The 288,358-nt window shown below is 43.7% G+C and overlaps 4 protein-coding genes across 6 annotated transcripts; 1 reads left to right on the forward strand and 3 right to left on the reverse strand.

Annotated features, from left to right (window-relative positions):
• Positions 1-25,989: 25,989 nt before the first annotated feature.
• Positions 25,990-80,450, reverse strand: LOC129820008 (protein FAM135B-like). 2 transcript variants are annotated; one of them, XM_055876795.1, is made up of 20 exons: positions 79,995-80,450; positions 62,618-62,714; positions 58,521-58,600; positions 52,777-52,931; positions 49,832-49,902; positions 48,789-48,962; positions 48,311-48,443; positions 43,399-43,552; positions 43,154-43,203; positions 42,057-42,212; positions 38,677-38,750; positions 38,326-38,480; positions 35,621-38,033; positions 35,276-35,442; positions 34,936-35,027; positions 34,631-34,728; positions 31,736-31,887; positions 31,137-31,247; positions 30,550-30,663; positions 25,990-30,283 (listed from the first exon to the last, which is right to left on the reverse strand). In XM_055876795.1, the coding sequence occupies exons 2-20, from the start codon at positions 62,692-62,694 to the stop codon at positions 30,078-30,080; spliced, it is 4,632 nt and encodes a 1,543-aa protein (XP_055732770.1). In that variant the 5' UTR covers positions 62,695-62,714; positions 79,995-80,450; the 3' UTR covers positions 25,990-30,077. The 2 variants fall into 2 exon arrangements, with proteins under 2 accessions (XP_055732770.1, XP_055732771.1); XM_055876796.1 differs by lacking the exon at positions 48,789-48,962.
• A 4,015-nt stretch (positions 80,451-84,465) lies between these two features.
• LOC129820010 (collagen alpha-1(IX) chain-like) lies at positions 84,466-112,409 on the forward strand. Of its 2 annotated transcripts, XM_055876797.1 has the most exons (38): positions 84,466-84,705; positions 88,821-88,906; positions 91,251-91,325; positions 92,908-93,037; positions 95,366-95,612; positions 95,915-96,064; positions 96,331-96,411; positions 97,129-97,146; positions 97,354-97,446; positions 97,626-97,661; positions 98,051-98,122; positions 98,841-98,885; positions 98,995-99,030; positions 99,180-99,203; positions 99,340-99,393; positions 99,647-99,718; positions 100,108-100,149; positions 100,405-100,461; positions 100,721-100,774; positions 100,923-100,976; positions 101,352-101,405; positions 101,504-101,557; positions 101,713-101,766; positions 101,891-101,944; positions 102,163-102,216; positions 104,008-104,061; positions 104,382-104,426; positions 104,519-104,572; positions 104,693-104,746; positions 104,996-105,121; positions 105,222-105,257; positions 105,363-105,407; positions 105,511-105,543; positions 105,694-105,840; positions 107,875-107,929; positions 108,034-108,228; positions 111,124-111,210; positions 111,400-112,409. In XM_055876797.1, exons 1-38 carry the CDS (start codon positions 84,677-84,679, stop codon positions 111,606-111,608), a joined length of 2,865 nt encoding a protein of 954 aa, XP_055732772.1. In that variant the 5' UTR covers positions 84,466-84,676; the 3' UTR covers positions 111,609-112,409. The 2 variants fall into 2 exon arrangements, with proteins under 2 accessions (XP_055732772.1, XP_055732773.1); XM_055876798.1 differs by lacking the exon at positions 97,129-97,146.
• Positions 112,410-114,310: 1,901 nt separating this feature from the next.
• Positions 114,311-196,910, reverse strand: LOC129820011 (collagen alpha-1(XXII) chain-like). The gene is made up of 62 exons (XM_055876799.1): positions 196,767-196,910; positions 195,924-196,490; positions 191,079-191,159; positions 178,086-178,197; positions 176,742-176,865; positions 172,941-173,216; positions 172,308-172,388; positions 171,967-172,086; positions 171,737-171,781; positions 171,550-171,612; positions 170,916-170,954; positions 167,793-167,846; positions 167,533-167,586; positions 167,373-167,426; positions 161,420-161,473; positions 161,245-161,289; positions 159,372-159,425; positions 159,195-159,248; positions 158,410-158,445; positions 158,189-158,218; positions 157,845-157,898; positions 157,625-157,678; positions 148,124-148,177; positions 144,926-144,979; positions 144,724-144,777; positions 144,538-144,591; positions 144,200-144,253; positions 143,705-143,749; positions 143,447-143,509; positions 143,267-143,320; positions 142,840-142,881; positions 142,374-142,406; positions 141,855-141,908; positions 140,974-141,027; positions 139,319-139,372; positions 139,177-139,230; positions 138,978-139,031; positions 138,684-138,788; positions 137,879-137,923; positions 137,171-137,248; positions 127,331-127,366; positions 127,113-127,211; positions 126,861-126,896; positions 126,632-126,745; positions 125,083-125,136; positions 124,792-124,899; positions 124,570-124,623; positions 124,308-124,361; positions 124,057-124,110; positions 123,788-123,841; positions 123,637-123,681; positions 122,909-122,962; positions 122,760-122,813; positions 122,488-122,541; positions 118,923-118,994; positions 118,687-118,722; positions 118,458-118,502; positions 118,188-118,367; positions 117,930-117,996; positions 117,632-117,814; positions 117,287-117,364; positions 114,311-117,074 (listed from the first exon to the last, which is right to left on the reverse strand). The coding sequence occupies exons 1-62, from the start codon at positions 196,858-196,860 to the stop codon at positions 116,881-116,883; spliced, it is 4,875 nt and encodes a 1,624-aa protein (XP_055732774.1). The 5' UTR covers positions 196,861-196,910; the 3' UTR covers positions 114,311-116,880.
• A 25,568-nt stretch (positions 196,911-222,478) lies between these two features.
• LOC129820012 (potassium channel subfamily K member 9-like) lies at positions 222,479-267,659 on the reverse strand. The gene is made up of 2 exons (XM_055876801.1): positions 265,706-267,659; positions 222,479-227,678 (listed from the first exon to the last, which is right to left on the reverse strand). Exons 1-2 carry the CDS (start codon positions 266,304-266,306, stop codon positions 226,756-226,758), a joined length of 1,524 nt encoding a protein of 507 aa, XP_055732776.1. The 5' UTR covers positions 266,307-267,659; the 3' UTR covers positions 222,479-226,755.
• Positions 267,660-288,358: the final 20,699 nt, after the last annotated feature.

Raw genomic sequence — 288,358 nt, forward strand, 5'->3', positions numbered from 1 at the left:
ACCTTTTTTGGAACATTGTTATCTTTGTCTTACTGAGATTTACTGTCAGGGCCCAGGTCTGTCAGGGCCCAGGTCTGTCAGGGCCCAGGTCTGTCAGGGCCCAGGTCTGACAGAATATGTGCAGAAGATCTAGGTGCTGCTGTAGGCCCTCCTTGGTTGGGGACAGAAACACCAGATCATCAGCAAACAATGGACATTTTAATTCAGATTCTAGTAGGGTGAGGCCGGGTGCTGCAGACTGTTCTAGTGCCCTCGCCAATTTGTTGATAAACCGTACCAGTCAAAAGTCTGGACACACCCACTCATTCAAGGGTCCGTCCCCACTTCCACTACTTTCCACACTGTAGAATAACAATGAAGACATCTCTCTCCCTCTCTTTATTTCTTTCTCGCTCTCTGTTTCGCTCTCTGGTCTCTCTCTCTCTTGCTTTCTCTCCATCTCTCTCGCAGTGATTTTTTTCTTATTTATCTCTTTAGAGTGTAACTCTGTGTTGTTGTCTGTTCACACTGCTATGCTTTATCTTGGCCAGGTCGCAGTTGCAAATGAGAACTTGTTCTCAACTAGCCTACCTGGTTAAATAAAGGTGAAATAAAAAATAAAAATAAAAAGAGAAAACAGGGTCCAGGAATATAATTCAGACAAACAGGGGCAATTATTTTCTAATGCCTAATTAGTCTTGTTTACAAAGTAGATACGCTAATACTCCCAGTTAATTCAATGAAATAAAGTAATGGAAATATGCAATTTATTTTGAAAAGTATAAGGGTTAACAGACTAGGCCACAGACTAGGCCAAGAGTTCCAATACTGTGGGTCTCCCTTAACACACTTAAAATGTGATTTTGATCATGTTGAAAGAAAGGCTGTGCACAACCTTCAGTGTCTCTGTCTTTCTATAATAATGCAGGATACATATGTAATCATTTCCACTTTCAATTTGCAACTAAGTTACTCCGTTGATAAATGCCTTAATAAATGGTTTATTACTGGATGTTACTGTAAATCATTTCCCATGCAGCCGTTAGCTCTCGTTCTCTGCTGGAATCCATCTTCACAGATCAGAATCACAGCGAGTGGTTCGGGTAAAAACAGCACATGACACAAAGTTCCTGATGGACAGCTCCACCTCGTGAGCTTTGTCCTTTATTCCGGTCTGTGGGAGGCCAACATAGCATGCTGGGAAATTAGAATTCCCATGCAAATGTGATGCTGAGCTGACATGGAGATTGACGCGAGGTCTCACTGGCTCAGAGCCTGTAGTTAGGGGGAATGGGCTTGACAGTGGGAGCAGCACACAGGTCATTAAAGTAGGAACAAGTGGCACTGAGAGATGTTGAGGAGGAGGATGAAGCAGAGCGAGAAGGAGGAGAGGGAGGAAGAGGAGGAGGATGAAGAGGAGGATACGCAAAACATGTGCTAGTGGGATGATGGGAATGTGTTTTGCATAAGAGCTTCTACCTGCCGATAATGAATGTAAAAAGTTATCACCAGAACAGAACAGAAGTGGGGGGAAAAAATCTGATCCATATGGTTAATGTTATTTTGTATGTAAATATTCAATTAAACATTCTATCCTATCTTCACTCCCTCCAGTCCTCTCTGGATGTTTGATCTATTATCACTGAACAGGTGCTGTTTGGGATGTATCTCACTGTGTATCTTGTATCTTACAGTTTATCTATGTGTGTCCGTGGAGGCTGGTGGGAGGAGCTATTGGTGGACAGGCTCATTGTAATGGCTAGAATGGAATTAATGGAGCGAAGTCAAACATGTGGTTTCCATATGTTTGATACCATTCAATTTATTCCATTCCAGCCATCACAATGAGCCTGTCCTCCTATAGCTCCCCTCCACCAGTCTCCACGGACACACAGATAAACATTCCAGCTGAGTGGTGCAGTGGTCTAAGGCACTGTATCTCAGTGCTTGAGGTGTCATGACAGACACCCTGGTTTGAATCCAGGCTGTATCACAACTGTCTGTGATTCGAAGTCCCATAAGGTAGTGAAACAATTGGCCCAGTGTCGTCCGGGTTTGGACTGTTTAAGCTGTCCTTGTAAATAAGAATTTGTTCTTAAAATTTCTCAGGGATAGCTTCCTTTTTTAAAGGTTTTGCCTAAAATGACATACCCAAATCTAACTGCCTGTAGCTCAGGCCCTGAAGCAAGGATATGCATATTCCTGATACCATTTGAAAGGAAACACTTTGAAGTTTGTGGAAATGTGATTTGAATGTAGGAGAATATAATACAATAGATCTGGTAGAAGAAAATACAAAGAAAAATATAACTTTTTTTCTTTCTACCACCATCTTTGAAATGCAACAGAAACCTCCCACATCTAGCCATCACTCTGGTTTTAATGTAGATGGTGTCCACAAGATGGCAGCATTGTATGTGCAAAGCTACAGACGGATAACTTGAAATATGAGCAAACAACATGACATTTAGTGTGAAGTCACCCAGGTACATTTGGGCAAATCGTGAAAGAGACATTTACAATCACATTGCATTTTTTTGCAAGAATATCGTCAAATCTGTATACTTGGACTTTAATTTAGCTTATCCAGTACTAGTAGCCATATTATAAAGTTCAACATTTGCAAAACAACCAGTTTTCATAACTTCATAACTCTCCATATTCGTATAATTTTTGTCCAAATGGTAAAGGTTTGCTGTCGCACAAGGTTAGCACCTACATTTTGCGACAGATACGGGGTTTCCGGATACTCCCGTAAAGCGCAGCTCATTGGCTATCTAGCTAGCTTAGTTTGACCCCGATTGGTACTTATTTGACAAAGTTACAGTCGATCAAGTGAAGACCGCCCGGCGTGCCATGTCGGCGTGCCATGAAGGCGTCGCTCTCTGACCAAATATGGTGTCCTATAGGATATATTACACCCCTAATGATATCGTGAAGTCTGGTTATGTTATAGGATCTCTGAGGAATAAATACAAATGTGATTTGACTGGTTGAAGCAACGTTTAGGGTTAGATTTTCACAGATTCCTTTCTTTGCAAATTGAACGAGCGGAAATACAAAATCGATCGTGCATGATATATGGACCTTTTTAGGATATGAAAAAGGATTTTATCTAACAAAACGACACTTGCATGAAGGATGTGCATATTCTTGATACTATTTGAAAGTAAACACTTTGAAGTTTGCGGAGATGTGAAATTAATGTAGGAGAATATAACACATTAGATCTGGTAAAAGATAATATAAAGAAAAAATCATGCGTTTTCTATTTATATTCAAAAGTTCAAAAGAAAGCCATACAGTACATGGACTTAGGAAGCTGGGTGTAATGTAGATGTTGTCCACAAGTGGTCAGCAGTGTGTGTGCAAACTGACACATTCAAGAATGAGAGATCTACATAATGTTTTGTATCAAGTCTCCCAGGTGTTCTTCACGAGTTTTCCCAAATGTACCCAAGTGCCCGAATTGGTCAATTCAAATCAAATCAAATTGTATTTGTCACATACACATGGTTAGCAGATGTTAAAGAGACTATAGCGAAATGCTTGTGCTTCTAGTTCCGACAATGCAGTAATATCCAACGAGTAATCTAACCTAACAATTTCACAACAACTACCTTATATACAGTGTAAAGGAATGACTAAGAATATGTACATAAAAAAAAATATATGAATGAGTGATGGTATAGAATGGCATAGGCAAGATGCAGTGGGTGGTATAGAGTACAGTATATACATATGAGATGAGTAATGTAGGGTATGTAAACATTATATGAAGTGGCATTGTTTAAAGTGTCTAGTGATACATTTATTACATGAATTTTTCCATTATTAAAGTGGATGAAGTTGAGTCAGTATGTTGGCAACAGACACTCAATGTTAGTGATGGCTGTTTAACAGTCTGATGGCCTTGAGATAGAAGCTGTTTATCAGTTTCTCGGTTCCTGCTTTGATGCACCTGTACTGCCCTCGCTTCTGGATGATAGCGGGGTGAACAGGCAGTGGCTCGGGTGGTTGTTGTCCTTGATGATCTTTTTGGCCTTCCTGTGACATCGGGTGGTGTAGGTGTCCTGGAGGGCAGATAGTTTTCCCCCGGTGATGCGTTCTGCAGACCTCACTACCCTCTGGAGAGCCATACGGTTGTGGGCGGAGCAGTTGCCGTACCAAACGGTGATACAGCCTGACAGGATGCTCTCGATTGTGCATCTGTAAAAGTTTGAGTGTTTTTGGTGACAAGCCACATTTCTTCAGCCTCCTGAGTTTGAAGAGGCTCTGCTGCGCCTTCTTCACCACGCTGTCTGTGTGGGTGGACCATTTCAGTTTGTCCGTGATGTGTACGCCGAGGAACTTAAAACGTTCCACTATCTCTACTACTGTCCCGTCGATGTGGATAGGGGGGTGCTCCCTCTGCTGTTTCCTGAAGTCCAAGATCATCTCCTTTGTTTTGTTGAAGTTGAGTGTGAGGTTATTTTCCTGACACCACACTCCGAGGGCACTCACCTCCTCCCTGTAGGCCGTCTTGTCGTTGTTGGTAAACAAGCCTACCACTGTAGTGTTGTCTGCAAACTTGATGATTGAGTTGGAGGCGTGCATGGCCACGCAGTTGTGGGTGAACAGGGAGTACAGAAGAGGGCTAAGAATGTACCCTTGTGGGGCCCCAGTGTTGAGGATCAGCGGGGTGGAGATGTTGTTACCTACCCTCACCACCTGGGGGCGTCCCGTCAGGAAGTCCAGGACCCAGTTGCACAGGGCGGGGTTGAGACCCAGGGTCTCGAGCTTAACCTGTTGGGGATGGGGGCGCTGTTTAGACTATTTATGCTAATTGGGTAATTTTTGAAACGGCTTCCCACAAAATCCTTGATCGTACAATATGCATATTATTATTATTGGATAGAAAACAGTCTATAGTTTCTATAGGAGTTGAAATTTTGTCTCTAAGTGGAACAGAGCCCATTCTACAGCAATTTCCCTGACATGGATTCAGATTTCAGAAATGTTGGCCACTGTTCTGAAGTCAGTTAAAAGGGCACTGATATTGCTATGACTATACGGACACTTCTTACGTCTTCCCCTGGATGCCTTTACGTGATGACGATTCCAATGGGGTCGATTGCGCGTTCACAGGCCCTACAAATGAAAAAACCCTGAGGCTAGTCATTCTTTTGGAGCTGCGTCATGCGCCTAGAGGACACCGGCCCGCACCTGTTCCAAGCATTAGTGAAGGGGGTAATATTACTCGGGTCATGTTTCTACTCGTTATGGGAGTTAAAAACATCATAAGGTAGTTAATTTAAAGCGTTTTATAGCAATTTATATCCGTTTAGTGCGATTTTGGGACATTTATTTTTGCAACGATGTGAATAGTTGGGCACGCTTTTCAGTTCATCCCGAACGCAGTTGGCATTTCCACATGGCAAGAGGACAGCTTTCCACCAAAAGACGATTGCTCCCAAGAAAGGATCCTTTGCCCAAGATACTGATGGAAGAACAGCTCAAGGTAGGACATTTTTATTATGATAAATCGTGTTTCTGTCGAAACATTTTAGTGGCTTAGGACGCCATGTTTTTTGACGTAGCTTCGCTTGGCGCAAACTGTATTGAAAAGTAAGGATAAATTAAAAAATGTAATAACGCAATTGTATTAAGAATTAACCTGTTGGGGATGGGGGCGCTGTTTAGACTATTTATGCTAATGTGGCTAATTTTTTAAACGGCTTCCCACAAAATCCTTGATCGTACAATATGCATATTATTATTATTATTGGATAGAAAACAGTCTATAGTTTCTATAGGAGTTGAAATTTTGTCTCTAAGTGGAACAGAGCCCATTCTACAGCAATTTCCCTGACATGGAGTCAGATTTGAGAAACGTTGGCCACTTTTCTGAAGTCATTTAAACGGGCACTGTCGTTGCTATGACTATACGGACACTTCTTACGTCTTCCCCTGGATGCCTTTACGTGATGACGATTCCAACGGGCTCGATTGCTCGTTCACAGGCCCTACAAATGAAAAAAACCTTTAGCTAGCAAGTCTTTTCTTGCTGCGTAACGCGCGTGGAAGACACCGACCCTCTCCTGTTCCAAGCGTTAGTTTAGCCTGTTATATTTCTCCGGTCATCTTTTCACTCGTTATAGGAGTTACAAACATCACAAAGTAGTTAATTTAAAGCGTTTTATAGCAATTTATATCCGTTTAGTGCGATTTTGGGACATTTATTTTTGCAACGATGTGAAAAGTTGGGCACGCTTTTCAGTTCATCCCGAACGTAGTTGACATTTCCACATGGCAAGAGGACAGCTTTCCACCAAAAGACGATTTCTCCCAAGAAAGGATCCTTTGCCCAAGATACTGATGGAAGAACAGCTCAAGGTAGGACATTTTTATTATGATAAATCGTGTTTCTGTCGAAACATTTTAGTGGCTTAGGACGCCATGTTTTTTGACGTAGCTTCGCTTGGCGCAAACTGTATTGAAAAGTAAGGATAAATTAAAAAATGTAATAACGCAATTGTATTAAGAATTAAATTGTCTATCAATCCCTGTCCACCCTATATTTTTTAGTCACGTTTATGAGTATTTATGTATAAGAGTAGATCACTGTCTAAGTGGCGCAAGGACGTTTTCTTTACCAGCTTGTCTACATTTCACATTGTCTAACCATGATTTTGGTGGCTAAATATAAACATTTTCGATCAAACTGTATATGCATGTTGTAATGTGATGTTACAGGAGTGTCATCGGAAGAATTCTGAGAAGGTTAGTGAAAAAATTAATATCTTTTGGCGATGTTGACTTTTATCGCTCACTTTGGCTAGAATCAATGCTGGGCTGCTAATTGCTATGTGCTAAGCTAATATAACGATTTATTGTGTTTTCGCTGTAAGACACTTAGAAAATCTGAAATATTGTCTGTATTCACAGGATCTGTGTCTTTCGATTCGTGTATGCTGTGTATTTTTACGAAATGTTTGATGATTAGTAGTTAGGTAAACACGTTGCTCATTGTAATTATTCTAGTCCATTTGTGATGGTGGGTGCAATTGTAAACTATGCCATATACCTGAAATATGCACTTTTTTCTAACAAAACCTATCCCATACCATAAATATGTTATCAGACTGTCATCTAATGAGTTTTTTTGTTGGTTAGGGGCTATAAATATCTTAGTTTAGCCGAATTGGTGATGGCTACTGGTGTTGGTGGACAAATAAAAGATGGTGGATTATGCTAATGTGTTTTTAGGTAATAGATGTACATCTTTACATATTGTGTCTTCCCTGTAAAACATTTTAAAAATCGGAAATGTTGACTGGATTCATAAGATCTGTGTCTTTCATTAGCTGTATTGGACTTTAATGTGTGAAAGTTAAATATTTTAAAAAAATATTTTTTTTGAATTTCGCGGCACTGGTTTTTCAGTGGGGGGGGGGGGGGGGTGTGCCGCTAGCGCCACGCTGATCCTAGACAGGTTAAATTGTCTATCAATCCCTGTCCACCCTATATTTTTTAGTCACGTTTATGAGTATTTATGTATAAGAGTAGATCACTGTCTAAGTGGCGCAAGGACTTTTTCTGACCAGCTTGTCTACATTTCACATTGTCTAACCATGATTTTGGTGGCTAAATATAAACATTTGCAATCAAACTCTATATGGATTGTGTAATATGATGTTACAGGAGTGTCATCGGAAGAATTCTGAGAAGGTTAGTGAAAAAATTAATATCTTTTGGCGATGTTGACTTTTATCGCTCACTTTGGCTAGAATCAATGCTGGGCTGCTATGTGCTATGTGCTACGCTAATATAACGATTTATTGTGTTTTCGCTGTAAGACACTTAGAAAATCTGAAATATTGTCTGTATTCACAGGATCTGTGTCTTTCGATTCGTGTATGCTGTGTATTTTTACGAAATGTTTGATGATTAGTAAGTAGGTAAACACGTTGCTCTAAGTAGTTTTTCTATTCCATTTGTGACGGTGGGTGCAATTGTAACCTATGCCATCTACCTGAAATATGCACTTTTTTCTAACAAAACCTATCCCATACCATAAATATGTTATCAGACTGTCATCTGATGAGTTTTTTTGTTGGTTAGGGGCTATAAATATCTTAGTTTAGTCGAATTGGTGATGGCTACTGGTGTTGGTGGACAAATAAAAGATGGTGGATTATGCTAATGTGTTTTTAGGTAATAGATGTACATCTTTACATATTGTGTCTTCCCTGTAAAACATTTTAAAAATCGGACAAGTTGACTGGATTCACAAGATCTGTGTCTTTCATTAGCTGTATTGGACTTTAATGTGTGAAAGTTAAATATTTTAAAAAAATATTTTTTTTGAATTTCGCGGCACTGGTTTTTCAGTGGGGGGGGGAGGGTGTGCCGCTAGCGCCACGCTGATCCTAGACAGGTTAATGACGAGTTTGGAGGGTATTATGGTGTTAAATGCTGAGCTGTAGTCGATGAACAGCATTCTCACGTAGGTATTCCTCTTGTCCAGATGGGTTAGGGCTGTGTGCAGTGTGATTGTGTTGTCTGTGGACCTGTTGGGGCGGTAAGCAAATTGGAGTGGGTCTAGGGTATCAGGTAGGGTGGAGGTGATATGGTTCTTGACTAGTCTCTCAAAGCACTTCATGATGACGGAAGTGAGTGCTACGGGGCGGTAGTCATTTAGCTCAGTTACCTTAGCTTTCTTGGGAACAGGAACAATGGTGGCCCTCTTGAAGCATGTGGGGACAGCAGACTGGGATAAGGATTGATTGAATATGTCCGTAAACACAAAAGCCAGCTGGTCTGCGCATGCTCTGAGGACGCGGCTGGGGATGCCGTCTGTGCCTGCAGCCTTGCGAGGGTTGACACGTTTAAATGTTTTGCTCACGTCGGCTACAGTGAAGGAGAGTCCGCAGGTTTTGGTAGCAGGCCGTGTCAGTGGAGTGTAGTGTTCTCAAAGTGAGCAAAGAAGTTGTTTAGTCTGTCTCAGAGCAAGACATCCTGGTCCGCGACGAGGCTGGTTTTCCTTTTACAGTCCGTGATTGACTGTAGACCCTGCCACATACCTCTCGTGTCTGAGCCGTTCAATTGTGACTCTACTTTGTCTCTATACTGACGCTTAGCTTGTTTGATTGCCTTGCGGAGGGAATAGCTACACTGTTTGTATTCGGTCATGTTTCCGGTCACCTTGCCCTGATTAAAAGCAGTGGTTCGCACTTTCAGTTTTGCACGAATGCAGCCATCAATCCACGGTTTCTCATTTGGAAATGTTTTAATAGACGCTGTGGGTACGACATCGCCGATGCACTTGCTAATAAACCCGCTCACCGAATCAGCGTATACATCAATGTTGTTGTTCGCCGCAATGCGGAACATATCCCAGTCCACGTGATTGAAGCAATCTTGAAGCGTGGTATCCGATTGCTTGGACCAGCGTTGAACAGACCTGAGCGCGGGAGCTTCCTGTTTTAGTTTCTGTCTATAAACTGGGAGCAACAAAATGGAGTCGTGGTCAGCTTTTCCGAAAGCAGGGCGGGGGAGGGCCTTATATGCGTCGCGGAAGTTAGAATAACAATGATCTAGGGTTTTGCCAGCCCTGGTTGCACAATCGATATGCTGATAGAATTTAGGGAGCCTTGTTTTCAGATTAGCCTTGTTAAAATCCCCAGCTACAATAAATGCAGCCTCAAGATATGTGGTTTCCAGATTACATAGAGTCAAATGAAGTTCGTTCAGGGACATCGATGTGACTGCTTGGGGGGGATGTATGCAGCTGTGATTATAATCAAAGAGAATTCTCTAGGTAGATAATGCGGTCGGCATTTGGTTGTGAGGAATTCTAATCAGGTGAACAGAAGGGCTTGAGTACCTGTATGTTGTTATAATCACACCACGCCTCGTTAATCATAAGGCATACACCCCCGCCCCCCAAGATGCTTGTTTCTGTTGGGGCGATGCGTGAAGAAACCAGCTGGCTGTACCGACTCCGATAGTGTGTCTCGAGTGAGCCATGTTTCCGTGAAACAAAGGACGTTACAGTCACTGATGTCTCTCTGGAAGGCTACCCTTGCACGGATTTCGTCTACCTTGTTGTCAAGAGACTGGACATTGGCGAGTAGTATGCTCGGGAGCGGTGGGCGATGTGCCCGTCTACGGAGCCTGACCAGAAGACCGCTCTGTCTGCCCCTTCTACGGCGTCGTTGTTTTGGGTTGCCGGCTGGATTCCGATCCATTGTCCTGGGTGGTGGGCAAAACAGAGCATCCGCTTCGGGAAAGTCGTATTCCTGGTCGTAATGTTGGTGAGTTGACGTTGCTCTCATATCCAATAGTTCCTCCCGACTGTATGTAATAAAACCTAAGATTACCTGGGGTAACAATGTAAGAAATAACACATAAAAAAACGAAATACTGCACAGTTTCCTAGGAACGCGAAGCGAGGCGGCCATCTCTGCCGGCAGTACATTTTACATTTAAGTCATTTAGCAGACGCTCTTATCCAGAGCGACTTACAAATTGGAAAGTTCATACATATTCATCCTGGTCCCCCCGTGGGAATTGAACCCTGGTCCCCCCGTGGGAATTGAACCCACAACTCTGGCGTTGCAAGCGCCATGCTCTACCAACTGAGCCACACGGGACCATGTACATAACTATACAGAACATACATAAATGCTATGGTAATATTTTTTTGATTGTACACTCCCAGGAATGTCATATGATGGATCATTAGCGCCCCCACATAAAAGGTACTAACCTTCACACAACCTTCACACCCACCCCCGCCTAGATGGCCAGGCGGGGGTGGGTGTGGAGCCAGAGACAGCATAGGGGTCAGACTGGAGGAACCAGTTCCTACATTTAAATGACATGGGGATGAAGGACTTGAATGTGGTGTCTTTGAAGTTGGCTCCCACAGGTCATCCTATTCTTGACCACTATTGAGGATTTTTTTTAAAATCAGTTAGAAGTTTCCTATTACTTATTTTATTTAATATTTACTTTAGCAGGAGGTGAGCATTGCATCAATACGTCAAATACACAACACATATCGATAAACATATTTATAAACTGGATGGTTCGAGCCCTGAATGCTGATTGGCTGACAGCCGTGGTATACAGTCTGGTATGACAGCACATTTATTTTTACTGCTTAAAGCTAGGGGGCAGTATTTTTATGTTTGGAAAAATAATGTTCCCAAGGTAAACGGACCATTTCTCATGCCCAGATGCTAGAATATGCATATAATTGACAGATTAGGATAGAAAACATTCTAAAGTTTCCAAAACTGTCAAAATATTGTCTGTGATTATAACAGAACTGATTTTGCAGGCGAAAACCTGAGGAAATCCAACCCGGAAGTGCCTTTTATTTGGAAAAATCCCTGTTCCATTGCCTGCCCCTCCTCCATTTAAAGGGGTATCAGTCAGATTCCTTTTCCAATGGCTTCCCCAGGCTGTGACCAGGCTTTAGACATAGTTTCAAGCTTTTATTTTGAAAAATTAGCGAGATTTATCAAAACGCGTCAGGTGTCCTTTGATTAGTTCATGCGCCCGAGAGTTGTAGCTCAACATTTTCTTTCTCTGTAGTATTGAATAGTTTACCGTCCGGTTGAAATATTATCGATTATGTATGTTAACCTGTCTAGGATCAGTGTGGCGCTAGCGGCACACCCCCCCCCCCCCCCCACTGAAAAACCAGTGCCGCGATATTCAAAAAAAATTTTTTTTTTAAATATTTAACTTTCACACATTAAAGTCCAATACAGCTAATGAAAGACACAGATCTTGTGAATCCAGTCAACATGTCCGGTTTTTAAAATGTTTTACAGGGAAGACACAATATGTAAAGATGTACATCTATTACCTAAAAACACATTAGCATAATCCACCATCTTTTATTTGTCCACCAACACCAGTAGCCATCACCAATTCGGCTAAACTAAGATATTTATAGCCCCTAACCAACAAAAAAACTCATCAGATGACAGTCTGATAACATATTTATGGTATGGGATAGGTTTTGTTAGAAAAAAGTGCATATTTCAGGTAGATGGCATAGGTTACAATTGCACCCACCGTCACAAATGGAATAGAAAAACTACATTGAGCAACGTGTTTACCTACTTACTAATCATCAAACATTTCGTAAAAATACACAGCATACACGAATCGAAAGACACAGATCCTGTGAATACAGACAATATTTCAGATTTTCTAAATGTCTTACAGCGAAAACACAATAAATCGTTATATTAGCATACCACATATGCAAACGTTACCAGAGCATTGATTCTAGCCAAAGAGAGCGATAACGTAAACATCGCCAAAATATATTAATTTTTTCACTAACCTTCTCAGAATTCTTCAGATGACACTCCTGTAACATCATATTACACAATGCATATAGAGTTTGATCGAAAACGTTTATATTTAGCCACCAAAATCATGGTTAGACAATGTGAAATGTAACTCAGCTGGTCAGAATATGTCCTTGCGCCACTTAGACAGTGATCTACTCTTATACATAAATACTCATAAACGTGACTAAAAAATATAGGGTGGACAGGGATTGATAGACAATTTAATTCTTAATACAATTGCGGAATTACATTTTTTAATTTATCCTTACTTTTCAATACAGTTTGCGCCAAGCGAAGCTACGTCAAAAAACATGGCGTCCTAAGCCACTAAAATGTTTCGACAGAAACACGATTTATCATAATAAAAATGTCCTACCTTGAGCTGTTCTTCCATCAGTATCTTGGGCAAAGGATCCTTTCTTGGGAGTAATCGTCTTTTGGTGGAAAGCTGTCCTCTTGCCATGTGGAAATGCCAACTGCGTTCGGGATGAACTGAAAAGCGTGCCCAACTATTCACATCGTTTCAAAAATAAATGTCCCAAAATCGCACTAAACGGATATAAATTGCTATAAAACGCTTTAAATTAACTACCTTATGATGTTTTTAACTCCTATAACGAGTGAAAAGATGACCGGAGAAATATAACAGGCTAAACTAACGCTTGGAACAGGTGCGGGCCGGTGTCCTCTAGGCGCATGACGCAGCTCCAAAAGAATGACTAGCCTCAGGGTTTTTTCATTTGTAGTGCCTGTGAACGCGCAATCGACCCCATTGGAATCGTCATCACGTAAAGGCATCCAGGGGAAGACGTAAGAAGTGTCCGTATAGTCATAGCAATAACAGTGCCCTTTTAACTGACTTCAGAACAGTGGCCAACATTTCTCAAATCTGACTCCATGTCAGGGAAATTGCTGTAGAATGGGCTCTGTTCCACTTAGAGACAAAATTTAAACTCCTATAGAAACTATAGACTGTTTTCTATCCAATAATAATAATAATATGCATATTGTACGATCAAGGATTTTGTGGGAAGCCGTTTCAAAAATTACCCAATTAGCATAAATAGTCTAAACAGCGCCCCCATCCCCAACAGGTTAAAAACAACCTGAGGATTGATTATAAAAAACGTTTGACATGTTCCTACGAACATTACGGATACTTTTTGGAATTTTCGTCTGCCCTTCAGGACCGGAACGAGCCTGTGGTTTTCTGAACATAACGCGCAAACCAAATGGCGGTTTTTGGTTATAAAACAAATCTTTATCGAACATTTATTGTGTAACTGGGAGTCTCGTGAATGCAAACATCCGAAGATCGTCAAAGGTAAGCGATTAATTTGATTGCTTTTCTGACTTTCGTGACCAAGCTAATTTGCAGCTCATCCGAATGTGTCTACTTGAAGTTCGATTTAGCGTTTACACTCTTAGTAGCCATGTTGTACTTTTTCAGTGTTGACAAAACCTTTAAGATGAACGTGAGAGCTGCTTAACGTAAACTGACCTGCGTCCTGTGGATTTTCAAAGGAGAATGAATCGTTTTGTGTTCAGCCATAGGACAATGGCAGTTAGTCCTACAAAGGGCCATAACATACTCATTGAAAGCCCAGATCATTGGCTATCTAGCTAGCTGTGTTTCAAAACGATAAGTGGTCATTGCACCAAGTGCCTGTCAATCACATGAACACCGCCTGTCTCATTGGTGCGTAATGATGGTTGTCCTCCATGGACTAATTTACATGTTGTATAGCCAATACGTAATGTTGAATGATGAGACAACATTTGGTTGCCTTCTTGAGTGCACAGGATTGCACAGAAACCGAATTTGACTAGATGAAACAAATTCAATTTCATAGATTGTTTTGTTGCAAGTTGAAAGAGTCGGAATTCATGCAAAATGCTGTAAACAACATGGATCGTGTTAGGATATAAAAATAGATTTTATCAAACACAACTACGCTACATTTTATCTCTGGAACCCTCAGGATGACAAATCAGAGCAAGATTACTGAAAGTAAGTACATCATATAGCGTCGGAGGTTGATGTATCAAACCAGTTGCCTTGATAAAAGTGTTTTGTTGTTGTGAACTATCCTCAAACAAAAGCATGGTATTTTTCTTTTGCTGTAATTGGACACTGCAGTTAGATTAACAATCATTTAACCTTTCTGACCATATAAGACATGTCCATGTCCTGGAAAGTTGGCTTTCGTTTACAACACCATTCTAGTAAAGTAGCTATGAACAAAGTTAGTGCTAGTAGGGAGGGGAGAATTGGTTCAGAAATTGTATATTTTATTTTATTCATTTTTTTGTATCTCAGTGTATTTGTGTTTTTTTACGTTTTTGTTTGTTTTCTGTGTCTTGGTGTATCTTATATAGTATATTCACAGGCCCTCCTTCCTCTGTATTGAGGAATCCGTCATGTTTCCCTGTATCTCTGCCAGCTCCTGAGCGGCGCAGTGCTAAAGGTGTCACTACAGACACCCTGGTTCGACTCCAGGCTGTATCACAACCGGCTGTGATTGGGAGTCCCATAGGGCGTCGCACAATTGGCACAGCATCGTCCTGGTTTGTTCGGTGTCGGCCGTCATTGTAAATAAGAATTTGTTCTTAAGTAACTTCCCTCGTTAAATAAAGGTAAACATAAAATCAGCTTCACCATTGGCCAGTATTTCACTATGGGTGTTGTCAGGCAGTGCTCTCTCACTGGATTGATTTTGTTCAGTAGATCGCGTTGCAGCTCAGTAAATCTGAATGATGCTGACAAGGTATTAGAGGGGGGAAGACTCCATCCATATGGCCCACCGTCGTGTCAATTGAAGCATCCTTTATGTCTGAGTGATGATGACCACTAAGCTGGTAGTTTAATGATAAGCTTAACAATGACCATTAAGGTAGCACCTTAATTGGGGATAACGGGCTCATAGTAATGGCTTGCATGGAATGGTATCAAACACCTGGTTTCAGTGTGTTTGATACCATTTCATTCACTCCAATCCAGCCATTATTACGAGCTGTCCTCCCCTCACCAGCCTCCTGTTATCCCCATTGATTTAGCCAGCATGGCTGATGTTATATGATGTAGAACCAGCTGAACATCTGATCCTCTTTGATTCTCTCGGTTCTATCCAGGTTGACGTTTATTTTTTTGATGGTACAGTGTCTAGGTGTACTGACTGCAATTGGAGCCCGCCGTAAATGGTTCCACCCATCCAGAGAGTCATCAATTAAAGCTGACTCCTACCTTCTCTCTGTTGGACTCCAGCTAATCTGGGTTTATCTCTCACCTCTTCGTTGCCAAGGCCCTCCTCTCTCTCCTCTCTCTCCTCTCTTCCTCCTCTCATTCTCTCTTCATTAATTCACCTTGCAGGCGTTCCCGTTTCCTCCTTGCGATGTATTCTCCAATCCGGGAGCCTGCTAAGCTTGAAATGATAATGAAGATGAGCGAGAGCACTACAGGCGGCTGGCTGTCGGTCCCAGACCTCTTCTCACTGGTAGGCAGGCATAGAAGATGTGATGTGGTCTGCCTGAGGAGAACTCGGGCTCCTCTCTGTTCTAACATTCTAAGTGGTAGCCGTGTTCTGTGAGCTCTGTGAGGGCCCATGGCTCAGGAAGATTCTGATGATGATTCTAAAGAGCCAGTTTGTGTTCATTCCTCACCACCATTCCGCTGATATTTTTATTCCTTTCATCCTTTATGAAGTTCTGTTTCCTCTCTCCTCCCCCATCGAGGAGAATGGCTGCCTCTCTCTTTATTGAAGCAGAACAGGGAAATACACTTTGTAAGAAGAAGCATCATCAGCATTTGGCTACAAACTCAATTCAACGTGTCTCACTGTGAGTTTGAAATGAATATTACGCAAACCATTTCACAAGGCTGCAGACAGGACTTATACCTAGATGAGATACTGAAACAACATCTAGTTCTGTATTTGTTGCAGGTTATCAATGTATGAATGTCTTACAAGTCCACTGAAATGGAATTTGAGTAGTCAGGTGAAGGCAATCCCCTGTAAATCCTTTGTCCTCCATATCTCTACAACCGTAACACATCTTGTGCTGAGTAAATGGCTCAGTCATTTTAAAAGTTGGCCATAAATCATATCATTTTTTATTAATGGACTTTTCCCTCACAGACTACCAGTCAGCGGAGAGGACTATATCTCTGAGAGATGAATACCCTACTTTTACACACACATTAAATCCTGAAATTTAATCAAATTGCCAATTAACTGTATTGGCAGGGGTGACTGCACGCTGAGAATTAATAGTTTTTCTTTGCTTTAATGAAAACATCAGACGAGATAAGCCCTATGGGGAATGACCTTTATCTATTTATCCATTAATTAACTTTGAATGAATTTCACATTGATGCTTTGCTATGTACCTGGACAGCCACCTGTGTGAACTACAATGTTTACAAAATGCAAACAGTAATTTTCTAGGAAAACATTATAATGAAGGGTGCTATAAGGCTAGCGACCCGAGTTATGCGCGCGTAAACGGAACATCATCCTCATGAACCTTTCTCTCTACTCATATTCCAACCTATAATTTAGGCATGAGAGTAGTATGCGAAAGTTTGTCCACAGATACGCCAGATGAAACGATGAAATGATGAATAAGGTTGAGCAACCTGTCTGTTCCAAGTGGAACCACGTCGACTGTCTTTTTTCCTCTAAAGAAACAGCACCATTCTCCATGCACTGTCATTTACAAACTGATAAGAGCTATTGATGAGAGCTAGGTAAATTAGTAAGCCATTTGGATAAGGGGATTGTAAATATGAATTACAATTGTTTTATATCTATTTTACCTTCTGATCGCTTGAGACAAATGTGAAACCAGTCACATGGCAGCGAACTGAAGCATATCAATCAAGTTTTTGAAATGTTGGCCTTACAACTGAAATGTGGAGACCCAAGATTCTGTAGCCATGTGCAAATGACAGTATAGCGCCAAATCTACCCAGTTGATTTATGGTTTCTAGAATGTTTTAATTATACGGCCAGGCATTTCACTGTATTTTTATTACAATTTGTATCGTGTGAAATATTAACCACTATCTGTAGCCACTGTCAGTTATGCCGGCATACATTTATAAGTGTCACTTTAGGGTTAGTTTCCTTACATTTTGCATCATTCCATCACATCGTGATTTTACATTTGTGTGGGTGTTCCTGAGGATCGCTGGCAATAGTGGATCATAATAGGCTGACGTATTACACATTGTGCAATCATTTGGAACATGTAGCTTTTTTGAATCATTATGGAACCCAGACCACACATAGCAGTTTAAACCTGGAACCTGCGCACGGTTCACCATGACTGGACCGTAGCCATCACAGTTCCATGATTAGTGAGGATTATTAGGGTACATTTATAGGACTACTGTTCAACACCTATTGTACACTTCCTCACCTTCCAATATTTCATGGGTTGAAAAACTGAATATGAAAACTTTTAGGATGAATCAAACCACTGTATTAGCTAAGGCTCTTCAAATCTGTTTTTTTTTATTATTCATAAATACTTCTAACCCTAAATAATATACAAGATCAGAGTATTTTTAAATCTACCAATTGGTGCTGAAAAGGAGACTAATATGCTGTATTTAGACGGTTTTCTGTCATTGATCCCTATTCTGAACCGTTCTCTTGATATATATTCCAGTGAGTCTGTTGAGAAAATTCTACTTACAGGTACACCGTCTTTAAAGGGATGGCTATAGATAAATGTACTGAAAACCGTATAAAAATGAAAAATCACAAGAAAATATGTTGGCCAGAGAGTGGGAGTGTTTTCAGCAGTTTAATTCAATTTAGCGCGCGCAAGGGAGCTACACCTGCAAAGCCCGTTAAGCCTGAACACCAAATACTGAGAAGAACTTAAATCAAAACGCATAAAGAAGGAATAAGTCAGATTCGGGCCATTATTGCAGAACTCTCTCTCTCTCTCTCTCTCTCTCTCTCTCTCTCTCTCTCTCTCTCTCTCTCTCTCTCTCTCTCTCTCTCTCTCTCTCTCTCTCTCTCTCTCTCTCTCTCTCTCTCTCTCTCTCTCTCTCTCGCTCTCTCGCTCTCTCGCTCTCTCGCTCTCTCTCTCTCTCTCTCTCTCTCTCTCTCTCTCTCTCATATGTCTAGCTCCAGAACAGTTTACACCCACCCCAGCCTTCTCCACTGCTAGGAGAAAAAAGTGAGAGACAGAAAAATAAAAGATAAAGCGAGTAAACACAGTGTGCAGACTCGAGGTCATAGGTCTCCCCTTCCCCTCGTTGCCACTGCTCCTTTCCTCCCTCCCCTTCCTCCTGCCTCTACCGTTCCTCTCCACTCTCCGCTTCCTCTGCTCCAGACACCAACTAGACATGACCTAGACACCTCTTTGTGGGAGAAACACAAGAAGAAACAGAGAGAAATCAATGCTTCTTTCAGCGTTCCTCTTTGTAAGGCTTAACTAAAACATGAATGACAGTATGTTCACCGAAGGATTGGGGATGCGTTTCAAAAGCACACCATATGCATTTATCACAGACTGGATAATCCCCAGATATCCTCCTATATGGATCAAGGTTAATCTGTTGTTAAAAAGGAAATGGATTTAGAACACATCAAACTATGTCTCTTCAGTAAATGGTACACTCTTAGGAAAAAAGCCTCAAAGGGTTCCTGTCCCCATAGGAGAACCCTTTTTGGTTCCAGGTAGAACTATTTTGGGTTCCTTGTAGAACACTCCGTGGAAAGGGTTCTACATGGAACCAAAATGATTCTACCTTGAACCAAAAAAGGTTCTTCAAAGGGTTCTATGGGGACTGCGGAGGAACCATTTTAGGTTCTAGATAGCACCTTTTTTTCTATGAGAGTAGCTATACAGTATTTCCCTCAACTGTTACAACATATCTGGTCCACAGAAAGAGCCACTGAATGGCTTGCCACTCTCTTCAAAGTTCACACGGACACACTCGACGCACCCACGCGCACAGTGTGTTCCCTCTACGGTCTGTATTTCTCCTGACAGAGTGGACCTTTGTGATGCACAGCCATCATTATGTGGGATTAGCATTTCTTTGCATGCTGTGATCTCCCAGAACTAAAGCAGATTACTTCATGTTTAAAACCACTGGGTTGACAGATTTATAGTTTCATCTTTTTACATCCACCAACTATGGTTCAGAAATTAAATCCTGCTGCTGTTCAGTGTTCCTATGGGACCTACAATACACTCTTGTTTGAATGTCTGAAATGTTCCAAAAGCATAGCTGTAAACCTTGGAGGTCCCACATTCAAGTTGCTGTCCTTGGAGAGGGTCTCGGATTGGTTTTGTTGATAGTCGTTGTCCATTCTTCCTCTCTCCGAAGCCGCAAGCCACAGTATATAGCCAATCCCAATGTGACTGATAGTGGAGTAAATTGGTCTTATTGTTGTGGATGCTTGAGTGAACAGAAAGAGGACGAGCTGGAGAGACATTTGTTGACAAAGTAAACCTGAGTCACATTCAAAACAATACCTGAACTCTCAGTGCACTATTCTGTGACATATTTACTTTATGTTCACTTCATAGTGGCCTACTTTTGACCAGGGCCAATTGGGCTCTTGTCAAATGTGATGCACTATACAGGGAATAGAGGGCCATTTGGGACACAGCCATATTGTGACTATGGCTGAATTCATACTGGATAGTAGGCAGGACATCATTAACAATGCAGAGAGCAGTAAAAACTGACTGTGGCATCATTGTGGTGACTGTCACTGTGGTGACGGTGGTCATGTTGTTCTACTGTCCCTGTTATTACAGTATTGGCATTTACAGCAATGATAATGTCATGTGGTTACTGTGATGCGTAGGCATATGACTTTTACTGAGCCATTCACAGTAATAGACAATGCTTTACTTGACTCACACAGCAATGAATGACTGACTACTTATCAGTAAGAAAAGTGGAAGAGCCAGATGCAGGTATGTGGAGTAGGGACGTCTTCGGCCAGGCTGTCAGTTTTAGGGTGGAACTTTTTTGGTGTGCGATATTAAGGTCACTTTTGGAGGTCTTATTCCAGTCTCCTTTTGCCCCCACACCACTCCCCACCCATCTGTATCCTACTATCTTTGTCTACAGGAGTAGGATCTTCATTTTATCCATATTTTGTTCATGAGAATTTTCAGATTATCTTTGTAATTGACATAAATTCAGTGATAACCCACACTAACACACAGTTATATTAACAGTATTGACCTTTTCATGCAGCCTACTTTTGACCAGCAAAGAGCCTAACCATCGCTCAAGCAATATTATGGACGAAATGTTCAAATCCTGTTGCTGCAGGATTATTTTGCTGTGGCAATATAGGTCCAATTAAAATCCTACATATGTACAATACATCTCTCTCTCTGTCTCTCTCTCTGTGTGTCTATCTGTGTGTCTTTCTGTCTCTCCATCGTGTTCTCTCGCTATCTCTCTTGCTCTCTCTCAAAGTATACATCTCTCTATAGATGTTAGTGAGAACATGTTGACCTCTGCAGCAACAGTAACAGGCAGAATGATCTAGATGTGTCCAAGTGCATTCTCCACCAATTGGTGGGTGTTGCCAGAATTGTGCACGAAGCCAGGATAATAGTTATCTACATTACAGGGTCTTGGAGAAGCTGATAACCTTTCAAATGAAGGAGGACGGGAGCTGCTATTGTTGTGGTCAAAACAAGCGTTCACTATTTGTCTGTAACATGCTTTGCGTGGCTCATAACTTATGGATCTCTTTTGAGGATCACGTTTGTTCTCCGTTGTTTCGACAGGAAGGATGGACGCACCCTGACAATGAACCACCAGTGAGGGTTCTACATGAAATGTCAAATACTTCTGGATCAATACTTTGGCCTGTACCTCTGTCTGTGAGTCTCCTCGACTCTCGTTAAGTATGTCTCTGACCTATAGATCCCTTCACAGCCTACAGACAAACATGCCCAGACTCCAAGAGATATCCGTTTGAATTCCACCAGAATCCATGTGCACGATGACTAAAGATGACAAAGAAAAATAGTCTGTTTTATCAGCAAAAGATCATCCGTCTATGAATAATCATCCGTCTATGAATAAGGTGAGTGACTTGATATTCAATTCAATCACAACATGAAGTGCCACAATAAACTGAACCCTAAGTCATTTCATGCTGCCTTTCATGCTGCCTCACAACCTTCTAAACAACAAGAATAGAGGAGGGTAATGCCATCTTCTGGAGAGTCTGATTATAACAGATATTTCCGTGACGGAAAATTTGATTGGTAAATGGAATGAGGTGGCTGTGTGTAGCCCACAGGAGGCTGCTGAGGGGAGGACAGCTAATAAAAATGGCTTGAATGGAGAGAATGGAATGGTATCAACCACATGGAAACCATGTCGTTGATTAATTTGTTACCGTTGCATTTATTCTGTTCCAGCCATTACTATGAGCCCTTCCTCCCCAATTAAGGTGCCACCAGCCTCCTGTGGTGTAGGGCTACAGCAGTAGGCCTATGACGTTGTGTCAGTAAGTGTATGTGTATGTGTTTAACCCATATTGCTAACAGAGTTAAGGATGTTGGTGGGACTGAGAGAGCAGATTCTGGAAACGAACGCTGTAGAGAACAGAGAGAGCATAAACTGTTCAAACATCTATGAAGACGCTCGTTAACTGGCATCTGAGTCCTGCAACAGCTTTATTTGGTGAAATGATCATGGCTTTGATTTGAGGGGGTCTGACCAAGCCATGCGTAACTCTACAACAGTGTTGGCGAGTAGTTCCATTACATGTAAGTCAACTAGTAATAGAACTACATTTTTGAAGTAGTGTTTTCAGTACATAATTCGTTTTTTGCCATGTACTGGTGTAGCTAACTACTGGAACTGCCCATAACATTTTTGCACACAAAAAAAGTACTAAATTAGTAGCACAATCACTACGAGCTTGTTTGTATCTCTCCCTGACGGCTGGGCTGACCCGACACACTCTGGGTGTAAGCAGGCATGTCTCTTAACTTGACATTTCAGATTCTGACCAGGTAGTTTAGATCAGTGTACTACTTTTTCAAAGTAACTTTAGTTAAACAAGCGGTAGCTTTACTGTGGTTTAACATCTTCCAGTGTGAGTAATTGGTAGCTTGGTAAACTATATTTTCAGATTAGCTTCCCCAAGAACAGATACAGTATATCTGTTAATTTTGTGGTGGTGCGTAGGCCACACAAGGTCAGGTCACGCCTGATCCATCTAGCCACAGTTTATACTCATATGGTGGTGAACTGAACTCCACATGCTCATAGTGAAACCTCGACTACCCCTGCAGGACATAACTTCAGCAGAGACCATACTATAGGTTCACAGTAGAGACCCGCACTATGTCACAACACGCCACCTCTGTAACCGGGTAGAAACCAGTAGATCCACCAGCTCTGTAACCGGGTCAAAACCAGTAGATCCACCAGCTCTGTAACCGGGTAGAAACCATTAGGTCCACCAGCTCTGTAACTGGGTAGAAACAAGTAGACCCACCAGCTCTGTAACCGGGTAGAAACCAGTAGACCCACCAGCTCTGTAACCGGGTCAAAACCAGTAGATCCACCAGCTCTGTAACCGGGTAGAAACCATTAGGTCCACCAGCTCTGTAACTGGGTAGAAACAAGTAGATCCACCAGCTCTGTAACTGGGTAGAAACCATTAGGTCCACCAGCTCTGTAACTGGGTAGAAACCATTAGGTCCACCAGCTCTGTAACTGGGTAAAAACAAGTAGACCCACCAGCTCTGTAACCGGGTAGAAACCAGTAGAACCACCAGCTCTGTAACAAGTAGATGCAGAGATTATTATGCATCCACAGAAATATATTGTACTGTAGCCTAGAAAATACCTAGCCTGGTCCCAGATCTGTGTGTGCTTTTGACCATTGTCAATGTCATTGTCAAGCTAAACATTTGGCAAGACAATTCCATAAGGAGAGCAGAAACAGACTGGCACCCAGGCTAGAAAATACCACCTAGGTTCTCCATAACAATGTCAATGGTTTGATAGATTTATATAATATTTAGAAAATAAACATTATATTCATACATAAACATTGAAAGTAGTGGTGTGCTGGCTGGCACTACAACCCATCATTTTTTAATTCAATATATCTCATTAAAAAGTATGTAATACGACAGATCCTCATTACCTTCTGCTTGTTTCTAGTGGATTTGACACATCTATCTATAGTACAGCCAATGTTTCTTGATATGATATTTTTCATTATTTATATTCTGACACATACCACCTATAACCTCTGAACAGAGAGACCAATCTTTAATACAATGGGATGAAACTGAGAAATTGATTCCATTGTGTGTGGTCAGTAATTAAGAAAGGGATAGAGATAGAGGGGGAGAGAGATAGAAAGAGAGAGAGATTTTCTCTGTGCAGTGGTGTAGAACATTGTCCCCCTGTACGGTGGTGACCTGTAGAGGCCTGCCCAGGTGGACGTTACAGGACCAATCAGCAGCAGCCTCACTGAGCAGGTGGAATGCCTTTCATGCCCTTTGAGTCAAATCTATTAGACATGTTCAGCTCTCTGTAAGGCTACCTGCACTTACCGACTTAGCAAACAGATGTTTTCCCACGAAGGAAGCATGGTGGAATGTGTTACACACTATCCCTAGCTTTCTGCAGTTGAAGTCAGAAGTTTACATACATCTTAACCAAATACATTTAAACTCAGTTTTTCACAATTCCTGACATTCAATCCTAGTAAAAAAAACTATTTTAGGTCAGTTAGGATCACCACTTTATTTTATGAAGGTGAAATTCAGCTTCAGCTTTTATTTCTTTCATCACATTCCCAGTGGGTCAGAAGTTTACATACACTCTATTAGTATGTGGTAGCATTGCCTTTAAATTGTTTAACTTGGGTCAAACATTTCGGGTAGCCTTCCACAAGCTTCCCACAATAAGTTGGGTGAATTTTGGCCCATTCCTCCTGACAGAGTTGGTGTAACTGAGTCAGGTTCGTAGGCCTCCTTGCTCACACACGCTTTTTCAGTTCTGCCCACAAATTTTCTATAGGATTGAGGTCAAGGCTTTGTGATGGCCACTCCAATACCTTGACTTTGTTGTCCTTAAGCCATTTTGCCACAACTTTGGAAGTATGCTTGGGGTCATTGTTCATTTGGAAGACTAATTTGCGAGCAAGCTTTATCTTCCCAAATGATGTCTTGAGATGTTGCTTCTATATCCATCTAATTTTCCGTCCTCATGATGCCATCTATTTTGTGAATTGCACAAGTTCCTCCTGCAGTAAAGCACCCCCACAACATGATGCTGACACCCCCGTGCTTCACGGTTGGGATGGTGTTCTTCTGCTTGCAAGCCTCCCCCCTTTTTCCTCCAAACATAACAATGGTCATTATGGCCAAATAGTTCAATTTTTGTTTCATCAGACCAGAGGACATTTCTCCAAAAAGTACGATCTTTGTCCCCATTTGCAGTTGCAAACCGTAGTCTGGCTTTTTTTATGGCTGTTTTGGAGCAGTGGCTTCTTCCTTGCTGAGCGGCCTTTCAGGTTATGTCGATATTGGACTCGTTTTACTGTGGATATAGATACTTTGTACCTGTTTCCTTCAGCATCTTCACAAGATCCTTTGCTGTTGTTCTGGGAATGATTTGCACTTTTCTCACCAAAGTATGTTCATCTCTAGGAGACAGAGGCACTGAGTTTGAAGGTAGGCATTGAAATACATCCACAGGTACACCTCCAATTGACTCAAATTATGTAAATTAGCCTATCAGAAGCTTTTAAAGGCATGACATCATTTTCTGGAGTTTTCCAAGCTGTTAGTGTATGTAAACTTCTGACCCACTGGAATTGTGATACAGTGAATTATAAGTGAAATAATCTGTCTGTAAACAATTTGTTGCACAAAGTAGATGTCCTTACCGACTTGCCAAAACTATAGTCTGTTAACAAGAAATTTGTGGTGTGGTTGAAAAATGTGTTTTAATGACTCCAACCTAAGTGTATGTGAACTTCCAACTTCAACTGTATGTTAGAGTATTGTAACTTGTGTTATAGTGTACTGTTTTTCCTAGCACAACATAATTTTAGAAAGATGAGTGAGATCATATTTTTTTTATGTATTGGTAAGGGTAGTAAATATCATACAGAAAATGTATAGTTTTCAGAGGGTTTAGTTAAGGAGTATTTTGTGGGATACAGTCCTATTAAACTGCACAACCATATGGTATTAGCCTTTTTTAAGGGTTAGATCAGCTATAATTTTGCAGATAGCTTGTGGCTTCCATCAATGTAATTGTCTGCATCATTTCCAATCCCCCATGTTTTTTTGCAAACATATATATCAAATATATAGATTTTCCTTTATTATTTTCCCCTAACCCTCCACCCCTCCCCTAATTGGAGTAAACTAATGGACAACAACACTTAGGCTTCTGCTTCCAACTTATACATACTATATATGTTTTACAGACACAGTATATTTTACATTAGTTATCTTTTGTTTGTTTTTAGTCCCATCCTTCATCATTTATGCTATAAGCCTTTGTTCTCTGATGGTTATAGTCACCTGTACTAAGCTTAGTACAGAAATATTGCATTACAATGAGTTTCTATAGCTGAGAACAAAGAAGGCAAGCTCCACAATTGCGTAAAGAAACATACTTTTTTATTATAATATAATGTTGATATTGTTTATCATAATGTTCTGAAATGTATGTATGTATATTTTTACATGGGCACCAGCTACTAAGGAACACATACAGTAAGCAAACTTAGAAAAATATTAGATTAGTATTATTGGCACAGATTAAGTTCTATTATATTGTTAGCAAAAAGAAAATACTTAATTAAATAAATACAATGTCACTCACAAGTCAAACTCTTTTTTTATGGAACATTCACACCAAACAGCTGGAAATGGGTCATATTCCAGCACAATCCTCAGCAGACAGACAATGATAATAAATAAAACCACTACACAAACATGTCACAAAGCTGCCTTGGAGCATTTTATACAAAGCACACATAGAGGACACACGCGCGTACACACACACACACACACACACACACACACACACACACACACACACACGCACACGCACACGCACACACACACACACACGCACACGCACACACACACACACACACACACACTACAGGAGGCTGCTTAGAGGAAGACGGCGAATCATTTTTGCTGGATTGGAGTGAACGGAATGGTGTTCGATAGCATTCCATTTATTCCTTTCCAGCCATTACTATGAGCCCGTCCTCCCCAATTAAAGTGACACCACACACACACACACACACACACACACACACACACACACACACACACACACACACACACACACACACACACACACACACACACACACACACACACACACACACACACACACACACACACACACACACACACACACACACACACACAATGTAACAAAGGCGATTCACTCTCCCAATGATAAATAATAATAAAATAAAATAGAAAAAGTTCAGTCAACATATCAGGGGTTGCTTTGCTGACAGAGGTAAGTCATGTCTTCTATAGGAGAGAACAAGAAGAAAGAAAAATAATAGTGTTTTAAATAATTTGAAATGGGAAGCGTTTCTCTTCATAACAGCACCAGAACAGCAGCCCTCTCTGACTGCGTGAAGCAGGCATGTTTTTTCCCCATCAGAATGTTTTTCTTAACCAAAGAAGCATAAAGAATCAAATCGATGTAGGCCTACAGCTACTGTATTATGTACCTCACAAAAAACTATTATGACATGTCTATGAATTAAACCACACAACCTGTAAAGCATGAATATTAAAATCCCAATCCACACCTACCCGTAGAGAGCATGAAAACTCAAATCTTTACTTCACGAAATATGTGACCCTTTGGACAAACAGATCATGGCCCTTTGGGGGTAAAAGCAAACCGGCAAGAGGGATGTCAGAAGGAAATTATGCATGAAGCCTGCTAGCTCTACCAGACTGCTGACACAGCTTCCGTAGAGGTTTCACAACCAGCCATTCCCTCATTGTCCTAACGGGAACAACCTAGCCCCCTTTCTATTGCTATGTGTGCGTACGTCCTAACGGAAGCCATTTAATTAAAGTCAATCCCAGTGACACTCTGCTTACCAGTCAGCGCTGCAGCAAACAGAGCAGCCGCAGGAGACGACTTGGAGATGTCACCTTTTGTACTGCAAGGACACTAGGACAGGGCTTAATGACAGTGACAGCAGAACACTAGAAGATGGGGCATTACAATAGGAGACGAGTAAGGTCAAGCTTTGTCGCTTGCCGCTAGCTGCATGGACACATCTTTGAAAGCTAACCCGTGAGCGGAGAATGGAGTATGTACAATATCAATTTAAACATCCATATATGAAGGATAATGTTGGAGTGCAAGGACTTCGTCAAGCAAGTGTATCTATAGGTCTACTTGCTGTAAACATCCACCATAAAGTGTACTTGTAATAACTACAGGTCTGTGTCAATACATGACCTCCATAGACGCACCTTCAGTCACCTCCATGTGATACCATGACAACATCTCTGTAAATCTAAAAAGGTAAACATTCATTTCATCTCGATGGACAGAAGCATAGTACCTACTAGTAAGGGCCCATAGTTGAGACACTGTTCTCAGATGCAGGAAGGTGACACCCTCCTTATTATACTGTTCCTGGCACAGACAAGGTAGCGACATTAAAGGTTCAATGCATACAAAATCTAACTCTAAAAGCAGCGCACATACAGTATGAGAAATCAGAAAAAAATCTTTAGGTCATTTCCAAGGGATGTGAGCCATAGCGATTCATACTTCATGATTCTATATTTCAAATATTAATCAACCAAGATAAATTCCACAATGGACTCAGTAGCAGTAATACTCATATCTCAGTATAGTAATACTCATATCTCGGTATAGTAATACTCATATCTCAGTATAGTAATACTCATATCTCGGTATAGTAGTACTCATATCTCGGTATAGTAATACTCATATCTCGGTATAGTAATACTCATATCTCAGTATAGTATTACTCATATCTCAGTATAGTATTACTCATATCTCAGTATAGTATTACTCATATCCCAGTATTACCCATATCTCAGTATAGTAATACTCATATCTCAGTATAGTGATATTCATATCTCAGTATAGTGATACTCATATCTTAGTAGTAGTAGAAATACTCATATCTCAATAGGATCACCACAGTCGGTAGAAGGTACACAATACCTTATGGAGGAGGTTGGGATATACATTATTTTAAAGAACACAAAGGCATTACATGGTTGATAAGCATTCAACTCAACTCAGCAGTTTGATGGACACACATAAATGCTTTCAACAAACATACACGTTTTAGATATGTAATATACTGTATATAAACGTATACAAGAAATATATAGAACACCTTTTTCTTGCATTGTATATATTACAGTGTATACTGCAGAGAAGGTTCACCTCTTGATTTGGCCTTCATGTTATGTGTTGAAAGTGTATGATATAAAATCCATAACACAATGGTCATAGTCTGACAAACGTATGGATATGGTATAATTTAAAATACATCATTTAAAATTATATATAAATCATTTTCGTAAAAAGAAACATTTGTACAATATAATATCACCACAGTTCTATGTGGAGTTTGACACGTGTATTATAACATTTACAATTACAGAGTTAAATTCCAAACAACTATCTCCTTCGTTTTTTAAACAAATGCATACATGTACTCCTTCAAGTAGATCCTTCATCCAGTGATTCATTCAGACTAGCCACTTCAGGTCAGGATACATACCAAAATGAAATGGTAGCGCTTTGAGGTGAACATTAGATGTACATTATGTTGACTATACTTTGAGGTGAACATTAGATGTACATTATGTTGACTATACTTTGAGGTGAACATTAGATGTACATTATGTTGACTATACTTTGAGGTGAACATTAGATGTACATTATGTTGACTATACTTTGGGGTGAAGGCGTGTACATAAGGCCTACACTACACCAATATGAGCCACACGATGCGCCACGTCAGTTGTTTCACTTGACATACTGTAGACAGCTGTTAATATGGATGGGATGTATAGAGCTTATGACCACCTCTTTGACAACAGGGGTAACATAGGTATACATACTTTAAATATACACTGTACATAGTCATGGTGCAACGCTCTTTCTCTCACCAAATCCTCCTATCCAGTCAACCACAACAAGGAGATCTTCATATAGACCTAGAGCCTCTCTGAGCCAGTTTCTCTACAGCTACAGCTCAATTTGAAGTAGTGGTTCTACTTTTTTTTTTTTATATTTGAGCCTCTATTTAAAGGGATACTTCAGGATTCTGTCAATTAAGCATTGTATTTACTTCCCCGGAGTCAGATGAACTAGTGGATACCATTTTTATGTCAATGCATCCAGTATGAAGGAAGTTAGAGGTAGTTCAGCGAGCCAATGCTAACTAGTGTCAGCCCAATGACTGGAAGTCTGCGGTTTCTACAAGCAGGCTAGCAGTTTCCATATACTTCCTGTCATTGCCCTAACGCTAGTTTGCAATTGTGCTCCTGCTAGTTAGCAACTTCCTTCAAACTGCACACAGAGACATAAAAATGGAATCCACAAGTTCATCTGACGCTGGAGAAATAGCTAAAAGGCTTCATTGTCAAAATCCTGACGTATCCCTTTAAAGTAGTTTGAAGTACTATTTGAAGTAGTTTTAAGTTCTATTTGAAGTAGTTGAGCCCTGCGACCAGGAAGAACTTCTCCAAGAAGAGTTCAGAGTCGAGCACAGCGATGTGAGCGGCTCGGCCAATCAGAGTGTTGGCGGTGTTGGGCAGGGCGTGGAACACATTCTGGCGAATCAGACGACAGTCCTTAGCCCCCACCAACGGCTGGAGTAGGTTGTTGATCATCTCTGTGTACACTGGACCTTGGATATGGAGACAGAAGCACATGTTAGTTAGTGTACACAGAGAACTACAGCGTGAAAACAGACAGACACATGTTAGGGTTCAGTCTCTGTTGGAACGTTAAAATCTTTCTGTATTTACGCAATCACATTGGCACGTCAACAGAGAGAAAGATACAGTACGTGATGACAATTGTTTATTATGCAAACCATGATTCTTAGATGTATTTGGTGGAGAATGCAGGCATCTGGTCTTTTTAATAGGAACTGCAGTGAGTGGTGCTAACCTGTGGTCCTGTCTCTGAGTGCTGTCCTGCACATCTCTATCCTTGCAGAGTGGAAGGGAACATATCGGTCCTGAGGCGATGCCACCAACACCACATTCTTGAAGAACTGGAGCCCTGAGAAAAGAGAGAAACAGAGGGCGTAGACAGAGAGACAGAAATAGAGAGACAGAAAGTGTTTGTGGGTTATATTTATATATTACTTGGTGCCATCATCATTGTTTGACAGCCCTCGACTGATAAAGCTGTGTCTCCTGTCACTGTGCTCTTAAAAGAGTGCACTGCTGGGTTTCAAATGACAGGGTTTGGATCATTTTGTCAGCCCGGCATAGCTCGAAGAAAAAAAGTGTTTTTCTGGCTTATGTACTTGGAGTCTTTGACAAACGGATGCTTTGTTCATCTCACACAGTGGGGGTGCTTCCCAGAACAGAGCTAGCTAGCTAGTGGAGTCTGTGTGTTAGCCAAATGACATATGGAGAGGAAAAGAGAAAAAAACAAAGAAAAAAGACAAGATGAACAACATTTTAATGAATATTTGAGCTCATTGTGCTCTTACAGTATAGTTCCTCCTACATTATAGCAGTACCTACCTGGTTTCTGACTGAGAAGATAGAGGAAGGTTTTCCGAGGATCGGTGTGATCTCTGCATGTGAGCTGCAGCAACGATCCAGATTTCTTCAGCTTCTGCATCAGCCACAGACCTAAAACAACCACAGACGTCAGCCACAGACCTGTAACAACCACAGACATCGGCCACATACCTTCATCAACCACAGACATCAGCCACAGACCTGTAACAACCACAGACATCACCTACAGATCTAAAACAACCACAGACATCACCTACAGATCTAAAACAACCACAGACATCACCTACAGATCTAAAACAACCACAGACAGCCAGATACCTGATACAACCATCTGAATAAAAGACACACACATCCCCCTTTGAGGACAACACTGGGATGATCTCAGGGCAGAGCTAAATACAGTACAATTAATACAGACTGGTAGGAAGCTGCTGAGGAGACAAAACCAGAATCAGAAACACTCTTTGGGGTAATACAGTATATACAGTCTCTGCACTGTTTCTATTCTCCATGCTAAGTCAACGATGCCCTATGTTTTGCAAGGATTACAAAGGCCTAGGTAAGTAGGTAAGTATGCTGACCCTCCCTCCCCACCTCACCTGTGCTGACCAGCGTGCTGTTGTTGTACAGCGTTCCCAGGTGTGGTCCAGACAGAGACAGGAAGGTGTGCAGTTTGACCAGGTAGCAGCGGAACCGAGGCCTTGTCAGCACCGACCGGATAATCACGTTCCCCAAAGAGTGACCGATGAAACTGAGGGTCGGATAAAGGAGACAAACAGAACCGACAAACAGAACCGACAAACAGAACAGCAACAACACAGACAAACAGAACAGCAACAACACAGACAAACAGAACAGACAAACAGAACAGATAAATACATTACTCTGCTGCTACCCAGGTCTCGTTAGACTAAAGAATGATCAAATGAAAAGACTGACTGCACAGTTTCTTATTATAGAATAGAAACTATGCACAGCAAGAAGTGCCTCCAATTCCTTGGCCCCCTGGTATTTACTCTACCAGTATAAAGTGTTCAGGACGAGGGTAGCTCATTCAATCTAGCCCTTGAGTTTTGTCAAGAAAATAGATCTTTATGTTTTTAACTCCAAAGTGATGATTAATGTCCAAATAAGCGTCCTCCAAAGCAAGGTGACATCTTGACGTCTTAATGGCTAAGATAGTGGTCGCTACAATAATTAGCTGCTTTGCCCCCGTAGTCAATGAGACGTTAGTTTTCCTTAGATGTTAAGTTCTCATCTGCTAATTACAGTAGTATCACCATCATCACAGTACTGGGCAGCATCCCTTAACACCAGCTACAAACAACCTCCTCATCTGTTTCCTCTAACACTAAATATAGTAGAGGTGATGAGGAGAGAGACAGCTGCTACTGTGGCACTCCATGTCTTTAGTCACATTTCTCCAGAGTATAAACAATGTTGAAAAGAATGCATACTTAAATAGCACACAAAATTGGCATATTTAGGGCAATTATTGTACATGATGAATCACTGTACTTGATTTGGACCCATTAGTGTTCTGCTGCAGAGAGAAATATGTTTAAGTTCTTCATATCAAAGACAATGCTAAGTGATTGAAAGTGCATGGGAATATCCTCCATTACTGGGTTATTAAAACTTTCTCTAACTCAGAGGAGGCTGGTGCGAGGAGCTATAAGAGGATGGGTCTTTGTAATGGCTGGAATGGAATAAATGGAACGATATGAAATACATTAAACATATGGAAACCACGTTTGACTCCGTTCCATTTCTTCCATTGCAACCATTACAATGAGCCCGTACTCCTATTGCTCCTCCCACCAGCCTCCTCTGCTCTAACTGGCCATCAGTTTGATAGGGTTGAGGATTGAACTGAGATAGGGGGGTTTTCTCATTTGGGCAAAAGTCCGTCCTCTGTCCTCTCTCCTCCGTGACCCGGAAACCGAAAAGTGGTCGAGGAGTGTGTCGATTCATTAGTAGGCAAACGAAAGTGTCCTCCACTCCTCGATAGCCACCTTTCATCAAGGATACTCATGTGTATCCTAAGGCGGAAGAGCTTTTAAATCTGCCACATCCCCTTTGAATCAGCTTTCGTGTCAGAGGACAAAAAAACACGCACACATTTAAAAACGACACATTTTTCATCTATAACATGTCTGGCACAACTAGCTTCATTTGTTTGATCACTTTACACATTTATTTGGGGATCCAGCCCTGTAAACGTCATTTGCCTAATGACGACCGTCTCATTTCATCCACGTTCACTTTCCTCGCAGACTCTCCTTTGACCTTTTTCAAAAGGAGGCGAGAGAAGACGGAGAAGAGAGGACGCATACTCCTAGTGTCCTTTCTCCTCGTCTCCATCTCAAAACTCATTGGAGGAGTAGGAACCTCGGTCTTTCTCATACAATGGGTTTTAAGAAGGTGACGAGGAAAGAGGACATGAGGAGGATGCAATTGAGATCTTCCCAGTGAATATCATAATGTATTCATATCCTGCCATCTAGTGGCTATTTGGCTGTTTTGTTTCTCCATTGCCTCCTATTACTGTACCTGTCTTTATGTTATGTGGTAGTTAGAACTGACCTTAATGTTGTGTTGTGGTTAAGACACTGACATTAATGTTGTGTGGTAGTTAGAAATGACCTTAATGTTGTGTGAGGGTTAGGACACAGACCTTAATGTTTTGTGGTAGTTGGAACTGCATTTATTGTTGTGTGGTAGTTAAGGCAATGGGCCCAGTTGCATAAAACACCTTAAGTTAATTTCCCCCTCATATTTTTCCTTAGTTTCCTCAGTTGCACAATTTTTTTTAATGTGAATTCCCCCTTTAAATTAAGTGAAAAAGTTAAGGGTGCCCGGGAGGTCCCTTAACTGCTTCATTCAGTATGGTTATCAATGTAAACAGGATTTGTGGAGGTGGATGTTGCTTTCATCTGCCCTTGTTACAAAAGGAAAACATCAATCAGCTAGTGACTTAGCTAAACAACAGAAGATGCACAATTCATGGCTACAAGGGGAGACCTAGTCAGTTGAACAACTGAATGCATTCACTTGAAGTGTGTCTTCTGCATTTAACCCAACCCCTCTGAATCAGAGAGATGCAGTGGGCTGCCATAACAGACATCCACAGCACCCAGGGAACAGTGGGTTAACTGCCTTGCTCAGGGGTAGAACGACAGATTTCTACCTATTCAGCTCAGGGATTGCCTAACACTCTAACCACTAGGCTACCTGCCACTGGCAGTTAGCTGGCAGTTAGCTGGCTACTCAGTTATCTAGCTTGAAGTGCTAGAAAGCAATAAAAAAAACAAGTTGAGAAAAAAGTAACGTGGTTTATTATCTTCTGACGCAATATCGTGATCCTGTCTTGATTGTAGAAGTTCTATTTTACTATCTCACAAAATAAATGTGTGGTAGTTAGAACTGAACTTAAGGTTGTGTGGTGGTTAGGAGACTGGACCTTAATGTTGTGTAGTGGTTAGGATACTGACCTTATCCGTCCGACGGTGAGGTTGTACAGCTGAATGTGCTGGATGATCTCGTCTATTAGCCTGTCCGTCATGGTGTCAAAATCTGCAAACGTGTCAGTCTGTAGCCAAGTGAGAGAAAAACAACCAACAGACATTTATTTCACCTGGAAATCCTATAGAGATTCAAATACCTCTTTAACAAGGGTGCTCTGGTAGAAGTAGCTCAAATTTAAAGCATATACACAGGAGTCGCTCACACATATTATTGATTTACAAAAATCTATGTTTATTGTATTAATGTGCAGACAGAATATTCTGTATTTTACCTGGTTCCTCTCAGACATGAGGAAGTCCAGTCTGGACCCTGGTAATCCCAGCTCTATGAAGGTCTTCACCAGGCGAAGGTCTGCACTGTTCCCTAGGAGGACACAATAAAACAATACACCTTTAAACTCCTGGCCCCTGATCTGTATGTAAGCATAGAGGAGGGACCCAAATGATATTCTGGACTGTTCAGTTCTTTTGAGTAAAGTTGTATTGTCCTAGCATTGGACAACATTGTATGCTTTTTTACCATCCAGGCCATGGACATATACAATCAGGTGGATCAGGTGATTGGTTGATTTGTACGATTTAATTGATTATTTGATTGATTGATTGTCTCACCATCAAGGCCGTGGACACAGACGACCAGGTGTATGCCATCCTCAAACTCCTCCTCCTCCTCCTCAGGGGGGAAATAGGGCAGGTCAGAGGCCAGGTGAGGGAGGCCACTGTACAGGGTTGCCTGGAACACCAGGTCTTTCACCAGATCCTCTTTGGATCTGTAGAAACTGGAACACAGTGTGGGCAGAGGGGACAGGTGATGGTCAGAGGTGGAATCATTGTTGGAAATAACAACAGCAACATGATGGGAAATCACACACGCACAAGAACTCATCATCAAAGAGGTCAAAGAGCAAACGTCTGACTTCCGTCTCATTCAAAAACTAGAAAGAAAAAACAACTCACTGCAGCATCCTCTCGTTTGTGTCGTCGTCTGGCCCCAGGGAGTTGGACGAGGACGAGGAGATGATGCCGAAGGACCCCAGGGGCTGATGGGTAATGGGGGATGCGGCTTGTCGAGTGGAGATGCCGCTAATGGACGGTGAGTCCCGGAGTACGGAGGAGAAGGGAAGACAGGTCGGAGCACAGGACACAGACATATTCACCACCTCCACCACCTTCCTGTTCATAAAGGACAGGCCTGACCCTGAGTTTGACCCCGAGCCTGACCCCGACTCCGAGCTATTGGGGATCTTAGCCGGCTTGGTCTGACCGTTGAGATCCAGCTGCTCTCGCTCATTGGCCGGGAGCCCTATGAGGTCATCATCCCTGGCCGTATCATTGCCAGTAAGGCCAATGAGGTGGATGGGTCTCTCTGTGTGGTTGGGAATAGAGGGGATAGGCCTGGGGTCATGGAGGCTCTTCCTCTGTGAGACCACCACCAGGTCACGCAGCCCGACCCGATGGAGGCTCTGGCAGGGAGTATGATGATGATCCAGTAGGTCCTGGTCAACAAGGTCATTCAACCCAATCTGATGGAGACTCTGACAGTCATCCCTGACTGGATTATCCTCCACATCATCCACCAGCACACTGCTGTCATGTTCACAGGGTTTGGTCTCACAGCTACAGGGGGCGATGTCTACTTCACAGGGACCTGGGTCCACTGAGTTTGAGACACCACGGCTATCTCCTCTGTGATGGTTCTTACCCTCCATCTGACGGGCTACAGCTGGATCCTTCACGTCATCGTGGCCTTCAACATACTGTTGGAACAGCAAGACTTCCGGTACTCGACTAATGCCACTTAATACTGCTTTCATGTCCTGAGTGTCTGACAGGGCCACTGGCAAAGCAGATTCATTAGATCTAAGAGTTTCTTTAAGAACATGACAACTCTCCATATGAGCTCTGGTCACATGCTGGGGTGGTGAGGGCGCTGCTACCCAGTCAAACAGACCAACCTCAGGCAGCTCTCCCTCTTGGATGTCCTCTAGAGAGGAGTAGTTTCCCCCGGATAAGGACTCCTGGTGTCTAATCAAGTCCCCAGTCATTCCATTGGTGGGAGCAGTGGAGATGGAGGAGCATCCCTCCTCCTGGTCCTGGTACCCGCTGGTCCCCTCGCTCTCCGTGTCTACCTCCTCCGCTCCTCCCTGGTCCTCTTCTGTGTCCTCAGGGCTGGAGATCTGAGGAGCTGAGACAGACTTGGTCAGTTTACTGAGCTGTTGCTGGTACCTCTGTTCCTCATCGTCCTCGTAGGGCAGGGACGAGATAGAGGTGAGGGAGGCCTGGATACCCATGCTGCCACCCCCTCCGCTGGGCAGGCTGCCCCCGCTGGCTCCACTCTCTGTCTGCAGGCCCTCCAGGGAACTGCGGTGGGCCGGGTGTCTCCTCTCCAGGCGCTGCAGTACCATTATCTCCTCCAGAGGGCGCCCTCCTCCAGTCCGGTGAGCATCCAGGAGCCAGGCCATCGAGCTGGGCTCACTCTCAATGCCCGAGTCGGAGATGACGGAGGGGGAGCGGTTCATTATCTTGGAGCCCCCCACCCCCACCACCCCTCGGTGGGCCAGCTCTCTCCTCAGGTCCGTAGGTAGAGGGTGCGTGAGGGGATGATCTTTGAGTGGAGCCTGGGGGTAAGTGGTTAGACGGCTCAGAGGAACATCCTTGCTGTCGTCGTCCATAGCAATGTCATTCTCTTCTACATCCAAGTCAATTCCTGTACTGATAATGTTCTGGTATCTCTGTGTGATGATGTCCTGGTGGTTCTCCAAGTCTTTCCAAGTCGTGTCTTCACGGTTAGAGGTATGTTGTGGGTCCGTACACTGTTTGTGGTTGGAGGAGATCATTAGCGCTGCCTCTCCTCTGAATGGATCCACATCAGTGGACCTGACTCTGATTATCCTCAGGCCTAAACCAGGGCTCTCCTCTGAGATCTCCTCTGCCTTGGCTTGCTCCTCTGGATCCCCTGGCTGGACTGGCTCTCCCTGGTCTGGGTCTCCCTGGTCTGGTTCTGCCTGGACTGGGTCTGCCTTGTCTGGGTCTCCCTGGACTGGGTCTGCCTGGACTGGTTCTCCCTGGTCTGGGTCTGCCTGGACTGGGTCTGCCTGGACTGGGTCGGCCTGGACTGGGTCTGCCTGGTCTGGGTCTGATGCCTCTCCTATTTTGTCAGTAATAATGCTGGTGCTCTGCTCTCCTATGAGAGACCCGTATGTAGACAGGTCCATGCAGTCCTCACTGTCTTTAAGTTCCTGGGTTGGTATTGCTGGTGAGCTGGTGAGCTGGTCCAGGGGAGGAGGGCTATTGTTGGCATCAGCGACAGGAGGCTCGGGGATGGCCTGCTCACTGGAGGACAGAGGTGTTGGCATGTATGATCCCCAATCTAGAAAGAAAGATGGATAAAAATGTTAGGTCTCACGCTAATACTAGATGTTTGAATTGTGCTTATCTACACTACATGAAAAGTAGAAATCTGAAACAGATAAAACAGTAATGTTAGCACAAATAAAAGCAGACTCAGGTCAAGATTCAAACTAAACAGATTTACAACCTATGCACTACTTAAAGTTTAATTCTTGTTGAGCCATCAGCGATTATGATCTCTGCGAATGTAGAGGAAATTGCCTTTAAATGTACATCGCTGTTGAATGAAATCCCGGACTGAGGCAACTCACCTGTCCGTGGAGACTCTACATATCTATCTTCGAAGATGATAGGCAGGCTGTTCCAGTCTCCGTCAATGTCCAGGCACTCTACAGGTAACGGTGGCATCTTGGTCAGGTAGTTGGAGCTACGCACCTCCACAGCTATCTGACCGTGTCTGTTGATCCTTTAACCAGGAGAAAGAGGAAGAAGACGATGTTAGAGGAGAAAGAAGAAGATGATTACTTTTTGCTATCTATCATAACTACTCGAACACATTGGACTCACATTTTCTCCATTCATAGAATGAAATCTTAGGTAAAGCATTAACATAACATTTTGTGTAAAACAGAGTGACAGAACTACATCATGCCAATACTCACAGGTCCTCTTGAAATGTCAGGGATGTCTCTTTGGGGTGTTCTGTGAAGAAGTATGCCTCTGAAAACCGCCTGACCTGACATCAGCACAAAATACAAACGAGAACCACCTTAATTTCCTCACTGAGAAACCTACAGAGTTGGTACTGTATGCATGAAAGGCAATGATTTGATCTTCAAAATGGTGTAAAAGTTAATAGTGTAAAATTGTTAAAATATAGGTACCTGCCAAAATAAAGGAAACACTTGAGTAAATGAGAGATACAATGTATTTCGAAAGCAGGTGTTTCTACGCAAGTGGGGTTCCTGAGTTAGTTAAGAATTAACGTTCCATCATACTAAGTGTCACGTAGAAAATGCCCAGTTGACCATTATTTTGGCTAGAAGAGATCTCAGTGACTATAAGAGGGGTCTCAAAGGAGCATAGGAGGTTTAACGGATATGTGTGTGTGTGTGTGTGTGTGTGTGTGTGTGTGTGTGTGTGTGTGTGTGTGTGTGTGTGTGTGTGTGTGTGTGTGTGTGTGTGTGTGTGTGTGTGTGTGTGTGTGTGTGTGTGTGTGTGTGTGTGTGTGTGTGTGTGTGTGTGTGTGTGAATCTGTATCTCAGTCACAAGTGGACTCATTTATAAACCGTGCGTACTTACAAAATATATCCCAAAGTGTGCGTGTGCCGGTTTTCCAGCAAAATGTCCTTTCCTCCACGCAAACTTCAGACCATGCATACGCACATATTATAGTGGTTTAAGTATTTTATTGCAAGCAGGTAAGCAGGCATAAGTATTTTGTGGGGAATTAGATGACAGGCTTATTGATAAAATAATCATAATAACACGATGTAGCCAATTTCCTTTAGTTGAAATGTAAAATAATTAAACATAGGAATCCATTTCCTATTTCTGTAATTTTTTTAACCATTGCAGAATAAATTCCTCACCTTTCAAAGCTGTGATGGGTTCACATTACTGATGGTGCTATACGACAAATGACCATTTGCATCTCTAATTTAACTGGGCCTATTTAAATAGATAGGCTATGCATTTCAAGTTTGGCTGTATGTGATCCCATGCGCAGTGCGGTTTATAGCCTACAGATCAATTTAATTAGGTGAACATCAAAACAGTTGCTCTTTTACTATGAAGTATGTACAGAGCATTCGAGAAGTATTCAGACCCTGTCCCTTTTTCCACATTTTGTTACGTTACAGCCTTATTTCTAAAATGGATTAAATACATTTTTTTCCTCAGCAATCTACACACAATACCTCATAATGACAAAGCGAAAACAGGTTTTGAGAAATATTTGCAAATGTGTAAAAAAACAAAAACAGAAATACCTCATTTCCATAAGTATTCTGACCCTTGGCTATGAGACTTGAAATTGAGCTCAGGAGCATCCTGTTCCTATTGTTCATCCTTCAGATGTTTCTACAAATTGATTAGAGTCCACCTGTGGTAAATTAAGTTGATTGGACATAACTTGGAAAGGCACACACCTGTCTAGATTAGGTCCCACAGTTGCCAGTGCATGTCAGAGCAAAAACCAAGCCATGAGGTCGAAGGAATTGTGTGTAGAGCTTCGAGACAGGATTGTGTCGAGGCACAGATCTGGCAAAGGGTACCAAAAAAATTCTGTAGCATTGAAGGTCCCCAAGAACACAGTGGCCTCCATTATTCTTAAATGGAAAAAGTTTGGAAGCACGTCATTCGTCATTATGGGGTGTTGTGTATAGATTATTGAGGGGGAAAAAGATTATTGAGGGGGAAAAAACAATTTAATACATTTTAGAATAAAGCTATAACGTAATTTGTGGAAAAAATTGTGGAAAAGGTCAAGGGGTCTGAATACTTTCCGAATGCACTGTATGCTACTACTGCATGTAGCCCACTGTAATTTCAATTTGTTTTGAGTAGCGTAGACAGCATGTTTAGGTTGGGGGAAAAGTTAATGCAAAACATTGTTGAATTCAAATGTTCTCTCTTTCAGAAACTGTCACAGTCAAACACAGTATAAATTACTGTAAAAAAAATGTACATTCTTCCAACACATAAATAGACCCGTAATTAATGTATTTGACAGTATGTATAGGCTAAAGTATTGCTGTGCGATAGGAGCGTGACATCATAAGCCTATTTAATCTCAGAGCCAATACCAAGGCAGGACATAGAAACACAATACTCTATTGATAAACAAAATATTGAACAACAATTCATCCTTTGCATAGAAGTGTGGGCTGTTACCTACTTTTAAATTGTTTCCAATATAATATCAATCTTGCAGAATGCAGGCACAATATAATATCAATCTTGCAGAATGCAGGCACAGTTTTGCGTCAGGTCTGATTTATAATGGGAAACATGCTATGTATGGCATATGTCAAGTTTATAAATCAAAATATTTTTAGACGTACAAATCATTTTTTGAAATGGCGCACACAGATATTTAGTGTGAAATTTACTGAACAGCTATAAATGAGGCCCCAGATCTCAACCCAGTTGAAAGGTTGAATTGTGTCGCATCCCTCCAATAGAGTTCCAGACACTTGTAGAATCTAAGCCAAGGCGCATTGAAGCTGTTCTGTGAGTTTATGGTGGCTCAACACCCTATTAAGACACTTTATGTTGTTGTGTTCTTTACTTTGGCAGTTACCTGTATATGTATGAAAGATGAATATGTTAAATCATTCGTGTTAAATAAAGTGTTCAATTATGTTTGACTTCTGGCATTTTGCAAATGTAATTTATTTGAACAGTTTCAATAACATTTTGACTTTGATACCATGCATTATCAGAAAAAAAATTATCCCCACTGAACTGTCACTAAACCTGTCTTTTGTTATAAAGCCACAGAGCGTGACAGAGACAGAGAGTCAGAAACATTAGGATAATTACAGAATAAATGTTTATTGAAATCACACCCATCCTGTGGGTGGAAGCATGAAACTAACCACTGAGGGTAAACTAACATGGAGACATACTGTGTTCATTATGATTCACAGACAGACAGACAGATAGACAGACAGGCAGGCAGGCAGGAGATATGAAACTAACACTGTGAGAGAAAAGAGCCTGGAGACCTGCTAGCAACACTGAGGAGAGGAGTGGGAATATTTTACATTAATATGAATCATTCCAATGATTAGATGGAAATTACATTTGGGATTCTCAGATATAATGTATTTTCAAGGCATAGAGGTCTATAGGGACTACGCTGGAGTATTTTACCTGGCAGTAATACTCTTACGCAATCTGACACACAAAACCTAATCAGAATAGTGGGCTTTGGAGAGTTCAAGACCTCGGCTTTAAAATAGATTAGATAGAATGTATGGGGGTGTGTGATGTTCCTGAGGAGGTCAGGGGTTGGAGGTCAGGGGTTAGGGCTCACCCTGAGTGTGTGGTGTTCCTGGGCCAGGTGGGACAGGATATGTGTGTTGGGAACGGCAGCCTCCAGGAAGCGTGTCCACAGGGCCGACAGTTGGCAGCAGAGTTGGGTCAGGTCTCTACAGATCTGTTCTGCTACTTTCTCATGTCCCTCCTGCAGCTAGAGAAGGAGAGGAGAGAGGAGACAGATGAGGGTTAGGGTCAGCGTGTGGTGCTGGTTAGAGGGGTTAGAGGCTGGTTAGAGGTCAAAGGGCAGGTTAGGTAGAGCAGAGTTATAGGTCTCTACTGATATGTTCTGCTGCCTTCTAATGGACCCCCTGAAGCTAGAGGAGGAGAGGAGAGAGTGGATACAGATCGTATCTCTTTATATGCCCAATTAATTTATGGTATCTTAGATACTGTATATAGTAAAAGTGCAGGTAACTGCCAAAATAATGGAAACACTTGAATAAATAGATCCATATATTCAAAGCAGGTGCTTCCATAACATTGTGGTTCCTGAGTTCATTAAACAATTAATATCCCATCATGTTTAAGGTCATGTATAAAAATGCTGGGCAGGCCATTATTTTGGCTACCGTGGCTATGCCAAAGGATAGGATAGGATGACAATGCCCCCATTCACAGGGCACGAGTGGTCACTGAATGGTTTGATGAGAATGAAAACGATGCAAACCATATGCCATGGCCGTCTCAGTCACCAGATCTCAACTCAAATGAACACTTGTTGGAGATTCTAGAGTGGGTCCTGAGACAGTGTTTTCCACCACCATCAACAAAACACCATATTTTGGAATTTCTCATGGAAGAATGGTGTGGCATCCTTCCAATAGAGTTCCAGACACTTGTAGAATCTATACCAAGGCGCATTGAAGCTGTCTGGCATGTGGAGGCCCAAAGCCCTATTAAGACGCTCTATTGTGTTGGTGTTTCCTTTATTTTGGCAGTTACCTGTATGTTGATCAAGTAAAACACTTTAATAATGGAATTATTTTATGGAAATACTAGTAGAGCATTGGAGAGGAAAGAGAACATAGCTAATATAAATGTTGATATTGATCTGGGTTTTTATCAGTACTGTATGTCTCGTACACCACCTACCTGTAATTCCATTTTGAGCTGATTTAGTGTTTCTTCCACAGGAATCTCGTCTGTGGAATGAAAGACAAGAGAAAGAGATTATTACAGCAAAGCGCCGCTCTACTCAGTCTTACACTGTATGAAGTAAACCCACTGTAAAAAAATATATAAATACAATTGAACAATAAATGATTGACTTGATTGATTGCCACAATAGATATAGCTAAATATTGAGGAATTGCTATTGTAACATGTTGTTGCCTCACCTATGTCCACCTGGTCCAGCTGTGGTATCTCCTTCATCACAGTGGTGTAGTAGGAACGTAGGCCTCTGTGTACCACCAGTAGGAGGCGACAGAGTCTACCATGCCATGTGTGAGCTCTCTGTAAACAGTTCTCACTGGGGACGTAGAAACTACCCTGGGGAGAGACAGGAGGGAGGAGAGGGGAGAGGATGGGAGAAGAGGGGAGAGGGAAGAAGGAGAGGAAAAGAAAAGAGAGGATAAACACTTGGGAGAGGGGAGACAGGAGAGACAGAGAAGAGACAGAGAGGGTAGAGACAGGATGAGAGACCAGGAAGAAAAGAGACATGGAAAAGAAGAAAACGTTGGTTACTCCATCTAGGTCAAACGATAACGAGCTGCTTTAATGACAGCCAAGTCCACATACTGGGACTTTACGGCCTCCGCAGTAGGAACCAATGGGCTGCCTCTGTGTAGCCTTGCCATTGATCTTGGTCTGGAACAGGACTTTATTTAGTACCTTGTCTAGTGAGCTAACACCAATGTGTAAAGTCTCAGTCACCACAGGTGGTTTTGGACACAAGCAGCTCCTAAACATATCTTGGTACCTGGTAGTAAAACAACATTGATGTGGACGTGATACTGGAAGATATAGAAGACGTGATCCTACAGTAGTTGTATGACCTTTAACATGTCCTGTGGACAGGAACTAACTAACCCTACACTACCCAGTAACCACACATACACCACTATTACATGTCTTTAAAACTAACACACATACACCACTATTACATGCCTTTAAAACTAACACACATACACCACTATTACATGTCTTTAAAACTAACACACATACACCACTATTACATGCCTTTAAAACTAACACACATACACCACTATTACATGCCTTTAAAACTAGTTTTAAGTTTAAAGTTTAAAGACATGTAATAGTGGTGTATGTGTGTTAGTTTTAAAGGCATGTAATAGTGGTGTATGTGTGTTAGTTTTAAAGACATGTAATAGTGGTGTATGTGTGTTAGTTTTAAAGGCATGTAATAGTGGTGTATGTGTGTTAGTTTTAAAGGCATGTAATAGTGGTGTATGTGTGTTAGTTTTAAAGGCATGTAATAGTGGTGTATGTGTGTTAGTTTTAAAGGCATGTAATAGTGGTGTATGTGTGTTAGTTTTAAAGGCATGTAATAGTGGTGTATGTGTGTTAGTTTTAAAGGCATGTAATAGTGGTGTATGTGTGTTAGTTTTAAAGACATGTAATAGTGGTGTATGTGTGTTAGTTTTAAAGGCATGTAATAGTGGTGTATGTGTGTTAGTTTTAAAGACATGTAATAGTGGTGTATGTGTGTTAGTTTTAAAGACATGTAATAGTGGTGTATGTGTGTTAGTTTTAAAGGCATGTAATAGTGGTGTATGTGTGTTAGTTTTAAAGACATGTAATAGTGGTGTATGTGTGTTAGTTTTAAAGGCATGTAATGCTGGTGTATGTGAGTGTGTACTATAATTTACCTTGGGGCAGTAAAGCGCAGTGCCCTATCATCATAGCTCTACTCTGCTCTCTAATAACAGATAATACTTCTGGATCCTCCACAACCAGGAAGGAACATCTGTATGTTCACTTTCAGAATTCCTTTTACCTTCATAGTGGCATACTGGGATATGGGGGTTGTGACACGAAAAACCTCCAGGGGTCAAAATGAAAAATAGCTATTTCTGTCACTATGAACGTAGTCATTATCCCCCTCCCCCACAAAGCAAAACTCTTTTTTTCCTTCACTGACAATGGATGAGTTGTGTTTTGTTCAAGCCCTACCCAACTTGAAGTCTACGAGTCTCTACACACTTCACTCCATCGATCGACATCTGAGCATGTGCATGGGCGGAGTCAGATTGTTGGGAGCAAGGTTTTGTCCACGTCGTCATTGCGTTCCACCCAGAGAGGAAGTCTGCCTTGTGTAGTGTATATCTACCAGGGGGCTTGGGGTGCCAGAGTAGCTTACCAAGCAAGAGGGGCCTAGGCAATCTTTGTGTCAATACAGTATATTTCTTCTTATGCGAAATAACCTTCTTTGGATACTGTATTAGTCTTCTTAAGTCCTAATTGTCAGCAGAAGCCATGTGTGAAGCTGTCTGTTTCAGGAACACAAGGCTGAGTACACAGGTCACATGCTGGATCTGATGGCTGCTACAGTGCACCGTGGAATACGTAGTTACAGGGGGTCCATCTGCTCCGATAGAAATAGAGCTAAGAATTACAAAACATTGACATGAATGGGAATTCCTGATCTAGTAGTTATATTTCTATGACTCACTCTACATCTACATACAACAGGAACAGGGGACAAGCCAGCAGCTTGTAAGACAGACAGGCTGGTAACAATATCAGGACAGGTCTGTCTCTCGAAAAGGCCTGAGACTGTGTGCTTTCAGTATCTGAAGGTATCCTGCATTCTCAACCACCCCCCGAGTGTCTCTCTCAGAATAGGAGCTCTCAGAAAATCTTTTTTGCCTCTGATATTTCTAAAATACACATTTTTATACCAATGAGGAAATGTGAAAGGTGTAAATGGGAAAAGAAAGTCAACATCCATGTTCTGCCCACCACAAGAGGCAGCATCACTATAATTCAGCTGACATCAACAGAATTTTCCAACGACGTGTCCAGATTGTGCAAAAACAACCCTCTTAATAATGAATAAAGAGTGTGGGAAAGCTGCAGCAGTTTAAATAGGGTAGTGCTGAAAATGTGCTTATACTCTCCAGGTAGAAAGCCTTACATAAATAAGGGGTTTGAAGAGAGGAGAAAGGGAGAGAAGGATGGCACTCACACACACTGTGCTCTGTACACATTTCTCCTGCAGGTAAGCGACGTGGCGGTTGGAGGAGAACTCATTACGGGGATCAAACACCGCCCCCCCGCCCGGCTAAATGCAGTGCTTATTAAAGCTCCCTGTTGGAGGCGCTGTGTAAAACCCAGGAACAGGGGGGCCGAGCCCGGTGTGTGTGTGTGTGTGTGTGTGTGTGTGTGTGTGTGTGTGTGTGTGTGTGTGTGTGTGTGTGTGTGTGTGTGTGTGTGTGTGTGTGTGTGTGTGTGTGTGTAACCCATGAACAAGGGGGCCAAACCGAGAGGAGGGGCTATGAGGGGGACAACCCAGCTCTCATTAAGATTTAGTGCTCAGTCTGTGACATCTGTCCACAGGGCCAAAGGGCTGGATCAGGGTGTGTGTATGAGGCACATGTTTGTGTGAGCAACAGCTTTTGAAATCCCAGTAGCGACCTACGCTGGATAAGACTAATGAAAAATAGCTGCTCTGCTGGAGGTGGACAACCATATCGTTGTCACTCAAACACACACCCTCACACACACACTTTACACAGACCTCATACAAACACATACACACCTCAAACACACACCCTCACACACACACACACACACACACACACACAGACCTCTAGAAGAGAGAGACGTGAGTGGTGTCTATGGTTGATGCATCCAGCGAAGCACTTTCTCTGACTTCCCACAGATCTCAGACCACTAAATGAGCCCTTGTAGAAACCATCCCTAATGGCTACTATTATTCTTAGTCTTGTAGTCCACAGACAGATGAGAACCCTTACTACACCATAATTACTACTGAGAGCAGAGGAGGCTGCTGAGGGGAGGACGGCTCATAATAATGGCTGGAGCGGAGCAAATGGAATGGCATCAAACAGCAGGAAAACCATGTGTTTGATCTGTTTGATACCATTCCACTGATTCCACTCCGGCCATTACCACGAGCTCATCCTCCCCAATTAAGGTGCCACCAACCTCCTGTGACTGAGAGCTGCAGTAGTTTCTCCTCCAGACGCCAGGCCACAGTAGCTCAGCCTGTCTCAGTGCCCTGCTAGCCTCGGGCCGCGTCCGAAATGGCAACCCCAAAATGCACTGCTTTTGAACAGCGTCTTGGGTTCCGGTTCAAAGTAGAGCACTATGTAAGGAATAAGGTGTTCTTTAAATGCAGCCTCAGTGTCCTGAGAGCCTGGTCTGGCCACGTGGGTTAATGAGACATTAATAGGGACGCAGCCTCAGTGTCCTGAGAGCCTGGTCTGGCAACGTGGGTTAATGAGACATTAACAGGGACGCAGCCTCAGTGTCCTGAGAGCCTGGTCTGGCCACGTGGGTTAATGAGACCTTAATAGGGACGCAGCCTCAGTGTCCTGCGAGCCTGGTCTGGCCACGTGGGTTAATGAGACATTAATAGGGACGCAGCCTCAGTGTCCTGAGAGCCTGGTCTGGCCACGTGGGTTAATGAGACATTAATAGGGACGCAGCCTCAGTGTCCTGAGAGCCTGGTCTGGCCACGTGGGTTAATGAGACATTAATAGGAACGCAGCCTCAGTGTCCTGCGAGCCTGGTCTGGCCACGTGGGTTAATGAGACATTAATAGGGACGCAGCCTCAGTGTCCTGAGAGCCTGGTCTGGCCACGTGGGTTAATGAGACATTAATAGGGACGCAGCCTCAGTGTCCTGAGAGCCTGGTCTGGCCACGTGGGTTAATGAGACATTAATAGGAACGCAGCCTCAGTGTCCTGCGAGCCTGGTCTGGCCACGTGGGTTAATGAGACATTAATAGGGACGCAGCCTCAGTGTCCAGCCTCACTGTCTCTAATACTTCTAGAGGGACCTGACTGATGACCCGTCCTTACAATAGTCGAGGGAGGGACAGAGAAAGATAGCTTTGATTCAGTTTTTCTGTCTCTTGGCTCTCTCATCTTCAGTGTGAACTCTGTGGGCCAGTTTCCCAGATTCAGATTGCCATTTGAGTATTATTTAAAGTCAAGGACTAGGCTTGTTTGTGTTGATCAGTTACTGTCCTCTGTAAGGTTTATTGAGAGACCTTGTACTCATGCACTTACAATGCAGTTTGACTTGATTTGACTGTACCTCTGTGATGACAGGTTTGCAGTATCCAGCCCCAAATATCAGGTTCTCCATGGACACCCCCATGGCTGACGGGTCAGTACCGTTCTCTGGGGAGCCCTTTCCCAGCCAGGAACCCTTCCCTGTATGGGCAAAACTATGGAGAGAGAGAGAGAGAGAGAAGAGCAGTTAGTCATTATGTCATCGATAGAGTTCTGGTATAATCAGAGAAAAGAATGGCTGAGCATTCAGGTTAAGATATTGGCAAGTGGATTCATCAAGTGTTTGAAAAACAACTTATTCAAGTAGCAGGCCAGTGGATGCACTCTCAGAGCAGGTTGCCAAACTAAACCCATTTTAACTGGAGACGAAATATGTGGTGTGACGGCTAAGAAGTGATCATCAGTGTGACATGTACACACACACACATGTGCGCACACACACACAAGCATGCATGTTTGCGTAGACATGCACACACACGAAGACACACACGCAGTATTACCTGATGAGTGGTTGATGTAAGGCCACCAAGGATGCGTGTATGGAGACAGAGATGACGGACAGGTGGAAGTAGTCAAACATGACAGGTACATGGTGGTGGAGACCTCTCCTGGGGTGGAAGTGGAGACCCAGGGTTCTACTGCTGATGACTGGGACTGTCACGATGTCCCCTAACCTAAAGACAACACAGTCAGCATCTAACCCCGCCTGAGAACAACAGCAGAGAGAGGTCATGCCAGAACAGTATATAGTTACAACATCATGCCAAAGACAGTGAATGCCAGTTTAAAATACCTTGTGCAAACTATTACCCATTTAAAGGACATCATGTAATGGGTTATCATCCAGCTAGGACAATAGACATTTCAAGAAAGCACACCGGTGTGGTGAATAAACGAATCTCCCTCTGGGGCAATAACGTTGAAACTTGAACATGGTAATACTCGTCACACACTAACACCGGGGGACTCCGAATGGTAGAAGTTCTGAGCAGCAAAGTCTGAGAAGTTGTAAGCGCTCCAAATGGGATGTTTAATGAGCCCTCCAGGTCACATTACAAGTCATGTATCACCTGTCGGTGGCCTACAGTAACTGTTGAGCTACTGAGCAGCCGCAGCACAAACACGCAAACGTTGGACGTTGGAGTGACAGGATCCAACAGTAACACACACACACACACACACACACACACACACACACACACACACACACACACACACACACACACACACACACACACACACACACACACACACACACACACACAAACTCATACAAATCTGCACACGCATACACAACACATGCAAGTCTGCACAGAGACGTCGGTAAAGTAGTGTTTTTTCCTGACAGTGCAGTCTGTCAGTCTGTTAGAGCCAGAGGCTTTTCACTGGCAGGACATCATTAAGACCTGGGCCTCAGCACTACTAACTGAGGGCCTCAGAACTGACAGGCCAGATAGGGGAGGGGGAAAGGAGGAGAGATGGGGAGAAAGTGAAAAGAAAAGTACCAGAGAAAAGGGAGTATGTAAGTGAGTGTTGAACGTACTGTTGCTCGTTGTCTGTGAAGTGAAGATCCAGCTTTAACTGAAAGTCCACTTCACTCAGAGCCTCTTCCACCTGTGAGAACAGAAACACAGACACAGTCACAATATCAACAAGACTGTATCAACCAGAATTAGACAAATCACCAATGAAATTCAATGGGTATAAAAAACAAATGTTGTAAATCCATACCAGTGTAACAATACTATGGTGAGACATTAAACCATGAGCAGCTGTTAATGTGTGTATAGTATTGGCATTAGTATCTCTACTGTGTCTTCTGTCTGGTTACACTGTAAACTGAACAGTATTGTTCGTATCATGATGAAGGTAAAAGGCAGGTAGTTGGATTTGGGATAGGGGAATCAATTTGACCCTATTTGAATAAAGCAGTGGAATAAAAAAAATCCATACACTACTAAAGAGTACGCCGTTGAGAGATATTAAGAGTAATTTGGAAGAAATCTCTCCCTACTGTATCTCTCCCTACTGTATCTCTCATTTATTTTCACACACCCTAATTCTCTCTCTCTCCCCCTCCCTCTCCTCTCTCTCGCTCTCTCTCCTCTCTCTTGCTCTCTCTCGCTCCTCTCTACCCCTCTCTCTCCTCTCGCTCTCCTCCCTCTCAGTCTCTCCTCTCTCTCTCTCTCCTCTCTCTCACCTCTCTCTCCCCCTCTCTCACCTCTCTCTGACTCTCTCTCTCTCCCCCTCTCTCTCTTCTCTCACTCTCTATCTCCTCTCTCTCTCCCCCTTTCTCTTTCTCTTTCTCTTTCACTCTCTCTCCCTCGCTCTCCTATGCCTCTCCTCTCACACTCTCTCTCCCCCTCTCTCTCCTCTCTCACTCTCTCCTCTCCCTCTCCCACACTCTCTCCTCTAGCTTGCTCTATCTCTCCTCTCTCTCTCACTCTCTCCTCTCTCTCGTGCTCTCTCTCTTCTCTCTCTGGCTCCCTCTCTCTCTCATCTCTCTCATTCTCTCTCTTTTCTCTCGCTCACTCCCCCTCTGTCTTCTCTCTCGCTCTCTCTCTCTCTCCCGCTCTCTCCTCTCTCCCTCTCTTCTCTCTCTCTCGTCTCACTCTCTTTGTTGTTATCTCTCTACAGCAAGCACACACACACACACACAAACATACACACACACACTTACATACATACACACACAAACACACGTACACAACATGCTCTGTGTAGCAGAACAAACAGCATTGTCAAATCCTATTGATATTCTGATTGGATAAACACACACACTGGGGAAATCGAGTTCTATTTTGTCCTTCTTATCAGAGTCTGAGGGAAGAAGAGGGAAGGAAAGAGAGAGACTGAGAGATAAAGAATGAGTGAGAGAGAGAGAGGGGTGGAGGAGAGGAGAGGGGGAGAGGGAGAGAAGGGGGGAAAGAGAGAGAGAGAGAGGGGAAAGAGAGGAATGAGAGGGAGGGAGGGAGAGAGCGGGGGTAGAAGGGGAGAGGGAAAGGGAGTAAGAGATAGACAGAGAGAGAAAAGGAGTTAACCTCTGGAAGGATAATGAGAAGAGGGGATGTCTGAAATCTGATCGACGTTCCAGCCCACAGCCTCTCTCTCACCACCTTTGCATAAATAATGTGTCATACATTTAATGAAAAAATCTAAATTTAGGAGACCTCAAAGGTAGGTAGCCGACATTAAGTAAATCAATGAGGAGAGTTGACCTGCCTTGTAGCCAATAAGCTGATGATTCTGACAGTCACATTCTGACTGAACCAGGGTTCCTGTTTAACTCTGTAGGTTAGATTGGAGGAAGATACCTGTACAGTGCTTTCGGAAAGTATTCAGACCCCTTGACTTTTTCCAGATATTGTTAAGTTACAGGCTTATATTAAAACAGATACCCCATAATGACAAAGCAAAAACAGGTTTTTAGAATCTTTTGCTAATTTATTACATATAAAAACAAAAATACCTTATTTACATAAGTATTCAGACCCTTTGTTATGAGACTCGAAATTGCGCTCAGGTGCGTCCTTTTTCTATGAATCATCCTTGAGTTGTGGTGAATTAAATTAATTGGACATTATTTGGAAAGGCACACACCTGGTCTATATAAGTTTACAGTGCACGTCAGAGCAAAAACCAAGCGATGAGGTCGAAGGAACTGTCCGTAGACCACCGAAAGAGGATTGTGTCGAGGCACAGATCTGGGGAAGGGTACAAAAAACTTCTCAAGCATAGAAGTTCCCCAAGAACACAGTGGCCTCCATCATTCTTAAATGGAAAATGTTTGGAACCACCAAGACTCTTCCTAGAGCTGACCGCTCGGTCAAACTGAGCAATTGGGGGAGAAGGCCCTTGGTCACGAAGGTGACCAAGAACCCGATGGTCAATCTGACAGTGCTCTAGAGTTCCTCTGTGGAGATGGGAGAACCTTCCAGATGGACAGTTGTCCCCAAGAAGACTCAAGGATGTAATCGCTGCCAAAGGTGTTTCAACACAGTACTGAATAAAGTGTCTGAATACTTGTGTAAACGTGATATTTCAGTTAAATACATTTTTTATCAGCAAACATTTCCAAAAACATGTTTTTGCTTTGTCATTACGGTGTGTAGACTGATGAGGAATTTTGTTTTTTAATACATTTTTGAATAAGGCTGTAACGTAACAAAATGTGGAAAAAGTCAAGGGGTCTGAATACTTTCCAAATGCGCTGTAGCACAGTCCAATATGCAAACATTCCATTCCAGCTAAACAATGGTTGTATAGCGTTTTGCAAAACAAATTGCTGAATTAAAAACCTGCGAACGGTAATATTTTACACACACATATGAAGGTACCCATAAGGTATCCTTTCTCAAGAAACCCCCCCCCCCCCAAAATTGGTGGATAAAGCATTTTGGAAATAAACTGGATAAAGTGGTTAAATTGAGTTGGTGTGTGTGATTGTGATTGTGTGTGTGTGTGTGTGTGTTTGTGTGTGTGTCTCACCCTCTCCCCATCCAGCAACAAGTGGACCTTGAAGAGCATGCGGTCATCAACGTTGACCTCTTCGTTCCGGTAGAGGATCTGGAAGATCCGACTGAACACCATAGTGTCCTCATGGACCCCATCATGGACCCCCGCAGAGCTGAAACTACAGTCACCTGGGAGGGAGGGAGGGCAGAGAGCATCAGCAGTACCCTCGTCGTCATCGTCTGCCTATACGCAGACGAGGCGCTGCGTTTTTTGAGAGTCAGCTGGGGGTCTCAATTTACTGTTGGGAGTTAGAATAGTAGAATACAATTGCAATTTTGACATTTGGTTGTGCATCAGCACTTTTTATCTTATGTCAGTCACTGACAGTCACTCACTTAGTCCATGTCAGCTAACATTTTATAGATCGTTAGGTAAGTTAGTCTAGCCAGCTATCTAAACCTTGTAGTAATCAGGGCTGAAGGATCCCTGAGCCCTGAGCTCCTGGGAGCCCACATTGATTGTGTTAGTCACTCTCACTCAGATATCACATGAACCTGGTTTAATTCATGGCAAAATTGCAGGGAACTGGCTTTTAAAACTGCAAAATACTCTCTCTGCCCATGGCAAAATTAGTAGAATTGCATGAAATTTGTTTTAATTAAAACTGCAAAATGCTCTCTCTGCCCCATGGCAAAATTGCAGGAAAATAATTTTAAAGGTTTTGCCCGCAAGGTGGTGGGCTCCCCCAACCAGATCTCGCTTCGGGCCCCCAAAGCCTTCGGGCCCCCAAAGCCAAATCATCATCATACATGACAAACACATCAACTTTCCCATCACTGTCATTTCATGTCCTCCACATAACTGAGACTCAGAAGCAGTGACTATGCATAGCTGAATGGATAAATATACAATGTGACATTTCTCTGGGTATCAAAATAAATGGTTTTCCATTCAATCTCTATATAGTCAGTGGTGTTTTCTGCTTGTATCTGAAATGTAGATGTGAGGAAGCAGCTGTCTGCATCCGGCTGCTGGATGTGCAGCTGTGATAGGCCTTTGAAGGAAGCATCCCACTGAGGTGCTCTCCTTTTATCTACCTCGACATGCACTCTACACCCCCTCCTCTCTTTCTCTCTCTCTCTCCCTCGGTTTCTCTGTTTCTTCTCTCTGTTCTCCCCTTCTCTTCCTCTCGGCAGCCCTCTCCAGAAAGAACAGTCGCTTCAACCAGCACGAGTGGCAGACTATTTTGTACAAAATTTAGATTTAGTGAAAGAATGTTGTGTTTCGGCAGCATGATGTGATACTGCAAGTGCAAATAGTCGTATTTAATTCCAAACCAATCATAGCCTGGCTATCACAGATGAACAGTCAGTGTGTCAACAGAGTTGTAATGAGGGTGGATGCTCAGTACTCCAGGCCAATCTGAAAAGATGGCATCTCTAGTTCTGCTCTACAGGGATAGAGGGGGAGAGGGAAGGAGGGAAGGAGGGAGCGGAACTAGCAAGGCATTAAAGAGGCTTCACTGAGACTCCTTGTGATACTGAGGTACTAATCAAGTTATCAATCAAAATACTGTGCATCATTTACACGGTCTGACACTGTCACGTTCCTGACCTTATTTGCCTTTGTTTTACTTTGTTTAGTTGGTCAGGACGTGAGCTGGGTGGGTAGTCTATGTATTGTGTTTCTATGTTGGGTTTAATGTGTTGCCTGATGTGGTTCTCAATTAGAGGCAGGTGTTTGACGTTTCCTCTGATTGATAACCATATTAAGGTAGGCTGTTCTCACTGTTTGTTTGTGGGTGCTTGTCTTCCATGTTTGTGTCTGTGCACCACACGGGACTGTTTCATTTGTTCGTTCGTTTGTGTAGTCTGTACCTGTTCGTGCGTTCTTCGTGTATATGTAAGTTCTCTAGTTCAGGTCTGTCTACGTTCGTTTTGTTGTTTTGTATTTTCCGAGTGTTTTCCGTATTCATCTTTTCCTTAATAAATATTCATCATGTCTGCATACAACGCTGCATTTTGGTCCGACCCTTACTCCTTCTCCTCATCCGAGGAGGAGGAATTAGACAGCCGTTACAGACACTTCATGTGATTTAAAGGAATGCAATTACTCATGTCTGCAATCAAAGTGTTCAAGTTCTAAAGCAATATACAGGAGTTACAGGTGTTAGGGAGTTTTCACAATGTTAGACCCTCCAACTTTAAGCCTTCAACCACTGTGCCTCTGCACCAGAAGTAACCTGCTAACTGCTGCACATACACTCACTAGCGCTTTCTTTTCTCTCGCTCTCAATTCAATTCAAAACAAGGGGCTTTATTGGCATGGGAAACATACGTTTACATTACCAAAGCAAGTGAAATGGATAAACAAAAGTTAAATAAACACACGCACAAGTTCCAAAAGAATAAAATAATTTCAAATGTCATAATTATGTCTATATATAGTGTTGTAGCGATGTGCAAATAGTTAAAGTACAAAAGGGAAAATACATAAATATGGGTTGTATTTACAATGGTGTTTGTTCTTCACTGGTTGCCCTTGCCCTTGTCTCTCTCTCTCTCTCCTCCTCCTCTCTTTCTCTCTCAATCATTCTCTCTTCCTCATCACTCCCTTTCTCTCTCGCTCTCTCTCTTTCTCTCTTCCACAATCTCTCTCTCCCTCCTCACTCTCTTTCGCTCTCTCTTTTTAACCCCTCCTACCCTCTTTTCTCTCTCTCTCTAGTCCCTATCCTCTCTCTCGCTCTCTCTCTCTCTCGCTCTTTCTCAGATATTCTCCTTCTGTTTGTGTGACATAATACCTTTATTGTTAAGCTACTATAAGGATGCAGCAGAATGGTAAATGCTAAACTAATTCATATAACACCATCCTGACTTAACACACCACAATGTTTGTCTGTATTAATCATAGTCACTAAATGGCTGGGCTTCAGAAGCGAGACAATCCGTCACACCTTTCATTTGTCTGCTTGAAATGTCAAGTATACAACACTTTCATTTCCCACAGTGCTCTGGGTGGATCAATTCCCAAGTCTCTGTGGTTGATAAATGTCTTTGTCCTGGCTGGCTGGAACGGAGCGTGTCATTGGCTGGGGAATTTATGTCTGGGAGCCCTGTCTGTGCTGTCTGTCTGCGAGGATTTTGGCCGTAATACGTGACCTTGTAGAGGAGGAGCTGCAGGAGAGGGGAGGGAGATGGGGAAGGGGACTGCGGCTAAGCCCTCCAATTAGAATATGGATACATACTGTAATGTTACTGTACGTTCCATTGCTGCAATGTAGCTAGCGACACTCAATGTGTACAGATACTATGGCACTGCTGCACTGTGTGTGTGCAGGGAATCCTGATACTAGGCAAGGCTATATGAATATTCTGTACTACAGCAAATGATTTGCTGATTTAATCATCTGGCAGTGCAGAGATAATCACTACACCCTATTATTGCTGAAAGTGAACATATTATGGACAATAAACTAAACATTATCGACAACAGACTAGACATGTTATGGGCGCTAAATGCTGCAAAGTCGTTCAACTTGATGCCCTCCACTCTACGCAGTTCTCCTATCCAATCATATAATGGATCTAATGCATACTGTAGTTAAATATGCAGCTAACCTCTCATTATATACTGCTCTGTACTTCACAAATTGATAGAGTAAAATACTATGCTGTTTTATACTGCATAGCACCATGTGAAGCTCCACCATACAACAGGTCACATTGGTCGGATCAATGCCTCCCTGACTTCCCCACAGAGGTCAGAGTGACATCCAGATTATTAGAGTCAGTACGAGGCTAGGAGCAGGTGGCTGGAGGGTCTGAAGAAATGCCTGAGTGTCACATCTCAATGTCAGGGTCAGACCAACACAACAAAAAGGGTTTTACAGCCCGAACCATGCACACACTTACCCACACACACACACTGTTCCCTGCGTCCTGTTCCAATCATAATGAACTAATAATAGATGTTTTATTACAGCAAATCAGAGACGCCTGGGATATGGCTTCCTGCTTATCCAGGGGACCAGATCTGTCTGCTAATGCTGACGGGACTACAGTACAGTACAATGACAGTGTGTGTCAGCCCGGTCTACTGGAACAGTCTTGTACACCGAGAAAATATATTCTCAACACTAACATTTGGTAACGGCCACTGAAGTCAACAAAAGTGTAGTTGTAATGCACCACAAAGGGAGAAACCGCATCACGCACTGAAGCCAGATTCATCAGCCTGATTTTCACATTTCCTCACAGAGAGAGAAAACACTCTCCACCAATAACAACAAGGCTTATTACTACTAAACAGAGAACACGAGATGAAGCGGTCAGCTAGAAGTAACACACTGTTACTTCTCTTTTGGTGTGTCCAATGCCAGCTTTCCTCTGTTTTAACTCTTGTCATTTAACTGTTTGGGACAATGTAAAACAGGTAGGAGACTGTCACGACTTCCGCCGAAGTTGGTGCCCCTCCTTGTTCGGGCGGCGTTTGTTTCATTGTCCATTTGTTTTGTCTTGATTATACACACCTGGTTTCCATTACGTTATTATTTATTCCCTATTTAACCCTCTGGTTCGCACATGGTTTTGTGCGTGTTTGTTCTTTGATAAGTGGTCGTATTGTTTGTGTGAGCTGGAGTATTTTTCCCTGCGTGAAATTATCTTGTGATATTTCGAGTAAAGTACGTTTTTACTCAGTTCTGTGTCCTGCACCTGACTCCGTCCTACCCGCTGCACACTGACACCTTGACAGAGACACTCGGTGGCAATGGGAACTTTGTTCCTTCTCTTTCTGTGGGGCTGTATCTTCTCGAGAAGAGAGGGACTACTTTCTCTGGTACAGAACATGCAAAGTCTATATCAAAACTCAATGCGGTACAAATTAATTTGCATGTATTAAAGCCAGCTGAGACACTTGCACTGTTTAAATCATTAGTCAAAACAATGATGTTCAACAAACCGTTTAGTTTCACACATCTAAGACAACGAAGGCTGTTTTCATGGCTGTCTCAGATTCCTGCACATTATGCAACCCTGAAGCACCCATAGTTAGGTGCTAATGGTGGCCTGTTGTATGAGGCCTAACCAGATGGTATAACACATCAGAAACATGAATAATATGGGCCATGCACACAGCTAGCATGTGGTACAGACTTAATTCCTCCAAAACGTTGAGCCCCCTGATAAAAAGTCAAGACCAAGGCTCCAACACAGCACCAACACACTACTGTTCCCCTACACTGTAGTTTCAGTGGCCAAATGCAATAAAAAGCAGGTGTTGTTTTCAGAAACATCAAAGGAAACTGTACTTCAGCATGTGTGTCATTGGGGCTAAGAATGTGGATCACAGAAGATGATCGTAATCATGTAGCAGGGTTACCAGAACATTCTCTCTGTCAGACAAGTCATCTCACACTCAACCCACAACAGTCCCTGGCCTAACAGACTGCATTGACACAGTGTCCCAACCACTGGCATGTTATGCATGAACTCAAACTACCTGTATAGATGTCTCGGTATGCTACAAGCTGGTGTGGTTGCCCACCTGCCCATTGCTGGAATCAGTGAGATACATTTGTGTGGGAATTAGCATCTGTAAAACTAAGAAACTGTTCTATGGCATCTATGGTATCTTTCAGCATGACCTGACCAGAACCTGATCAGGGAAAAACTCCTGGCCCAATCTACGGCAAAAAAACATACTGCTGCTTCAAAGTTCAAACTGTCCATTAAAAACAGCCAACGCTATTCAGATTTAACTCAATGTGAGAGCATTACCTGTATTCCCTGGGGTTGTTGCTATCAACCTGTGTGGTACGCGAGGAGAGACCTTCAGCCCTGCTCGGACCTGGTAGAATCTGGAGGGAGAAAATGATACAATACATTCAGTTACTACACAGATGTAGGATAATCATTTGAGCCAGTTCACTACTACAGAACAATATACCTGCAGCAACAGGAACTGTGAATTATTATGTGGATTATAATTAATGGAAATCTTTTGTAGGGGTCGATCCATTTTGTTATCAGGGCAAATCAAGTCGGACATTTTAAAGTCGAGATTACAAACCTTAGAAGCCTTTTTAAACCGCAAATACATTACAAGTTTGCATTTCCTGATGTGCATGATCAAATTAAAATATGGCGTCTGCAAATAGCTAATACACACATACCGGTGCTACGCATCACTACACATACCACACACATACTATAGCATATGAAATCAATGTCCACAATGGAGTGGAAAGAACTGCTGCTCTCCATGACATCAGACCCGAGGCTAGCACTGTCATGTTAAACACAGCTGCTAAGGAATTGTACAAATTTACCTTAATTATTAACGAGGACAGGATAAAATGGCAAATAAATAAGAAATGACTCATCGTAATGCACATCCATTCAGTGGAGTCTGCTGCTGTCTGTACTGAAGGTCAACGGTAGTAGAGCTCTGAACAATAGCTGATAAAACTGATGCTACATCCCCAATACTATCATTTAGAATGACCTCATGCATACTATTATCATCCTGCAAATGCTGACATACAGCATTCCTTTAAAAACAGATATGGGTATGAAAAGTGCAGTGAAACAAGCATCTTTCAAAGATCACTTTCAGTTTTGGAGTGTGAATGGATGTGGTTCTGTGTAAAAACACATTGTGTCCCCTGAAATTGCACTCCACACTGCCCTTTCCCACCTGGACAAAAGGAACACCTATGTGAGAATGCTATTCATTGACTACGGCTCAGCGTTCAACACCATAGTGCCCTCAAAGCTCATCAATAAGCTAAGGACCCTGGGACTAAACACCTCCCTCTGCAACTGGATCCTGGACTTCCTGACGGGGCGCCCCCAGGTGGTAAGGGTAGGTAACAACACATCCACCACGCTGATCCTCTACACGGGGCCCCTCAGGGGTGCGTGCTCAGTCCCCTCCTGTACTCCCTGTTCACTCATGACTGCACGGTCAGGCACGACTCCAACACCATCATTAAGTTTGCCAATGACTCAACACTGGTAGGCCTGATCACAAACAATGATGAGACAGCCTATAGGGAGGAGGTCAGAGACCTGCCCATGTGGTGCCAGGACAACAACCTCTCCCTCAACGTGATCAAGACAAAGGAGATGATTGTGGACTATAGGAAAAAGAGGGCTGAGCACGCCCCCATTCACACCGACAGGACTGAAGTAGAGCAGGTTTCAGAGCTTCAAGTTCCTTGGTGTCCCCATCACCAACAAACTAACATGGTCCAAAGACACTAAGACAGTTGTGAAGAGGGAAAGACAAAGACTATTCCCCCTCAGGAGACTGAAAAGATTTGGCATGGGTCCTCAGATCCTCAAAAGGTTCTACAGCTGCATCATCGAGAGCATCCTGACTGGTTGCATCACTGCCTGGTACGGCAACTGCTCGGCCTCCGACCGCAAGGCACTACAGAGGGTAGTGCGGACGACCCAGTACATCACTTGGGCCAAGCTTCCCGCCATCCAGGACCTCTATACCAGGCGGTGTCAGAGGAAGGCCCTAAAAATTGTCAGACTCCAGCCACCCTAGTCATAGACTGTTCTCTCTGCTACCACATGGCAAGCGGTACCGGAGCGCCAAGTCTAGGTCCAAAAGGCTTCCTAACAGTTTCTACCCCCAAGCCATAAGACTCCTGAACAGCTAATCAAAGGGCTACCCAGACCCCTCTTTTACGCTGCTGCTACTCTCTGTTTATAATCTATGCATAGTCACTTTAACTCTACCTACATGTACATATTACCTCAATTACCTCGACTAACCGGTGCCCCCGCACATTGACTCTGTACTGGTACCCCCTGTATATAGCCTTGCTATTGCTATTTTTATTTTACCGCTGCTCTTTAATTATTTGTTACTTTTATTTTATTAGAATTGTTTTACTTATCTATTTTGTACTTAACACATTTTTCTTCTTAACTTTTTAAAGCATTGTTAGTTAAGGGTTTGTAAGTAAGAATTTCACTGTAAGGCCTACGCCTGTTGTATTCGGCACATGTGACAAATACAATTTGATTTGATTTGAGACCCATCGGAAGGCGATGGAAGAGACCAGAGCCTAGCTGTGAACAGACATGGTATCATCAGGGTTTTAGCGAGCGACCGCCTCTGGGAAACGGAGGCGTGACAGTGAAAAGCAGGGAAAAGGTTTTGGAGATTGATAAACAAGGGTATAGACTTAGTTCCGAAAAAGGTTAAAGGCAGATCACAGCGCGACTGTGTGAAACCCATTGTAGAACATGTTATGGTTTGAGTCAGAGTGTATTGTGGGAAAAAGATAACAGAGAGAGAAGCAAGAGATGGATGATATACAGTATAGCTGTAGTTAGTCTTGATATCATGCACTGCATCATTGACATATGAACACGTTTCCAATAAAAACAAAAGTGGAAACATTCATTAATTGTACTAGTTAGAACGTCAGAAACATATTCTTCATGGTTGAAGGAGTGCATTCTGGGTATCACACACTGGAGATGTATTGGCAATCAGTTCTTCAAATGGACTTCAAATGGACATGCTCCTAGAAACTACAGCCAGGATTATCAATCAAACCTGATTATAGCATCAAGAGCAACGTTAGACGCGACTAATTCTCCATCCGTTCAGCTCGACTATAAGGCCTGCGCTGCTCTTATCACCCTCTCCTGGTTTAAAACATCAAACACAGACTTTCGTTTAATGCAATCACTCCTCTGTAGGGTTTGTATAAAACGTACGTGGGAATAGCTTTTTCAGGGCTGTATATAAGATTTGCATAGATGTTTAACCTAATGGTCTTTCTTTGTACATTTCTCCTTATTTCACAATAGCCAATGACTGTGTTTTCTTTACACCAGCAGTCACTTTGACAGGAGTCTCTGACTCTCTCTCCCTCTGTTCTGTCCTCCGATCAGACTTACTTCCTCCTTGTTGCTGTTCGGGGTGGAAACATGCATAAGAAGAAATATATTAGTGCACTCAGGCTCAGCTAAGCAGGATTATATTTTTCCAAAGCTTTAGCCCTCCCTGTCCTGTTTGGAGCCAGGAAAATCTAATCTGGGTAAAGCTGGCCATTCAGTCAGCCAGAGTCACATCCCACAGGCTAGCCAGATGCCCGGTTATAATCTCTCTGCAGATACACTGTATCTGTACGGCATAAAGATGACCCTATTCTACCTTGTGTCTGTGTCCCAAAAGCACCCCATTCCCAATGTAGCGTACTACCAGGCCCATATCTGTCCTCAAACACCTCCTACTGTACGGCATAAAGATGACACTTTTCTAAATAATAACTGTCCGTTTTATCATTAATATGAACTATGAAGCAGCCAGAGATACAGGTGGAGACTGTCAGTGGGTATTAATATGAACTATGAAGCAGCCAGAGATACAGGTGGAGACTGTCAGTGGGTATTAATATGAACTATGAAGCAGCCAGAGATACAGGTGGAGACTGTCAGTGGGTATTAATATGAACTATGAAGCAGCCAGAGATACAGGTGGAGACTGTCAGTGGGTATTAATATGAACTATGAAGCAGCCAGAGATACAGGTGGAGACTGTCAGTGGGTAATAATATGAACTATGAAGCAGCCAGAGATACAGGTGGAGACTGTCAGTGGGTATTAATATGAACTATGAAGCAGCCAGAGATACAGGTGGAGACTGTCAGTGGGTATTAATATGAACTATGAAGCAGCCAGAGATACAGGTGGAGACTGTTTCAACCCAAGTTTCCGACATGCCACATGAGTGGGTTAGCCCTCTGAGCTAAACCCTAATGATTAGCTTGTGCAGTCTTCAGGTCTCAAGGCAAGTTTACTCATGACAGGAGTGGGGTTCACCGATCCACCTCCATTACACTCACCCTCTCTGGAAGAGATCCACATTGTGAAACTTGTTCAGCTCTACAGAAAACTCCAACGTCCCCTGTACTTCAGACATGATACGTTCCAGGTCATCCCCTGCAGAGAGGAAAGATAATATATCAATCAATATAAGATGGGTAAAAATGGGGTCACAATAGACACATCTGGATGCATACTGTATTGTAGTGTGAGAAACACACTGGGAAATGCTCTATTGCACTACTCCCATTGTTTGATGATTGAAGTGACAAAGCCATTAGCACCTTCATGATTCATCAGTGAATTCATGGCCAACGAAGTATCCTTTCATACAAAACAACTAAAAAAAGCATTCACAAGGAATAAAAATTGAATCAAACCATGACATTTATCATCTAATCATTGAACACTGTCATTTTTCTTCTTCACTGTAGTGCTTCTGTGACTCTGTTGACCTTCGGAGGCCTCATAGTGAGAAGCACACTGGCATTTAGGGAGGAAACCCCAGACTGGATATAGAAGCTCCTCTACACACACACACACACACACACACACACACACACACACACACACACACACACACACACACACACCCACACACACACACAAACACACACACACACACACACACACACACACACACACACACACACACACACACACACACACACACCGACACACACAAACACACACCGACACACACCGACACACACACACACACACACACACACACACACACACACACACACACACACACACACACACACACACACACACACACACACACACACACACACACACACACACTCGTCCACCATGGTTTCTAATTAGACAAACAATGAGTCATTCAGGAAGCGTTTGCCTTGGTCCTTCCATCTCCCAGGAAGCTATTCACAGAGTCAACACTCAACAGACTGCACACAACCTCAGCATGAAACATTGAGATGAATGGAGAGAGAGACACCCGCGATTAAGTTTTAGAAAATGGTTATAAATTGATGGGACGGAAGTGTTGACTCACAATCTAACCGTCTGCTCCATTCACTTCTTAATGTGTTTTGTAATCATAACGATATCATGTTGAAGTCTGTTTTCTTTAAGACATTTACATGTACATGTTGGTCATTTAGCAGACGCTCTCATCCAGAGCGATTTACAGTCAGTGTGTTCAACTTACGTAGTTAAAACAACCACACATTTCACAGTCACGAATAAAGAACTCTAGCCTTCTTGTCATGAGTGCCTTTTATCATGATAGTAGTAGAGGTAGTTAGCAATAGCATGGGTAAGATTGTTACCGCACTGCATTCCTGTAGTAACATAGTAGCCGTTGTGTTTCTTGTCTGCTTTGATTCCGATTTAAAGCCCATAGGCTGACATGCAAAACCTCTACTAACGAGTCACAGTCACTCAAAAGTTGATCATTCAGCTTGTTTGATCCCCATTTAATAACTCTACCACATTAAATAATATATGCCATTTAACAGACGATACATCTTAAATATAGACGGCCACGGGACTGGAACCCGCAACCCTGACAGTGCGAGCTCCATGCTCTACCAACTGAGCCAATGAAACAACAGCAATTGCCATGCCTGTAGGACACTAAACTAAGCAGCACATTTGCTATGTGACATGATCTGCATTAACATTTACTTCCAAAACCATGCAAAAAGCTGTTTGTCCCCATTTAGACTGTTCTAGCTTCACAGACACATCGAAACAAAGGGATCATAACAATAATTTGACGCCGTAAAGCAACTACGCAGAAGTAAGCAAGAGAAACACAATAACAAAGCCTCGTTCTCCACTACTGTGTGGTCCATTATCCCATTGCTGTTGAAAACCAGCTAAAGGGAAGGAAGATATATGTCACACAGCATTGCTGCCTTCTGCTGACATGACTTCTTGTGTTACATGAACATGTGAGGGGGCAGGCACACACACACACACTTGCGTGTGCAGACACACACACACACACACACACACACACACACACATGCACGCACACACCCCCCTGCCCAAACTGGCTACTTTAATAAAGGTTATGATAGGGAACTGAGGTTTGTGCTGTGTTGTCCTTCGGTCATATTAACAGTGACATGTCCTGACACAGAGCCTTGACCCAGCAGCCTCGAACAGTTGGTGGAGAGAGACTATGTGGAGGATATTGTGCCGCTGTGTAAAGTATGCTGTATTCTACACCAATGTTGTATTCTACATCAGTGTTGTATTCTACATCAGTGTTGTATTCTACATCAGTGTTGTATCTACATCAGTGTTGTATCTACATCAGTGTTGTATTCTACATCAGTGTTGTATTGTACATCAGTGTTGTATCTACATCAATGTTGTATTGTTCATCAGTGTTGTATCTACATCAGTGTTGTATTGTTCATCAGTGTTGTATCTACATCAATGGTGTATTGTTCATCAGTGTTGTATCTACATCAGTGTTGTATTGTTCATCAGTGTTGTATCTACATCAGTGTTGTATTGTTCATCAGTGTTGTATTCTACATCAGTGTTGTATTGTTCATCAGTGTTGTATCTACATCAGTGTTGTATTGTTCATCAGTGTTGTATCTATATCAATGTTGTATTGTACATCAGTGTTGTATTGTTCATCAGTGTTGTATCTACATCAATGGTGTATTGTACATCAGTGTTGTATTGTTCATCAGTGTTGTATCTACATCAGTGTTGTATTGTTCATCAGTGTTGTATTGTTCATCAGTGTTGTATTGTTCATCAGTGTTGTATTGTTCATCAGTGTTGTATTGTTCATCAGTGTTGTATTGTTCATCAGTGTTGTATTGTTCATCAGTGTTGTATTGTTCATCCGTGTTGTATTGTTCATCAGTGTTGTATCTACATCAATGTTGTATTGTTCATCAGTGTTGTATCTACATCAGTGTTGTATTGTACATCAGTGTTGTATTCTACATCAGTGTTGTATTCTACATCAGTGTTGTATTGTTCATCAGTGTTGTATTGTACATCAGTGTTGTATCTACATCAGTGTTGTATTGTACATTGTATTGTACATCAGTGTTGTATTGTACATTGTATTGTACATCAGTGTTGTATTGTACATCAGTGTTGTATCTACATCAGTGTTGTATCTACATCAGTGTTGTATTGTACATCAGTGTTGTATTGTACATCAATGTTGTATTGTTCATCAGTGTTGTATCTACATCAATGTTGTATTGTTCATCAGTGTTGTATCTACATCAGTGTTGTATTGTACATCAGTGTTGTATTCTACATCAGTGTTGTATTCTACATCAGTGTTGTATTGTTCATCAGTGTTGTATTGTACATCAGTGTTGTATTGTTCATCAGTGTTGTATTCTACATCAGTGTTGTATTGTACATCAGTGTTGTATCTACATCAGTGTTGTATTCTACATCAGTGTTGTATTGTACATCAGTGTTGTATCTACATCAGTGTTGTATTGTACATTGTATTGTACATCAGCATTGTATTGTTCATCAGTGTTGTATTCTACATCAGTGTTGTATTCTACATCAGTGTTGTATTGTTCATCAGTGTTGTATTGTACATCAGTGTTGTATTCTACATCAGTGTTGTATCTACATCAGTGTTGTATTGTACATCAGCATTGTATTGTTCATCAGTGTTGTATTCTACATCAGTGTTGTATTGTACATCAGTGTTGTATTCTACATCAGTGTTGTATCTACATCAGTGTTGTATTGTACATCAGCATTGTATTGTTCATCAGTGTTGTATTCTACATCAGTGTTGTATTCTACATCAGTGTTGTATTCTACATCAGCATTGTATCTACATCAGTGTTGTATTGTTCATCAGTGTTGTATTGTACATTGTATTGTACATCAGCATTGTATTGTTCATCAGTGTTGTATTCTACATCAGTGTTGTATTGTACATCAGTGTTGTATTGTACATCAGTGTTGTATTCTACATCAGTGTTGTATTGTACATCAGTGTTGTATTCTACATCAGTGTTGTATTGTACATCAGTGTTGTATTCTACATCAGTGTTGTATTGTACATTGTATTGTACATCAGTGTTGTATTGTACATCAGTGTTGTATTGTACATTGTATTGTACATCAGTGTTGTATCTACATCAGTGTTGTATTGTTCATCAGTGTTGTATTGTACATCAGTGTTGTATTGTTCATCAGTGTTGTATTCTACATCAGTGTTGTATTGTACATCAGTGTTGTATTCTACATCAGTGTTGTATTGTACATCAGTGTTGTATTGTACATTGTATTCTACATCAGTGTTGTATTGTACATCAGTGTTGTATTGTACATCAGTGTTGTATTCTACATCAGTGTTGTATTGTACATCAGTGTTGTATTGTACATCAGTGTTGTATTCTACATCAGTGTTGTATTGTTCATCAGTGTTGTATTGTACATCAGTGTTGTATTCTACATCAGTGTTGTATTGTACATCAGTGTTGTATTGTACATTGTATTCTACATCAGTGTTGTATTGTACATCAGTGTTGTATTGTACATCAGTGTTGTATTGTACATTGTATTCTACATCAGTGTTGTATTGTACATCAGTGTTGTATTGTACATCAGTGTTGTATTCTACATCAGTGTTGTATTGTACATCAGTGTTGTATTGTACATCAGTGTTGTATTCTACATCAGTGTTGTATCTACATCAGTGTTGTATTGTTCATCAGTGTTGTATTGTACATCAGTGTTGTATTCTACATCAGTGTTGTATTCTACATCAGTGTTGTATTGTACATTGTATTCTACATCAGTGTTGTATTCTACATCAGTGTTGTATCTACATCAGTGCTGTATCTACATCAGTGTTGTATCTATATCAATGTTGTATTGTACATCAGTGTTGTATTGTTCATCAGTGTTGTATTCTACATCAGTGTTGTATTGTACATCAGTGTTGTATTGTACATTGTATTCTACATCAGTGTTGTATTGTACATCAGTGTTGTATTGTTCATCAGTGTTGTATTCTACATCAGTGTTGTATTCTACATCAGTGTTGTATTGTTCATCAGTGTTGTATCTACATCAGTGTTGTATCTACATCAGTGCTGTATCTACATCAGTGTTGTATCTATATCAATGTTGTATTGTTCATCAGTGTTGTATTGTTCATCAGTGCTGTATCTACATCAGTGCTGTATTCTACATCAGTGTTGTATTGTTCATCAGTGTTGTATTGTTCATCAGTGTTGTATTGTTCATCAGTGTTGTATCTACATCAGTGTTGTATTCTACATCAGTGTTGTATCTATATCAATGTTGTATTTTTCATCAGTGTTGTATCTACATCAGTGTTGTATTGTACATCAGTGTTGTATCTACATCAGTGTTGTATTGTACATCAGTGTTGTATTGTACATCAGTGTTGTATTGTTCATCAGTGTTGTATCTACATCAGTGTTGTATTCTACATCAGTTTTGTATCTATATCAATGTTGTATTGTTCATCAGTGTTGTATTGTTCATCAGTGTTGTATTGTACATCAGTGTTGTATTGTTCATCAGTGTTGTATCTACATCAGTGTTGTATTGTTCATCAGTGTTGTATTGTACATCAGTGTTGTATTGTACATCAGTGTTGTATTCTACATCAGTGTTGTATCTACATCAGTGTTGTATTGTTCATCAGTGTTGTATTGTACATCAGTGTTGTATTGTACATCAGTGTTGTATTCTACATCAGTGTTGTATCTACATCAGTGTTGTATTGTACATCAGTGTTGTATTGTACATCAGTGTTGTATTCTACATCAGTGTTGTATCTACATCAGTGTTGTATTGTTCATCAGTGTTGTATTCTACATCAGTTTTGTATTCTACATCAGTGTTGTATCTACATCAATGTTGTATTGTTCATCAGTGTTGTATTCTACATCAGTGTTGTATTGTTCATCAGTGTTGTATCTACATCAGTGTTGTATTGTTCATCAGTGTTGTATCTATATCAATGTTGTATTGTACATCAGTGTTGTATTGTTCATCAGTGTTGTATCTACATCAATGGTGTATTGTACATCAGTGTTGTATTGTTCATCAGTGTTGTATCTACATCAGTGTTGTATTGTTCATCAGTGTTGTATTGTTCATCAGTGTTGTATTGTTCATCAGTGTTGTATTGTTCATCAGTGTTGTATTGTTCATCAGTGTTGTATTGTTCATCAGTGTTGTATTGTTCATCAGTGTTGTATTGTTCATCAGTGTTGTATCTACATCAATGTTGTATTGTTCATCAGTGTTGTATCTACATCAGTGTTGTATTGTACATCAGTGTTGTATTCTACATCAGTGTTGTATTCTACATCAGTGTTGTATTGTTCATCAGTGTTGTATTGTACATCAGTGTTGTATCTACATCAGTGTTGTATTGTACATTGTATTGTACATCAGTGTTGTATTGTACATTGTATTGTACATCAGTGTTGTATTGTACATCAGTGTTGTATCTACATCAGTGTTGTATCTACATCAGTGTTGTATTGTACATCAGTGTTGTATTGTACATCAATGTTGTATTGTTCATCAGTGTTGTATCTACATCAATGTTGTATTGTTCATCAGTGTTGTATCTACATCAGTGTTGTATTGTACATCAGTGTTGTATTCTACATCAGTGTTGTATTCTACATCAGTGTTGTATTGTTCATCAGTGTTGTATTGTACATCAGTGTTGTATTGTTCATCAGTGTTGTATTCTACATCAGTGTTGTATTGTACATCAGTGTTGTATCTACATCAGTGTTGTATTCTACATCAGTGTTGTATTGTACATCAGTGTTGTATCTACATCAGTGTTGTATTGTACATTGTATTGTACATCAGCATTGTATTGTTCATCAGTGTTGTATTCTACATCAGTGTTGTATTCTACATCAGTGTTGTATTGTTCATCAGTGTTGTATTGTACATCAGTGTTGTATTCTACATCAGTGTTGTATCTACATCAGTGTTGTATTGTACATCAGCATTGTATTGTTCATCAGTGTTGTATTCTACATCAGTGTTGTATTGTACATCAGTGTTGTATTCTACATCAGTGTTGTATCTACATCAGTGTTGTATTGTACATCAGCATTGTATTGTTCATCAGTGTTGTATTCTACATCAGTGTTGTATTCTACATCAGTGTTGTATTCTACATCAGCATTGTATCTACATCAGTGTTGTATTGTTCATCAGTGTTGTATTGTACATTGTATTGTACATCAGCATTGTATTGTTCATCAGTGTTGTATTCTACATCAGTGTTGTATTGTACATCAGTGTTGTATTGTACATCAGTGTTGTATTCTACATCAGTGTTGTATTGTACATCAGTGTTGTATTCTACATCAGTGTTGTATTGTACATCAGTGTTGTATTCTACATCAGTGTTGTATTGTACATTGTATTGTACATCAGTGTTGTATTGTACATCAGTGTTGTATTGTACATTGTATTGTACATCAGTGTTGTATCTACATCAGTGTTGTATTGTTCATCAGTGTTGTATTGTACATCAGTGTTGTATTGTTCATCAGTGTTGTATTCTACATCAGTGTTGTATTGTACATCAGTGTTGTATTCTACATCAGTGTTGTATTGTACATCAGTGTTGTATTGTACATTGTATTCTACATCAGTGTTGTATTGTACATCAGTGTTGTATTGTACATCAGTGTTGTATTGTACATCAGTGTTGTATTGTACATCAGTGTTGTATTGTACATCAGTGTTGTATTCTACATCAGTGTTGTATTGTTCATCAGTGTTGTATTGTACATCAGTGTTGTATTCTACATCAGTGTTGTATTGTACATCAGTGTTGTATTGTACATTGTATTCTACATCAGTGTTGTATTGTACATCAGTGTTGTATTGTACATCAGTGTTGTATTGTACATTGTATTCTACATCAGTGTTGTATTGTACATCAGTGTTGTATTGTACATCAGTGTTGTATTCTACATCAGTGTTGTATTGTACATCAGTGTTGTATTGTACATCAGTGTTGTATTCTACATCAGTGTTGTATCTACATCAGTGTTGTATTGTTCATCAGTGTTGTATTGTACATCAGTGTTGTATTCTACATCAGTGTTGTATTCTACATCAGTGTTGTATTGTACATTGTATTCTACATCAGTGTTGTATTCTACATCAGTGTTGTATCTACATCAGTGCTGTATCTACATCAGTGTTGTATCTATATCAATGTTGTATTGTACATCAGTGTTGTATTGTTCATCAGTGTTGTATTCTACATCAGTGTTGTATTGTACATCAGTGTTGTATTGTACATTGTATTCTACATCAGTGTTGTATTGTACATCAGTGTTGTATTGTTCATCAGTGTTGTATTCTACATCAGTGTTGTATTCTACATCAGTGTTGTATTGTTCATCAGTGTTGTATCTACATCAGTGTTGTATCTACATCAGTGCTGTATCTACATCAGTGTTGTATCTATATCAATGTTGTATTGTTCATCAGTGTTGTATTGTTCATCAGTGCTGTATCTACATCAGTGCTGTATTCTAAATCAGTGTTGTATTGTTCATCAGTGTTGTATTGTTCATCAGTGTTGTATTGTTCATCAGTGTTGTATCTACATCAGTGTTGTATTCTACATCAGTGTTGTATCTATATCAATGTTGTATTGTTCATCAGTGTTGTATCTACATCAGTGTTGTATTGTACATCAGTGTTGTATCTACATCAGTGTTGTATTGTACATCAGTGTTGTATTGTACATCAGTGTTGTATTGTTCATCAGTGTTGTATCTACATCAGTGTTGTATTCTACATCAGTTTTGTATCTATATCAATGTTGTATTGTTCATCAGTGTTGTATTGTTCATCAGTGTTGTATTGTACATCAGTGTTGTATTGTTCATCAGTGTTGTATCTACATCAGTGTTGTATTGTTCATCAGTGTTGTATTGTACATCAGTGTTGTATTGTACATCAGTGTTGTATTCTACATCAGTGTTGTATCTACATCAGTGTTGTATTGTTCATCAGTGTTGTATTGTACATCAGTGTTGTATTGTACATCAGTGTTGTATTCTACATCAGTGTTGTATCTACATCAGTGTTGTATTGTACATCAGTGTTGTATTGTACATCAGTGTTGTATTCTACATCAGTGTTGTATCTACATCAGTGTTGTATTGTTCATCAGTGTTGTATTCTACATCAGTTTTGTATTCTACATCAGTGTTGTATCTACATCAATGTTGTATTGTTCATCAGTGTTGTATTCTACATCAGTGTTGTATTGTTCATCAGTGTTGTATTCTACATCAGTGTTGTATTGTTCATCAGTGTTGTATTCTACATCAGTGTTGTATTCTACATCAGTGTTGAATTCTACATCAGTGTTGTATCTACATCAGTGTTGTATTGTTCATCAGTGTTGTATTGTACATCAGTGTTGTATTGTACATCAGTGTTGTATTGTTCATCAGTGTTGTATCTACATCAATGTTGTATTGTACATCAGTGTTGTATTGTTCATCAGTGTTGTATTGTACATCAGTGTTGTATTGTTCATCAGTGTTGTATCTACATCAATGTTGTATTGTACATCAGTGTTGTATTGTTCATCAGTGTTGTATTGTACATCAGTGTTGTATTGTTCATCAGTGTTGTATTGTACATCAGTGTTGTATCTACATCAGTGTTGTATCTACATCAGTGTTGTATTCTACATCAGTGTTGTATCTACATCAGTGTTGTATTGTTCATCAGTGTTGTATTGTACATCAGTGTTGTATCTACATCAGTGTTGTATTCTACATCAGTGTTGTATCTACATCAGTGTTGTATTGTTCATCAGTGTTGTATTGTACATCAGTGTTGTATTGTACATCAGTGTTGTATTGTTCATCAGTGTTGTATCTACATCAATGTTGTATTGTTCATCAGTGTTGTATTGTTCATCAGTGTTGTATTGTACATTGTATTGTACATCAGTGTTGTATTGTTCATCAGTGTTGTATTGTACATCAGTGTTGTATTGTACATCAGTGTTGTATTGTACATTGTATTGTACATCAGCATTGTATTGTACATCAGTGTTGTATTGTACATCAGTGTTGTATTGTACATCAGTGTTGTATTGTTCATCAGTGTTGTATTGTTCATCAGTGTTGTATTGTTCATCAGTGTTGTATCTACATCAGTGTTGTATTGTACATTGTATTGTACATCAGCATTGTATTGTACATCAGTGTTGTATTGTACATCAGTGTTGTATTGTACATCAGTGTTGTATTGTACATTGTATTGTACATCAGCATTGTATTGTACATCAGTGTTGTATCTACATCAGTGTTGTATTGTTCATCAGTGTTGTATTGTTCATCAGTGTTGTATTGTTCATCAGTGTTGTATCTACATCAGTGTTGTATCTACATCAGTGTTGTATTGTTCATCAGTGTTGTATTGTTCATCAGTGTTGTATTGTACATCAGTGTTGTATTGTACTTCAGTGTTGTATTGTTCATCAGTGTTGTATTGTACATCAGTGTTGTATTCTACATCAGTGTTGTATCTACATCAGTGTTGTATTGTTCATCAGTGTTGTATTGTTCATCAGTGTTGTATCTACATCAGTGCTGTATTGTACATCAGTGTTGTATTGTTCATCAGTGTTGTATTCTACATCAGTGTTGTATTGTACATCAGTGTTGTATCTACATCAGTGTTGTATTGTTCATCAGTGTTGTATTGTACATCAGTGTTGTATTCTACATCAGTGTTGTATTCTACATCAGTGTTGTATCTACATCAGTGTTGTATTCTACATCAGTGTTGTATCTACATCAGTGTTGTATTGTTCATCAGTGTTGTATTGTACATCAGTGTTGTATTCTACATCAGTGTTGTATTCTACATCAGTGTTGTATTCTACATCAGTGTTGTATTGTACATCAGTGTTGTATTGTTCATCAGTGTTGTATTCTACATCAGTGTTGTATTGTTCATCAGTGTTGTATCTACATCAGTGTTGTATTGTTCATCAGTGTTGTATTGTACATCAGTGTTGTATTGTTCATCAGTGTTGTATTGTTCATCAGTGTTGTATTGTACATCAGTGTTGTATTGTACATCAGTGTTGTATTGTACATCAGTGTTGTATTGTACATTGTATTGTACATCAGTGTTGTATTGTACATTGTATTGTACATCAGTGTTGTATTGTACATTGTATTGTACATCAGTGTTGTATTGTACATTGTATTGTACATCAGTGTTGTATTCTACATCAGTGTTGTATTCTACATCAGTGTTGTATCTACATCAGTGTTGTATTCTACATCAGTGTTGTATCTACATCAGTGTTGTATTGTTCATCAGTGTTGTATTGTACATCAGTGTTGTATTCTACATCAGTGTTGTATTCTACATCAGTGTTGTATTGTACATCAGTGTTGTATCTACATCAGTGTTGTATCTACATCAGTGTTGTATTGTACATCAGTGTTGTATTGTACATCAATGTTGTATTGTTCATCAGTGTTGTATTGTACATCAGTGTTGTATTCTACATCAGTGTTGTATTGTACATCAATGTTGTATTGTTCATCAGTGTTGTATTGTACATCAGTGTTGTATTCTACATCAGTGCTGTATTGTACATCAGTGTTGTATTGTTCTTCAGTGTTGTATTCTACATCAGTGTTGTATTGTACATCAGTGTTGTATTGTACATCAGTGTTGTATTCTACATCAGTGTTGTATTCTACATCAGTGCTGTATTGTACATCAGTGTTGTATTGTTCATCAGTGTTGTATTGTACATCAGTGTTGTATTGTACATCAGTGTTGTATTCTACATCAGTGCTGTATTGTACATCAGTGTTGTATTGTTCATCAGTGTTGTATTGTACATCAGTTTTGTATTGTACATCAGTGTTGTATTGTTCATCAGTGTTGTATTCTACATCAGTGTTGTATCTACATCAGTGTTGTATTCTACATCAGTGTTGTATTCTACATCAGTGCTGTATTGTACATCAGTGTTGTATTCTACATCAGTGCTGTATTGTACATCAGTGTTGTATTGTACATTGTATTGTACATCAGTGTTGTATTGTTCATCAGTGTTGTATTGTACATCAGTGTTGTATTGTTCATCAATGTTGTATTGTTCATCAGTGTTGTATCTACATCAGTGTTGTATTCTACATCAGTTTTGTATTCTACATCAGTGTTGTATTCTACATCAGTGTTGTATTGTACATCAGTGTTGTATTCTACATCAGTGCTGTATTGTACATCAGTGCTGTATTGTACATCAGTGCTGTATTGTACATCAGTTCTGTATTGTACATCAGTGCTGTATTCTACATTATTTTGTCTAAAGTGTATTACACAATGGAAAATTCGTAATGTATTTGGTTTAGTCAACATTTTCCCAAGTCTCACTTGAGCCCAGTTCTAGTCAGCTATTGTCAACTGTCTCACATTGAGTCAAAAGAAGGAGCTCTGCATTTTCATCTCTCTGTCTGGGACATATACAGGCTACAGCTGGGACTGAACACGGTGTGCCTTACAGAAACACAGGAGGTTGCATATCAGTCAATCTCTCTCTCTCTCTCACTCTCGTTCTCTCTGTCACACACACACACACACACACACACACAATCCCAGTGTAACCGCTAGATCATGCTAACTGTCAGCAGAAGTACTGTATATGGCGGAGGCTGCATTGTCTCCCCTGCTAATCAACCGAGGCAGAAATTGATCAATAATTGAATGTAAATAAGTCACAGGCACCGTATCTCCAGACCATAGAATTACATAGAACTTTGATAGGATCTCTGTGATCCAAAAACACAAACAGTTTCAAGGGTATTACATGTTTTGCAATAAAATTCAAATAAATCAATTTTTCATAATCATCCTCCTCCTCATCGTCATCCTTCTCCTCATCTTCATCATCATCACCACAGGCAGACAAGCTCAGTAGAAATAAGGGAATTATTATTATTATTATCTTCCTTACCATCTCGTCTCTACTACTCTGTTGAGCCATCAGCTTCCATTTCAAAGTTGACTATTGACGTGAAAAAACCTGCTGAATGTACAGTAGTGTGTTAGTCGTAGCAATAGAAGAGATGTGTGGGTCTGCTTGCACAGAGTGTACCAGCCTGGTAACAAAGAATCCACATGCTGAATGAATGGCATTGAACCATAGAATTTAATAGATGCTGCTACATGTCCCTGACCTACAGTACACTGCTCCAGCTACACATTGTCCCTCACCTACACTGCTCCAGCTACACATTGTCCCTCACCTACACTGCTCCAGCTACACATTGTCCCTCACCTACACTGCTCCAGCTACACATTGTCCCTGACCTACACTGCTCCAGCTACACATTGTCCCTGACCTACACTGCTCCAGCTACACATTGTCCCTGACCTACACTGCTCCAGCTACACATTGTCTCTGACCTACACTGCTCAGACTGGGTCAACTGCTGTGGCTTTGTCTCACCGGATCTCTCAGTTTAATCAAAATGTTCTCTATAGTCAGTTAAATGACGCTTACTGTATGTACAAGATAAGCCAGATAGGTTGTTGCTAAGTCTAAAACTCAGATCCTCTGTGATTCAAAAAGACCTTCACTTTGAATACACTTAAGACAGATGAAGTCTAGACAGAATACTAAGACCTAGAGATTGTTGTCCAGTATAATATGTTCTAAGTCTGTCCCCGACTAAAAAAAATCTTGGTCGACCAAGAGTCTTCTGTTCTTTTGACAAATCGATTGGTCTGAATTTTTAAACGTGTATTTTTCCACACATAGATACATCCTATGTGTTTTAGTCAAATCAACTATATTCACTAAGCTTATCTGATGCGTTAAGCACACTGTTTGATTAAATAATTAAGACACACAGATGACTAGAGGGTGTCTGACCAGCAATTTATGTGATTGTGCCAGGCCGGGCTCAGATTTGCTGCGCCGTGTTAAAAAAAAGACAGCAAGTGACTGTGACAAGCACCCATTGTCTCTCTCTTCTCCCTGCTGCAGCGACCACCACAGAACATCAAAGTGTTTATCGCACTGTCCATGATGCTTAAGCTGCAACATAATTACAGCCATTCTGTTACCAAACTCCCTCATTCGTTTAGGAAAAACATTCCCTATTCCCTCAACTCTTGCTCTCTTTATGTGACACATGTATGCATCGGATGCACGTGACCAATAGGGCCTGACCTATAGCATATCCTATGCTATGGGGTTTCATTATGTGGTTTCCTCTCTCCTCACTTTTCTTAGGCAATAAGGCAATGGCTATTTTCTTGTCTCCTAATTCTGCTGCTGTATCCGCTCTCAACCCCAATATGCTGGTAAACTTTGCTATTATGCACATAGCAACATGGTCTAGGAAAAGGGGCCAATTCAACAGTGCACTGATGTATTTCAGAACCGCGGACAGCGATCACTATCCAACGCAGGAGAAAGTGCATTTGTTTTAAAATAATATCATTTATTTTAGCGTTGCACCATTGTTCTCACATAATTTAACCATATACAATTTCAGTAGCACATGTCTTAGACTGATGGACTGTGCCATCCCCTCAGCCTCCAACATGGATCAGTCCACTCAGACAGGCACCAATAAGACAGGTGTCTTGTATACCATGATTTTCATGTTTTTATTTGTTACTACTCAAGCAAAGAAATCTCGGTCGACCTACAGCCTATTGATCAAACAAGTCGACTAAAGGGGTTCAGCCCTAAAATGCTCTTCATCATTTACTATGCTAGTAGCTGATGGGGATGCTCTGAAGTCCAATTACAATAGACCCTTTAAAGTGGTGCTGCTTGTGGCCATATTCTGCCGTTCTGATGAGCCTGCAGGTAAAAATCATTAAACCCTAATCATGACAAAGTGCCACCTGCTTGGGTTAAAGACACACTTTCAGATGACTATTTAATGCAGAGTACTATAACACTGCTGAGGCTGGGGCTCTATGAGGCTATTACAGGTTACAGTACTGGGGCTGGGGCTCTATGAGGCTATTACAGGTTACAGTACTGGGGCTGGGGCTCTATGAGGCTATTAAAGGTTACAGTACTGAGGCTGGGGCTCTATGAGGCTATTAAAGGTTATAGTACTGAGGCTGGGGCTCTATGAGGCTATTACAGGTTACAGTACTGAGGCTGGGGCTCTATGAGGTTATTACAGGTTACAGTACTGAGGCTGGGGCTCTATGAGGTTATTAAAGGTTACAGTACTGAGGCTGGGGCTCTATGAGGCTATTAAAGTTTATACGCTCGTGCTCTATGGGGGACTTGAGTTGGTCACCACTACTCTCTCAACCACAGCAAGGACAACAATCTCCTGGCTTTTCTCTCACTGACCTGGCTTGTCTGTTCAGCTGGCAAATAGACTGACATTTCAGTAACTGAAATAAGGACAAAACCCAGTACACTCGCAGTATTCGTACATTAGCCTACGAGTAGTTCGTAGACCTGAAATAGTCTAGAAAAATGAAGGTCAGCACAATAATATGGATTCAAATGTTATTTTTCACCACAGACTTTCCTACCTGCAGTCTGCAGGTAGGCTACCTTCTATTTTTCCCATTCTGAGAGTATAACCAAATATCTCAGGATCAGAGGGGGACATTATTCAGAGTATAGCAGCCTACTATAGCTACTTGCCTATATTTGGAGTGAGTATTTGGAGAGGCATAACTGAGACAACTGGCCAAGCGTAGGCGTAATCCTAGGACAGTCACAGTGTCATGACAACCGGCTGAATGTTTACACAACACCGTCACATGACAGGAAATTAATCTCACACACTCACTTCATAATGAACCTCCATCTCATGAAACAGACTAGAATAAAAGGCAAACACACCGTCCCTACAAATAAATAGAACATACTGGAATACAACAACATCCTCCTACAGAATAGACACTCCAGCACACTGGTATCCTTATACTCTATGCCACACAATAAATTAAATGGCTATTTTCTTGGTTTAAAGACAAATTAGCCTAAATGTATTATTGAGTTACAAGAATAGCAGTAGGCCTAATCTGGACTTGTACACTGATCTGTATGAGATGTGTGAACTACCCGCTTCTTAAAAGTCCCAATCCCTAGGAAAAAGGACCAAGTAAGGAAGGGAGCTGCAGCAAAAAGATGTGATACAGGGAGAGGCCAACTGACTGTGTAAAGGAGAGAGAAGATTATGTAAATCATGTGATAGTGAACTCTGGGCCAAGTTCTTCTCAGATCATTAGCTACTTTAGAAATACTAGTTTAGTACAGTCACACACACATTTCTGGAAGGGTGACGAGTGGGTGGGGGTTGCAGTGACTTACTGAACTTGCAGTTCTGTTCTGTGCTGATAACAATGTGTAACATTTCTCCAAAGGCTCTAATATAATATATCATAGTAATTCACCCCGTCAAGTCATCCAATTAGCCAAGGAACGTAACATTGCTGTGGCCTGTGTGCTGTTGGTACAGCGGTTGGGGCTGTTGGTACAGTGGTTGGAGGGTTGATGGAGGTGGAATAAGATCTGTCTAACAGCAGATTGTGTGAAACATCAACGCAGTCTTCACACGACAGTCCCATGTGGTCTGACTACATTTTGCCCGGAGCGGATGGACCTGGGTGGGTTGAAGTCAGCTGGAAAATCCTTGTTTTAACACTTCAGGAATCTGCTGTAGGGGTCTGCTGAGGTGCTAGGAAAGTAGACTGTTCACCAAGCGGACAGCTGCATGCAGTGTGCAGCAGACAAAGCACCTGCCATCCACTAAGCAGCTATGGGGGTTTGCCAAATGCTTTCCATAAAATGATTTGCTCTGTGTGTGTGTGTGTGTGTGTGTGTGTGTGTGTGTGTGTGTGTGTGTGTGTGTGTGTGTGTGTGTGTGTGTGTGTGTGTGTGTGTGTGTGTGTGTGTGTGTGTGTGTGTGTGTGTGTGTGTGTGTGTGTGTGTGTGTGAGTGTGTGAGTGTGTGAGTGTGTGTGTGTGTGTGTGTGTGTGTGTGTGTGTGTGTGTGTGTGTGTGTGTGTGTGTGTGTGTGTGAGTGAGTGAGTGAGTGAGAGCGGGTGGGTGGGTGTGTGGGTGTGTGGCAGACACAACGTTCTACTGTTAGTATTTTAGTGATGCTGTTATAGCCAACGCTGCTATTATAGACTCATCAACCTTTTAACCGCAACTAAATTATGAGCTGGCGCGTTGGCAACAATGTAGCGGACAGGTCTGTTACAACCTTGTCAAAACATTCTCAGTTTGACAATGCAGCAGCAAGCAACAGCCGGCCCGTAATATTCTCTGTCTGTCCCACTGCACTGTGATGGACAATGAGGATGCTAGCTACAATGTAACAAACCTTACCTTCCTCACTGATGCGCTGCGAATCCCGACACAATAACCAGTGTCCACCACGGTCTAATATCCACAAGGCTTTGGCTTCGCAACCTACAGCGACCCTTGCCTTTCAGATCTACGGAGGTATGATGCCTTGTCTGTGTTCAGTCGTTATATCGCTGTTGTAAGCTGCTGCTCACCGCTTCTCCTGCTGCTGCTGCTGTTGCCATGGTTATCCATTCAGCCCCTGTATCCTCTTCTTCTGCAGTGCAAAACACTAGAAGTCAGCTTCCAAGCGTAGCTTACGTTTCCCCATCATGGCAGTAATGTTCAATTTGTCTAAGTGGTGCGCCTGGCCTGTCTCGTGGTTTAGCTTCGTGTTTATCCTCTGTCGAGGTTGACACATCGTTTCGGGAGAACGGTAACAGTCAGCATGCACAGGGTGGGCCAGTGTCCTGCCGTGGCTGCTGCATGCTTGTGCACTGTGCTTACAATTGACGGGCTGACGTCAACGCAGGCTGTGAAATTAAACACTGAAAGAGTCCACCTGACACCTTTCACCATCACTATCAACACAAATACAATAGGCTATGTTTACAGTCATTAGATTGTTAGCATTTCTTAGTTCAGTGTATTCTACAACAACTAGACTATTATGGGATTGAGATGCAAAATATGGAGTCATGGAGTTATGAGTTCAGTAAACACAAGAAGTAAGAGGGGTGTTCCAAAACAATGACAGTAATCTAGTGATAGGGTTTACCAACGAAAAACGTTTACAAAAAATACAAATTCCTGGTTAACAGGTTGGAGCACTCATAAACAGACAGAGATATAAATCTTATTACGCTCAGGGTTTGTTCCATGATCTGATGCCTACACAGGTATAGCCTATTGACGTTTTGACGTCACATGACAGGTTCCTCGGAGTCAAGGAGTTATGTCCGGTACCAGTAATAACATTCCCCAGCGGCTCAACATCTGTAGGTCAGCAGGCTATTGTGCAACTAATTTCCACTTTCATAGTTACTCTTCTCCATCCTCTCTCTCTCACACACAAAACCCCATCCCTCCCCCTCCCCTCTCTGTAGTATAAAGCCTTAGCTTAGAGCCCAGCGTTAATTTCTAACAGGTTCTACCCATCATTATCCCCATGCGTCTGACAGAAGAGGGATTGCAGGTGTGTAGACAGAGTCATGTGACCAGAAGCATCTAGAACCATCTGGTAAAGGTATAAACACTTCCTGTAGTTATCTATATAGTTATCTGTATGTGCTGTTAGAACCTGCGGAGTGAAATATGTGTTTCTCTCTCAAACAGAAGTCCTGCATTTAGCAAGATCATCATCAGAGCTGACATTGAGACTGACTGGCTGCATATAGTTAATTTACTATGTAGGGCCAGGCAACTCATAGCTCACAGTTCCTACACTAGGCTATAACATATGTATTGGTTGTGATGGCCGTCAAAAGAAGTGGACCAAAGTGCAGCGTGGTGAGCGTACATTTTCCCTTTATTTTAGTAAATGTCGCCAACAAAACAACAAACGGAAAAACAACCATGAAGCTTACAGGGCTATAGTGCCACTAACAAAGATAACTACCCACATTGAAAGGAGGGAAAAAGGGCTACCTAAGTATGATTCCCAATCAGAGACAACGATAGACAGCTGTCCCTGATTGAGAACCATACCCGGCCTAAACAAAGAAATAAAGAAACATAGAAAACAAAGCATAGAATAACCACCCCACATCACACCCTGACCTAACCAAATAGAGAAATAAAACGTCTATCTAAGGTCAGGGCGTGACATTGGTATCTTGAGCATACTAAAATGTTGCATAGGATTCCTGACTAAAATGCAAAAGTTGTATCTTTCACATTCAGAGATGGTACGTAGGATTTCTGCTTCAAGTGGAAATTGGTCATATACATTAACCATTTACAGTTTAAGTCGGAAGTTTACATACGCCAAAGCCAAATACATTTAAATTCAGTTTTTCACAATTCCTGACATTTAATCCTAGTAAAATTTCCCTGTCTTAAGTCTGTTTGGATCACCACTTTATTTTAAGAATGTCAGAATAATAGCAGAGAAAATTACTTATTTCAGCTTTTATTTCTTTCATCACATTCCCAGTGGGTCAGAAGTTTACATACACTCTATTAGTATTTGGTAGCATTGCCTTAAAATTGTTTAACTTGGGTCTTAAGTTTTGGGTAGCCTTCCACAAGCTTCCCACAATAAGCTGGGTGAATTTTGGCCCATTCCTCCTGACAGAGCTGGTGTAACTGAGTCAGGTTTGCAGGCCTCCTTGCTCGCACATGCTTTTTCAGTTCTGCAAACACATTTTCTTTAGGATAGAGGTCAGGACTTTGGGGTGGTCTTGACTTTGTTGTCCTTAAGCCATTTTGCCACAACTTTGAAAGTATGCTTGGGGTTAATGTCCATTTGGAAGACTCATTTGCGACCAAGCTTTAACTTCCTGACTGATATCTTGAGATGTTGCTTCAATATATCCACATAATTGTCCTGCCTCATGATGCCATCTATTTTGTGAAGTATACCAGTCCCTTCTGCAGCAAATCACCCCCACAACATGATGCTGCCACCCCCGTGCTTCACGGTTGGGATGGTGGTCTTCGGCTTGCAAGCGTCCTCCTTTTTCCTCCAAACATAACAATGGTCATTATGGCCAAACAGTTCTATTTTTGTTTCATCAGACCAGAGGACGTTTCTCCAAAAAGTGCGATCTTTGTCTCCATGTGCAGTTGCAAACTGTAGTCTGGCTTTTTTATGGCAGTTTTGGACCAGTGGCTTCTTCCTTGCTGAGCGGCCTTTCAGGTTATGTCGATATAGGACTTGTTTTACTGTGGATATAGATACTTTTGTACCGGTTTCCTCCTGCATCTTCACAAGGTCCTTTGGTGTTGTTCTGGGATCGATTTGCACTTTTCGCACCAAAGTACATTCACCTCTAGGAGACAGAATGCGTCTCCATCCTGAGCGGTATGACGGCTGCGTGGTCCCATGGTGTTTATACTTGCGTACTATTGTTTGTGCAGAAATTGGAAATTGCTCCCAAGGATGAACCAGACTTGTGGAGGTCTACAATTTTTTTTCTGAGGTCTTGGCTGATTTCTTTTGATTTTCTCATGATGTCAAGCAAAGAGGCACTGAGTTTGAAGGTAGGCCTACAAATGCATCCACAGGTACACCTCCAAATGACTCAAATTATGTAAATTAGCCTATCAGAAGCTTCTAAAGCCATGACATCATTTTCTGGAATTTTCCAAGCTGTTTAAATGTACAGTCAACTTAGTGTGTGTAAACGTCTGACCAACTAGAATTGTGATACAATGAATTATAAGTGAAATAATCTGTCTGTAAACAATTGTTGGAAAAATTACTTGTGTCATGCATAAAGTAGATGTCCTAACCGACTTACCAAAACTATAGTTTGTTAACAAGAAATTTGTGGAGTGGTTGAAAAATGAGTTTTATTAACTCCAACCTAAGTGTATGTAGACTTCCGACTTCAACTGTATGTAGTAGAAAGCGATGGGTTAGAAGAAGCCTACATAACCAACCCATAAACTAAAATTGAACATCCATATGTGGCCAGCTATGTAAACTCTGACATTGATTTATCCTGCAATTGATGTCGTTCAATTGGTAACATACATTTTTGTCTTCTTCTAATGCCTCTTAAGGGAAAGTCATCTAAAAGTAACTGAATGTAATCCGATTACATTACTGAGTTTGGGTATTCCAAAAGTTACGTTACTGATTACAATTTTACAAGAGATTACATTTAGAAAGTAGCCTACCCAACCTTGAGTATATCTATCACCAAGTCTTCTAAAAAGCCAATTACACACTCCGTCACGTAAGACATGTACAAGCAAATAACCCTGTCTGTGTGGACCAGGACCGTTTAATAATTTTTTTAATCTTTCTTCACCTCAACACTACAGAGGTATTCTCCGGGTACAGTAAAGGACCTACACAGTTAGGATATCCTTGTTCCTCCATCACTCTACACTCTCCTACGGCATCCCTATTCCTAACCTGCAACATAATTATTAACAGAATTACACACAGCCAAACACATATCATTATTGGGCACAGTGAAGGAGAGAGAGAGAGAGAGAGAGAGAGAGAGAGAGAGAGAGAGAGAGAGAGAGAGAGAGAGAGAGAGAGAGAGAGAGAGAGAGAGAGAGAGAGAGAGAGAGAGAGAGAGAGAGAGAGAGAGAGAGAGAGAGAGAGAGAGAGAGAGAGAGAGAGAGAGAGAGAGAGAGAGAGATAAGGTGTAACAGGAGGGAGGAAAGGCCTAGAGCCCTCCAACATGTCTTTTAAGTGTTGGTAATAAAACCTAGTCACCACCTCCTCAACAGCTCCTGTCCAATGGGAACCCTTTGAAGCAGGTTTTATGTGTCTTCAGGCCCCAGTTTGAGCATCCCCAGACCTGGTACCACCAGTCAGTCCTCACCATGCTCTCCCAGCACCAGGACTGAACTACAGGGGGAACTAACCTAAGATTCATGCCTGTGGCTCCTTTTGCTTCTTTACCTCACTCACTCACTTCTGTCTGTCTGTCTATCTCGGTCTGTCTGTCTCTGTCTGTCTGTCTGTCTGTCTGTCTGTCTGTCTGTCTGTTTGCTCTTAAAGCCCTGCGTCGCCCATCACACCTAGACGAGAGCAAAACATGGAGCACCACTGTGCTGTCTTGACAAGGTAAGAGCTTTTTGAATGATACATGTATTGTGCAGTTATTTACATGTTGAAGTGGTAATATCTGGGTGGATTGGCACATTATTGTGATCCACTTGGGTGTGACCTTACTGTGGGAAAATCATGAGGTCAGAGTTTAGTCAGGCTTACTGTTGTCTTGACGTAATATATTTCTAGTCTGAGGACGTGCTAGTCAAGAAATGATTAAACAGTATGACATTCTCTCTGTAGCAGTGTTTCCCAAACATTTCCCCTAGAATCCTCAGCCGTTCCACTTATCTGATGCATTCCAGACCCAGACGATGTGATTCAAATACTGTCAATAAAGGCTTGGTGATTAGTTGACCAGTTGAATCAGGTGTGCTACAACTCGAATAAATCAAATAAATGGTATGGCGTGGGGTACTAGAGGAGAGATTTGGGAAACATTGCTCATTAGGAATCTACTCTTTTCATCACGGATAGATAAAAGAAAAAAGTGAAATCATCAGTTTTCTAGTATCAGATTCCCCTGAACCATTGACTCGCTCTCGAATAATGAAATAACATTATATAACAAAAAAAACTAACACATACAGCACTTTTTTATTAGAAATTGAAAATACTCATGCTTGAATTTATACAGCCTTGAAATTAGCCAGTGATGTTGTGGGCTGGTACCATTATAATATTTAGCTCTGCATGGATTATAGAAACTCCGTGGCCAGAGGCCAAGATTGAGATAGCACAGCTTTATAATCTGGCCCACACTCACGCACACACAAACACGCATGCGCAGACAGTAAACCTTGTTTTGTGGGCATTCGAACATAGGACAAATAAAGCTGATAAGCCTTAAGAAGGCTTCCTCTCCTCCTTAGCTTTCCAGTGGGCTGGTTAACTGTGTCTTTGTCATGATTTAAAACTCTGTCAAAGATCCATCTGGCCTCTCGAATAGCCCCTGTCACACAGACAGTGTCATGTGGTGTGTGTGTGTGTGCCTGCTTGCCTGTGTGTGTGTCAGTGTGGGCATGTTGGCCTGTCACCTTTTGACCCATTGTGGCAATGAAAGTGACACACACACACACACACTTTTTACTTTTATAGCCATAAAGATTTGTCTGGGGAATGCTACCAAATTATTAACATAGTAATTAAAGTGATTGATACCGCAGGGTTTAATTTGTAAGGCTGAGCAGCAGAGACTGGAATGAGGGTCCAGTTGGTGTAATTAAGACAGATGAGAGCAACAGAAGCCACGCCAGGAGAGCTGGCATACTACACGGTCCAGGCTCTGTGACGCCGGGGGACAAGGCCATATGTGTGACACCAGAGGCACAGCGAGGAGGCCAGAATACGTTCAAACAATCTCTGGATGCTGGAGATGACACACTGTGCTTTTCACTCAGAGAGAGCCAAAAGGCGCAATCTTAAATATGTTTATGTTCTTATCGGTAATGCCGTTGACCTATCATCCTACATCTGGCTGACGTAGGATATTGATTTAGAATTTCCCCCTGAGAATAGAGTTGTTGAGGTTGTTGCCCTGTTGGCTTGCTTTATAGTTTCATCTGTGGTCTGACAACATAGTATGAGGAAAAAGTCAAAACACAATTGCTTTATCCAAAGATATTTTCTGCAGCTCAAGAGCTGATGTGAAGACTGCTGTCAAGCTTTCCCAGACCACCAATGTCAAAATGTTTTTGATTCTATTGTTTGCTGTGACAGTTTATCCCCAGGGGTTGGGAGTCTATGGTGCACTAGGCATCAAAGAACAGTAAGCTTCCCTTTCCTGTATATCACAGCATCAGACTGGATGTAAGGACAAATGAAAATTGAAATGCCCAGAAGCACAGAAGGAATGTACATCTCTGTTGTGAATTAACCCCAGTTAGTGCTACATTGCATTCTCTCTCTCTCTCTCTCTCTCTCTCTCTCTCTCTCTCTCTCTCTCTCTCTCTCTCTCTCTCTCTCTCTCTCTCTCTCTCTCCTCTCTCTCTCTCTCTCTCTCTCTCTCTCTCTCTCTCTCTCTCTCTCTCTCTCTCTCTCTCTCTCTCTCTCTCTCTCTCTCTCTCTCTCTCTCCCTCCTCTCTCTCCTCTCTCTCTCTCTCTCTCTCTCTCTCTCTCTCTCTCTCTCTCTCTCTCTCTCTCTCTCTCTCTCTCTCTCTCTCTCCTTCCCATCACTCTCATGTCTCACACTAAAACTGCTCTGCACAACTAGTGGCCACATATGGAGATGCAGGGCAAGTACATTTTCCAGCGAAGCAAACAAAAGCTCCATTATCCAGATAGTCTTGTGGTTTGTGTTGGAGGGTATACTGTACCGTGGTCCAGGGTTCCTGTCAGTGAAAGCCCTCCCCATAATAATGGTTATACAAGGTCAGGGCTGTTCTTGGCTGCCAGGCTGGTAGATAGATTGATGGGCATGGTGAGATGCAGGGCTGCCAGCCTGTAGTGATTTGGGCAGCATCCTCCATGGTGAAGGGCATATGTTGGTGGCTAACTGCCTCTTACCTCCCTCCTCTGTAGGGACCTTGCTGAGTAAGTCATTAGTCATTTCTCTGACAGCACCCCCCCCCCCCCCCCCTCTCTCTCCCATGTCTCCCTAAAGTTGGAATCCACAGCGGGGAAACTGCCCCGTTCCTTTGAAATATTACAACAACAAAGCTGTTACTTCAAACAACAAACGTCATTGCACCCACGATAGAACAGCAGAGTATTTTACCGTGATTTCTTTTTCTCTTACTGCTGGAGCTCCCCGCTGCCGTTTAATATACAGAACCAAAACAATAACAAATGCCCCTGGGGGCAGCCAGTGGCGCTGTTTTCCCAAATGCAGATCTCAGCTTTAACACGGCACCTCTCTGTCTAAAAAATACCTCTGTGCATACTGTCTCTGCCGTCTCACACTGCCTTGGTGCCTCAGCCGTCACTCCATATCACCCTGCCTGTCAGCCTTCTGATAGAAGAAGAGGCTGTGGAGGGTTGAGGAAAACAAGGCCAGGGGAGGGAGAAAGAGAGAATTGCCTGTGGATCGTTCTGGGGACACACAGCACAATGTTGTTGCTTTCTGTAGTACACATTCATATGTCATTCACAGGAGGTTGGTGGCACCTTAATTGCGGAGGACAGGGTCGTGGTAATGGCTGGAATGGGTAGAATGGTATAAAACACATGAAACACACGATTGCCATTCCATTCGCTCCGTTCCGGCCTTTATTATGAGCCATCCTCGCTTTAGCAGCCTCCTATGGTGTCGGCCTGTGTATGACAACAATGGTCAGTGGCCGGCTCTCCACAGTCATGTTCACTGTTTCTGCGTTCTACAACACAATGTCTGTCTTTACTGTGTGTAGTTGTTACTTCCAAATTTCTGCAAACCTACTTGGTAATGACATGTATTCTTACTCTGGAGTTGAGCTAGTGTATTAGACAATGTACACTCGTGTCTGGCATAGATGTACACTCGTGTCTGACATATATCTACACTCGTGTCTGACATAAATGTACACTCGTGTCTGACATAGATGTACACTCGTGTCTGACGTAGATCTACACTCGTGTCTGACGTAGATGTACACTCGTGTCTGACGTAGATGTGCACTCGTGTCTGATGTAGATGTACACTCGTGTCTGACATAGATGTACACTCGTGTCAGACAGATCTACACTCGTGTCTGTTATATATCTACACTCGTGTCTGACGTAGATCTACACTCGTGTCTGACATAGATGTACACTCGTGTCTGACATAGATGTACACTCGCGTCTGTCTCTGCTTATGAACATCCTCATGACACAGTTTCCCCCATTACCTGTCAAAGGAGAAATGCGTGGGTTTCTGTGTTTGTGTTATCATAAGATCTTCATCTATCAAACTAATTGTAGTCATTGATACAGTAATGATCAGTACGTCACATACTGTATGTTACTTCTGTCAGATAATATTGATGTGTCTACGTTAGTTTTAATCTCTTTTAATGTGTCGGTACTCTAAAGCTTTATCAATTTAGGCCAAAGACATGTATGAAGACATCAGATCACTGACCCAGCTGTCCTCTTTCTCTCTTTTTCTCTCTCTCTCTCTTTCGCCATCTCTCTCTCTCCCTTTCTCTTTGTCTCTTTCTCTCTTCCCTCAGGAAGCGACCATGGCACCCAGCAATGTTGCTGTACTCCTCTACCTGCATGGCCCTCCTCTCTCTGCTACTCTCTCCTGCCCTCAGCCGTAAGTTACTCAGAAGCCTTCAGGGTCATGATGGGAACATCACTTCCTCATAACGGTGTACTACTGGGATGTGGTGTTTGCTTGCACAACTACTTTGATATTAATAATTCACTTTCTTTTTGGTATCAAAACACACAAATTGTTTCAGAATACTATCACAGGTCATTCCATTTATTACAATTGCAAATCTGTTATGAAGACAGAAATAGCAGACATAGTGTAGCCTACTGTACTAGTCTGTAGATTAATTCAGATAATCTCTTGTTTCTTAATTGTTACAGATGCCGTATCTTAATTTGATCATCCTGTTGTTGCATACATTTTTTGCATAGCAGGAAATGCAAAGTTTTAGTGTATATGATGTTTACAAAGGCTTCTAAAGTTTGTAGTTTCCACTTAAAAATGTCAGACTTGGTTAGCCCTAGTGAAAAATGTCTCAAGCCCTACAAAAAAAATATATTAATTATAATCCACATAATAATTCACACGATTTTCCTTCTGTAGCAAACTGGCTCAAATTAATATTCTACATCTGTATAAGCCTCTCTTCCAAGCTGTCAGAGAGATACAATAGCACATATATCTACATTATGGGTGTTTTTCAACATCAAAACAAATACATTTCAGACTTGGGGGAATATCTAATGCAGAAAACAAACCTAATGGTTATTCTTATTACGTGTAATGTGAATGCCATCTTATAGCACGGTTTGCTTTCGCAGTACAAGCACATGATGTGTGGTCTAATAGGTAGCTAGATTACTTTCCTTTTGGAAATGGTCTGCTTACATCCACTAGTCATCATCATAGCTCTCAGTCACATGTAACGGCGGTGTTGTACTGTAAGAGCTGAGCTGAAGTCCATCTCAATCTCCTGCTCATTTAGCGTAATGACTAGGCGGCTAAAACGCTTGGTTGTATCCAAAGTGACATCCTATTCCCATTATAGTGCACTACTTTTGACCAGAGCCTATAGGGATCTGGTCAAAAGTAGTGCAATATATATGGAATAGGGTGCCATTTGGGACACATTCCCTGGTTTTGGAGAGAGAGCCGTTAACTCCTTACAGCCCACACTGCACAGTTAGAGAACTGTTTATGGCCACTACACACACAGGATAAATACCATCTCCCCAAAGTATCCCCTCCACTCAGCAGTTACGGTGGAGTTGATAGGGACTTCCAGATGTGTTGCCTCCACAGTCTGCACATCCAAATGAGCTGACTCAGGTTGTTGACTGGGAGTAGAGGCTAGAGGTACTCCGGCACCCAGTGCTGTTTCATTACTTCCAGATCTTTGTTTCCTAGTTTCCCCATGCAATGCATTTTCATCCTCATATCAAACAGGAGGAGGAGGTCAGGAGATTTGTTTTCTGATTCTTGAGTAATTTAGTAGCTTCACGTTGAGATGTTACTGCTACAGTAGAGCAAGGCTCTTTAATGAAACATCATCAAATGTTTCCACTGTCGTTGTTTCAAGTTTCAAGGTTCACTTAAGGTTTTAGTTGAGAAGGAAATGTAAAAAATCCCCTCAGGTTTCAGTTACATTACATCAGCTCTTTTTTGCAGTGAATCGCATCCAATGACAGTTAACAATTTAGAATCCCAGACAGATATGTAGGCTATATTAAATTAACAAAGACTAAAGACACAATACTAATATTATAGGTCATTCAATCACACAAGAAAAACACAATAGCACAATAGTGTGATTGATGACTCTTGGCTTCTTACATTCGCCCCCAGGGGGACATCTCAATAACTGACAGGAAGATTCATAAATTAACAAAGAAGAGCTATTACCTGTCGGTCTGACCTTCTTTAGTCACTTTACAGACGTTACAGTGTATGCAAGGCAACATGGCACAGTCACACTACAACATTCATCAACATTACCCCTGTCATCCCACACTGACATATTCAAAGCACATCAAATAAAATAAAATAAAATGTATTTATATAGCAGTTCTTACATCAGCTGATATCTCAAAGTGCTGTACAGAAACCCAGCCTAAAACCCCAAACAGCAAGCAATGCAGGTGTAGAAGTCAAAGTATGTGTCCATTGTTTTCAATACAATACACACGCTGTTCAGTTTGTGCCTGTGTAATTAACTTGAGAAATACAGACGCTGCAGCTTTAAGAATAACCGACATTAAAAATGCATCCAGTGTGGATCATGAGCATAATGTGAATTGGCATTCTTACCTTGTTTTATGACCTGTGATCGATCTCCCGGTGCTTTCCCTTGAAGATGGCACTGTGAATTGTGATTTGGTGTCTGGTTGATGCTGTGAACAGAAACATCATAACCAAGCTGCTTCCCCTGTGTGTTTTCCGTCAGAGTTAGATCTCAACAGGTTAGATGGGGACACAGCTGTCTGCCCTCCCATGAGAAATGGACAAGATGACCTTCCAGGTAAAGTATACGCTAGATACTAACAATCATATGTTGTCTTTTAGAAATATTGACTATGTGAATATGCGTACTAACTTAGTCGTCTTCATCCCTGGTTGGACACAGCAACAATTTGCTTCCACTGCGGTCTGACTTTGGCCACAGCTTGCTTGCCCTACACCATGAGATGTGGATGTAGTTTATGATGCAATCAAAGGAGACCTGCATGGGAAGACATACTACATATCTCCATGTTGTCTCAGACACTACAAGATATCGCAGGAGCTCTGAGCCAGTATTAATGAGATGTCTTTCTGTAGCCAAGTCTCACCTCTCTTCAAGACACCAGGTCAGAAGGGACTCCGTATGGAGCAGTAGTTCAACACTATAGTCCCTGTGGTTTTTCTCTTCACCAGACAGCAAAGACTTACATTTTAAATGACCTGAAAACCACCAGCCTCGGTTTACAGAAATCCATAAGGAAGCAAAATACAGAATGTCACAATTAAGTTAGCTGCTGTGATTGCTTAGTGAATTGGGCTGGGCTGTCTAAATGCGTAATGACTTGAGACACCTTTAGGTTTCAAATAAGCCAAATAAAATATTCCGCTGAAGCCTGAAAGATTTTAGTAGGAACAATTCTAGCTCAGCAAGATGTTAATTGTGTACCAGCGCTCTGGTAGGAACAGATGCTCTGGTAGGAACAGATGCTCTGGTAGGAACAGATGTTCTGGTAGGAACAGATGTTCTGGTAGGAACAGATGTTCTGGTAGGAACAGATGTACTGGTAGGAACAGATGTTCTGGTAGGAACAGATGTACTGGTAGGAACAGATGCTCTGGTAGGAACAGATGTTCTGGTAGGAACAAATGTTCTGGTAGGAACATATGTTCTGTTAGGAACAGATGTTCTGGTAGGAACAGATGTACTGGTAGGAACAGATGTACTGGTAGGAACAGATGTTCTGGTAGGAACAGATGCTCTGGTAGGAACAGATGTTCTGGTAGGAACAGATGTTCTGGTAGGAACAGATGTTCTGGTAGGAACAGATGCTCTGGTAGGAACAGATGCTCTGGTAGGAACAGATGTTCTGGTAGGAACAGATGCTCTGGTAGGAACAGATGTTCTGGTAGGAACAGATGCTCTGGTAGGAACAGATGTTCTGGTAGGAACAGATGTACTAGCTGCCTTCAAAGAACATGTTGTACTATGTGTTGCCAGCCCAGGCAAGAGAACAACTAATTATAATAATATGCTAGTAGTATCACTGCACCCAGTGTTTTATACAGAGTATGAAATAAGAATAAACCGTTGAACATAGTAAAGTGCGACAACACCGAAATTCCAAAATGTCCACTTCACGTGACTTGTTACAAACTAGAATGTGAACCAGAAACATGCTTTTACACTTTTATAACACCATGTGTAGGATACAAAGAAGTCCAGTACCTGTCAATCAGATGCATTGTTTCTTTTTCTACTCCTGGAACACAGTATATAACGTATACTTCACCAGAATGTCTATATATGTACAGTAATGTCACGTGTCATTTATTCAGAACGATACAGGACACATCTGGAAATCAGTTTACCTCTCGTTTAGGGTTCGATCTGATCACCCAGTTCCAGTTGGATGTTATTCCTCTGAAGGGGGTGAGGAAGGTGGAGGGCTCCACTCCTCTCCAGGTGGCATACCGCCTCGATAAGGAGGCCAACTTCCAGATTCCTACCAGGTAAGGAAAAACAGAAAAAGAAAATGCCGAAGCTTGTCGATACAGGTGTTGTATTATTATGGCTTGATAAGGGAGGCCAGCTTTCAATACCTATCAGGTAAAGAAAGAATGAAGAAACCAGAAAGAGCAACACACATATAATCGCTAAACACACACACACACACACACACACACACACACACACACACACACACACACACACACACACACACACACACACACACACACACACACACACACACACACACACACACACACACACACACACACACACACACACACACACACACACACACACACACACACACACACACACACAAATAAATGCTTCCCCCTGGGTTGATGCAGGTGTGGTATTATTATAGGTTCCTGACAGGTGTTATCACACTGGGAAACAGCTTGTAATTGGCAGAGAACAACATGTCTGAACCTATTTGGCATTTCTTGGCGACAAGGGGCGAACCCCCCCCCCCCCCCCCCCCCCCCCCCACTGTAACCATTAAATATCTCCTCCCGGAAAAACAGAGAGACATATTTCATGATGCTGCATTCTTAGTTGTAGTTTTATTCTCCTGTTCCTGTCTGTGCTCATAAAGGATTCTGGGAATCAAAAGAGACTGAGCAGCTTCCTGTGTGAAGATAGACTGTGTGCATGTGTATGTGTGTTTGTGTTTGTGTTTGTGTTTGGGTGTGTGTCTTGCCTAGATCAAGCAGTGAATGTGTGGGGATCCTCTAGACTGGTACTGTACCCTGTCATTTGTTTGATCTAAAACCACTACACAATTTGCCATTTTCAGCTTAGACCGTTTGCACATTGCTCAGTAGGCTAGAAGTTGTTGTCAGGTGGTTACCCTTTTTAACATAAGCTGTCTTCCGGTGTTTCACTGGTGGTCTGGTCTGGTCTGGCTAATGACCTGTAGCGGGCCTGTTTACAAATTCTGTTGTGTAACATACTGACACCTCCCAGCCTGCCTCATGCCACTCAGGGCAACGTGACGCTAATCACAAAAACATGCATCCCTCGGCATCCAGTGGCCAGTCTGTCTGGGCTTTGAAGTCTGTCGTCAGAAGGGTTCCTTTCCGATACCCGTTCCCTTACCACTGCAGGGGATAGAGGCCTACAACACAGCACACTTCAAACTTTGGCCTAGGCTGTGAGAGACTTTCTCCCAAGGTGCACTTAGCACACACACACACACACACACACACACGCACACGCACACGCACACGCACACGCACACGCACACTCACACACACACACACACACACACACACACACACACACACACACACACACAGCAGAAACATTAGAGTGGTCTTCATTTGTTTTATAGGGTACAGGAAACTCCTTTTTTATTGCCTTATCTTGATCTATTTACAAGCCGACTGCAGCTCTGCAGCTCCTGTCCATAAAGGCACCACCTATGGAGCCCTTGGCCTGGCTAGTTAAAACCCCCGGGCTCGTATTCCTAAACCTTTAAGTAGGAGTGCTGCTCTAGGATCAGTTTTTCCTTTGAGATAATAATGATTTGACCGGAGGGGCCCTGATCTGAGATCAGCATCTGAGACACTTAATGAATACCAGCCTAGAGGTTTCGGACTGTAGAGACTGAAGAGCAATCTGCATGTTAGAAACAGAGAAGGGTCGACTGATTGGTTGATCTGTTGATCAGAGCCACTGGGGCTCTGCTTCTGTTTAAAACAGAAGGGTTTGATGTGGAAATAAAGGGCCTCCTTGTTCCTTTGGAGTAATTGTAACTGTTGAGTTATGAATGCATCATGCATTAGAGACAGGGAGAGATGGAGGATAGAGAGAGAGAAAAGAGTGAGGGATGGAGAGCTTTAACATAAAAGTGTTAGGGTTTGATTGATGTCTCCATTCATAATGTTATGGTGGGCGTGAGGAGCTGGACGGAAAATTAAGCACTGTGTGTGATGCTTTGTGATCGTGGCCTGCAGCAGTTTTACCTCTGCTTTGGGATGATGAGTGTCTTTGACAATAGCCAACGTTAGAGATCTGAAATCATAGAACCAAACTGTGTGTGATGGAAAGCTGCTTCTTTTTACCCACTGCGAAACGTCGCTCTCGGTGCCCTCTTCTCTATGACTCTAACTAAACTGCATTCTTAATGAGAATGATTCAAATGACGATTTTGTAAAGATGCGTTTTAACCCTTTCTTCTGTCCATCCATCCTTCTCCCACTGAGGATGAACTTCCCTAGGGGCTTCCCTGTTGAGGACTCCTTCATGTATCAACCCTTTCCTCTCCTCCTCCCTCTCTCACCCACCTTTATCTTAATTTTCATCTTCTAATCTTCTCCACCCAGGCTCAATTTCCCCCGGGGTTTCCCTGACGAGTACTCCGTCATGGTCACATTCCGTATGATCAAGAACACGGTGAACAAGGTGTGGAACGTGTGGCAGGTGGTGGACGAGGACGGACGGAAGCAGGCGGGGCTCAGGCTAAATGGAGACCAGCAAGCCTTGGAGTACTTCCTGATGGGCCAGGATGGCAACCTGCAGACCGTCACCTTCCCAGGGCTCTCTGTGTTGTTCAACACCAAGTGGCACAAGGTGATGGAATGACTGATGGTACTCCTGGTTCACATTGCAAAATCTATCCAAAACTATCCAAAAATGCCCAATTTGTCCAGAAATCCCAGATGGAAGATTCCTGGAATCAGGAAGGAATAAGCAGGGAACTTTGAGAATGTTACTGGAAATGTGCAACCCTACACCTGGTACAATGTATTTAGTGACTGATTACCAAATTAGCATTTTAAAAACGTGTTTATTTAGCTATCAGTCTCCCAATGACATGAACTACGATGGCCCCTGAGGATCAACAACAGTAACCCTATAGCATATCCTTACAGATGATGATTGGGGTGGAGAGAGACCAGGTCACCCTGTATGTGGACTGTCAGCCCGTGGACAAGAAGCCCATCAAGGGGAAAGGCCCCGTCAACACCGAGGGAGATACACTTATTGGGAGGCTGGACATTGACGCTGATGCTTCTGTTGTGGTGAGTGGGGCAGGGATAGCCTGGTCCCAGATTGGTTTGTGCTGTGTTGCCAACAGTTGTGGTCATTGTTTGGGATGACAATAACCATATGAGTTGACAAGACCGCACAAACAGATCTGGGATCAGGCTAAGGTTGAGAAGGTATTGGTATTGGTTCCCCAATATTTGATTGAAGTTTAAAAATGTTAGGTTACGTTATGTTAAACCATGCCATGCTATTCTATGCTATGTTAAATGATCAATCTCAGGCCATTGTCTCATTCTAGTTTGAACTCCAGTGGATGCTGATCCATTGTGACCCAAAGAGAGCCAATAGAGAGAACTGCCAAGAGCTGCCTGCCATAGAGGTAACAACAACAACCTTGGCTCCACGTGGTCTTTACTTGCTTTGGTTTTAGGTTCATATTGACCAGCAACATAACTTTCACTAACTGGCTTCTGTGAATCTGCACCTGCAAAATTGTGAAGAGATAGGATGGCCTGTTCTACCATTGTAGGAGTGCCATGACTACAATAAATATGTCAAATAAGCACTTCATTCATACAGAGAGAATACTGGCAGCTCTCACTCTCAATTTGGACTAGACACATTTCATAAAGTGGTTCCATTTTGGCAGCATATTCAAGTCTGCCTCCTCGGGTCAGAATTGTAGATTAGAGTAGATGCTGTTATGAGTGGGCAGAGTCCTATTGTCCCATAGACTGCAGAATGAAAATCTCCCGTCTGTCTTTATGATGCAAATATGTCTATCAATTTGACTATGGTCTATTCCCTCTAGCTTTGAGGGTAACTTTTCTGCGTACAGCAGTATCTTTTCAGTACGCCAACACTAAAATGGTACAGGGAGACTGTAATACTACAGGGACTATAGGTTTACTATGGGGTTCTGTATGTCAATGACAGCATGATATGCTCACAGCCAGACCCATAGATAGAGCCTATATGATTCTGCTCACAGCTATTGTTTTTGGACAGGTGCTTTAGCTTCTCCTGACACTTTGGGTGAAGGTGGTGTGACTTCTTCACTAACTCTACATGTTTCTCATTTCTCTTGCTTCTTCAGATGTATGCCAATGCTGAGGTATTTATCTTTTCTACCTTCTTTTTTCTTGGTGTTTTTGGGGCAAATAATCTACCTCAATGCTCTGTTGTCTGATTGACTCGATGCTTTGTTACCTTAGTGGTCCAATCAAACTCTGTCTGGAGTAAGACTTTTCTTCACTCCCCTCAGAGTGGCCTTCAGTCCTTGTCATGTACTCATCGACTGTGTTGTCTCTTCACCCTCCAGCCTGACCCCAAGCCTGTCCCTGGCCCTCTTGGTCCCACTGGCCCTGAGGGGCCCCGGGGGCCACACGGAGAGGACGGCAGAGACGGCAGAGATGTACGTCTATCCATTCCATCCAAACTACATATAGAATGAAAAATGAACAATTGCATTATGTCATTTAACATGCTGGATATTGCCTCAAACTGCATCTTCGACAGACAGTAAACACTTTTCTTGATTCTCTATTCTCAATGACTAGAACGGATAACCAATGTCTTTCTTTTTACTTGCAGGGCCTTCCAGGTTCACCTGGCAGTGCTGGCACTACTGTAAGTAGGATATGCCATATTATTAAATGTGTTTCATTCTCTAAGTATGTATTTAACTCTTTGTTTCCATCCTGCAGTTCAACCTATGTCATTACTTACAATCAATTTAGCTGCAAAAATAGATCAGTGTTCTCTCCTCCACCCTGCCTTCCCCTTATCTCTCTTTCTGTCTGTCCTGATGAAAATTGCACATCTTTCATTGATTAAATTTAACGCTGACCGGCACAGCCACGGTGTATCTTAGCAACGGTGACGAGCAATGCAGATGGATAATAAAGCTGTTTGTCAGATTTCTTTGTGTACAGAGCAATACTTAGCTTTTGTTGTGTCTGCTATGTGTGGCTTTGGTTGTGTCTGTAACTCAGCCGTCTGTTGTGTCTGTAACTCAGGGGGCCAAAGGTGACCAGGGGGAGATCGGTTTGCCTGGACAGAGAGGCCTGTCTGGCTTACCAGGAGCTTCTGTAAGTATCACTACTTCCTACTGTACCACACACAACACACATGGCCTGTCATCCACTCAACACTACCTGTACAACACTCAACCTGTACCACACTCAACCTGTACCACACTCAACCTGTACCACACACACTACCTGTACCACACACTACCTGTACCACACACTCAACCTGTACCACACACACTACCTGTACCACACACACTACCTGTACCACACACTACCTGTACCACACACTCAACCTGTACCACACACATTACCTGTACCACACACACTACCTGTACCACACTCAACCTGTACCACACTTAACCTGTACCACACACCCTACCTGTCACACACTCAGCTTGTACCACACACACTACCTGTCACACACTCTGCCTGTACCACACACACTACCTGTACCACACACACTACCTGTACCACACACACTACCTGTCACACACTCAGCCTGTACCACACACCCTACCTGTCACACACTCAGCTTGTACCACACACACTACCTGTCACACACTCAGCCTGTACCACACACACTACCTGTACCACACAGTCTTTATTTTGCCTTGTGGAGCAAGACAGGGTTGTTCTCTATCACCTTGTGTATTAGCTTTGGCCATTGAACCGTTTACAGCATCTTTCCACCACTCAACTGATATTATTAGAATTCAAACTAAGGGAGAGAGAATGTTTTAGTTTGTAGATCAATGATTTCTCCTTTTTAATGAAGGGAGTGCCTGGTTCAATGGGCCCAAGAGGACCTGTGGGCGAGAGAGTGAGTTATTTTTCTTCCCGGAACCTACTAAAGAAACAATTTGTTGCTAATAACTTTAACAGCAGGGACAATGTTAACTAATATTATACGGTTCTGTGTCTAATAACAGGGACTTCAAGGTTTTCCTGGACCAGCAGGCTCTCCCGTAAGTATTCACTATATTTAGATCATTATATATTAATGGGAACCTTTTGCTGATATTTATCGCCGTCAAGCCATGGAACATGTCAGTCCACTTATTTTCTATAGCTAAATAACATGACGTAGCTGATCACTTTTTCTCTCATTTCCCAGGGCCCTGAGACAGTTGGACCCCCCGTATGTACTACCACCCCTTCAACAGCTTCACATCATCTTCACCCCGTGTTCTAAACAGCATTAAGACAGCATACAGTATTTTAATCGAGCCCTGCTATAGAATAATCACATAACTTGAGTATGTCGCTCCCTACAGGGCCCGCCTGGGAAAGCAGGAACTCCAGGAGACGATGGGAACATTGGGCCTGAGGTCAGTGTTCAAATAAGGATCACATAGTAATGACTATAGTAATGACTGGTTAAACAGAACACAACCAGCAATAAAAACATACAGGATATGTTCGGAATTCTGCATTACGTGTCGTAGCAGTCATAGTGCACTTCATTGTTCCTTTTAAAAGTCTGTGGACGATTTTGTAACATACATGTCAGACTTTTCAGTGTCTAGTAGGACATTCTCTGTGTGTTTCATGTCTAACTGTAACAGTCCATATTGTTATCAGGGTCCCCCTGGGCCTAGAGGGGGTCTGGGTCTCCCTGGTCCCGCTGGTCTACCAGGACCACCTGGACCTGTGGTAAGTACTGATACTAACCTCTAACTTCTGGATCTAACCTGAAATTGGTGAATTCAACATCTGTATCCTGTGTGAATTGACCTCTGTTTTTCCGACTTGGAGTCTTGACCGATGTTCCTCTCTGTGGCTTTGTCTCTTTGGTCTTTCTCATTAATTAACCTAATTATTTATTTGATCAATATTGTCATAAGAGTTCTCTCCGACTTTTAGGGTGGCATCTTAACCCTGACGCAGAGTGATAATCAGTATCACTTCTGCATTAATGGACATTGATTGCACAGCCTCAAACACTGGAGATCTTTGCTGTAGTGTTTGTGGACATCTACACTCTGTTTAAGATGTCACTCCATAGAGATATGTACTGTGTCACTCACTCTGTTGTTTTTAAGGGACCACCTGGGGCTGGAAAAGCTGAGGGGAGTGGGGATGATGTGAGTCTCTTTTTATCATCTTTCTCAGGGTTAAACCAACTTTCACCGGGTCTGCTGTTGTTGTAATAACTACACTTCAGCTTAATTCACACTTCCCTTAGACATTGTTGTTGTCGCTGCCATTTCATTCTGACAAATCTGCATGTGGAACATTGGTAGCTATAGTGTTCTTCAGTCAGTGGCTATCGAGGAGGTGAGCCCCCCTGCAGGTGTAGTGATAATGTTATATCTGTGTCTGTCTACGTTTGTCGGCAGTGCCCTGCTGCCTGTCCAGCGGGACCACAGGGAAACCCAGGGCTATCAGGGATGAAGGTGAGGAATCTTAGTGACAGACACTGAATGAAATACATACCTGGCTTTGGGCACCAGATCCCTTATCATTATTCACACCATTGTGGCCATTGGTTTTCTCTGATACCAGTAACTGATCATTGAATGGATTTATGTATAACTTATCCAGACGCTCAAAGCGCTTTACATTGTGGGAGGAATATCACTGTATGAACCACCAATGTGAGCTTCTGATAGTTGATGCTATTCAGTCTGAACTGGATTGTTATGTCATCTCCAGGGACACAAGGGATTACCAGGTGACAATGGAGCTGCAGGTGAAGCTGGACAAAAGGTATGACAAGCAATCAATTCTAATGTTTAGTGAAAAAGTGTGATGTTTGACAATGCGCTTAAGTACATTGGGTGCTTAGGGTGATTATTCAAGCACACAAATCGCTAGATGTGAGTATTTGTGTTTTTCCTATGTTGCTAATCCACAGGGTGAGCCTGGACCATCTGGGGTGCAGGGCCTAACAGGCAAGATGGGAGATGATGTAAGAACCGTCCTTGCTCTGAAATATACCAACACATACAGGCTGACATTCTACTTCACTGTCTGATATCGAAAATCCCAGTCGCTTGTTTTGTATTTTCTACACCTATTTTCTCCTGTTCCAAGCAGAACATAGGTCATGAGAATGCCGACATTTCTGCCTCTAATGGAAATGGGTATTTTGAGCACACTATAACGTTACATAGGATTTCTGCCTAAAGCAAAAAATGCACATTCAGAGATGATACATAAGATTTTTTGCTTCTAGTCAAATTGGTCGTACAACCAGCCATTTATATCTGTTTATTGTTTTTGCTGTGCATCACTGTGAATCCTATTAAATTTAATACATTTTCACATCTGTAATACATTCCAGGGACAAAGAGGTAGTGCTGGTTTTCCTGGTAGTTCTGGAGATAAAGGAGACAGGGTAAGGGTTTAAGACAATATTTACTACAAGTCTTGTAAATGTTCTACTTTAGTGTTTAGGGTCTAAAACTCACTATCCGTGTTCTCTCCTCCTCTCAGGGTCCCCCTGGTTTCAACGGCATCCCAGGACCCACCGGACCACCGGGTTCTCCTGTAAGCACTACTCATTTAATCAACTCAGTCAATTATAACTGCCATTTTCAATCAATGACTGGAGGACAGACTGTGGTTGACATTACCTAGGACTGAACGGTGTTTTCCAAAATGTCTGACATTATGTTCTGTAGTGACTACTTGTTTTCTGTTAGGGTATGGAGGGCATTCGTGGACGTCAGGGTCTGGAGGGAGAAAAAGGTGATGATGTGAGTATCTCCTCTCTTCTACAGTATCTCTCGTGTTTTTACTGGGCTTTCTAAATATGGTTTTGTTCCAAGCCTTTATGTTCACCTAAATTGTTGCATGGTTAATTGCATGGGCGTTTCTCAGGGAGCCATCGGTCCTCGAGGAGATCAGGGTCCTGTTGGTGCAAAGGGAGACACTGTGAGTAAACAAACAATACAACATAAATTGAACTTATTTCCTTACTAATAAGTCATCAGATGGATGCAGGATCCTTTTGTAGTGTTAGTTGTATAGTTAGATTGACCTGAACAATTCATATTGTGTAACATCGCTCTTATTTTTTATGAGTGTGGTTATGACGCTGAGGTTTTGTTGCTGTTGTTGTTGTTGTGGTCAATGATGAACTGTGATTACAGGGTACTCCTGGGGCAGACGGCATGGATGGACTCCCTGGAGTGGATGGAGCTAAGGTCAGTCTACGTTTTATGGCTACTTACTGTACATACAGTTGAAGTCGGAAGTTTACATACACCTTAACCAAATACATTTAAACTCAGTTTATCACAATTGCTGACATTTGACCCAAGTAAAATTGTCCTGTCTTAGGTCAGTTTGGATGACCACTTTATTTTAAGAATGTGGAATGTAAGAATAATAGTAGAGACAATTATTTATTTCAGCTTTTATTTATTTCATCACATTCCCAGTGGGTCAGAAGTTTACATACACTCTATTAGTATTTGGTAGCATTGCCTTAAAATTGTTTAACTTGGGTCTTATGTTTTGGGTAGCCTTCCACAAGCTTCCCACAATAAGTTGGGTGAATTTTGGCCCATTCCTCCTGACAGAGCTGGTGTAACTGAGTCAGGTTTGCAGGCCTCCTTGCTCGCACAAGCTTTTTCAGTTCTGCCAACACATTTTCTTTAGGATTGAGTTCAGGGCTTTTCGATGGCCACTCCAATGCCTTGACTTTGTTGTCGTTAAGCCATTTTGCCATACTTTGGAAGTATGCTTGGGGTCATTGTCCATTTGGAAGAATCATTTGCAACCAAACTTTAACTTCCTGACTGATATCTTGAGATGTTGCTTCAATATATCCACATAATTTCCCTGCCTCATGATGCCATCTATTTTGTGAAGTACACCAGTCCCTCCTGCAGCAAAGCACCCCTACAACATGATGCTGCCACCCCCGTGCTTCATAGTTGGGATGGTGTTCTTCGGCTTGCAAGCATCCCCCTTTTCCTCCAAACATAACGATGGTCATTATGGCCAAACAGTTCTATTTTTGTTTCATCAGACCAGAGGACATTTATCCAAAAAGTATGATCTTTGTCTCCATGTGCAGTTGCAAACCGTGGTCTGGCTTTTTATGGCGGTTTTGAAGCAGTGGCTTCTTCCTATCTGTGTGGCCTTTCAGGTTATGTCGATATAGGACTTGTTTTACTGTGGATATAGATACTTTTGTACCTGTTTCCTCCAGCATCTTCACAAGGTCCTTTGGTGTTGTTCTGGGATAGATTTGCACTTTTCGCACCAAAGTACATTCATCTCTAGGAGACAGAATGCGTCTCCTTCCTGAGCGGTAAGACGGCTGCGTAGTCCCATGCTGTTTATACTTGCGTACTATTGTTTGGACAGATGAACGTGGAACCTTCAGGTGTTTGTAAATTGGTCCCAAGGATGAACCAGACTTGTGGAGGTCTACAATCTTTTTTCTGAGGTCTTGACTGATTTCTTTTGATTTTCTCATGACGTCAAGCAAAGAGGCACTGAGTTTGAAGGTAGGCCTTGAAATACATCCACAGGTACACCTCCAATTGACTCAAATTATGTAAATTAGCCTATCAGAAGCTTCTAAAGCCATGACATAATTTTCTGGAATTTTCCAAGCTATTTAAAGGCACAGTCAACTTAGTGAATGTAAACGTCTGACCCACTGGAATTGTGATACAGTGAATTATAAGTGAAATAATCTGTCTGTAAACAATTGTTGGAAGAATTACTTGTGTCATGCACAAAGTAGATGTCCTAACTGACTTGCCAAAACTATAGTTTGTTAACAAGAAACTTGTGGAGTGGTTGAAAATTAGTTTTAATGACTCCAACCTAAGTGTATGTAAACTTCCAACTTCAACTGTATATATAGTTTAGTATACTTAGTTAGTACAGTTTAAATAAAGAGAATATATCCAGGCTTACACGATCTGTCAAGAAATCAATCTGTTATCCTGTGAACATACCTGTCATCTTTCCAACAGGGAGGAGCTGGCGTTCCTGGGACTGTAGGAATCAGGGGTGTCGTCGGAATTCCAGTGAGTCTAATATTAATCTTTGACGTTTGTATAAAATAATTATAATTAATCTAAGAATATAATTATAAATTAGATTACCTTTTGTTGGTCTTAAAAGGAAAGCAAACGCTACGAAAATCAATCGAGCGGTTGGTTGCCTTCGAGTCAAACCACACTGCAGACCAGATTAATAAAACATTTATACAGGTCAGAGGTCATAGCAGGGGAAACAGAATCAACAGAAACAACACAACAAGGAAGTAGTCCATCCCTTATGTTGTAATGCTCTCAAAAATAACACCTACGCTATTCTGAGGATATCCTGTGTGTTGTTTCTGCAGGGTTTCCCAGGAAAGCAGGGGCTGGTTGGAGCTGGAGGTGCCAAGGTAAAATGTGTGTGTGTCTGTGTGCGTGCGTGTCTTGGATACAGTTTCATTCCGTGTGTTTGTCTATTGTAAACAGTATGCTTTTTGTGCAGGGTGACACAGGAGCTGACGGACCAGTAGGATCAATCGGAGGTCCTGGGAAAACAGTGAGTATCAAATTTCACACTTAAGTGTTTACTATCACTCAACACTGCTAGCCATGATTGTGGATCCATATTCTACTGATGGTGCTGAAGATGCTTAAAAATACTATATTGTTTGTTTAGGGGGCAACTGGACCAGCAGGAGAAGATGGAAAACCAGGAGACAAAGGAACTACTGTAAGTTGACAATTATTTAAATTTTATTCAATTTCAACCGTTTATAATAGTCTGTTATTAAATCTACAATACAGTAGTCATTTTATATTCATATACTCAACTATGATTGTCATGCATACTGCTCATCAATAACAATCCTTACATCTGACTGTAACAATGAGCTGACAGCTGAACTCCTTAAACCCACAATTATTAGATGACCTTTAATGATAACCATGAGTCTTATTGATCCTGCTTCACTCTCCCCAGGGCGAGACCGGAAAGCAGGGACCAGTGGGGGTCACAGGTGATACAGGCATGCAGGGTGACAAAGGGGACAAAGGTGACACTGGTGAAAAGGGACTGAAGGGTCACACTGGATACAAGGGAGACCAAGTGAGTCCTGATGTGTAGTAGTTTATTGTTTTAGTAATAGTTGTCAGTTTGTAGATTAAGGTGTTTGAATGACTTCTGATTTCCTGTGTCTTGTTCCTAGGGTCCTATTGGTCCCACTGGCCCAAAGGGAAGTGAAGTAAGTCCATGGATTCACATCAATACCATATATCATGTGAAAAATGAGACAGTATTCTTTTGTAAGATACAGTGTCTGTATTGATAATCTTACCTCTGTCCTCAGGGTGATCCAGGTCTTACAGGAGTTTCTGGAGTCAAGGGAGACCAGGTATATGTTCTACTGAGAGACACATTTGATCTAGCTTTAGTATTCCGCTGTATTTGTAGTGACTACAAGGGTCCTAATTCAGTCGATTATTGTTGTTTTATAGGGTCCTTCTGGTGTTCCTGGAATCAAAGGAGAGGTACAGAACAATGTCACAATTTATTTGATTGGTTGATTGGTTGGTTGGTTAATCAATTGGTTGATTGGTTGGTTGGTTGATGGAATAATTGAATGCTGTATGGTGTACAGTTAACATTTAAGTCGTGTTGTGTTGTCCACTCACGTCTAGGTTGGAGAGAAGGGCATGAGGGGATATACCGGGGAAAATGGTAGACCAGGGCAGCCGGGTCATGAGGGTTTGACCGGTCCCCAGGGAGCCAATGGACTGGAGGGAGAGAGAGGGTTACATGGATCACCTGGGCCTAGAGGCCTACCCGTAAGTACCTTTAACCTGGGCCTATAGGTCTACCTGTAAGTACCTTTAACCTGGGCCTAGAAGCCTACCTGTAAGTACCTACCAGAGCGCTAAGAACCTTGGCGTGATCCTGGACAACACCCTGTCGTTCTCAACTAACATCAAGGCGGTGGCCCGTTCCTGTAGGTTCATGCTCTACAACATCCGCAGAGTACGACCCTGCCTCACACAGGAAGCGGCGCAGGTCCTAATCCAGGCACTTGTCATCTCCCGTCTGGATTACTGCAACTCGCTGTTGGCTGGGCTCCCGGCCTGTGCCATTAAACCCCTACAACTCATCCAGAACGCCGCAGCCCGTCTGGTGTTCAACCTTCCCAAGTTCTCTCACGTCACCCCGCTCCTCCGCTCTCTCCACTGGCTTCCAGTTGAAGCTCGCATCCGCTACAAGACCATGGTGCTTGCCTACGGAGCTGTGAGGGGAACGGCACCTCAGTACCTTCAGGCTCTGATCAGGCCCTACACCCAAACAAGGGCACTGCGTTCATCCACCTCTGGCCTGCTCGCCTCCCTACCACTGAGTAAGTACAGTTCCCGCTCAGCCCAGTCAAAACTGTTCGCTGCTCTGGCACCCCAATGGTGGAACAAACTCCCTCACGACGCCAGGACAGCGGAGTCAATCACCACCTTCCGGAGACACCTGAAACCCCACCTCTTCAAGGAATACCTAGGATAGGATAAAGCAATCCTTCTGCCCCCCCCCCCCCCCCCCCTTAAAAGATCTAGATGCACTATTGTAAAGTGGCTGTTCCACTGGGTGTCATAAGGTGAATGCACCAATTTGTAAGTCGCTCTGGATAAGAGCGTCTGCTAAATGACTTAAATGTAAATGTAAATGTAAATGTACCTTTAACCTGGGCCTAGAGGCCTAACTGTAATTACTTTTAACCTGGGCCTTACAGGTTTTAACCTGGGCCTAGAGGCTTACCTGTAAGTACCTTTAACCTGGGCCTAGAGGCCTACCTGTAATTACCTTTAACCTGGGCCTAGAGGCCTACCTGTAATTACCTTTAACCTGGGCCTAGAGGCTTACCTGTAAGTACCTTTAACCTGGGCCTAGAGGCCTACCTGTAATTACCTTTAACCTGGGCCTAGAGGACTACCTGTAATTACCTTTAACCTGGGCCCAGAGGCCTACCTGTAATTACCTTTAACCTGGGCCTAGAGGCCTACCTGTAATTACCTTTAACCTGGGCCTAGAGGCCTACCTGTAATTACCTTTAACCTGGGCCTAGAGGCCTACCTGTAATTACCTTTAACCTGGGCCCAGAGGCCTACCTGTAATTACCTTTAACCTGGGCCTAGAGGCCTACCTGTAATTACCTTTAACCTGGGCCCAGAGGCCTACCTGTAATTACCTTTAACCTGGGCCTAAAGGCCTACCTGTAATTACCTTTAACCTGGGCCTAGAGGCCTACCTGTAAGTACCTTTAACCTGGGCCTAGAGGCCTACCTGTAATTACCTATAACCTGGGCCTAGAGGCCTACTTGTAATTACCTTTAACCTGGGCCTAGAGGCCTACCTGTAATTACCTTTAACCTGGGCCTAGAGGCCTACCTGTAATTACCTTTAACCTGGGCCTAGAGGCCTACCTGTAATTACCTTTAACCTGGGCCTAGAGGCCTACCTGTAATTACCTATAACCTGGGCCTAGAGGCCTACTTGTAATTACCTTTAACCTGGGCCTAGAGGCCTACCTGTAATTACCTTTAACCTGGGCCTAGAGGCCTACCTGTAATTACCTTTAACCTGGGCCTAGAGGCCTACTTGTAATTACCTTTAACCTGGGCCTAGAGGCCTACCTGTAATTACCTTTAACCTGGGCCTAGAGGCCTACCTGTAATTACCTTTAACCTGGGCCTAGAGGCCTACCTGTAATTACCTTTAACCTGGGCCTAGAGGCCTACTTGTAATTACCTTCTTCCAAGCAAGTGAAGGACAACTGTAATACACACTGGTGTTAATTAATATACTTTTCACCCTTCCAAATCCAATAGGGTCCTAAAATGAATGATATCAAACTTCGCGAAGTATGCTCAGCAATTGTTGAAGGTACGTGAATATTGTGTAGCCTACACACTGTAACAATCATTTAAGGCAGACTGCCATGTAGGGTGTTTTGTTCAACTGACATTTGAAAAATTCTCTCCATCTAGAACACTTAGCAGAGCTTAAGAAAGAGGTCCTAAAGAAACCAGCAGCGATCGGGGCCCCTGGAATGGCAGGACTGCGGGGCCCCGCAGGTCCACCGGGCCCAGCAGGGACTGCAGGAGAGGCCGGTCCCAGAGGACTGATGGGAATGAAGGGACCACCTGGATACTTTGGGTTACCAGGCACACCTGGAAAACAAGGTAGGACTAAGTGGATACCCAAAGATGATCAAAGATAACGGGGGAATTATATATCAATAACTTGCTAGATAAAGGTGAAATGTATAAAGAACTGATCATTCCAATGGAATACTTCGGCCATCTTGGAAATGGCCATTTCATTGTGTACGGTAGAGAACATAGAAACTACAACCACAAAAGTATAGCCACAGTACAAATACTTAGGCCTTCTATTTGTCCATTATAGTGTATTTCTGTAGAGGGCCCACAGCCGTACTGACGGATGCACTCTATTTAAACCTATTTAAATATTTTACAGAAATACTGCATTGTCTGGCCTCCAGGTTCATTGTCGCCACAGTACAGTAGCTTAGTGCCAGGGTTGGGAAATAAAGGATTACATGTTATCCGTTATATCTAATGGATTAATCTTTTTTTGTAACTAATCAGTTACATGTAAGGGATTACCAAAAAAACGGTAACTGTAATCTGTTACATTGCCAGCAAAAATATTGTAATCATGTTAGTGAAACTTTTAAAAACTAGATGATTAATTCGAGGATGATTTTTAAATTCAGAAAGGAGATTTGGACAGTTCTCTGTTTTCTCGATGACATTGAAATCAGCATTGAAAAAAGGCGCAAGTTTAAATTTGTTCCACCTGAGCGAGTCTGACCAGAAGTTAGAGACCACTATGATGACACACCAAATGTGTTTGATGGATCGCGGGAAAAGAGCAGGAATAGGCTTTTGTAGGCTACAGTCCAAGCTATGTCTTCCAATGGTGTAACAGCTGTCGGCATCCAAAGATTATCCAACTTCAATAAACACTTGGAGGTAAGGATGACATCAGTGGTGTAGTCTGCGGAGATATGGATATCACTTATTATTGATATCTACTTAGCGCTTTGATGTGAATCACACTGCTGCTCTCTCATTAGCTATTTGAGCTTTACAGGATTGTGGTTGTTGTAGATGGCTGTTCACAAGTCTAAATGTGTATTTGAACCCAATAATGGTTGTATTTGAACCAAATAACGGTTGAATGCAAGAAGTTTAAGATGCCTATCAATCATTGTTTTTGAAACCAGTGGACAGCCAGTGAAAAAAGCGCTCTTGCAACAGCTGCATAGTGCGGATCCCAGCCTATAGAATAAAAGTGGGTCTTTCTAATTCATGCTGATAAAAATAATACATCCATAGACCTAATGGACACATGTTCAAACTCACACACTTTTGATAGACTTAAAGGGGCAATATGTAGTTGCTACATACATTTTTGGATTTATACATATATATATATATATATATATATATATATATATATATATATACATGACCGTTCAAAAGTTTGTGGTCACAGAACAGCGCAAACTGGCTCAAACCAGAATAGAAAGAGGAGTGGGAGGCCCCGGTGCACAACTGAGCAAGAGGACAAGTATATTAGAGTGTCTAGTTTGAGAAACAGATGCCAAACAAGTCCTCAACTGGCAGCTTCATTAAATAGTACCCGCAAAACACCAGTCTCAACGTCAACAGTGGAGGCGACTCTGGGATGCTGGCCTTCTAGGATGAGTTCCTCTGTCCAGTGTTTGTGTTCTTTTGCCCATCTTAATCTTTTATTTTTATTGGCCATTCTGAGATATGGCTTTTACTTTGCAACTCTGACTAGAAGGTCATCATCCCGGAGTCACCTCTTCACTGTTGATGTTGAGACTGGTGTTTTGAGGGTACTATTTAATGAAGCTGCCAGTTGAGGACTTGTGAGGCATCTCTTTCTCAAACTAGACACTCTAATGTACTTGTCCTCTTGCTCAGTTGTGCACCGGGGCCTCCCACTCCTCTTTCTATTCTGGTGAGAGCCAGTTTGCGCTGTTCTGTGAAGGGAGTGGTAATTGTTTCATCTGTGGATTTGCCCTTTAAACAGCTGCATATTATCAAGATATCAAAGTGTCACCAACATAAAGGTTAACAATAGGCCTATAGCAAATGCAGCATATGGCATTCATTTTTAACATGTAAATATAACTTTTCAGTAGTGCTCAAAGCATGCCAACCCATGAGCACAGCATTTATTTTTCAACTCGAATCAATGTGCCTAATCCGTTCTCCATGACAACAAAATCATAAACAACAGAGTAGAGCTGGCTAATAAGTCCTTAGTTTTGGGGTTATGCTCAGGTAAACAATTTGGCTAATCTATACTTCCATATTTCCAAGTCCTATTCTTGAAGATCAAGGGGTATAACATTTATTAGAATGACTGGAATTCTGATAGACTTTGGTTTTTAATGTAAAGAGATGATTTAATCGTATTATTATATGTAGTAGAAAGCGATGGGTTAGAAGAAGCCTACATATCCAACCCATAAAGTAATATGTAACATCCATATATGGCCAGCTATGTAAACTTTAACATTGATTTATCCTGCAGTAGACGTGGTTCAATTTGTGACATACGCTTTTGTCTTCTTATGATGCCTCTTAAGGGGAAAGTAATCTGAAGGTAACTGAATGTAATCAGATTACGTTACTGTGTTTTCGTAATCCAAAAGTTACTGATTACAATTTTGGACAGGTAACTAGTAACTGTAACATATTAAATTTAGAAAGTAACCTCCCCAACCCTGCTTAGTGCTCTGAAAGAGCTTGTACAGTGTGTTTGTACAGTTTGTTCTTTGTAGATGGTCTTGAGTCATGCCTTCACATCCAGGGCAAAATCAGACAACACAGCAAAGTCCCTCTCTGATAAATCCTGTTAATTGCATCTCTTTTGTTGACACACACACACACCCACGCATGTACTCGCGCACACACACACCTACACACAAATAAATACCTCCTGTGGGGATAATAGCCCATTTCAGACAGTCAATGTACAACATGTGAAAGGAAATGTCTTCCTCTTCTCTGTAGGTGATGCTGGTGTAAAGGGGGATACAGGACATAAGGGAGAAAACGGAGTGGGAATCCCAGGAAGTTCAGGCGAGCCAGGCCCACAAGGTAACACCACCCCTCCCCCCATTCTTCTCTTTAGCTCCTCAAGTTTATGTCAATACTTTAGCTCAGCAGGCTAACACAGTCTGGTGTCGCTCAAGAGACCTGGGTTTGAACCCAGTTGGTCACACATAGACATGACGAGGTGTTGTTTAGTACCTGTTGCCATCATCTCCCTCATCCTTTGTCTATCAGGTGTGGCTGGCGTCCCTGGCATCGGGAAGGACGGTAAAGATGGAGCTCCCGGTAAAGACGGTGTTAATGGTAGCCCAGGTGCCTCTGGTTCCAGGGGAGCTACAGGAGCCCCAGGGTATTGTGACCCCTCAAACTGTATAGGCAGTCCCCCACCTCTCTATATGATGAGTGGGGGGAAAAAATCCTCCAGCTACAGCAAGGGGCCGTGAGGAACACAAACAGAAGCTCGGAACACATTTCATCTCTAGCAGCAGCAAGACAGACGTGAGGTACCCAGGTCAGGAGTGGTAATACATGGGAGTCTTCACATGTCTCCCTCATCGCACCACAGAACCAAAGAGAAACAGAAACAAGGCAAATGTAATTTAGAATACTGTATAGATATTTTTCTAGCTTTTCATCTTTTTGACTGATGCATCGTTTTTTGTGCAGAGAGCTTATCTGATGTTATGCATTCTAAGACAGCTGCTATTGATTTTAAGCTAGCCTTTCAACTGATCAGTGGCCTATCATGGCCCAAGTGCTGTCCCAAAGACAAATTACACAAACCTCTAAAATGACCATATTGTTTAAATTCATGTTGTTCCATTCATACCCACAGATTTAGGTAGACAAACAGGGCAACGTTTTCAACTAACACCAAGGAAAATACTGTATGTATTTTACTTCTATTCATGTACTGTTTAATTCCTTGTTTAAATAAATTCATAAAAAATGTCCTCACCAGCACCATGACCAGTACGAGGTTCACCCTTTCACAAATAACAAAACCTCAAACTGCGCTTTGGAATCATTCATTTTCAATATTGATCAATGAACAAGTAAATAACGGCAAAAGTCCACTACCATGATGAGCCATAGACAGATACTGGTAGTTCATCTTTTCATTCAGTCACTTGAACATAGGATAATCTATGTTATACAGAAGTTGTATAGTACGAGTACACATGTTTCCCTGTTGTTGTTGTTTCTAACAATGTAATAAACTGTTTTGTTTGGGAAATATTGCACATCAGACCCGTGAGTTGTTTTTGTGAACAGCTACCTTTACCTTTAGGGAAGCATTTTAGAACAAACCGTTAGTCAATTTTTTTATATTGGCCCTCCAGGGAAGATATAACATGCCATTTTTCATGGTATCCAATAGATAGTTACAGTCTTGTCCCATCGCTGCAACTCCCATATGGACTCGGGAGAAGCAAAGGTCGAGAGCCATGCATCGCCTGAAGCACGACCCTGCCAAGCCGTACTGCTCACTTAACCCGGAAGCCAGCCACACTAATGTATCAGAAGGAAAAACAGTACACCTGGCTACCGTGTCAGAATGCATGCGCCCGGCCCACCACAGGAGTCACCGGAACGCGATGGGAAAAGGACTTTCCGGCCGGCCAAACCCTCCCCTAAGCCGGACGGCACTGGGCCAATTGTGTGCCACCTCATGGGTCTCCCAGTCGCGGCTGGCTGCGCCACAGCCCGGGATCGAACCCGGATCTGTAGTGACGCCTCTGGTGTATAGACTCAGAGAATGGGATGTTGACTCTCCTCTCTCAGTAACTAAGCAACGGTGGACTGGAAGACCCTGCTGACGTTTGTAACAAAAACTGATCAAACTGGTCCCCAGGAGGTCTTGGTCCATCCCCTGGATGCCTTAGACCGCTGCGCCACCTGGGAGGCCCAAAATACTATGTATTGACAGCTTTGTGACTTTCAGCATTACGATTTGAGAGATGTTTTGTGACATCATGATTACCACTGGAGAGTTCTATCTGTTGAAGCTGTTACATCCAGGGGATGGACCAAGACCTCCTGGGGACCAGTTTGAGCAGTTTTTGTTACAAACGTCAACAGGGTCTTCCAGTCCACCGTTGCCTAGTTACTGAGAGAGGAGAGCCAACATCCCATTCTCTGAGTCTATACACCAGAGATTCATTTATTGAGTCAATATGACCTTTAGAAGGTTGCTGGCCGTTGGCTGAAACAGGAGATTGGGCTACTGCAGGCTAGAGCTAGCCTCCTCCTCCTCCCCCTCTTCCTCCACCTCCCTCCTCCTCCTCCACCTCTCCATTCCCCTCCTCCACCTCCTCCTCCCCCTCTTCCACCTTCTCCTCCCCCTCCCCCTCCTCCTCCTCCCCCTACTTTCCATCCCCCTCCCCCTTCCACCCCCTCCTCCTCCTCACCCTCCTTCTCCTCCTCCTCCTCTTCCCCCTCCTCCCCATCCCCCTACTCTTCCTCCCCCCTCCTCCTCACCCTCCTTCTCCTCCTCCTCCTCCCCCTCCTCCTCCTCACCCTCCTTCTCCTCCTCCTCCTCTTCCCCCTCCTCTCCATCCCCCTACTCTTCCTCCTCCCCTCCTCCTCACCCTCCTTCTCCTCCTCCTCCTCACCCTCCTTCTCCTCCTCCTCCTCTTCCCCCTCCTCCCCATCCCCCTACTCTTCCTCCTCCCCCTCCAATCACCCCCCCCCCCCCCCCCCCTCCGCCTCTCAACGGCATCTATTTGTCCTCATCCCTTAGAATAATAGGCGATAGGTTGTCCATAAAACACTAACATACCAACAGTTGCACGACGAATCGTTTCAGAAAAATTACAATTCTGATTAGCAATAAAAATTGGTTAGATATTTTACAGAACTGCCAATTGTGCATGCTATGCAAATGATAACGGGAGAACATTTTAAACTGAGCGATTACTGTTCATTTCAATGGGGCTGTAGAAGTTGCGATTGACATTCAAAAGAAGCAATGAACTTGTCATATGCCTGCAGGGTCTACCGGTAAATTAGCTGGTAGTATTAGACATTGAGCAAAGAGGTTAAGTAGGAAACCTAACAATTGAGAATTCAATTCATACCAGCACTTATAAGAGGACACAGAAAGATTACTCACAAAGGAAAGGAAAAGCCTTTTTCTAAAAAATGAGCTGTTCCAGTCTTTATTACAACATGATACAGTACATAATACACCTTTCCAATACGTACAAGCATACCAGCCACTAATTTAGGATAGTTTAGCACCAATATTTTAGGATAAACAGGTAAGGATTACCATCGTAAAAACATTTTTAACATTCCACATACGGTAAGCTACTGGTATTTCAAACTGTGAATAATTTAACAGTATAATTCACAAAAACTCTAAATCAGTTACATACAGTTGGTTGTTTTGAATTATCACAAATGTATATGAAATGAGGAAACAAGCCAAACATAATTAGAAACTTGCACCTTCTGCATTATTTTCTATGGTGAGCAGTGGCAGCAAACGTCAGACATTCTAATGCTCATATCAATGGGCTAACAAGCGTTTTCCATTTAAAAAAACGTTATGTTACTATTATATTTCTCCTATTTGGCATTCTGAAATGTAATTCATAACGAAGTCCACACATCTCCACTGTGATGTGGTAGTAAAGTGTATGCAAGTCAGTGAAGAGTATACTGTCTCTGTTCCTTTGACTGCCATGGATCATGAGGCACAGTTTTATAGGCTACAGTACAGTGGGCAATGTAGACACTGTATATTTAGCTATAAATATTCAGGAGAGCACTTTGGACGACCTTCAGTGAAGTGACCTGAGGTGCAGATGGCCAAACAGGGTTTTCACTGTGGCTGTTGGCTTAGGTTCTGGAACCCTGTGGCTGTTGGACTGGGTTCTGGAAGACTGTGGGTGTTCTTACTGTGTTCTAGAAATACATGCTGGATCCAGGCTCACATCCATATAAGGAAGATCTAAAAGACAATATATCTATTTTACTTTCTTGGTGACCTGATGAACATTTCGGAACCTCAATGTTGATGTCTTAAATTTCTTCTCATTTTTCAAGCCAAAATAATTCCCCTCGAGTGAGCAGTGAGTAATCTATTGTATTTTTTTTCACTGACTCTCCCTCGACTCATCTTGTGAGTTTTAGAGAGGGTATAATTGGTCCACCAGGGACGTGGGATGAGAGACATCCTTCAGACAGAATACTCACTGACTTTACCAATCACAAAACAGGGAAGAAGGAACTCATGTTGTATAGCACTTAACGATTTAGTTAAAACAATGTCTTTATTTGAGTCACTGTGTCCCTGGCCTGCCTGTGCCACAGGGGGACTGGCTAATAAGCAGGAGGAAGTGACACTTTACAGAGAACGTAGCGTGAAGCCAGGAAACAAGCAACGTTTGAGGAACGACTGGAACAAAAGCTGTGGTTTAAATACCTTCTCTCTCCAGACTGGTTACTGGCAGACTCTGTGGAATCACCAGAGAAATGGGAAATGTAGTTTTCCTTTTGTAGTTTCCAGTTCCTTTTGAAAGTCTTACGGGTCTTGTCTACTTAATGGCCTTACGCACATTCATGAAGTTGGATTCCCTTTGGAGGAATAATGAACAAACACACAATAGGCAATTAAAGCTGTCACCAATGGTTTTGTTGTTGACACACTATCTTAGATTGTAATAAAGGTCAAGATCGTAATTCTACAGATACCCAGAGAATGTGAAAGTTCAGTATTCACCATGTCCTGTACTGGTGGCCCGGCTCTCATTATTCAAGACAATTGCACTATTAGAAGCTTACAAGCAAGGCAAAACAAAGCATTGGTGTAGTTGTTCACCACCATCCACAGCCTCATTAAAGATCCGTCCATGAAACTTAATATTGACATTTCAGATTGTGCCTCATTCAGGCTAATGCTCCCTTCCCATCAATAGAAATAACTTGACTGGATCACTACCAGTTGACTCCAGAGGAGCTGCCTACTGCTGGATCAATGATGTGGCTACTGACTGATGGGTTGAATCTAATGTTAAACCCATACCAGACTGACGACTGTGTACGTTGGGAGACTGACAACGCTATTATGGTATAAATGGCCGTTCTGTAACTGTGGCTCCATCTTTTACCAGACATGGGTACAGATGGTATTTGTTTTCTTTGAAATAGTTTTGAGCATTTGATTGAGCCTGCCTAAAGTGCCAGATCAGCAGGGTTTGCACTTTTGACGACTATTCCATTGGTTCCATTGTGCCAGGCTATTTGAACCCAGGCCCAGTAAGCCCAGTAAGCAGGACTGTAGTCGCTGGTCTTATACATGGTCCTTCAAGCCGGATAGGAACAATGGCAGTACGTCTAAGTTGAACAAATTACGTAATTCTTGATGATAACATTACCAGACACTAACCAACCCTCCACACCCACTTCCCCTGGTCATTTCAACCCCAACCCCCACAACAAAAACAAAAACAAACTCATTCTGACCGGCAGGCAGGCAGAACACTTCTCTCGAGCTCCCTCCAAACTATGGAGATATATTTTTATAGAAAGAAAAGTTCTTGGTTCATCCTGACACATCCCAGTTCATAAAACGTTGGATTTGTAGCTCTCTAACTGCATCCGAAATGGCATCCTATTCCCTTTATAGTGCACTACTTTTGACCAAAGTAGTGCACTATACAAGGAATTGGTTGCCATTTTGGAAGCAGTTAGTGTGTCTCTGTCTCTTTAAGTCCTCTTGACGTTCTTGGTGTGGGGTCGTGATCCCAGACTAGCGTAGTAGGCACACTGGGAGGGGTCACACTGTCCTGGGGGTCCGCTGGGGCCTGGCTGGCCATGGGGGCCAGGATTCCCTGCTTCTCCCTGAGCTCCAGCCACCCCGGACTGCCCATCCTTACCATAGCCTGGCATACCTGCTGGACCTGGGGGGTGGAGTAGCAAAGTCACACTGAAGCAACTGCTGCTTTCTTAGGGAGTTCAAGTGTCAGTCACTCACCCCACTCGTGCTGGATAGTGCACAGTTTAGCAACTACGGATCTCAAGATGGACACAAACAATCATCCATTTAGAATGATATTGTAGTAATAGAGACATTCCATTGATATATTGCTGTAATAGATCAACAGTAGTGTACCTATAGGACCTGATGGTCCAGTCTCTCCTCTCTGTCCAACTCCGTTTTCTCCTTTGTCTCCTCTTGATCCTCTCTCACCTGGACGGCACAGAGATGATAGACAACACTCACATGACGTTCTTACAGACAGTGTCTGAATCAAGACTACCTAAATCAAGACCACCAAAGGCAACTAATATCAATAGTTGGCAAAAAATGTGTTTTGTGGAAACCTGAAACCTCTCATGTAGTGGTTTAACAATATTACACTTTTTAGTATTATGCTCTCACAGTGTCTGTATATCTGAATCAAGAAATACAGTACGTGTGACCAATAACAATGGGACTTCACTTTGGATCAGTTACCTTTAGGACCCATGGGTCCCCTCATGCCGTCTCCTCCATTCTGCCCAGGCATGCCAGGCTCCCCTGGAGGTCCGGGGCGACCGTGGCTCCCGTCTTTCCCCGAGGGGCCTGGAGGTCCTGGTCGACCTGCCGTGCTCTTCACATGGGCCGGCTGGATCTGGGCCATCAGGTACGCCATTTTGTCTGGAGGTGGAACACACGATTAGGACTTGCACAGCTCATATGAGGTCAAACATACATTGCATACATTGCAGATTGCACTAATGTCCCATCGTCCCTAACAATACGCCAGTCTCACCATCTAACGCTTTAGCTAGTTCCTCCTGGATCAGCCTTCTCATTGTTTCCAGTGATGTTGACTCTCCCTGTTGGAAGGAGAAATTAGCATGTTTACGTCATCGAGTTATAGATGTCTGTACTATTTTCTATAGCACTTTGACTGTGACTGGATATGAACCAGAGTATTCTGTAAACAACAAGACTGTGTTCGCCTGCTGAGCTAAAACCTGGCGGCTAACTCTGGGGAGCCATTGCAAGTACTCAAGTCACTACTCACCCGTGGTCCTGGTTGTCCGGGGTTTCCAGGTGTTCCCTGAGGCCCGGTAAGTCCCGCCTCTCCTGGGGGGCCGGACATACCCATCATCCCTGTGTGGCCCTTATGGCCTGGGGGCCCCGGGTTACCAGGCATACCTGGATCTCCAACAGATCCCTTATCTCCCTTCCCACCTGAGTCGCCCTACAAAGACATCCAACAAAACACACTCAGAGACAATTTAAACAATGCTGTTTATGGTCTTTGGTTGGGCATGGTCCTGTATGTACTCACCCTCTCTCCTTTGACTCCACGTTCTCCTGCTCTGCCTGACATACCCTGTGAAACAGACAAGGAGTTTGTTTAATGTGTCGTTGGCAAGACATCTCCCAATCCATGTTCCACATCATATCAATTTCATAGTGTAAAGATACTAAAAGTAGCTGATGAAAATTGAAATATGTCTCCAAAAATCAATCAACAAACGAACCAATCAATCAATCAATCACTCAATGGTTCTTACCTGTTTTCCCTCTGGGCCGACAGGACCAGCAGGACCCTAGATAGATAGAGAGACGGAAGGAAGAGACGTTTAAGTAGAAATACATTTGATCAAATCAGAAATGCTTGCATCACAACTTGAAATCCTCTTATGGCTGAACATCAACTCAGACTGTTCCAACATGAAGGACTAGGAGGTGTAGCAACAGTAGCTTAGCACACTAGTAATGACGTTGAGGAGCAGGAATCCGTATTTACCAAAGGTCCCTTTGGACCACTAAAGCCTGGTAATCCTGGATTCCCAGGGTCTCCCTTGGCTCCAGCCGGACCCTGTAATACACACAGAGACACGGGGACTTATGACTTTCACATGGCGTAGTCATACTGTAGATGAACACTCAAATCAAATCAAATTGTATTTGTCACATGCGCCGAGTACAACAGGTGTAGACCTAACAGTGAAATGCATACTTACAAGCCCTTAACTAAGAACGCAGTTTTAAGAAAAATGCACATAAAAACAAAAAACAAAGAAAGAGCAGTAGTAAAATGACAATAGCGAGGCTATATACAGGGGGTACCGGTAAAGAGTCAATGTGTGGGGGCATTTAGGGCCTTCCTCTGAAGCCGCCTAGTATAGAAGTCCTGGATGGCAGGAAGCTTGGCCCAGTGATGTAATGGTCCGTACACACTACCCTCTGTGGTGCCTTGCGGTCGGAGGCCGAGCAGTTGCTTTACCAGGCAGTGATGCAACCCGTCAGGATGCTCTCGATGGTGCAGCTGTAGAACCTTTTGAGGATCTGAGGACCCATGCCAAATCTCGAAGCTCTCAACCTGCTCCACTATAGCCCCGTCAATGAGAATGGGGCATACTTAGTCCTCCTTATCCTATAGTCCACAATCATCTCCTTTGTCTTGATCACGTTGAGGGAGAGGTTGTTGTCCTTGCACCGCACGGTCAGGTCTCTGACCTCCTCCCTATAGGCTGTCTCATCGTTGTCGGTGATCAGGCCTACAACTGTGTCATTCTGCAAACTTAATGATGGTGTTGGAGTTGTGCCTGGCCATACAGTCATGAGTGTACAGGTGGGGACTGAGCATGCACCCCTGAGGGGCCCCCGTGTTGAGGATCAGCGTGGCGGATGTGTTGTCATCTACCTTTACCACCTGCGGGCAGCCCGTCAGGAAGTCCAGGATCCAGTTGCAGAGGGAGGTGTTTAGTCCCAGGGACCTTAGCTTAGTGATGAGCTCTGAAGGCACTATGGTGTTGAACGCTGAGCTGTAGTCAACAAAAAGCATTCTAACTTAGGTGTTCCTTTTGTCCAGGTGGGAAGGGGCAGTGTGGAGTGCAATAGAGATTGCATCATCTGTGGATCTGTTACGGCGGTATGCAAATTGGAATGGGGCTAGGGTTTCTAGGATAATGGGATAATGGTGTTGATGTGAACCATGACCAGCCTTTCAAAGCACTTCATGGCTACAGACGTGAGTACTACGGGCCGGTAGTCATTTAAGCAGGTTACCTTGGTGTTCTTGGGCACAGGGACAATGGTGGTCTGCTTGAAACATGTTGGTATTTCAGAATCAGACAGGGAGAGGTTGAAAATGTCAGTGAAGACACTTGCCAGTTGGTCAGCGCGTGCTCAGAGTACACGTCCTGGTAATAAAATGTTTCCTGTTTGCTTATGGTTGTATACAGCTCATTGAGTGCAGTCTTAGTGCCATCATCGGTTTGTGGTGGTAAATGGACAGCTACAAAGAATATAGATGAAAACTCTCTTGGTAGATAGTGTGGTTTACAGCTTATCATGAGATACTTTACCTCAAGCGAACAAAACCTCAAAACTTCCTTAGATATCATGCACCAGCTGTTGTTTTTCAATATACTAGGACGCCACCCCTTGTCTTACCAAAGGATGCTGTTCTATCCTGCCGGTACAGTGTATAACCCGCCAGCTGTATGTTATTCATGTCGTCGTTCAGCCACGACTCGGTGAAACATAAGATATCACAGTTTTTAATGTCCCGTTGGTAGGGTATATGTGCTTTTAGTTCATCCATTTTATTATCCAGCGATTTTACGTTGGCCAATAGTACTGATGGCAAAGGCAGATTAGCCACTCATCGCCTGATCCTCACAAGGCACCACGATCTCCTTCTGTGAAATCCTGTCTCTTCTCCTTCGAATGACGGGGATGAGGGCCTGTTTGGGTGTCTGAAGTAACTCCTTCTCGTCCGACTCATTAAAATTTCTCTAGGGTAGGGGGCAGCATTCGGAATTTTGGATGAAATGCATGCCCAAATTAAACTGCCTGCTTCTCGGGCCCAGAAGATATGATATGCATATAACTAGTAGATTTGGATGAAAAACACTCTAAAGTTTCCAAAACTGTTAAAATAGTGTCTGTGAATATAACAGAACTGATTTGGCATTCGCAAAAACCTGAGAAAAATCCATTCAGGGAGTAGTTTTTGGGGGGGTTTTGTAGTTTTCTATTCAATGCCATTACAGTATCCATTGACTTAGGACACAAATTGCAGTTTCTATGCCTTCCACTAGATGTCAACAGTCTTTAGAAATTGTTTCAGGCTTGTATTCTGAAAAATGAGGAAGTAAGAGCAGTCTGAATGAGTGGACCCTAAAGTGTCACAGAGCTTTATCATGTGCACGACCGAGAGAGTGCCTTTCTTGTTTACCTTTTAAATTGACGACGTTATTGTCTGGTTGAAATATTATCAATTATTTAGGCTAAAAACAACCTGAGGATTGAATATAAACATCGTTTGACATGTTTCTATGAACTTTACGGATACAATTTGGATTTTTTGTCTGCCTGTTTTGACTGCGTTTGAGCCTGTGGATTACTGAAGAAAACGCGCAAACAAAACGGAGGTTTTTGGATATAAAGAGACTTTATCGAACAAAAGGAACATTTATTGAGTAAATGAATGTCTGCTGAGTGCAACCATATGAAGATCATCAAAGGTAAGGAATTAATTTTATCTCTATTTCTGACTTGTGTAACTGTTCTACTTGGCTGGTTACTGTTTGTAATGATTTGTCTGCTGGGCTATGTTCTCAAATAATCGTAAGGTATGCTTTCGCCGTTTGGCATTTTAAAATCTGACACCGTGGTTGGATTCACAAGAAGTTCATCTTTAAACCTGTGTAAAATATGTTTTGTTTTCTGAATTTTTATAATGAGTATTTCTGTATTTGAATTTGGCACCCAGCAGTTTCACTGGCTGTTGAAGAGGTGGGACGCTAACGTCTCACATACCCAAGAGAGGTTAAAGAAAAATTCTTCATCCAATTCAAGGTGAGTAATCGCTGTTCTGATGTCCAGAAGCTCTTTTTGGTCATAAGAGACAGTAGCAGCAACATTGTGTACAAAATAAGTTACAAACAATGCGGAAAAAAATAAATAAATAGCACGGTTGGTTAAGATCCCATAAAACGGCAGCCATCCTTTCCGGGGCCATTATCTCACAGGCAGCACTACTCGTTATAAGGGACTAGGTGAGATTAACTTAACGTTTTGCTTTCTGACGTTCTGATGAACGTTGCTATTGTTGGAGGTAAATCTCCTAAAAGATCTTGCGGTGGAAGACTAAACAGCTGCAAGTGATTCATTTTCATATTTACAAGGGCTTGGTAGGGCTTGGTCTAGCTGGCTGTGGAGTACCAGATACATGGTAGAGGGAAGCTGCTGTGTTCGCAAAATACAAACAGCGTTTCACTGTATGTGCATGTTCCTGTTTTCACAGTCGCAACGTCTGCAATGTTAAGAGCAGTTACTGCTGTATACAAATAATCACTCACAGGAGTACCAGGGGCTCCTGGCTTTCCTGAAGGTCCTGGTTCACCAGGTTTACCCTTGAGAGAGGTTGAGAGGTAGAGATGGAAGGAGGGAGGGAGAAAGAGAGAGGGCGAGAGAGCGAGAGAGCAAGAGAGGTAGAGAGTGAGAGGGAGAGAGAGAAATACAGACTGACATTAGTGTCACTTTCTATCAACCAGGTTGTCATCGTGCTAAGTCTGCTGTACTAAGTGTCAGCAGATAAAGGCTTGTCTACTGCAGTGTAAAGGTGACTTACATTCTCCCCTCTCCGGCCAGCAAGGCCCTCTGGTCCAAGTGGTCCAATATTACCCTTCAAAAACAAACACAACACATATATTAGTGAGACATTCCCTGTATGTTGATAATTACAGAGTAATGATTGGCTAAATTGGTGTTCATACTCACGTCTTGGCCAGGTTTACCCTCTGGTCCACTACGGCCTTCCTTTCCATCTTCACCCTGATTGGTTAAGAACAGAAATATATTAATCAATGCAATCAATCAATTCACAGTAGGCCTCTCTTTTCTTAATTTAGTTCTATAGAAAATGTTTTGATTACAGCTATAGAAAGGGGCTCCAATGGTCAAATCTATGGGGATTAGAGCAAAAGTCCAATGCCTTGACCTTGACGGTCTGGATGTACGAGTCTGGGGTCAAGGCGAGACACTCTTATACAGTACATCCAATGTGTTGTTTAAAATCCATAGGTTGACGTGGAGGTAGAGAGGAGTCAATCCAACATAATCCAACATAATCCTCTGTTTTAAGAGAGGTGTTCTGGAGATGCACTTGGGCACTTGGTCCATCTCGGTCAGAGAAAAGACTGGAGGGGATGTGAGCCTGGCACTGCGTTTCAGTGCCTCGGTGGTGTCTGTAATGAGGCATCCCATTGGTCACACTATAAAGGTCACACTATACTGAGACATGCTATTTGTCACACTGCTGTGGAGGATATCCTCGAGCTGAGAGCTGAGTCAGATTTAATGAGAGCAGTCATGTGTCACAATTTTGAGAGTGAGATAATTTCATCTTGACAGACCAGGGAAGACATAAGCCCACGTTTATATTCAACACTTTATGGCCTAATCATCTAACGTGCTGACTATTGTGACATGGGAGTCAATGGACTGACCTTTGACCCTGGTGGTCCAGGCTCTCCTCTGTGACCCTTGAAGCCCTGCATGGAGATAAGCAGTAACATGAATACAGCAATATTACTAGTGTAATTATATTTTCATTAACCACACAGTTAAATAATCTTCCCCATAGTTTTAGTTACTCACAGGCATTCCCCTGAGTCCTTGTTGTCCTGGTGCTCCTGGCTCTCCTTGTTTACCCTGAGATCACACCACATGGTTAGATTACACACACCAAGGGAATGATGTGCAGGTAAATATGCAGGGGATACATATTGTGCCATGTATAACCAGAGACCATTATGACTGATTATGTACAGAATGTATCCCTGGAAATGAAGCCCTAATTAGATATACAGTACAGGACATACAGAACATGTTGGGAATAATATCTTGGCCATATCATGTGTACTCACAGATTCTCCTTGTTCTCCTTGGCGGCCATCTTTGCCAATTTTGCCCATTTGACCCTGTGGAACATTCAGCTTTTAGAATTTAGACTTAATTTCAAACTGTCTATTTACAGTCCACTCCATAAGTTCCACGTATGTTATCATGGTAAGCTTGAGATAGAGGTTGTACTAGTATTGTTACTATCAATAATATTTTATGTCTTCAGCAGGTCATTTCTACTCCTTCACAAAAGTTTATCAACAGCGTTTCTCACCATTAAGCCAGGTAGACCTGGTGGCCCCTGGATTCCCTTCATCCCCTCCTTGCCCTGCAGGGTGAAAACAGACACAAGATAGTTCCACAGATTCAACCATGATAAATCAACAACAACACTATGATGATTAATGACCTCTGCCAAAACAACACTCAGCCCAGTTGACCTATATGGCCAGCCAGTGGGACGAGGCCAATAGAAAACTGATGACATGTAGTGCAATATGTGGTCTGAAAATAAAACACATTGACAACATCCTGACTTTTTCTCCAAGGGCTCCTGGGGGACCGATGGGGCCGGGTTGACCGTTGTTACCCTACAGAGAGACGAAGAGGGAAGAGTCAGAAAGAACATTCATCCTACTGTAATGACCATAGGAGTTGGGGATACAGCACACAGGGATATGAGACTAGGCTACTAAATAGCAAAGATGATGGCCTATGGTAGGCACCGGTAGTACCACCAGGCAGGTATAGGTACTCACAGGATTCCCCATGATGCCAGCAGCACCGGGGTGGCCGGGGGGTCCGGTGTGGCCTATTTCACCTTTGTCTCCAGGCCCTCCTTGGGGTCCTCTATCACCTTTCACACCCTGTAGGACAAACAGTAAATAAATAATGCATATCACCTCTGGCCACTGTGTTGTATGGCAAGGGACATAAGACACATAAGACACAAACCACTGGATGTTTTCAGGTATTCAACTCAATAATTTATGTTCTATGGAAGGTAAAAGTGTGCGGGTGATAATCGGGTGTAGTTGAGGAGGACTTGCCTTTTCTCCGTTAGATCCTGGGGGTCCAGTGGAACCGGCCGGGCCTGCCTGGCCCTGCAATGATAATGACACAGACATCATCAGTTTCTGGCTAGCTAAAGGCTATCTCTCTATATCTCTCTTTCAGGTCTGTCTGTCTTTGTCTCTCCCCCTGGTTCTCCCTCTCTCTCCCTCTCCAAAAATACCATCAGCAGCCCTGTCTCCAGGTCCTGATCATTCACTATACCCCCCAGAGGACAGGAAGCCTAACGATGCTGAGAGAGCCAGCCTGATACCTTCCCGCCACTTCAGTCAAACACAGTGTGATGAATACAGGAGACTCCTCGCTATTCTCCTAGGCCACTGTCTGAGATATGCTACTTCTATGAAGTTAATAAATCTTCTTCAGGATAGGGTCTATTTTTCTCCACTTCCTGTCTGACTGAGGTGCCCAATGTAAACTGCTTGTTACTCAGGCCCTGAAGCCAGGATATGCATATAATTGGTACCACTGGAAAGAAAACACTCTGAAGTTTGTAGAAATGTAAAAATAATGTAGGAGACTATAACACAATAGATATGGTAGTAGAAAATCCAAAGAAAAACCAACCCGGAAATTATTTTTGGGAGAGGCCATGCTCTTCCATTCGAACATATAGGGAAAAAGTTCAATCCAGCTCCCAGATTGCAATTCCTATGGCTTCCACTAGATATCAACAGTCTTTGTTCAAGGTTTCAGGTGTGTTTCTTCCAAAACGAGGAAGAATTCTGAGTTTTGTACAGGAACACAGAGTTGGAAATCAGTCTGTGCGCGTGCGATGAAGAGGACGCGCACCTGCTAATATCACTTTTCTATTGAACATACTTCTTTCCGTATGAAATATTATAGTTTAATTACATTTTAGGGTACCTGAGGATTAAATATAAATTTATTTTGGCTTGTTTTAACAAAGTTTAGCGGTAGCTTTTTGGATTCCATCGATTTGAGTAATCCACTCGTTCAACATGCATAGAAAGCATGTTGAACGAGTGGATTACTCAAATCGATGGCGCCAACTGGACTAGATTTTATCTAACAAAACAACACTACATGTTGTAGTTGGGACCCTTTGGATTGCAAATCAGAGGAAGATTTTCAAAAATTAAGTGAATATTTAATCGCTATTTGTGAATTTATGAAACCTGTGCTGGTTGTAAAATATTTTGATGTGGGGCGCCGTCCTCAAACAATCACATGGCATGCTTTCGCTGTAAAGCCTATTGTAAATCGGACAATGCAGTTAGATTAACAAGAATTATAAGATATATAGATATAAGATACTTGTATGTACCTAAATGTTTAATATCCATAATTGTTATGATTATTTATTTGATTTGCGCGCCCTCCAATTTCACCGGAAGTTGCAGACAGGTGTTCCGCTGGTGGGCCGCCTAGCCGTAAGTTCTCTTTGTAGTGTTTAGAGTATGAAGAAGTGCCATGGAGAGGATCATATTATTCCTATTAACGATTCAGGATGTGCCTTTATCATACAACAGCTGGAATAGTATGGTGCTCTGACTTTGCCCTTACTTGGTACCCGTCCTGTCCGTTCTTCCCTGGGAGTCCAGCTTGTCCCTTGTCCCCTGGTGTCCCTGGCAGACCAGGCTGTCCCGGGGCTCCGGCTGGGCAGTCTGAACACACATCCTGAAGGACAAGGAGAAACACTGAGTGATGAAAGAATCCTTCTGTCTCAGAATACACTGTATCATTGAACAAGAGGGAGGAAACAGTACTACGGTAATAGCCCTCTCCTCCTTACCTTCAGATTCAAATCCGATAAGTCTGCTGCTGCTCCCTGAAAGAGATGGTTTATATTAGTTTGATCTATTATTATACAAAGGTTGATTGGACTGATTTTCACATTATTTGTTTTTAATACATCCCCATAGGTGTTCCATCATATCAGTGCAGTGATAACGAAGGTACAGTATAGTGAACGTACAGTATTTGGTCTGAGTTTGCAGTGTTGTTGGGATGTTTCCAACCCCATGTACTGTACTGGTCAACTTACTGGCTCTCCTGGGGATCCCTTCTCTCCTGGTCGTCCTGGTAAACCATTGTGTCCTGCAGGTCCCTGTGTACCAGCGACGCCTGACAGACCTCTCATGCCCTGAACCAGGAAACAAACAGCAGTCAGTTGAACTTTTCTTTGAACATTACTCAGTTCATGTTTTCACATTGACTTTGTCAATCTAAGACCGAGCATAATTATGACAAAAATGTTTTTACCGGGGGTCCAACTGCACCATTTGGCCCTGAAGGTCCCTGTAAAAGATAAAGATGTTCTCAATGTTCAAAATATGCTGCAAGATTGAATGTGTGTGTGGCGTGGCGTGGTTATGTGTGTGTGTGTGGCGTGGTTATGTGTGTGTGGCGTGGCGTGGTTATGTGTGTGTGGCGTGGCGTGGTTATGTGTGTGTGTGGCGTGGCGTGGTTATGTGTGTGTGTGTGGCGTGGCGTGGTTATGTGTGTGTGTGTGGCGTGGCGTGGTTATGTGTGTGTGTGTGTGGCGTGGCGTGGTTATGTGTGTGTGTGTGTGGCGTGGCGTGGTTATGTGTGTGTGGCATGGCGTGGTTATGTGTGTGTGTGTGGCGTGGTTATGTGTGTGTGTGTGTGGCGTGGCGTGGTTATGTGTGTGTGTGTGTGGCGTGGCGTGGTTATGTGTGTGTGTGTGGCGTAGCGTGGTTATGTGTGTGTGTGTGGCGTAGCGTGGTTATGTGTGTGGCGTGGCGTGGTTATGTGTGTGTGTGTGTGGCGTGGCGTGGTTATGTGTGTGTGTGTGTGGCGTGGCGTGGTTATGTGTGTGTGTGTGTGGCGTGGCTGTGTGTGTGTGTGGCGTGGTTATGTGTGTGTGTGTGTGTGTGGCGTGGTTATGTGTGTGTGTGTGGGTGGCGTGGTGTGGTTATGTGTGTGTGTGTGTGTGGCGTGGTGTGGTTATGTGTGTGTGTGTGTGGCGTGGCGTGGTTATGTGTGTGTGTGTGGCGTGGCGTGGTTATGTGTGTGTGTGTGTGTGGCGTGGCGTGGTTATGTGTGTGGCGTGGCGTGGTTATGTGTGTGTGTGTGGCGTGGCGTGGTTATGTGTGTGTGTGGCGTGGTTATGTGTGTGTGTGTGTGTGGCGTGGTTATGTGTGTGTGTGTGTGGCGTGGTTATATGTGTGTGTGTGTGGCGTGGCGTGGTTATGTGTGTGTGTGTGTGTGGCGTGGTTATGTGTGTGTGTGTGGCGTGGCGTGGTTATGTGTGTGTGTGTGGCGTGGCGTGGTTATGTGTGTGTGTGTGGCGTGGCGTGGTTATGTGTGTGTGTGTGGCGTGGCGTGGTTATGTGTGTGTGTGTGGCGTGGCGTGGTTATGTGTGTGTGTGTGGCGTGGCGTGGTTATGTGTGTGTGTGTGTGTGTGTGTGTGGCGTGGCGTGGTTATGTGTGTGTGTGTGTGTGTGGCGTGGCGTGGCGTGGTTATGTGTGTGTGTGTGTGGCGTGGTTATGTGTGTGTGTGTGTGGCGTGGTTATGTGTGTGTGTGTGTGTGGCGTGGCGTGGTTATGTGTGTGTGTGTGTGTGGCGTGGTTATGTGTGTGTGTGTGTGGCGTGGTTATGTGTGTGTGTGTGGCGTGGTTATGTGTGTGTGTGTGTGTGGCGTGGTTATATGTGTGTGTGTGTGTCGTGGCGTGGTTATGTGTGTGTGTGTGTGTCGTGGCGTGGTTATGTGTGTGTGTGTGGCGTGGCGTGGTTATGTGTGTGTGTGTGTGGCGTGGCGTGGTTATGTGTGTGTGTGTGTTGCGTGGCGTGGTTATGTGTGTGGCGTGGTTATGTGTGTGTGTGTGTGTGTGGCGTGGTTATGTGTGTGTGTGTGTGGCGTGGTTATATGTGTGTGTGTGTGGCGTGGCGTGGTTATGTGTGTGTGTGGCGTGGCGTGGTTATGTGTGTGTGTGTGGCGTGGCGTGGTTATGTGTGTGTGTGTGGCGTGGCGTGGTTATGTGTGTGTGTGTGGCGTGGCGTGGTTATGTGTGTGTGTGTGGCGTGGCGTGGTTATGTGTGTGTGTATGGCGTGGCGTGGTTATGTGTGTGTGTGTGGCGTGGCGTGGTTATGTGTGTGTGTGTGTGTGTGTGTGTGGCGTGGCGTGGTTATGTGTGTGTGTGTGTGTGTGGCGTGGCGTGGCGTGGTTATGTGTGTGTGTGTGTGGCGTGGTTATGTGTGTGTGTGTGTGGCGTGGTTATGTGTGTGTGTGTGGCGTGGCGTGGTTATGTGTGTGTGTGTGTGTGGCGTGGTTATGTGTGTGTGTGTGTGGCGTGGTTATGTGTGTGTGTGTGGCGTGTCGTGGTTATGTGTGTGTGTGTGTGTGTGTGTGTGGCGTGGTTATATGTGTGTGTGTGTGTCGTGGCGTGGTTATGTGTGTGTGTGTGGCGTGGCGTGGTTATGTGTGTGTGTGTGTGTGGCGTGGCGTGGTTATGTGTGTGTGTGTGTTGCGTGGCGTGGTTATGTGTGTGGCGTGGCGTGGTTATGTGTGTGTGTGGCGTGGTTATGTGTGTGTGTGTGGCGTGGCGTGGTTATGTGTGTGTGTGTGTTTGGCGTGGCGTGGTTATGTGTGTGTGTGTGTGGCGTGGCGTGGTTATGTGTGTGTGGCGTGGCGTGGTTATGTGTGTGTGTGTGTGTGGCGTGGCGTGGTCATGTGTGTGTGTGTGTGTGGCGTGGTTATGTGTGTGTGTGTGTGTGGCGTGGCGTGGTTATGTGTGTGTGTGTGTGTGGCGTGGCGTGGTTATGTGTGTGTGTGTGGCGTGGCGTGGTTATGTGTGTGTGTGTGTGGCGTGGCGTGGTTATGTGTGTGTGTGTGTGTGTGTGTGGCGTGGCGTGGTTATGTGTGTGTGTGTGGCGTGGTTATGTGTGTGTGTGTGTGGCGTGGCGTGGTTATGTGTGTGTGTGTGTGGCGTGGTTATGTGTGTGTGTGTGTGGCGTGGCGTGGTTATGTGTGTGTGTGTGGCGTAGCGTGGTTATGTGTGTGTGTGGCGTGGCGTGGTTATGTGTGTGTGTGTGTGTGGCGTGGCGTGGTTATGTGTGTGTGTGTGTGTGGCGTGGCGTGGTTATGTGTGTGTGTGTGTGTGTGTGGCGTGGCGTGGTTATGTGTGTGTGTGTGTGTGTGTGTGTGTGTGGCGTGGTTATGTGTGTGTGTGTGTGTGGCGTGGCGTGGTTATGTGTGTGTGTGTGGCGTGGTTATGTGTGTGTGTGTGTGGCGTGGCGTGGTTATGTGTGTGTGTGGCATGGCGTGGTTATGTGTGTGGCGTGGCGTGGTTATGTGTGTGTGTGTGGCGTGGCGTGGTTATGTGTGTGTGTGTGGCGTGGCGTGGTTATGTGTGTGTGGCGTGGCGTGGTTATGTGTGTGTGTGTGTGGCGTGGTTATGTGTGTGTGTGTGTGGCGTGGCGTGGTTATGTGTGTGTGTGTGTGGCGTGGTCATGTGTGTGTGTGTGTGTGGCGTGGTTATGTGTGTGTGTGTGTGTGGCGTGGTTATGTGTGTGTGTGTGTGTGGCGTGGCGTGGTTATGTGTGTGTGTGTGTGTGTGTGGCGTGGTTATGTGTGTGTGTGTGTGTGGCGTGGCGTGGTTATGTGTGTGTGTGTGTGTGGCGTGGCGTGGTTATGTGTGTGTGTGTGGCGTGGCGTGGTTATGTGTGTGTGTGTGTGGCGTGGCGTGGTTATGTGTGTGTGTGTGTGTGTGTGTGGCGTGGCGTGGTTATGTGTGTGTGTGTGGCGTGGTTATGTGTGTGTGTGTGTGGCGTGGCGTGGTTATGTGTGTGTGTGTGTGGCGTGGTTATGTGTGTGTGTGTGTGGCGTGGCGTGGTTATGTGTGTGTGTGTGGCGTAGCGTGGTTATGTGTGTGTGTGGCGTGGCGTGGTTATGTGTGTGTGTGTGTGTGGCGTGGCGTGGTTATGTGTGTGTGTGTGTGTGGCGTGGCGTGGTTATGTGTGTGTGTGTGTGTGTGTGGCGTGGCGTGGTTATGTGTGTGTGTGTGTGTGTGTGTGTGTGTGTGTGTGTGTGTGTGTGTGGGGTGGTTATGTGTGTGTGTGTGTGTGGCGTGGCGTGGTTATGTGTGTGTGTGTGGCGTGGTTATGTGTGTGTGTGTGTGGCGTGGCGTGGTTATGTGTGTGTGTGGCATGGCGTGGTTATGTGTGTGGCGTGGCGTGGTTATGTGTGTGTGTGTGGCGTGGCGTGGTTATGTGTGTGTGTGTGGCGTGGCGTGGTTATGTGTGTGTGGCGTGGCGTGGTTATGTGTGTGTGTGTGTGGCGTGGTTATGTGTGTGTGTGTGTGGCATGGCGTGGTTATGTGTGTGTGTGTGTGGCGTGGTTATGTGTGTGTGTGTGTGGCGTGGCGTGGTTATGTGTGTGTGTGTGTGGCGTGGCGTGGTTATGTGTGTGTGTGTGTGGCGTGGCGTGGTTATGTGTGTGTGTGTGGCGTGGCGTGGTTATGTGTGTGTGTGTGGCGTGGCGTGGTTATGTGTGTGTGTGTGGCGTGGCGTGGTTATGTGTGTGGCGTGGTGTGGTTATGTGTGTGGCGTGGCGTGGTTATGTGTGTGGCGTGGCGTGGTTATGTGTGTGTGTGTGTGGCGTGGTTATGTGTGTGGCGTGGCGTGGTTATGTGTGTGTGTGTGTGTGTGGCGTGGCGTGGTTATGTGTGTGTGTGTGTGGCGTGGCGTGGCGTGGTTATGTGTGTGTGTGTGTGTGTGGCGTGGCGTGGTTATGTGTGTGTGTGTGGCGTGGTTATGTGTGTGTGTGTGTGGCGTGGAGTGGTTATGTGTGTGTGTGTGTGTGGCGTGGCGTGGTTATGTGTGTGTGTGTGTGGCGTGGTTATGTGTGTGTGTGTGTGGCGTGGTTATGTGTGTGTGTGTGGCGTGTCGTGGTTATGTGTGTGTGTGTGTGTGTGTGTGTGTGTGTGGCGTGGTTATGTGTGTGTGTGTGTGGCGTGGCGTGGTTATGTGTGTGTGTGTGGCGTGGCGTGGTTATGTGTGTGTGTGTGGCGTGGTTATGTGTGTGTGTGTGTGGCGTGGCGTGGTTATGTGTGTGTGTGTGGCGTGGCGTGGTTATGTGTGTGTGTGGCGTGGCGTGGTTATGTGTGTGTGTGTGGCGTGGTTATGTGTGTGTGTGTGTGTGTGTTGCGTGGCGTGGTTATGTGTGTGGCGTGGCGTGGTTATGTGTGTGTGTGTGGCGTGGTTATGTGTGTGTGTGTGTGTGTGTGGCGTGGCTATGTGTGTGTGTGTGTGGCGTGGCGTGGTTATGTGTGTGTGTGTGGCGTGGCGTGGTTATGTGTGTGTGTGTGGCGTGGTGTGGTTATGTGTGTGTGTGTGTCGTGGCGTGGTTATGTGTGTGTGTGTGGCGTGGTTATGTGTGTGTGTGTGTGTGGCGTGGTTATGTGTGTGTGTGTGTGTGGCGTGGCGTGGTTATGTGTGTGTGTGTGTGTGTGGCGTGGCGTGGTTATGTGTGTGTGTGTGGCGTGGCGTGGCGTGGTTATGTGTGTGTGTGTGTGGCGTGGCGTGGTTATGTGTGTGTGTGTGTGTGGCATGGCGTGGTTATGTGTGTGTGTGTGGCGTGGCGTGGGTATGTGTGTGTGTGTGGCGTGGTTATGTGTGTGGCGTGGCGTGGTTATGTGTGTGTGTGTGTGTGGCGTGGTTATATGTGTGTGTGTGTGGCGTGGTTATGTGTGTGTGTGTGTGGTGTGGTTATGTGTGTGTGTGTGTGTGTGTGTGGCGTGGTTGAGTGTGTGTGTGTGGCGTGGTGTGGTTATGTGTGTGTGGCGTGGCGTGGTTATGTGTGTGTGTGGCGTGGCGTGGTTATGTGTGTGTGTGGCGTGGCGTGGTTATGTGTGTGTGTGTGTGTGTGGCGTGGCGTGGTTATGTGTGTGTGTGTGTGTGTGTGTGTGTGGCGTGGCGTGGTTATGTGTGTGTGTGTGTGGCGTGGTTATGTGTGTGTGTGTGGCGTGGCGTGGTTATGTGTGTGTGTGTGTGTGTGGCGTGGTTATGTGTGTGTGTGTGTGGCGTGGTTATGTGTGTGTGGCGTGGTTATGTGTGTGTGTGGCGTGGCGTGGTTATGTGTGTGTGGCGTGGCGTGGTTATGTGTGTGTATGGCGTGGTTATGTGTGTGTGTGGCGTGGTTGTGTGTGTGTGTGGCGTAGCGTGGCGTGGTTATGTGTGTGTGTGTGTGGCGTGGCGTGGTTATGTGTGTGTGTGTGTGGCGTGGTTATGTGTGTGTGTGTGTGTGGCGTGGCGTGGTTATGTGTGTGTGTGTGTGTGGCGTGGCGTGGTTATGTGTGTGTGTGTGTGTGTGTGTGTGTGTGTGGCGTGGTTATGTGTGTGTGTGTGTGTGGCGTGGCGTGGTTATGTGTGTGTGTGTGGCGTGGTTATGTGTGTGTGTGTGTGGCGTGGCGTGGTTATGTGTGTGTGTGTGGCATGGCGTGGTTATGTGTGTGGCGTGGCGTGGTTATGTGTGTGTGTGTGGCGTGGCGTGGTTATGTGTGTGTGGCGTGGCGTGGTTATGTGTGTGTGTGTGTGGCGTGGTTATGTGTGTGTGTGTGTGGCATGGCGTGGTTATGTGTGTGTGTGTGTGGCGTGGTTATGTGTGTGTGTGTGTGGCGTGGCGTGGTTATGTGTGTGTGTGTGTGGCGTGGCGTGGTTATGTGTGTGTGTGTGGCGTGGCGTGGTTATGTGTGTGTGTGTGGCGTGGCGTGGTTATGTGTGTGTGTGTGGCGTGACGTGGTTATGTGTGTGGCGTGGCGTGGTTATGTGTGTGGCGTGGCGTGGTTATGTGTGTGGCGTGGCGTGGTTATGTGTGTGTGTGTGTGGCGTGGCGTGGTTATGTGTGTGTGTGTGTGTGTGGCGTGGCGTGGTTATGTGTGTGTGTGTGTGTGTGGCGTGGCGTGGTTATGTGTGTGTGTGTGTGGCGTGGCGTGGCGTGGTTATGTGTGTGTGTGTGTGTGTGTGGCGTGGCGTGGTTATGTGTGTGTGTGTGGCGTGGTTATGTGTGTGTGTGTGGCGTGGCGTGGTTATGTGTGTGTGTGTGTGTGGCGTGGCGTGGTTATGTGTGTGTGTGTGTGGCGTGGTTATGTGTGAGTGTGTGGCGTGTCGTGGTTATGTGTGTGTGTGTGTGTGTGTGTGTGTGGCGTGGTTATGTGTGTGTGTGTGTGGCGTGGCGTGGTTATGTGTGTGTGTGTGGCGTGGCGTGGTTATGTGTGTGTGTGGCGTGGCGTGGTTATGTGTGTGTGTGTGGCGTGGTTATGTGTGTGTGTGTGTGTTGCGTGGCGTGGTTATGTGTGTGGCGTGGCGTGGTTATGTGTGTGTGTGGCGTGGCGTGGTTATGTGTGTGTGTGTGTGTGTGGCGTGGTTATGTGTGTGTGTGTGTGTGTGTGTGGCGTGGCTATGTGTGTGTGTGTGTGGCGTGGCGTGGTTATGTGTGTGTGTGTGGCGTGGCGTGGTTATGTGTGTGTGTGTGTCGTGGCGTGGTTATGTGTGTGTGTGTGGCGTTGTTATGTGTGTGTGTGTGTGGCGTGGTTATGTGTGTGTGTGTGTGTGGCGTGGCGTGGTTATGTGTGTGTGTGTGTGTGTGGCGTGGCGTGGTTATGTGTGGCGTGGCGTGGCGTGGTTATGTGTGTGTGTGTGTGTGTGTGTGTGTGTGTGTGTGGCGTGGTTATGTGTGTGTGTGTGTGGCGTGGCGTGGTTATGTGTGTGTGTGTGGCGTGGCGTGGTTATGTGTGTGTGTGGCGTGGCGTGGTTATGTGTGTGTGTGTGGCGTGGTTATGTGTGTGTGTGTGTGTGTTGCGTGGCGTGGTTATGTGTGTGGCGTGGCGTGGTTATGTGTGTGTGTGGCGTGGCGTGGTTATGTGTGTGTGTGTGTGTGTGGCGTGGTTATGTGTGTGTGTGTGTGTGTGTGGCGTGGCTATGTGTGTGTGTGTGTGGCGTGGCGTGGTTATGTGTGTGTGTGTGGCGTGGCGTGGTTATGTGTGTGTGTGTGGCGTGGCGTGGTTATGTGTGTGTGTGTGTCGTGGCGTGGTTATGTGTGTGTGTGTGGCGTGGTTATGTGTGTGTGTGTGTGTGTGGCGTGGTTATGTGTGTGTGTGTGTGTGGCGTGGCGTGGTTATGTGTGTGTGTGTGTGTGTGGCGTGGCGTGGTTATGTGTGTGTGTGTGGCGTGGCGTGGCGTGGTTATGTGTGTGTGTGTGTGGCGTGGCGTGGTTATGTGTGTGTGTGTGTGTGGCATGGCGTGGTTATGTGTGTGTGTGTGGCGTGGCGTGGGTATGTGTGTGTGTGTGGCGTGGTTATGTGTGTGGCGTGGCGTGGTTATGTGTGTGTGTGTGTGTGGCGTGGTTATATGTGTGTGTGTGTGGCGTGGTTATGTGTGTGTGTGTGTGGTGTGGTTATGTGTGTGTGTGTGTGTGTGTGGCGTGGTTGTGTGTGTGTGTGTGGCGTGGTGTGGTTATGTGTGTGTGGCGTGGCGTGGTTATGTGTGTGTGTGGCGTGGCGTGGTTATGTGTGTGTGTGTGTGTGTGGCGTGGCGTGGTTATGTGTGTGTGTGTGTGTGTGTGTGGCGTGGCGTGGTTATGTGTGTGTGTGTGTGGCGTGGTTATGTGTGTGTGTGTGGCGTGGCGTGGTTATGTGTGTGTGTGTGTGTGTGGCGTGGTTATGTGTGTGTGTGTGTGGCGTGGTTATGTGTGTGTGGCGTGGTTATGTGTGTGTGTGGCGTGGCGTGGTTATGTGTGTGTGGCGTGGCGTGGTTATGTGTGTGTGTGGCGTGGTTATGTGTGTGTGTGGCGTGGTTGTGTGTGTGTGTGGCGTAGCGTGGCGTGGTTATGTGTGTGTGTGTGTGGCGTGGCGTGGTTATGTGTGTGTGTGTGTGGCGTGGTTATGTGTGTGTGTGTGTGTGGCGTGGCGTGGTTATGTGTGTGTGTGTGTGTGGCGTGGCGTGGTTATGTGTGTGTGTGTGTGGCGTGGTTATGTGTGTGTGTGTGTGTGTGTGTGTGTGTGGCGTGGTTATGTGTGTGTGTGTGTGTGTGGCGTGGCGTGGTTATGTGTGTGTGTGTGGCGTGGTTATGTGTGTGTGTGTGTGTGTGGCGTGGCGTGGTTATGTGTGTGTGTGTGGCGTGGCGTGGCGTGGTTATGTGTGTGTGTGTGTGGCGTGGTTATGTGTGTGTGTGTGTGTGGCATGGCGTGGTTATGTGTGTGTGTGTGGCGTGGCGTGGGTATGTGTGTGTGTGTGGCGTGGTTATGTTTGTGGCGTGGCGTGGTTATGTGTGTGTGTGTGTGTGGCGTGGTTATATGTGTGTGTGTGTGGCGTGGTTATGTGTGTGTGTGTGTGGTGTGGTTATGTGTGTGTGTGTGTGTGTGTGGCGTGGTTATGTGTGTGTGTGTGGCGTGGTGTGGTTATGTGTGTGTGGCGTGGCGTGGTTATGTGTGTGTGTGGCGTGGCGTGGTTATGTGTGTGTGTGGCGTGGCGTGGTTATGTGTGTGTGTGTGTGTGTGGCGTGGCGTGGTTATGTGTGTGTGTGTGTGTGTGTGTGGCGTGGCGTGGTTATGTGTGTGTGTGTGTGGCGTGGTTATGTGTGTGTGTGTGGCGTGGCGTGGTTATGTGTGTGTGTGTGTGTGGCGTGGTTATGTGTGTGTGTGTGTGTGGCGTGGTTATGTGTGTGTGTGTGGCGTGGTTATGTGTGTGTGGCGTGGTTATGTGTGTGTGTGGCGTGGCGTGGTTATGTGTGTGTGGCGTGGCGTGGTTATGTGTGTGTGGCGTGGCGTGGTTATGTGTGTGTGTGGCGTGGTTATGTGTGTGTGTGGCGTGGTTGTGTGTGTGTGTGGCGTAGCGTGGCGTGGTTATGTGTGTGTGTGTGTGGCGTGGTTATGTGTGTGTGTGTGGCGTGGCGCGGTTATGTGTGTGTGTGTGGCGTGGCGTGGTTATGTGTGTGTGTGTGGCATGGCGTGGTTATGTGTGTGTGTGTGGCATGGTTATGTGTGTGTGTGTGTGGCGTGGTTATGTGTGTGTGTGTGGCGTGGTTATGTGTGTGTGTGTGTGGCGTGGTTATGTGTGTGTGTGTGGCGTGGTTGTCTATACCGGGGGTCCAACTTTGCCTTCTCCTGGAGGACCCCTGTTCCCTGGAACCCCCTGAAGTCCCTGGGATCCGGGTTGGCCCTGGAACACACAGACGCAACCTTGGTTACCATCCAATAAGACACCAACAGAACCTTGGTCACCATCCAACCAGCGGACACTGTGTCCTCTTAATGCAATCGCCAATACTCTCTGATGACATTCCTGCACTATCGTAATGTTTGGCTCAGAGAGTTCTGCTGTGCTGAGCAGAGTGGTTGTTGATCTTTGCAGGTCTTGGCTGCTCAGGCAAGATACATCACATTTGTGTTTATTTCTAACAACAGAGAATCCAATCTGAACTTTTAGTATTCAGTGTGGTGGTTGTAAAGGTGACCATGGAGGATGGTTTAACAACTACAGAGATGGAATCAACAGAATGTACATGCAAGGCCTCTACCTTGCATTCTCCTCAATTAATTACTCTCTCCATCCCCCCCACTAATCTCCTGCTCCCAAAAAAGTTGTTGTTAAAAAAGTTGTTGTTAAATCAGTCACGGTATGGTGGTCAAAGAAAATTGCTTTTGTCCAACCAAAATGGATTGTTTTCTTCCTAAACTAGAGAAAAAGAAAACCTTTTTGTCACCAGAATCACCCCTGGCTTCAAGGCACTAATGTTTCTCTCTACCCCTCCCTCCCTTCCACCCCAACCCAACTTTAAAATTACATTACCTTCTGGCCAGGCGGTCCTTCAATTCCCTGCTGTCCAGGATCACCCTGTAATATAATATCACACATAACACTATTATGAGCCCACTGGCTGGTCAAATCAAACACTTGGCATTTAAAGTCTTATAGCATAAAATACATGGTACTACAGTTCCCTGGACTAGGGTAATAGAAACCAATGTAACACATAGGAGAATAATCACTATGTATTTGTGCAAATAGTGTACTGTACTGGTGTATGCATGAGGGTTATATGTTATGTGTTATAGAGCAGCAGCTGACAGTAGTAAAATGGGCACACACACACACAGCACATGTCCCGCTGGGTTCATTCATTAGTTTCATGTGATAAAGCAGAACCTGTGTATGTTCTGTTTGTTTGCTTTCTCAGCATTATCACCATATGTTTGTGGTGTAGAAAATGAGTAAAAAGGTTCTAGGTCAAACCGTTGGCATAACTGTATAATGCGGGTTGTACCGCACTAACATAACCAGTCATACTGTAGTATGGTTGTATTTAAATGCATGTTGATTTATGTACATATGCAGCCAATACCCGTACAGGATGTGAATGGCTTTTAATTTGAAACCCCAGAGCCAACAAACTCTGGTTCATATTTCTTAGAGTCTGGATAACAAGTTAGATGTGTGTTAATTCTGTAGTCAGGACTTTTTCCTGACTATGCCACAAGACCATGCAAAACTCTTGACCTTGGTTATAGTGGTCACACAGACAGGAGAAACTCGAGGTTTGAACGTAACAATGAGGTTTGAACGTCTTATACAGAGTGATGTTTCTGTGTCTTACGTTCTGTCCGTCTTTGCCTTTCCCTGGTAGGCCAGGGGGTCCTTGTATGCCTGCATCTCCAGGAGGGCCTGGGGCGCCACCACGACCCTCCTTCCCCATCTCTCCCTGGAACACACCACACACAGGGAGATGAACATAGTGTTGCATAGCATAGCTTAGTCATCCACACAGCACGAGTTACAATAGAAGGTCCCTAGAACACACGAGTTACGAGTTACAATATGATGTCCCTAGAACAACACATTTGAGATCACCTGTTCTTCCATATAGCAAAGCAGTGATACGGTTACTGACCCTCTCTCCTCTCTGTCCAGCTATTCCAGGTGGTCCAATGGTTCCAGGGATGCCCTGTGTCATAGACAGAGAGAGAAGTTCAGGGCACACATTAGGTTAAAGGTTAGTTTAAAGCATTAGGGATGTCCTCGAGCACCAACACACAAATTCCATATGTTTAAAATATTTGGGGGTTGTCATTTTCACAAAATGAACCTACCACATTGCCAGGCAGTCCACGTGTGCCCTGCGTACCCTGCAATCCTGGAGGACCCTGGAATAGAAACAAGGCTTCATTCACAACTGTTTATATGTAATAGTATTATCAGACAAATATACAGCAGTAAGGACCCAGAACTTACAGGCTCTCCTTGTCTCCCAGTCTCTCCTTTGGGGCCAATGTCACCTTTAGGTCCCTAAATTGAAGGGGATAACAAACAAGGCTATGAAAGGAAGCGGAAATCCTTCAGTATAATATGTCCAATTATGTCGAGGTTTGATTTCTATTTTCCAATGGAGGACACCTCATGTAGGTTCTTATACAATCCGCGATGAAATTCGACAATATAAAAACAATGATTGAGCTCATAGGGAATCAACTAAATGTATTGAAAATGTATTAATTTTTCTAAGTTTATCATTAGACATGAACAGAATATATCAGAGATTCATATTTCCTGCAACTTTCTGAAGACCAGAATGCCCCTGTCCGTGTGCGTGCAGTCTACCACTTTTTATAAACTGGGTGGTTTGAGCCCTGAATTCTGATTGGCTGAAAATCATGGTATATCAGACCGTATACCACGCGTATGACAAAACGTTTAGTTTTACTGCTCTAATTTAGTTGGTAACCAGTTTATAATAGCAATAAGGCTCCTCTGGGTTTGTGATATATGGCCTATATATTTTTTATTTAATTATTTTAAATTTAACCTTTATTTTACTAAGCAAGTCAGTTAAGAACAAATTCTTATTTATAATGACAGACAAACCCAGACGACGCTGGGCCAATTTTTGTGCGCCGCCCTATGAGACTCCCAATCACAGCCGGATGTGATACTGCCTGGATAAATACCACGTTGCGTCATGCATAAGAACAGTGCTTAGCCGTGGTATATTGGCCGTATACTACACCTCCTCGGGCCTTATTGCTTCAGTCTATCCGTTAGCGATGATGCCAAGGAAAACCGTCTTCTCAATTAAATGTTAACTACAAAGTTGGCTATGCTTTCCTGGCAAAATGCATTCATGATTATTTGCATAAATTCAGGGTATTTGTTTTGCAAACTCTACCATCACATGTGCGCGACAAAAACACAGCTAAACAACAGCCTCTTGCTAGGCGCGCACTTTAATTAAAGGGTCACTAAAATGTCTTAGAATTTTTCCCTGACCTCAAAAATGATCTCCTGATGTGGTTTAAAAAGCAACTTAACATATTGTTTGCCATGTGTGTTTTTCTGTTGCTAATTAGATTTCAGTTTCCTGACCAATTAATGAAGTTTGTCCCCTATGAGACTCTGTAGATGCAGAAGTCTATTTCACTTCCTCAAAATCCCAAGAATGAATCTAAGATAACTCAAGAAATATGTAATTGATTTTGACGTTTCTGCCGAGGATGTTTTAGTTGCGCAATTTTACATCTAACTAAGGTGTTTGGTGCAGTATTTCTCAAGTAAAGAAATGGTGACGTGTTGCCTTATGTAAACAGTCGGAGCTGCTGGACAGGTCTGTCTCAATGTCTATGCTATTGGATAGAGAGCAATCACCGCAGCTGTTCACCCCATGTTATTGGGCGAATGGACAGACCTTAATTTACCCTTTGTGACACATGGTTGTTCCAAACTTTGTTTTAGACGAGACTGACTTTATAACCAAAATTATCCTATTTGCACTTTGTAGTCAATTTTGACGCTCAAATAACTTTTTATAGGGCCCTTATGTAATTGTCTCTACATGGGTTGTGAATAGATGAGTGTCCAATTATAAATAACATTTGATTGACTGAAGTCCTTACCTGTGGTCCGGGCAGTCCCGTAAAGCCTTGTTCACCAGGCACTCCTCGTTGACCCTTCAGACAACACGCAGGTTAGTAACATCCCCAGAATGATGTTCAACATCAAACAAATGATACCGTATTTTGCAATGCCATATGATTCCTTTCAAAGCAAACAGTGTCCGTCCTAGTGGCAGAGCACTGTAACTGCAGTGGTGGTGTAAAGTACTTAAATAAAAAATAAAAATAAGTAATTTTGGGGGGTATCTGTACATTACTATAAATATTTTTGACAACTTTTACTTTTACTTCACCCCATTCCTAATGAAAATTTGTACTTTTTACTCCCATACATTTTCCCTGACACCAAAAATTCCTCGCTACATTTTGAGTGCTCAGACAGGACAGCATTATGGTCCAATACACTCACCTATCAATATAACTCATTGTCATCTGATCTGCCTCAGATCTGGCGGACTCACTAAACACAAATACTGCATTTGTAACTTATGTCTAAGTGTGGGAATTTGATGTATAGAATATACTTTGACTTATGACAATTGAATACTTTTTCCACCACTGTGCATACGTACATTTTAAACCAGAACTTTTAGACTTTTACTCAGGTAGTATTTTCCTGGGTGACTTTCACTTTTACTTGAGTCATTTTCCATTAAGGTATCTTTACTTTTACTCAAGTATGACAGTTAAGTACTTTTTCCACCACTGAACTGCAGCATAGTTGATGTCCATCTGACTCTACCAAATAAAGGAGACACTTTCATCGACTCGCATCTCTTTTTGCATCCAGTGGAGAGTTTGGAGCACTGCTGATTTTCCCCAAATGCAGCCTAATGTTACTCCATTGGAACTGTAGAAGGCTCCTTCTATTCTGAACTCACAATATCTCCTGGATTCCCCTGCTCTCCCTTTTCTCCTCTCTCTCCAGGTGTTCCCTGGGGAGAAAGAAACAGGATAAATGCACGTCCAGGTTGTGTAATATTTCTGTATAGTAAAACGTGTTGTGTACAGTTTCTAGGACTGGCGACAATCAACTAAAGCCTACATAAAAAATGCCTAGACATGCATTAGGCATGGAGAAAATGTCTAACACAGAGCAGTTTCTAACCAGCAAGGTCACACCAGATCGACTTCAGTATTCATTGTTTCTCCTGGTCCCCAGGATGTCGAGAAATGCCTTCAATAACCATCCGCTAGGGGCTACACGTGACCCAATTATATCTAGTCGGCTCACCGCCTTAAACCACACGTGGGTTCAATCCCAGTGCTGGGTACTTATTTTTTCTGTTTTAACCCTATCCCAAACCGGAATCAATGCCTAAACTTCACCCTATCTCCCCGGACAAACGTTGAATACTGAAGTGAGACTGTGAGATCTTGTTGGTTTCTACAGTACTTACAGGCTCACCAGGCTCAGGGATAACATTGGCCACCTGAGAGAAATACAGTGACAAGTTAGCCAACAAGCATCCTCAAAATGCAATGCATTTTTCCAGGACGTTTTTGTTTGCTTAGTTGTACATGGATCCAAATGTTTTATTGTTTTGATATATGCATGACAAAAAGATGATTCGGTTCACAGACATATCAATTTCCACTGTTCGAATTTACTGCAATACATCTTGTCCTTCCCTGAGCTATTTTTGCAGTGTATTAATATCAGTGGATGCTGCTGAGGGGAAGATGGCTCATAATAATGGAGCAAATAGAATGGCATCAAACACCTGGAAACCATGTACTTGATACCATTCCATCAATTTCGCTCTAGCCATTACCATAAGCCCGTCCTCCCCAATTAAGGTGCCACCAACCTCCTGTGGTTAATATGGTCATTTGCACCAATCAACATCCCTTTACTTTACTCACATTTCCTGGTATTCCTGGAGTTCCCTTGGGTCCCGTGTTACCCTGAGGCGAGACACACACACACACACACACACACACACACACACACACAGAGAGTGTGTGAATGTTAATTAACTCATTACAAAACACTAGTCCCCTGGTGGTCCTTAGTGAGACAAAGTGAAGAGGAAGTCTGTGACAAACACACTCTCTGATAATAGCAGCAAACATCTTTCATGCAGCTAACATAGCTTTTATGCTAATAACCATGCTTATCCAATTACTCGTCAAACAAAACACACAGTAACAAGAATCTTGTTCATTGTTACTGACTGTCTAGTAATGGTAAAGGTAAGAGACTGTACAGCTTTAAGATGATGTTGTGACATACAGTAGCTAGCTGTCTACATGAGTCTTTGTGAATCAATGTCTCATATCTCTGTCTTACCTTGTCACCTTTGTCACCCTTTGGCCCGAGAGAGCCGCCTTGTCCCCGGTCACCCTAAAAAAGAAAACACAAGACACAAACAGGAGCATAGTACACAAGGAGATTTAGATGCAAGCTGTCATTGGGCTGATGCACAATTCAGGAGTGTAGCTTTAATTATGCTCATGAGATCAAACTCACCTGTCCTCCTTTCTCTCCTTTTGGTCCAACAACACCTGGTTGTCCAGTTAAACCAACTTGTCCCTGTAAGACACACACACACACACACACACACACACACACACACACACACACACACACACACACACACACACACACACACACACACACACACACACACACACACAGAGAGAGAGAGAAATATGAAGAGCATGTGAGATGGGGAACTTTTAGTTGAGTATAATGATTTAAGGTCATAGCCAGGTATTAGTAACTCACCCCCTCTCCTCCAGGTCCTCTTGGTCCCGGTGGTCCTTCTTCACCCTATAGCAGGGACACATTCAGTCATCATGAGATCATAAGATTCCTCAGACCACGATTGACATTTCTGTCACACTGTCTGTTAACTACGTTTGCATTCAAGTGGGGGGGGGTTGTAAGGAGCCAAGCGCAATGAAAAATTATTGTCTATAAACGCAGAGGTATATCTCAGATGGTTTCTATCCAACAAATCCAGCTCCTATTTAATGATCATTCCAGCTTAGGTGAACGGGATACTTTAAAAGTCACCTTTATAGACTCCATATAAACTTTAGTCTGTTGCATCACTTTTATGAAGTGCCATTGATATGGCGGGTGTCCAGACAGAGGTTGCATCTGAAATGCCACCCTACTCTAATTCCTATGAGGTTCACTACTTTTGACCAGAGCTCTATGGAGTGTTCTATATAGGAAAAGGCGTGCCATTTTGGACAAAGAGTAGTATCACTGTACCTTAGGACCAGGTTTACCAGGGAAGCCATCCAATCCAGACTCTCCTCTAGGCCCCTATGGAGATGAATGAATAACACAGCTTAGTACATTTATGGTATTGTATCAGATATTATCCTAACTAACACATAACGTTGTCTCAACGCTGCAAATAGGTTGGTCATGGCATTACCATGTGACAACATTCTGAGAACCTAAACATCTCGGTAAGGATACCATCGTCTATAACTCTGGAAAGTTACATGTTATTAGATGTTTCCTTGCTGTTTTGTGATTAACAAAAACCTGAAACATTCAGCTGGTTATGAAACATGAATCACTACTTCTACCAATACACTGACCTTGGCTCCGTCATTTCCTGGAAGTCCGTCCAGCCCATCGTTTCCAGGTAAACCCTTCCAACAATAAATATTGGGATAAGTCTGGGACATGAGTGCTTTGACAACTCAATGTTACTTTAGTGAATCATATTATAACATGTCAAACATGTTACATGTAAATGTGGAAAAAATATACAGTAAACTTACTGCTTTGCCTGACTCTCCTGGTTTCCCTGAAAATCCAATCTCGCCAGGTAGACCCTGAGCAAAGAAAATGGAACATATGACATTTTCTATTATTTCCATTTCCTCTATGTGGGTTACATTTGCTTTGGATGAGCTTTTGGGATGACTGCTGACAGTAAACTGCTGTACAGCCTTCAATGGATTGTTGGTGCACCAAACTCACAGGAGGTCCAGTTTGTCCAGGGTTTCCTTGCCCTCCAGGAGGCCCCTGGGAACCCTATAAAGAGACACAGTATCATCAACCAAAACGGTGTACAACCTCAGTCCAACAGGCAAGACATACAGTACCAGCATCAGCCACTAGAGGGGAGAGTATTGTGATGTACAGTATTGTATTCTAGGTTGGCCTGTTTGGGTTGGCGCCCCCCCTTGGGTTGTGCCGTGGCGGAGATCTTTGTGGGCTATACTCGGCCTTGTCTCAGGATGGTAAGTTGGTGGTTGAAGATATCCCTCTAGTGGTGTGGGGGCTGTGCTTTGGAAAAGTGGGTGAGGTTATATCCTGCCTGTTTGGCCCTGTCCGGGGGTATCATCAGATGGAGCCACAGTGTCTCCTGACCCCTCCTGTCTCAGCCTCCAGTATTTATGCTGCAGTAGTTTATGTGTCGGGGGGCTAGGGTCAGTCTGTTATATCTGGAGTACTTCTCCTGTCTTATCCGGTGTCCTGTGGGAATTTAGGTATGCTCTCTCTAATTCTCTCTTTCTCTCTCTCGGAGGACCTGAGCCCTAGGACCATGCCTCAGGACTACCTGGCATGATGACTCCTTGCTGTCCCCAGTCCACCTGACCGTGCTGCTGCTCCAGTTTCAACTGTTCTCTCTGCGGCTATGGAACCCTGACCTGTTCACCGGACGTGCTACCTGTCCCAGACCTGCTGTTTTCAACTCTCTAGAGACAGCAGGAGCGGTAGAGATACTCTTAATGATCGGCTATGAAAAGCCAACGGACATTTACTCCTTAGGTGCTGACTTGTTGCACCCTCGACAACTACTGTGATTATTATTATTTCACCATGCTGGTCATTTATGAATATTTGAACATCTTGGCCATGTTCTGTTATATTCTCCACCCGGCACAGCCAGAAGAGGACTGGCCACCCCTCATAGCCTGGTTCCTCTCTAGGTTTCTTCCTAGGTTTTGGCCTTTCTAGGGAGTTTTTCCTATCCACCGTGCTTCTACACCTGCATTGCTTGCTGTTTGGGGTTTTAGGCTGGGGTTCTGTACAGCACTTTGAGATATCAGCTGATGTAAGAAGGGCTATATAAATACATTTGATTTGATTTGATTCTGTCAGTTATTCCTGGTAGGTACTGTAGTGGTGTAAAGTAACTAAGTAAAAATACTTTGAAGTACTACTTAAGTAATTTTTGGGGGGTATCTGTACTTTACTATTTATATGTTTGACAACTTTTACATTTACTTCACTACATTCCTAAAGAAAATAATGTACTATTTACACCATACGTTTTCCCTGACACTCAAAGGTACTGGTTACATTTCAAATGCTTAGCAGGACAAGACTATTTTCCAATTCACACACTTATCAAGAGAACATCCCTGGTCATCCCTAATGCCTCTGATCTGGTGCTCACTAAACACAAATGCTTTGTCTGTAAATTATGTCTGTGTTAGTGTGCCCCTGGCTATCTGAAGAAGAAAAAAACGGAAACAGAAAATGTGCCGTTTGTTTAATATAAGGAATTTGAAATAATTTATAATTGTACTTTTGATAATTAACTATATTTTAGCAATGACATTTACTTTTGATACTTAAAGTATATTTATCACCAAGTACTTTTAGACTTTTACTCAAGTAGTATTTTACTGTGAGACATTCACTTTTATTTGAGTCATTTTCTGTTAAGGTATCTTTACTTTTACTCAAGTATGACAATTCGGTACTTTTTCCACCCCTGCTGGTAGGGTGGTCACCTTGTCTAAAGAAATTCCAGGCCCTAAGGCGCTAATTATTGCTTTTAAGAGTGATATTGAATATTAATTAATTTATGCAATGTGGATGAGTTCTGAAGAGGCCGAGAATACAGTATTTTCCGTCCAGTGGAAGTGTTTAGTGACGCTAGTACTGAGAGAGAAGTAGTGTCAGGTAGGCAGTCCATGGTGAGTAGTTAACATCCAGAATGAAATGTCATTGAATGAGCCCAAGGTTTAAGAGCTGTGATGATAACTGACACATACTCCATTCATTGTGTCAAAATAGTTCTTATGAAAGGTTGGTAATGACTCACATCAACACCATTATCCCAGAAACCCTAGACCCACTCCAATTTGCATACCGCCCAAACAGATCCACAGATGATGCAATCTCTATTGCACTCCACACTGCCCTTTCCCACCTGGACAAAAGGAACACTTATGTGAGAATGCTATTCATTGACTACAGCTCAGTGTTCAACAGCTGCAACATCGAGAGCATCCGGACTGGTTGCATCCCTGCCTGGTATGGCAATTGCTCGGCCTCCGACCGCAAGGCACTACAGAGGGTAGTGCGTATGGCCCAGTACATCACTGGTGCTAAGCTGCCTGCCATCCAGGACCTCTACACCAAGCGGTGTCAGAGGAAGGCCCTCAAAATTGTCAAAGACCCCAGCCACCACAGTCATAGACTGTGCTCTCTACTACCGCATGGCAAGCGGCACCAGAGTGCCAAGTCTAGGACACAAAGGCTTCTCAACAGTTTTTACCCCCAAGCCGTAAGACTCCTGAACAGGTAATCAAATGGCTATTTGCATTGTGCCCCCCCCCCCCCAACCCCTCTTTTACACTGCTGCTACTCTCTGTTTATCATATATGCATAGTCACTTTAACTATACATGCACATACTACCTCAATTGGGCCGACCAACCAGTGCTCCCGCACATTGGCTAACCGGGCTATCTGCATTGTGTCCCGCCACCCACCACCCGCCAACCCCTCTTTTACGTTACTGCTACTCTCTGTTTATCATATATGCATAGTCACTTTAACCATACCTACATGTACATACTACCTCAATCAGCCCAACTAACCGGTGTCTGTATGTAGCCTCCCTACTTTTATAGCCTCGCTACTGTTATCCCACTGTCTTTTTACTGTTGTTGTTATTTCTTTACTTACCTATTGTCCACCTAATACCTTTTTTGCACTATTGGCATTTCACTGTAAAGTCTACGCATGTTGTATTCGGCGCACGTGACAAATAAACTTTGATTTGATTATGATGCCGGGAATCATACTGTTACACATAGCCTTCATGTTACAGTAGATGTTTTTGTCGTGGAATATATCTGTAAATGATCTGATACTGTAGGACACAATAAAGAGTGCCTTCAATGGATAGCACATAGAAATAAAATGGTATTCTTACAGGTGGTCCGGGTAGCCCGTCAACACCAGGTAATCCACTTTCACCTTTCTTGCCCTGAAAAAGGAAGACACAAAATCAACCATCATACATCCAAAAAAGTAACGTTGGGAGAAAATAAACCTGTGCTGGAAAACATGTTTTTTCACTTAGTAAAATCAACCCTTTAAAACCTCCCTGTACTTGAATCCGACTCTCTCTCATTGTATGCACTGTGATATACTGCCCTCTGCAGGATTCTTTAAGATACTGCGTCATGTTTCACGTGACACAGCCCTACTGCTGCGACTGATAATGTTAACGTAAAGCACAGGTGTCAAACTCATTCCACGGAGGGCCGAGTGTCTGCGGGTTTTCGCTCCACCCTTGTACTTGATTGATGAATTAACATCACTAATTAGTTAGGAACTCCCCACACCTGGTTGTCTAGGGCTTTATTGAAAGGAAAGACCAAAAACCTGCAGACACAAGGCCCTCCGTGGAATGAGTTTGACACCCCTGACGTAAAGTATGGGCGGGTGGACAATTCTTTGAGGCTTGTCAGGGAAACAGATGACTGATGATGGCTGCGGTGTGGACTGTGAAGCGTGTGAGGAGCCAGGGAAGGTCCACTACACGGCTGATCAACCATGTGACTGGTCCTGTCGGCCATGACGGCACCATTATCGCAGCAGAAATCCCTCAGTGACTTCACATCCTCAATAAACACACACACACAGACACACACACACACACACACACACACACACACACACACACACACACACACACACACACACACACACACACACACACACACACACACACACACACCTCAAGCACCGTATGAAAAGTTAAACTTCAGTTAACACTACATCCCAGAAACTACTATATCCCTTGTCATTTAAATTATTAATGGCTCTGGGCCAGCCCCCATCCCACCAAAGTGAAGGTCTCAGCAACAGTAAAAACACACTGAGGTACAGTTAAGTGCTTCAAGCCATGACGGAACAGCCCAAAAGGTCAAAGGGAAAATAGACCAAGCTGTAACTAGCTGTTGTGTAAACAGGTTAGACTTAGCGCTCCAGTAGAGGTAGTAAGGAGGACAAAGTAGATCCTAGCATTTACGAGAGTTTGGTTAGTAACTAAAAGGTCGATGGTTTGACTCCCCAAGCCAAATAGGTGAAAAATTGACCTATGTGTCATTGAGAAAGGCATTTAGCACAAATTACTTCTGTAAGTCTGTAAGGCTGTAAGGGTTCCGACTCTGTCAATCACCATATTCTTATAGGCAGACTCAACAGCCTTGGTTTCTCTAATGACTGCCCCGCCTGGTTCAATAACTACTTCTCAGATAGAGTTCAGTGTGTAAAATCGGAGGGCCTGTTGTCCGGACCTCTGGCAGTCTCCATGGGGGTGCCACAGGGTTAAACTCTCGGGCCGACTCTTTTCTCTGTATATATCAATGATGTCGCTCTTGCTGCTGGTGATTATCTGATCCACCTCTACGCAGACGACACCATTCTATATACTTCTGGCCCTTCTTTGGACACTGTGTTAACATACCTCCAAACAAGCTTCAACGCCATAAAACACTCCTTCCGTGGCCTCCAACTGCTCTTAAATGATAGTAAAACTAAATGCATGCTCTTCAACCGATCGCTGCCCTCACCTGCCCGCCCGACTAGTATCACTACTCTGGACGGTTCTGACTTAGAATATATGGACAACTATAAATAGTTTTACATTTTTGGGGGGATGTTATCATTGTAATGTTAGGTAAACCATAACTAGAACTTAATAGGAATGTTAGCTAATGTCCTGGGATTGTCCCCAGTTTGCTGGGTAGTCACTGCTATCAGAACAAGGCTTCCTGTCTCCGTTACATCCTGCTGTGGTGTTTTGTAGTGTTTCTAGGGTAGAGCTGTTGACAAGTTTGAAGAGGTGGATCTACTACTCTTAAGTCAATCTGATAATAGTCTGCTAAATGACTAGAATGTAAATACAGTAAGGGAATGTGACTGTTGAATGGTTTGAGATATTGAAGGTACAGGAGTATATACAGTGCAGTCAGAAAGTATTCAGACCCCTTGACTTTTTCCACATTTTAAAACGTTATAGACTTATTCTAAAATGGATGAAACAATGTTTTATCCATCAATCAATCAACACACAATACCCCATAATGGCAAAGCGAAAACAGGTTTTTAGAAATGTTTGCACATTTTAAAAATATATATAAAAAATACCTTATTTACATAAGTAGTGAGACCCTTTGCTATGAGGCTTGAACTTGAGCTCACGTGCATCCTGTTTCTATTGATCATCCTTCAGATGTTTCTTCAACTTGGTTGGAGTCCACCTGTGGTAAATTCAATTGGTTGGACATGGTTTGGAAAGGCACACCTGTCTAATTAAAGGTCCCACAGTAGACAGTTCATGTCAGAGCAAAAACCAAGCCACGAGGTCAAAGAAATTGTTCCTAGAGAAATTGCTCCTAATTCCTAGAGCTGGCCACCCAATTGGGGGAGAAGGGCCTTGGTCAGGGAGGTGACCAAGAACATGATGGTCACTCTGACTGTAACAGTCCTGACCTATTTATGTTAGTTTTTATGTGTTTATGGTCAGGGCGTTAGTTTTGGGTGGGCAGTCTATGTTATCTGTTTCTATGTTGTTTTTGGTTTGCCTGGTATGGCTCTTGATTAGAGGCAGGTGGTTTGCGTTTTCCTCTAATCAAGAGTCATATTTAGGTAGGGCATTCTCACTGTTTGTTTGTGGGTGATTGTCTCCTGTGATGTCTTTCGTCGTTGTGTTCGATGTGTTTTCACTTACGGGACTGTTTGGCTGTTCGTGTGTTTCGATGTAATGTTCCTGTCCGTGAGTTTACGTTTGTTATGTGAGTTTATGTTCAGGTTCCGTTCTACGTCGTTTTTGTTATTTTGTAAGTTTTGAAAGTGTTTGTTTTCGTGTCATCAGTTTTCGTATTAAAAATAAAGATGGCATATTTCCTTGAACCCGCATTTTGGTCAGAAGATCCTTCTCTCCTCACCTCATCCGAGGATGAGGAAAGCGACAGCTATAACAGAATCACCCACCAACAAACAGAGACCAAGCGGTATGGGAATGCTCGACGGAGCAAAAAGGACTTCTGGACTTGGGAGGAGATCCTGGACGGTAGAGGACCTTGGGCTCAACCAGGGGAATATCGCCGTCCAAAGGAGGAGAAGAAGGCAGCCACAGCCCAGGAGCGCTGGTATGAGGAGGCAGCGCGACGACGCGGTTGGGAGCCCGTGAGTCAGACCAAAAAATTTTTGGGGGGGGGGGCACACGAGGAGTGTGGCAAAGCCGGGTAGGATACCCGAGCCAACTCCCCGTGCTTACCGTGGAGGTAGAAGGCGTCGTACTGGTAAGACACCGTGTTATGCGGTAAAGCGCACGGTGTCCCCAGTACGTGTGCTTAGCCCAGTGCGGGCTATTCCACCTTGCCGCACTGGGAGGGCTAGGTTGGGCATCGAGCCGGGTGCCATGAAGCCGGCCCAACGTAGCTGGTCTCCAGTACGTCTCCTCGGGCCGGTGTACATGGCACCAGCCTTACAGGTGGTGTCCCCGGTTCGCCTGCATAGCCCAGTGCGGGCTATTCCACCTCGCCGCACTGGCAGGGCTACGGGGTTCATTCAACCTGGTAGGGTTGGGGAGGCTCGGTGCTCAAGAGCACGTGTCCTCCTTCACGGTCCGGTAGACCCGGTGCCACCTCCATGTACCAGTCCTCCGGTGGCAGCTCCCCGTACCAGGCTGTCTCTCCGGGTTCTCTCTCCTGCTGTTTCCTCCTCTCCAGCGCAGCCGGTGCCTAGACCACGCACCAGGCTGTCTCTCCTTCTCCTCCCTACAGAGCTATCTGTCTCCCCAGCGCCATCTGAGCCATCCGTCTCCCCAGCGCCATCTGAGCCATCCGTCTCCCCAGCGCCATCTGAGCCATCCGTCTCCCCAGCGCCATCTGAGCCATCCGTCTCTCCAGCGCCATCTGAGCCATCCGTCTCCCCAGCGCCGTCTGAGCCATCCGTCTGCCATGAGCCTGCAAAGCCGCCCGTCTGCCATGAGCCTGCAAAGCCGCCCGTCTGCCATGAGCCTACAGAGCCATCCGCCAGACAGGAGCCGCTAGAGCCGTCAGCCAGACAGGAGCCGCTAGAGCCGCCAGCCAGACAGGATCCGCCAGAGCCGCCAACCAGACAGGATCCGCCAGAGCCGCCAACCAGACAGGATCTGCCAGAGCCGCCAACCAGACAGGATCTGCCAGAGCCGCCAACCAGACAGGATCTGCCAGAGCCGCCAACCAGACAGGATCTGCCAGAGCCGCCAACCAGACAGGATCTGCCAGAGCCGCCAGCGAGCCATGAGCAGCCAGAGCCGTCAGAGAGCCATGAGCAGCCAGAGCCGTCAGAGAGCCATGAGCAGCCAGAGCCGTCAGAGAGCCATGAGCAGCCAGAGCCGTCAGAGAGCCATGAGCAGCCAGAGCCGTCAGAGAGCCATGAGCAGCCAGAGCCGTCAGAGAGCCATGAGCAGCCAGAGCCGTCAGAGAGCCATGAGCGTCGAGAGCCGTCAGAGAGCCATGAGCGTCGAGAGCCGTCAGCCTGCCATGAGCGTCGAGAGCCGTCAGCCTGCCATGAGCGTAGAGAGCCGTCAGCCTGCCATGAGCGTCGAGAGCCGTCAGCCTGCATGGACCTGCCAGAGCCGTCCAGCCAGGACCTGCCAGAGCCGTCCAAATAGGACCTGTCAGAGTCCTTCAGCCGGGATCTGCCCCTTGTCCCGGTGTTGCCCCTTGTCCCGGTGCTGCCCCTTGTCCCGGTGCTGCCCCTTGTCCCGGTGCTGCCCCTTGTCCCGGTGCTGCCCCTTGTCCCGGTGCTGCCCCTTGTCCCGGTGCTGCCCCTTGTCCCGGTGCTGCCCCTTGTCCCGGTGCTGCCCCTTGTCCCGGTGCTGCCCCTTGTCCCGGTGCTGCCCCTTGTCCCGGTGCTGCCCCTTGTCCCGGTGCTGCCCCTTGTTCCGGTGCTGCCCCTTGTCCCGGTGCTACCCCTTGTCCCGGTGCTGGCTGTTTATTTTGGGGAAAGTAGTTTTAGGGTGGTCAGTGGAGGGGGTAGACAGAAGAGGGGAGTGACTATGGTGGTGTGGGGACAGCGTCCTGAGCCGGAACCACCACCGTGGTCAACTGCCCACCCGGACCCTCCCCTGGACTTTGTGCTGGTGCGCCCGGCGTTCGCACCTTGAGGGGGGGGGTACTGTAACAGTCCTGACCTATTTATGTTAGTTTTTATGTGTTTATGGTCAGGGCGTTAGTTTTGGGTGGGCAGTCTATGTTATCTGTTTCTATGTTGTTTTTGGTTTGCCTGGTATGGCTCTTGATTAGAGGCAGGTGGTTTGCGTTTTCCTCTAATCAAGAGTCATATTTAGGTAGGGCATTCTCACTGTTTGTTTGTGGGTGATTGTCTCCTGTGATGTCTTTCGTCGTTGTGTTCGATGTGTTTTCACTTACGGGACTGTTTGGCTGTTCGTGTGTTTCGATGTAACGTTCCTGTCCGTGAGTTTACGTTTGTTATGTGAGTTTATGTTCAGGTTCCGTTCTACGTCGTTTTTGTTATTTTGTAAGTTTTGAAAGTGTTTGTTTTCGTGTCATCAGTTTTCGTATTAAAAATAAAGATGGCATATTTCCTTGAACCCGCATTTTGGTCAGAAGATCCTTCTCTCCTCACCTCATCCGAGGATGAGGAAAGCGACAGCTATAACAGAATCACCCACCAACAAACAGAGACCAAGCGGTATGGGAATGCTCGACGGAGCAAAAAGGACTTCTGGACTTGGGAGGAGATCCTGGACGGTAGAGGACCTTGGGCTCAACCAGGGGAATATCGCCGTCCAAAGGAGGAGAAGAAGGCAGCCACAGCCCAGGAGCGCTGGTATGAGGAGGCAGCGCGACGACGCGGTTGGGAGCCCGTGAGTCAGACCAAAAAAATTTTTGGGGGGGGGCACACGCGGAGTGTATCAAAGCCGGGTAGGATACCCGAGCCAACTCCCCGTGCTTACCGTGGAGGTAGAAGGCGTCGTACTGGTAAGACACCGTGTTATGCGGTAAAGCGCACGGTGTCCCCAGTACGTGTGCTTAGCCCAGTGCGGGCTATTCCACCTTGCCGCACTGGGAGGGCTAGGTTGGGCATCGAGCCGGGTGCCATGAAGCCGGCCCAACGTAGCTGGTCTCCAGTACGTCTCCTCGGGCCGGTGTACATGGCACCAGCCTTACAGGTGGTGTCCCCGGTTCGCCTGCATAGCCCAGTGCGGGCTATTCCACCTCGCCGCACTGGCAGGGCTACGGGGTTCATTCAACCTGGTAGGGTTGGGGAGGCTCGGTGCTCAAGAGCACGTGTCCTCCTTCACGGTCCGGTAGACCCGGTGCCACCTCCATGTACCAGTCCTCCGGTGGCAGCTCCCCGTACCAGGCTGTCTCTCCGGGTTCTCTCTCCTGCTGTTTCCTCCTCTCCAGCGCAGCCGGTGCCTAGACCACGCACCAGGCTGTCTCTCCTTCTCCTCCCTACAGAGCTATCTGTCTCCCCAGCGCCATCTGAGCCATCCGTCTCCCCAGCGCCATCTGAGCCATCCGTCTCCCCAGCGCCATCTGAGCCATCCGTCTCCCCAGCGCCATCTGAGCCATCCGTCTCTCCAGCGCCATCTGAGCCATCCGTCTCCCCAGCGCCGTCTGAGCCATCCGTCTGCCATGAGCCTGCAAAGCCGCCCGTCTGCCATGAGCCTGCAAAGCCGCCCGTCTGCCATGAGCCTGCAAAGCCATCCGCCAGACAGGAGCCGCTAGAGCCGTCAGCCAGACAGGAGCCGCTAGAGCCGTCAGCCAGACAGGATCCGCCAGAGCCGCCAACCAGACAGGATCTGCCAGAGCCGCCAACCAGACAGGATCTGCCAGAGCCGCCAACCAGACAGGATCTGCCAGAGCCGCCAACCAGACAGGATCTGCCAGAGCCGCCAACCAGACAGGATCTGCCAGAGCCGCCAGCGAGCCATGAGCAGCCAGAGCCGTCAGAGAGCCATGAGCAGCCAGAGCCGTCAGAGAGCCATGAGCAGCCAGAGCCGTCAGAGAGCCATGAGCAGCCAGAGCCGTCAGAGAGCCATGAGCAGCCAGAGCCGTCAGAGAGCCATGAGCAGCCAGAGCCGTCAGAGAGCCATGAGCAGCCAGAGCCGTCAGAGAGCCATGAGCGTCGAGAGCCGTCAGAGAGCCATGAGCGTCGAGAGCCGTCAGCCTGCCATGAGCGTCGAGAGCCGTCAGCCTGCCATGAGCGTAGAGAGCCGTCAGCCTGCCATGAGCGTTTTGGTCAGAAGATCCTTCTCTCCTCACCTCATCCGAGGATGAGGAAAGCGACAGTCTTTACACTGACAGAGCGCCAGAGTTCCTCTATGGATATGGGAGAACCTTCCAGAAGGACAACCATCTCTGCAACACTCCACCAATCAGGCCTTTATGGTAGAGTGGCCAGATAGAAGCCGCTCCTCAGTAAAAGGCACATGACAGCCCTCTTGGAGTTTGCCAAAAGGCACCTAAATACTCTCAGAACATGAAAAACAAGATTCTCTGGTCTGATGAAACCAAGATTGAACTCTTTGGCCTGAGTGCTAAGTGTGAGGTCTGGAGGAAACCTGGCACCATCCCTACGGTGAAGCATGGTGGTGGCAGCATCATGTTGTGGGATGTTTTTCAGCCGCATGGACTGGGAGACCACTCAGGATTGAGGCAAAGATGAACGGAGCAAAGTACAAAGAGATCCTTGATGAAAACCTGTTCCAGAGCGCTCAGGACCTCCGACTGGGTCAAAGTTTCACCTTCCAACAGGAAAACGACCCTAAGCACACAGCCAAGACAATACAGGAGTGACTCCGGGACAATTCTCTGAATATCCTTGAGTGGCCCAACCAGACCATGGACTTGAACCCAAATTTAGCATCTCTGGAGAGACCTGAAAATAGCTGGGCAGCGAGAGAGGATCAGCGGAGAAGAATGGGAGAAACTTCCCAAATACAGGTGTGCCAAGCTTGTAGCGTCATACCCAAGAAGACTCAGGGCTGTAATCGCTGCCCAAGGTGCTTCAGCAAAGTACTGAGTAAAGGGTCAGAAATACTTATGTAAATGTGATATTTCCGTTTTTTATTTGTAATAAATGTACTAACATTTCTAAAAAACAGTCTTTGCTTTGTCATTATGTTGTATTGTGTGTAAATTGATAAGGGAAAAAAATAATGTAATCAATTTTAGAATATCGTTGTAACTGTCACACCCTGATCTGTTTCACCTGTCTTTGTGGTTGTCTCCACCCCCCTCCAGGTGTCGCCCATCTTCCCCATTATCCCCTGTGCATTTATACCTGTGTTCTCCGTTTGTCTGTTGCCAGTTGGTTTTGTTCTTCAAACCTAACAGCGTTTTTCCACTTGCTCCTGTCTTGTCTATATTTATGCTTTCTGCCCTGAGTCTGCCTGATGTCCGGTACCTTTGCCCCACTACTCTGGAATACCGACCTCTGCCTGCCCTGACCCTGACTGCCGTCCTGTACCTTTGCCCCACTACTCTGGATTACCAAACTCTGCCTGCCCTGACCCTGAGCCTGTCTGCCGTCCTGTACCTTTGCTCCACTACTCTGGATTACCGACCTCTGCCTGCCCTGACCCTGAGCCTGCCTGCTGTCTGGTACCTTTGCCTGCGTGTGTTCAAATTAATAAACTGTTGTTACTTCGACATTGTCTGCACCTGGGTCTTACCTTCAAATGTGATAGTAACGTAACAGAATGTGGAAAAAGTCAAGGGGTCGGAATACTTTCCGAATGCACTTTATGCAGTTCCACGACAACAGGAGGCAAGAGAGTAGCCAGCTGCTCATGAACCCATTAGATATATCCAGAGATATGTGCAAAAATGACCAAATCGACAACGGCCATACACAAAATGATGGTTTAATGTTATCATGGGGATTTTCTTGCCTAGAATAGAATATAACTTTATTTATTGTTAGGATATCAACATGGATTTTATGGTTCTTAAATCTTTTGCACCATCCCTGTTTCTGTGATACAGTTGACTTCCTTAACTGTCCCTGTAGAAAACAAGGGGAGGAATCCAACAGCAGTCCAACAGCTCATCTCTGTTTCCGTGAGACAGTTGACTTCCTAAACTGTCCCTGTAGAAAACAGAGGGAGGAATCCAACAGCAGTCCAGTGGCTTTGTACTGCTGTAATACAGATGACTGTGTACCGTCAACATCCAGTCTCTATGACTACAGTGCTTTGGTACCGAGAGAAAAAATAAACCTTTGAGTGCCATACAGAAAAAGTTAACTGTGGTTTTGAGAGAATGGGAAGAAACCTACTGTTTGTGCCACTCCTAAACACCTTATGATTAAAGTACCAGTGAAGTCAGATTCAGGCCTACAGTGCTACTGTAATCAAAGGCATGTACTGTAAATCCTATAACAAATATTCGACTCTTACCCTTTGGCCAAACTCTCCAGGTTCGCCAGGTAAACCAAGTTGACCAGTTGCACCCTGGGGGGAAAAGCGCTTGTCATTTTTCTACTTCAGCTCTGACTGATAAAACTACAGAGCTTGTGGGCCTTTTTGCATTTATCTGTTATCTATACAGAGACATGTAATTGGGTCAAATATGAAGGTGGAGTCTAAGTGGAGGAAGTAATAAATCGTGGTTCCTTACAGGGGGTCCTGGGGGACCATCAGGTCCTGGAGGGCCACGAGGTCCTGGCGGTCCCTGGAACACAGAACAGACAAAGACATAACAGAGTCAGAGTCCAGGAGAGACAGTCGTCACTTAGTAACAATATACTGTACGTCATAGGAACGTTATACTGTCCATGTTACTGTAGCCATTATTGTGTAGTAACTCAACCTCTGTACTTTCTAGTGTACAAACCTTCATGACCTTACTTGACACACTGTATGACTACAGATGACTTGGCAATAGCGTTAAAGATACAGACCCATGCTCAAAATACTGAACAGAAAATTATGAAAATAAAATGACTATATCCATGTACTCACAGCCTCTCCTTTCAAGCCCTCTCTTTGAACCTGACAAAATAAAGGTGTGGTTTAAAGCACTTTTAAACAGGACTAACAAACAGTAATCTACATCAAATTTGAAATTCGTTTTTTTACTATCACTCTATGTTGTTGTATCAGGTTGGCACTTGGCATCCATGCTAGTGGAGTACACAGTACCTGACATTAAACTATACTGCATACTATGTTCAGGAACTCACCATATCCCCAGGCATTCCAGCAGGGCCCGTCTCTCCCTGCAAGACAGTGAAACCACACAGGAAATTAAACACTTTCGAAAAGTTGTCTCTTTAAATCATCTGTGTGGTTTATGGGGTAATATTTCAGATGACACAGAGACGTTAATCATTTCAATGACAAGGGAAATAGTAGTTTCCGGGATGCAGTGTTAAGTGGAGTTTAACTTTTCATACAGTGCTTGAGGTGTGCGTGTGCATGTGTGTGTAATTGTGGGTCCCCACAAAGTTAGCTGTACAATACTGCGTGTGTGTGTGTGTGTGTGTGTGTGTGTGTGTGTGTGTGTGTGTGTGTGTGTGTGTGTGTGTGTGTGTGTCTGCGTGCGTGCGTGCGTGCGTGCGTGCGTGCGTGCGTGCGTGTGTGTGGTAATTATAGTCAGACAAGAGGAAAGTGTTATCAAGACAGATAGAGAAGTGAGCTGCCTTCGATGGTTAAAAATAGGGAAAACAGAGGAATGTCTGGAACACAGACAGTAACTTAACAGTTCAGTCTGACTAAGGCTTTTGCAGATAACATCTCTTTTTTAAAGGATTACCTGCAATGATTCTGATCTTATGTGGTTGTTTTACCTGCTAATGAACTGATTGTGAGTCACTCTGGATAAGAATCCTAAAATGATGCATAGCACATCACCTCATGTTTGATGTGTTTTCTTGTGTTCTTTGAGGAAAGTTTTACTCCAATTCATATGTTGTATTGTTCATGATCATGTGTTGTATTACAGTGTTTAATAGAGGGAAGACCATACCTTTTCCCCTTTCACTCCAGCGGCTCCAGGTGCGCCAATCAGTCCTCCCAAACCCTAGACAGTGATTCGAAACAAACAGCTTTCAGAAATGAGACGTAGACTACCAGCGAAAGGAACTTTCTCTCATGTAAACATCGGTATGCTCCTGCAAAACATTATCAGAAAACGATAACTCACATCTTTCCCTGTGACACCAGGTTTTCCAGGGAATCCGTCAAGACCTTTGTCACCCTGTGAGGATCAAGGAACAGTGTTCAATGGAACACAGAAAGGGTCTTCTAGGTCCATAAGAAATGAGATTCAAAAGTAGCCTGCTATGACTAACAATAACCTTGCCACAGCTTCCCAGCTGTACTGCATTCTATCCAAGGCCTTTTTGTTGCAGAAGAACACCAGGGCTCCAGAGTGGCGCAGCAGTCTAAGGCACTGCATCTCTGTGCTAGAGGTGTCACTACAGACCCTGGTTCGATCCCAGGCTGTATCACAGCTGGATGTGATTGGGAGTCCCATAGAGCGGCACACAATTGGCCCAGCGTCGTCCGGGTTATGGGAGGATTTGGCCGGGGTAGGCCGTCATTGTAAAATAAGAATTTGTTCTTAACTGACTTACCTAGTTAAATATATATATATTTTTTTAATTGTCAATACCAGCAGGTGCTGAATACATTACACACGTCTCACATGTCTGTCATGACTTTGTGACTGTTCCATCTGCCAACAACATGGATACCCCTGACCCCCAGCTGACCGCCAGAAGCCTCTCCTAACCACCACTTCCTATTCTGGACCACCACTTCCTGTTCCGAACCACCAGCTCCTCAGTCACCTCCAGAGAAGTAAATGCTTCTCCAGACGTCAATTCTCGCCGAAAACAGAATAACTGGCTGACTGATGGCTTTAACATGACAGCTCAGAAGCACAGAATACATAGCCACCATCACCATCATCGTATTCCTACAGGACCCCGCTGTTAAGCTGTCAGAACCTGCTTCATGCTGGTATGTTTTTCAAACCTGCTGCATGGCTTTGGGTCAGGGTCGGTGGGAAAAAGCCATGTGCTAAATATATAGACAGTACTGTACACGGTTTATTATTCTGAACATTATGTGCTGACAGAGACGTACAGTATGTCAACGACCAACGGATGCGGTACCGGTATACATGTGTTACAAGTGTGTAATGAAGTCCTTATGTACTCTAGGTGTTACCGTTTCATCTCGGTTGGCAGTTCATTTCACACAACCCACCATGTAAATAATATTCTACTCTCGCTGTCTAAAACCCCTCTCCTTTAACCCCATTCTATCTCTATGACACTGACCAGCACCTCTAAATCCTATCATCTCACATCATCACCCAACGCCGAGGACAGTCTGTATCTCAAAAGCCTAATAACAATCATAGTCCTCAACGACCCATTTGACATACTGTGTGAAGCCCAGTAGGCCAGGAATCATATAAACTACTCCATTCTGGGTGCTACTTCAGTATAATCATTATAATCATCGGCCACAATCACTCTGAGGGATTGACTAGTGTGTTACATCCTAGTCAATGGCCATCCGCAGCAGTGAAACTCTATATTTCAGGAACCCTTAAAGGAGGCATTGACACACAGTACTGTGGGCAGCTATCCTTGAATGAGTGTATTCGGATCCGCCCCCTCAAGCCCAGGACAGGAAGTGTGGAGAGTGCATCAGGGAAGCCAGTTCACATCTGTCTGCACCATTACTCCCTTCTGAGATGGAGGTCTATATTCCTTCTCAGAAACGATGGACTTAACCCTTAAATAGGAAAAAATTCTGTCAATTGTTAAACATTTAATTACCTTTATTTAAATTGGTATACCTACATGGAATTGGTATACACACATTTGCACATTCCAGCTAGGTGTGTCTGCTATTTTTAAAGTTAACCAAACCTGGTGGAGCTTTCTATTCTCAACTCTGTACATGCAGTTATATTTGATTTCTTAACCAGTCATGCTTGTGATGACCTATGACACTTGATGATCATTTGAATCAAATATAGGACATGTAATAATACTTACCCTTAATCCTGCAGATCCCTTATCTCCTTTCAAACCTTTTTCACCCTAACATAGTACAACACAGACATTCAGTAACGTCCAAAGACTCTTTTAGAAAACATAGGTTTTTCTGAGACAAAAGCATTAATTTCTTTGGCTTATATATGTGCTATTTTTTACTGTAAATTCTACTCACACTGACACCTTTGGGTCCAGATGAACCAGGAAGTCCTGAGTCTCCTTGAATTCCCTGTAGGAACAAAAGGACCAGACATTATATTGATGGATAACAGACGCAATGTTATTACCCAATCATTTCAAGTTGAGCAGTAATATTGCCCATTCGGTCATATGAGGGGCAAGTTAAAATGGGTGAAAAAATAATTTTGCTGTGTCTAACTTTGAGGAATATGGATTCTGTAGAGGCCAATTAACACCCAGAACAGCAACAACACCGGTTAGCATTGTGACCCTCTTGGGGAACCCTGACCCCTGACCTCTGTTCTGACTGAGCCAAATGCGGGAGACTCAAAGTGCAATGGAAAGCCACCAATGGCCTATGCTAGGCTCCCTGAGGAGCAATGGGTTTAGCTAGGAAGTACAGTAACAGTCAAAGGTTTGGACACACCTACTCATTCAATGGTTTTGTAGAATAATAGTGAAGACATCAGAACTATGAAATAACACATATGGAATCATGTAGTAACCAAAAAAGTGATCATCAAAATATATTTTATATTTGAGATTCTTCAAAGTAAATACCCTTTGCCTTGTTGACAGCTTTGCACAGTCTTGGCATTCTCTCAACCAGATTCATGAGGTAGTCACCTGGAATGCATTTCAATTAACATGTGTGCTTTGTTAAAAGTTAATTTGTGTAATTTCTTTCCTTCTTAATGCGTTTGAGCCAATCAGTTGTGTTATAGCGAGGTAGGGTTGGTATACAGAACAGCCCTATTTGGTAAAATACCAAGTCCATATTATTGCCAGAACAGCTCAAATAAGCAAAGAGAAATGACAGTTCATCAATACTTTAAGACATGGTCAGTCAATGCGTAAAATTTCAAGAACATTGAAAGTTTCTTCAAGTGGAGTCAAGTGCTATGATGAAACAAGCTCTCATGAGGACCGCCACAGGAAAGGAAGACCCAGAGGTACCTCTGCTGCAGAGAATAAGTTCATTAGAGTTACCATCCTCAGAAATTGCAGCCCAATTAAATGCTTCACGGTTCAAGTAACAGACACATTGCAACATCAACTGTTCAGAGGAGACTGCGTGAATCAGGCCTTTATGGTCAAATTGTTGCAAAGAAGCCACTACTAAAGGACACCAATAATAAGAAGAGACTTGCTTGGGCCAAGAAACACGAGCAATGGACATTAGACAGGTGGAAATTTGTCCTTTGGTCTGATGAATCCAAATTTAAGATTTTTGGTTCCAACCGCCGTGTCTCTGTGAGTAGGTGAACGGATGATCTCTGCATATGTGGTTCCCAAAAGCATGGAGGAAGCATGGAGGAGCATGGAGGAGGAGGAGTGATGGTGTGGGGGTGCTTTGCTGGTGAGACTGTAAGTGATTTATTTAGAATTCAAGGCACAATTAATCAGCATGGCTACCACAGCATTCTGCAGCGATACGCCATCCCATCAGGTTTGCACTTAGTGGGACTATAATTTGTTTTTCAACAGGACAGTGACCCAACACACCTCCAGGCTATGTAAGGGCTATTTGACCAAGAATGAGAGTGATGGAGTGCTGCATCTGTCACGATCGTGTGGCGGATTGACGGACCAAAATGCAGCTTTTGGAAAATAAGCCATCTTCTTTATTAAACACAACGAAGATGAACACGACACAAAAACTCTATAACAAAACAACCGTGAAGCTACAAACGTTGTGCACAAACATACAGGCTACAAACGTTCTTACATAGACAATTACCCACAACCAATGAGAGCCTATGGCTACCCTAAATAAGGCTCCCAATCAGAGACAACCGAAATCAGCTGTCTCTAATTGGGAACTCATTCAGGTAACCATAGACTCTCCTAGATAACTAACCAACATAGACAACACTAGACATATACACTCAACACAAAACCATCTACTACACCCCATAACCCCTTTACCAAATAAACACCCAAAACCAACAAAACATAAACATTACCCATGTCACACCCTGACCTAACTAAAATAATAAAGAAAACAAAGAATAATAAGGCCAGGGCGTGACATAACCCCCCCCCTTGAGGCGCGAACTCCGGGCGCACCATACACAGTCTAGGGGAGGGTCTGGGTGGGCTCCCCTCCACGGTGGCGGCTCCGGCTCTGGTCGTAGTCCCCACGTCACCACAGTACCTAACCACCTCCTAGGCTTCCTCCAAACGACCCCCCTCCACATTAACCCCATTGCATTAAGGGGGAGTTCCGGACTAAGGGACAGCTCCGGACTAAGGACCAGTACCAGGGTAAGGGGCAGTACCAGGGTCAGGGGCAGTACCAGGATAAGGGGCAGTACCAGGATAAGGGGCAGCACCAGGGTAAGGGGCAGCACCAGGGTAAGGGGCAGCACCAGGGTAAGGGGCAGCACCAGGGTAAGGGGCAGCTCCGGACTGAGGAATGGCAGCTCCGGACTGAGGGACTGCAGCTCCGGACTGAGGGACTGCAGCTCCGGACTGAGGGACTGCAGCTCCGGACTGAGGGACGGCCCATGGCTGGCTGACAGATCTGGCTGCTCATGGCTGGCTAACGGATCTGGCTGCTCATGGCTGGCTAACGGATCTGGCTGCTCATGGCTGGCTGACGGATCTGGCTGCTCATGGCTGGCTGACGGATCTGGCTGCTCATGGCTGGCTGACGGATCTGGCTGCTCATGGCTGGCTGACGGATCTGGCTGCTCATGGCTGGCTGACGGATCTGGCTGCTCATGGCTGGCTGACGGATCTGGCTGCTCATGGCTAGCTGACGGATCTGGCTGCTCATGGCTAGCTGACGGATCTGGCTGCTCATGGCTAGCTGACGGATCTGGCTGCTCATGGCTAGCTGACGGATCTGGCTGCTCATGGCTAGCTGACGGATCTGGCTGCTCATGGCTGGCTGACGGATCTGGCTGCTCATGGCTGGCTGACGGATCTGGCTGCTCATGGCTGGCTGACGGATCTGGCTGATCCTGTCTGGTTGGCGGCTCTGGCAGATCCTGTCTGGTTGGCGGCTCTGGCAGATCCTGTCTGGTTGGCGGCTCTGGCAGATCCTGTCTGACGGACGGCTCTAGCGGCTCCTGTCTGGCTGGCGGCTCTAGCGGCTCCTGTCTGGCGGACGGCTCAGTGGGCTCATGGCAGACGGGCGGCTTTGCAGGCTCATTGCAGACGGATGGCTCAGATGGCGCTGGGGAGACGGATGGCTCAGATGGCGCTGGGGAGACGGATGGCTCAGATGGCGCTGGGGAGACGAGCAGTTCAGTCAACGCTGTGCAGACGGCAGACTCCTGCCGGCTGAGGCGCACTGTAGGCCTGGTGCGTGGTGCCGGGACTGGTGGCACCGGGCTGGGGACACGCATCTCAGGGCTAGTGCGGGGAGCAGCAACAGGACGCACAGGACTCTGGGGACACACAGGAGGCTTGGTGCGTGGTTTAGACACTGGTGGTAAAGGGCTGGAGACACGCACCATATAGCTAGTGCGTGGAGGAGGCACTGGTGGTACTGGGTTGGGGCGGGGAGGTGGCGCCGGAAATACCGGACCGTGCAGGCGTACTGGCTCCCTTGAACGCCGAGCCTGCCCAACCTTACCTGGTTCTATGCTCCCCGTCGCCTGACCAGTGCGGGGAGGTGGAATAACCCGCACCGGCCTATGTAGGCGAACCGGGGACACCATGCGTAAGGCTGGTGCCATGTACGCCGGCCCGAGGAGACGCACTGGTGACCAGATGCGTTGGGCCGGCTTCATGACATACGGCTCAACGCTCAGTCTAGCCCGGCCGATACGTGGAGCTGAAATGTACCGAACCGGGCTATGCACGCATACAGGAGACACCGTGCGCTCTACTGCGTAACACGGTGTCTGCCCGTACTCCCGCTCTCCACGGTAAGTACAGGGAGTAGGCGCAGGTTTCCTACCTGACTTCGCCACACTCCCTTTAAGGCCCCCCCCAAGAATTTTTTGGGGTGTACTCACGGGTTTCCAGCCTTGTCTCCGTGCTGCCTCCTCATATCGCCTCCTCTCGGCTTTCGCTGCCTCCAGCTCTTCACGAGGGAGGCGATATTCTCCAGGTTGATCCCAAGGTCCATCTCTTTCCAATTCGTCCTCCCAACTCCAGAGATCCTGTGTAGGTAGGTCCTGTTGCCGCCTTCCATGCCGCTTGGTCCTATGGTGGGTAATTCTGTCACGATCGTGTGGCGGATTGACGGACCAAAATGCAGCTTTTGGAAAATAAGCCATCTTCTTTATTAAACACAACGAAGATGAACACGACACAAAAACTCTATAACAAAATAACAAAACAACAAAACGACCGTGAAGCTACAAACGTTGTGCACAAACATACAGGCTACAAACGTTCTTACATAGACAATTACCCACAACCAATGAGAGCCTATGGCTACCCTAAATAAGGCTCCCAATCAGAGACAACCGAAATCAGCTGTCTCTAATTGGGAACTCATTCAGGTAACCATAGACTCTCCTAGATAACTAACCAACATAGACAACACTAGACATATACACTCAACACAAAACCATCTACTACACCCCATAACCCCTTTACCAAATAAACACCCAAAACCAACAAAACATAAACATTACCCATGTCACACCCTGACCTAACTAAAATAATAAAGAAAACAAAGAATAATAAGGCCAGGGCGTGACAGCATCAGATGACCTGACCTCCACAATCACACAACCTCAACTCAATTGAGATGGTTTGGGAAAAGTTGGACCGCAGAGTGAAGGAAAAGCAACCAACAAGTGCTCAGCACATGTGGGAACTCCTTGAAGACTGTTGGAAAATATTTCCAGGTGAAGCTGGTTGAGAGAATGCCAAGAGTGTGCAATGCTGTCTTCAAGGGCTCCTATGTGGCACAGGTTTCTGAGGCACTGCATCTCAGTGCAAGAGGCATCACTACAGTCCCTGGGTCGAATCCAGGCTGTATCACATCCGGCCGTGATTGGGAGTCCAATAGGGCGGTGCAAAATTGGTCCAGGTTTGGTCATTGTAAATAATAATTTGTTCTTAACTGACTTGCCTAGTTAAATAAATGTGCAAATTAAAAAAGGCAAAGGGTGGCTACTTTGAAGAATCTCAAATATATTTTGATTTGTTTAGCACTTTTTTGCTTCCTATATAATTCAATTTGTGTTATTTCATAGTTTTGATGTCTTCTCTATTATTCAACAATGTAGAAAATAGTAAAAAATAAAGAAAAACCCTTGATTGAGTAGGTGTGTCCAAACTTTTGACTGGTACTGTAGGTAGTGAGTAAACTCACCACAATACAAAAGTATTAGTATCATCAAGGAATTCACAGTTACAAGGACATGCTATGTTCAGGATTTTGTTTGATATAATTGACCCAATTCCCTGGTGTACAGTCTAAAAAACATTAACTTTCCAAAGTTCTGTCAACAGGGGGCTCTTGTTCCCGCTAGTCTGAGCTGAGATCTTCTTTTTGGCTGGGAGTCTGGGACTGAGTGGTCACACAGCACATTGGCCAAACCTAACCACTCTTTCTCTCCCCCTCTTCCCCTCCCTCTCTTTCCTCTCTCTCTTCCCCCACTTTCCCTCTTGCTTTCTCTCGCCCTTCTCTCCCTCCCTCTCCAGCTGCCTCAGACAAGGGAAGTCAGCCAACCAAGTCACAGTAAATCAATAGCAAGCATAGAGGTAATTGTCTATCAAATGTCAAACGCCCACCAAGACACAGAACACAAAGAACAAGGCTGTCTTTGATATCAGAGTAGACAACACCAAATAAAACTCTTAACTTTAAACTATAACTTAACCTGCCACAAATCTAACTTAACCTGCCACAAATCCAAACACAAGACAAGGGTTTACAAAGAGCAGATTGCATGTAGTCATGAGAGTACATTGGCTATTGTATACTGTCCGAGACCTATATGGAATCAACAAAGATAACTAGAACGATCACCCACCTTTGGTCCCAGAGGTCCAGGTAATCCCTGATCGCCTGCCAGCCCAGATTCACCCTGTCACAATAAAGCAGAAACATTCAGAAGTTAATCAGAAATGTTTACATCATAACAACAGTCACTTATTGTAGGAAAATCTTATTGTGAGGTGGTTGTCTCATACTCTTTCTCCTTTAGATCCATCTTTCCCAGCAAGACCTGCCGCTCCACTGGTTCCCTGGAAGTGGTTTTAAAACAAAATCATCTAAAAAGTATATTATTGCTGTCTATTGTACGTTTCCAAATGTAGAGTCTGCTCGCAGACAAGCAGCAGAACAGATACTAGCCTCACCATTTAATGAAGCACCTCTGTGACAGACATATCATGAGAGGTACAGAACAGGGGAAAAGCATCCGTATCACAACTCTTTAGGATCATCTCACCTTCTCCCCATTGGATCCTTTGTCACCGGATGTCCCCTGGCTACCGGGATCCCCCTGTAGCGAGAGGAGAGGAGGTTAGAGTGGCTTGACACCGGTGATGCGTAGGCGTAATAGTGTAACAACAGATGCAGACAGCAACGAGGTGCTGTGAGACAACATGGTCGGGTTCATTTCCTGAACAGGGATTAGTAGATTACTGTTAGAACATGTAGTACACAATAAACACATAAAAACAGACTTCGGGACAAAACAGAGAGTTTTTCACATAAAGAATGCACACACTGTACGTAAACAAGCAAGGGCAAACAGATAGAACAGATTCAACTTTGAGCAATGGCGTTGGGGGCCAAACTATGTTAACAGCGGTCCAGTCCGGTTCTCAAAGCCCCGCGGTGTTCTCCACGCAGAGGTCAGTTCATACACACAGGCAAACTCAACCCCAACCTCAATCTCATTGAAAAATTGCTTTTAAAATGTTCTATAGCCTTTCAACATCCTAGTTTTGGTTTGTGCTCTGATGTCGTTCTTTGTGCCAAGGAATCCCTCCAAAGAATTAGAAGAAACCAAAAGAAAACACATGAATGTTTAATTACATAGTGCCAATAAGCCTTCAACCAGCAGAAAGACTTTGCTTCATAAACCAATGTACCCTTTCATTACTCTCAGAGCTTGTACCACTTTGACGCATTCTTCATCAAAAGAGAGAAACATTGCAAGAAAACGTCTTCATACAACCGCCTATAATAAAAATACATTATACACAAAATACTTTAAATTGCTTTTGTACAATTGTCTAGTCTAGTCTGTTGAGTTTACCAAACATGAGGAACACCTTCCTAATATTGAGGCAACCTCTTCTTTTTGCCCTCAGAACAGCCTCAATTCATTGGGACATGGACTCTACAAGGTGTCGAAAGCGTTCCACAGGGATGCTGGCCCATGTTGACTCCAATGCTTCCCACAGTTGTATCAAGTTAACAAGTTGGTTGGTTGTCCTTTGGGTGGTGGACCATTCTTGATACACATGGGAAACTGTTGAGCGTGAAAAATCCAGCAGCGTTGCAGGTCTTGACACAAACCGGTGTGCCTGGCACCTACTACCATACCCTGTTTAAAGGCACTTACATATTTTGTCTTGCCCATTCCCCCTTTGAATGGCACACATACACAATCCATGTCTCAATTGTCTCAAGACTTAAACATCCTTCTTTATTTAAAGAATGAACACTGAACAAAACAACAAAACGAACCGTGAAGCTAATATGGCTAGTGCAGACAGTTAACTAAACATAGAATAAGAACCCACAAATACCCAAGGGAAAATGGCAACCTAAATATGATCCCCAATCAGAGACAACGATAAACAACTGCCTCCTCTGATTGGGAACCAATTCAGGCCACCAAAGACCTATATATGCCTAGACTTACAAACAACCCTAGACATACAAAAACCCTAGACAATACAAAACCAGTATACCCACCCTCGTCACACCCTGACCTGACCAAAATAATAAAGAAAACATAGATAACTAAGGTCAGGGCGTGACACATACATTTTTCCTGATACCCAAAAGTAATCGTTACATTTTGATTGCTTAGCAGGACAGGAAAATGGTCTAATTCCCACACTTATAAAGAGAACATCCCTGCTCATTCCTGCTGCCTCTGATCTGGTAGACACACTAAACACAAATGCTTCATTTGTAAATTATAACTGAGGGTTAGAGTGTGCCCCTGGCTATCCGCAAATTAAAAAAAGAAAATTGTGCCGTCTGTTTTGCTTATAAGAAATTTGAAATAATTTTTACTTTCACTTTTGATACTTCAGTATATTTAAAACCACATGCTTTTAGACTTTTACTAAATCAGTATTTTACTGGGTGACTTTCACTTTTGCTTGAGTCATTTTCTATTAAGGTTACTTTTATTCAAGTGCAACAATTGAGTTCTCAGACATTAGGCTGGTGTTCTTCTCCAACTCGCCCTGGAAATTCCACCACCACGCCATGTCTGCAAATAAATAAATTGCCAGGATTCAGGCATGCATCTTTTTTTAGCTAAGGGCTGCTTGTGTTGTGAGTCGACATGGCTGGAATGTGATTCTATGACGTTGAGACTGTAAACCTGATCTTGGTGTCGGAACCTAATATTTCCAAGTTCTAACACTGTGGATATCAAAGCAGGAAGTTACACTGCCTACATATTGCCTACATGTTGAAATTACAGCACACTCGCTGCAGGTGCAGCTGTCACAACTATAACATAACTTTAAGTGCATTTCAACCAGAGATGCAAGAAGTGTGGCCTTGCTTTCCAGCCTACACTGTGGCCATCTTAAGTATCCTCCTCGGCACTAGACCTGGGTTCACATAGTATTTCAAATATTTCAAATACTTTGAGCACTTGATTGAGCCCTGCCTGGAGCGTCAGATGGTTTTGGAACTACCCACCAGGCAAGCTCATTCAAGCACAGCAAAGCATCAAAAAGGACCAAAATCTTATTTGAACCCAGATTTAGTGTGGTCTGGACTGGCTGTATGCGACATGCCTGGCCTGGTCTGGGCTGAGGGGGAAATTATAACCTACCCAGCTGGCAATGCCACGTAGGGCCGACCCAGTGTGTGTGTGTGTGTGTGTGTGTGTGTGTGTGTGTGTGTGTGTGTGTGTGTGTGTGTGTGTGTGTGTGTGTGTGTGTGTGTGTGTGTGTGTGTGTGTGTGTGTGTGTGTGTGTGTGTGTGTGTGTGTGTGTGTGCGCGCATGCGCGTGTGTGTTTAACAGACCCAAAGTGTGTGTTTCTAACGGAGCGGGTGGGCGTCTGCGTGGGCTTGTCCTCTGTGTTACACTTCCTCTGCGGCCAACAGTCCTGTAATTCTATCTATGACATGTAGGACCATATCCCTACTCATAAAGAATGGTATGGTATTCCTAAAAAAAAAAAAAAAAATCTACACTGCTACTGCACTTTAGGAGATGTAATTCTGTCTTTGTTAAATGTGTGTGATAGATCCAATGAGACAGACATCTTTGGTTGTAGAGGGTTAGGATACGATGATGCCCATGCATTGTTATTGTTATGTTTATTATGACATGTGAGGAGTTTGACTGTCAAAACCATGACCTTACCTTCTCACCTCTGTCTCCCTTGACAGTTATTACTTTGCCCTGCAAATAATCAATCAACATGGATCAATTATTATCGAGGCTGGAGGAAGAAAAGACAGCAGAAACGATAAAAGAGGTGCATGCCACTTAGGATAACAGAAACTTCTAAGTCTAATATCTATGTAGATGAACACATCATCTAGCAGGAACTTTTTCATCATATACTTCACACAATACAATAAAAAAAACTCAAATATGAGGTAAACAAGCTATGTGCTACTATGACTATTTACTATGTTTACTATCAAGTGCTTATCCTTAAAATGTGAGGCCCATACAGATCTGCTATCTTAATTCGATATTCTGTTGTCAAAGAATTTTCCAGCTCAGCAGGAAATGCAAATTGTAACGTATTCAACGTTTAAGAGGGCTTATAAAGTTGGCAATTTCCAATTGATTTGACTTGATTTACCCTAACGAAAATGTTTATCAACCCCTACAAAATTCTCAATTAATTATAATCTACATAACAATTCACATTTCCTGTTGCTGCTGGATTATTTTCCTGCTGTGAGAAACAGGGTCACATGAAGATAGCAGATCTTGTAAATGAGGCATTAGTATGTTTGACATTATCACAGTAATGTTTTCATACAGTTTCTCCTTTGGCTCCCTTGAGGCCAGTAGGTCCAGCTGCTCCCAGAGCACCAGTATCACCCTGTAAGAGTAGGCATGTGACATTGTGACAGAGCACAACAACGAGCCCAGAGAAATAGATACAGGAATAGGGAATATTGTTGTATCACACATGATATATGGATTAAAGATGAGCGTTAGATGACCTTTTCACCCTTGGGCCCTGCAACGCCAGGTATACCGATCTCTCCCTGTGGGGAAGGAACGTTTATTGATCCATTATTTCATCAGGTGGTCAAATTGAATATGAGATCTCTTTTGCATATCAGTAAAACATGAATACATAAACAGACCTTTGGAAACCATCAAACAACATTTCCATTGTAAGTATAGAGGAGCTACGGCCTATGATTGAATTTTGACCTATGCATCTTACCCTCTCTCCAGCAGGACAGGAGCAGTTGACCGCCTGGGGTCCTCTCTGCTGCTCCACACCTGCAGGGGTGGGGGTGGGGATCTCTATGGGAGGGGCCTCCGTCACCACCTTCTTGGGGCACTGGAATTAAAAAACAGTGTTATCGTCAGAAGGTGAAGCAGTGAAGTATGATAGGCATTCTGTCCAGCAGAGTGGCCCAGGCCCACCACAGTGACAGACAATTGGCTGACTCACTGGAGTGGCTCACCACTGTAAGGTGAGTATGAGAACCATGGCAGACATGCTCCTGGAGTGGCCTACCACAAAGACAGGTGCCCTGTCTGTCTGACTGTCTGACTCACCGGCCCGGTGGGCAGATCACAGCAGGTCTCCAGCTCAGCGTGTTTGGAATCACAGTAGATGATCATTCTCTGAAGGTCAAACTGCAGGGACAGAAAGTCACAAAGTTAGCTAAATGTACACTACAGTACAGTAAATGAACACAGAATCACAAGATGGACACTAGTCTAAAAATGCAATATAAACAGTACTTCCTTAAAGATGCACTATGCAGAAATCGCTCCGCCATTTCCTGGTTGCTAAAAATCTAATAGTTCTCCTAATTTGAGTTTATGTGACAAAACAAGCAAGTATAGTGTAGAGAATCATTGTACCATCTAAATTGCTGTGAAATATCTTTCCCATAAACAAAAATATTGTATTTTCAGCTGTTTGACACAAAAACAAAACTTAAGAATGTGAAGCATAGAAATGGGGCACATAGAACAAATCTACTGCAATTTAGACTTGCTTTCAATGAGAATGATCTATAGCACAGATTTCGATGTGAATTCGGTTGGGATTCCCAAAAAGTTACATATTGCACCTTTAATCCACCATGTTGTTCCACCACCTGCTGTAGCTTACTTCCAACCCCCTGACCTTCCCACTGCTCTTAACCTCATCCCTGATATTTGTAACCGCCAGCCACTCACATCAATGGGCACGCTGTCATACAGCCTCTTTCCGATCACAGTCTTCCCGTGGATATCGATGTCCTCCCTGTCCCCGATGGGCAGGGTCTGGATGAATTTACAGTCCAGGTAGAGAGACACAGCCTTGGCCTCGACGCTCAGGGCGATCTTGTGCCAATTCCTGTCGAACAGGTTGTCCACCTCCTCGTTCTTGAACACAGCTCTTACTGCGTCTTTGGTCAGCCCCACTGCGTTGTATTCCACTGCCTTGTTCTCACCGTCCAGACGGATAGACACCTGGATAGGAGCGACAGTGGAAGGATCAAGTGAATAAACTTGAATATGTTAATAATGAAAGGATTCTCTTAAACATGTTCTATGCTATCATAGAAAATACAATTTTATTGGTCACATACACAGATTTAGCATATGTTATTGTGGGTGCAGCAAAGTTCTTGTGTTCCTAGCTGTGTAGTATCTAACAATTCACAACAACACACACAAATCTAAAAGTAAAAGAATGGAATTAAGAAATATGCAAATATTAGGACGAGCAGTGGCATTGGAGTGGCATTGAATAAAATACAGTAGAATACAGTGTATACACATGAAATTAGTAAAACAGTATGTAAACTTTATTAATGTGACTAGTGTTCCATTATTATTAAAGTGACCAGTGATTCCATGTCTCCAGTATGTACATAGGGCAGCAGCCTCTAAGGGGCAGGGTTGAGTAACTGGGTGGTAGCCGGCTAGTGATGGCTATTTAATAGTCTGATGGCCTTGAGATAGAAGCTGTTTGATGCCCCTCATACTGCCTTCGCCTTCTGGCTGATAGCAGGGTGAACAGGCAGTGGCTCAGGTGGTTGATGTCTTTATGATCTTTTTGACCTTCCTGTGACATCGGGTGCTGTAGGTGTCCTGGAGAGCAGGCAGTGTGCCCCCGGTAATGCGTTGGGCTGACTCTGGAGGGCCCTGCGGTTGCGGACGGTGCAATTGCTGTACCAGGTGGTCATACAGCCCGACAGGATGCTCTCAATTATGCATCTGTAAAAGTTTGTGAGGGTCTTAGGGGCCAAGCCGAATTTTTTCAGCCTCTTGAGGTTGAAGATGCACTGTTGTTCCTTCTTCACCACACTGTCTGTGTGGGTGGACCATTTCAGATTGTCATTGATGTGTACGCCGAGGAACTTGAAGCTTTTCAGCTTCTCCACTGCGGTTCAGTCGATGTGGATAGGGGCGTGCTCCTTCTGCTGTCTCCTGAAGTCCACGATCAGCTCCTTCATTTTGTTGACGTTGAGTGAGAGGTTATGTTTCTGGCATCACTCCACCAGGGCCTTCACCTCCTCCCTGTAGGCTCTCGTCATTGTTGGTAATCAGGCATACGGTACTATTGTTGTGTTGTCTGCAAACTTGCTTATTGAGTTGGAGGCGTGCATGGCCATGCAGTCATGGGTGAACAGGGAGTACAGGAGGGGGCTGAGCATCCACCCTTGTGGGGCCCCTGGGTTGAGGATCAGTGTAGTGGAGGTGTTGTCTCCTACCTTCACCACCTGGGGGCGGCCCGTCAGGAAGTCAAGGACCCAGTTGCACAGGGCGGGGTTCAGACCCAGGGCCCCGAGCTTAATGATGAGCTTGGAGGGTACTTTGGTGTTGAAGGCTGAGCTATAGTCAATGAACAGCATTCTTACATAGCTATTCCTCTTGTCCAGATGTGATAGGGCAGTGTTAGTGTGACAGTGATTGCATCATCTGTGGATCTATTGGGGCGGTATGCTAATTGAAGTGGGTCTAGGGTGTCAGGTAAGGTAGAGATGATATGATCCTTAACTAGCCTCTCAAAGCACTCCAGGATGACAGAAGAGAGTGCTACAGGGAGATAGTCATTTAGTTCAGTTACCTTTGCTTTCTTGGGTACAAGAGCAATGGTGGACATCTTCAAGCAAGTGGGGACAGCAGATAGTCAAATCAAATCAAATCACATTGTATTTGTCACACACACACACCAAAGGTGTAGAGCTTACAGTGAAATGCTTACTTACAAGCCCTTAACCCAAAATGCAGTTTTAAGAAAAAATAAGTGTTAAGAAAGTATTTACTAAAAAAATGAAGTAAAACAATTTAAAAAAATTACAATTAAAAAAACAAATAAAAAGCAACAATAAAATAACAGTAATGAGGCTATATACAGGAGGTACCGGTACAGAGTCAATGTGCGGGGGAACAGGTTAGTCGAGGTATCGATAATAAACAGAGAGTAGCAACAGTGTAAATAATCAGGGTAGCCATTTGGTTCGCTGTTCAGGAGTCTTTTGGCATGTGGGTAGTTGCTGTTAAGAAGCCTGGAACTAGACTTGGCAATCCGATACCGCTTGCCGTGCGGTAGCAGAGAGAACAGTCTATGACTGGGGTGGCAGGAGTCTTAGGCAATGTTTAGGGCCTTCCTCTGACATCGCCTGGTATAGAAGTCCTGGATGGCGGGAAGCTTGGCCGAAGTGATGTACTGGGCCGTACGCACTACCCTCTGTAGTGCCTTGCGGTTGGAGGCCGAGCAGTTACCATACCAGGCAGTGATGCAACCAGTCAGGATGCTCTTGTTGGTGCAGCTGTAGAACCTTTTGAGGATCTGAGGACACATGCCAAATCTTTTCAGTCTCCTGAGGGGGAATAGTTGTTGTCATGCCCTGTTCACGACTGTCTTGGTCTCTCAACCTGCTCCATTACAGCCCCGTCGATGAGAATGGGGCATGCTCAGCCCTGCTTTTCCTGTAGTCCACGATCATCTCCTTTTTTCTTGATCACATTGAGGGAGAGGTTGTTGTCCTGGCACCACACGGCCAGGTCTCTGACCTCCTACCTATAGGCTATCTCATCGTTGTCAGTGATCAGGCCTACAACTGTTGTGTCGTCTGCAAACTTAATGATGGTGTTGGAGTTGTGCTTGGCAATGTCGTTGGGGGTGAACAGGGAGTACAGGAGGGGACTAAGCGCACTCCCCTAAGGGGCCCCGTGTTGAGGATCAGCGTGGCAGTTGTGTTGTTACCTACCCTTACCACCTGGGGGCGCCCCGTCAGGAAGTCCAGGATCCAGTTGCAGAGGGAGGTGTTTAGTCCCAGGGTCCTTAGCTTGGTGAGGAGCTTTGAGGGCACTATGGTGTTGAACGCTGAGCTGTAGTCAATGCATAGTATTCTCACATAGGTGTTCATTTTGTCCAGGTGGGAAAGGGCAGTGTGGATTGCAATAGAGATTGCGTCATCTGTGGATCTGTTGCGGCAGTATGCAAATTGTAGTGGGTCTAGGGTTTCTGGGATAATGGTGTTGATGTGATACATGACCAGCCTTACATAGCACATCATGACTACAGATGTGAGTGCTACGGGTCGGTAGTCATTTAGGCAGGTTACCTCCGCTACAGTTCTGCCTGCTCTGACTCTGGTCCCTGTCTCCAGTCGCACGTCTCGTCATCCTGCTACTCTGTCCTGGATTCCCCACTCTACTACTCCCTTGGATTCCCCTCCAGACCTGCTTCCCCTGTTTCCAGCAACCCGCCCGAGCTTCCCCTGACCTGCACTCCATCTCCCCTCTGTGTGTCAATAAAGACCTTGGTTACTTCATCCCAGTCTCCTCGTCTGAGCCTGCTCTTGGGTTCCCCTGTTCCACTCAGTATAACACAACATCCCCAATGCTATTCAATGGTACAACTGATCAGGAAAATAATCATCATGCCTCTCTGTCGACATGCCAGCACTGCAATTGGCAATACAATAGACTCAGCATGTGATCTGTTGATGAACACACACACACACCACTATGATAACCCACCTGTGGAATTCCATACTTGTCAAAGATCTGCCAGAGGTACCAGTCCTCCCGTCTCGAGGTTTTCCTGAACTTGAAAGTCGTCACAAAGGCATATTCATCTGGCAGACCTTGAGGGAACACGTCTCTGGAAAACATCAACAGCACAGATGGTTGCCATTCAATCATCACATCCACACTACATGCATGCATTATCACTGGATTGTTGACGTAGCTCACTGTAGTATATCTACTGCTACAGGCCTACATATCATTCTGACTATATGACTAGATTGTATTTGGATTACTGAGACAGTTGTATTTGGGTTGTTAATTGGATTCGTTCTGACATTCTTGCTTTCTTGTTTCTTGACTGTTCTTTATTTATGAACTTGTTTGACATTTTACTGCACAGGTAGGAGCTAGTAACACAAGCATTTCACTGCACCCGCTATAACATCTTCTAAACTGTGTTTGCGACCAATACACTTTGATTTGATTTGATCAATCAGCTTGCAACTGAGATTTTCATCACAAACGGGTGTTTTTGGTTTACATCGCATCTTATTATTGATAATTGTTTTGAGGTGTTTTGACTCATTTATATGCTAATATGGCAAAAATTCACCTGCTAGCTAACCAACAACTGTAATCATGTATTTGAGAAACAGACAGTGCTCATCGTGCAAATGTGATTATGTTTTCAATAAACATTTGGATATTAAATATAGTTTACATGTTGTCAACAATCTAAGCCATTTCCAGTCTTTTTCCCTATAGTTGAACACGGGTGGTTTTATTGCTAATTAACAACTGGTGGGTCTTATCCTGAATGCCGATTTGTTAAAACCGCATTCCATCCGGTGTCTATTCCACAAGTTACCACTGGCTAAATCTATGATGTTAAAATGCCTATTTACTCTGTTCAAAATCCACTGTCTAATGAGCCCAGCCAGGCAATTTATAAACTTGAACTCCACTATAAAAAGCATTTGGACGTTATCTCAGATTTCTTTTAGACTAACAATGAGTTTTCTACAGCGGAAATTTGTATAAACCTTGCCGTCTGTCTCTCCAACATTTGCAACTTTATTTCAATATTCAAATTCGATCTCCAGATATCCCATAGTAATGAACGTGTCGGGAGTCAGGATGAGACAGACAGGCAGGCAGCTTTTCTCAGCTTCGACTCAAGCCTAACAACACCCGTGCCAATATTTCTCTGGCATTATCACTTAAACTACCAACCCATGTATGCACACGGCCAAATATCACACCTGTGCCATGACTTCCATCGCCTTGTGGCCTGCGCCACTGGCGCAATCTCACATGGTATTTGTCACGGTAAATACAAAATAGTTAACTCACTCTGTCTGTTGTACAATAGGCATGGTCCCAAGTCGAACATAGGAGCTCTGGCCCTCATCAAACCTTGATCCCAGTATGTTTTCCACTTTGAAGTATTCCATCAGGTCGAACCCTGCAACAGACGGGACAGAAGATAACATGATTAGCCTAGAGTTGTAGCTGAGTAAATCAAATACATAAAGTGGTTTGTAGAACTTTCTTCTGATCACCAATAGAGGGAGCACAGATCATGAAAAGGCCAGAGCAACACACAAAAAAACATAAAATATACCTATAGGTTGAAAATGACTGACAGAGAGATACCAATTACCCAAGTAATTAGGATGATATTTATACCGTTTCTCACAATATATAAACTAACGTTAAAAAGTTTGGGGTCACTTAGAAATGTCCTTGTTTTCCCACTCCTCTTTCTATTCTGGTTGGAGCCAGTTTGCGCTGTTCTGTGAAGGGAGTGGCACACAGCACTGTACGAGATCTTCAGTTTCTTGGCAATTTCTCACATGGAATAGCCTTCATTTCTCAGAACAAGAATAGACTGATGAGTTTCAGAAGAAAGTTATTTGTTTCTGGCCATTTTGAGCCTGTAATCGAACCCACAAATGCTGGTGCTCCAGACACTCAACTAGTCTAAAGAAGGCCAGTTTTATTGCTTCTTTAATCAGGACAACAGTTTTCAGCTCAGCTAACATAATTGCAAAAGGGTTTTCTAATGATCAATTAGCCGTTTAAAATGATAAACTTGGATTAGCTAACACAACGTGCCATTGGAACACAGGAGTGATGGTTGCTGATAATGGGCCTCTGTACGCCTATGTAGATATTCCATTAAAAATCTGTAGTTTCCAGCTACAATAGTAATTTGCAACATTAACAATGTCTACACTGTATTTATCAATTTGATGTTATTTTAATGGACAAAAATTTGGTTTTCTTTCAAAAACAAGGGCATGTCCAAGTGACCCCAAACCTTTGAATGGTAGTGTATATGCATTTATTAAAAATAAAAAAAACAGAAATACCTTACTTACATAAATATTCAGACCCTTTGTTATGAGAATCAAAATTGAGCTCAGGTACATCCTGTTTCCATTGATCACCCTTGAGATGTTTCTACAACTTGATTGGAGTCCACTTGTGGTAAATTCAATTGATTGGACATGATTTGGAAAGGCACACACCTGTCTATATGAGGACTCACAGTTGACAATGCATGACAGAGCAAAAACCAAGCCATGAGTTCGAAAGAATGTGTCCGTAGATTGTGTCAAGGCACAGATCTGGGGAAGGCTACCAAAAATACTCTGCAACATTGAAAGTCCCCAAGAACACAGTGGCCTCCATCATTCTTAAGTGGAGTAAGTTTGGAACTACCAAGACTCTTCCTAGAGCTGGCCGCCCGGCAAAACTTAGCAATCGGGGGAGAAGGGCCTGGTCAGGGAGGTGACCAAGAACCCGATGGTCACTCTGACAGAGCTCCTGGAGAGCTCTGTGGATATGGGAGAACCTTTCAGAAGGCCAACCATGTCTGCAGCATTCCACCAATCAGGCCTTTATGGTTGACAGCCTGCATGGAGTTTTCCAAAAGTCACCTAAAGGACTCAGACCATGAGAAAAAAGATTATCTGGTCTGACGAAACTAGATTGAACTCTTTGGCCTGAATGCCAAGCATCACATCTGGCACCATCCCTATGGTGAAGCATGGTGGTGGCAGCATCATACTGTGGGGATGTTTTTCAGAGGCAGGGACTGGGAGACTAGTCAGGATCGAGGTGAAGATGAAAGGAGTAAAGTACAGAGAGATCCTTGATGAAAACCTGCTTCATAGCGCTCAGGACCTTAGACTAGGGCGAAGGTTCATCTTCCAACAAAACAACAACCCTAAGCACACAGCCAAGACAACGCATGAGTGGCTTCGGGACAAGTCTCTGAATGTCATTGAGTGGCCCAGCCAGATCCCAGACTTGAACCCGATCTAACATCTCTGAAGAGACCTGAAAATATCTGTGCAGCAACGCTCCCCACCCAACCTGACAGAGCTTGAGAGAATCTGCTGAGAAGAATTGGAGAAATTTCCCAAATACAGGTGTGCCAAGCTTGCAGTGTCACACCCAAAAAGCCAATGGTGCTTCAACAAGTACTGAGAAAAGGGTCTGAATACTTATTTAAATGTGACATTTCCTTATTTGTATAAATTTGCTAAAAAATCTAAAGACTTGTTTTTGCTTTGTCAATTTTGGGTATTGTGTGTATATTGATGAGGGGGAAAATATATTTGATCAATTTATGAACAAGGCTGTAACATCGCAAAATGTGGAAAAAGTCAAGGGGTCTGAATACTTTCTGAATGCACTGTATATCGTTATTATCACGTCGAGACAGATACATTTTAATTTAGGGGGGTGGGGGGAGAGAGCGAGAGAGAGAGAGAAAGAGGGATCCCAAGGTATTGTATAGCAGTAATATTCGTGATTCTGGAGTTAGCAAATAGGCATTTGTCATCCCAGCATAAAATATTACAGTATGTCATCACCTGAGAAAAGAATAGTTACAGACAGAAGGAAATTATCTTTGTAGTTTGTGGTTACCTACTAATTGACCATCAAAGTAGCTATTAAACTGGTTTGACTGAAAACGTCCCAGACTGGTGTAGGAATAGGGTCTCATCCAGCGATCCTATTGAACAAGTGGCGAGATTGACTAGTGACATCACCATTCAGAGCCAGAGGAAACCTTTAAGTCACTCAGTAATCATCATGCCTAACTCATTTACATCTGAGTGTTGAAAGATAGACCCAACATGTTGAATAAATACTGAAAAGAGTCAGTAGAGAACCATTGAACCATAGACTGGCGGCCATGATGTCCCCACTGTGTGTAATGATGAACCGGCAGCCTAGCCCAGTGCTCCGATGTTGCCATCTGTCCGGATCAAATGAATGCAGCGTGTCTTTCCTTTTCCTAGTCACTGCACTCTTTTGGCGTTCCCCACAGAGCCAGGTTGCCCCATTGGCCGTCTGTTCTTTGGCTGTTCAGAATAACTTTTTGGAGGATGATGATTATACAGCATCCTCTGCCAATCCAAATTACAGGTCTGTGCTACAGCCATGGCTCGTCCCTAAAGCCATGGGACTCAGCGAGCCAATGGAGCACGGAGAGTATTTGCATAGTGCAGTACGGTGACAGAAGAGAAAACAGAGGTATTAAAAAACTCACAGCTGGATTATGGGTGGTTTGGTACCTCCTTCGACCACTCCCACCCAGATGACATCTGATCTCAAAGTCTCTGTTAAAGAACCAACAGGCTAGTTACCCCAGTGTTTCCCCTACCATCATTTTCTTGGCGGGGTGGGGCGAGACCTGTCTGTCTGTCCGAGTAGTTGTCCCTTCCCTGCTGTGAGATGAAGTAGATGGATGCAGCAGGTCAGAGGAATGTCGATCAGCTATCCAGCAGCGTGGTATGACACGGCTATGGGGCCCCTGTATGTTTTAGGGTTCTTTTTTCCTCTGTTGCTAATGTGTGTTTCAAGGCTGTTTCTACAGAACCAGAGTAGGTTTCAGCAGCACTCTCACATTACCGCCTCCATAATGAAACTTAACTGCCCCTTGAACAATGTATACCGTATTGACATTCGCAAGGCATATTTCTTCTGAATTACGTACATATGGTGAATGTGATTCAAATCTAACTGAGAAAATGTGTACTGTAGCCTGATTAAAACTCTCTTCAGAGTGATTCTCTGTTGCATGAAGAGCAGTCTGCCGTCTGGACTGAAACTTATGAAGGAACTCAGCATAGCAGGGTATTCAAGATGCCTGTACTACCAGATACACAGTTGCTGTAAGAAACATTTACAGCAGACAAAAACTACAAATATAATTCAACACACTTTTCTCATGAATTATGCCAAACTGGCTGAGTATTTATAGGCATTGGCATTGGGATTCAGATCAGATGGATAACTGGCAACATTAGTAAACACCCTCCCCTTGGCCCTGCTGGCATTGCCATAGTGACTTGTTTGTTGTTTAAAAGGGTGTGTTTTCTTCAAACCACGTTAATATGGTGGGTGACTAACCCTGGAAACCTCACACTCACACACACACTCACACTCGCACGCACACTCGCATACACAACTGTTCCATTGGAGCACCATGACATAACTGCATACAAAGCTAATTTTAGGCTTCTGACTTTAAACAAGTGGAGTTTGATCCCAGCCAACACATAATGTTCTGAGAACCATATGTTTCGTAGAGATTGGTAAGAACATGGTTGTCCTATGGTTATTTTGCATACAACCCTCACACAACTTTCTGGGAATGATGCAGGAAAGATGCTTGGCTTTGGAATATTCTCAGCACATTTAGGGAACTTGACAAAAAACGTTATTTTCTTGGTATTTCATTACTTTAACAGAATGTTTTCTAAAAGTTCAAACATGTTTACATTTCATTTCAATTTTGGTAATGTTCTAGGAACATTCTCTAACTGGTTTGACACTGGGAATGTTCTCAAATAGTTAAGAGAATGTTCAGAAACAATGTTCTTCTGTGGAATTTTCAGTACTTCAGCATAACGTTTCTTTGGTGTGACTTTCTACCATATATGGCCATACAAATGTATAAAGGCAAGCCGATTACCTCGTTTCAAGATGGCTGCTACTTTCATTCTGGTTAGCGTTGTGAAGCATAAACAAAATGAACATGGAATGCGTTGATTCACACCGAAAGCCGAGACTCCACAGATCATGAGGATGTCTTATTTGTCTAACTCTGACCTACCACCAGCTCCGAGAGTCAATATTTTTTATTTTACTCAACATTTTCACCAAACAGCAAACATCTTGCAAGGTAAGCTTAAATTTGGTCTGTGTTTGAGCTATAGATACATAGAGGATATTAAATTCATCCTTAGGTTGGTAAGAACAAATCTAGCCTATTGTCAATGTTATCTGATGATGTATGACTTAATGGCAAAATCGAATGTACACCAAGTGACTGTATCTTTGCGCATCAAAAATATGACGTCACTTGCTTACGCCCCGTAGTCATCCATTACACAGGGGATTGGCTACAATGGCACCTTGGCAGTATTGTGGCCAATGATATAAGCTTTCCAGGGATATACAGTTGACCTGGGTGGGACAAAGCAAGGCCTTGAACCTTTTATGCGTAATTCAAACTATTGCTACCTGGCTCAGAGACGTGACTCACCGAGCATAATACATTACATTGTAAAACAGATTTCATCGCTCTAATTTAATCGATTTAGCATAAAAGATGGCTTCTCAAGAAAATTGGCTAGGGGGTGACTAGGGGGTGTTCTAGTATGTCTATTTCTATGTTGGTGCTAATATGGTTCCCAATTAGAGGCAGCTGTTTATTGTTGCCTCTGATTGGGGATCATATTTAGGTAGCCATTTCCCCACCTGTGTTTTGTGGGATATTGTTTGTGTTTAGTTGCTGTGTGCACGTCATGACTTCCCGTTGCGTTGTTGTATTTATTGTTTTGTTTGTTTGTTTGTTTGTTTGTTTGTTTGTTTGTTTGTTTGTTTGTTTGTTTGTTTGTTTGTTTGTTTGTTTGTTTCATGGAGATTAATAATATGTGGAACTATACTCACACCTTGGTCTGCTCATTACGATGATCGTGGCAAAAATTAAAATGTAAAAACTAAGAATATCGAACAGGAAGCTAATAAGAAGGCAGCTATGAATAAGTATACCGACATAGAAGCTTGAATAAAATACTGGTTGGACTCGGATTAGGGGAGCGATTTGGACAACGAGGATTTCGACTTGGCTGACAAAGATTGTTTCTATAAGGATTGGATACACTTTTAGACTTTATATTGCTAAATTACTATATCTATTTCGTTTTTTATAATTTGCCTGCTTTTGATGCTTTGGATTTAGTTTACATAGGGCTATGTAATATGTCACTTCAATGTTATATACTGTAATTCCAAGGTAGTTATTGTTTATGTTTCACATTAGTTCACTGTTTGCAGTTTTAAGTGTCAACCTTGTCAGTTATGAGAGGCCACTAAACTCTCATGGCCATTGTTAATTTGTGGTTCTCACCTCTGCCTTTGTCTCCAAAGTGTTACTGTTTGCATTGTGTGTGTGCTTCACACCTTCTATGTGAGTCTCTATACAGATAAAGTTTGGGCTTGGTGTTTTTACTCTACAGTAATGTAGTTTTGTAAATTTAGTCAACTAATTCTGTGTCTTACAACAATATATCCCTTTATTTTATTCACCACAGAGTGGAGGATGTAAAGGATTTTGATGATTTGAGAGCCACCCCTCCCCAGCAAGCGCCCCCGTCGGTCAAGGTCTTCACCCCCACGGTTATGTCAATCACCCCATCTGATGGTTCTACATCCATTCGTAATAGGCCTCATGAAAAAGAAAATAAGAAACTAACAAGATGCTTTTTGTGAAATGGAAGGACACTAGGGAAGTAACCATGCTCACCACACAGCATAAGGCATTCAATAACAACCATGTCTCAAGGAGGGTGAAAAAGGAAGAATGTCCCCGTTTCTGTGAAGGACTACAATGACAGCATGGGGGGTGTCGACCTATCTGTTGCTCTTTCAGGTCCTCCACAAGACCAGGAAGTGATGTAAGATTTTTTTTCTCCACTTTGTGGACATTGCTACAGTAAATGCTTTCATTCTCCACAAGCAAATGGCCAAAGCAAAAGGTCAAACTACTCTCTCCCAGTTGGCCTTCCGAGAGCAGCTGGTGTTGACAATGCCTGAATTGGGGAACCAAAGCAACATCACAACCATCACAAGGCCCCCCACTCAAGGTGAGCGCCACTATCCAACATGCATGCCAAAAGAGAAAAGGAAGAACTGCAAGCATTGCACAAAACACAAGGGGGGGTGAAATGCCAGATCTTCTGTCTTAAATGCCAGTTCGCTTTTGGTTTCCTGGCAGAGAGGGACTGCTTCAAAGACTATCACTACATGCACAAGCTACGGTGAAAGTGAAATCTAATCATCTAGACCTGGGATATAAAACGAACACGAATGCTATTTGTAAATAGTTCCGCTTATTTCTATTTTTGCGCCTTTTTTAGTGAAAGACACGTACGTGTGTAACCACGTTTGTGTTTGATAAGACATTTTAATGTATTTTTTTATGTATAGCTGTTGCTTTTATATTGTTTTTGTAAACAGTTCATTTGTGTGTGGAACCAATACATTGGATATGCCTAGGCTAAACATTCAGAGAGGTTGAAAAAACACTTGGATATCCCCTGTATGTCCCGACACCACCACAATGTTTGAGAGAGGTTGGTTTTGTAGAAATTTAGTTTAGTTTTTATAGTGAACAATAACTTTTAGGCACAACCAGTGTGCAAAAACAGTGAAATTACCACATTCTGACGCTTTGGTGAGGTTGAAAGGACACTTGAATGTACCCTGGATAACCCATAACACCACCACATGTTTGAGTGAGGTTGATATGGTAGAAATTGTGTTTTATACAAAAGAAATTGCATTTAGGAAATATAAATGTGTATTAGCACTGGAATTATCTAATTTACAGACATACGCCACTTTGGAGAGGTTTAGGGACACTTGGAAACGTCCCATGACCACACCTGACACCACTTACTAAAACATCTGCCCATTTCTAGTTGTTAGGTCTATCAATCCCATTTTTTATCTGATGATGTGGAAGCCATCTGTGTTTCCAGCTCTGGGTATCAATAATTCACTTATAGCTTGCCAATGAAAGGGGTGGTATACAGAAGATAGCCCTATTTGGTAAAGACCAAGTCGCTCCGCTTTTCAGTTTGCAGCAGATAACAACTGGAACGAGTTGCAAAAAATAAATCTAACTAGACCGTTTTATCTCCATCTTTTCATTCAAAGACTCAATCATGGACACTCTTATTGACAGTTGAGGCTGTGTCGCGTGATATTGCCTCTTCCTTCTTGCCCTTTGTGCTGTTGTCTGTGCCCAATAATGTTTGTACCATGTTTTGTGCTGTTGCCATGTTGTGTTGCTACCATTTTGTTGTCATGTTGTGTTGCTACCATGCTGTGTTTTCATGTGTTGCTGCCATGCTATGTTGTCTAAGGTCTCTCTTTATGTTGTGTTGTGGTGTCTCTGTTGTCACGATGTGTGTTTTGTATTATATTTTTATTTTATTTTTAATCCCAGCCCCTGTCCCCGCAGGAGGCCTTTTGCCTTTTGGTAGGCCAGTATTCTAAATAAGAATTTGTTCTTAACTGACTTGGCTAGTTAAATAAATAAACATTTTTAAAAATAATATATAATGGCAAGAACAGCTCAAATAAATAAAGAGAAACGACAGTCCATCATTACGTTAAGACATGAAGGTCAGTCAATACGGAACATTTCAAGAACTTTTAAAGTTTCTTCAAGTGCAGCTGCAAAAAACATCAAGCGTTCTGATGAAACTGGCTCTCATGAGAACAGCCACAGGAAAGGAAGACCCAGAGTTCATAGAGTTACGGGCCTCAGAATTTTCAGCCCAAATAAATTCAAGTAACATCTCAACATCCTCTGTTAGGAGGAGACCGGGTGAATCAGGCGTTCGTGGTCGAATTGCTGCAAAGAAACCACTACTAAAGGACACTTATAAGAAAAAGAGACTTGCTTGGTCCCAGAAACACGAGCAATGGACATTAGACCGGTGAAAATCTGTCCTTTGGTCTAAAGAGAGCAAATTTGAGATTTTTGGTTCCAACCGCCGTGCCTTTGTGAGATGCAGAGTAGGTGAATGGAAGATCTCCGCATGTGTGGTTCCCACTGTGAAGCATGTAGGAGGAGGTGTGGGGGTGCTTTGCTGGTGACACTGTCTGTGATTTATTTAGAATTCAAGGCACAATTAACCAGCATGGCTACCACAGCATTCTGCAGTGATACACCATCCCATCTGGTTTGTGCTTAGTGGGACTATCATTTTGTTTTTCAACAGGACAATGACCCAAAACATCTCCAGGCTGTGTACGGGCTATTTAACCAAGGAGGAGAGTGATGGAGTGCTGCATCAGATGACTTGGCCTCCACAATCACCTGACCTCAATACATTTGAGATTGTTTGGGATGAGTTGGACCGCAGAGTGAAGGAAAAGCATCCAGCAAGTGCTCAGCATATGCCAACAAGTGCTCCATCAAGACTGTTGGAAAAGCACTCCAGGTGAAGCTGGCTGAGAGAATGCCAAGCGTGTGCAGAGCTGTCATCAAGGCAAAGGGTGGCTACTTTCAAAAATCTCAAATATAAAATATATTTTGATTTGATTAACACTTTTGTGGTTACTACATGATTCCATATATGTGTTATTTCATAGTTTTGATGTCTTCACTATTAATCAACAATGTAGAAAATAGTAAAAAGAAAGAGAAACCCCTGAATGAGTTTGTGTGTCCAAACTTTTGACTGGTACTGTATATATTCAAGGAATACCAGTACCTAGTCAATGTGCAGGGGTACGAGGTAATTGAGGTACAGTTGAAGTCGGAAGTTTACATACACTTAGGTAGGAGTCATTAAAACTCATTTTTCGACCACTCCACACATTTCTTGTTAACAAACTATAGTTTTGGCAAGTCAGTTAGGACATCTACTTTGTGCATGACACAAGTCATTGTTCCAACAATTCTTTACAGATAGATTATTTCTCTTTTAATTCGCTCTATCACAATTCCAGTGGGTCAGAAGTTTACTGTTACTTTAAACAGCTTGGAAAATTCCAGAAAATGATGCCATAGCTTTAGAAGATTCAGATTCAGGCTAATTGACATGATTTGAGTCAATTGGAGGTGTACCTGTGGATGTATTTCAAGGCCTACCTTCATACTCAGTGCCTCTTTGCTTGACATCATGGGAAAATCAAAGGAAATCAGCCAAGACCTCAGAAAAAAAAATGTACACCTCCACAAGTCTAGTTCATCCTTGGGAGCAATTTACAAATGCCTGAAGGTACCACGTTCATCTGTACAAACAATAGAACGCAAGTATAAACACCATGGGACCACGCAGCCGTCATACCGCTCAGGAAGGAGACATGTTCTGTCTCCTAGAGATGAATGTACTTTGGTGCGAAAAGTGCAAATCAATCCCAGAATAACAGCAAAGGACCATGTGAAGATGCTGGAGGAAACAGGTACAAAAGTATCAATATCCACAGTAAAACAAGTTCTATATCGACATAACCTGAAAGGCCGCTCAGCAAGGAAGAGGCCACTGCTTCAAAACCTCCATAAAAAAGCCAGACTAACTGCACATGGGGACAAAGATCGTACTTTTTGGAGAAATGTCCTCTGGTCTGATGAAACAAAAACAGAACTGTTTGGCCATGATGACCATTTTTATGTTTGGAGGAAAAAGGGGGAAGCTTGCAAGCCGAAGAACACCATCCCAACCGTGAAGCACGGGGGTGGCAGCATCATGTTGTGGGGGTGCTTTGCTGCAGGAGGGACTGGTGCAGGTCACAAAATAGATTGCACCATGAGCAGGGACAATGATATGGATATATTGAAGCGACATCTCAAGACATCAATCAATCAAATGTATTTATAAAGCCCTTCTTACATCAGCTGATGTCACAAAGTGCTCTCCAGAAACCCAGCCTCAAACCCCAAACAGCAAGCAATGCAGGTGTAGAATCACGGTGGCTAGGAAAAACTCCCTAGAAAGGCCAGAACCTAGGAAGAAACCTAGAGAGGAACCAGGCTATGAGGGGTGGCCAGTCCTCTTCTGGCTGTGCCGGGTGGAGATTATAACAGAACATGACATCAGTCAGGACGTTAATGCTTGGTCACAAATGGGTCTTCCAAATGGACAATGACCCCAAGCATACTTCCAAAGTTGTGGCAAAATGGTTTAAGGACAACAAAGTCAAGGTATTGGAGTGTCCATCACAAAGCCCTGACCTCAAACCTATAGAAAATATGTGGGCAGAACTAAAAAAGCATGTGCGAGCAAGGAGGCCTACAAACCTGACTCAGTTACACCAGCTCTGTCAGGAGGAATGGGCCAAAATTCACCCAACTTATTGTGGGAAGCTTGTGGAAGGCTACCTGAAACGTTTGACCCAAGTTAAACAATTGAAAGGAAATGCTACCAAATACTAATTGAGTGTATGTAAACTTCTGACCAACTGGGAATGTGATGAAAGAAATAAAAGCTGAAATAAAAAATTGTCTCTACTTTTATTCTAACATTTCACAATCTTAAAATAAAGTGGTGATCCTAACTGACCTAAGACAGGGAATTCTTACTAGGATTAAATGTCAGGAATTGTGAAAAACTGAGTTTAAATGTATTTGGCTAAGATGTATGTAAACTTCCGACTTCAACTGTATGTACATATAAATTAGGTAGGTAGGGGTGAAGTGTCTAGGCCACAGGATAGATAATGAACAGTAACAGGTGTGTGTCAGCTTCTCAGACAGGTTTACAACCAACATTGTTAAACCTCTGTTCTCCCCCGGATAGGGTTTACCTGAACTTGGCTGAAAAGCTGTTTCAATATGCAGCTACACATGACTGAGTTAGGACTTAGTCCCACAATGCCCTAGAGGACTCCCCCAGCGGTCTTATCTGCTAAGGGCTTGTGTGGGTGCAGGCTTTTGTTCCAGCTAAGCAGTATCACACCTGATTCAGCTAATCAGTCTTATTTGAAACAAATTATTAGTTAAATATTTGAATCTGGTGTTACTGATTGTCTAGATGAAATTGGCCACCCTGCCTTTTGCTCTACATGGTGGTGTCAAAACTTAGACTTTTGAGTGAAGAGCTTGAAGTTTTGGCAGTTCAAATTTTGACCCTAAATCCGTGAATATCCTAATACTCAGGAGCAGTAAAGGAAAAAGGATTAAGCAGTAAAACTCTGAAGTATGTTATTATTCATATCGCTTTGATACACTAGCTTGTGAGGCTAAAGAAAGATTTTTAAGCCTTGAGACAATTGAGACATGGATTGTGTGTGTGTGTGCCATTTCTGAGGTTGAATGGGCAAGACAAAAGATTGAAGCATTGGAGTCAACATGGGCCAGGATCCCTGTGAAAATTAGCATTTTGAACAGCCTGTAAAGCTAGCATTTCTCACTGCTAGATGTTCTCTGTGATTTAGATATCTCCGTGTCGTGACTCCAATACTCGTTCTCTGATCTGCTTTCATGATACTGTAAGCGTTTCAAACTAGATTTGACAGTTTCCTCTCCCCAGGTACAGAGGCTGTAGCAGGAGTCAGACATCCCATCCCTGTCTGTTTTTCCTCTTAGCATGGTGAATTTGAGTGGGAGGCATAGACAGGAACTTAGATCCCTTAAGACTGTAAGACAACATCCTACCTATCTGGTTAAGCACTACTGCTCCACTTTTCTCAAACTCAGAAACACAGCCACTGAAAATAGAGACCACAAGAAGAACCTGAACCTGCTTAGGTTCCTTTAATATAACTAGTAAATAGAGAACTAAACCATAATTACAATTTTTAAGTTGTCATAGATAGTGATATAGTTCCTGTTCATTTAGCAAAACGCCCCACCTTCTCTTGTAGTCGAATGGAAAGTCTGTGGGTCAACTCTAGGGAAGTAGGCTTCTTCAGGAGCAAGCTTTGATACTTTTTGTAACATTATAGCAATGGAAAACTGCCCCAGCGAATGGATAAATGAATCGATATGTTTTAGCTTGTCTCAAATACTTTTTCCTTTGTGTTCTCGAAGGAAGGTCTTTAGTGATAGAGGATAAGGTATAGAAAGTCATTTAGCAATTCATTTACCATCTGGTCTTATATTTTAAAAAAAATAATGAAAAACAAACAGGTATTTGTGTAGCAGGCCTATTGTCAGATGCTGTTATTTACCATGATTGCATAGATCCAATTATCCTTTCAGTTAGACCCAAGATACATTGCATTTGACCATTCTGTTTGATGAATGTGAAACATTGAGAAAAGTTTCTAGTGAAAAAAGAGAAGAAAAGTTGTATTTACCTGGAACTTCTTCCAATCCATAGCTGGTGCTGTTGGGCTTGAAGCGGTCTGGTTGGACCTTCATATTGGGGCATAGCACGTCTGAGAGAGCAGAATTAGATTGGGGTAAGAGAAAATCTTATAGTTTATGCCTTCCATATACAGTAATTCAAGGTAGCACTTTGTATTATAATTTGTCTTACGCTGCAAAAGTACATGATTGGATTCATGCAGTCAACAAATCAATGTTTACAATGTGAAATGAAAAATATTTTTTACAGAATGCTATCTTGGACCTATCCTAGAAACCTTGTTAGCTACATAGTTGTCATTGAATAGGCTTATTAGTTTTAACTAGATGATCAGAGTTAAAAAGGCAGTGTCCCATTGAAATGGGATCCTTCATTGAAACTACCTGTAGATCTGAGACAGTCTATTTGACACAGACACACTGCGCCCAGACAGAAGATACATTCCCTCTGGCTCCAGTAGGAGTAGGGCTGCATGCACCAACCCCAGCGGTGACTGTGTTAGACTCTCTCTCTCTCTCTCACACACACACACACACACACACACACACACACACACACACACACACACACACACACACACACACACACACACACACACACACACACACACACACACACACACACACACACACAACCAAATGTATTGTTAATCATAAGTGTGTAAGTGCAGTTAGTTCCTTTGATGCCGACTTATCATACAGTAGCATCACGGTTCAAAGCCAATAATGTGAGTTAAAACTGAATTCCTCTGGTCTTAGCACAACTATGTTGAGGAATTTAAATAACTACACCGTCAACACCATTTAGTGCTAGTGCGTCTGCTCTCCTCTCAATCGTCATAGCTGACAACTGTTTCAGAGATTTGATCAATAGAGTTTAAAGCAATGAGAGTTGAGGTCTCCAATATGCCTGTTTTTGCACATGAACATCATACAACAAACCATACAGTGTTCCAGGAAAGTAGAGTGAGGTGGGCAAAGAAATGTACAGTACATTTACATTATACTGTACCCCCTCTCCAACTGAGCCACTAGTCTCCCAGGTTGAACATCATACAAAGAACCCCATCCCATTGTGCCAGCAGCATTGATACCTGTTACTTCAGCAACAACACATGGAACATTCAGGATGGGGTATTCCATCTTACAAATAGAAAATACTTCTCTGCCAATGTAAACTAACCCTGAGTGGGGGTGTTACCTTTCTTCTCTGTCACCACTGGCATCACTTGGCTGTCCCAGGCCTCTGAGGTGTGTGTGTGTGTGTGTGTGTGTGTGTGTGTGTGTGTGTGTGTGTGTGTGTGTGTGTGTGTGTGTGTGTGTGTGTGTGTGTGTGTGTGTGTGTGTGTGTGTGTGTGTGTGTGTGTGTGTGTGTGTGTGTGTGTGTGTGTGCGTGCGTGCGTGCGTGCGTGCGTGCGTGCGTGCGTGCGTAAAGCAGCCAGACACCCAAACCGCGCAGCAGATCGTGTCTCTGACAATCATGTACTATCAGACCCTGTAATTTTCTTTAATCGCAGCTATAAAAAGGACTTTGTTGAGTTAGGAAGGCTTTAACTTAACTATGGTTTCCATTTTACAGGGATGGCTCAGACTCTTGGCATGTCTTGTTCTTTGTAAATGCATAATTGGAAAATCCAGGTAGACAGTTTATCCTTGGTAGACTGTTAGTGTGTCACGGTGTTCATGTCTAGTAATAAGTTGTTTACTGTGGCAGAAAAGGAAATAAGCAAACGATCATTTCTACATGTGATGTGGTCTCTTTCTCTGAGATGCGCTTCATGTTGACTGATTGTTTGTGTCCTTGCTTGTTCAGTTTGCATCAACTTGTTAGACTACGTCTTTCTTCTAACTTTTATTTGTATTTTTACATGTGATGCATCGTACTGGATGTATTTCTGTGTTTTGAAAACGATATATCTTAAACTTTCTGACACGCAAAACAGTTTGGGACCATATTAACAATGGACTAATGAAACAACAAATACCAAAAGATCGTTTTTGGGCGGAGTTTTCCTTTATTTAAGCATTTCCAAACTTATAAATGGAAGAGGGGTTGCTGGTGGTTATAGGAGGTCTTTAATTCAGTTTTTAGTAATACTACATACCTATTGTGGCCAACAATTACAATGCTAGCTTAGAAAAGATAGTTATGTGGCAGGGTAGCCTAGTGGTCAGAGTGTTGGACCAGTAACGGAAAGGTAGCAAGATTGAATCCCCGAGCTGACAAGGTAAACATCTGTCGTTCTGCCCCTGAACAAGGCAGGTAACCCACTGTTCCTAGGCCGTCATTGTAGATAAGAATTTGCTCTTAACGAACTTGCCTAGTTAAATAAAGGTTAAATATTAAAAAAATTATGCGTCAATGTGTTTTAAGATGCAGCCGTAACTGAGGCTCTGAGACTGAGCTCACTGCAGAGCTAGCTGCTCCCTCTCCTTGTGGCCCAACATCTATAATTTAGAGATTCACCTCAGAGTTATTCAAATGGAAGCAATGCAGGACAGACCTCTTTGTTTTTGGGGCCCAGTGGTATCTCACAGGTCTAATACACCAGCAGTAACATACAATGCAACAGCAACTTGAGCTGAATCTGCATTTTGAGGCTCATTAACTACTGGGTTTCCAGTTTCCAGACTAGGAAGCCATTCATCAACAACATCCTCTGAAGCCAAAGCACTGGAATAGCCAAACCTACAGTGGTGTTGCACTTTGATCAAATCGCGTGTACTGTATTTTTTTTATTTAACCTTTATTTAACAAGGCAAGTCAGTTAATAACGAATTCTTATTTACAATGACGGCCTACCTCGACTCCCAATCACGGCCGGATGTGATACAGCCTGGATTCGAACCAGGGACTGTAGTGACGCCTCAGACCGGCTCATCAGTAAAAAGATGATGGCAGTTAAATAGTCTTTGATTTAGCTAACACGCCTTTCACGTTTAGTTAAGTTAAAATATTTCTGTTTTTATATATATATATATATATATATATATATATTCTCCCAGCACTTTGTTTAACAGTGGTGGGCTGGTAACATTTGATGAAAAGGTGAAAACATACAATGTAGAAGTCCTAAAATGCTCTTTAGGACCTACTTGAAACATTAGAACTGTAATTTTCAGAGCAAAAATAACTTGGGCCACTCTGTGCGGTGCCCACTGATATTCTTAGATACACTAGCATGGTGATCCTAGAGATTATAGAAAGAAAAATGTTGGATGGCCATGAACTTGTGGCCAGGGCAAAATAAGTTCTGTGTAGTGACCCCTGAGTACACTTATCCTCATATCATAATAGATTGCATATCTGAAAGCATTATGACTAGTGAGGAATTTATAGATTGAGTCCAAGGTGGGTATATGAACATTGGAATCTGTGGTCTCAAAGGGAAGGCTCAGGGTTATGAGCTTCCAAATGAATCTCTTTGCACCTTGCCAAACTCAAGTGGTTAAAGTATCACTAACTACACAAGGATGCCTGTCTGACTTAAGTAAAGAATAGAGGCTCTGCTTACAGTATGATTCTGAGTTAACACTAAACACAGCTCTGAATATTGTAGTGTTGCTGTCCTGTAGTGTTGCTGTTCAGCAGTGAGTGAATCAATGAGTGCATCTATAATGGCACCCTATTCCCTTCGTAGTGCACTACTTTTGACCAGTTCCCAATGGAGTGGCATTTCAGAGACAGCCTATGTTAAAATGATGGTCCAACACTTATCTCGTGACGAGGCCCTAATCGTCAGGTACAGCCGTGTGTCCGCGGAATCCTTGGGACGTCCCTAACCTAAACCCTAACCACAAAGTTTCTAAAACATGCTGTGCTGCCTTTTCCCTAGCCCTAACCTTTTAACCGCTACCCTTACCATAACTCCTACCCTTACATTAGCGATTGTAAATGTAAACTTTGACGTCAGACTTGGCGGTCCCAAGGATCCCATTTAGATTTTTCCGTTTCAGGCATACACTGCTTTCCAGTCCAGCTAGTTTTAGTGGGGAATGCAAACTGTGGAGTGTGAAGCATCCAACCAACCATCTTCCACCTCCTGTCCTGTACGTACAGTACACACTCACTCCTCCGCTTTCCTCACCTGCCCAGAGCCACCCCAGGCCACATACCTCACTGTTTTAGCACTTAGAAATGTTTCTTGTCAAGGCATTTTAAATAACTTTTTGTTGTTATTTATAATGACTAACAAAAATATTGCAACATATTTGTACTGAAAGTGTCCCTGTCAGAGGATGTGTAGTACTGTAACTGGGTCCTGGAAAAGACATCGAGGTTAGAGTAATTCAGGCTATCCAGCGTTCCGAAAACCTTAACCAAACGTTTACCCAGTAGTCACTGGGGCAAGCGGCCACAAAAATGTATCTGTTGCAAAAATTATAATTCACTAGTCGATCTCTGCTTAACGCCCACACCTCACACATATGATGTCACATCCAGTCAGAGACGAGGAAGCACAGAGAGGAGCGGGCTTAGTCGAGGGGAAAGGCCTATTCGAGAGGAAAGACGTTTGTTTTGGAGTGTATGGTTAAGGAGATAATTGCAGTGTGTTTTAAGGGTACATACGTTCAGAGTGATATATTTTAAAGGCACAGGTTATATATTAAGAAGGTTTAGGCTTTTGATTAATAGAAGTAGCTGCATTTTCAACGGAATTTGAAACCCAATTCTGTCATCCTGATTGTGTATGTAATGTAGACATCTTGCTGGAATCTGGAGTAAAGGCAGTCACAGAAAAATCATACACCTGATAACCTACTCTCACAGAGCCTCCTTCTCAGGCTGTTATTGGTTGCTTACTCTCACAGAGCCTGTGTGATTGGTTACTTACTTTCACAGAGCCGTCTCCTCAGCCGCCCTCTGATCTTGTCGATGGCATTGAAGTCTGTCACATGGAACACGTGAGCGTTCTTAGGTTCTGCAACGATCTCCTCCAGCTCCACCTTCAGAGCCTCCCCGATGCCCACAGCGAACATCCTCACCCCGGCCTTCGCCGCCGCCTTTGACGGTTCCAACACGTAATCCTGGCTCCTCCCGTCTGTCAGGAGGATAGCCACCTTCTGGATGCCCCTGGCTGCAGGCCTGGCCCCGGCCTGCTCTGTGAAGATGTTGGTGGTGGTGTAGCTGATGGCGTCCCCAGTCATGGTGTTCCCTCCCAGGTAGCGGATGTTCCTGGCGGCCCTCTTCACCTCGTCCATGGTGCGGTAGCGTCCCAGGTTGAACTCGGTGGTGGGTCGGTCGCTGTAGCGTACCACGGCCACACGCGTCTTGTCCGGGCCCACGTCGAACGACTCCACCAGGTTGGAGACCCACTGGCGGATCTTCTCAAAGTTCTCCTTCCCCACACTGGATGACGTGTCCAGGATGAACACCAGGTCATAGTGCACATTCTTACAGCCTGAGAGGAAGTGGAAGGTAACATGTTAGAATTCAGACCTGAGGAATTCCTAGTACTGTACATAAAGATAGTAAGAACCAGGCTTGGGTTCAAATAGTATTTATTTTCTTTCTAACTCTTGAGGATTGAGCTAGTGTGGAGTGCCAGGTGGGCAGGGTTTCTTCTTTTAGGACTACTCCATTGGTTCCTTTGAGCCAGACAAGCTCAGTGTGGCTCAAAGTATATGAAAGAAAACAAATACTATTTGAACCAGCTAGTTACAGCTGATGCCCTTACCTGCCCTGCTTTGAGCATCAACCCTCTGTCCTGAGAGAGTCAGGGCCAGTATGACCAGGACTAGGGAAGCCCTGCATGCCAGTCGCAGCTCCATATCGGCCTCTGGTCTGGTTATGTTTTGATCTTAGGATGTGATCACCATCAAGGTTTCCAACCTGGAGATGGGCAATTCCACAGTAACGGAAGTACGCTTTGACTTAGAGTTTTCACTTTAGAATGTATGCCAAACAAAAACCGTTGATTTCAAAGTTTAACAAATCATATGATTCTATGCACAAAGGCTACTTAGAAAATGTACACAGAACATTTCACATTAACACATTTACCGGAAGAACTGTGCAGATGCAAAGTTTGGTAACAAAATGATGGTAAAATCTTACTCCGTTTTTTTATGCGACCACGTTTTCCAAAGAACTCTGCTAAATATCTGCTACGAATTAATATTCAAATATGTCTGCAGAAACAATGGGATGTCAGCTTTGAAAAATGTATTTTGGTTATTGAACTACAGCAGGTGAACACAATTATGGTAAGGGAATTACAGTATGGTTCCCTGATCTGCACTACACAGAAATGCATAATTATGGATATGAATGTCATTCTCTTCACGGTGATGTATCCTGAATAGGTACACAAAGGCAGAAATATACAATATCCTTCTTTTGCATTTTTGGGTATTATTATACATACGGGCTATTATTGTAATATGCTCCGCCTCCAAGCAAAAACGCATTTGGCTAGTCCGGACCAAGTCTGAACCAATCATAGACGTCTATGTTTCACTAGTTTGTACATCACAGCAAAGCAGAGTAGAGTTCTGTAGAGTACAGTAAAGTAGATATGTTCAGTACATTATACTGTACTGTACTTTACTGTTCTCTACTATGCTCTACTGTACTGCGCTGTCCAAACATGTGAAACATAGACATCTATGATTGGTTAATATTTGGTTCGGCCAGGGCTGACTGACCAAATTTCAACTACTTTTCAACGTCCATGGACGTCCGGTGTCGGTCGGTACTCAGTGGGTGAGGATGCTTGTTATAGTAAATGGAAATAGGTTAGGTGGTAAGTGTCTATAAGAGCCGGGAGAGGTGACATTACCCGTACAGAGATCACAGAGAGTGGCAGAGAGAGAGAGAGGGTCATTTCAAATGTATTTCTAAAGCCCTTTTTACGTCATTGGTGCTCATGGGAATGCCCAGACATCAACAGATCATCATCGCAAACTACCAAGAAGCAGACAGGTGCGAGAGACAACTGGACATTTCCTGTTGCCTAAGCCACAATATCCTAAACCACAATATTCTCCTTAAACCACAATACTGGAATGCAATATGATGTTAAATGTCTTGGGATTCAGATAAGCAGCTGTTATTTTGGGAATATTGATTTTACAACCAGCTAACATTCATTTAATCATTGAGGATTATTCTAAAGGTATGCATCTCTTCTGGAAGTAGATTAATTGAGGAATGTGCCAGTTGAGCAGGCCAATTGAAAGTAACCCAGTGACTGGACGGATTGGGAGTAAAACCACTGAGTGGTTTGTCATGGGAAAGTTATCAGTGACAGTGCTCCTGGAGTAACATAGTGTTAATATAGAAGTGGGTCACGCACACACACACATCAACTCCGCTAGCACTTACTGAGTCACCATAGAGAGGTTACAATGCCTGTGTCATCAAACGTATCTATATCTTACAGGAAGTGTGTCTGTGTGATTTAGCAGCAGTGACCTAGGCCGAACGACCAGAGCCAAATATAAGGCTGTGGGCCCAATGCTACTCTGTCATCAGAGGGCTAGACTAGTGTTGTGTGGGGAAAGCTCTGTGTGGCTTTGGAAGCCTGATGATGTGGCAATGTCTCCTTGAGCTGTCATAATGCTTTGACCTTTTTTTCAGTTTTTTTTTACAGTGAATGTTGTACATACAGTGCATTCGGAAAGTATTCAAACCCCTTGACTCTTACAAATTTTGATACGTTACAGCCTTAACCTAAAATGGATGAAGTTGGATTTTTTCAAGTCCGGGCTCTGGCTGGGACACTCAAGGACATTCAGAGACTTGTCTCGATGCCACTCCTGCATTGTGTGCTTAGGGTTGTTGTCCTGCTGGAAGGTGAACCTTCGAACCCACTCTGAGGTCCTGAGTGTTCTGGAGCAGGTTTTTAGTCAAGGATCTCTCTGTACTTTTCTCTGTTTACCTTTCCCTTGATCCTGACTAGTCTCCTGGTCCCTGCCGCTGAAAAACATCCCCACAGCATGATGCTGCCACCACCAATCTTCACCGTAGGGATGGTGCCAGATTTCCTCCAGACGTGATGCTTGGCATTCAAGCCAAAAAGTTCAATCTAGGTTTCATCAGAGTCTTTTACCTGCCTTTTCGTAAACTCAGAGGGTTGTCATGCCTTTTACTGAGGAATGTCTTCTGTCAGGCCACTCTACCATAACGTCCTGATTGGTGGAGTGCTGCAGAGATGGTTGTCCTTCTGGAAGGTTCTCCCATCTCCACAGAGGAACTCTGGAGCTCTGTCAGAGTGATCATCGGGTTCTTGGTCACTTCCCTGTCCATGGCCCTTCTCCCCCCGATTGCTCAGTTTGGCCGGGCGGCCATCTCTAGGAAAAGTCTTGGTGGTTCCAAACTTTTTCCATTTAAGAATGATGGAGGCCACTGTGTTTTTGGGGACCTTCAATGCTGCAGAAATCCTGTTTCTGAGCTCTATGGACAATTCCTTTGACCTCATGGATTGGTGTTTGCTCTGACATGCACTGTCAACTGTGGGACCTTTATATAGACAGATGTGAGCCTTTCCAAATCATGGCCAATCAATTTAATTTACCACAGGTGGACTCCAATCAAGTTGTTGAAACATCTCAATGATTATCAATGGAAACAGGATGCACCTGAGCTCAATTATGAGTCTCATAGCAAAGGGTCTGAATAGTGATGTAAATGAGATATTTCTGTTTTTAATTTTAAATGAATTTACAAAAATCTCTAAAACCTGTTTTCGCTTTGTCATTATGGAGTATTGTGTGTAGATTGGTGAGAAAAAACATTCATTCAATCCATTTTAGAATAAGGCTGTAACGTAACAAAACGTGGAAAAAGTCAAGGGGTCTGAATACTTTCCGAATGCACTGTATCTATGGACATATGTATCTTACATAGTGACAGGATAAACAAATCAAGAGTTACAGCTATGTGAATGTTTTAGTAAAGTAAAATGGAAGGAAATAGTGGAACCCGTTTAAAAATGTGTTGTGTGAATGTGATTCCTACTGAGAACTTGGAACTTAATAGTAGAACATGACCAAGTTGAAATTCTCCTCTCCTCTCTTGCATTCTACAGTTACAGTACATCATAGGGGAGTGCCCACAGCCACATAACAATTGTGTGATGTCCTACACTTTGCTTATTGTTCATTATCCTCCAGGACCATGGTCATCATGATGTTAGGTTTAACCTCTAGTCTGGTTAGTTTGGCATTAGCTTACGTTATCTGATTTACCAAAGAGCTATTTATGCCCTGGAACTTTCTTAGGTTTTTACTGCCATTATTAAGAAGCTCAAGGCCTATTAGTGAAATGGCTGCAATTGCTGTAATTAGTGTGTATTTAAAGCTGACGAAAATGAAAGTAAAGTCTATCTCAAACGCCCGCTCAAAGCATATTGCCTACTGGGAAACTTTTCATTCTTTTAAAAACTATCCACTCATCCACCCACAAGACACATTATAGGCCTACATCTTGAATAACTAACTATTCAACAGATTTCTCATCTGAGAGATCGAATTGTGAAACGTAACACTAACTTAGTGCTACTTTGCATTTCGCATAACTTTGTCCCATCAGATAAAGCATTTTACACCAGTCACCAGTTGTCACCACATATTTTCCCTATATCACGCTTTCAACTCAGTTTCAATATGTTGACTTTGAAATAATTGACTAAAAAGATAAAAACATGGTGATTTTACTTAGTCAGCTCAGCAGCCCAATCCTGAGCCCAGATCTCCCTCGTACAAAGTGTGGTCTGTATCCTGCATGGGGCCTGTGTGTTTCCACCTCCTTTCTCAATGGCAGACCAGGGACTACAATGTAGATGTCTATTCCAGAAACCAGACTTCCATCATCCAGCAACTGATGTAAAAAACAGCACCAGTTTTCCAGTTCAAAAGGAAAAGATGGACCTGGATCCAGTAGCTACTCCTGATGGAGAATCGAACATGTGGCTCCTCTGAGCAATTCCTCGCAAACACACAAATCCAAATGCACAAAAACATAAAACTACCCTCCAAATAAACTATCAATTGTCAGAAATAAAACAATTTATATGAGACAGATTGATTTAATCCTACCTGGATTGCTGATCACTTAGTTTCACTGGAGGTCTCTCTGTGTGGTTCCTATCCTCCAAGTCTCACATGTGAACTTGTCCCTTAGCTCAGCATAAAGGCACCCTCCCCCATCCAATGATAAACTTCCCAAGGAACCTCCTTTACAGGTGTGAAGAAATTAGGATCAAGTTATCCTAAAATCCACAACGATGTCAATACAGTGTAGTGTTGATAAAAAGTCAAAGTAAGATTCTGCTTCAACCTCTTGGATAGGTGGATAGAGTGGGAGGGAGGAACTGACTGAAAGGGAAAGTGTAGGGTTTCACTAGGGGATGAGCTTGTACTGCTCTGGCTAGCTGCTCAGCTCACGGACATAAAGAACCATGACAGGCCTGGCCAATTATAGACCAACTTTCTGGTTATATTTGTGTCTGTTTTTTGTTTTTTTTACTGCTGCCGGGGCTGCGACCATCTGAAGTGTTGCTGCCCTCAGAGACAGGAGGCACACAGCTTCTCTTTCAGCCACTGCCTCTTCCCAACCCCTCCAAACCTCCAGCCATAACCCTGCCTCAGAGATAGCCACAACAGAGCTGCCCTAGCTGCCTGCAGAGGACCGTGGTGGGCTGGGTCTACTGTATCAGGGGACTTGCTGTATGATGGGGAAGGGTGTATTTGAGTCGGGGAAATGATTAGCAAGGAACACGTGTGCTTGAAGCTTTATCTTGTCTTGTGCTCCTCATGTCAGCTGACTCTGTAGTAGAACACCAGTTGTACATTCAGAAAAGGGCTAAATTATTTAAAACAATTTAAGAAAATCTCTGTTAACCACATTGAGAAGTAATGTTTACTAGATTGCGTGTTGTCAGCCATGTTCCCTGCAGGAGGGGGAAAGAAAGGGTAAGCAGTGGTCTTGTTCTCCAATGGTTTGGTTTTCTCTGTCCATAACTTTCCCTCTCTCTCACTGAAGTTGTCACCTATCCTGTCAGATTGTTGTGTTACAGCCTGAGTTTAAAATGTGGTTTTTGGTCACTGGCCTACACCCAATTCCAAATAATGTCAAAGTGTAATTATATATTTTTACACATTTTAACAAATATATTAACAATTAAAAGCTGAAATGTCTTGAGTAAATACAGTTGATGTCGGAAGTTTACATACACCTTGTCACGCCCTGACCGTAGAGAGCGTTTTTTGTCTCTATTTTGGTTTGGTCAGGGTGTGATTTGGGTGGGCATTCTATGTTCATTTTCTATGATTTTCTATTTCTATGTGTTTGGCCGGGTGTGGTTCTCAATCAGAGGCAGCTGTCTATCGTTGTCTCTGATTGAGAACCATACTTAGGTTGCCTTTTCCCACCTGTCTGTGTGGGTAGTTGTCTATGTGAGGTTGCATGTCTGCACTCAGTGTTTATAGCGTTCACGGTCGTTTGTTATTTTGTGTAGTTTGTTCAGTGTTATTTCTTCATTAAAAGAAGATGGATTATCATCACGCTGCGCCTTGGTCTCCTCTCTACGACGTTCGTGACACACCTGAGCCAAATACATTTAAACTCAGTTTTTCACAATTCCTGACATTTAATCCTCGTAAAAATTCCCTGTTTTAGGTCAGTAAGATCACCACTTTATTTTAAGAATGTGAAATGTCAGAATAATAGTAGAGAGAGATTTACTTCAGCTTTTATTTCTTTCATCACTTTCCCAGTGGGTCAGAAGTTCACATACACTCACTTAGTATTTGGTAGCATTGCCTTTAAATTGTTTGAGGAGTCATCTGACTCCCAATAGTCGTAGGTTAATTTCCCGCAGGGTTCACATATACATAAAAAATGATATGTATTCACTGTCAGAATCCAGCATGACTCAAAGCAGGAAGTTGTGTGTTAGACGGCTCTTGTTGTCTTCTATATCCTGATTTGGAGTTCATGGGGCAAGTCTGTCAATTAAACTTGCCTAATACGACTCACTTGATCAGAAGTTTTAAAACAATGTTGAATGGCTGTGATGTGGTTTTGCATGTGTTTTCTCATTGTCAGTTCACTTTGACATACCTGCAAAAACAATTGACCTTAAAATCTCAAAAATGTTTTGGGAGACTTTCCTTTTCTCTATGATGAACTACCTGATTTAGCCAAGGGTCAACATACATTACCTAAATGAATTCCATAACTGCTGTCTGGAATGTCTAAATCTAGAATTAGGGAATAATGGATAATCTCAAGGCTTTGATGTCTAGAGTAGCATCCTCTGTTCCGATTGGCAGAACGTAGACCTTTTCATGTGAGTGTTCTTCAGTCATTCTTTCAGAGTGGAAGAAGGGGAATCTGGAGATTCACTTGTTGCAGTGAGGGATAGGGTTTGTTCCTTTGCCCAACCCACACAGAGCTGTAATGCATTTTGATAGGAGGAAAAACACTGCCTAAAGCAACTAGCTCTCACACTCTCATGTCAGAATTAGACATTCATCCATGTTTCTCAAAACTCTGAATTTGTAAGGTTCGAGTTAAATTTAGGGATTAACTCATAAATCTTAAGGCTAGGCATTAACTCTGAATGCAAGTGTTAAGGTTTGAGATAGAAAGTTGTTTTTTTAGCCTATCGCTGGACTGGAACTTGCTAACTTTGGAATCAGAGGCAGATGCTTAAGCCCATCCACCAGCCCCATCTATAATTCCTGAAACCTACTTGAAGGTAACAGCGCTCGCTGTCCTCAGACATGGATGGACATTGAATACTGACTTGTATCACGGGTTGACCTGGCTGGCTTTAAGACTCTGAAAGATTTCACTTATGCATTCTTCCAGTGGTGTGTATTCATGGATGACAAAGGAAGCCAGACTTCCCCCAAAAAATTGACAAAAAAAAAAAGAAAAACAGTTCTAAAGAAAATGCATCTTTCGTCTCTGTTCCGTCATTTTCCTTCAATTCGCAAGAGGCTGAATGTATCTCTTTTTTTTCCTCTTTTTTTTCTCCCCTTTTCTCCCCAATTTTCGTGGTATCCAATCCCTAGTAATTACTATCTTGTCTCATCGCTACAACTCCCGTACGGGCTCGGGAGAGACGAAGGTCGAAAGCCATGCGTCCTCCGAAGCACAACCCAACCAAGCCGCACTGCTTCTTAACACAGCGCCTCCAACCCGGAAGCCAGCCGCACCAATGTGTCGGAGGAAACACCGTGCACCCGCCCCCCACGGTTAGCGCGCACTGTGCCCGGCCCGCCACAGGAGTCGCTGGAGCGCGATGAGACAAGGATATCCCTACCGGCCAAACCCTCCCTAACCCGGACGACGCTAAGCCAATTGTGCGTCGCCCCACGGACCTCCCGGTCGCGGCCGGCTGCGACAGAGCCTGTGCTGAATGTATATCACTGGAGGAAGCATTCGGGCGAGCGTAGCAGCACACCTCTGCCTCTGTATATGTCGGACATCTGTTTGATGCTGTCTGGTCCAAAAGAGTATGACATTGTTTCCGCCCCATAGCATTGAATGCAAGGGAAGCCAGCGGGCATTTGGCCTCCCTTGATAAAAAAACACAGATAAAATAATAGCCAATCAGTGTGGAGATAAACTGAGTGAGCTCAACTTTGAATGGTCCTGGCGCACCAAAAAAGTGTCAAGGGATGCCAATTTGGATTTGACATCCCTCCTATCAAATCACATTGAGTGCATACTTCATTGACAGAAACAACTTGAATTGTTGCATCTCGTTGTGTTATTGTGCACCGGTGGCTAGCTAGCTTAAATTGGCAATTTCCCCTAATTAGCGATGGGTAGAGATACGGATTTGGACGTGTAGTTTTACTTAATTCTCCTTGCTGGCCTGTGATTATAATGGCCATTCATTCATTGTTGTGCCTCTGGCCTGAGAGGATGGCAGTTCAATATGCAGCTAGATGTAGAAGGCTAATGTAACTAACGTAACTAGTTAACGTTGCCCATGAATGGAAGTTAGGCTAGCGAGCAAGCATTTTTGCCAGGTACAGTACCCTAGGACAACAAAAACTAAAAGTGTGTAACTGAGTGATAGTAACAGAGTGGTAGACCGTTTCGTCAACATGAAAGAGAGGAGGATGGCATTGTCATTTCTCTACAAGTAGGGTGAGTCAACATGTTTTTGTACTTGTGCACGCGCACACACACACACACACACACACAGAAATCAGTTTCATGGACAGCTACATCATATTCAGCTTACGTTGATTGGACTAAATTGTTTTATTTTAATTGTCACAGTATTAGACTAAGCATAGTTGATTTGATGATGTTGAAATGTTGAAGTTGAAATGGGGCTGGAACAGCTCCTGTTTTCTTTGCGACTTGTGGTAACTCTCCGTGGTTCTAAATCAATAGTTTATTATGTCGGAAACATGAACTCCCTTGACCATGCTGCAGTTCATGTAACTGGTTGTTACATGCAATATGATTAGTAGATTTCCCCAGACAGAGGTTGCTCTCCGGGTTTGTGATGAAACAAAGGTGTGGTTGAATTTTTTCTTCCATTGTGTCTTCTTATTGCCTCATCCTTAGGCCTGTGTGTCACGGTCGCAGGGCATATGAACTAACAGGTTATAGAGCAAACAACACAATGATCACAACGCATAGGCTTCCCCTGTGTTTTTACCCACGCACCACTACTGCATTCTTCTGAGATGACATTACACTACGGGAAGTAGCTAAGGCGAAGAAAGATGAGAATATTAACTGAAGGACTAAACACACAGTACCCAATCTATGGGGTGGCTGATTCAGAAAAGACATGAAAATGGCATATTTCAAATGTCATGAACTTTATTTGCTGTTGTCAATGTAAACATCCGATTACTGTTGCGTGTTACTACTCAATGCCATTGTTTGGTGTAGATGGAGCTGTTTCGGTGGTCATAGATGAAACCAATGTATCGGTCTGATCCAAAATATGAGATTGAATAGCAAATGTCAGAATATCTACGATGGTTAAATGTCACTATTTTTTACATATTCTAATGGTACCATGTTGGCATGCAAACATTTTTATTACAGTCATCTTTCTACAAAATAATTAATACATATGGTTCATAACATACTTCTATATTTATCCTGTTTTATATATTATACATACTGCCTGCCAAGGTACTTGGCAAATGTAACTGGCTTGTTGCTATGAATACCAGATGCTGTGTGTGTCACGACTTCCACCGAAGGTGGCTCCTCTTCCTGTTCGGGCGGCGCTCGGCGGTCGTCGTCACCGGTCTACTAGCTGCCACCGATTCCCTTTTCTTTTTCTGTTGGTAATGTCTGTATTGTTTTCACCTGTTTCTTGTTTGGGGGTTGTTTCAGGGCTATTTAAGCCTTTTATGCCTGCCTGCTTTTGTGCGTGCTTGTTTCTTTGTCTTTGTTTGTGTCACTATTGCCTTAAGCTTCACGGTCGTTTTTTTATTGTTTGTTGTTTTTGTCGGCGTCATCCTAAATAAAAGGAGTATGTACGCTCAACACGCTGCGCTTTGGTCTAGTTCTTTCGACGGCCATGACAGTGTGAAGTAAGATGCAGGGGTTTTTCTATAGTAATTTCCAGGTGATAAGCACAAATAAACACACGGTTTAACACTGTCAAGTCTGTTTTCACGACTTCCTGGGCTGGTCAAAAGGAGTCAGGGGTTAAGAGGTCAAAGATCCTGGGTCAGCGGTCAAAGGACAGCATCCTGGAGGTTGCTCACTGCCTCCTCCTGAGGGCCTTTCCGGACACTTCCAGCGGGTTCTCCAGTGATTCCGGCCTGACGTTCTTCCTGGAAGCCTTCTCCAGCATGTGACTGGCCTCCTTCAGGGCTTTCTCTGTCCTCCGAGCTTTCTCTGTCTTCTCTACCCTCAGGGCTTTTCCCTGCTGGAACGCTTGGGTCAGCTTGGCCTCTTCCCCAAGTAATCCTCCTGTTGACATGTTAGATTTGCTCTGATCCTCTTCGAGGCACTCTGCCCTCCTCAGACGCAGCCTCTTTTTGCCGGTCTCCTGCTGGAACGGGCCGGCCGCTTGGCATACGCTCTCCTCACCATGTGGTGCTAGCGCCTGCTGGGCCTGAGCTTTGGCACTGATGGGAAAAGAGGCAGAGGGAGAGACTGGTTTGCTTCTAGGAGGAGGATGGAGGTCTTTAATGGTAGAGCCAATATCTTCTGAGGGCCTGCCTCCTGTGTATCTCTGGATTGGGTTGGCATGAGCAAGCTCCGCTCTCAGAACCTTCTGCTGCCGCTGGACTCTGGGTGCTGTTTTAGTCAGGGGCAGGGGACGTGGGGCTGGGGTGGAGACACACTCTGCCGCACCCTTAACCAGTTCTGGTCTCTCTCCTCTCACCCCACAGGCCTTCACCTTCCTGTGGCAGGGTTGGTCCCCCACCGTAGTGTCCAGTTTGCTGGAAGCAGCCTTGGCCTCCAGCCCAATCCTCTTCATCTTCTGTCTCTGGGCCTTCTGTATCTCTCTGGGCAGCTCCAGAGGGGCCAGCTTCAGAGGCCGCCGCTGGGGCAGGTTCTCCCCCTCGCTTGCTCTGGACGGGCCAGGCAGGGAAGACCTGGACAGGAAGGAAGGAAGGAAGTTAGGAAGGAAGGATGGAAGGAAGGAATGAAGGAAGGAACAAATGAACAATTGCGTTAATGTTTTTTTTTTTTTACAAATGTAAAGTAGATGTATAGCTGCCTCAGCCAAGTGAGCCAACAGTACACAATACATACCTGACTAGGGGCGAGGAGTCTCTCTGGGTGGCAGGGCCCTCTTGGCCGAGCGTTGGCAGCATGGCAGAGCCAGTCTTAAGCGGACCCACCATCACCACCTCCTCTTCCCCTCCCTGTGTGGCTGACAAATGGAGTTTAGGTGTTTTGGAATTACATACATTTTTAGACGCTAGCCGGTGGTTCTGGCCGGTGAGATTCATCATGGTATTTCTAGCCTGAGAGGTCAGCAGGTCTTCTGGTCGGGGCAAGACCTGTGACAAAACACACATCGCTCACAAATTAATATTACTCACTCGCTTACATTACATGAATATTTAACATTGCCAGGCAACACTGAAAAGCCAACAGATGAAATTATAGCATAGTATTGAATACTTATAAAGTAGACCCATCAATTTTATAGTCCCGTACCCCTTCAAACATTCAACCTCCAGCTGCGTAGCCCCTCTAGCACCAGGGCACTCTCAAATGTTGTTTTTTGCCATCATTGTAAGCCTGTAAACAACACACTGTACAATAGATTTATTAAACATAAGAATGAGTGTGTGTTTTTGTCACATCCCGGCTCGTGGGAGTGACAAAGATCTCTTATAGAAACAGGGCACAAATAATAATAATCAATAATTTTTCTCTTTATTTAACCATCTTACATATAAAACCTTATATGTATGAAAATTGTGAATAACTAACCACAGGTTAATGAGAAGGGTGTGCTTGAAAGGATGCACATAACTCTGCAATGTTGAGTTGCATTGGAGAGAGTCTCAGTCCTAAATAATTTTCCACACACAGTCTGTGTCTGTATTTAGTTTCATGCTAGTGAGGGCCGAGAATCTACTCTCACATAGGTATGTGGTTGCAAAGGACATCAGTGTCTTAACAGCACAATTTGCCAATTTCCCATTTGTCCTTGTTAATGCAGACAGAGAAGAGCTCCAACTTCTTAATCATAGCCTCAATTTTCCGCACATGGAGTATAGTTGCAGAGAGTCCCTGTAATCCTAGATTCAGATCATTCAGGTGAGAAAAAGCATCACCCAGATTGGCCAGTCATGTGAGAAACTCGTCATCATGCACGCGGTCAGACAAGTGAAAATTATGGTCAGTTAAGGAAACTTTAAGCATGTCTCTCAATTTAAAAAAATTTGACAATACTTTGCCCCGTGATAACCAGCGCACTTCTGTATGTAAAACACACGAGAGTTCAGGGGCCTTGCTTTAACAAAGTTAACAACAATTTTCACTGTAGTGTCCAAAACGTCTTTCAAGCTGGCAGGCATTCCCTTGGCAGCAAGAGCCTCTCGGTGGATGCTGCAGTGTACCCAAGTGGCGTCGGGAGCAACTGCTTGCATGCCACTCCACTGTGTCTCCCTGTCATGGCTTTTACGCCATCAGTACAGATACAAACATGAGCAGCAGCTACGTTTGGACTGTTAATGGAATTCCCACGAGAGTGTAATGGTTAATGTGATTGGATGTTAATTATTTGACTAGGCTACCTGTATTTGACATTGTGTTGTTATTTCGCTGAACACTAGATAGTTAAATTTTATTTTGGGCAGTGAAACGAGGCTACTCAGGCAAGAAAAAAACATCACTCAAATGTATAGCCCCGTAAAAATATATTCATAAATTGAAAATGTGAAGAAGAAAAGTGGAAAAAAAAATATATTAATAATAATTATGTTTTTTTTTATTTTTTTTAACGTGAATAACATTTTGATTTGGCGTACCCCCGACGCCATTATGCGTACCCCTTGGTACTCCCAGGTGTTCCCAGTTTGGGAATACCTGCGTTAGAGGTATTGTCATACTGTCTGCTTTGTATACTCGTTGTAAATGTCTTGAGTCCAACATTCCACTGCAGATTTCCACAAAGATAACCAATTTAACGCTTCAACTCATTCAAAACCATTGGCATAGGAATGAAACATTCAAAATGGAATGATTGTTCAATAAAAAAACCTTGATATCAATAATGAGACCTCAATATTCGCATTAGTTTTATGTGGAAAATGTGATATTCTTAGTTATTTTCTCATAAAGACTGTTAAAGTATAGCTCATGAATAATTTGTATAAAATGAAACAAATTAATCAGAATAGCCATCTCCTGAAGATAGTAGTTAATCTAAACCTAGAATATAACTGAATATCACAGGAACTGATGCAAACATTTTACACATTTAACTAATCATTTCTGCCTCTTCCAAATAGTGTCATTCACTCCTGAGAAGGTTATAGACCGCATACAACATGCAATGCCTGATCATTTCACTGCATGTGTATACTAATAAGCATCATACAATGCGTCCTACTGCCAATAAACACTGAGTGTACAAAACATTATATACACTGAGCTCTTTCCATGACATAGACTGACCAGGTGAATCCAGGTGAAAGCTATGACCGCTTATTGATGTCGCTTGTTAAATCCACTTCAATCAGAGTAGATGAAGGGGAGGAGACAGGTTAAAGAAGGATTTTCAAGCTTTGAGACAATTGAAACATGGATTGTGTGTGTGTGCCATCCAGAGGGTGAATGGGCAAGACAAAAGATTTAAGTGTCTTTGAAATGGGTATAGTAGTAGGTGCCAGGCGCAACGGTTGTGTCAAGAACTGCAACGCTGATGGGTTTTCCACGCTCAACAGTTTCCCGTGTGTATCAAGAATGGTCCCCCAGCCAAAGGTCATCCAGCCAACTTGACACAACTGTGGGAAGCATTTGAATCAACATGGGCCAGCATCCCTGTGGAACACTTTCAACACCTTGTAGAGTCTATGCCCCGATGAACTGAGGCTGTTCAGAGTGCAAAAGGGGGGAGTGCCTCAATATTAGGAAGGAGGTTCTAATGTTTGGTATACTCAGTGTATATGTATAATCCCAATAAGACACAGCTAGGAAGATGGTTCTAATGTTTGGTATACTCAGTGTATATGTATAATCCCAATAAGACACAAAGATGGTTCTAATGTTTGGTATACTCAGTGTATATGTATAATCCCAATAAGACACAGCTAGGAAGATGGTTCTAATGTTTGGTATACTCAGTGTATATGTGTAATCCCAATAAGACACAGCTAGGAAGATGGTTCTAATGTTTGGTATACTCAGTGTATATGTATAATCCCAATAAAACACAACTAGGAAGATGGTTCTAATGTTTGGTATACTCAGTGTATATGTATAATCCCAATAAGACACAGCTAGGAAGATGGTTCTAATGTTTGGTATACTCAGTGTATATGTATAATCCCAATAAGACACAACTAGGAAGGAGGAAGTGATGATGATATACATCTATAATACTCACAGGTTTGACAAATTCCTCTAGGTTGAATTGTTGCCGAATCCTTTCTTCCCTGAGAGTCCAGGAGGAAAGGCTGTTGTTGTTTTCACTTTGCGTGCTATGTCCAGCACTGGGCTGAAAGCAGGCGTTGGGATAACACTACAGTAAAAGGCAGGGCAGGCAGGTAGGCTTTAGTTGCTTGCTGACTGGCTACAAGATCATTAGGAGGATTAGGGTCAGCGGACAGCAGGGTCATCTGTAATGATCCCAAATCCAGCTCAGGGACACCTGGAGAGAACCATGAAGGTAGTGGTTTAATACAGAGTCAGGGTGATGGTACTAGACAGCAGCTTGCAATCCAGCCTGGGGACTGGTACTGGTTTGATTGTTGATAACAGTTAGTCAACATGTAGCAGACCGGGGTAGTGTGCCAATGGCTCCTCATGCAGGGTAGTTTATCAAGTGCAGTTTTCACTCTTTAATAACATATTGATTAAAGACTTTTGATTAGTACAAGACATGAGATCTTATGGCATTTTGTTCAAATCAAATTCATTTAGGAGTGAATCATAATGAATGGGGACTGTTAGTGTGGTGTTATCACCACTAGATGTTGCCAGAGGCTACTGAAGTCGATCTGAATTGTGTATCTCTCTGTGATTTATCTCACTGCATCACTGGATAGAAGTGTAGTCGTGATTCCAGACATATGGGTTTGGAGAACTTCAGAGGAAGCTCGGGACGTGTGCGTGATGTAGTCTGTCAGTATATAAAATATCCTAGCGCTTGATTCAATCTGTATCGTTATAGTGCAAAAAAAATGTAAAGGTCATTTCCCATTAAGTCGACATATGCAGAGCTTACCATGAATACAGTCTCTGCTAACACGGGAACATTGCCTTTACGTATCAATCATGCTGTAACGCAGAACTTCAGTGCAACGGATTGAATCGAGAATGAATTTCTATATAAACTGATAGAGGAAGATGAGTATTTTCTCTGACAGCAGGCTACAGTGTATTGTGTGTGTGCCACTATGCATGGAAGTAATTTTTATTTTCCTCCAGTTTACCTATATGTTACTTTTATTAATTGTCAACAAGGGGGTGTAGATCTTTGCAGGGGCGTGGTCCTGGGTGGGTGTAGACCCACACACTCGGGAGCAAGGCCCACCCAATCAGATTGGGCAAAAAATACATGTATGCTCTACTTGTCAGTGTTCCATACGGGGCAAGATTTGTCTTTTTACCTGTGCACAGCACTTGACTTGGGCAGGAGCTCACAAGAACTGAGTACCGGCACCTAAAATGTTTCTGCATCTCTTACAGAATATTTGCTAAAAAGTATTGAGCATTTCCTGCATCTAAATATAAAAGGTGCCGGCACCTCTGTCAGTCCAAGTCAAGCCCTGGCCTGAACATGCATACACCATCAGATAGAATTCATATTAAGCAGCAGGGAGGGGGTAGAAAACTAAAGGGATATACACTCAGTATACCAAACATTAGGAACACCTTCCTAATATTGAGTTGTACCCCCCACCCCTTTTAGCCCACAGAACAGCCTCAATTCATCAGGGCCTCAAGCGTTCCACAGGGATCCTGGCCCATGTTGACTCCAATGCTTCCCACAGTCGTGTCAAGTTGTCTGGATGTCCTTTGGGTGGTGGACCATTCTTGATACACACGAGAAACTGTTGAGCGTGAAAAACCCATCAGCGTTGCAGTTCTTGACACAAACTGATGCGCCTCACACCTATTACCATACCCCATTCAAAGGCACTTACATTTGTTGTGTTGCCCATTCACCCTCTGAATGGCAGACATACACAATCCAAGTCTCAATTGTCTCAAGGCTTAAAAATCCTTCTTTAACCTGTCTCCTTCCCTTCATCTACACTGATTGAAGGGGTATCAATATGGAATAATAGCTTTCACCTGGATCCACCTGGTCAGTCTTTGTCATGGAAAGAGCAAGTGTTCTTAATGTTTGTATACTCAGTAATAAAAGTAGTTATAATAATACATTTTATTTATCAGATGTCTTTCAGGACACTCAAGGATGTCTTACATAAAATATAGTGCTGTACATTATATCTATTTAATTTAGGCCTATGTAAATGAATTTGAATTATGCTTCATTATTTACCGTGAAAAAACCCCAATAAAAACAAAATCATCAATACTCATCAATTCCATCCAATTCCAATTCCAATTCCAAAATAATGGTCAGGTTGTGGCACGTGTCACTTCGCTCTGATACCATGTGCAGTAAACCGTAGCTATCGCTGTGTAGACTAGATTACACTTTGTAGGCTACTCACCATTAGCTAACTAGTGAGCGGTGAGCTAAGTGGAAAATCATTTTTTCAAGAGACACTGTATAGAGGATGCTGGAGCATTTGCCAAGTTATTTGATATCGGTGATTTCGCCATGAAGGACCTCCAGTCCCCCTCTATCAATCACTGATTGCGTTGATCTAATCGAGGGCCTTAAAGACAGTTTCAGTACATTCAGATTCAATGATCACCACTACATTTTTATTCAACACTTTTAGAAATCATGAAACGCGCTTCTCCACTTCGACCATCAGTCCAGTGAAATTAATAAAGTTATTTCAATTTATGCTCCGATGTGCCTCACAACTAATAGGCTACAACAATTGACCTCTGACCAGTCTTATCATATACATTACCGGTCAAAAGTTTTAGAACACCTGCTCAATCAAGGGTTTTCTTTATTTTTACTATTTTCTACATTGCAGAATAATAGTGAATACATCAAAACTATGAAATAACACATATGGAATCATGTAGTTACCAAAAAAGTGTTAAACATATCAAAATATATTTGAGATTTGAGATTCTTCAAATAGCCACCATTTGCCTTGACAGCATTGCACACTCTTGGCATTCTCTCAACCAGCTTCACCTGGAATTATTTTCTAACAGTCTTGAAGGAGTTCCCACATGCTGAGCACTTGTTGGCTGCTTTTCCTTCACTCTGCGGTCCGACTCATCCCAAACCATCTCAGTTTGGTTGAGGTCGGGGGATTGTGGAGGACAGGTCATCTGATGCAGCACTCCATCACTCTTCTTCTCAGTAAAATTGCCCTTACACAGCCTGGAGGTGTGTTGGGTCATTGTCCTGTTGAAAAACAAATGACAGTCCCACTAAGCCCAAACCAGATGGGATGGCGTATCGCTGCAGAATGCTGTGGTAGCCATGCTGGTTAAGTGTGCCTTGAATTCTAAATAAATCACTGAGTGTCACCAGCAAAACACCCCCACACCATAATATCTCCTCCTCCATGCTTTACGGTGGGAACCACACATGCAGAGATCATCCGTTCACACACACCGCGTCACACAAAGACGGCGGTTGAACCAAAAATCTTACATTTGGACTCCAGACCAAAGGACAGATTTCCACCGGTCTAATGTCCATTGCTCGTGTTTCTTGGCCCAAGCAAGTCTCTTCTTATTGGTGTCCTTTAGTAGTGGTTTATTTGCTGCAATTCGACCATGAAGGCCTGATTCACGCAGTCTCCTCTAAACAGTTGATGTTGAGATGTGTCTTGAACTCTGTGAAGCATTTATTTGGGCTGAAATTTCTGAGGCTGGTAACTCTAATGAACGTATCCTCTGCAGCAGAGGTAACTCTGGGTCTCCTTTACTGTGGCGGTCCTCATGAGCGACAGTTTCATCATAACGCTTGATGGTTTTTGTGACTGCGCAAATTTCTTGAAATTTTCTGAATTGACTGAACATGTCTTAAAGTAATGATGGACTATTGTTTCTCTTTGCTTATTTGAGCTGTTCTTGCCATAATATGGACTTGGTCTTTTACCAAATAGGGCTGTCTTCTGTATACCATGTCACAACCCCCTACCTTGTCACAACACAACTTATTGGCTCAAACGCATTAAGAAGGAAAGAAATTCCACAAATGAACTTTTAACAAGGCACACCTGTTAATTGAAACGCATTCCAGGTGACTACCTCATGAAGCTGGTTGAGAGAATGCCAAGAGTGGGCAAAGCTGTCATCAAGACAAAGGGAAAGGGGGATACCTAGTCAGTTGTACAACTGGATGCCTTCAACTGAAATGTGTATTCCGCATTAAACCCAACCCCTCTGAATCAGAGAGGTGCGGGGGGGCTGCCTTAATCGACATCCACGCCTTCGGCACCCGGGGAACAGTGGAAGGGTGGTTTTTTGAAGAATCTCAAATATAAAATATATTTAGATTTGTTTAACACTTTTTTTTGATTACTAAATGATTACATATGTGTTATTTCATAGTTTTGATGTCTTCACTATTCTACAATGTAGAAAATAGTAAAAATTAAGAAAAACCCTTGAACGAGTAGGTGTTCTAAAACTTTTGTCCGGTAGAATAGCCTAGCTGGAGAGTTTTGGAAATAGATCTTTGCCCTGTGCTTCTCCACCCATTTGCTATAGTTAGGCCCTATAAACTATTGTTCATTGCAGTCGATTTTCATTTTGACTCATAAAGTGATCTCGACCAAGAAAAGGTTGGTGACGCGGTTCTAGTCTTTATAGGCTACAGCTGCCTATTGTGATTATTACTGTTATATCAGAGCATTATGTTCTAGTCTCATAATCTATTCATTATAGGCCTATGGGGTATTATGTGTAGATCTATGTGAGTTGCATGTTAAATGCAAAATTTGTAAAATTTGATTTACATACTGTCGGCCTACATGACTATTTGGTCTGTATTGCGAAGTCACACGTTAGTTGTGTGTGTGATCAATTACAGTAGGGTATAGAGTAGGCTTTTATGGTAATTTAATGAGTGCCCACATTTTGTCCCACCAAGATTTTTGCTGGCCCTGCCATCATTGTATGTCTGCCTACGCCACAGATTTTTGCTGGCCCTGCCATCATTGTATGTCTGTCTACGCCACAGATTTTTGCTGGCCCTGCCATCATTGTATGTCTGCCTACGCCACAGATTTTTGTTTTCGTGAATTTTCACATTCCGGTGGTTTTCTGCCAGCTGGTTTTCTTTGAGGCAGTTTTGCTCCCAAACCTTGTCATTCATGCGCCACACACATCTTCCACCTTCCCTGTTAGTCATTCCTGTATTCACTAATTTCCCAAATAATCCTACTTAAATTAATATTTGTCTCTGTTGCACCATGAGCACCTGCTTGCTGGTATATAAAAAACCCTCCTCCATCCAGAGGAAACGTGGCTCTGCTTAGATGATCATTTGAGCTGTGGTGAAATGACAGGCTTGATGTTGAACAGAGAGCATCACCACCGCCCCACCAGGCTTTGAACAGAGGGCCACGATGCAATGCCACTCCAACGCCCCTCCACCCAGGCTGTTGTGATTGTCCTCCTCCATCCATAACGTCCGTGGCTCTGGCAGTGTAATTATCATGGTGTGGGATGAGGAGGAAGACACAATAAGAACAGGGGCTGGATAAATAGGACTGCAGTGATCACCACGCTCTGCACTGCAGAGATCCCACCTGCTGAAAAAGGGCATGGGAACATCCAGGGGTAGAACACAGGCCTCTTTCTTGAGCACTGCTCATTTCTCTGTCTGTCAGCGTCCTCTTTCCGGCACCCCCTCCTGCATCTCAATGCCTAGACTTTGGCTTAGCAGGCTAATGTGCTCTTCTGGGAGACCTGGGTTTGAACCCCTTCTGTAAACACTACACACATAAGCACACACACACACACACACACACACACACACACACAGAGAGCACAGTATACATTCATACGTATCTTCCCCAGACATTGACAGCTACTTCCGGATATAGACCTATAGTGCAATTTACAGCCTATGTCTGTATTTCCCCGTCATTACACACACCTTCACTGAGGCAGGACGAGTTCTCAGTCTGTCTCTGTGGGTCATTTACATTTCACACCACGCTTGGGGAACTTTGCTGCTGATTTCTTTCCGTGTAATAAGGTGACTTTCTCAATACTTTTCCACCCATCTCCTCTGCACCCAGACGTTGTATTAGACAAGTATGGGCCTCCTGTGGCATTTCAGCACAACAGTTAATCTCTTTAGTGTTTGGTGTGAATTAAAATCAATTCGATAGTTGTCTTGTGCTTTAATTACGAGCACACATGGGTTTATTCCAGTTTCTCTTTATAATCACAGAAAGGATAGAGAGGAACGGAGGCTTAAGTCAGTGAGTAAGATCCTCACTCACATTTTTATCCAGTCGAAATCAGATTCCTCTAGGTCATTCTGAATCTTACTTGGCTCAAAGTGTCTTGTATTTTGATCAGTGTAGACGTCTGGGGTCAATCTCTCTGGGCTAGAGATGTTCTAACTCTCTTCACATCTCCATTTGCCAACACTAAAATTACTTTTTAAGCCCCACTATCTATCTGGAAGCCTTAAATAAATATATGAGCTTCAGTTTGTTTTTGAGCTTCAAATGAGATACCGATCCTATCTCTGCTGGAGGGTGATTTTTTTAAATAAATGCACAAGATGAATTAATTAATAACTTCTTCTTGGAGTAAAATGTAATTGCCCCAACAGGCAAGGTTGTGAACTCAAGTATTTTAACTAACGTGTCTTGTTAAGGAATTAATTTGGAAATGTATGAGTTTGTAGACTGGTTCCTGTATAGTCTTGATACAGTGTAGTCTGTTATGGGGTGAATAGTAAATACTGTACCTTGGCTATATCAGTGGGATGTGGCCACAGTGTTGGTAATTGACATACAGTATACAGCAGTGTTGTAGTAGTGGTATGGTGGGGTTACAGTAGTGGTGGGTTTAGAGTAGTGTTGTGTTGGGTTTAGAGTGGTGGTGGGGTGGGGTGGGGTGGGGTTAGAGTAGTGGTGGGGTTAGAGTGGTGGTGGGGTGGTGTTAGAGTGGTGGTGGGGTGGGGTTCGAGTAGTGTGGGGTGGGGTTAGAGTAGTGGTGGGGTGGGGTTAGAGTGGTGGTGGGGTGGGGTTAGAGTGGTGGTGGTGTGGGGTTAGAGTGGTGGTGGGGTTAGAGTAGTGTTGGGTGGGGTTAGAGTGGTGGTGGGGTGGGGTTAGAGTAGTGGTGGGGTGGGGTTAGAGTGGTGGTGTGGTGGGGTTAGAGTGGTGGTGGGGTGGGATTAGAGTAGTGGTGTGGTGGGGTTAGAGTAGTGGTGGGGTGGGGTTAGAGTGGTGGGGGGGTGGGGTTAGAGTGGTGGTGGGGTGGGGTTAGAGTGGCGGTAGGGTTGGGTTAGAGTAGTGGTGGGGTGGGGAGGTGTGGGGTTAGAGTTGTGGTGGGGTGGGGTGAGAGTGGTGGTGGGGTTAGAGTGGCGGTGGGGTGGGGTTAGGGTAGTGGTGTGGTGGGGTGGGGTTAGGGTAGTGGTGTGGTGGGGTGGGTGGGGTTAGAGTAGTGGTGGGGTGGGGTTTAAGTAGTGGTGGGGTTGGGTTAGAGTGGTGGTGGGGTGGGGTTAGGTTAGAGTGGCGGTGTTGCGGGTTTAGAGTGGTGGTGGGGTGGGGTTAGAGTGATGGTGGGGTGGTGGGGTTAGAGTGGTGGTGGAGTGGGGTTAGAGTAGTGGTGGGGTGGGGTTAAAGTAGTGGTGGGGTTGGGTTAGAGTGGTGGTGGGGTGGGGTTGGGTTAGAGTGGCGGTGTTGTGGGGTTAGAGTGGTGGTGGGGTGGGGTTAGAGTGGTGGTGGGGTGGGGTTAGCGTGGTGGTGGGGTGGTGGAGTGGGGTTAAGGTAGTGGTGGGGTGGGGTTAGAGTAGTGGTGGGGTGAGGTTAGATTAGTGGTGGGGTGGGGTTAGAGTTGTGGTGGGGTGGGGTTCGAGTAGTGGTGGAGTGAGGTTAGATTAGTGGTGGGGTGGGGTTAGAGTGGTGGTGGGGTGGGGTTAGAGTGGTGGTGGGGTCGGGTTAGAGTAGTGGTGGGTGGGGTTAGAGTGGTGGTGGGTGGGGTTAGAGTGGTGGTGGGGTGGGGTTAAAGTGGTGGTGGGGTGGGGTTAGAGTGCTGGTGAGGTGGGGTTAGAGTGGTGGTGGGGTGAGGTTAGAGTAGTGGTGGGGTGGGGTGGGTTTAGAGTAGTGGTGGGGTGGGGTTAGAGTAGTGATTGGGTGGGGTTAGAGTGGGGGTGGGGTGGGGTGATGTTAGAGTGGTGGTGGAGTGGGGTTGGAGTGGTGGTGGGGTGGGGTTAGAGTAGTGGTGGGTGGGGTTAGAGTGGTGGTGGGGTGGGGTTAGAGTGGTGGTGGGGTGGGGTTAGAGTGGCGGTGGTGTGGGGTTAGAGTGGTGGTGGGGTGGGGTTAGAGTGGTGGTGGGGTTAGAGTAGTGATGGAGTGGGGTTAGATTAGTGAGGGGGTTAGAGTGGTGGTGTGGTGGTGGGGTTATATTAGTGGTGGAGTGTGGTTAGATTAGTGGTGGGGTGGGGTTAGAGTGGTGTTGTGGTGGTGGAGTGGGGTTAGGGTAGCGGTGTGGTAGGGTTAGAGTAGTGGTGGGGTGGGGTTAGAGTGTGGTGGGGTTAGAGTGGTGCTTGAGTGGGGTTTGTTTAGTGATGGGGTAGGGTTAGAGTGGGGGGTGGGGTGGGGTTAGAGTGGTGGTGGGGTGGGGTTAGCGTGGTGCTTGAGTGGGGTTTGTTTGGTGATGGGGTGGGGTTAGAGTAGTGGTGGGTGGGGTTAGAGTGGTGGTGGGGTGGGGTTAGCGTGGTGGTGGGGTGGTGGAGTGGGGTTAGGGTAGTGGTGGGGTGGGGTTAGAGTAGTGGTGGGGTGGGGTTAGATTAGTGGTGGGGTGGGGTTAGAGTTGTGGTGGGGTGGGGTTCGAGTAGTGGTGGAGTGAGGTTAGATTAGTGGTGGGGTGGGGTTAGAGTGGTGGTGGGGTGGGGTTAGCGTGGTGGTGCGGTCGGGTTAGAGTAGTGGTGGGTGGGGTTAGAGTGGTGGTGGGGTGGGGTTAGAGTGGTGGTGGGGTGGGGTTAGAGTGGTGGTGGGGTGGGGTTAGAGTGCTGGTGAGGTGGGGTTAGAGTGGTGGTGGGGTGAGGTTAGAGTAGTGGTGGGGTGGGGTGGGTTTAGAGTAGTGGTGGGGTGGGGTTAGAGTAGTGATTGGGTGGGGTTAGAGTGGGGGTGGGGTGGGGTGATGTTAGAGTGGTGGTGGAGTGGGGTTGGAGTGGTGGTGGGGTGGGGTTAGAGTAGTGGTGGGTGGGGTTAGAGTGGTGGTGGGGTGGGGTTAGAGTGGTGGTGGGGTGGGGTTAGAGTGGCGGTGGTGTGGGGTTAGAGTGGTGGTGGGGTGGGGTTAGAGTGGTGGTGGGGTTAGAGTAGTGATGGAGTGGGGTTAGATTAGTGAGGGGGTTAGAGTGGTGGTGTGGTGGTGGGGTTATATTAGTGGTGGAGTGTGGTTAGATTAGTGGTGGGGTGGGGTTAGAGTGGTGTTGTGGTGGTGGAGTGGGGTTAGGGTAGCGGTGTGGTAGGGTTAGAGTAGTGGTGGGGTGGGGTTAGAGTGTGGTGGGGTTAGAGTGGTGCTTGAGTGGGGTTTGTTTAGTGATGGGGTGGGGTTAGAGTGGGGGGTGGGGTTAGAGTGGTGGTGGGGTGGGGTTAGCGTGGTGCTTGAGTGGGGTTTGTTTGGTGATGGGGTGGGGTTAGAGTAGTGGTGGGTGGGGTTAGAGTGGTGGTGGGGTGGGGTTAGCGTGGTGGTGGGGTGGTGGAGTGGGGTTAGGGTAGTGGTGGGGTGGTGGTTAGAGTAGTGGTGGGATTGGGGTTAGATTAGTGGTGGGGTGGGGTTAGAGTTGTGGTGGGGTGGGGTTCGAGTAGTGGTGGAGTGAGGTTATATTAGTGGTGGGGTGGGGTTAGAGTGGTGGTGGGGTGGGGTTAGCGTGGTGGTGCGGTCGGGTTAGAGTAGTGGTGGGTGGGGTTAGAGTGGTGGTGGGGTGGGGTTAGAGTGGTGGTGGGGTGGGGTTAGAGTGGTGGTGGGGTGGGGTTAGAGTGCTGGTGAGGTGGGGTTAGAGTGGTGGTGGGGTGAGGTTAGAGTAGTGGTGGGGTGGGGTGGGTTTAGAGTAGTGGTGGGGTGGGGTTAGAGTAGTGATTGGGTGGGGTTAGAGTGGGGGTGGGGTGGGGTGATGTTAGAGTGGTGGTGGAGTGGGGTTGGAGTGGTGGTGGGGTGGGGTTAGAGTAGTGGTGGGTGGGGTTAGAGTGGTGGTGGGGTGGGGTTAGAGTGGCGGTGGTGTGGGGTTAGAGTGGTGGTGGGGTGGGGTTAGAGTGGTGGTGGGGTTAAAGTGGTGGTGTGGTGGTGGGGTTATATTAGTGGTGGAGTGTGGTTAGATTAGTGGTGGGGTGGGGTTAGAGTAGTGGTGGGTTGGGGTTAGAGTGGTGTTGGGGTGGGGTTAGAGTGTGGTGGGGTTAGAGTGGTGCTTGAGTGGGGTTTGTTTAGTGATGGGGTGGGGTTAGAGTGGGGGGTGGGGGGTGGGGTAGGGTTAGAGTGGTGGTGGGGTGGGGTTAGCGTGGTGCTTGAGTGGGGTTTGTTTGGTGATGGGGTGGGGTTAGAGGAGTAGTGGTTGGGGTTAGAGTGGTGGTGGGGTGGGGTTAGAGTGGCAGTGGTGTGGGGTTAGAGTGGTGGTGGGGTGGGGTTAGAGTGGTGGTGGGGTTAGAGTAGTGATGGAGTGGGGTTAGATTAGTGAGGGGGTTAGAGTGGTGGTGTGGTGGTGGGGTTATATTAGTGGTGGAGTGTGGTTAGATTAGTGGTGGGGTGGGGTTAGAGTAGTGGTGGGGTGGGGTTAGAGTGGTGCTGGGGTGGGCTTAGAGTGTGGTGGGGTTAGAGTGGTGCTTGAGTGGGGTTTGTTTAGTGATGGGGTGGGGTTAGAGTGGGGGGTGGGGGGTGGGGTGGGGTTAGAGTGGTGGTGGGGTGGGGTTAGCGTGGTGCTTGAGTGGGGTTTGTTTGGTGATGGGGTGGGGTTAGAGTAGTGGTGGGTGGGGTTAGAGTGGTGGTGGGGTGGGGTTAGCGTGGTGGTGGGGTGGGGTTAGTGGTGGTGGGGTGGGGTTACCGTGGGGGTGGGATGGGGTTAGAGTGGGGTGGGGTTAGAGTGGTGGTGCGGTTAGAGTGGGGGGTGGGGTGAGGTTAGAGTGGTGGTGGGGTGGGGTGGGGTTAGAGTAGCGTTGGGGTGGGGTTAGAGTGGCGTTGGGATTGGGTTAGAGTGGCGTTGGGGTAGGGTTAGAGTTGTGGTGTGGTGGGGTGGGGTTAGAGCGGCGTTGGGGTGTGGTGGGGTTAGAGTGGCGTTGGGGTGGGGTTAGAGTAGCGGTGGGGTGGGGTTAGAGTAGTGGTGTGGTGGGGTTAGAGTGGCGGTTGGGTGGGGAGTGGTGGTGGGGTGGGTATACCTTACATTTACATTCGTTTTACAGTAGTAGTGTTGGAATAGATTTACAGTAGTGTAAGACCAGACAGACCAGAGTCAGAGGGTTTGGGGCTTGTGAGAAGGAGGCTCATAGTTTTTATTCAAGTGGTGTCATTGCTTCACCCAGGTCACCTGACCAGGAAATCACCACACCAAATCATGCACACACAAAAATGAAAACATGAACATAAATGGTTGTTTACTCTCTCAACAAGTTCCTCTTTCCCATTTATTGAAAAGAGAAAGCCCATATCACTGCATGTATTGACATCAGGAGTGAAAATAGTTTTCTAAAACTGTGAAACAAAAATGTTCATTGGGTCAATTTGGTCATTTGTTGAACCAAATTGATATAACATTGTCATTTGGAGATGGTATGCATTTAACATTTTCATCATTTTCAAATAAACATGGTACATGGCATTTGTTCGTCAGACCTAAAAAAATAAAAATTATATTATATTGCAAAGGAAGGATAATTTTTTTTATTAAAGAAATTAGAGATATTAAGAAAAAGTAACATGGAATCACACAAATAACCCACCAGCCTTCTAGAGTTTATCATGACACAGATAGTTAGTTAGTTGTGCAATATGTGTGTCTTTGTCCCAGTGATAGGAGAACTTGACACTGTGAACATCTGGACAGATAGAGATCTGGCCAGCACATGGAGATATCTGCCACATTAAACCCCAGGCATCAGGAGGATGTACAGAATCCAGAACGATCGACCAATAGCCATCTCAATCCAGATCAGCCAAGCCATACAGGTACTATCTCTGTTTCTTTCTGCACAGCTTGGAGGTAAACATATCATTTCAAGCGAGCGGGGATAACTCAACAACTAATATAAAGGCTGACACCAACAATCAATTCATTTCGTACAATGTATTTTATATCGTTCTTAACAAACATTTATCTGTTGACTCACTCAGCATTAATCCATGCATGTTAATATGGCACATTTCATGGCAGTAACAATTATTGTTTTACTCATTTTAATCATTGTACATCATTATCATGTTGGCATCACCTCACTATGGCATGATCAGTCATTAAAATGCTGGTATGCACTTTATACAAATACAATTATAGAGATGTATTGAATATATGCAATACTGACTCATAATCGATAAAAATGGCTTTAACATTGACTCTCAACCCTTAACATCCATGTGCATGTCCACCAGTTACACCAAGAAAACACTAATGTGGTATCTTAGCAAAAATGTAAAAGAATGAATTTTCCAGCTATACCAAATCACTCTCCTCAATAATTGGACAAACCTAGAACCTGCGGCAGTTCTGCCTAAATAAATTATTTGGACGTTGTAAATCAGCTGGATTGTGTCTGTGTGGTTAGCCGAAAAAAAATAACATTTTTGCTTTGGTTTGTATTTGTATGAAGCTACATGAATCCTTAGAGATGGCGACATATTTTATAAGGAAAAGGGTTGTATTTATTTCTCAGATGTAAAATGTGCCTACAGGTATAGAAACATTGAAATATCGTTTCTTAAAGGCACATATTCTAAAATGTGTAAAAATGCTAACGCATCGGAGCTGTGGAAAGGCCGTTTTATTCCAAAGCATGAACACGTACAATATATGATATAAAGTACTGTATATTTACATGTGTATTCCTGGGGTCATCTGAACATTCTAGAACCTTGGATGTTAATGTTACAATATTTTTTGTTATTCTCATTCAAGACAGACACAAGCTATGTTTCCATTAACTTGTCCAGGGATTTTTTGTCGATATTTAGAAAGTTCGCATAGAAAATACTGTTTGTGTGACAGTTGTCTGCTAGGGTGCGTTTTCATTTAACTATCTTATCGATAAAAACAGAAGGACGTAATGACATCACATCAACAAAAAAACAAAAAAATTCCGCAGAACCCTAGTGTCGAATAAAAATGTAGTGGTTGAATTGTTTCCTTTACCCTTTTAATCAAATTGCTTGTTAATACATTGGCGACAGCCTGTATGCCCTCCCACCTATCTGTTTCATGTCTCAGGTAGCCTGCGAAAGCCAGCATGGATAGAATGCAATAATTTACTAATATTTTCCATATTGTAATAATTCTCATGTGCCAACATATCGCCAAGGTCCTTGCCATGGTGAAACTCCTGTAGATCTGATATAATTTGATGGTGAAAGTTGCCAGCCAACCAGAAAAGCAAGGCGAAGCAATTCAGGCATTCTTGAAAGTCAGGACAATCCTTTTTCTGAAAAGAAACCATTTTTTATAGTTGAAAAAATAAATTTTGCAAGCAGTTGGCATTTAGAATGAAATGTGAAGTAAAGCTTTATAGTTAACCTACGTGATGACATCACATACCCCGCGTACCTTCAAAATGATTTGGCAGTCATCAGTTATTCGTAAATCACCATTTCCGTCATCATTTGTCACAATAAAGAAAGTTAGACCAAAAAAATCCACCCCTGTAGAATGGATACAATTTTTGTCGATCTTTAGACAATTTCTCCAATATTTGCCGTTTCCATTACACGTCACAAATATTTGTTTTTCAACATTGCTTTTGATTATAAATAAACCAATGGAAATCTGCCTAATGGTATCCATGGCATTTATCCCTTCTCAATGTGGGTGACTTAAATGACACGTGTTGTGGTAAATGAATCAATGCCCAGTTGTTCCTTCAGAAATCCATCTGGTCCTTTTTTACCCATTGATTGCCATTTGGCTGTCATTGAATTTAAATGACAGCCAGTGATAACATCGCTGTATACATCTCATATGCCTGTCATTGTGTTCGTGGGCTATAGGCGTGTATATATTCTCAGTGGCTCAACATCCTTACAGAAGAGCAGAGGTTCCCTGGCCTGCTCCTCTGTGGCTTGATACAGTGAAGGGAGGGTGTGTGTGTGTGTGTGTGTGTGTGTGTGTGTGTGTGTGTGTGTGTGTGTGTGTGTGTGTGTGTGTGTGTGTGTGTGTGTGTGTGTGTGTGTGTGTGTGTGTGTGTGTGTGTGTCCGCCCACGCTTCTCTATAGTACAGGAAGTTTCCCTTAGTAAGATGATGCATCTCAATATCCTTTTCCTGGAAAATTAGTACAATTTTTTTTTATGAATTAATATGTATTGTTTTGTTTGGCAGGTGCATTCGCATTTATGGAATTTCTTCTGTGATTTGATTCGGGGAGCAGAACCTAAAGAGGCTATCCATTCAAAACCTGAGAGCAAAGGTTATTGTACAATTTTTCTGAATGAAAAAATTATGGAAAAGCGAATAAACTGTTCAGCCTACACTATACATCATTACTTTTAAGTGGCTAAATAAATAAAGTATCTTTTTAAATAATTATTATGATTATTTGCTATCAAAATTCATTTCAATTGCAAGGCTATTGTTTTTCTCCATTCATCTATATGCATACCAGTTTCACAAAGTACATGCACTTAGCAACTTTTCAAACTGGAAAGCCTTAAAATCCTTGCTTATTCCTTTTCACATCCTCATATTTTACACTATCTGAAATCCAGAAAAAAAACATCTACAGACAAAACTATAATAATACAAAATCTGCTGTTAAAAAAAATTGACAAAAAAAGTAATGAAATAAAATAATTATGACACACTCATTTGATGACATCTAATGCACATGCTAAGATTGGCAACAATATTTTGGCATGATGTTCTGTGAACAAATCATTTACACTTTTTTTCCCTAGAATTGCTTATAGAAAATAATACCTGATGTCATTTCAAATTGTATCATCTCTGTCTGCAGTGATGCAATGGAGGAAAAGCACTTAACTGCAATCATTTTAAGTTAAGGTGAAACAGGCATGCTCACTTTAAAAAAAATACATATCCCCCTTATAATGCCAAGTGTGCATCATTTGGTACATTGTTACCAAGGTGCTATATTATCTTTGTGAGCTGGCAATAAGAAAATGTATAACAAGATTTGTTGGTTCTGGTTAATATTTCTCTGATGGGACAATTTCCTGGGACAATAAGTATCCATGCTTCATGCTTTGAATCCCTCACAAGAAATGAATGTAATAATTCATGTCCAACAAGTGTACCATTTCTTTCCAACGCTCCTTCCTCTTCAATCAATCCCTGTGAATAGCTTCAATATATTATATCCTTAGACCAACCAAAAGAAACAAAACAAAAGTACTAAAAGGAGATTTGGTTAGGAGCAGCATTGGAGATGCATTGTACTTATATAAAAAAGGAAAGCTAGGAGTTGCCTGTGTAGATAGGCCAACCCAGTCTGATGATCTGTTCCAATTCAACGTTTTACCATTTAGGCAAAAACATAGAAATGCAACATGTAGTTCAAAACACTATGATGCACTAGGCTCAGATAGATTTCCTTCTCTTCATGAGTCGGTGATTGTCTGTGAAGCTGTGGAGGCCTGGGGAGACTGAGCTGATGGGCGAGGGGAAGAAGCTGTTCTTTAGGGTGCTGGGAGAGATCTCCTCGATGCGGTACGACACCGAGTGAAAGTACTGGTGGGGGTTCAACTGGGAACTAAAGGAGTTCTGGTGAGAGAAGGCACAGCCCATCCCTCCGCCCCCCATCCCTCCTCCCATCCCTCCCCCACAGCTACCAAACTCATGTGAGTGGCAGTTCACGCAGGAGCATACAGAAGGCAGGTCGGTGACCTCAGCGCAGTACTGGCCCTGCGTTTCCCTGCGCCTCCTCCTGGCACCACCTCCTCTCCCCAGTGTCTCCTCCTGGATATGGATGATCATGCTGTTTCTGTTCCCCGCCAGCGAGGCCCTCTCCTCGGCATCCCGCCTTTCGTCTTCACTGTTCATGGTCAAGAACCTCAGCACCACCAGGTTGAGGAAGGCTCCTATGACAGTCAGGCCCACCAGGATGTACATGAAGCTGAAGGCCACGTACAGGGGCCTCCGCTGCAGGGCCCGGTTCTTCTGCAGGGCCACAAAGTCCCCGAAGCCGATGGTAGTCAGTGTGATGAAGCAGTAGTAGTAGCTCTGGAAGAAGCTCCAGTCCTCGTAGTGGGAGAAGGCGGCCGCCCCGATGCACAGCGTCCCGATGCAGGAGAAGAACCCCACCGTCACCATGTTCTCCATGGAAACATCGGTGATGTGCATGCCACAGCACTTCTTGATGCGCTTCAGTAGGGACTTGACGAAGGTGTTCATCCTCTCGCCTAGGCTCTGGAACATGACCAGGGTCAGGGGTATCCCCAGGACGGCATAGAACATGCAGAAGGCCTTCCCCGCGTCTGTTCCGGGAGCTGCATGGCCATAACCTGTAGGGAGACAACAGACCACAGTCACCAGGATGTAACATCAATGGTACAGCACCATGGCCATAACCTGTAGGGAGACAACAGACCACAGTCACCAGGATGTAACATCAATGGTACAGCACCATGGCCATAACCTGTAGGGAGACAACAGACCACAGTCACCAGGATGTAACATCAATGGTACAGCACCATGGCCATAACCTGTAGGGAGACAACAGACCACAGTCACCAGGATGTAACATCAATGGTACAACACCATGGCCATAACCTGTAGGGAGACAACAGACCACAGTCACCAGGGTGTAACATCAATGGTACAGCACCATGGCCATAACCTGTAGGGAGACAACAGACCACAGTCACCAGGATGTAACATCAATGGTACAGCACCATGGCCATAACCTGTAGCGGAGAGAAGACGGAGACATTGATCAGGACATAACATCTATGGTGCAGCAGCATGGTCCTAACCTGAAAGAGAGACAACAAACCAGAAACCAGGACCAGTATTTTACAGCGATGGCTCGATAACTGCCAGGGTTGGGGTCAAATCACTTTTCAATTCAGTACATTTAGAAGGATAAATAGCCCAATCATTTCCTCAATTGATTGAATTGAAAATAGAACTCAGCCCACCAAGCCACTTTTCATAAACTTAACTCCCCAGTTTGGCTTCTGGCTTTGTTTACAAATTTGACCCAGTGAAAAATCCCCAAAGCATCCTGCTGTCCCTCTGCCAACATGGCTATTGAATAAGAGCTAACCCCCACAGATAGGGCCGGTATTGAATAAGAGCTAACCCCCACAGATAGGGCCGGTATTGAATAAGAGCTAACCTCCACAGATAGGGCCGGTGTTGAATAAGAGCTAACCCCCACAGATAGGGCCGGTATTGAATAAGAGCTAAACCCCACAGATAGGGCTGGTGTTGAATAAGAGCTAACCCCCACAGATAGGGCCGGTATTGAATAAGAGCTAACCCCCACAGATAGGGCCGGTATTGAATAAGAGGGCAGCGCAGAAATGGGTCCAGTCATTCATCTGAGTACGGCCCAGAGATTATAAGGTTATCCAATTTAGTGCAACTTTCCTTTCCAGTCCTGTGAGCTGCAGGGGAGTGTGGGAAACGTAGGAGTTATTGGATGAGGAAGGAGTGGTACAGGAGCCAATAATGCTTTTAGGATAAGTAGACTTCATCTTTGGCCTGTAGGTGCTTACACACACACACACACACAGACACACACACACACACACACAACGGTGCTGTTCTAAATGCAACCTGTGGTGATAACTAAAGAGGAAATAATAGTGTTTTGTTGACCATCCAGATATGGAATATGATTAGATCTAACGCAGAGGTTGGGTAGGCTATACATGCTTTGTTACAGTACAGTACAGTATATGAATGGTTATGAGTATGAAAGGCCATGCTGAGAATACGTTACATTTCTGTAATACATTTCTACTGTATCTGGCTCAGATACTGTATCTAGGCCTAACTCACTGTAACCAAATAACACCCACCATTTTTATACATGGATACAGAAAGAAATGTTTTGACAAAGATGCATTGCTCTCCTATTTTTCACAGACCCATTGTAACCTGAACTAGTCCATTGGCCTTTCTGTTTCTTTACTATTGATTTCATACATTCCCTGATGGGTGTCCACCCACTCAAGCACATGAGGAATTATTATTTTTATAGACTCAGGACTTGATCTATTTGCAGCAAGCAGAGAATCGAATTTGATGTGCATATAAAGTGTGCTCCCGTGACCCTATATGCTTTACCCGTGAAATTCAAGTGTCAAACTTCTTGATGAAAATCAAAGATGGACCATGGGTCAATAGTTGATCTGACTGCATTTGATAAACTCCCACAGCTTCTCTGGACTAGATTGGGTAATTTTGACTTATTTAGCAAACAAATGGAAGGATAAACTGTTTTGAAAATAGATGGTACCCAACATACAGAACCAGTCAAAAGTTTGGACACAGCTACTCATTCAAGGATTTTTCTATATTTTTACTATTTTCTACATTGTATAATAATAGTGAAGACATCAAAACTATGAAATAACACATATGGAATCATGTAGTAAGCAAAAAAGTGTTGAACAAATCAAAATATATTTGAGATTCTTCAACGTAGCCACCCTTTGCCAGCTTTGCACACTCTTGGCATTCTCTCAACCAACTTCATGAGGTAGCATTTCAATTAACAGGTGTGCCTTGTTCATTTGTGGATTTTCTTTCCTTCTTAATGTGTTTGAGCCAATCAGTTTTGTTGTGACAAGGTCAGGGGTATACAGAAGGTAGCCCTATTTGGTAAAAGACCAAGTCCATATTATGGCAAGAACTGCTCAAATAAGCAGAGAGAAATGACAGTCAATATGGAACATTTCAAGAACTTTGAAAGTTTCCTCAAGTGCAGTGTCACCATCAAGCGCTATGGTGACACTGGCTCTCATGAGGACCGCCACAGGAAAGGAAGACCCAGAGTTACCTCTGCTGCAGAGGATAAATTCATTAGCGTTACCAGCCTCAGAAATTGCAGCCCAAATAAATGTTTCACAGGGTTCAAGTAACAGACACATCACAGCATCCACTGTTCAGAGGAGACTGTGTGAATCAGGCCTTCATTGTCACGTCCTGACCATAGAGAGCTGTTAATTCTCTATGTTGGTTGGGGAGTGACAGTGACTAGGGTGGGTCATCTAGGTGATTTATATTTCTATGTTGGCCTGGTATGGTTCCCAATCAGAGGCAGCTGTTTATCGTTGTCTCTAATTGGGGATCATATTTAGGCAACCATTTCCGCTTTGTGGGATCTTGACTATCTTGACTGCGAGCACTATAGTAGCTTCACATTTCGTTTTGCAATTTATTGTTTTGTTTTGCTGTGAGTTTCACTTAGTAATAAAAAGATGTGGAACCCAGATCACGCTGCGCTTTGGTCCAGTTATCATGACGAGCGTGACATTCATGGTCGAATTTCTGCAAAGAAACCACTACTAAAGGACACCAATAAGAAGAAGAGACTTGCTTGGGCCAAGAAAAACAAGCAATGGACTTTAGGCCAGTGGAAATCGGTCCTTTTGGTCTGATGAGTCTAAATGTGAGATATTTGGTTCCAACCGGCGTGTCTTTGTGAGACGCAGAGTAGGTAAACGGATGATCTCTGCATGTGTGGTTCCCACCGTGAAGCATGGAGGAGGAGGTGTGATGGTGTGGAGGTGATTTGCTGGTGACACTGTCAGTGATTTATTTAGAATTCAAGGCACACTTAAACCTCATGGCTACCACAGCATTCTGCAGCAATATGCCATCCCATCTGGTTTCGCTTAGTGGGACTATCATTTGTTTTTCAACAGGACAATGACCCAACACACCTCCAGGCTGTGTAAGGGCTATTTGACCAATAAGGACAGTGATGGAATGCTGCATCAGATGACCCGGCCTCCCCAATCACCCAACCTCAACCCAATTAAGATGGTTTGGGATGAGTTGGACTGCAGAGTGAAGGAAAAGCAGAAAATAAGTGTATGCAGGAACTCCTTCAAGACTGCTGGGAAAGCATTCAAGGTGACTACCTCAGGAAGCTGGTTGAGGGAATGCCAAGAGTGTGCAAAGCTGTCATCAAGGCAAAGGGTGACTACTTTTAAGAATCTAAAATATATTTTGATTTGTTTAACACTTTGTTGGTTACTACATGATTCCATATGTGTTATTTCATAGTGTTGATGTCTTCACTTTTATTCTGCAATGTAGAAAATAGTAAAATATAGAAAAACCCTTGAATGAGTAGGTGTGTCCAAACCTTTGACTGGTACTGTAGATATACACACCCCTTTGCTATGATGCTTCATATTGAGCTCCGGTGCATCCAATTTCTTTTGATCATCCTTGAGATGTCACTACAATTTGATTGGAGTCCAACTGTGGCCAATTCAATTGTTTGGACATGAGAGAAAGAGAGAAACACACCTGTCTATGCTGTATAGTGTCGCACAGTCGACAGTGCATGTCAGAGCAGAAACTATACCATGAAGTCCAAGGAACTGTCTGTAGATCTCCAAGAAATTGTGATGAGGCATATATTTGGGGAAGGGCATAAAACAACTTATAGAGTGTTGAAAGTTTCCAAAAGCACAGTGGTCTCCATCGTTGGGAAATTGACCAAATATGGAACTACCCAGACTCTGCCTTAAGCTGGCCATCCGACCAAACTGATTGACCAGGCAAGAAGGACCTTGGTCATGGAGGTGACCAAGAACCCAATGAGCACTCTGACAGAACTACAGAGTTCCATGGCTGAGATGGGGGAACCTGCCAGAAGGACAACAGTCTCTACAGCACTTCAACAATCCAACGATTTATGGGAGAGTGGCCAGACGGAAGCCACTCCTGAGAAAAAGTCACATGACATCATGCCTTGAGTTTGCAAAAAGGCACGTGAAAGACTCTGAGAGCATAAGGCAAAAGATGGTGTGGTCTGATGAGACAAAAATGTAACTATTTGGCCTGAATGCAAAGCGCTATGTCTGGAGAAAATAAGGCACAGCTCGTCACCATCCCTACTATGAAGCACGGTGGTGGCAGCATCATGCTATGGGGATGCTTTTCAGCGACAGGGACTGGGACACTAGTAAGAATAGAGGGAACAATGAATTAAGCCAAATGGCAATTTTCCTTGATGAGAACCTGCTTCAGAGTGCAAATGACCTTAAACTGGGCGTGCAAAGATTTACGTTCAAAGAGGACAATGAGCTCAAGCATACAACCAAAGCAATGCTGAAATGGCTTCCGAACAAGATTGTGAAAGTCCATGAGTGGCCCAGCCAAAGCCCAGACGTGAGTCCCATTGAAAATCTGTGGAAAGACTGGAAGATTGCTGTTCACCACAGCTCCCCATCTAATTTAACAGAGCTTGAGAAAATCTGCAGGGAAGAATGGGAGAAAATCCCAAATGTGCAAAGTTGATACAGACATAACCAGGTTGACTCAAAGCTGTAATTGCCGCCAAAGGTGCTTCTACAAAGTATTGGCTCGGGTGTGAATACTTATGTAAATTAGATATTTCTGTATAAAAGTTTCAATTAATTTGCAAAAAATTCTAATAACATGGCTTCCCTTTGTCGTTATGGGGTATTGTGTGTAGATGGGTGAGAAATCGTTGATATTTAATCCATTTTGAATTAGTAACAACAATGTGGAATAAGTCAAGGGGTATGAAAACTTTCTGAAGGCACTGTATTTATGATTATGTCTATCGTTCTGCGAGGTGAAAAGTTTAGCACTATGAATGTATCCAGAAATGTTAGGCTGACAAATAATGTAACGGCAGCTATGACAGTGCCCTCATTCATATCTTTATTTATTCATGTTCCTGCCCCAGTCCTCTCAGTGATACAGTAGCCCTGCGGTATTCATAAAATGAATGAACTGCATTATTAACCCAGAGCCTGGTCGACTCACTACATGTTCTGTCTGAACAAATGAAACACAGTTATTCTGTCAGACTGATTCTCATATTCCTCCTCAAAGTTTCTTAAAAGTTTCTACTTCATGTTGGTCGGTAGTGTGTTATAGTACCTCTCTCTCTATTTCGTTTTTGCCCTTTATCTCTCTCTTTCTCTCTCTTCTCTCTCAATCTCTCTCTTGCTCTCATCCTTCTCCCACTGCATTTACATATTTAATGGTTGTGTACAGCTTGACAATGTTTCTCCAAGCAGCCACCAGAGTTGGATAGCTGACTTGAATCTGATGACAGAAAGGTGCAAATCAAAATCTCACATTGTCAGTAGGAATTCGTCTTGCTCCGTTTTGCACCAAATCAATGAACCTCCGCAGCTATATCTATTTCTCAGACAAAGAGATGTCTGAAAGTGCGGTCTGTGTGTGAGCGGAGGGAGAAGTTGAACATCTGCCAACTAGGATTTAGATCAGTTACAGTGTATGGGGGTGTTTTGTTTATGGTGTCTTTATGCTGCTAGTAGAATTGTGATACAGTATGCATTAAAATACAGTTAAGGCCCCAATGACAACACTGATATTGTTTTCTCAAAGTGACCATATTACTCAGATCGACAGCATTTACTTTGAAATCTCTGGCTTCAAAACACAGTGAGAACCACCTCAGCAGCTAGGTGTAATATAAGATGTTACTAGAGACGTCCCGTATACACTCCATCACCTTGCTGTGCTGCTCCCCTTGCCAGTGCTTATTCATCACCTTTAGATGGAGTGATGTCATCATCACCATGTCTGTGTTCTGTTTTTTAATCAGGTTGGGAGAGATAACAACCTCTAAGTGATGAAACTATAAATGGATTTCATGAGACCAAACTGAGAGCCAAAACAAACACAAGTTGTTTGGAATTACCACAGGGAAATTAGATGTTTGGAATTACCACAGGGAAATTAGATGTTTGGAATTACCACAGGGACATAGATGTTTGGAATTACCACAGGGAAATTAGATGTTTGGAATTACCACAGGGAAATTAGATGTTTGGAATTACCACAGGGAAATTAGATGTTTGGAATTACCACAGGGACACTAGATGTTTGTCATTGCCACAGGGACACTAGATGTTTGGCATTGCCACAGAGACACTAGATGTTTGGCATTTCCACAGGGACACTAGATGTTTGGCATTACCACAGGGACATTAGATGTTTGGCATTACCACAGGGACACTAGATGTTTGGCATTGCCACAGGGACACTAGATGTTTGGCATTGCCACAGGGACACTAGATGTTTGGCATTGACACAGGGACACTAGATGTTTGGCATTGCCAAAGGGACACTAGATGTTTGGCATTGCCACAGGGACATTAGATGTTTGGCATTGCCACAGGGACACTAGATGTTTGGCATTGCCACAGGGACATTAGATGTTTGGCATTGCCACGGGGACACTAGATGTTTGGCATTTCCACAGGGACACTAGATGTTTGGCATTGCCACAGGGACATTGGATGTTTGGCATTGCCACGGGGACACTAGATGTTTGGCATTTCCACAGAGACACTAGACGTTTGGCATTGCCACAGGGACACTAGATGTTTGGCATTGCCACAGGGACACTAGATGTTTGTGAGGATGTTCGTAACAAAATTGCTTCATAACATTTCATTGCCTATTGGTAGTGTTTGCTTTTAAATGAAGCATCTCTGGATGGGTTCTTACAGCTATTACATTGTGTACACCTACTAGCAGCAGCAACCAGCTGTCTTCGTTCCCTCTTGCACATTAAACAGCCTAATTAATATTGATTTTAATGTCTGGAATTATTCCTGGGGAGTAATCAGGCGGTAATTAATTACATTGGCAGACAGAAATGACAATGAATGAATGAATAAATCATATTTGATTTGTGGCACTAGTTCAAGAGTGTGTTGAAACTAGCTCAACACCTTCTGTAGCCTATTGTGTAATGGCTGATTTATGCTTGATCCGGCAATGCTGTCCGGAGGCTCCGTATAGAGGCGGAGCCTCCGGAGGCTCCGTTTAGAGCTCCGCACCACATCACCGCGAGCCTCACAAATTTTGAAACAATGCGGAGGGCTTCTTTTATACAGAATATCCCTATACCTCTGCATTGACAAGATTGGTTGATGGTAGGTGAGGGCGGGATGTCCTGTATAAACACAAACTAATTTCCTTGACAACTTCCTTCACAACAGCTCTGCTCAGCTGCTCTGCTCTGCTCCTCGAAGCAGTGTGTGCTTTGCCCTTTCGGAAACAAGGAGCGCAGCCCACTGAGTACCTCTGTCTCCCTCACTCAAATCCACACAGAGTATCTGGCATCAAACCTCACGTCCTCTGTACTCAGTCTCACAGAGAGAGAAGGGATGAGGGCCTAGACACCTTGGTAAGCTGACAGCATGCACTTCTCTAACGTACAGAGTGAGTCTTTAACTAAGACGTTAAGGAACCCACTGACCCCAGAACTGCTGTTACTAATGTCCTTGAAAAGATTCAACCATAATTGGGGAGGGGTTGGACATGTCATTTTTCTGCATTTCTCTCAGTCACACATCAAGTCCTACTACTGGCTAGATGAACAAATAAGACCACTTTATTCTCCTTTCCTCTGTCCCTGCATTTGTTTCTATAATCAAGTTTAATCACATTGTGCAACCATGCTGTTATGTTTTCCTATTGCAGCTGTAAATATCGCTTACAGTAAAATATGATTTCATTTTGCAAGATTGTCCAGAGCAGAGGGATTGTTGTCTTAGTAATGACTTGATGTATACAGTATATACAGTACATCTGTCCTCTCTGAGCTGGCCTGCTAAAGGGACTGTTTGATGTTGGATACCTGCTTGTGTGTTGCAATGTTGGACTGGGGATTGGATACTGTGTTCTATATTAGTGCTAGATTGGATACTTTCTGGACTCTGTAATTTGTTTGTCCTGTTATGACCATATTAGCTGTTGTCAAGAGAACAGACACATTTATTCTGCTGAGCAAAGACCTGTGTGTGTAGATGGGTGCCTGCGTACGTGGGTGTTTGTGTGTGTTGATAGATGTGTAACAGTGATGCACTTGACAATAAAATAGCTGAATAATCCCCTGTGCCTTTACAATTAGCAACTGAATGTGACACTTACAGGACTTCCATAGAAATCAATGCACACTGTGTTGGTCAACTCAAAGCTTTTGATACCTCTTTAATAATCGCAGTATTATCCAACTTGAACATCATGAAACTAATCCTGTATCTTCTCAACTTTCCTCATATGTTTCAAGGCTAGTTAATGAGATTAAAATGCCCAGTATTGCAACACAGTGCTAGACTCCCAACCCATCTCATACTGAGGTCTTGGTGAACCTGCTCTCTCTGTCATTCCTAACCATGCACCTGCAGAGAAGACCTTCAAACACTCCTTCCATGACTCTGGCCAACTCAATGTTAACATAACGGCCCATAATGAAGTATCCTTAAATCTATGTATTTACTGTAGGTACACATTCATTTGTGTGTGTTTGTAGTTCTGGAGAACATGAGAGAGAGGTAGAGAGGAAAGCCAATGGACATTAACTGAAAATAGTATCAATAGCCCTTCATTGCAATCACTGATGCTTGATATGGAAAGTTGAGTATGTGTAGTCTAATGCTTTATGAGCGACGAAGCCTATGCTTGAAAGTATTTGCTTCATAGATGCATCTAGTTTCTCTGATGAAAGTACATAAAACACTATCTTTCATCTAAGATTACAGGAAACTTCCCACGGACACAAGTCTATTTTTATCATTTTGCTAATGCTGAAGCTTCCAACACAGTCTCATACACAGATACCAGTACGCAGGGACGTACACACATGCGCGGGTGCGCGCACACACACACCAGGCTGTTAAGATATATACTATCTGCTGTTCAAACATCAAATTTGATCATATCTGTGTCATTTACGTTATCAGATAACCTTGTCGTCTTCACCCACTCACCTGCTCTACCTTTCTCTGCCATCTCCTGTGAGGCGCACACACACACACACACACACACACACACACACACACACACACACACACACACACACACACACACACACACACACACACACACACACACACACACACACACACACACACACACACACACACACACACACACACACACACACACACACACACGTCTTACTGATAACACAGGGGTTGGGTGGGTTATTATATTACATCGTTAAAGCACATATCCTCTAACAACAACAAGGGATAGGATGTTTTACTCATTTCCACCATCTGAACACATGCTGGGATCAGCAGGTTTTAACGTGTTTAGTCCGAGGCCTGATTAGTTTGTCTTTCTCTTGCTGGGTGTCTGGTGCTCTTAGACTGATGCTAGAAGGCCCACCCTGAGTTACTAAAGAAACACACACACACACACAGGTATACGTTGGGTTTGGAAAATTCAAGGAATTTTCAATACATTTTCTGGTTTTCCATAAATCGTGGTTAGAGAATTGCGAATTTCCTACTTATTCCCTCATGATTCCAGGAATCCTAGACCAAAGTGGAGCTACTGCCATATTGCTTACACATCAACTGCCTCTAAAAGGCGCTACATGGTCAATCCGACGTCTGCATTTACGGTGATACGGCCTCTGCAGAAGTCAGGGCATTCATCATTTTGGAGCTTCGCAGAGCAGCGTAGAGCTGTTGTATAGGAAGTTGTCAAGGAAGTGAGTTTATGTTCAAACGGGACCTCCCGCCCTCACCTACCGTCAACCAATCTTGTCAATGCAAAGCTATACGGAGCCCTCCGCAATGTTAAATCATTGGAGAGGTGCACGGCGATGCGGTACAGAGCTCAATTTGGCCTCCAGAAGCTCCGCAACACAATCCATACACCGCCTCCTAACACATTTTTGGATCAAAGCATAACATGCCTCTAAATTACAAGAAGCTATCAAATAAACCGATACTGAAGGTATTTATGGAAACAGCTCCACAGACAATTAGAATGTTCAGCAATAACATAATTGGGTTTGGTATTGATGCTCACCAACCAGTGTGGTTGAATATTGATGTGGGTGTCAATCATGTAAAGGTCAGTAATTTGTGCTAAAGTCACGGAGGCTTATAAATTATTAGTAGGCAATCTCGACCCAGAATAACATTAAGGATTTTTTGTAATTCTGAGGTGAATTAGGTTTGGATTTCAGAATTCGATGTGAAGCATTTCAGTTCAGAGTTCAGTGAGCATATTCTCTCTCTCTGCCTCTGTCTATCACATTCTCACTCACTTACACACACACACACACACACACACACACACACACACACACACTCCTACACACACTCACTCATTCACAGAGTGCCTGCCTCCCACCTACACACTCATTCTAAAACTCAAAGGCAGGCAGTGCAGAGACTTTAAAACCGGTGTAATGTGTGCTCTCCATCTGGTCTTGGTCAGTACCAGTGCTGCAGCATTCTGTATGTTTTGCAGTTGACCAATGGCTTTCTTGGGTAGACCAGACAGGAGAGCATTACAGTAGTCAAGCCTACTTGTAATAAAATCATGAGGATGAGCCTCTCTGTATAAGCCTGAGCGAGGAACAGTGAATTTGGTGAAGTTGTTATTTTTCAATAGAAGCTGGAAAGTATAAAATAGTATATTTTACATACAGAAGCTTTTTGTAGTGGATATTTTTGCTCACACACATGGTCTAATTCTACGCTACTGGTTACATGTCTCAACATTACCTCACACTTCTGTCTGTTGTGGCACTGTTCACATAGGGCTATTTATAGTTCAGCTTTTTACACGGTGACACACACAGGCAGTGCCATTCCCTGCTGTGACCTGCAGGGAGAGCTGTGAGCACAGTGTTGATCAACTCCGGGGTATATTTGACTTTCCAAGCTGTGAAAATCCACTGTACTGCAGCCCTCCCGTGAGTGTGTGTGTGTGTGTGTGTGCTCTATTACTACTGTGGCTCTATTTGTTTTTCCAGCCCCTAGGGACACACTGTTTAGTATCACAGACACAAGACACCACTTGTAGAGCACAGCATGCTCTAAACTGCCAGAGCAGTCCTGGTAGAGCTGATTTCACTGTGCCCTGCCCACCACCATGTCTCTGGGGAGGGCACCTATTGTGGTGCGCCAGTCTGCTTTTACAAGGCAAACTACTGCTTCTTAATGAACAGAATGATAAGCTAATTAGGTTGGTGCTTCCATTTGTCTGTGGAAATATCATTGTTGCGTATCTCACTCCCTGAGAGTGGGTTCAGAGCCAGGGATCAGCCATTATTGACAGTGACCCTGGAGCAATTAGAGTTAAGGGCCTTGCCCAATGGCACGTCTGCAGATTTTCCACCTAGTTGGCTTGGGGATTTGAACCAGTTACTGGCCCAATGCACCTAACCACTAGGCTACCTTCCATCCAAGAGACAGGACATGGATAACTCAGTTATTCTTCCCACTGAGTGTGAAGAACACAATGCCCCCCCAGGAAATGGACTCTACAAGGTGTGAAAGCGTTCCACAGGGATGCTGGTCCATGTTGACTCCTATGCTTCCCACAGTTGTGTCAAGTTGGCTGAATGTCCTTTGGGTGGTGGACCATTCTTGAAACACACGGGAAATCCAGCAGTTCTTGACACACTTAAACCGGTGCGCCTGGCACCTACTACCATACCCCGTTCAAAGGCATATACAGTGGGGCAAAAAAGTATTTAGTCAGCCACCAATTGTGCAAGTTCTCCCACTTAAAAAGATGAGAGAGGCCTGTAATTTTCATCATAGGTACACTTCAACTATGACAGACAAAATGAGAAAAGAAAATCCAGAAAATCACATTGTAGAAGCACTGAGGTGGTCCGGGGGCACAGAGCAGAACCGGAGGTGCAGCGTGGTGTAGGACTGGGAGTGCAGTGCGGGGATGGGCCGAGGCCTGGACCTAATGGGCTAAATGTCACGGCTCCTAACGCAGCAGCATCTACGGGCCAGGCTACCTCCATCCATCCCCCAGATCAGACTGCTGTGGAAAGATTTGTAATATTCTAGTTCAGAGAAAGTTCTGTGGAAACATGTTTGGTCAGTAACTATATGATGAAAATGAATATCCAATCCAACCAGTGACTTTGGTGCAACAACCGCAAAACACCTTCTAAATCGTCATACTGTGGTGTGATTGGGCTCTTTTTTAACTTATTATTAATTTGATATCTATTTTCTAAAAGTAATATATATGAGCAGGACAATAACCTACAACACAAGGCCAAATCTACACTGGAGTTGCTTACTGTACCAAGAAGACAGTGAATGTCCTGAGTGGCCTGGTTACAGTTTTACAGTCGCAGTGCTTGAAAAATTAGGGAAAGACTTGAACATTGCTGTCTAGCCATGGTCCCCAACATCTTGAAGAATTTTGTAAGGAATAGTGGTCAAATATCGCGCATTCCGGGTGTACACATCTCTTATAGACTCACCCAAACAGACTCAGTAACAGTAATTGATGGCAAAGGTGATTCTAACATGTATTGACTCAGAGTTGAATACTTATGCAATGACTATATTTTAGTTATTACATTTTTATTCATATTATTATATATTTTTTTCCCACTTTGACAGAGTATTTTGTGTAGATTGTTGACAAAATATTTATATCCCATTTTGTCACCATAAAATGTGAATAAATCTGAATAATTATGCAAGGCACTATATATCAAACCTTATATGTTTTAAGGCGATATGCAATATTTAAAGTGCATAAATCAATATTTAAAATATAACTGCTTCATTTTTATGCATTATTAATATTGGTACCCCTTTACCACCAGTATTTTTTATGAGTACAGTTGAATAAGAACACGTCTATGTATTTAATGGCATTTGATATGTTCATTTTTTAACATGGTTTCAAGGCTAGGATTGTTAGAGAATAAGGTTAATTCATTAAATAAAAAAAACTCTCAAAATGGCTACTTTCTGATGTTGTTCCTACTTGTTGTTCATATATCTCAGTAGTGGCCCAGACACTTTCATTTGGATGGAGTATTTCAGGAGTTAAGGGAACAGAAGTGCCCTAACACAAGTTAAAGGGTACACTTGTTTTCCCCAACACCTGCAGAGTTCAAGTGTTTAATCACTGTCTCTAACCACAGAGAACCCAAGACAACAGAGGTTAATTGGATGGAAAGGAATCCTGCAATATTACATGTAAAAAGTACAAGTAACTCCGCACACAGGTACTCTACATACATCTTGATTTCAGGAGAAAACGTCTGCACAAGCAGTAGCCATTTTGCTACACTTTCTTCACAATCTCCATTTCACAGACAGTGAGATAGCGAACTATATCTGCTGTAAACTCAGCACAAAGAGTGAAACAGAGGAGGAGCTCTCCTTTGGTAATAGATGTTCCATGCAAGCTGCTCTTTGAAAATGGGGGCGATGCTTGAATGAATAGAACATGAAACATGAGTTTGATGAGACGCGCAACACGCTGTGTAGCACACTGCAAGTTTCAAGAACATCCTCACCGTGTGAACATTAGACTGAAGGCTCTTATTAAGACCAGGGGCCTTATCCACAAAGTGTTTCAGACTAGAAAATTGGTGGTAAGTGCTGAGAATAGAGACATTTTACTCCTACTCTTATGGGTAAAAATAAAAGCTATGGAGGAAGCCTTTTTAGTCATAGGAGTCCCACCTAGTCGACGGATATTTAGGACACCTCATGAGTTGAGTTACCAGCAGATGTCTTGATAATAGAAAATGTATGTCAATGGTTCCTGTTCTACAGGCAATTGCTTTGGAGTTGTTGAAAGAATGTTTTGATATTTCTATATGATCAACCCATAAATAAGCTAGACCGACATACTTTTGAAAATGATTTCACATGAGCCCTATTTCACATGATATGCCTACTGTAACGGTTGTCGTCGGTGGAAGGAGAGGACCAAAGCGCAGCGTGGTTAGTGTTCATCTTATTTAATAAATCCAAAACTGAACACTTCAAATAAAAAAACAAACAAAGTGAAAACCGAAACAGTTCTATCTGGTGCAGACACACAAAGACTGAAAATAACCACCCACAAAACCCAACAGAAAACAGGCTACCTAAATATGGTTCCCAATCAGGAACAACGATTGACAGCTGCCTCTGATTGAGAACCATATCAGGCCAAACACAGAAATAGAAAATCATAGAAAAACTAACATAGACAACCCACCCAACTCACGCCCTGACCATACTAAAACAAAAGACAAAACAAAGGAACTAAAGTCAGAACGTGACACCTACATACGTATAACCACATAAGCTAATAAATTATGCATTTTTTCTTTGGATTATTTAATTTACCTACGTCACGTTGTTTCAACTAATCCCTTCGGAGCGCAATAACACGTAATACAATATGCCTAAAGTAAAGGCATCTAGGGCCTATGTTAACTTTGATTGTGTTCGGTGAAAATGGTTGACCTTTCAAACATGTTATGCAACATTATCGGCAAGTGATTTGATGCCAACTGTGCCAAAGCCGTTTAAAAATACCTGATATATGTTATGCACAGCAACATATTAGCAAAGACTTAAGAGTAGGCAAAGTGATCAGTCGAATTCTATCAAACGTTTTACCATTGCAACATTTGACAGTCACAGTCACCGAGGTTGTCTGAAACGTGCACAGCTGGTGATGCCTCATCACAATTGGTTATTCCCAATCATTTACAACAATGTCAAAGATCATTACTATTTTTCCTTTGCGGTACCTCAAACTGTACCTATTACCAGCTTAGAAACTGTTATGAGTTGATTTTACTCTTGGCTCAGACTTTGTCTTGGCAGTGTCATATCATCCTAAAACCTACTCTGAGCTGGGAGTTTGTTTTTGTCTTAACAGGTTTTAACAGGATTCCTAGCACCTGAGTCGCTTTGTGGATACGGGTCCAGGAGTTTCTGGGAAAATTCTAGTCCTCAAAGTAATCAATAACGTCTAAACAAACTGACCAAACAATCACTGTCAAGACCACACGCAGACACACAGTGTCACGATCGTGTGGCGGATTGACGGACCAAAATGCAGCAGTTGGAAAATAAGCCATCTTCTTTTATTAACACCACGAAGATGAACACGACACAAAACTCTAACAAAACGACCGTGAAGCTACAAACGTTGTGCACATACATACAGGCTACAAACGTTCTACATAGACAATTACCCACAACCAATGAGAGCCTATGGCTACCCTAAATAAGGCTCCCAATCAGAGACAACCGAAATCAGCTGTCTCTAATTGGGAACTCATTCAGGTAACCATAGACTCTCCTAGACAACTAAACATACATAGACAACACTAGAAACATGTACTCCACACAAACCCATATACTACACACAACCCCTTTACCATAAACAACACCCAAAACCAACAAAACATAAACATTCCCCATGTCACACCCTGACCTAACTAAAATAATAAAGAAAACAAAGAATACTAAGGCCAGGGCGTGACATAACCCCCCCCTTGAGGCGCGAACTCCGGGCGCACCATACACAGTCTAGGGGAGGGTCTGGGTGGGCTTCCCTCCACGGTGGCGGCTCCGGCTCTGGTCGTGGTCCCCACTTCACCATAGTCCCTAACCACCTCCTTAGCTTCTTCAAAATGACCCCTCTCCACATTAACCCCATTGCATTAAGGGGCAGTTCTGGACTAAGGGGCAGCTCCGGACTAAGGGGCAGTACCAGGGTAAGGGGCAATACCAGGGTAAGGGGCAGTACCAGGGTCAGGGGCAGTACCAGGGTAAGGGGCAGCACCAGGATAAGGGGCAGCACCAGGATAAGGGGCAGCTCCGGACTGAAGAATGGCAGCTCCGGACTGAGGGACTGCAGCTCCGGACTGAGGGACTGCAGCTCCGAACTGAGGGATGGCCCATGGCTGGCTGACGGATCTGGCTGCTCATGGCTAGCTGACGGATCTGGCTGCTCATGGCTAGCTGACGGATCTGGCTGCTCATGGCTAGCTGACGGATCTGGCTGCTCATGGCTAGCTGACGGATTTGGCTGCTCATGGCTAGCTGACGGATCTGGCTGCTCATGGCTAGCTGACGGATCTGGCTGCTCATGGCTAGCTGACGGATCTGGCTGCTCATGGCTAGCTGACGGATCTGGCTGCTCATGGCTAGCTGACGGATCTGGCTGCTCATGGCTAGCTGACGGATCTGGCTGCTCATGGCTAGCTGACTGATCTGGCTGCTCATGGCTAGCTGACTGATCTGGCTGCTCCTGTCTGGTTGGCGGCTCTGGCAGATCCTGTCTGGTTGGCGGCTCTGACAGATCCTGTCTGGTTGGCGGCTCTGGCAGATCCTGTCTGGTTGGCGGCTCTGGCAGATCCTGTCTGACGGACGGCTCTAGCGGCTCCTGTCTGGCTGGCGGCTCTAGCGGCTCCTGTCTGGCGGACGGCTCAGTAGGCTTCATGACATCCGGCTCAATACTCAATCTAGCCCTGCCAGTGCGGGGAGGTGGAATAACCCGCACCGGGCTATGCACACGTACAGGAGACACTGTGCGCTCTACTGCGTAACACGGTGTCTGCCCGTACTCTCGCTCTCCACGGTAATTACAGGGAGTAGGCGCAGGTTTCCTACCTGACTTCGCCACTCTCCCTTTAAGCCCCCCCCAAAGAAATTTTTTGGGTTTTCCCACAGGCTTCCTACCGCTTCGTCGTGCTGCCTCCATTCGCCGGTATCCCTCCTCGCACTGCGCCAGAGAATCCCAGGCGGGCTCCGGCACTCTCCCTGGGTTGATCGCCCACCTGTCGATCTCCTCCCACGTAGTGTAACCCAGATCCTTTGTAGGTTCCTTTTCCTGCCTCCGAGCTAGCTCCTCATATCGCCGCCTCTCTGCTTTCGCTGCCTCCAGCTCAGCTTTGGGGCGGTTATATTCTCCTGGTACCTCCCGGTCTAAAATTTCCTCCCATGTCCATAAATCCTTGTATTGCTCCTGTTGCCGCTGGTCATGCCGCTTGGTCCTATGGTGGGTAATTCTGTCACGATCGTGTGGCGGATTGACGGACCAAAATGCAGCAGTTGGAAAATAAGCCATCTTCTTTTATTAACACCACGAAGATGAACACGACACAAAACTCTAACAAAACGACCGTGAAGCTACAAACGTTGTGCACATACATACAGGCTACAAACGTTCTACATAGACAATTACCCACAACCAATGAGAGCCTATGGCTACCCTAAATAAGGCTCCCAATCAGAGACAACCGAAATCAGCTGTCTCTAATTGGGAACTCATTCAGGTAACCATAGACTCTCCTAGACAACTAAACATACATAGACAACACTAGAAACATGTACTCCACACAAACCCATATACTATACACAACCCCTTTACCATAAACAACACCCAAAACCAACAAAACATAAACATTCCCCATGTCACACCCTGACCTAACTAAAATAATAAAGAAAACAAAGAATACTAAGGCCAGGGCGTGACACACAGACCTCGCCCCACCAAAAAAATCACTATCAAGACCACAACCTCATGGGCAGAACCACACACACACACATACACATACACAGATAGAGCACCACCAAACAACAATCACTGTCAAGACCACACTACCCCATTGACAGAAGTCCTCTCCAAACAACCCTTGTCAACAGTGGTTGGAGATGAAAAGCCACTGAGACACACACGCCCTTCCACGTACGCACACACACAGTACACACACCCCAAACAATCCCTTTCAATGTTATGGTCCGGCTCATGTGGCTGTAGGAGATGACAGCTAAGGAGGGAGGGTGGGACAGAGTGCAGCTGGGAAGTGCCTTTGGCTACCGAGAGCTGTCAATCACGCTGGCAGCAGACAGAAAAGTCAGCGTGTTCACTGTCATCATTCTCCACACTAGATGATGTCATCACGCTGGCAGACTGATGAGATACAGAGGCGGAAATGGCTCCCTACTCCTCATTATGCTTTCAACCAAGGCCCACAGGGAATAAGGTGCTTTACACAATATAATGTTAGGAATAGGGTGTGTTAAACAATATAATGTTAGGAATAGGGTGTGTTAAACAATATAATGTTAGGAATAGGGTGTGTTATACAATATAATGTTAGGAATAGGGTGTGTTATACAATATAATGTTAGGAATAGGGTGTTTTAAACAATATAATCATAGGAATAGGGTGTGTTAAACAATATAATGTTAGGAATAGGGTGTGTTATACAATATAATGCTAGGAATAGGGTGTGTTACACAATATAATGTTAGGAATAGGGTGTGTTATACAATATAATGCTAGGAATAGGGTGTGATACACAATATCATGTTAGGAATAGGGTGTGTTATACAATATAATGCTAGGAATAGGGTGTGTTCACAATATAATGTTAAGAATAGGGTGTGTTAAACAATATAATGTTAGGAGTAGGGTGTGTTAAACAATATAATGTTAGGAATAGGGTGTGTTATACAATATAATGCTAGGAATAGGGTGTGTTACACAATATAATGCTATGAATAGGGTGTGTTACACAATACAATGCTAGGAATAGGGTGTGTTACACAATATAATGCTAGGAATAGGGTACCATTTCAGACGCAGTCAGAGAATCAGCTGGTGTGATGTCGCTCCACCAGTCATACCTATGATACATCACCTCTCTGCTGTATAAATGAATAGCGTATGGCATGTAGAGACATATGGCCAGGGTAAACACATGACATGCTATTTGACATGATGCCTGACAGGGATGAGGCTTAGAGCTGGGAATCCTACTGGTCTTATTAAGGAATCTGTAAACGTTTACACTCTGCATGATGCCTTCACACATACCTCCCTACACACACACACACACACACACACACACACACACACACACACACACACAGACAGACAGACACACTTTATAATACCCACCAAACGCAGCATTAAATTATTCATATACACTCTTGATTGGAAACCCACCCACAGCTACTACTGTCACCACATTCCGTGAATGAGATGTGTATGTATATACAGTCGTATGAAAAAGTTTGGGCACCCCTGACAATTTCCATGATTTCCATTTATAAATAATTGTGTGTTTGGATCAGCAATTTCATTTTGATCTATCAAATAACGGATGGACACAGTAATATTTCAGTAGTGAAATTAGGTTTATTGGATTAACAGAAAATGTGCAATATGCATCAAAACAAAATTAGACAGGTGCATAAATTTGGGCACTGTCACGTTCTGACCTTAGTTCCTTTGTTATGTCTTTATTTTCGTTTGGTCAGGGCGTGAGTTGGGGTGGGCATTCTATGTTGTTTTTTCTATGTTTTGTTCTGTGTGTTATATTTCTATGTGTTTGGCCTAGTATGGTTCTCAATCAGAGGCAGGTGTCAATCGTTGTCTCTGATTGAGAATCATACTTAGGTAGCCTGTTTTCCCACAACCCATGGGTAGTTGTTTTCCGTTTTAGTGTTTTCACCATTCGGGACTGTTTTGGTTTTCATTTTTATTCTCTTGTTCTTTTTGTATTCGTTCTCATGAAAAGTAATTATGGATACGTACCACGCTGCATTTTGGTCCTCCTCTCCTTCCACCAACGAGAATCGTTACAGGCACCCGAATAGAAAAATCACATCAATATTTAGTAGAGCCTCATTTTGCTAAAATAAAAGCCTCTAGATGCTTCCCATAGCCTCTAATGAGTGTCTGGATTCTGGATGAAGGTATTTTGGACCATTCCTCCTTACAAAACATCTCCAGTTCAGTTAGGTTTGATGGTTGCCGAGCATGGACAGCCCGCTTCAAATATGCGTTTGAATACCTCAAGCGACTCTGTTTGTGGCGTGTGTGCAGAAAAGGCGTCTTCCGCATCACTCTCCCATACAGCTTCTCCTTGTGCAAAGTGTGCTGAATTGTTGAACGATGCACAGTGACACCATCTGCAGCAAGATGATGTTGTAGGTCTTTGGAGGTGGTCTGTGGGCTGTTTTTGACCGTTCTCACCATCCTTCGCCTTTGCCTCCGATATTTTACTTGGCCTGCCACTTCTGGCCTTAACAAGAACTGTGCCTGTGGTTTTCCATTTCCTCACTATGTTCCTCGCAGTGGACACTGACAGCTTAAATCTCTGCGATAGCTTTTTGTAGCCTTCCTCTAAACCATAATGTTGAACAATCTTTGTTTTCAGGTCATTTGAGAGTTGTTTTGAGGCCCCATGTTGCCACTCTTCAGAGGAGATTCAAAGAGAACAACAACTTGCAATTGGCCACCTTAAATACCTTTTCTCATGATTGGATGCACTTGTCTATGAAGTTCAAGGCTTAATGAGCTCACCAAACCAATTGTGTGTTCCAATTATTCAGTGCTAAGTAGTTACAGGTATTCAAATCAACAGAATGACAAGGGTGCCCACATTTTTGCATAGCCTATTTTTCACATCTGATTTAATTTCATACAACTTAATATTGCTACACTAAAAATCTTTGTCTGGACAATACCCCAGTACTCAGCTTTTATTAGAAAATGAATGGAATGCCACTGTAATTGGCCACCTTGCAATTGGCCACCTTAAATACCTTTTCTCATTATTGGATGCACTCACAGTGGCATGCCATTCATTTTCTAATAAAAGCTGAGTACTGGGGTATTGTCATTTTCTGTGACGACAGAGTCAATTATTATGCAGCCTCAGAGGGGTGCCCAAACTTTTTCATACCACTGTATTGTGTTAGGAGACATAGAGACCTGGGCTTTTTATAAGAGGACTTCTTTACAATACTGAGGTCTACTCCACATAGCCACACTCTTAGAAAAAAAGGTGCTATCTAGAACCTTAAAGGGTTCTTTGGCTGTCCCCATTGGAGAACCCTTTGAAAAACCCTTTTTGGTTTCAGGTAGAATGCCTTTTCCATCCAAAGAACCCTTTTGGAACCCTTCTTTCTAAGAGTGTAGTTAAGTGACAGTGAATCAGGCTGTGCTGAACTGCACCTCATTGACAGTGCTTAACCCCTGTCTTTTGCAGCGACTGTACACAGAACATGATTGGTGCTCAGACTTCAATAGGTCCAGTAGTTGTTGTTATGGTAGAAAGGCGTGGGCAGTGTTTGTATTGGAGAATCTAACTAGTCGTGACACACAAAAGCAGCACAGCGCTTCGAGAGCTTATTCCTGGCTCCCATAAAAGCTATTGTTCTGAGAGCAATAAGAATATCAGTGCACCTGTCCTATACTCAGGCGTACGCTTGCACACACACACAAACACACACACACAAACACACACACAAGGCAAAGGGAGTTTTTTCATCTCACATAGTCATCAGATCTTAAAAGATGTCGATCTATATACACCGTTTTCACATTTAGCTGTATTCCAGTAAGATAGAAACAGCTTTTTGAAATTTGATTTAGCAGCGCCATTTTGTTGCTATGTATTTCAGTGAATTAATTGTAAAATGTCTGTAACACTAATACATTTTTTACCATGCCTTTTGAAGAAGAGAGTGCTTTGTGACTAACGGTCTGTGTCTGTCATGTTTCACCAGTTACCCCATTACTCATGAAACCAATTCAAATGAATGATTTAATCAAAGGACAGAAATCACTACAGAGAAAAGCTCTACAACTGTTTTCCCACCACAGGGTCCATATTGGCCCTGGTGGAAGTAGTGCAGTAACTAGAGAATAGAGTGTCATTTGGGACGAAGCCTATAATAACATGTTACATCACAGCCTCTGTAGTAACCTGTGCTTGATCCATCACTGTACTGTCTCTGTCTCTGTCTCTGTACATAACACTCAGCGTGTCAGACCCCAACATTGAGTTTCTGCAAGACATAGGATTTTTCAAATCCGTGTCTCTTGCACACCGCAAGACTGTGTTAGCCTGTAGAACTAAACGCTTATCTTGTGCAGCTAAGGCAAGGCCTTAGGTCTCAGGTAAACTACACTGAACAAAAATATAAACACAACATGTAAAGTGTTGGTCCCATGTTTAATGAGCTGAAATAAAAGATCCCAGAAATCCATTTACCTGAGACGTGTGGCATATCAAGAAGCTGATTAAACAGCATGATCATTCCACAGGTGCACTTTGTGCTGGGGACAATAAAAGGCCACTCTAAAATGTGCCGTTTTGTCACACAATGCAAAGCCCCCGATGTCTCAAGTTATGAAGGAGTGTGCAATTTTCATGCTGACTGCAGGAATGTCTACCAGAGCTGTTGCCAGATAATTGAATGTTCATTACTCTACCATAAATGACCTCCAACGTCGTTTTAGAGAATTTAGCAGCCCGTCCAGCCGGCCTCACAACCGCAGACCACTTGTATGGTGTTGTGTGGGCGAGCAGTTTGCTGATGTCAATGTTGTGAACAGATTGCCCCATGGTGGCGGTGGGGTTATGGTATGGGCAGGCATAAGCTACGGACAACGAACACAATTGCATTTTATCAATGACAATTTGAATGTGATGAGATCCTGAGATCCATTGTCGTGCCATTCATCCGCCGCCGTCACCTCATGTTTCAGCATAATAATGCACGGCACCCATGTTTTGTACACAATTCCTGGAAGCTGAAAATGTCCCAGTTCTTCCATTGCCTGCATACTCACCAGACAAGTACCCCATTGAGCATGTTTAGGATGCTCTAGCAACTTCTCACAGTCATTGAAGAGGAGTGGGACCACATTCCACAGGCCACAATCAACAGCCTGATCAACTCTATGTGAAGGAGATGTGTCGCGCTGCATGAAGCAAGTGGTGGTCACACCAGATACTGACTGGTTTTCTGATCAACTCCCCTACCTTTTTTTAATGTACAGTATCTGTGGCCAACAGATGCATATCTCTATTCCCAGTCATGTGAAATCCATAGATTGGGGCCTCCTGAATTTATTTCAATTGACTGATTTCCTTATATGAAATGTAACTCAGTAAAATCTTCAAAATTGTTTTCATGTTGCGTTTGTATTTTTGTTCAGTATAGTTACGTGAGTGTGGTTCGCCATCTGAACCTCATCCATTACCAAAGCCCCTTTGTCTTTCTTTACACACTGATGCACAGAGTCAAGAAACGTCTTCACTTTCCGAGCAATTAGTCAGAGAAATGAGAGGAACCAACCCCCGGGCCAATCTGGACACAGTGGAAACGTGAGTTAGAACTGCAAACAGAACAGAATTACCACCACGACATGTCATGCAGTGTCTCCACGGCAACAGCCACGTCGCTACAGTTGTTCGCGCATGTGCTCATCTCCCCTCCTAAATCAGGACGATCACACGCTACTTATAGATTACAAGCAGTTGGCAGTGTTGGTGATGATGATGATGATGACGATGAGGATTTGATTTGAAAATCTCACTATAGTCAAATTCAGGAAATAATTCTACAGTTTTGGTTTCTTTTTACACACAACAAGCACAGCCAAAATGTTTACTGAAGTCTGTAGTTGTTCTCTCTTGTATGACTTCTCAAAATCATTATGACAGTTCTGTGTCCAGACTTGTGGATATCGACTTTTTTAGTTCACACATGCTGTGCAGGCACAGTTACAAAAACACCCACAAATCTAGTTGTTTCAACTCATTATAATTAAGTAACTGGTTCCACAGCCTTTTTTTTGTTCACTCAAATATACGGTCAAAGTGTTTCCTGAACTTAACATTTTTAGTTGGTTCCAACTTGAGAAAATGTAGGAAACAATTCTGTCCACTTAAAATAATTTATTTTCTCAATTTGTCTTACTGTATATGTTCATTCAATCCCAATTTTTATTTTTGGTATCTTAACTAAAAAAAGGCTGCGTACTGTATCTAGTTACACAAACAGATTGTAACATACAATGTTTGACACACATTGTACATGTTCATTTATACAGTAATTATTATTCAACATGTCCTCACCTGGGATTTGAACTCACAACCTCTTGTTTCATGAGATTCTTAACTTCCTGCTACACCACCATGTCTGTGTCAAATACCAGTTCATCTGACTATTCTCTCATCATTGATTTGATTTACTTATTTAATCAATTTGAGGTTTTTCTGTATAGTTGTCTAATGTTGGTGGGGCATATTTCTTTGTTTTAATGTTACTCCTTAATCACTATGATAAATAAAATAGTTTTTCTTGAGTGTACTTTTAACATAGCAGAGGTATACTTTGAAGTGCAAAGTGTAGCAATACCATTGAAATCAGTTATTGACACAGACATAGTTGTGTAGCAGGAAGATTGAAATGCTGTGAACCCAGAGGTTGTGAGTTCAAATCCCAGGAGCTGACATGTTGAATACTAATTAATGTATAAATAAACATGAATGTGCACAATGTAATCATGTATGTTGAATACGTTGTACGTTGAAAGCACTGTGTTTGAAACTAGTTCCACAGCCTCCTTTTTGGGAAAACGCCAAAAATAATAATTTCTATTTGAATTGAGAAAACAATTTTTCTAAAGTTTACTTAATTTTTGTCTACGTTTCCTCATGTTGGAGCTAAGGTTGGGCCGACTAAAAATGTTACATTCAGGTAACACTTTGACCGAAAAGTTGAGTAAACAAAAAAAAAGGCTGTGGAATCAGGTACTTAATAATATTTATTTTAAACTATTGTTTTTACACACACACACACACACACACACACACACACACACACACACACACACACACACACACACACACACACACACACACACACACACACACACACACACACACACACACACACACACGCGGTTCATTCTGCCCTTCTGATGTCTGTCTATCCAGCTAGCACTAACAACTACAGCCAATATTATCAGCCTATGGATACAGTATTATCAGCCTTGTGTACATAACGTGTACCGTTCGTAACGTGTACCCCTCACATGGCAAGCCGTTAGTGTCAAGTCAAGTGACTCATCCTCCTGCGGAATGTTTTGATGGGGGAAAAATGGTTAGGCAAAACTGCTACGCTGTGGCCACATAAACTCTTTATTCATATGGAACGTGTCTCTTACAGTGTAATCATAATGTAATAACTACAATATCATTTCCATAACTATCCAGCTCATGTAGATAGGCTATAGCAAGATTTTGATTCATTGGATAATATTTTAAACATGTTCGTATTATTCAAACATAACTGGCTCCTAACCCCTTCTCCATCTGTGGAAACCAGAAACGCATGAGCCATGGGCTGAGTATGAGCCAGGTCAGGTAAACTCATTATAAGGCAAGTCATCAATACACTCTACAGCCATGCATAGCCATGGGCTGACCCACTTATAAAACACAGTGTACAATACTATATCTATAGGTTATATAGACTCTCCCTGTAGTGGCCCTGGTCCTTTATCAAATTCCATTTTTTTTAAGAAAAGGAAATTGTGTTCATACTGTTGACTTCTCTGTTATCATGAGAGGCTCACTGCTCCTCCTATCATTCACTTCCCTATGGGATGTCTCAGTCTGCACTGAGACACTGGAGCCCATGAGGGGGTCCAATCAGGTCAACGGCTGGATCGAGTAAAAAAAAATAGTGGCTCAGGTAGTGCAGCTCATCCAGGATGGCAAATCAATGCGAGCTGTGGCAAGAAGGTTTGCTGTGTCTGTCAGCGTAGTGTCCAGAGCATGGAGGCACTACCAGGAGACAGGCCAGTACATCAGGAGATGTGGAGTAGGCCGTAGGAGGGCAACAACCCAGCAGCAGGACCGCTACCTCCGCCTTTGTGCAAGGAGGAGCACTGCCAGAGCCCTGCAAAATGACCTCCAGCAGGCCACAAATGTGCCGCGAGGAAATATATATTTTAAATCAGTGTGGCCGTCCGGACCTCGTTAAAGGTCTAGGGTTTACTAAATGTTATTTGTTTCAGCTTTACTCCAAATGCATTACAGCGTTATTGTCACCATGACCTATGTATAATCATTATCATTACCTAGGCCATAGGTAATGCCTGCCTGTCCGTGTGTGTGTGTGAATACATGCGTGCTTGTAGGTGTTTGTAGGCTATGTTACCTTCATTTTACCACGCCTCCACATTTGGAATGCTGCCCAGGAATATTTTCTATTTCTCCTGGATTGTACGACAACATACTTTGTGAAAGGCTCATGGGTTATGACATAATCTGTAATGAATCAGCAAGTGGAGCTGCTTTCTCTAGCCTCTGTACAGCCGGCTGTGTTGCGTGTCTTTGAACAGGTTTCACTGGACCTGGAACGTGATGTAACAGATGGCTAGAATGTTTTTATGGAAAATCAAATAGTTAGTCAAAACTGCTACGTTGTGGCTTACATCCATATGAACTCTTTATTCATGGAACGTATCTCGTACAGAATCATTACAATGTAATAACACTTGTATATAATTTGAGTTTCCATACCTATCTAGATAAAACCAAGTGTTTAAGATCTGAACACATAAGTAAACACTTTTCTGTAACACTTTTTAAACGCGCCAATGTATTTAGAGTTCCAATGAAAACGTGTCACAATGTTTCGATTGTAAAGACCAGAACACTTTTTAAACACATGAACACGTTTATTCAACACTAAAACTGGGGATGTTGTTTTAACAGGGTGTAAAGTTGTTTGCGTATTTCCAAGCATGCCTTTCAAGTGAATGTGAGCGAGACCCACCCATGACCGTGTTTGTTAGTGAAATAGATTGCTGCGTTCAATGATATCCCTGAAGCCTTCACAAAGTGACTGCCTAAGTGAATGTGTTTCAATTAAAAGTAAACCTTTTCTAACCACATACTGTATTATACATTTCATAAGGCCTTTAGTGATGGCCTAGTTATCCTCAACATTGTGGTCTGAAAATCCTGGCTCATGGGCCACATCAGACGTGCCAGTCACAATACGTTGGTTTGTGAAGTGATTTGAGGGAGGACACCCAACAATTAGAATATTTTTTCAACCACAAGCTGCACCGAGTGACTGCTATGGTGAAGGACTTAAAAAACAAGACTACCTAAACCATCTAAACTGGAACAACCATCTCAGTAGCAGGTGCAATAAATCCAACCCCTTACCGATTGGATTAGTTTAGAACAATAGAAGTTATTTGTCTCTGTATAGTATAAGATCAATTCATCAGTCAATGTGCATGAGGAAACAGATATTCAAAGAAACATTTTCTAAAAATCTACCTGCAAAAAAATCATGCTGGGAAATATGATGAGGCCCTTCCCATATATTCTCACTCTGAGAGAGTTAACGGAAATTAAGTCAACATGGTCGAATAACAGCAACACCAAGATTTCTTGAATCAAATGTCCTGTTCAGTTGTGCTGAAACGTAGGTAAGGGGACAGACGTTCCTAACCCTCATCTAAATTAAAGACAGGGAAAGTCACATCAATTTCTAATGACTAAATGTGTTCCACGATGGGAAAGTAAACACTAGTGTTTAAAATCTGAACAGTAAGGAGATATAGGTGTTCTCCTGGTTGGAAACTGACTGGAAACAGCTGACTGTCATGTTTAGTCTTGCATTCTAAACGCCTGTGTTAAGATGAGAATGCTTACTGGCAAATCTAAATAGCTAATGGTTAAGTTTTAAACACTGACATTTAGGTTCTAAACGTGTCCCATGTTTCACATGTCCACATCACTAAGGAATTATCATGGTCCAGACACACCAACGCAGTCGTGAATCTTTCCAGCCTCTTCCCCCTCAGGAGCCTGGAAAGATTTGGCAGCTGCATTGAGAGCATCATGACTGGCTGCATCACCGCTTGGTGTGGCAACTGCTTGGCATCCGACCGCAAGGTGCTACAGAGGTTTGTGCGTACGGCACAGTACATAACTAGGGCCGAGCTCCCTGCCATCCAGGACCTCTATACCAGGCACCTCAATTACCTCGTACCCCTGCACATCGACTCGGTGCTGGCACCCCATGTATGTAGCCATGTTATCGTTACTCATTGTGTATTTACAATGCATTCTGAAAGAATTCAGACCCCTTCCCTTTTGCATAATCTACAGCCTTATTCTAAAATTGATCAAAAAATTATCCCAACCAATCTACACACATTAACCCATAATGATTAAGCGAAAACAGTTTTTTTGAATTTAACAAATTTCTTCTTATTTACATAAGTACTCAGACCCTTTGCTATGAGACTCGAAATAGAGCTCACGTGCATCCTGTTTCCATTGATCCTCCTTGATGTTTCTAGAACTTGACTGGAGTCCACCTGTGGTAAATTAAATTGATTGAACATGATTTGGAAAGGCACACACTTGTCTATATAAGGTCCCACAGATGACAGTGCATGTCAGAGCAAAAACAAAGCCATGAGGTCCAAGGAATTGTCCGTAGAGCTTCAAGACAGGATTGTTTCGAGGCAAAACATCTCTGCAGCATTGAAGGTCCCCAAAAACACAGTGGCCTCCATCATTCATCAATGGAAGAAGTTTGGAAGCACCAAGACTCTTCCTAGAGTTGGCCGCCCGGCCAAACTAAGCAATCGGGGGAGAAGGGACTTGGTCAGGGAGGTGACCAAGAACCCGATGGTCACTCCGACAGAGCTCCAGAGTTCCTCTGTGGAGATGGGATAACCTTCCAGAAGGATAACCATCTATGCAGCACTCCACCAATGAGACCTTTATGGTAGAGTGGCCAGGCGGAAGCCACTCCTCACATGACAGGCCTCCCGAGTGGCGCAGCGGACTAAGGCACAGCATCGCAATGCTAGAGGCATTACTACAGACCAGGGTTCATTCCCGGGCTGTGCCACAAGTCCAATGGGACAGCGCACAATTGGCTCAGCGTCGTCCGGCTTAGGGTAGGGTTTGGCCGGAGGGGCTTTACTTTTCTCATCGCGCCCTAGCAACTCCTTCTGGCGGGCCAGATGCCTGCAAGCTGACCCCGGTCGGCAGTTGAACGGTGTTTCATTCGACACATTGGTGAAGCTGGCTTCCGGGTTAAGCTGGCGGGTGTTAAGGAGCACGGTCAGGTGGGTCATGTTTTGGAGGACACATGACTCGACCTTCACCTCTCCCGAGCCCGTTGGGGAGTTGCAGCAATGAGACAAGATCGAAATTGGGGAGAAAATGAATAAGGCACACGGCACGCTTGGAGTTTGCCAAAAGGCACCTAAAGCACTCTCAGATCATGAGAAACAAGATTCTCTCGTCTGATGTAACCAAGATTGAACTCTTTGGCCTGAATGCCAAGCGTCACGTCTGGAGGAAACCTGGCACCATCCCTACGGTGAAGCATGGTGGTGGCAGCATCATGCTGTGGGGATGTTTTTCAGCGGCAGGGACTGGGAGACAAGCAGGATTGAGGGAAAGATTAACAGAGCAAAGTACAGAGAGATTATTGATGAAAGCCTGCTCCAGAGAGCTCAGGACCTCAGACTGAGGTGAAGGTTCACCTTCCAACAGGAGAACGACCCTAAGCACACAGCCAAGACACCTCAGGAGTGACTTCGGAACAAGTCTCTGAGTGTCCTTGAGTGGCCCAACCAGAGCCCAGACTTGAACTCGATCGAACATCTCTGGAGAGACTTGAAAATAGCTGTGCAGCGACGCTCCCCATCCAACCTGACAGAGCTTGACAGGATCTGCAGAGAAGAATGGGAGAAACTCTCCAAATACAGGTGTGCCAAGTTCGTAGTGTCATACCCAAGAAATCTCAAGGCTGAAATCGCTGCCAAAGATGCTTCAACAAAGTACTAGGTAAAGGGTCTGAATACTTATGTAAATGTATTATTTCCATTTTTTATTTTGAATACATTTGCAAAAATTTCTAAAAACCTGTTTTTGCTTTGTCATTTTGTGGTATTGTGTGTAGCTCGATGAGGGAAAGAAAATAATTTAATTCCTGTTGGGGAGTTGCAGCGATGAGACAAGATCAAAATTGGGGGTAAAATACATTTATTTTATAATAAGGCACTTGACAGCCCGCTTGGAGTTCGACAAAACCCACCTAAAGCACTCAGACCATGAGAAACAAGATTATCTGGTCTGATGTAACCAAGATTGAACTCTTTGGCCTGAACACCAAGTGTCACGTCTGGAGGCAATCTGGCACCATCCCTACGGTGATGCATGGTGGTGGCAGCATCATGCTGTGGGGATGTTTTTCAGAGGCAGGAACTGGGAGACTAGTCAGATCGAGAGAAAGATGAACAGAGCAAAGTATAGAGAGATTCTTGATGAAAGCCTGCTCCAGAGAGCTCTGGACCTCAGACTGGGATGAAGGTTCACCTTCCAACAGGAGAACGACCCTAAGCAAAGACAACAAAGCGTGGCTTCGGGACAAGTCTCTGAATGTCCTTGAGTGCCAACAAACACATGTAAATAAGATAACATTCCACCTATTCCACTCCAGCCATTACCAAGAGCCCGTCCTCACCAATTAAGGTGCCACCAATTTCCTGTGGTTTACATTCAACAATGGAAATATGGCCAAACTCTAAATGGATCGTTTCACATTCAAATAGATCTAACCAGCTCATTCTACATGTAGATACAACTCTAAAGCCCATTCATCTGAATGTTCTTTAGCTGCTGTAACTTATAAAGTACAATGAAAGGGTACTACCTGAATTTACACTCTCCAGTAGCCAGTTAATAAGTTTTGCTAGGCTTATCTGAAGACGTGCTTAGTGCATTAGTTCCCTTTGCACCGTTAAGTGCCCGTGTTGAATAATATACTACGTAGATGGTGTCCATAGCGTAGATGGTGTCCCCCGCACCTCTATGCTTCAGAGGGGTTGGGTTAAATGCAGAAGACACATTTCGGTTGAATGCAATCCGTTGCGCAACTGACTAGATCTCCCTTTTCCCTAATGTAGGCCTAAAGCCCACCTGCTCTGATCTTTGATACAGTTTAATCAAATATTGTTTGGGGGAAAATAATTATTGATATTGATTTCTGTCTGATGAAAACCTCTTCTCTCCAAAACAGAAACTTTTCAGGAATTTGGAAAAATGACCATATTTTCCCATTAACGAAAATACAATTATGAAACTTCAGAAACAATTTAGAAAATATTTTCTTGGTCCTAGAATCATTAAATGATCAGTATACATTGAGGGGAGTTACTGCTTTAAATAAATGTAAACAAATCAAATAAATGAAAATAGGTTAAAATGTAGGCCTACCCTCAGTGTAGAAACAATGCTATCTAATCTACTGTCTGTCTTTTCTTGGCCCTCTACAAAAACCATTATGAGTTTGTCTTGTTTAATAGAAATGCTGATTCACCTTAAAATCCATTGTTTTGGGGATGAGAGCTGCTTAAAGAGATGTCCATATTGTGGCAAAGATCAAAGGAGGCTAAACCTTTCACTTTAAGGTTGGCAATACCACTTCAATCAACTAACAAACATGTTCATTATAGGCCCTAAGGTAAATATAGGCCATACAAATCTGTACATAAAAGGAACCAGACTACTCTGAATATGTTTTGTTTTATTTTCTTTATTTCACCTTTATTTAACCAGGTAGGCTAGTTGAGAACAAGTTGTCATTTACAACTGCGACCTGGCCAAGATAAAGCAAAGCCATGCGTCACAAACAACAACACAGAGTTACACATGGAATCAATAAATATACAGTCAAAAATACAATAGAAAAAGGTCTATATACAGTGTGTGCAAATTAGGTAGGATAAGGGAGGTAAGGCGATAAATAGGTCATAGTGGCGAAATAATTACAATATGGCAATTAAACAATGGAGTGATAGATGTGCAGGAGATGAATGTGCAAGTAGATACTGGGGTGCAAAGGAGCAAAATAAATAAAATAAATAACAGTATTGGGATGAGGTAGTAGGATGGGCTATTTATAGATGAGCTATGTACAGGTGCAGTGATCTGTGAGCTGTTCTGACAGCTAGTGCTTAAAGTTAGGGAGGGAGATATGAGTCTCCAGCTTCAATGATTTTTGCAGTTTGTTCCAGTCATTGGCAGCAGAGAACTGGAAGGAACGGCGGCCAAAGGAGTAATTGGCTTTGGGGGTGACCAGTGAAATATACCTGCTGGAGCGCGTGCTACGGGTGGGTGCTGCTATGGTGTCCAGTGAGCTGAGACAAGGCGGGGCTTTACCTATCAAAGACTTATACAGTGGGGAGAACAAGTATTTGAAACACTGCTGATTTTGCAGGTATTCCTACTTACAAAGCATGTAGAGGTCTGTATTTTTTATCATAGGTACACTTCAACTGTGAGAGATGGAATCTAAAACAAAAATCCAGAAAATCACATTGTATGATTTTTAAGTAATGAATTTGCATTTTATTGCATGACATAAGTATTTGATACATCAGAAAAGCAGAACTTAATATTTGGTACAGAAACCTTTGTTTGCAATTACAGAGATCATACGTTTCCTGTAGTTCTTGACCAGGTTTGCACACACTGCAGCAGGGATTTTGGCCCACTCCTCCATACAGACCTCCAGATCCTTCAGGTTTCGGGGCTGTCGCTGGTCAATACGGACTTTCAGCTCCCTCCAAAGATTTTCTATTGGGTTCAGGTCTGGAGACTAGCTAGGCCACTCCAGGACCTTGAGATGCTTCTTACAAAGCCACTCCTTAGTTGCCCTGGCTGTGTGTTTCGGGTCGTTGTCATGCTGGAAGACCCAGCCACGACCCATCTTCAATGCTCTTACTGAGGGAAGGAGGTTGTTGGCCAAGATCTCGCGATACATGGCCCCATCCATCCTCCCCTCAATACGGTGCAGTCGTCCTGTCCCGTTTGCAGAAAAGCATCCCCAAAGAATGATGTTTCCACCTCCATGCTTCACGGTTGGGATGGTGTTCTTGGGATTGTACTCATCCTTCTTCTTCCTCCAAACACGGCGAGTGGAGTTTAGACCAAAAAGCTCTATTTTTGTCTCATCAGACCACATGACCTCCTCCCATTCCTCCTCTGGATCATCCAGATGATCATTGGCAAACTTCAGACGGGCCTGGACATGCGCTGGCTTGAGCAGGGGGACCTTGCGTGCGCTGCATGATTTTAATCCATGACGGCGTAGTGTGTTACTAATGGTTTTCTTTGAGACTGTGGTCCCAGCTCTCTTCAGGTCATTGACCAGGTCCTGCCGTGTAGTTCTGGGCTGATCCCTCACCTTCCTCATGATCATTGATGCCCCACGAGGTGAGATCTTGCATGGAGCCACAGACCGAGGGTGATTGACCGTCATCTTGAACTTCTTCCATTTTCTAATAATTGCGCCAGCAGTTGTTGCCTTCTCACCAAGCTGCTTGCCTATTGTCCTGTCCCATCCCAGCCTTGTGCAGGTCTACAATTTTATCCCTGATGTCCTTACACAGCTCTCTTGTCTTGGCCATTGTGGAGAGGTTGGAGTCTGTTTGATTGAGTGTGTGGACAGGTGTCTTTTATACAGATAATGGGTGGAGAACAGGAGGGCTTCTTAAAGAAAAACTAACAGGTCTGTGAGAGCCGGAATTCTTACTGGTTGGTAGGTGTTCAAATACTTATGTCATGCAATAAAATGCAAATGAATTACTTAAAAATCATACAATGTGATTTTCTGGATTTTTGTTATAGATTCCGTCTCTCACAGTTGAAGTGTACCTATGATAAAAACTACAGACCTCTACATGCTTTGTAAGTAGGAAAACCTGCAAAATCGGCAGTGTATCAAATACTTGTTCTCCCCACTGTAGATGACCTGGAGCAAATGGGTTTGGCGGCAAATATGAAGCGAGGGCCAGCCAACGAGAGCATACAGGTCGCAGTGGTGGGTAGTATATGGGGATTTGGTGACAAAACGATTCAGATTTTAAAAAAACTTTACGGAAAAAGCAAACCATGCAATAATCTGAGACGGCGCTCAGAACAATAGCCAAATTAGCCGCCATGTTGGAGTCAACAGAAACCAGAAAATACACGATAAATGTTTCCTTACCTTTGATGAACTTCATCAGAATACAGTCCTAGAAATCCCAGGTCCACAATAAATGCTTGATTTGTTCAATATTGTCCGTTATTTATGTCCAATTAGCTACTTTGGTTAGCACGTTTGGTAAACATTTCCAACGTCACAAAGCGCGTCCACTATAACGTGACGAAATGTCCAAAAGTTCCATAACAGTCAGTAAAAACATGTCAAACAATGTACTGAACCAATCTTTAGAATGTTGTTAACATACATCTTGAATAACGTTCCAACCGGAGAATTAGATTGACTTCAGTTGAGCGATGGAACGGAGCTGCCTATCACGTGAACGCGCGTGGTCAAAGCATGGTCAGCTCATTGCAGTGGTGACTAATTCCTGTCTCCTTCGGCCCCCCTTCACATTAGAGTCATCAGACAAAGTTCTATTGACTGTTGACATCTAGTGGAAGCCGTAGGAAGTGAAAATTCATCAATATCTTGCTGGAGAATTTCAATCAGAGCTTGTTTGAAAATCTGCCACCCTCAGAAAAAATCCAAACAGGAAGTGGAACTTCTCAGGTTTTTGCCTGCCATATGAGTTCTGTTATACTCACAGACATAATTCAAACAGTTTTAGAAACTTCAGAGTGTTTTCTATCCAATACTAATAATAATATGCAAATATTAGCAACTATGGCTGAGGAGCAGGCCGTTTACTCTGGGCACCTCTGTGCACCTTTCATCCAAGCTACTCAATACTGCCCCTGCAGTCATGTGAAATTAACACAGGGTCCAAAGAAGGGCCAGAAGTATACAGAATGGTGTCGTCTGCGTAGAGGTGGATCAGAGAATCACCAGCAGCAAGAGCGACATCATTGATGTATACAGAGAAGAGAGTCGGCCCGAGAATTGAACCCTGTGGCACCCCCAGACGACTGCCAAAGGTCCGGACAACAGGCCCACCGATTTGACACACTGAACTCTATTTGAGAAGTAGTTGGTGAACCAGGCGAGGCAGTCATTTGAGAAACCAAGGCTGTTGAGTCTGCCGATAAGAATGTGGTGATTGACAGAGTCGAAAGCCTTGGCCAGGTTGATGAATACAGCTGCACAGTATTGTCTCTTATCGATGGCGGTTATGATATCGTTTAGGACCTTGAGCATGGCTGAGGTGCACCCATGACCAGCTCTGAAACCAGATTGCATAGAGGAGAAGGTACGGTGGGATTCGAAATGGTCGGTGATCTGTTTGTTATCTTGGCTTTCGAAGACCTTTGAAAGGCAGGGTAGGATAGATATAGGTCTGTATCAGTTTGGGTCTAGAGTGTCCCTCCCTTTAAAGAGGGGGATGACCGCGGCAGCTTTCCAATCTTTGGGGATCTCAGACGATACGAAAGAGAGGTTGAACAGGCTAGTAATAGGGGTTACAACAATTTTGGCAGATCATTTTAGAAAGAGAGGGTCCAGATTGTCTAGCCCGGGTGATTTGTACGGGCCCAGATTTTGCCGCTCTTTCAGAACATCAGCTATCTGGATTTGGGTGAAGAAGAAATGGGGAGGCTTTGGCAAGTTGCTGTGGGGGGTGCAGGGCTGTTGACCGGGGTAGGGGTAGCCAGGTGGAAAGCGTGGCCAGCCGTAGAAAAATGCTTATTGAAATTCTTAATTATCGTGGATTTATCGGTGGTGACAGTGTTTCCTAGCCTCAGTGCAGTGGGCAGCTGGGAGGAGGAGGTGCTCGTATTCTCCATGGACTTTACAGTGTCCCAGAACTTTTGGGAGTTTGTGCTACAGGATGCAAATTGCTGTTTGAAAAAGCTAGCCTTTGCTTTCCTAACTGCCTGTGTATATTGGTTCCTAACTTCCCTGAAAAGTTGCATATCGCAGGGGCTATTCAATGCTAATGCAGTAAAAACAGGATGTTTCTGTGCTGGTCAAGGACAGTCAGGTCTGGAGTGAACCAAGGGCTATATCTGTTCCTGGTTCTAAATGTTTTTGAATGGGGCATGCTTATTTAAGATGGTGAGGAAAGCACTTTTAAAGAATAACCAGGCATCCTCTACTGACTGGATGAGGTCAATATCCTTCCAGGTCGATTAGAAAGGCCTGCTCGCTATGTGCTAAACTTGTAGGCCTTACCTATATCTTAGAGCATATACATCTGTTAACTTCTATCAAATTGGATATAGTGACATCAGGCTAAAATTCGTTGGAGGAAAAGGAAGGACCTGATCATTTGGCTGAGAAAAGGTTATCTGCGTTTTATTCAGGCAGCTCGTACATGGCCATCTGCGGATCCTCCCTCGTGACGTGGCTGTAGGCAGCGCAGCCTGCAGGAGCTCGAGGATCTGTCCTTTCAGCAGCTCAGCTCATGTTCAAGCTGCAGCAACAACTGACAGAATGAACTTCAGATAAAGTTACGTTCACACAATAATGCAATTGTTGTAGATAGTCTGGTTAATATAATAGTACTTTAATACGTTTACATGCTTTGCAAGAAGAACGACTTCCCTAATAATATGTTTACATGGACACATCTGAAATCAGGCTGATGGGAAATGCAGAAAATCGCCAATCAAAATAAACGTTCTACTACAGTGACCATTATTTTTGTGAAGACTATTTGATTCTGAGTTCGGACATGTAAAGTTTGTATGTGAAAACTATCCACTTGCACATGCGTAGAAAGATTGCTCAGAAAACCAGGTGTGTTATCGGTGTGTGCTTACACCGACTATTAAAATAAACAGAGTAGGGTGTTAACATGACTAATGCCATAATCAGTTTAATATCGAATTTTTAGTGTGAATGTCAACGTATTGATGCCTCCACAGTTTTTTTTGTGTTGACGCTTTATCAATCACAACATCTTGTAACCTACCACTTGCTTGATCTGTCATTAAATCATGATGGAAATGTAAAGGACTCAAACCTATCTTCTACAGGGGTAATGCAGATGCAGCAAAAGTCGTGCAGTTGAAATTATTAGACATGTAGGCCTGTCATTATTTGGTTTCCAAAAATGTGTTCTAACCTATCTCAGTGGCGTGATAGGCTGATGGTGCAATGTGCTACTCGAGGGAATGATTGCATACAGTAACCTATAGGTCAAATTTTTTGTGTAGGCTACTGATCCTTTCTGATTAAATTGATTATCTGCTGAAATGTATAACGGAAATTGTCCGTTTATCTATGCAGACGCATTATTTCGATGCTACTGATGGTAGTAAATATGTTTTTATTATCTATAAAGTTGATGTGCAGAAATATTGCCATGCACAGGTGGCATTTTACTGTTATTGCATCATCATTCTGTTTCGCCTGTTAACATACCAGAGTTATTTAGCTAAAACGACATTTGACCTACTTTTCTAAAACAATATATGTTGCATAATGAATAGGTTTTAAGGGTTAATAGTGGGTAGTGGGTATAGACTGACTACATGTTGCTGGACTAAGTTTAGTGAAACACTTGTCTGCACAATGCTGTGTTGACTTTAATTCCTTGTGCTGTATAGTGGTTATAAGTTATGTAGCTATTTAAAATGGAGCCTTTTCTCCACCCACCGCCACGACCCTGACTGTGATTAGGCTATAGACTGTATATCACCGCATAACTAGCATTATCTTGACACAGTGGTTGTGCGTAATGCTGTTACGCAATTAAACCTCCATGGAGTGTAGACTGCAGACTCACCTATGGTGGTGATGACTGTGATGGCAAAGTAAAAAGATCCAGCAAATTTCCACTGAACCCCAGCCCTGTGGGGCTCGGCCTCCATAATGATGGTCTCCAGTTTGCGGTAGTCGTCCTCGCTAATGTTATATTTCCCTTGGAGACGCTTCTCCTCTGCCTCCAGCTGTTCTTTCTCCCGCATCTCGAAATCTGACTCCAGGGCATCGAACACCGCGGCCCCGACCAGCAGGTATGTGAACGTGCAGATGATCAGGGACAAGGTCCGCACGTTCTGCCGCTTCATGACCACCAGGAACCGGCGAGTGAGGGGCTCATGTCCCCTCGTATCCCCCGGGAAGGCTGCGCAGCAATCGGGAAAGCGTTGGCAGCGGCTGGAAGAGGAGGGACAGACTGGCGCGTGTTGGTGACGGTGGGTGCGCTGGACGGAGGAGCAGTAGTGGAGACTGCTATGTGTGTGATCCCTGTAACAGGTCCCCAGATCCTGCTCCGGGTTCGCAGAGAGACACAGGAGACTGCTCGATCGCCGGGACCACGAGCCCTGCAGCCTAGAAACTCTGCGCAAAACCTGCCCAAACCAAGTCCTCCCGGCGCGTAGTGCCATCAACAAGCAGCTGCTAGATTCCTCTGTTGTCTTCTTATCCAAGAGTCAACGTTTTTATAACGAATTCAATGAAACACATATGGCAAATGAATGATCGGTTATTTTCGTTGTGAATCTGTAAATGTTTGATGCGGTATTTTCAGGTTGTGTATCATGCATTCCTGGAAGATTTAAAGAGAAGTGAACAAATCCACGAGAGGTCAGATGAGGGTGAAGCATCTTTTCGCATTTGCTCCCAGTAAGTTTCAGTAAGCAGCAACCTGTTCATTTCGGCACCTCATCCTCAAGTGGCAGGCTATTTTTAACAACGAACCATCCCCCCATTCGCACATAATCAATTGACTGTGTGGAATCCAGAAATACAGCTCAGAAATAGAAGACATCGCTCGAAGTTATTTCCATTTGATTCACAATGTGCTGTGTTGAGTCGTCGATAAGACAAATAGGTAAATGAGGAGAGCAACACAACTGAGGATCCGGGAGAAAAAAAAGGCGACTCACTCAATTGATTCGCGCTGTGGGGATCTGAACCCAGGCAATGATCAACACATTGAACCAAACAGAGATGTAACACTGTGCACAGCATAATTCTTGTCCATTGCGCAATTATTTACTACAGATTCCTGTCCTTATATCGGATCATATTGCCATGCTTTACTGTAAAGATAAAACTATCCCAAAACCGTGACTCGAAGAACCACCTCGTGATCAAAACCGTGACTCGAAGAACCACCTCGTGATCTAATAAATCAACATTGACAACAGGTTCAGTTTCAAATGTTCCTTTCCTAGAATATTGACGTGGTGTTCTGCATCAGGACCAAAAGTGCATTGTCACTGTGTAGCCTACTTTAGCAACCAGGAGCAGGAGAACCCAAAATATCGGTATAGCCTAACTGATAAATGACAGAATTGGAAATTTCACAAAATCCAAATAACGAATGATCCTGGTGCATGTCTCCCATTAGGCGCGCGGTGACTACCGGCTCAGCTGCGAGCGTCCAAGTGCCCTCGAGGCTTGAGCTGAATTCTCCGCGGGCTTCCAATCAACTGGAGTTGAATAAGAAAAAACATCATTTTTTCCTCGTTAGTAGAAGTTACTTGAGGCCATGAATGAACGCTACTTTCAGAGAATAGAGAGACAGAGATGACGATGCCGAACACTGCGTGTCCTCACAGGCTACTGATGCTGAGTGTGTGGATTCTCTCTGCATCAAAGTTATCTCCTGTGAGAAGTGTGGCAGGCTAGATCATTTAAGAGACCGTTGCGATCTGATTATCCATCTGTTCTATTTTAGTACACTCTATTTGAAGACATTCCAATTGTTGAACATGTTTACTTCAATCCGTCTTCCTCCCCAGGGAGATCTCTTAATATCCCTCCCCACTTGTCACCCCACCCCTCTCCTCACCACACCTCCGGCAGCGACCACTGCCACTCATTATTAATACGAGTTTACTTTCAAATACATGACTGCCTCACATATGATTGCTCTGCCAGCCGGGTTAGCCCAAATCTAATGAAACGCTAAATCGTTGTATGTGCCGGTAGCCAGTAGCTGCTGTCCATGGTGCTAGTTTACAGTCCGGGTTCGCAAGCATGTGCAATGGAAGGACTAGGAAGCACAGTGTTGCAGCAGAAGAATGCATCCATCTATGAAGATGGGTGTTCAAAGAAACGGTATCTGTGTCAATTCCTCCTGTTCTTTTTCTGTAATTAGATATGATATAAGTCTGTATTTCCTTGATTGTGTAATTAACAACTCAAATATTGTAACAACATTGCAAAATTCAGAATTTCAGTTTAAATGAATTACAGTGAAGAAAAATATAAATGCAACATGCAACAACTTCAAAGACTTTGAGTTACAGTAAAAATTTGGAAATCAGTCAATTTAAATAAAATAATTAGGCCCTAATCTATGGATTTCACATGACTGGGAATACAGATATTCATCTATTGGTCACAGACATCTTAATGAAAATAGATGGGGTGAATCGTAAAACCAGTCAGTATCTGGTGTGACCACCATTTGCCTCATGCAACGCTACACATCTCCTTTGCATAGAGTAGATCAGGCTGTTGTTTGTGACCTGTGGAATATTGTCACACACCTCTTCAATGGCTGTGCGAAGTTGCTGGATATTGGCGGGATCTGGAACATGCTGTTGTACACCTCGACCCAGAGCATCCCAAACATGCTCAATGAGTACAGATCCTTGCGACATGGGGCCGTGCATTATCGCGCTGAAACATGAGGTCATGGTGGCCGATGAATGGCACGGCAATGGGCCTCAGGATCTCATCACATTATCTCAAATTTACATAAAATGCAATTGTGCTCGTTGTCCGTAGTTTATGCCTGCCCATACCATAACCCCACCGCCACCATGGGGCACTCTGTTCACAACATTGACATCAGCAAAATGCTCACCCACACAATGCAATCTGCCCGGTACAGTTGAAACCAGGATTCATCCATGAAGAGCACACCAGTGTGCCAGTGGCCAGGGCTGGTGTGGTTATGCATGGTCTGTGTTTGTGACGCTGGTTTGATGTACTGTCAAATTCTCTAAAACAACTTTGGAGGCAGATTATGGTAGAGAAATGAACATTAAATTATCTGGCAACAGCTCCGGTGAACATTTATGCAGTCAGCATGCCAATTGCAAACTCCTTCAACACTTGAGACATCTGTGGCATTGTGTTGTGTGACAAAACTGCACATTTTAGAGTGGCCTTTTATTGTCCCCAGCACAAGGTGCACCTGTGGGATAATCATGCCATTTAACCAGCTCTTGATATGCCACACCTGTCAGGTGGATGGATTATTTTGGCAAATGAGAAATGCTCTAACAGGGATGTAAACACATTTGTGCCAAGATTTGAAAGAAATCAGTTTTTTGTGTGTATGAAACATCTCTTGGATCTTTTATTTCAGCTGATGAAACATGGGACCAACACTTTACTTACCTGCTGCACTGATATTTTTGTTCAGCGTCTCTTTTAACATGGTGAACTGATCATTCCAAGGGGTAGATAGACCTATCAACCATCCCGCTCACATGCCCCTCTTTATCCAACAAAAACAAAACCTTAAGATTTCCACAGTTTGAAATCCAAGTATCAAAATGAATGATCTACAGGATTTACATAAGATCACAGCTTTCACATTCTCAGGATCAATATTTTGTCAGAAATTAAAAACAACTATTCTCTGGTCTGATGTCAGTTTCATTTGTATGGAAGACAGGCCTCAGAGTGCACCCAATCCACTCACTGTAATCAAGGCAATGTAGTGCCAATCCTTCAATACACTCTGACTCTATAATTTTGTCTTTTGTCTTTTGAGGGAAGTGTGAACTTAAAATCCCCTTGAACTTCATGATAGCATACTTAAATACGCTCAACTGTCAGTTCTCTGCCTTCTAAGGGGCCATAGGGAAAACTCATCCCTAAGGAAGGCTCACATGATCTAATGTTAACCATAGCTAATCAGAAAGCAAAACCTTTGGTCCTTTCTGAGAAGGGTCGTACTGGATATTAGTCCAGATGGCCAGCCCTCCTCCAAGAGAGATACTGAGTGTGCAGGGGTTTGATCTAGTCCAACTACCATCTGATTCAGAAAATCAAGGTCCTGACAAGCAGCAGGGGTTGCAGGTAGCCTAGTGGTTAGAGCGTTGGACTAGTAACCGAAAGGTTGCAAAATCGAATCCCCGAGCTGACAAGGTAAAAATCTGTCATTCTGCCCCTGAACAAGGCAGTTAACCCACTGTTCCTAGGCCATCATTGTATTTTAGAATTTGTTCTTAAATGACTTTCCTAGTTAATTAAAGGTAAAAAAACAAACAGCTAATTTGTAGAATCAGGTGTGTTAAAATAGGATTGGAGCAAAAACCTACAGGAGGGCTGTACTATAGATCCCCAGGAATAGGGTGACTGGCTACCCCCTAGCCAGTCACCTGGCTACCCCCTAGCCAGTCACCTGGCTACCCCCTAGCCAGTCACCTGGCTACCCCCTAGCCAGTCACCTGGCTACCCCCTAGTACATTTTTACCATCATTTGAGAGTTCCTGGGATGAAAACGATCAATGAGTCCCTCCAAGTTTATTAAGTGAAGTGCCCGTCACATTTTAATTTGTTGAAGAACCTTTGGCAGCGATTACAGCCTCGAGTCTTCTTGGGTATGATGCTACAAGCTTGGCACACCTGTATTTGGGGAGTTTCTACATTCTTCTCTGCAGATCCTCTCAAGCTCTGTCAGGTTGGATGGGGAGCGTTGTTGCACAGCTATTTCCAGGTCTCTCCAGAGATGTTTGATCGGGTTCAAGTTCGGGCTCTGGCTGGGCCACTCTAGGTCATTCAGAGACGTGTCCTGTAGCCACTCATGCGTTGTCTTGGCTGTGTGCTTAGGGTATTTGTCCTGTTGGACGGTGAACCTTTGCCCCAGTCTGAGGTCCTGAGAGCTCTGGAGCAGGTTTTCATCAAATATCTCTCTGTACTTTGCTCCGTTCATCTTTCCCTTGATTCAATCTTGGTTTCATCAACAGTTTACCTTTTGGCAAACTCAAAGCGGACTTTCATGTGCCTTTTACTGAGGAGTGGATTCCGCCAGGCCACTCTACTATAAAGGCCTGATTGGTGGAGTGCTGCAGAGATGGTTGTCCTTCTGGAAGATTATCCCATCTCCACAGAGGAACTTTGGAGCTCTGTCAAGAGTGACCGTCGTGTTCTTGGTCACCTCCCTGACCAAGGCCCTTCTCCCCTGACTGCTCAGTTTGGCCGGGCGACCAACTCTAGGAAGAGTCTTGGTGCTTCCAAACTTCTTCCATTTAAGAATGGTGGAGGCCACTGTGTTCTTGGGGACATTCCATGCTGCATAAATCTTTTGGTGCCCTTCCCCAGATCGGTGCCTTCACACAATCCTGTCTCGGAGAATTACAGACAATTCCTTCATCCTCATGGCTTGGTTTTTGCTCTGACATGCACTGTCAACTGTGGGACCTTATATAAACAGGTGAGCTTTACACCACTCTAGCCGACGCTTGGCATTGCACATGGTGATCTTAGGCTTGTGTGTGGCTGCTCGGCCATGGAAACCCATTTCATGAAGCTCACGACGAACAGTTCTTGTGTTGACGTTGCTTCCAGAGGTAATTTGGAACTCGTTAGTGAGTGTTGCAACCAAGGACAGATTTTTACACACTTCACGAGTCAGCACTCATCCTTATATAGACAGGTGTGTGCCTTTCGAAAACATATCCCATTAATTGAATTTACCACAGGTGGACTCCAATCAAGTTGTAGAAATATCTCAAGGATGATAAATGAAACAGGATGCACCTGAGCTAAATTTCGAGTCTCATGGCAAAAGGTCTGAATACTTATGTAAACAATGTATTTTTTATATATTTTTTTATACATTTGAAAAATTTATAAAACCCTGTTTTTGCTTTGTCATTATGTGGTATTGTGTGTAGATTGCTGCAGATTTAAAAAAAAAAAAATAATAATTTAGAACAAGGCTGTAACGTAACAAAATGTGGAAAAAGTCAAGAGATCTGAATACTTCCCAAAGGCACTGTACATGTATATATATAGTGCCTTCAGAACGTATTCATACCCCTTGACTTATTCCACATTCTGTTGTATATATATATATATATATATATATATATATATATATATATATATATATATATATATATGTGGAAAAAGTCAATGGGTGTCAATAGCTTCTGAAGGCACTGTATATTTATATTCCGGACTCTGACATCTCTTGTTCTGATATTTCTTCATTTGTGGGGTTTATGTGTGTATTGTTTTTATGGCCAGGTATTACTGCACTGTTGGAACTAAAAGTATTTCGCTGCACCTGCGATAACATCTGCAAATCTGTGGACCGACCAATAAACCTTGATTTTATTTTGATTGACCACATCCCGGTTCAACACTAACCCTAGCCTCAACCAAACCTAACCCTAGGCCTAGCTTCATGTCCACATCCCAGTTCAACACTAACCCTAGCCTCAACCAAACCTAACCCTAGGCCTAGCTTCATGTCCATATCCCAGTTCAACTAACCCTAGCCTCAACAAATCCTAACCCTAGGCCTAGCTTCATGTCCACATCCCAGTTCAACACTAACCCTCAACCAAACCTAACCCTAGGCCTAGCTTCATGTCCACATCCCAGTTCAACACTAACCCTAGCCTCAACCAAACCTAACCCTAGCTTCATGTCCATATCCCAGTTCAACACTAACCCTAGCCTCAACCAAACCTAGACCTAGGCCTAGCTTCATGTCCACATCCCAGTTCAAACCTAACCTTAACTCTAGTCTCAACCAAACCTAGACCTAGGCCTAGCTTCATGTCCACATCCCAGTTCAACACTAACCCTAGCCTCAACCAAACCTAACCCTAGGCCTAGCTTCATGTCCACATCCCAGTTCAACACTAACCCTAGCCTCAACCAAACCTAACCCTAGCTTCATGTCCACATCCCAGTTCAACACTAACCCTCAACCAAACCTAACCGTAGGACTAGCTTCATGTCCACATCCCAGTTCAAACCTAACCTTAACTCTAGTCTCAACCACAACCCTAGCCCTATTATGTGCTTCAATAAATCACCCTTTTTTACCATAATCTTACATTCACTGGCATGAAAACAATATGTTTTGTGGCATGATGGTTACAGTAGAATTAGCCCAAAGTGCTTTCTATTGGAAGTTACTGATGGGTACTACAGCTAGCTGTCCTAACTTTTTAAATTTACAGTTCAAAGCAAACATGATCTTTCCCTCTCCCTCTGTCTCTCTCAAACACTGTACATACAGTGGGGAGAACAAGTATTTGATACACTGCCGATTTTGCAGGTATTCCTACTTACAAAGCATGTAGAGGTCTGTCATTGTTAGCATAGGTACACTTCAACTGTGAGAGACGGAATCTAAAAAATAAAAAAAAATCCAGAAAACCACATTGTATGATTTTTAAGTAATTCATTTGCCTTTTATTGCATGACATAAGTATTTGATACATCAGAAAAGCAGAACTTAATATTTGGTACAGAAACCTTTGTTTGCAATTACAGAGATCATACGTTTCCTGTAGTTCTTGACCAGGTTTGCACACACTGCAGCAGGGATTTTGGCCCACTCCTCCATACAGACCTTCTCCAGATCCTTCAGGTTTCGGGGCTGTCGCTGGGCAATACGGACTTTCAGCTCCCTCCAAAAATGTTCTATTGGGTTCAGGTCTGGAGACTGGCTAGGCCACTCCAGGACCTTGAGATGCTTCTTACAGAGCCACTCCTTAGTTGCCCTGGCTGTGTGTTTCGGGTCGTTGTCATGCTGGAAGACACAGCCACGACCGATCTTCAATGCTCTTACTGAGGGAAGGAGGTTGTTGGCCAAGATCTCGCGATACATGGCCCCATCCATCCTCCCCTCAATACGGTGCAGTCGTCCTGTCCCCTTTGCAGAAAAGCATCCCCAAAGAATGATGTTTCCACCTCCATGCTTCACGGTTGGGATGGTGTTCTTGGGGTTGTACTCATCCTTCTTCTTCCTCCAAACACGGCGAGTGGAGTTTAGACCAAAAAGCTCTATTTTTGTCTCATCAGACCACATGACCTTCTCCCATTCCTCCTCTGGATGATCCAGATGGTCATTGGCAAACTTCAGACGGACATGCGCTGGCTTGAGCAGGGGGACCTTGCGTACGCTGCAGGATTTTAATCCATGGCGGCGTAATGTATTACTAATGGTTTTCTTTGAGACTGTGGTCCCAGCTCTCTTCAGGTCATTGACCAGGTCCTGCCGTGTAGTTCTGGGCTGATCCCTCACCTTCCTCGTGATCATTGATGCCCCACGAGGTGAGATCTTGCATGGAGCCCCAGACCGAGGGTGATTGACCGTCATCTTGAACTTCTTCCATTTTCTAATAATTGCGCCAGCATTTGTTGCCTTCTCACCAAGCTGCTTGCCTGTTGTCCTGTAGCCCATCCCAGCCTTGTGCAGGTCTACAATTTTATCCCTGATGTCCTTACACAGCTCTCTTTTCTTGGCCATTGTGGAGAGGTTGGAGTCTGTTTGATTGAGTGTGTGGACAGGTGTCTTTTATACAGGTAATGGGTGGAGAACAGGAGGGCTTCTTAAAGAAAAACTAACAGGTCTGTGAGAGCCGGAATTCTTACTGGTTGGTAGGTGTTCAAATACTTATGTCATGCAATAAAATGCAAATTAATTACTTAAAAATCATACAATGTGATTTTCTGGATTTTTGTTTTAGATTCCGTCTCTCACAGTTGAAGTGTACCTATGCTAAAAATTACAGACCTATACATGCTTTGTAAGTAGGAAAACCTGCAAAATCGGCAGTGTGTCAAATACTTGTTCTCCTCACTGTACATGTACACATAAACACTGCACTCAGAAAAAAACGAATCTCCCATCTGAATTAATTTTAGGAAGAGAGAGGGGTGGTGATGGGGTACATTCAATGGAAAATAACGAAGTTTCTACACTGTAATGCATAAATCAAGTTTCAAGCCGTGCATAACCGCAACCATTTGGAGTCTGAATAGCTACTTCAATCAACACTGTCTGGATGGTTCTTTATTGTATTGAACCTTTATTTAACTAGGCAAGTCAGTTAAGAACAAATTCTTATTTACGATGACGACCAACACCGGCCAAACCCGGACGACGCTGGGCCAATTGTGCGCTTCCTATGTGACTCCCAATCACGGCCTGTTGTGATACAGCCTGGATTCAAACCAAGGTGTCTGTAGTGACGTCTCTAGCACTGAGATGCAGTGCTATAGACCGCTGCGCCACTCGGGAGCCCCAGTGTTCTATCTATACCATTTATATATAACTCCATATTTTCCACTCATCTCTCGTGTCTCTGCTCTCCTCCCACCTACAGAGCTGTACATATTCCTGGAGAAGAGTCAAAATGAAGTTGGATAACAGCAGCAGGAGCCTCCAGTACTTTAGAGGAAGTCTCCATGGTAAAGACAAAGTGAATCACTAGATGAGGGTGAATATTTTCCTCAATAGAGTAGCTATCAGCAAAGCCAGAGCTAGAAAGAGATTACATGATACTTATGTGGTTTAATGCAGTTTTTGGGATGTATTGCAAATTTCCAAGTATAAAGCCTCTGTGTGTTAAATACAATATACTGTACTACTATGGACAAAAAACTATTATTTAATTTTGGTAAGATTCTAAAATAAATTGCATTATGTGAAATATATGATAAATCATGCTATGTGCACATAGTGTAAATATCTTTCACCCCCTTTTTCTCTCTCTCCTCTCTCTTCCTCTTTCTGTTCGTTTCATTCACTCTCTTTTTCTCTCTCCTGTTCGTTTTATTCACTCTGTCTCTTGATCTCTTCCACTCTCGCTCCCTCTCTATTTCTGTTTGTTTCATTCACTCTCCGTCTCTCTCACACTTTCTCTCTCTGTTCATCTCTCTCTCTCTCTCTTTCTCTCTCTGTTCGTTTCTCTCTCTCTCTCTCCCTCTTTCCATTCGTTTCACTCACTTTGGTAGTTTCATTCACTCTTTTCTATCTCTCTCCCTCTTTCCATTCGTTTCACTCACTTTGGTAGTTTCATTCACTCTTTTCTATCTCTCTCTCTCTCTCTCTCTGTTCATCTCGCTCTCTCTTTCTCTCTCTGTTCGTCTCTTTCTCTCTCTTCCTCTCTTTCTGTTCGTTTCATTCACACTCTTTTTCTCTCTCCTGTTAGTTTCATTCACTCTCTTTTTCTCTCTCCTGTTAGTTTCATTCACACTCTTTTTCTCTCTCCTGTTCGTTCTATTCACTCTGTCTCTCGATCTCTTCCACTCTCGCTCTCTCTCTCTCTTTCTGTTTGTTTCATTCTCTCTGTTTGTTTCATTCTCTCTGTTTGTTTCATTCTCTCTGTTTCATTCTCTCTCTCTGTTTCATTCTCTCTGTTTGTTTCATCCTCTCTCTCTCTCTCTCTCTCTCTTTCCGTTTGTTTCATTCTCTCTTTTTTTCTCTCTCTCTCTCTCTCTTCCTCTCCCTGTTTGTCTTTCTCTCTTTATTCGCCTCTCTCTCTCTTTCTCTCTCTATTCGTCTCTTTCTCACTCTACTCGTCTCACTCTCTCTTTCTCTCTCTGTTCGTCTCTCTCTCTCTCTCTGTTCGTCTCTCTCTCTCTGTAAGTTTCTCTCTCTATTTCTCTCTCTGTTCGTCTCTCTCTCTATCTTTCTCTCTCTATTCGTTTGTCTCTCTCTCTCTCTTTCTCTCTCTATTCCTTTCACTCACTCTCTCTTTTTTCTCTTCCTCTCGCTCCCTTTCTATTTCTGTTTGTTTCATTCACTCTATTTTCTCTCTCTCTTCCTCTCTTTCTGGTTGTTTCATTCTCTCTCTGAGAGTTTCACTCTTTTCTCTCTCTCTCTCTCTCTCTCTCTATCCATTTCACTCACTCTCTCTTTCTCTCTCCCTCTTTATGTTAATTTTATTCAATCTCTCTTTCTTTGTTTCATTCATTCATTCACTCTCTCTCTTCTCTCTTCCTGTTCATTTCATTCACTCTCTCTTCCTCTCGCTCTCTCCCTCTCTATTTCTGTTCATTTCATTCACTCTCACCATTTTTCTCTCTCTTCCTCTCTTTCTGTTTGTTTCATTTCCTCTCTCTTTCTGTTCGTTTCATTCTCTCTCTCCTGTTAATTTCATTCACACTCTTATTTTCTCTCTCGTCTCTCTTTCTGTTCGTTTCATTCACTCTCTCTCTGTTTGTTTGTTTCATTCACTCTCCGTCTCTCTCTTCCTGTTCATTTCATTCACACTCTCCTTTTCTCTCTCTCCTCTCTTTCTGTTCGTTACATTCACTCTCTCTCTCTCTCTCTCTGTTTGTTCGTTACATTCACTCTCTCTCTCTCTCTGTTTGTTCGTTACATTCACTCTCGCTCTCTCTCTGTTTGTTTGTTACATTTCTCTCTCTCTGTTTGTTTGTTTCATTCACTCTCTCTCTCGCTCTCTCTGTTCATTTCATTCAGTCTGTCTCTCTCTCTCATGGTAGAAAAATGTCAATATGATGTTTTAATACTGTTTATGCATCGAATAGCTTTTGATTTTTAATGGTTTGGTGATAGATTGCCAGCAGCATACCACCCTGCATACCACTGCTGGCTTGCTTCTGAAGCTAAGCAGGGTTGGTCCTGGTCAGTCCCTGGATGGGAGACCAGATACTGCTGGAAGTGGTGTTGGAGGGCCAGTAGGAGGCACTCTTTCCTCTGGTCTAAAAAAAAAAAAATATCCCAATGCCCCAGGGCAGTGATTGGGGACACTGTCCTGTGTAGGGTGCCGTCTTTCGGATGGGACGTTAAACGGGTGTCCTGACTCTGAGGTCATTAAAGATCCCATGGCACTTATCGTAAGAGTAGGGGTGTTAACCCCGGTGTCCTGGCTAAATTCCCAATCTGGCCCTCAAACCATCATGGTCACCTAATAATCCCCAGTTTACAATTGGCTCATTCATCCCCCTCCTCTCCCCTGTAACTATTCCCCAGGTCATTGCTGCAAATGAGAACGTGTTCTCAGTCAACTTACCTGGTAAAATAACGGTAAAATAAAAATAAAATAAAAAAATAGAACCTACAGCCTGCATTCCATAGAATAAGTTGGTGTTTGTGACCCGAGATGGAGAGAGCCTGGAGGAGTAGAACAATCCCTGTTTGTTTCTAATCATCTTTGCGTCTGAGAAACAACACCCGGTGCACATAACTCACAAGATGAACACAAGATAGCTTGTGATGCCCTGAGCTACCGGGGATGGGTGGAACCAGCCATGATTAAGCATTGTTAGTGTCAAGTTTTGACCTCTTTCTTATGCAATTCCCCACTTGAAAAGGACAGTCCCTCCACATGAAGATTTTAACTGGATTTCACTCAATAAACAGCCATGGAATCAGTTGTTTGTCTTTTATTTACCATTCTTTGGTTGGCAGTAAAAAGGTGAAAACCTCAAAAAAGAGATGACAAATATAAGTTATTATTTGAGTTGACAGCCTAAATAAATACACAAAATTATCCACATTCACCTCAGATAAACACATTTCTGCGATTATAAAATACAAGGTTTCCACTTTTAAGCAAATGTTTCCCAAAATAGAAACCCACCATTTTTTATCAAATGAGCAGAATCAGTATATTTTTATCTAAATTTGCGTTTTAGCCAAATAAATTTAAAATATTTTTAGTAGTAAAAAATTACATTATTTTCTAATCAGTAGTTTTAAGCAGACAAATCTTACATTTTTTAACCAAAGATTTTTTAGACTATACATTTGTTACTGAATTAAGAACTTGGTTTACTAAGATTTCTACAAAGTTTAAATTACTTTTAACCATTTCAAACAAGTTCTTTGTCAACAATGAATTTGGCTCTTCTTACTTTTCCTTTATACCCCACAAACAACATTTGAAGTTATAAATACCACTGCAAAAGTCCTATCAAAATTAAGAGTTAAGAGTCTGTGTTTTCCAGAGTATCATTAGCAGTGCACTGCTTAAGTCAGTCTAGCCAAACATGGCCAATATGGCGCTTACCGGCTGTCTTTCACAGTTTTGTGGAGGGCTTGGACTTGCACAGTCACCTTGATCACAAAGATGAAGTTTCCTTGGTCTTATGGTGTTATAAATGCTCCTTTCACTGCGGTCTAAAGACAACAGCAGAGCCAGGTGCTGGCACGCCCAGATTGCCTGGAAGATTTGTTCCACCTGGTTCACCACTGATTGAAGGAGGAGGAGTTTCACCACTAAGGAGCTCCCAGGCAGTTTGTCAGCACAGTTAGTGTCAGCTATATAAGACCCATGATTCCTCTGTAAGGTTCGGCTCTCAACTATCACCGAAGGGTGGTTGTTGACCAGCTTCATTATTGCAATTCTTAATCAATAATAAAGATTGATTGTTTGAAGAAATAACAAAGTCTCTCTCACTTAATAAATCATTTTTCTACAACATACATGGCAGCGAGGATGGGTTCCTTATGTTTGTCTGCTGACCGCTCCTGAGGACAAGGGTCAACCGTGCACGGGAATCACTCAAGGTGTGAATCAAGGCAACCCGCACTTCACTAAGGGAGCAGAAAGGGACCTGCCCAGTGGCCTCCAGAGGGGGCCGGCGGATGGATAAAGGATCTCGAACAAAGACAAATTGAATAGGGTGAGACATACATTTCTTGGAAACAATTAATAAAAAACAAAGTCAAGATTATGAGGTCCTGATAGTATTGTTATAACAAAGATGGCGTCAGGACTGTACTCCCCTAGAGTAAAAGACGGCGTCGGGACTGTACTGCCCTAGAGTAAAAGACAGTGTTGGGACTGTACTGCCCTAGAGTAAAAGACGGCGTCGGGACTATACTGCCCTAGAGTAAAAGACGGTGTCGGGACTATACTGCCCTAGAGTAAAAGACGGCGTCGGGACTATACTGCCCTAGAGTAAAAGACGGTGTCGGGACTATACTGCCCTAGAGTAAAAGACGGTGTCGGGACTATACTGCCCTAGAGTAAAAGACGGCGTCGGGACTATACTGCCCTAGAGTAAAAGACGGTGTCGGGACTATACTGCCCTAGAGTAAAAGACGGTGTCGGGACTATACTGCCCTAGAGTAAAAGACGGTGTTGGGACTGTACTGCCCTAGAGTAAAAGACGGCGTCGAGACTATACTGCCCTAGAGTAAAAGACGGTGTTTGGACTGTACTGCCCTAGAGTAAAAGACGGCGTCGAGACTATACTGCCCTAGAGTAAAAGACGGTGTCGGGACTATACTGCCCTAGAGTAAAAGACGGTGTTGGGACTGTACTGCCCTAGAGTAAAAGACGGCGTCGAGACTATACTGCCCTAGAGTAAAAGACGGTGTTTGGACTGTACTGCCCTAGAGTAAAAGACGGCGTCGAGACTATACTCCCCGAGAGTAAAAGACGGTGTTTGGACTGTACTGCCCTAGAGTAAAAGACGGCGTCGGGACTATACTCCCCGAGAGTAAAAGACGGTGTTGGGACTGTACTGCCCTAGAGTAAAAGACGGTGTCGGGACTATACTGCCCTAGAGTAAAAGACGGCGTCGGGACTATACTGCCCTAGAGTAAAAGACGGAGTTGGGACTGTACTGCCCTAGAGTAAAAGACGGCGTCGGGACTGTACTGCCCTAGAGTAAAAGACGGTGTCGGGACTATACTGCCCTAGAGTAAAAGACGGTGTCGGGACTATACTGCCCTAGAGTAAAAGATGGTGTCGGGACTGTACTGCCCTAGAGTAAAAGACGGTGTCGGGACTGTACTGCCCTAGAGTAAAAGACGGTGTTGGGACTGTACTGTCCTAGAGTAAAAGACGGTGTTGGGACTATACTGCCCTAGAGTAAAAGACGGTGTTGGGACTGTACTGCCCTAGAGTAAAAGACGGTGTCGGGACTATACTGCCCTAGAGTAAAAGACGGTGTTGGGACTGTACTGCCCTAGAGTAAAAGACGGTGTCGGGACTATACTGCCCTAGAGTAAAAGACGGTGTTGGGACTGTACTGCCCTAGAGTAAAAGACGGCGTCGGGACTGTACTGCCCTAGAGTAAAAGACGGTGTCGGGACTATACTGCCCTAGAGTAAAATACGGTGTCGGGACTATACTGCCCTAGAGTAAAAGATGGTGTCGGGACTGTACTGCCCTAGAGTAAAAGACGGTGTCGGGACAGTACTGCCCTAGAGTAAAAGACGGTGTTGGGACTGTACTGTCCTAGAGTAAAAGACGGTGTTGGGACTATACTGCCCTAGAGTAAAAGACGGTGTTGGGACTGTACTGCCCTAGACTAAAAGACGCTGTTTGGACATTACTGCCCTAGAGTAAAAGACGGTGTTGGGACTATACTGCCCTAGACTAAAAGACGCTGTTTGGACTGTACTGCCCTAGAGTAAAAGACGGTGTTTGGGACTATACTGCCCTAGACTAAAAGACGCTGTTTGGACTGTACTGCCCTAGAGTAAAATACGCTGTTTGGACTGTACTGCCCTAGAGTAAAAGACGGTGTTGAGTCTGTACTGCCCTAGACTAAAAGACGCTGTTTGGACTGTACTGCCCTAGAGTAAAAGACGGTGTTGGGACTATACTGCCCTAGACTAAAAGACGCTGTTTGGACTGTACTGCCCTAGAGTAAAAGACGGTGTTGGGACTATACTGCCCTAGACTAAAAGACGCTGTTTGGACTGTACTGCCCTAGAGTAAAATACGCTGTTTGGACTGTACTGCCCTAGAGTAAAAGACGGTGTTGGGACTGTACTGCCCTAGAGTAAAAGACGGTGTCGGGACTATACTGCCCTAGAGTAAAAGACGGTGTTGAGACTGTACTGCCCTAGAGTAAAAGACGGTGTTGGGACTGTACTGCCCTAGAGTAAAAGACGGCGTTGAGACTGTACTGCCCTATAGTAAAAGACGGTGTTGGGACTGTACTGCCGTCCTATAAAAGACGGTGTTGGAACTGTACTGCCCTAGAGTAAAAGACGGCGTCTGGACTATACTGCCCTAGAGTAAAAGACGGCGTCGGGACTGTACTGCCCTAGAGTAAAAGACGGTGTTGGGACTGTACTGCCCTAGAGTAAAAGACGGCGTTGAGACTGTACTGCCCTATAGTAAAAGACGGTGTTGGGACTGTACTGCCCTCCTATAAAAGACGGTGTTGGGACTGTACTGCCCTAGAGTAAAAGACGGCGTCTGGACTATACTGCCCTAGAGTAAAAGACGGCGTCGGGACTGTACTGCCCTAGAGTAAAAGACGGTGTCGGGACTATACTGCCCTAGAGTAAAAGACGGCGTTGGGACTGTACTGCCCTAGAGTAAAAGACGGTGTCGGGACTGTACTGCCCTAGAGTAAAAGACGGCGTCTGGACTATACTGCCCTAGAGTAAAAGACGGCGTCGGGACTGTACTGCCCTAGAGTAAAAGACGGTGTCGGGACTGTACTGCCCTAGAGTAAAAGACGGCGTCTGGACTATACTGCCCTAGAGTAAAAGACGGCGTCGGGACTGTACTGCCCTAGAGTAAAAGACGGTGTCGGGACTGTACTGCCCTAGATTTTGAAGCAATCGTCATAATAGAAAACAAGTCGTGAACGTACTGTCCTGAGAAGATAAATACAGAGTCGTGAACGTACTGTCCTGAGAACAGAAATACAGAGTCGTGAACGTACTGTCCTGAGAACAGAAATACAGAGTCGTGAACGTACTGTCCTGAGAAGATAAATACAGAGTCGTGAATGTACTGTCCTGAGAACAGAAATAAAGAGTCGTGAACGTACTGTCCTGAGAAGAGAAATACATACTACATATACATACTGCCCTAGAGTAAAAGACGGTGTTGGGACTGTACTGCCCTAGAGTAAAAGACGGTGTCGGGACTATACTGCCCTAGAGTGAAAGACGGCGTCGGGACTATACTGCCCTAGAGTAAAAGACGGTGTTGGGACTGTACTGCCCTAGAGTAAAAGACGGCGTCGGGACTGTACTGCCCTAGAGTAAAAGACGGAGTCGGGACTATACTGCCCTAGAGTAAAAGACGGTGTCGGGACTATACTGCCCTAGAGTAAAAGATGGTGTCGGGACTGTACTGCCCTAGAGTAAAAGACGGTGTCGGGACTGTACTGCCCTAGATTTTGAAGCAATCGTCATAATAGAAAACAAGTCGTGAACGTACTGTCCTGAGAAGATAAATACAGAGTCGTGAACGTACTGTCCTGAGAACAGAAATACAGAGTCGTGAACGTACTGTCCTGAGAACAGAAATACAGAGTCGTGAACGTACTGTCCTGAGAAGATAAATACAGAGTCGTGAATGTACTGTCCTGAGAACAGAAATAAAGAGTCGTGAACGTACTGTCCTGAGAAGAGAAATACATACTACATATACATACTGCCCTAGAGTAAAAGACGGTGTTGGGACTGTACTGCCCTAGAGTAAAAGACGGTGTCGGGACTATACTGCCCTAGAGTGAAAGACGGCGTCGGGACTATACTGCCCTAGAGTAAAAGACGGTGTTGGGACTGTACTGCCCTAGAGTAAAAGACGGCGTCGGGACTGTACTGCCCTAGAGTAAAAGACGGAGTCGGGACTATACTGCCCTAGAGTAAAAGACGGTGTCGGGACTATACTGCCCTAGAGTAAAAGATGGTGTCGGGACTGTACTGCCCTAGAGTAAAAGACGGTGTCGGGACTATACTGCCCTAGAGTAAAAGACGGTGTCGGGACTATACTGCCCTAGAGTAAAAGATGGTGTCGGGACTGTACTGCCCTAGAGTAAAAGACGGTGTCGGGACTGTACTGCCCTAGAGTAAAAGACGGTGTTGGGACTGTACTGTCCTAGAGTAAAAGACGGTGTTGGGACTGTACTGCCCTAGACTAAAAGACGCTGTTTGGACTGTACTGCCCTAGAGTAAAAGACGGTGTTGGGACTATACTGCCCTAGACTAAAAGACGCTGTTTGAACTGTACTGCCCTAGAGTAAAAGACGGTGTTGGGACTATACTGCCCTAGACTAAAAGACGGTGTTTGGACTGTACTGCCCTAGAGTAAAATACGCTGTTTGGACTGTACTGCCCTAGAGTAAAAGACGGTGTTGGGACTGTACTGCCATAGAGTAAAAGACGGTGTCGGGACTATACTGCCCTAGAGTAAAAGACGGTGTTGAGACTGTACTGCCCTAGAGTAAAAGACGGTGTTGGGACTGTACTGCCCTAGACTAAAAGACGCTGTTTGGACTGTACTGCCCTAGAGTAAAAGACGGTGTTGGGACTATACTGCCCTAGACTAAAAGACGCTGTTTGGACTGTACTGCCCTAGAGTAAAAGACGGTGTTGGGACTATACTGCCCTAGACTAAAAGACGCTGTTTGGACTGTACTGCCCTAGAGTAAAATACGCTGTTTGGACTGTACTGCCCTAGAGTAAAAGACGGTGTTGGGACTGTACTGCCCTAGACTAAAAGACGCTGTTTGGACTGTACTGCCCTAGAGTAAAAGACGGTGTTGGGACTATACTGCCCTAGACTAAAAGACGCTGTTTGAACTGTACTGCCCTAGAGTAAAAGACGGTGTTGGGACTATACTGCCCTAGACTAAAAGACGCTGTTTGGACTGTACTGCCCTAGAGTAAAATACGCTGTTTGGACTGTACTGCCCTAGAGTAAAAGACGGTGTTGGGACTGTACTGCCCTAGAGTAAAAGACGGTGTCGGGACTATACTGCCCTAGAGTAAAAGACGGTGTTGGGACTATACTGCCCTAGACTAAAAGACGGTGTTTGGACTGTACTGCCCTAGAGTAAAAGACGGTGTTGGGACTATACTGCCCTAGAGTAAAAGACGGTGTTGGGACTGTACTGCCCTAGACTAAAATACGCTGTTTGGACTGTACTGCCCTAGAGTAAAAGACGGTGTTGGGACTATACTGCCCTAGACTAAAAGACGCTGTTTGGACTGTACTGCCCTAGAGTAAAATACGCTGTTTGGACTGTACTGCCCTAGAGTAAAAGACGGTGTTGGGACTGTACTGCCCTAGACTAAAAGACGCTGTTTGGACTGTACTGCCCTAGAGTAAAAGACGGTGTTGGGACTATACTGCCCTAGACTAAAAGACGCTGTTTGAACTGTACTGCCCTAGAGTAAAAGACGGTGTTGGGACTATACTGCCCTAGACTAAAAGACGGTGTTTGGACTGTACTGCCCTAGAGTAAAATACGCTGTTTGGACTGTACTGCCCTAGAGTAAAAGACGGTGTTGGGACTGTACTGCCATAGAGTAAAAGACGGTGTCGGGACTATACTGCCCTAGAGTGAAAGACGGCGTCGGGACTATACTGCCCTAGAGTAAAAGACGGTGTTGGGACTGTACTGCCCTAGAGTAAAAGACGGTGTCGGGACTATACTGCCCTAGAGTGAAAGACGGCGTCGGGACTATACTGCCCTAGAGTAAAAGACGGTGTTGGGACTGTACTGCCCTAGAGTAAAAGACGGCGTCGGGACTGTACTGCCCTAGAGTAAAAGACGGAGTCGGGACTATACTGCCCTAGAGTAAAAGACGGTGTCGGGACTATACTGCCCTAGAGTAAAAGATGGTGTCGGGACTGTACTGCCCTAGAGTAAAAGACGGTGTCGGGACTATACTGCCCTAGAGTAAAAGACGGTGTCGGGACTATACTGCCCTAGAGTAAAAGATGGTGTCGGGACTGTACTGCCCTAGAGTAAAAGACGGTGTCGGGACTGTACTGCCCTAGAGTAAAAGACGGTGTTGGGACTGTACTGTCCTAGAGTAAAAGACGGTGTTGGGACTGTACTGCCCTAGACTAAAAGACGCTGTTTGGACTGTACTGCCCTAGAGTAAAAGACGGTGTTGGGACTATACTGCCCTAGACTAAAAGACGCTGTTTGAACTGTACTGCCCTAGAGTAAAAGACGGTGTTGGGACTATACTGCCCTAGACTAAAAGACGGTGTTTGGACTGTACTGCCCTAGAGTAAAATACGCTGTTTGGACTGTACTGCCCTAGAGTAAAAGACGGTGTTGGGACTGTACTGCCATAGAGTAAAAGACGGTGTCGGGACTATACTGCCCTAGAGTAAAAGACGGTGTTGAGACTGTACTGCCCTAGAGTAAAAGACGGTGTTGGGACTGTACTGCCCTAGACTAAAAGACGCTGTTTGGACTGTACTGCCCTAGAGTAAAAGACGGTGTTGGGACTATACTGCCCTAGACTAAAAGACGCTGTTTGGACTGTACTGCCCTAGAGTAAAAGACGGTGTTGGGACTATACTGCCCTAGACTAAAAGACGCTGTTTGGACTGTACTGCCCTAGAGTAAAATACGCTGTTTGGACTGTACTGCCCTAGAGTAAAAGACGGTGTTGGGACTGTACTGCCCTAGACTAAAAGACGCTGTTTGGACTGTACTGCCCTAGAGTAAAAGACGGTGTTGGGACTATACTGCCCTAGACTAAAAGACGCTGTTTGAACTGTAATGCCCTAGAGTAAAAGACGGTGTTGGGACTATACTGCCCTAGACTAAAAGACGCTGTTTGGACTGTACTGCCCTAGAGTAAAATACGCTGTTTGGACTGTACTGCCCTAGAGTAAAAGACGGTGTTGGGACTGTACTGCCCTAGAGTAAAAGACGGTGTCGGGACTATACTGCCCTAGAGTAAAAGACGGTGTTGGGACTATACTGCCCTAGACTAAAAGACGGTGTTTGGACTGTACTGCCCTAGAGTAAAAGACGGTGTTGGGACTATACTGCCCTAGAGTAAAAGACGGTGTTGGGACTGTACTGCCCTAGACTAAAATACGCTGTTTGGACTGTACTGCCCTAGAGTAAAAGACGGTGTTGGGACTATACTGCCCTAGACTAAAAGACGCTGTTTGGACTGTACTGCCCTAGAGTAAAATACGCTGTTTGGACTGTACTGCCCTAGAGTAAAAGACGGTGTTGGGACTGTACTGCCCTAGACTAAAAGACGCTGTTTGGACTGTACTGCCCTAGAGTAAAAGACGGTGTTGGGACTATACTGCCCTAGACTAAAAGACGCTGTTTGAACTGTACTGCCCTAGAGTAAAAGACGGTGTTGGGACTATACTGCCCTAGACTAAAAGACGGTGTTTGGACTGTACTGCCCTAGAGTAAAATACGCTGTTTGGACTGTACTGCCCTAGAGTAAAAGACGGTGTTGGGACTGTACTGCCATAGAGTAAAAGACGGTGTCGGGACTATACTGCCCTAGAGTAAAAGACGGTGTTGAGACTGTACTGCCCTAGAGTAAAAGACGGTGTTGGGACTGTACTGCCCTAGACTAAAAGACGCTGTTTGGACTGTACTGCCCTAGAGTAAAAGACGGTGTTGGGACTATACTGCCCTAGACTAAAAGACGCTGTTTGGACTGTACTGCCCTAGAGTAAAAGACGGTGTTGGGACTATACTGCCCTAGACTAAAAGACGCTGTTTGGACTGTACTGCCCTAGAGTAAAATACGCTGTTTGGACTGTACTGCCCTAGAGTAAAAGACGGTGTTGGGACTGTACTGCCCTAGACTAAAAGACGCTGTTTGGACTGTACTGCCCTAGAGTAAAAGACGGTGTTGGGACTATACTGCCCTAGACTAAAAGACGCTGTTTGGACTGTACTGCCCTAGAGTAAAATACGCTGTTTGGACTGTACTGCCCTAGAGTAAAAGACGGTGTTGGGACTGTACTGCCCTAGAGTAAAAGACGGTGTCGGGACTATACTGCCCTAGAGTAAAAGACGGTGTTGGGACTATACTGCCCTAGACTAAAAGACGGTGTTTGGACTGTACTGCCCTAGAGTAAAAGACGGTGTTGGGACTATACTGCCCTAGAGTAAAAGACGGTGTTGGGACTGTACTGCCCTAGACTAAAATACGCTGTTTGGACTGTACTGCCCTAGAGTAAAAGACGGTGTTGGGACTATACTGCCCTAGACTAAAAGACGCTGTTTGGACTGTACTGCCCTAGAGTAAAATACGCTGTTTGGACTGTACTGCCCTAGAGTAAAAGACGGTGTTGGGACTGTACTGCCCTAGACTAAAAGACGCTGTTTGGACTGTACTGCCCTAGAGTAAGAGACGGTGTTGGGACTATACTGCCCTAGACTAAAAGACGCTGTTTGAACTGTACTGCCCTAGAGTAAAAGACGGTGTTGGGACTATACTGCCCTAGACTAAAAGACGCTGTTTGGACTGTACTGCCCTAGAGTAAAATACGCTGTTTGGACTGTACTGCCCTAGTGTAAAAGACGGTGTTGGGACTGTACTGCCCTAGAGTAAAAGACGGTGTCGGGACTATACTGCCCTAGAGTAAAAGACGGTGTTGAGACTGTACTGCCCTAGAGTAAAAGACGGCGTTGAGACTGTACTGCCCTATAGTAAAAGACGGTGTTGGGACTGTACTGCCCTCCAGTAAAAGACGGTGTTGGGACTGTACTGCCCTAGAGTAAAAGACGGCGTCTGGACTATACTGCCCTAGAGTAA

The sequence above is a fragment of the Salvelinus fontinalis genome, chromosome 22 (assembly GCF_029448725.1).
Source record: "Salvelinus fontinalis isolate EN_2023a chromosome 22, ASM2944872v1, whole genome shotgun sequence".
NCBI classification, from domain to species: Eukaryota; Metazoa; Chordata; class Actinopteri; order Salmoniformes; family Salmonidae; genus Salvelinus; species Salvelinus fontinalis.

What these genes read in the sequence shown, in the direction of transcription:
- LOC129820008 (XM_055876795.1), bottom strand. Translation starts at nt 62,694, where the DNA reads ATGTCTGAAGTACAGGGGACGTTGGAGTTTTCTGTAGAGCTGAACAAG. An exon ending in TGTTGCTGGATGGGGAGAGG is followed by an intron (nt 49,903 to 52,776) that starts GTGAGACACACA and finishes CTGTTCTCACAG; the next exon opens with GTGGAAGAGGCTCTGAGTGA. An exon ending in CTGTGTCCACGGCCTTGATG is followed by an intron (nt 35,028 to 35,275) that starts GTGAGACAATCA and finishes GTGTCCTCCTAG; the next exon opens with GGAACAGTGCAGACCTTCGC.
- LOC129820010 (XM_055876797.1), top strand. Translation starts at nt 84,677, where the DNA reads ATGGAGCACCACTGTGCTGTCTTGACAAG. An exon ending in ACGCTGATGCTTCTGTTGTG is followed by an intron (nt 96,065 to 96,330) that starts GTGAGTGGGGCA and finishes GTCTCATTCTAG; the next exon opens with TTTGAACTCCAGTGGATGCT. An exon ending in AGGCACACCTGGAAAACAAG is followed by an intron (nt 108,229 to 111,123) that starts GTAGGACTAAGT and finishes TCTTCTCTGTAG; the next exon opens with GTGATGCTGGTGTAAAGGGG.
- LOC129820011 (XM_055876799.1), bottom strand. Translation starts at nt 196,860, where the DNA reads ATGGAGCTGCGACTGGCATGCAGGGCTTCCCTAGTCCTGGTCATACTG. An exon ending in AAGGAGAGAAAGGAGGACAG is followed by an intron (nt 143,321 to 143,446) that starts GTGAGTTTGATC and finishes TTTCTTTTTTAG; the next exon opens with GGTGACCGGGGACAAGGCGG. An exon ending in AAGGAGAACAAGGAGAATCT is followed by an intron (nt 123,842 to 124,056) that starts GTGAGTACACAT and finishes GTGTGATCTCAG; the next exon opens with GGTAAACAAGGAGAGCCAGG.
- LOC129820012 (XM_055876801.1), bottom strand. Translation starts at nt 266,306, where the DNA reads ATGGCACTACGCGCCGGGAGGACTTGGTTTGGGCAGGTTTTGCGCAGA. An exon ending in CACAGTCATCACCACCATAG is followed by an intron (nt 227,679 to 265,705) that starts GTGAGTCTGCAG and finishes GTCTCCCTACAG; the next exon opens with GTTATGGCCATGCAGCTCCC.